We start from the raw sequence: 288,358 nt of genomic DNA on the forward strand, positions 1-288,358 counted from the left end.
GACAAGATTGTATAAGGCTATTGTTATATTAGGAATACGACTTCTAAAAATAAGCTTCGATTTTCTTCCATTACCCCACCTTCCAATTATAATACCCCCTCCCCCTCCAGGAAAATGTTTACTAATCGACCTGACAATATTGACCACTTGTCTTACACTTTTAAAATTGTGAGAAAAAATAATTAATCCTCAGCTAATGAGGATTAACTCGGCTAATGAGGATTAACCCGCTCATTTACTGCTTGGTCTTTAGCTCAAGCCATTGAGCCACGTGAGAGTACAAACATCCCGGGGGGTGGGGGATGTGTGGGTGGTGGGGGGGGGGGTAACTCAGGCAAGGATTGATCGACACGCTTGACTGGACCCCCTCCCCCCTCCCCACCCCCCAGCCGATGTTGGCAAGTTACGAGACCACAAAAAGGAAATATTGATTTATAACACGAACATAGTGTTGGTTTAGAGTGCGGCCGTTCAAATCTTTAATCCGCCAGTTTAACGGGGTACTTGGCCGTTATTGGGCTATCGGTGGCCGTATCGTAAAAACTTATCGATACCCTTGAGGGTGCTCTGACAACTTATCTTTAGCTAAACACTTCCTAATGTTGACACCTTATCCCAAGTTAAACACTAACTGACCATATCCCAAAATATTATCTTAACACTGACACCTTATCCTTAGCTTAACATATCCTAACTCTTTGGCACTTTATCGCTAAAAATATCCTTATCCTAAACATATCCTAACTCTTTGGCACTTTATCCCTAAAAATATCCTAATACTGATCATAAACACATCCTAACCCTGACACTTTAACCCAAATATAATCCTAACCCTTATCCCTAAACGTATCATCTCTGTGTGTATTCTAGGTGTAGTCAATTCGGCCCTGTAGTCAATGCGGCAATTTGAATGAATACTTACACACATCGTGAAAAATATATTGCTCCATACGCTAAACTTATGGTTGCCGGAAATAGACCCACACCCTTTAAAAAATAATAATAAAGGCCTGTAAGAAAAAAAAATATAACCATGAGAACCCCGTATTTGTATATATGTTACGGTCAAAGCCCGAAGTGCGGCCAATGCTAGGATTGGCCGGCCAATCCGCGCATTGGCCGGCTCTCTTGGCCAAAGCCCGAAGAACTTAGCACTAAGATCGTATTTCGTACATTGGCCGGCCAATGCGCGCACTGGCCGGGACGTACTGGCCAAAGTCCGAAGCGCTTAAACTTGACAGCGTATTTTGTACATTGGCCGGCCAATGCGCGCACTGGCCGGTATGTCCTGGCCAATGTTCTATCTAGACTAAGTTGTGATCGCATTTTCATTATTCTGGGTGCGTTTTCATTGAGAGTAACGTATTGTTTAGCTCTTGTTTATATAGCATTCTATATGCAAGGCGACATGGATCAAAAGGGCCGTCAGACCATGAGACAGACATAGCAGATGGCTGTCAAAAGAAAAAAATGTAAATCCATGTTAGTTTCCATATATGGGCTCTCGATAAAATAGTTACTGAGAAAGATCTTGAGAACATTGAACAAGAAATGGAGGTTGCCATAAATGCAACGACATCCTCAGCTAACACATCTACTGCCGTGGCGGAACGTCCAGACCAGTTGCGTGACAATTATGTGGCCAACAGATTCTGTATAGTTTGTGAAAAACATTGTAGTGCAGCTCATTCTTTTGGATCCTGAGGAAACGATGTCCATGCTATTTGTGGAATACCCAATGAAGCAGACGAAGGGTACGGAGGGAACATTACCTGCAGATTGTGTCACAACAAACTAGACATCATGGAACACAAGTCAGCAGCTCATACTGGCTTGCAAACTCAAGGTGCTAAGATGCTTAAAACATCAAATACAAAATTTAAAGATGGTGAAGTGGGTGACAATGTACGCATCCGTTTTCCAGATGTTGACAGAGGTCACGGTGATCCCCGAAGCGTGATTGCAGTTGTCATGAGCGTCGAGGGCGGTTTCTACAAATTAGGAACGGCACATGGTGTTCTAAAACAACTGTATGCTAAAAGTGAGTTTTCAATTCTTCACGAAAAACTGCTCTTAATGTCGTCAGTTGGCACTGAGGAAAAATCACTTCGAACCATCGCATCTTCACAATCATTGACTGGGGGGCCAAGGCTACACTCGCTGCAATTGCACAACTACGTGCACAACAAATCGCTGCAAGTGTAAAAATAACAAGCTGCTATGTAATTCTAAATGTCATAAAAGTTCAACTTGTTGTAACAAATGATGATATTGATAGATTGAGACTATAGTACAATAAAAAATGTGAATGTTTCTGTCATTTACTTTAATTAATAATCAATAAAGACTTAATTTCATGATCCTTACGGCATAAAAAAAACCAAAATCTGCTCATGATCTTCTAATTCGAACTTTGGCCGGTCGTCCCTAGCCAGAAGATCTTCTAATTAAGACTTTGGCCGGTCCACCATGGCCAGTCTGTGGATTGGCCGGCCAAAGGCCGAAATCAAGCAAAGTTTCGGACTTTGACCGACCTATGGGAGGCGATATTGGCCAATGCGCGGATTGGCCGGCCAATCCTAGCATTGGCCGACTTCGGGCTTTGACCGTAACATATACACTACGCCAGCTAGCTTAAAACCACCCACCTCGTATATACACTACCCCAGATAGCTTAAAACCACCCACCCTTAATACTGCAATTAAAATATAACACAGTCCACTGATTTGTTAAGAAACACAATTCCAAATTTAAGGAGTCGATTCATTGTACCAACCGAATCATAACATTTGAATACAATGGCGACATAAAAATACAGACGTGTGCATTGATTTAATTTGGAATTTTTTTAAAAATTGCGGGTTCGATAAAACATGCACAATTAAACGACGAGATAATAATTTTAAGGTTAATGATTATTTGAACAGCTCGCTTCTAATTAGCATAATTTTAATTGGCAATTTTTAACGAATTTTAATGGGGCTGTTTTTGCCCTGTCTGTTTCCTGGTCACTCCCCGGTGGCCAGTTAGACGGCCAGCCTTCTGGTTTGTGTGGTCGGACGGTCAACATCCAACAAGGGACGCGCCAGGCGACACCTGGTGTCACTAAGTTTGGGACCCGCTGACCCCCCCCCCCCCCTCCCCCCACCTCGTGTAAAGGCAGGTGTCGAGTTACTACGCTAGAGTTGATGGTGTCTTGTCTCGATGTAGTGGGGGTCAGGGGTTAGTAACAGTGGCAGCCTGGCAGGGGGGGGGGGTGAGGTAAAGGTAGAGGAGTATAGTACCACACCTTGATGCTTCGCGAAACTGGAATTTTTGGCGAAGAGCGGGGGGGGGGGGGGGGCTTGAGTGTTCGAGGAGGTCTAGGGGTGTATTGGAAATCTAGGGGTGTTTTGGCTAAGGGGTGTTTTGGAAGCCCAAAAAGTGTATAAAATGTATTAGAAGCCCGGTCGAATGAGCAATAGCTTGTCTGTAGAAATATATTTTGTAAGCCCGCAGCTCAAAGTTATTTGTATTTTACACCATTGCCGGCCGTCAAGTTTTGAACTACTGCGCGGACGCGCAGCTTCTATAGAGTATTGCGCCCAATGGTGTGTTGGGAGCCCGGGGGGTGGGGTGGCGTGTTGGCAGTCCCTGGGAATGCATGGTAGAGTGGTAGAGCACCCTACCACATATCTAAAAGTCTGTAGTTCGTGTCCGCATGTAAGTTTCGCGACTTAAGTTTGCTGAAGGTATGGATGAAAAGAATTAGTGAATTATTTTACAGGTGACCGACCGCTGTGCCTGAGTAGTTATACAGCTGGTGGTGGGGGGTATGGGGGAAGGGGGTAGCGGAGCAATGTATAAATGTCCTAATTATACAAAGATGGTTTGCGATAAAATATTGAGTAGATGGCCGTGAAAGCTTGAAACAACCACCTGTCGCCTGTATATATTCAAACACAGCTCTCAAATGTGTGGGCCTGTAGATGTGAGGATGTGTGTGTGTGGGGGGGGGGGGGGAGAAAAAAACTGCCACGTTCTAACTACCGTTGGATAACACCGCTGGTCATTGAGTGGTCAAGCGCTGTAATAACTGTGACCTGTTATTACGCTGTGTCCATCCGGCACGTAGCCTTAGGTCGCGGCTACGTGTTACAACAGGAGGAGCTAACTCTAGGCGGAATACGAGTTGCCTCGCTTTGGTCGTGCCTATGAAATGTTATACATTCTTATAAGTGGTCTGCATTTCATACCGGGGTCGTGCGTTCAAATACCATCCAGAACTTTTGTCTTTTTCAAAATTTATAGACCTTAAAAAGGTACTCATTTAACAATATAAGTCTTTTGAAATTATTTTCAGTTCACAGAGTGATGGCTAAAATAATTTATGGTTGTTAAAAAGAGCGACGGATACACATTCAATAAATAGCAACCAATGTTAAGTTTTGAAAAAATAATATAATATAATGAGTTAATTAACTATTTTAGCACTTAGGATCTCTAAATATCGGTACTTCGTTAAGACAAAGACAGGACCAAGACTAAAACGATAGAATACGTTAAGATAGGTTTGTCGTTAACACCGACTAACCCCAAGCCTAACCCTAACAGTCTGTTTCGTACAAAGGCAACGCCCATATGCTACAAGCATCAGAAAGCCCTGCTGGGGGTCCATATCCAACCGAGTTTATCCCTATCCTATACTTGATCGTGCATTGTAGTGTCAGCTTAATTCGGGTTATGCTGGATTAGGGTTAGGTTAGTTTTAAAAGTGATAATTTAAATTCAGGATATTCACAAGTTGGTATTCTGATACCGTAAAACTAAAGAGACGTCCAGCTTATTTCATCACTGAATATTCTATTTAAGGGAGATATGGTTAAAGTAATAATGTTAGCGCTACATATAGATTAGTGTTTAGTAGCGTGGCGGTATACACAGTTTAGCGTTCTGCGTAGCGAGGTGTGCGCAGAATAGCGTGTAATCCAGTAGACTAGCGCTATGCATAGCTTAGCGTCTAAGCAGCTTGGAGCTATGAATAGTCCAGCTGAAATTATCCTCGCTTGTCTGTGAGTTGCCTCTTTGTCCCGCGGCTGCCTATAATGTCTTTGCCAGGTAAGCCCTAGCCCAGCAGACGATAAAACACTTGCCAGTTTGGGTGGGACAGTTTAATGGTCAGTCCTTATCTCGAGTGGCCATCATCTTAGCCAGATTTTTTTCTCTCTTCAAAACCTCGGTCATCGTCGTGTAGTACTGCAGCATCTCGCGACTTGCCTCTAGGTTCTCTCCCCCTTTTTTTCCCCTCAGATCAGTTGTGCCAGATTTTTTTGAAAAAAAAAAAGCTCACCAGCCACACTGGCAAGATTATGCCGCAACACGCTATGTTGAAACCCTACCCGGCTTGTGAGGACTCGTAAATTGATTTTAGCCAGATTTCTGCTCAAAAGTTCCCTCCCTTCCCATGCCACCTCAGCCCCCCCCCCTCGCCGTCCCCTCGTTTGGGATCTTTAGCTAATCGGGTTGTGACACGTCACTCTCTCTGTACACTCGTGCGCGATTATGACCAGCCGCGCGCACACACTGAACACAGCCAACGGTAATGTAAACACTCAAAATACCAGATGTAATTGTAATCATCACCAAATTACACATGTAATTGTAAGCTACGGCTGTTAACAAGTTATCTACCGCTATTAAACTGTTACCGTTTTCCCTTTGTACTTTCCCGTTTAAATTTTTTTCCCCATAAAATTTCCCCTAACAAAAGCCGTATTGATTTTGAAAAAAAAAGGATTGGAATTTTTTAATTTAAAAAAAAATGGGCCAATTAGAACGGATGAAAACAATTTTAAAATTCTGACCTCGCTTAGCGTATAAAACATTGTAGCAAGCGGCTACAATTGTGGTAGCCATACTGGATGTAGCACGCAGATTAGTGTGGTAGCCTCGAGTGTAGCATAGGGACGTGATGGACGTAACGACGTTATGGACGGGGTGGTGTAAGGTGTTAATTACATGGTGTCGTAGATGTAGTGTTATGTGAGTGGTGTTATGGACGTGGTGATATGGGAGTGGTGTTATGAACGTGGTGTTGTGGACGTGGTGTTGTGTTGTGGACGTGGTGTTTTGGGAGTGGTGTAATGGGCTTGGTGTTACTGACGTAGTGTTGTAAACATGGTGTTATGGACTTGATGCTGTTATGTATAAAGCATTATAGATGTGGTGGTGTTATGGAAGGATAGCAATGAAGCTTATAGTTAAGGGTAAGTTTAAATTTGTATAAACGAATGGAGATGGGTTTCGGTTTCGGTTTAAGGCTGAAGTATCGTTATCTGCGATACTAGATGTCCGACTATGTCGGTCTGGCTAATCAACGAGTAATGCCAATCAAAAAATCGCCGGACGCTCAAAGAACTGACCAGAGGTCATCATGACCAGCTAACGAAGTTGTCTGAGGTAAAAAAAAAAAAAAAGCTATCTCTCCCCCTCCCTCCCAACTTGGATTCTTCTATTCAGGCGAGATAATCCGATTGACAATTAACGGATGTTAAACAAATTAGCCGGACGGGCAGCAATTAACCGCATGGATCTGTTGGCGAGACAAGTATACAGAACTTTTTCTCTGGATTTGTGCCCGTCTTCGCCGCTATCGTTTACACAATTTTTCTCTGGATTTGTGCCTGTGTAAATGGAATCCATTTAACAAAAAGCATTTATCTTTTTAAAAAAAAACCCCACTCATTTATTTACCAACGTAGTGTAGCTAGCGCGGGTTCCAGAAATTCCTCGCATCGCTTACTTCCCTTTGGTTGCTTACTTCCCTTTCGTTTCTTACTTCCCTTGACTGAAGTTGAAGCGCTAGCAGACGGTACCGACCGACACATCGTCTGTTTATTTGTTGTCGTCTGCTCGTGTTTATCTAACAATTTAGCTCATTAGCCTCCGAGGGTTGGCGTCTAATAGCCGATGGCATGGCAACTAAGATCCCAAGGATTTTAATTAATGATTATACATTAATTTTTTTTCCTCGCTGGGAGAGAGTGATTGGTTAATTAGCGACACGTGACCGACGGAACGCTAGAAAAAATTTCCATGTGTTTGTTACGACATTTATAAAAATGTCGAATACCCGTTCCCGAATATTCCTACAAGCAGTATCGAAGGTAACGATACTTAAACACTAACCCTAGTCTAAAATTATCTGACTATCAGACTCGTAACAATAGTTAACATCACCTTCGAATTCTTCAAATAGGTGTTTCTTTTAGACTTTTTTTCCTCGCGGATGGGGAGAGGGGGGACGGGGACGAACGACGACACGACGCACTTTAAATTTCAAGGGTGGGGATGGACACTGGTAATAGTTTATAGTGCCTAAATAAATTCTAACTTGTTCGGGGGGGGGGGGGGGTATGCCTAAGAAACAGCGCTTCAAACTAACAGAGCGAAAAAAAAAGATATATTTTATTCGTAAACTTAAACCAGAAAACAAGCATTCTTGATCCAGTCATAATCCTTTACAAAGTTCATGAACTATATCTATCTGAAGTATTTGCTATCTCTCTCTCACACACACAAGCCAACATGTACTTCACATAAAACTAATAAAAGTTTGCTTGTTTGTAGATCTATAAACAAACAGGAAGTTGTTTCAAGTTCCACCAGAACAGTGCGGCACGATAACACCACCCCCGGAAGGAAAGTGTGGAAGAGGGGGGGGAGGGGGGCGACGACTAGACAATTGATCCACAACCATGAAGGATGATACGTTACAACTCCTCTTCGCCCTCAGGACTAAAACCAAGGGCGGGTAATTCATCTCGATTGCTATAAATCACAGGGGCCGGTTGATTCCCCGAGAATGACATCACAATCGTCTAAAAATTAAGGGTAGACCCGTTTCACGTCTGCGTCGGAAAAACCTCAGGGCTCAAGCTAGACGAAGCCGTACAAAACTACCAGTAGTAGCCTCCCCTTGATTTTTTTTTTGTTGTTGTGAGCTCGCCTTTGCCTCGGCCCAGACAAGAAAGTAGTTCCGGCTCGGGATAAGCATCTGCTAAAATTGTGAGGAAAGGAAACCCCGCAAGCTTGTAAGAGGAAGGGGAGAGGGGGGGGGGTGAAATGAGCGGGGACGTGAAAGAGAGAAAGGGGAATGGGGGGACTTGCTAGACTTGTATCTCACATGAAGAGGCCGAACAATCATGTCAAAAATTAACTCGGAAGGGGATTTCTCAGCGCGTGAATCGCGGGCCGGTTGTGTTATTTGGCTTATAGGTCAGGGGAGAGGACCGCTGTCTTCAGAGCTGCGGGGTGAGACGGAGTCATTGTTCGTGGCAGGGGTCAAAAGTCAGGGCGGGTTAGTTGGTAAATAACTCACTGTTTTGTTTTTACATTTTTTACATATGGGCTATTTATATAGCCTATATAAGCATTTTATAAATATTAGTAGATCTATATAGCTTTTTATTTGTCTATTATACTGATTTATAACGGCTTTAAGCTGTAGCTCAGAACATTACAATATTTAAAACATTTGAGTAGCCGACAGTTCTTTCATTTTCCAGGTTAGAGATTTTCAATATAAATTATCCATTATAAAAAAATTCGCATATGGACCTACCCAAAAAGGAGGAGGGGGAGGGAGGGTATACACTCCTTTATTCCAGGGAGAGCTTAAAAGAAACGCTTTACGAATTTACGAGCAGTGTTTTTTCCAGACTTTTGTCTTGGGAGGGGGGGGGGGCACTTGAAACAAAATTTCCGGTGGTGGGGGGGGGGGGGAGAGGAGGACAGTAGTAAAAGTACATATTTTCTATATAAATTATATTTATTTCGGGGGGGGGGGGTACCTATGCCATTATCACAATGTTATAGCCATAGAACTATTCGTATAGAACCCCCCCCCCCAGCCAAAACATCCAGCCCTGTAACTAGTTTTCTTTGCTGTTTTCATCATTGTTATCTTCGGGCTGTCATTGCTGTGAGTAGAAGGTTCTTGGCTGGAGTTGTCTAGCAGGTTGTAAAGGGTGGATCTATAGGTAGGCCTACACGTGTAGTCAGGCGTCACGAGAGGACCCTCAGTAGGATCGACCGTCACACCATCACCACATCCACACCATTACCTCATCACAATCGCACAATCACCACATCCACACCATCACCACATACCACACCCCACCACATCCGCACCATCACCTCATCACAATCACACCATCACCACACAAACCACACTACACCCACAACACACTCCACCCTACCACATCCACACCACACAGCATTGCTGTCCACAGGACAGAAACCCATCTAGGAGAGAAAACTCCAAAATAAAATGTTTGCTGCCTTTTAGTTTGTTTTTTAATTGGGCTAAGGCTACGGAAGCTAATCCAGAAAGAAAAGCAGGCTGAAATCGGAAACAACGGGCCATATGAAACATACATGATGACACGTAATACTAATTGTGTTGGAGAGTAGCCCTTCCAACCACACAAGTAAGAACGGAGAAGAAAACATACATATCTTGTCTGTCATACATATCTTGTCTGTCATACATATCTTGTCTGTCATACATATCCTGTCTGTCATACATATCTTGTGTGTCCAACATATCTTGTCATACATATGATATCCGTCATAAATATCTTATCTGTCATACATATCTTGTCATACATATCTTGTCTGTCATAATATCTTATCTGTCATACATATCTTGTCATACATATCTTGTCTGTCATAATATCTTATCTGTCATACATATCTTGTATGTCATACATATCTTGTATGTCATAATATCCTATCTGTCATACATATCCAGTCTGTCATACATATCTTGTCTGTCATACATATCTTGTCTGCACCTCGATATATCACATTGACCCCTAGAGATTGATTTATAAGTGGCCCTGTTATTACTCAAATGTTTTGTTTATTAATTATTAATTACCCAACAGCTTAATTTAATTATCTGTTTTAAGCTTTAATCTAATTATTGTTGATGGTAATGAAACTAGAGTTTGATTAATTTTTTATGTTTATATTTTATCAATGAAATTTTAAACCGTTTTTGTAACATGAGGAATTAGGCATTCTATGTGTGAAAGTTCTGTGTGGGTATCTGTGTGTGAGTAGGTTTGGGTATATGTGTGCGAGTAGGTTTGGGTATCTGTGTGAGTAGTAGGTTTGGGAATATCTGTGTGAGTAGTAGGTTTGGGTATCTGTGTGAGTAGTAGGTTTGGGAATATCTGTGTGAGTAGTAGGTTTGGGTATATGTGTGCGAGTAGGTTTGGGTATGTGTGTGTGAGTAGGTTTGGGTATATGTGTGTGAGTAGGTTTGGGTATATGTGTGCGAGTAGGTTTGGGTATGTGTGTGTGTGTAGGTTTGGGTATATGTGTGCGAGTAGGTTTGGGTATATGTGTGCGAGTAGGTTTGGGTATGTGTGTGTGTGTAGGTTTGGGTATATGTGTGCGAGTAGGTTTGGGTATATGTGTGCGAGTAGGTTTGGGTATGTGTGTGTGTGTAGGTTTGGGTATATGTGTGAGTAGGTTTGGGTATGTGTGTGTGTGTAGGTTTGGGTATATGTGTGCGAGTAGGTTTGGGTATATGTGTGCGAGTAGGTTTGGGTATGTGTGTGTGTGTAGGTTTGGGTATATGTGTGCGAGTAGGTTTGGGTATCTGTGTGAGTAGTAGGTTTGGGAATATCTGTGTGAGTAGTAGGTTTGGGTATGTGTGTGTGAGTAGGTTTGGGTATCTGTGTGAGTAGGTTTGGGTATCTGTGTGAGTAGTAGGTTTGGGAATATCTGTGTGAGTAGTAGGTTTGGGTATGTGTGTGTGAGTAGGTTTGGGTATATGTGTGCGAGTAGGTTTGGGTATATGTGTGCGAGTAGGTTTGGGTATATGTGTGCGAGTAGGTTTGGGTATGTGTGTGTGTGAGTAGGTTTGGGTATATGTGTGCGAGTAGGTTTGGGTATCTGTGTGAGTAGTAGGTTTGGGAATATCTGTGTGAGTAGTAGGTTTGGGTATATGTGTGAGTAGTAGGTTTGGGAATATCTGTGTGAGTAGTAGGTTTGGGTATGTGTGTGTGAGTAGGTTTGGGTATATGTGTGCGAGTAGGTTTGGGTATATGTGTGCGAGTAGGTTTGGGTATATGTGTGCGAGTAGGTTTGGGTATGTGTGTGTGAGTAGGTTTGGGTATATGTGTGTGAGTAGGTTTGGGTATATGTGTGTGAGTAGGTTTGGGTATATGTGTGTGAGTAGGTTTGGGTATGTGTGTGTGAGTAGGTTTGGGTATATGTGTGCGAGTAGGTTTGGGTATGTGTGTGTGTGAGTAGGTTTGGGTATCTGTGTGTGAGTAGGTTTGGGTATCTGTGTGAGTAGGTTTGGGTATGTGTGTGTGAGTAGGTTTGGGTATTCGTGTGTGTCATCGATTTACTTCAATATTAAACTGTGTACATGTATTCCACAAACTTGACACTGATCTACAATTGTTCAATGCACAACAAAAAGAAATAGAATGTTTATCATTCATATTTATTTCATGAGAAAAATGGCAAATGTTTACAGCAGAAGTCTCAACATTTTAAACAAGTCTAAATGTCAACATTTTAAACAAGTCTAAATGTCAACATTTTAAACAAGTCTAAATGTCAACATTTTAAACAAGTCTAAATGTCAACATTTTAAACAGGTCTAAATGTCAACATTTTAAACAAGTCTAAATGTCAACATTTTAAACAAGTCTAAATGTCAACATTTTAAACAGGTCTAAATGTCAACATTTTAAACAAGTCTAAATTTCAACACTTTAAACAGGTCTAAATGTCAACATTTCAACTAAGTCTAAATGTCAACAAACAGGTCTAAATGTCAACACTTTAAACAGGTCTAAATGTCAACAAACAGGTCTAAATGTCAGCAGTCTAAAAAGGTCTAAATGACCAGGTACTAAGATGACCTGTACACTACACTAACAAGCTGGTTTAAGCCATCAGGCATTTGCTGGCTACATGTCATATATGGCTACAGGTACCCAGAGATGGTTACAGGTAGCCACAGGTAGCCAGAGATGGTTACAGGTAGCCAGAGAATCAACACCCTGGTCTTTATTAAGTTTTGTACATGTTTCTAACTAAGTAATTTTTATCTGAGTTAAGAGACTACCTCACCAGTGAATAACTTGTAGCCAGTAGCCACAGAATGCCCTGTAGCCACTACAGCCACAGGATGCCATGTAGCCACAGGTAGCCTTAAGTAGAATCAAAGATCAAATAGATGTATGTATGTAAGTCAGGTCTGGATTAGATGACTGATATGTCTAGTTGTCAGGTGTAGATATGGTTACATGGGGAATACAGGTGAAAACTTGCCTAATTTACCTCATTAACATCTAATTAACACTGTCTCATTAATGCTGATAGCTACATCACAATTTCGTCTTCTTGGCTTGCCAAAATTTTAATTAAAAAAAAAAATCATAAATATTGCACATCCTGGAAGAAGAAAAAACTTAACCCTCTAGGGGGTTCTCCTCTCTTGTTGTCATGGTTACCCCATAGATTCCAACATACAAAACGTATATTGGTTATCTCAACAGAAAAAAAATAATCTACCCAGCAATATTTACCTCCAAGAAAAATTAGGCTTAAAGTTTACACCATACATAATGAGTATAAATAATATTTCAGTTATAGAAAAAAACAATTACAAGTATAAAAAAAAAATCAACAACTTCTTCATTATCTTAAAACAATTTCATATTATAAAAGCACTAACCAACGGGTCATACAGTACCGTACGGTGCTGACAATCAATGACCGCAAAATCACTGACAAATGGCCAGAATAACTGACCAGTGGCATTCACCCAACTGACCACAGGCTAAAGCATACATGAAGAAACAAAAAAAAAAACGACCAATAGTTTTTAAAAAATGGGACATGTCCAATAGTAGGTGTACAGTGAACATCTACAACAATAAGAGATGAATAAGTCAAGCAGGCTTACAAGAGATAGAAAATATATTGTGATATGAAACATTCAAGAACTCCATGAGTTCCTTAGGCTGGTTAGTTCTGGCTCATAATGACATTAAATCGTCAATTAAAAAAAACAAAACAACATGAACATTAGGAATGAGAATTATACCAGTGACGTTTTTGTTAACCCCTTCACATCGTCTCATTTGTTAGTGCATCCTGAGTGGAATTCGAACCTGCGACTTGATGTAGCATATTTAATCAAGCGCAGGAGTTACAGGAAAAAAAAAATGTTAGCACCAGATATGATTAAACTTCCTGAGAAAAAAAAAATAGTCCCACATGGGTTACTTCCCATTGAGGAATTCTCTCCCCTTTTGTTTAACCAGTGCTCTCCCCTTACAAGAAATGACCATCTGCTTATAGAGCTGAATATCCACCAAGTGGGACTCAAGGGCCGTCACTGCAGTTCAAACACGTCAGTTGTTTGGTAGGAAATGAAAAAAAATACTAGAGTTGTCTTCTCTTGGACATCTAGGGCTAGGCCTCACCTGCTGAATGAAAGAAACAAGTTTTGGTTTGTGCAAGATTTAATTGAAAGGTGTTTTGTTTTGTGCAAGATTTAATTGAAAGGTGTTTTGGTTTGTGCAAGATTTAATTGAAAGCTGTTTTGGTTTGTGCAAGATAGATAAGTTTAAAAAAAATATTTACAAGATTTGAAAAGTGTTTATGTGAAGGATTTACCCCCCCCCCTCCCCTTATAAAAATATAAAAGTATAGTGTGTTGTTTTAGAATGGTCGGAAGTGGGAGTAAGGGGGGAGGGGTTGAGCTTGTGTTTTGTTTTAATCCTCTCAATGAACCTCCAGCAATCTATTTTGTGTTCATCCTATGTCAAAGACACCATCAGTACCACGCGATACAGCAGTTTTTAAAATATTATTATTAAACCTTTAAAGCCGTTAAATAAAGATGGGGGGGGGGCGAAAGTAAAGCGAACCACTTCACACACACACAACCACTGACAGATTGAAGGTATAGGCCACACGGCGATACTTAAAACCCACAGACAATAGTCCTTAACGATTCCATCCAGTTCAACGATACCACGGACAAACGATACTTGATGTAAGCGAAACTCTTGACAAACGATACTCCAGCAAGACTTGACACCATCTATACAGTACACTCGTTAGATTTTAAAAACTAACAATACTAGAGACATACGATACTGGAAATCGATTATATTACGCAGCATACTAGACACTAGAGATACTAAACTTCGATACCAGAGACGAACTAGAGATGCGCGATACTGAAAAAAAATCGATAATATATTCCAACGATACTAGACACCGTTTACGGTGAACTTTTCAGACAGATGGAAATGTCAGTTGTCTTCGTTTACCTTAGGGGGTGGGTGTGTGCGGGGCGGGGTGTGTGTGTGGGGGGGGGGGGTAAATACTCAGTGTAGCAATCTCTCTTGTCAAAACAAACACACAGGTTTTTTTCTAAAACTTAAAACGCCGTCGTCCCCACTACAAAAATGTTTTTCTTTCTTAAAAATAAACTTTACATAAAGACACGCTTAATATCCTATTTAATTCCTTCACCCACTTAGAAAGATTTTAAGATTACACCTTCCACTTATGCTAAAAAAATCCTCCCCCCCCCCAAAAAAAAAAAACACGTCACAAGCTTTTTACACCAATATATAAACAGCATGTAATAGAAATTCGTGATATAGCATGAATCCAAGGAGTTTTAAAACGACTTGATTAAAAAAAAACCGATTTATTCCCCCCCCCCTCCCCCTCGCGCCTGTTCCACTTAGATTAGCATGCAACGCCCTGTGGTTATAAATGGATCAGGGGAGATCACTCTCGCCACGATTGTTTACAACTAAAGAATACAACACGATCACATGGTTCAAAGGGTTTACAGTGGGGTTGCGCGGGGGAGTGGGGGGGGGGGGGGGGCGTCAGGGTGCAAGAAAGAGATGTGTAGAGGGCGAATAATATAAAACAGGGAGAGAAAGCAATAGAGTAACAATAAAAAAACAAAGGGAATGAATTTAAATAAAACAATAAAACAGGTCTAACGCGATGAGAGAAAAAAGGGGGCGGGGAGGGGGGGTGTAAATTGATTGTGGACTACAATATGCAAATTAGCCAGAGTGCTTCAAACTTGTGAACTCGATGAGAAAACTAGAATAAATAATTAGCTAGCTAATCAGTTTTTCAACAAATGTCACTTTTTGTCCACTCGGTTTCTGTCACTTTTTTTTGTGTCAATCCTGTTAATGTCAATTTCTTTTTCTCACGCTCGATACCATCTATCCAAGCATCGATACCACCCACGTCACACTAATAAAAAGGTGATTTGCATAATGAATATTTAAATATAAATGCGTGAGTGTGCGAGAGAGGGGGAGGGGTTGGGGGGTTCATGGGAGTACACTCATTAACTTAAAATGTAATCAACGGGTTTTTCTGACTGCTTCCCGTTTTACAGCTTTTACCGTGGCAAGGGGAGAGAATTACTTGGAGAATATTGTATAAAGGGAGACAACTTTGTGGGGGAGGGAGAGGGTGGGGGGAGGAAATCGATACAAGAGCATCAGGTCATCAGCGTGACGTCAGGAATGGTGGGCTGCTTTGTTTGAAATACCGGTAATAAGATGTTTTATTCGACCGACCTCACCACAATGGGCCATCGACCGTAGCACAATGGACCATCGACCGTAGTATAATGGAACATCGACCGTAGCACCATAGACTGACCATCGACCGTAGCACATGGACCATCGACCGTAGCACATGGACCATCGACCGTAGCACCATGGACTGGTCATCGAGTCTAGTACAATGAACCATCGACCGTAGCACCATAGATTGGTTATTAACCATAGCACCCTGGACTGGTCATCGACTGTAGCACAATGGACCATCGAGCATAGCACCATAGACCGGCCATCAACCATAGCACCATGGACTGGTCATTGACTGTAGCACAATGGACCATCGACCATAGCACCATAGACCGGCCATCAACCATAGCACCATGGACTGGTCATCGACTGTAGCACAATGGACCATCGACCATAGCACCATAGACTGGCCATCAACCATAGCACCATGGACTGGTCATCGACTGTAGCACAATGGACCATCGACCGTAGCACCATAGACTGGCCATCAACCATAGCAGCATGGACTGGTCATCGACTGTAGCACAATGGACCATCGACTGTAGCACAATGGACCATCGACCATAGCACAATGGACCATCGACCATAGACCATCGACCGTAGCACCATGGACTGGTCATCGACTGTAGCACAATGGACCATCGACCATAGCACCATAGACCGGCCATCAACCATAGCACCATGGACTGGTCATCGACTGTAGCACAATGGACCATCGACCGTAGCACAATGGACCATCGACCGTAGCAGCATGGACTGGTCATCGACTGTAGCACAATGGACCATCGACCGTAGCACAATGGACCATCGACCGTAGCAGCATGGACTTTTCATCGACCGCTGAGAGAAGTGACCACGAGTGGACGAGATAAAGACGTGGACTAATTGGACGAGGACAAATCTGGAGGGGTCGCCGGCACTGTGGGGTGTGTAAACAAAGGGGAGGGGCTATTGATTGCGGCACGTGTGGACACTCAGGGTGGGGTGGGGAGGAAGGGGGGGGGGGGAGCTGAGATTGATAGGGGGGGGGGGGGAGATTGATAAGTCGGGGTGTGCTCCGTGGGACACTAGCAGGCCGCGAGGCTCATCTAACGCTTTGAGCCAATAAAACTCTTCACACGTCTCTCCCCCCCCCCCCTCACTCCAACACGAGATGAATTACATCTAACCCAGGTCCAACCCGCCATGATAACCCATGTCCAGCCCACTCAAGGTTTCTTTTAAAACATGTTTCTCCGGGGGGAGGGGGGGGTTTGGCATGGCACTTGAAACTTCCGGTGGGGGGGGGGGCATTGTCTAACTCTAAAGCATATATATATATATATATATTTTCTATAAACTTATTTTTATTTCTATTTCGTCCGGTGAGGAGGGGGGTGCTCCACCCGAACGAAATAGAAAAATATATAATTTAACGCTTTGAACACTTATGTGTCAGTGCCCCCCCTCCCCCCTGAAGTGACGCTTAAAAGAAATTCTGAACCCGCCATCAGAACATACCCTCGCCCGTCCCCCACGACCGAAGGCTGTGATGTTACTAACGGGACCGCACACCGAAAGCTGACAAAGTGGTCACCCGATGATCACGTGGGGGGGGGGTGCAGATGGAGTACGTGACCAAACGTTTCCGTCATGGCGGTCAGTCATTGTCCTCGGGCGATTGACGGTCAGTGTCTCCGCTGGCAATCGGTCAGTGCCACACACCAAGCCAGTACGCTACCATCCGTGTTGGCTGGGCCACCACCATCTGATCCACTATAATTTCATCACCAAAAGGTTAGCCGTACCACTCCACATTTGACCACATTAAATATAAAAAATTATTTTCTTCCTATTCCTATGGGGTACGTCAAAGCAAATTGTACCTCTTTTAATTCACAAATTCTCAGCTCGTGTGTTTAATTGTTAGCATCACAAAATTGGGAATATACATCTCAAAATGTTAAACTCAAAGGAAACTTAACCCCCCCCCCCCAACCACCCCCAAGACAGATAACTCATTTAGCAGCAGTAGTGGATTACATCCCCTTCTTCACCGTGTCTGCCCCGAGAGCCCGGAGATAACAGGTGCTGGGGCGTGCAGTTGACAACGCGAACCCGAGCCGCCGTAGGTTATGAATAGCGTATTGGGCTGTTGATGTAGTCTCGTTATGAACTAACGCTAAAACCCTCGCCAGCCCAAACTCAGAACGAGGCTTCCTCGAGGATTTCGTCGGCCAACACACGCCGCGGTCACGAGAGATAAAAAAAAAAATTGGTAGCCCAGCGGTTTTGGTGCCCCGACCCAGTTTCAGAAGCCGACAACGACGGTGAAAACGGCGGCAGGCACGCGATGCAAGCGGTGCGCAACCAGTACACAGCGGTGCGCAAAACACACCGTTAGGAGAGGGGGGCGACTACACGGAAGCCGCAGGAGTGCCTGCCCTTCATCATAATAAATACCCGACCCTCTAAGAGTCACAGGTGGTACCCATCAAGATGCCACATCCCAGGTTCGCACTACTCCCCCCCCCCCATCCCCTCCACCCTGAACACGCCACTTAAAACCGATTTTTTAAGCTGTATAAATAGCGAGTACTCGATGAACCGCTCCTAGGAAAGGTTTTTGTGTTCAATTGTTGGCTAAACCTGTCATTACATGCTACATGGGCTAGCTACACATGTTTAGCTGCGGGGACACTTAGCTATGGCTGGATTCACGTCAGTTTGGCTGCAGCTAGGGACAACGAGAAGAAATTTGTGAACGTCATCGTATGTTATTGATATCATTTATTTTCATTTATTTCTCCTTTATTGAAGAACATTTTAACACTCTTTTTACCTCCCCCCCCCTACCTTTAAGATAATCCTTTTATCACGCTAATCAGGAACTTGATTGACCGTATTATAATCCCAACCAACCTTTAATTACCCCCATATCACCCAAACAAGGACTTTATACAGATAGATAAGTGACTAAATTTCCAATGTCAACAAAGGACCCCGTGGTACTCAATCACTTAACCCAGTAAATTTTTGACAGCCGATATTTTATTCTCTGGTTGATTGGTGGGTAATCCATATACGTACTAGAGGAGAAAAAAAACTTTCAGTGGTCTGTTCTTCCCACAACAACCCGACACAACAAAGACTCTAATTCTTCCCACAACAACCCGACACAACAAAGACTCTAATTCTTCCCACAACAACCCGATACAACGTAGACCCGGAATTGACACTAATTCTTCCCCAACCCGACCCGGAATTGACCCTAATTCTTCCCCCAACCCGACCCAGAATTGACCCTAATTCTTCCCCAACCCGACCCCGAATGGACCCTAATTCTTCCCCCAACCCGACATTGACCCTAATTCTTCCCCTGACCCGGCATTGACCCTAATTCTCCCCCAACCCGACCCGGAATTGACCCTAATTCTTCCCCAACCCGACCCCGAATGGACCCTAATTCTTCCCCCAACCCGACATTGACCCTAATTCTTCCCCTGACCCGGCATTGACCCTAATTCTCCCCCAACCCGACCCGGAATAGACCCTAATTCTTCCCCCAACCCGACCCGGAATTGACCCTAATTCTTCCCCCAACCCGACCCAGAATTGACCCTAATTCTTCCCCAACCCGACCCCGAATGGACCCTAATTCTTCCCCCAACCCGACATTGACCCTAATTCTTCCCCTGACCCGGCATTGACCCTAATTCTCCCCCAACCCGACCCGGAATAGACCCTAATTCTTCCCCCAACCCGACCCGGAATTGACCCTAATTCTTCCCCCAACCCGCTTTTAAGACGCCCCTAAATCCCGCGAGACGCACGAGTTGTTTCCCTTTAATGTATTCATTATCCCGATGCTCGTATCGATTTATCTCCCTTCGTGCCTCGTCCCTCCCCCTCTCAACACACACAAACACACACCAGAATTTGGGCAGACAAAAAATATGAACAGACCACAGGAATAACAGAACACCCCGCAGTGTGTTATGGCCACGTATAGCGGCCATGGCCCTTAATTCCACTGATCCTGGCCAACTTGGGCTGACCTGTCCATTGTTTTCTATTCTGGCCATCATCTATCACCCCAGCCACGACCACAAAAAAAAAAAAAAAAAAAAAAAAAAAAAAACGCCACGAAAAAACCAGGTAACAAAGACATCCAAAGTGCAGGCACGGTTCAAGCAGGCAGGGGGAAACCTCGGCATAGGCTCGGGAGGTGGGGGGGGGGGGGGGGGGGGATCCCTGAACAAACAAACAAACGGCCGCGGCTCCGGTAAACGAAACCCACAATTTGTCCGGGATACCCTCACTCCAGATCCCCCCCCCCCCCCCACTCATCACAGACTCTACAGTCCAACGATCGAACTGTACTTTGTGGGCATACACACGACCCCACAACACAAACTCTACCCTGAACAAGGGGAGCTAATACCAAGAACAGCTCAGTTAACCACCATCTAAAGGGGAACTAACACGAACCACAACACACGACCTAACAACACAAACTCTACCCCGAACAAGGGGAGCTAATAACAGCTCAGTTAACCACCATCTAAAGGGGAGCTAACACGAACCACAACTCACACAAAGGGGAGCTAAAACCAAGAACCTCAACTCGCCGTTTCCCAACGTCTCTTCACAAGGGAGTGAACACGAACCGCGTCTCAAAACGTTATCCGATCAAGGGGGCGCTAACATGGAATACAATTTAAACACCACTCATAATTCACACACCACCTAATTAATGGGAAATAACCATCATTCACACGCCACCCAATTGATGTGAAATAACCATAATTCATCTGTAACCATCCTCACATCAAGGGGAGCTAACACCACGACACTCGCATACTCTGTCTACCTAAAATCTCCCAGTACCAAGACCCCCCCCCCCTTACCTGTAACCACTTACCACTCCACGCAAGCGACCCCCCCCCCCCCCCCCCCAACATCTAGTATTGTTTTTCCCCAGCCCAAAAGTCAAGCGGCGAATCCTTCAGTTTCTCTATCTCCACGCCAACTCGACGACAAATGACTAAACACGGCACATATTTTTTTTTTTTTACTGGCTCCACCGCTTCAAGGGGATGCCGGGCCGCTATCAAAGGCTCGTGACAACGAGGTGTGAATAGCATTGGGCGCCCGCGCGCTACGGGCCCAGGTACAATAGGTAGAGCGGGAGGGCCAGCCCGGCGACAATGGCCAGAGCCCGGGTGGTCCCCGGGACCGGGTCTGGTGACGTGGCAATTTAACGGCTTCCACCCCCGCACTCCATCGCTGACTGGGACACTTTTTTTTTCTATTCCAAGTTTCCATTTTTAGTCTATTAAATTTCTGGGATTACAAGGTTTAAAATAGATCTAGGAGGAGAAGTTGGACGTCACATAAAGCGATGTAGACAGTATCAGTCGTAAAGGTTTGCAAGTGACGTCATTTTTAAAGAACATTAATTATTTTAGGCGTGACTTCAATGTAAGAAAGAATGACGTCACTTAAACGCGAAACTTGACGTCATCTCAATGATCAGATGAGCACTTCACAGAAGAGCGTGTAGCAACCTTTACTATGTATGCCCTACAGTTATTTTATTTTAAAAAAAAGCCCAAGATCACGACTTTGAATCATGTTAAAGTGTTCTTTTAGATCCGAGCCTGATGGCAAGAAATAATTAGGCCATGACCTTTTGAGTACCAGCTGCCTGTATGTGTGTACCAGCTGCCTGTATGTGTGTACCAGCTGCCTGTATGTGTGTACCAGCTGCCTGTATGTGTGTACCAGCTGCCTGTATGTGTGTACCAGCTGCCTGTGTGTGTGTACCAGCTGCCTGTGTGTGTGTACCAGCTGCCTGTATGTGTGTACCAGCTGCCTGTATGTGTGTACCAGCTGCCTGTGTGTGTGTACCAGCTGCCTGTATGTGTGTACCAGCTGCCTGCATGTGTGTGTGTGTATGTGTACCAGCTGCCTGTATGTGTGTACGTTGCCTGTACGTGTGTGTGTATGTACCAGTTGCCTGTATGTGTGTATAAACTGCCTGTATGTGTGTGTGTACCAGTTGCCTGTATGTGTGTGTGTATGTGTGTACAAACTGCCTGTATGTGTGTGTGTGTATGTGTGTACCAGCTGCCTGTATGTGTGTACCAGTTGCCTGTATGTGTGTGTACCAGTTGCCTGTATGTGTGTGTGTACCAGTTGCCTGTATGTGTGTATAAACTGCATGTATGTGTGTGTGTGTATGTGTGCACCAACTGTCTGTATGTGTGTACCAACTGCCTGTATGTGTGTACCAACTGCCTGTATATGTGTACCAACTGCCTGTATGTGTGTACCAACTGCCTGTATGTGTGTACCAACTGCCTGTATGTGTGTACCAACTGCCTGTATGTGTGTACCAACTGCCTGTATGTGTACCAACTGCCTGTATGTGTACCAACTGCCTGTATGTGTGTACCAACTGCCTGTATGTATGTACCATCTTCACACCACACCATAGCACATGTCTGTGTCGATGCCATACTTAACATAAGTGCTAGCCATTCAACAGGAGCCATTCAAAGGCTTACAGCAATGAGATGACAGATACATCAGACACGGATTACACCCAGATTACATTTACATTACACCCAGATTACATTTAGATTACACCCAGATTACACGTACAATGTCAGAGTGTTAAAGCAAGATGTGACATGGATCAGCCGAATATTATTTGTGGCCAGCTAGAAACATTCTTTACACAGGTGTGTGGGGGAAGTGGGTCAGGTGTGTGGGAGGTGGGTCAGGTGTGTGGTAGGTGGGTCAGGTGTATTACCAGGTGGGTCAGGTGTGTATGGGAGGTGGGTCAGGTGTATGTAAACAGGTGAATCAACAATTTAAGACAACTGACAACTCACTGTTGGCTACATGAGAATTCCTTGTGTGATGATCATTTTCTTTTCTATGGTTGGCCACATACGCTTCTTCATCAGAGGACCCATCATCGTCATCATCACTGGTCAAGATATACAACATACCTCAATTTTCAACAACATTAAAACATCTTACACAAAGTCTTGGAATATTCCAATACATTCCATGCACTAGGTTAAATGTGACGAGTGGCCGTGACAGTAAAATCAACTGACCTGTCAGAGAGCAAGACGTCACTGTCACTGTCCAGGTCCTCCTCCAGAGCTGCCTGCAGGTCAGTGATCCTCTTGAGGGCCAGCTTGAGGTCAGACTGGTGCTGGACTTGTTCAGACTCCAGGTCCTCTACACGCGTTTCCTGGGAGAGAGCAACGCTTGAGGTGACATTATGCTACAGCAGTGGCTACATAACTACATCCTACATCAGAGTCTACATGATATGGCTATATTACATTGCAGCAGTATAGGCTAAATGACAAATCTGCATCAGCTGCTACAGTACACAACCCCAGTATAGCCCACATTACAAACTACATAACAGGGTAGTCTACATCACAGTATTACAACTGGGCAATGTCCTAGCAATAGCTACATCCTATATGCTATGTTAAAATTGTCTAAGTAAAATATAAATACAGACACCCTCCTGCCCACACTATCCTTTTCCTTAAGTAACATGTGCCGATATCTTTGCGCCCCACCCTAAACTCACCAACTCCTTCTTCAGTGCAGCCTCCAGCTACATGAGATGGCTACATGAGATAGCTACATCAAGGCTACAATATCTTTGTGCCCCACCCTAAACTCACCAACTCCTTCTTCTTCTGTGCAGCCTCCAGCTACATGAGATGGCTACATGAGATAGCTACATCAAGGCTACAATATCTTTGCGCCCCACCCTAAACTCACCAACTCCTTCTTCTTCTGTGCAGCCTCCAGCTCCCGTTTCTGGACCTCCCCGAACTCCTCCCTCAGCTCTCGCAGCTGTTTCTGTGTCCTCTTGTTGGCCTCGTCAGCTGACAGCTTGGCCAAGTTCAGGTCCTCCTTCTCTGTGGTCAGACGTTCTATCTGTTCTTTCAGTCGGCTCACCTGGCCCTGGGGGAGATGGGAGCAAATTAATGTGTGGGCTGGAGAAATTAATGTGTGGGCTAGACAAATTAATGTGTGGGCTGGACAAATTATTGTGTGGGCTGGACAAATTATTGTGTGGGCTGGACAAATTATTGTGTGGGCTGGACAAATTATTGTGTGGGCTGGACAAATTATTGTGTGGGCTGGACAAATTATTGTGTGGGCTGGACAAATTAATGTGTTGGCTAGACAAATTAATGTGTGGGCTAGACAAATAAATGTGTGGGCTAGACAAATTAATGTGTGGCTTAGACAAAATGTGTGGGCTGGAGAAATTAATGTATGGGCTGGACACATTTCTTTCCTTACTAGAACACTTTAAGAAATGAATAAATGCTGGACCAGTACCACCATGTTTGACCACTTACCTCCAGCCTCTGTTTGGTGGTAGTCTCCAGTTCCAGCCTACTCTCCAGGTCCCTGATCTTGGTCTCCAGCCTCTCCACCTTGTGCTTGTCCACCATGGTCTCATCATAGGTCTGGACACGGGACTGGAGGTCTGACACCTGCAGCAGGTGACAACAACAATCAACCATTAGGTGACCACGACAATCATTGGGTGACCACAACAATCATTAGGTGACCACAACAACAATAGGTGACCACAACTTTCATTAGGTGACCACAACAACAATAGGTGACTACAACTTTCATTAGGTGACCACAACAATCATAAGGTGACAACAACAATCATTGGGTGACCACAACAATCATTAGGTGACCACGACAATCAGTAGATGACCATAACAATCATTCATTAGGTGACCATAACAATCATTGGATGACCATGACAATCATTAAGTGACCACAACAATCATTATATGATCACAACAATCATTGGTGACAACAACAATCATTGGTGACCACAACAATCATTCATTAGGTGACCACAACAATCATTGGGTGACCACGACAATCAGTAGATAACCACAACAATCATTCATTAGGTGGCCTCAACAATCATTCATTAGGTGACCACAACAATCATTGGGTGACAAAAACAATCATAAGGTGACAACAACAATCATTCATTAGGTGACCACAACAATCATTGGGTGACCACAACAATCAATAGGTGACCACAACAATCATAAGTGACCACAATAAACAATCATTAATGACCACAACAATCAATCATTAGGTGACACAACAATAACCAACACACAAGGTAACAAAAGATCAACAAGCAAGAACTAAAAGTAAGAAGACATCTCCTCTACAAGTATCCATACAAGAAACTCAGCCAACACAAGATGTTTATAGACTGTTGTTTTGTATTTGTTTACAAGGCCTTCTATCAACAGGTTTATTAAAGCTAATCAAGACACCACTAATGAATGTGCAATTAAGGCATCAAGACAAATGTCAACATGTACATTGAGTCTTCCAGACATGTGGATGGTAAATGTAAAATGTCAAAAAGACAAATGTCAAGTGTGAATGTCACATATCCAAATGTCAAATGTGAATGTCATGGATCCAAATGTCAAGTGTGGATGTCATGTATCCAAAAGTATGAACTGACCTCCTGCTTGAACCTGTCTCTCTCTGTGGTCAGTTCTTCTATCTGGACCATCTGGTCAGTCAGTGTGATCTGATCAACTGATTGCTGGGGACAACACCACACACATTGATTAGTCAGTAGAAAGTGGGCTTTATTACCACCATCTCACTACTAAGTGGGCTTCATTACCCCAGACCCACTACTAAGTGGGCTTCATTACCCCAGACCCACTACTAAGTGGGCTTCATTACCCCAGACCCACTACTAAGTGGGCTTCATTACCCCAGACCCACAAATAAGTGGGCTTCATTACCCCAGACCCACAAATAAGTGGGCTTCATTACCCTACCACACTACCAAGAGGGCTTTATTACCACCATCTCACTACTAAGTGGGCCTCATTACCCCAACCACACTACTCTATGGGCTTCATTATCCCAGCTACATAACCAAGTGGGCTTCTTTACCCCAGCCACACTGTGGGCTTCTTTACCCCAGCCACACTGTGGGCTTCATTACCCCAGCCACACTGTGGGCTTCATTACCCCAGCCACACTGTGGGCTTCATTACCCCAGCCACACTGTGGGCTTCATTACCCCAGCCACACTGTGGGCTTCATTACCCCAGCCACACTACCAAGTGGGCTTCATTATCCCAGCTACATAACCAAGTGGGCTTCTTTACCCCAGCCACACTGTGGGCTTCATTACCCCAGCCACACTGTGGGCTTCATTATCCTAGCTACATAACCAAGTAGGCTTTGTTACTTCAGCCCCAACTCCAAGCTAACAACCTGCCTGCATTTATTCCCACCTGCTGTACCTCACCTGGCAGCCTGCACACCTCTACCTGCTAGGTGACAGCCCAGGTAATTTCTGCCTTTTGTTCCAGTCTAGCTCAATCTCTACCTGCTAGGTGACAGCCCAGGTAATTCCTGCCTTTTGTTCCAGTCTAGCTCAATCTCTACCTGCTAGGTGACAGCCCAGGTAATTCTTGCCTTTTGTTCCAGTCTAGCTCAATCTCTACCTGACAGGTGCTTTTTTTCTTTCCTTAATGACTTGTCAGGGATAAGACCTTACCTGTTGTAAGCAGATCTCTGAGGTAAAAGATTTTACCTGTTTTACAAAGACCTGTTAGGTAACCAACCTTCCTAGTTGTATGCATATCTGTGAGGTAAAAGACCTTACCTGTTGTACACAGTCCTGCATGGTAAAAGACCTTACCTGTTGTACACAGTCCTGCGTGGTAAAAGACCTAAACTGTGCACAGACCTGTAAGTGTACCTGTCAGGTAAAAGACCTTACCTGTTGTACCCATACTTGCAAGGTAAAAGACCTTACCTGTTGTACCCATACTTGCAAGGTAAAAGACCTAACCTGTTGTACCCATACTTGCGAGGTAAAAGACCTTACCTGTTGTACCCATACTTGCGAGGTAAAAGACCTTACCTGTTGTACCCATACTTGCGAGGTAAAAGACCTTACCTGTTGTACCCATACTTGCGAGGTAAAAGACCTAACCTGTTGTACCCATACTTGCGAGGTAAAAGACCTTACCTGTTGTACACAGTCCTGCATGGTAAAAGACCTAAACTGTGCACAGACCTGTAAGTGTACCTGCGAGGTAAAAGACCTTACCTGTTGTACCCATACTTGCAAGGTAAAAGACCTAACCTGTTGTACCCATACTTGCAAGGTAAAAGACCTTACCTGTTGTACCCATACTTGCAAGGTAAAAGACCTTACCTGTTGTACCCATACTTGCGAGGTAAAAGACCTAACCTGTTGTACCCATACTTGCAAGGTAAAAGACCTAACCTGTTGTACCCATACTTGCAAGGTAAAAGACCTAACCTGTTGTACCCATACTTGCAAGGTAAAAGACCTAACCTGTTGTACCCATACTTGCAAGGTAAAAGACCTAACCTGTTGTACCCATACTTGCAAGGTAAAAGACCTAACCTGTTGTACCCATACTTGCAAGGTAAAAGACCTAACCTGTTGTACTGATGCCTTGTATTTCTTCATGACCTCGTTCATGTCCTCCTCTAGCTCCTCCAGCCTGCTCTGTACGTCTGTCTTCTCCCTCAGTAGCAGCATGCACTTAGACTCAGCCTGGGTGGGGTACAAGGACAACATTTTAGAGGCACAAGGGCAACATTTTTAGAACATCTGGTGCACAAGGGCAACATTTTTAGAACATCTGGGGCACAAGGACAACATTTTTAGAACATCTGGGGCACAGGGACAACATTTTTAGATCACTTAGGGCACAAAGGCAACATTTTTAGAACATCTGGGGCACAAGGACAACAATTTTAGAACATCTGGGGCACAGGGACAACATTTTTAGATCACTTAGGGCACAAAGGCAACATTTTTAGAACATCTGGGGCACAAGGACAACAATTTTAGATCACTTAGGGCACAAAGGCAACATTTTTAGAACACCTGGGGCACATGGGCAACAATTTAAAAACATCTGGAGCACAAGGGCAACATTTTTACTATAGCATACAGAAAACACTCTAACCACAGGTATGTTGACCACTAGAGTCAAATCAAGCATGACCTCTGACCTCTTGTTTGGCACGTGTCAGGTCATCAATCTGCTGCTGTAGCTCCTGCATCTCTAGCTCCATCCTCTTCTTGGCCTTGACCGCTGCAGCAGATGCAAACTCAGAGTCATCCAGCTGGTTGCGCAGGGCAACCAGTTGTGCCTTGGCTCCCTCGATGTCCTTCTGCTTCATCAGGGCAGCGCCAGCGTCATTGAGCAGGGCTCGCGTCTTCCGCAGGTTGCGTCGCAGACGTTTTTCTGATTCTATAAGATAAATAGTAGGTTACAGTAAGATGAGATAGACACAGAGAATGTGGACCACATTTCACCACTTCTAACAACAATTGTCGACACCAAACACCTTCTACACCAAACACCAATCTATCCGCCACCAACTGACCTCTGTCCCTCTGTGGCTCCCGGCTGCCACAAGCCTGGAGCTGTCTCTCCAGCTGGGCCTTCTCCTCCTGTATCCTCCTCTTCTGCTCGTACTCCTCCTCCAGCTGTCCCTCCAGTTGACGCAGCTGAAATTTTAAGTTTTGTACATTAGCTGCACGGGATAGAAATTAGGATGTATAGAAGCTGCAATGAAACATGTATTAACCTGCGTGCAGGTGAAACATTTACCTGCATGCAGGTAAGTTAGAATCAATGCACGTGAAACATATATTTCCCCTGCACCCAGGTGAAACCTCTCCAGCACTCACCTTCTTCTGTGTCTTGTACTTCATCTCCTCCATCTCCTCATCCTTCTCCTCCAACTCCTTTGAGTGCTGCTGTTTGCTCTTCTCTAGGTTCATCTCAAGACGGAGTTTGGTCTGGTGGTTCAGAAATACACATACACTCATCAAAGGTTGTTGAGAGTAACATTTTGGAAACTTATTTGAAAATTTCAGTTTTTTGTTTGTGTATGTGAAAACACTAGATAAAAAAGTTTGTAATAGCAATTTAGTTACACCTGGTTGTTGTCTACACCTGGTTGTACCAGGGTTGCCAACACCTGGCTGTACCAAGGTTGCCTACACCTGGTTGTACCAGAGTTGCCTACACCTGGTTGTACCAGAGTTGCCTACACCTGGTTGTACCTAGGGTTGCCAACACTTGGATGTACCGTGGCTGTACCAAGGTTGCCACACCTGGTTGTACCAGAGTTGCCTACACCTGGTTGTACCTAGGGTTGCCAACACTTGGATGTACCGTGGCTGTACCAAGGTTGCCTACACCTGGTTGCCCACACCTGGTTGTACCAAGGTTCTCTACACCTGGTTGCCTACAACTGGTTGTAACAAGGTTGCCTACACCTGGTTGTACCAAGGTTGTCTACACCTGGCTGTAACCAGGGTTGTCTACACCGGGTTGTACCAGGGTTGCCTACACCTGGTTGTACCAAGGTTGCCTACACCTGGTTGTACCAAGGTTGCCTACACCTGGTTGTACCAAGGTTGTCTACACCTGGTTGTACCAGGGTTGCCTACACCTGATTGCCTACAACTGGTTGTGACAAGGTTGCCTACACCTGGTTGTTAACACCTGGTTGTACCAGGGTTGCCAACACCTGGTTGCCTACACATGGTTGTACCAAGGTTGCCTACACCTGGTTGTACCAAGGTTGTCTACACCTGGTTGCCACACCTGGTTGTACCAGAGTTGCCCACACCTGGTTGTACCTAGGGTTGCCAACACCTGGCTGTACTGTGGCTGTACCAAGGTTGCCTACACCTGGTTGTACCAAGGTTGCCAACACCTGGTTGTACCAGGGTTGCTAACACCTGGCTTTACCATGGCTGTACCTAGGATTGCCTACACCTGGTTGTAACAAGGTTGCCAACACCTGGTTGTACCAGGGTTGCCTACACCTGGTTGCCAACACCTGGTTGCACCGTGGCTGTACCTGCTCTAGCTGCTGGATCTGACCAGCCTGGTCATCTAGTTCCTCCTCCTGTTCCTGGAGCTTGACCTCCAGCTCGTGCTTCTGTCTCTTCAGGATAACAGCCTGGGGGTCAAAGGTTAAACTTAATTGTTAGTCACCTTTATCAACTTATACAAAACCAATAATCCCTAAACTAGGGGACATCAAGATAACTTTACTAAGTTACTTCTAAGTCATTTTAACCAATCACTATAAACAATCAGTCATATATAGTAAGTTAACTCATCTAAGTAATCTGATCAAAGTTAGTTTAGTTAATATAATGTCACTTCATTTAAGGCATCATATTGACTCAGTCTATAAATTGTACCATATAAATAAACTAAATTAGTTCATCTTGAAAAAAAAAAAAAAAAAAAAAAAAAAAACATTTTGTGTCAACAACAATATTGTTTCTGATAAAATAAAACTATTAACAAATGTATTTTAATAATTTCCTGTAAATTGGGTAATTTTCTGTTATTAGTCATTCAACAGCACCAGGCAAAAGTTCAAAGCAATTTTCCTGTCAAACCCCCAACCCAAACATGACCCCAGTCTTCTGACAAATATCGCAAGAACTTTCTCGTCATAACAATCCCAATTCAATTATTAGATTAAAAAATTCCCTGCACCAAAAAACAATAAAATATATATTTTAAAATACATGGATATATATATATTCTGCCACCTTAATTGATGGGGAATAAATTATGTTAAATAAGCGTGAAGTAGGTACCCACAATTTTTTAATTGTTAATTTTTAACAAAAAGCCATCCTTTCAATGTCAACAAAAAAGCCCATGGTAAAATATAAAAATAAAATAACTTATAAAATTTCAAAAACAGTATAAAATAACTTAGAATAAATTTAACAAATCATTAAAGTAAACCCAGTTTACTGATAATTTTAAAAAAATTAAAAAAAAAAAAAAAAAAAAAAAAAAAAAAAAAAAAAAAAAAACCAACAAAACAAAACAAAAACAAACAACAATCCATTTTAATGGTAAAATGAAACCCAGGGTTTAAAATAGAATCCAATGATCTGAAACATATCAGTTACCTGCTCAGTAGAGATAGACTGGAGAGGTAAACAATATAGGTAAACATTTCTGCTGGTACAGTACACACTACAGGTACACATTTCAGGTACACACATTTCAGCTACACACTACAACAGGTACACACTACAACAGGTACACACTACAACAGGTACACACTACAACAGGTACACACTTCAACAGGTACACACTTCAACAGGTATACACTACAACAGGTACACATTACAAATACACATTACAAGTACATATTAAAGTACATATTAAAGTACATATTACAAGTACACAGACTGGAGAGGTAAAAAAAAAATAGATTAACATTTCTGCTGGTACACTACACATTACACGTACACATAATAGGTAAGTACACATTACATGTACACATTACAAGTACACAATACAAAAATACATTTTCTTGAATAAAAGCCTAGATTGAAAATTAGATCCTCTTGCATCATTATCCAAATTTCAGCTCAATCAGACAATGGGAAGTGGGTTAAATTAATATTCCACAGTTTACAGAGGCACATGCACTCGTACTTAGCGACATGATCACATTTTTTAAAAGACTGGAGAGGAAACAAATAGGTAAACATTTCTGTACAGTACACAATACAGAGATAGACTGGACAGGTACACATTTCTGCTGAGCACATAACACATGGTAGTTAACAACAGTACCTAAATTGTACAATGTTGGCAATTACGACACTTCTATCTTCTAAACAACATTAGCAGTAAAGCTGTTTTTTCTTTTGGATAAACTTGGCATGCACTGGTCAATGTGTGTATTAATCAAAGTGTCAGGTCAATATGAATATAATATTAGCCATTCAACATTAGAACAACATGCACTGGGTAGGTCAATACTGAATTAGCATTAGATCTTCAACATTAGAAGAACATGCTTTAGTAAAAAACAACATGGTTAAAAGGTCATCATGTCTCAGTCAAGTGTCCAAAAGGTCATCATGTCTCAGTCAAGTGTCCAAAAGGTCATCATGTCTCAGTCAAGTGTCCAAAAGGTCATCATGTCTCAGTCAAGTGTCCAAAGCTCATCATGTCTCAGTCAAGTGTCCAAAGGTCATCATGCCCTAATCAACAGGTCAGTTAAAACAACATCCCTAGTTTACAGGTCAAGCTGACCCAGCCAGTGTATGAGAAGAGTGAGCAACTGACCTCGTTGTTGTCCTTGCCAGTGACCAGCAGGTCGTTCATCTCCTTCTCCAGGCGCTCACACTTGTCCTGTAGGCTGTGGAGCTCCTGCTTGCTATGCTGGGGAATGTCATGAGGAATCAGATGTCATGTCTAACTTACTGCATGTCATCAGATGTCATGTCAGTTATTGCATGTCATTAGATGTCTTGTCAGTTATTGCATGTCATCAGTTGTCATGTCAAAGTTACTGCATGTCATCAGATGTCATGTCAAAGTTACTGCATGTCATCAGATGTCATTCAGTTATTACATGTCATCAGATATCATGTCAAAGCTACTGCATGTAATCATGGTCATTTCATGTAATGTCATCAAAGACAATTTTATCATGTCATTTCATATCATGTCATCAAAGTCATTTCATGTCATGTCATCAAAATCATTACATGCCATCAATGTCATGTCAACAAAACCAATATATGTCCCCTAAGTCATAACATGTCATCAGATGTCAAAGAAAACAACTTAGCTTAACATTTTTCAAAAATTATCCTTAAAAATATTTTCAATTGCCCCCTCCCCCCATTTCCAATATCTTCCCTTGTATCCCCCCATATCCCAATTTATCATGTATCCCTACCTCCAGGTTCTGCTCCAGTGAGTACTTCTCTGAGAGCAAATGATCTTTTTCTCTCTGTAGTTTATCTCTGGCGGCCTTCTCTTCTCTGGCGTCTTCATGGGCCATACTTAGCTCGTTGTCAAACCTACAACACACAAACAGAAGGTCAAACCTGCAACATACAGACATATGGGTCAAATCTGCAACATACAGACATAAGGGTCAAACCTACAACATACAGACATAAGGGTCAAACCTACAACATACAGACATAAGGGTCAAACCTACAACATACAAACATAAGGGTCAAACCTACAACATACAGACATAAGGGTCAAACCTACAACATACAGACATAAGGGTCAAACCTACAACATACAAACATAAGGGTCAAACCTACAACATACAAACATAAGGGTCAAACCTACAACATACAAACATAAGGATCAAATCTACAACATACAAACATAAGGGTCAAACCTACAACATACAAACGTAAGGGTCAAATCTACAACATACAAACATAAGGGTCAAACCTACAACATACAAACATCATGGTCAAACCTACAACATACAAACATAAGGGTCAAACCTGCAACATACAAACATAAGGGTCAAACCTACAACATACAAACATAAGGGTCAAACCTACAACATACAAACATAAGGGTCAAACCTGCAACATACAAACATAAAGATTGAACCTACAACATAAGGGTCAAACCTACAAGATACAAACATAAGGGACAAACCTACAACATACAAACATAAGGGTCAAACCTGCAACATACAAACATAAGGGTCAAACCTACAACATACAAACATAAGGGTCAAACCTGCAACATACAAACATAAGGGTCAAGCCTACAACATACAAACATAAGGGTCAAACCTGCAACATACAAACATAAGGGTCAAATCTACAACATAAAGGTTAAACTTACAACATACAAACATAAGGTTCAAGCCTACAACATACAAACATAAGGGTCAAACCTGCAACATACAAACATAAGGGTCAAACCTGCAACATACAAACATAAAGGTCAAATCTACAACATAAAGGTTAAACTTACAACATACAAACATAAGGGTCAAGCCTACAACATACAAACATAAGGGTCAAACCTGCAACATACAAACATAAGGGTCAAACCTGCAACATACAAACATAAGGGTCAAATCTACAACATAAAGGTTAAACTTACAACATACAAACATAAGGGTCAAACCTACAACATACAAACATAAGGGTCAAACCTGCAAAATACAAACATAAGGGTCAAACCTACAACATACAAACATAAGGGTCAAACCTGCAACATACAAACATAAAGGTCAAAATAACAATGTACAAACATCATCATACAACTTGCAACAAAACAAACATTAGCAAAATAAACACATGTGGTGTGTCTATCAGAAAAATCAAATATGCTATTTAAAACATTTTCAGCCAAAGTTTCCATTCATTTATAACAAACGCAAGAAGAAGTAATTCTGTGGTGACTTGCTTGCTGAAATCTTCTCCATGAACTATACATACAGGACACTTTGGTTTTAATGGTTTTACCCCCTTTTCCTTTCTTAAACTTATAAACATCATTTACTAACACTATATGAAGTTAAATTTTAAACTTTTCATCCATACATTGCTGAACGAGGTATCTAATACTTAAATAAAGAAATTAGGACTATGACTGTTGCAGTTTCTGACTAACAATTTAACAAAAATGTATTCTATGGTTATTATATAACAAAGTATAGACTTTTATGACTTATATTTTTACTTTGAGTGCAATATTTGAATGTTTTTGATTAAAAAATTGTGCAACAAGTCACTAAACCTCGGAGTAAAAATGAAGTAGTATCTAAGCTGTTTTAATTACCCACAACTTCCCTTTAACCCCACCCACATTTTTTACCATAGGTGATTAAAGATTATAAAATTATATTTCCAATAATAATTTCACTAGATATAGAAAAATAAAAGCCAAGGGAGACAACCTTCTCTGTTTTCTCTCCAGCTCGTTGTTCCTGGCCATTTGTTCCTCCAGGTGGAGCTTCATGTCCTGCATCTCTGCTGTCAGGCGTTGGGACTTTTTCTTGGCAACCTGCACCTGACGACGCTGTTCTTCTGCTTCAGCCACGGCCTCGTGAAGCTGAAATAGGTTCAACATTATCTTTAGACATGTTCAACATCTTCTTTACACATGTTTAACATCATCTTTAGACATGTTCAACATCATCTTTACATATGTTCAACATACATATGTTCAACATCATCTCTAGACATGTTCAACATCATCTTTACACATGTTTAACATCATCTTTAGACATGTTCAACATCATCTTTACATATGTTCTGTTCAACATCATCTTTACACATGTTCAACATCATCTTTAGAAATGTTCAACATCATCTTTAGACATAACTGGAGGCATGACTAGTGTGTCTGTATCACAACATAACCCATTTTATCATTATCAGTTGAAAAAAACAACTAAAATTATTGAGCAATTAAAAAAAAGAATAAAATTTTTAATTTGCAGAAATTCAATATTTAATTAAATTAAATAATAAAATGTGCTAATACAGAGAACATAATTTATTTTTTAAAACTATTTTTTGTAACAAATTAATCCATGGCAATCGTAAAAATATGTATCTAAAAATTTTGATGGGCTCTAGACAGGAAATTAAAATTTATGGGCTTACAGTTTTTTTGCCAAAGTTTTTAAAAACGTGTTTTTTAAAAAAAAACTATTACTTTAATGTGCATAATCAAAATTTTTTTAAAAGGAAAATCAAATTGGTGACTTTTTAATTGGTTTCATTATGTAATAAGATAAAAACAAACTGTTATAGATTTTTTTTTCTTTTTCAGGTACTGGTTAATTAACTAAATAATTAATTAAGCCAAATGTATAAAATGAGATGAAATTTTCATACATTAGTTATGTATGGTAGCAAAAAATTACTGAAAGTTTTAAATGCAGACTACGAACATATTTAGAGAACTATATTAATGACAAGAACCATTCAGGCAGCAGAGCCCTGGGCTAGTTTCACCACTGTAGCTAGTCAAAACTAATCTTTCTTGTGTGCAATGGTTTAAATAGAAATAAATCTTGGCCAAGTGGTAAACTTGGTAAGGTCTTTACCAACCCTTTTCTCTATCAACTTGCAAGACTGAAGTAAGGTCTATACCAACCCTTTTCTCTATCAACTTGCGAGACTAAAGTAAGGTCTATACCAACCCTTTTCTCTATCAACTTGCGAGACTGAAGTAAGGTCTATACCAACCCTTTTCTCTATCAACTTGCGAGACTGAAGTAAGGTCTATACCAACCCTTTTCTCTATCAACTTGCGAGACTGAAGCCAGTAAAATAACCAACCCTTTTCTCTATCAACTTGCGAGACTGAAGCTCCTGCTCCATCTCCTCCTCATGGTGTTGCTGCATCTGTTTCTTGGTGATCTGGAGCTCCTTCATTGCCCTCTCGTATCTTGGTTTGTACACTGAATCTTCTGTTGGGGAAAACATTTTTGGTACTAATGCATTAACTGTATTAAAAAAAAAATTGTACATAGAAGGGTTTGAAAATAAAATAAGAAATAATGTTTCAACTTGACCATCATTGACTAACCGCAACCAACCAGCTGACCAACTACTACCCACCAGCTCATCAACAAAAACAGACCAGCACCAACCAGCCCACCACCACTGACCATTCCACCAGAAGCCAACCCACCCACCACTGACCAGCCTACCAACCTGTCCACCACCAACTAGTGTTTCTTCCAGACTTTTTTCTCGGGGAGGGGGGGGGGGGGGGCGGATACTGTTAAAAGTATATAAAATTTTTTATGGGGGGCGGAAATTTTTTTTCTATATGGAAGAAACTCTGTCACCAACCAACCAACCAACCCCCAACCAACCAACCCACAACCAGCCACCCACCACCGACAAACCCACTACCACCACCAACCAACCAACTAGCCCACCACCACCAATCAACCACCCAGTGACTAACCAAACTGTCCCCCACCTTCTCTCTCCCCCTCCTGCTCATCCTCAACAGCCTCTGCCTGCCACAACCTTGTCTGCATCAGCTCCATCTGAAGTTTCTCTATCTGTCTCTTGCTGGCTGTGAACTTGCTCTGGCATCAGACAAACAAGATATCAGTCAATTGTTGGATCATCATACTTTGGTTGAGTGTTATCAAACATTTGTTGCATGAAATCAGTCAATTGATGGATCATTATACATTGGTTGGGTGACATTATCAGACCATTAAATTACAATTATATTTTTAAAATTTGACCAGTGAATTACAATATAAAACTTTATTGAATAGTAAATGACCTTACATTATAAAGTTTGAATAGTAAATGACCATACATAAAAAAAGTTGACCTGTAAATGACCATAATAAAAATGTAACAAAAAATGACCCTATATAAACATTTGACCAGTAAATGACCACATGTAAACTGAAAGTGAGTGATTAACTACTGACCTGCAGGTCAAAAATGACCATATAAACATTTGACCAGTAAATGACCACATGTAAACTGAACGTGAGTGATTAAGCACTGACCTGCAGGTCTTTGAACTCTTTCTCCAGTCGCATCCTCTCAGCAGACTCCGCCTCCAGCAGCTCGGCTGCCTCAGTGGATGTGGTGTTCTCTTCTGCTAGATCTGCACTCACTTCTGCCAACTGGGGGGATAGGAAGGGTTCTGTAGTTTTGTGGGTTGAGGGGGGGGGGGTGTTCAGTACATTGGGGGAGTGTGGACTGGGGGGTGGGTGTATGTTGTGGAGTTTGTGGGTTGGGGATTAGTGTGTTGGAGGATTGTGGGTTAAGGGGGGGGGGGTATAGCTTTGGGAGCTTGTGGGTTGGAGGGTTAGTGTGTTGGGGGATGGTGGGCTGGGGGGGGGGTTGTAGGTTGGGGAGTTTGTGGGTTAGAGGTTGTTGGGGTGGGGGGGTTGTAGGTTGGGGAGTTTGTGGGTTTGAGGTTGTTGGGGTGGGGGGGTTGTAGGTTGGGGAGTTTGTGGGTTTGAGGTTGTTGGGGTGGGGGGTTGTAGGTTGGGGAGTTTGTGGGTTGGAGGTCAGTATGCTGGGAGATTGTGGTTTGGTGCATTGGTGGATTGTGGGTTGGGGCAGGGTGTTGTAGGTTGGGGAGTTTGTGGGTAGGGGGTTTGTTGTTTGGGGGTGAATAGGTTAATGGGTTGTACGATGGGATTTGTAGATTGTGAGTTTGTGGCTTGGGGTTTGTAAGTTGGGGGGGGGGGTCTGTAGGTTGGGAACTTGTAAGTTGAGGGTCTGTAGGTTGTGAACTTGTAGGTTGTGTTTGTAGGTTGTGAACTTGTAGGTTGTGTTTGTAGGTTGTGAACTTGTAGGTTGTGTTTGTAGGTTGTGAACTTGTAGGTTGTGAGTTTGTAGACTGGATTTTTTAAAATTCTAGTACCAGTGACTCACCCTGTTCTCCAGTTTATCACACTGTGTCTTGTACTCAGCCCTCTCTTTCTCCAGCTTCTCATTGCGGGCTTTCAGCAGTTCTATCTCAGCCTGGAAATAGGGGCTTATTTTATAGACTGGCTCCACACAACCACACCACACAACTACACCACACAACACCTCACACCTCAACCATACATCACCACAATGGTTCATACTATACCTTAGCATACATCAACTACCACACCTCATCATACAACATCTGACCCTATAACCACACCTCTCCCCACAACCACACACCTCACCATACAACCACACGCCTCACCATACAACCACACACCTCACCATACAACCACAACACACCCCTACCCACAACCACCCCTCTCCTGTTGACCACACCCCTCACCTCCTTTTCCTTGAGTTCCTCCTCTGTCCTGTGTACATTTAAAATAGGTTTCACTTTTGTGTACAGCCTCCACCACTCCCACTCCCTGATCTGTATGTACTTGCGTACATTCCTCTGTATACAACGTATTGCTGTGTGCTGGACCTAGCATATCAAAACAACATCACTTTTATCTACCTATTGCTGCTTTCTTAGTTATCCAACCCTAGGAAAAAAGCTAGTTTTTCTTTTAAGGGGCCAAGTATCGAAGTGACATGAGTCCCAACTTATTTACTATTAGTTTTTCTTTAAGTTTTTTATACTGCTGGAATATCTAATGTCCTGTTATGTTTTACTTATAAATTACATTTTCATACTTAATTAAGCATTAATTCAAATAGGCATGTGTTAAAATAATTAATTTTTGACAAAATATGCCCATGAAAATCATGTAAAGCAGATTACACCAAAGTTTGTCCCAGGTTTTCTGTTATAAAATTAAGGCTTCAAGTAAGCATCGTTACTAAATTTAAATGTGTCATTATCTTTCCCCCCATCCATTTCCTCCTGGATTATAGCTACTTCAAAACTACTAATTATGCAAAGGAATCTGAGACTTAATAAAATTTAATCAACTGTAATATCTTAAAACCATCAGGGTTTAAAGGTCAATGACCTAGAGACTTAATAAAAATTTAAACATCTGATGTATCTTAAAACCAGCAGGAGTTAAAAGTCACCAATGGATGCATGAAGAAGTTGTCACTAGCATGAAGAAGTTGTTACCTTGATTTTCTCCATCTTCTTCCTGCCCAGATAGCCCCGACACAGTGCCTGGAACTGCTCTATGATGCCAGTAAACTTCTCATCTCTGTTGAGGTCCAGCTGGGTCAGACAGCCAGGGCGGAAAAATACCTGGCAGGGGACAACAGGAAATAATACATTAGGTGACAGGGGAGATAATACATTAGGTGGCAGGGGACAAGGGGAGATAATACATTAGGTGGCAGGGGACAAGGGGAGATAATACATTAGGTGGCAGGGGACAAGGGGAGATAATACATTAGGTGACAGGGGACAAGGGGAGATAATATATTAGGAGACAAAAACTGTTGGCTATGGGGAAATCAGTTTTGTTTAAGGAAGGCCACTACTAATTGTTTGGGGAAAATGTGTCTCAAGGGACAAAACTCATATTTTAAGGGGAAATGATCAATTACATTTTTTGGGTAATGAAACTGCTAATTATCAGATATCAAAGGAAAACTAATAAGGATATAGTATTTGATTTTAAAGGAAACAAGTTTGACTCTTCTTTGTTAAAGGGAGACACATAAGCAAAACTCTTCGATGATTAGGGATAACCACATACGCTTAGCTCTTCTATGTTAAGAGGAGACCTAAACTGACCCTAGTGTGTCCCACACGGTAGCTGAGCTTGTCTATGTCCAGATGGTCAAGGATGGCATTCACATTCTGAAACAATTTCATGACAGACTAGCGTGGGTTTAAATAAGACAATTTTAAAAAGTTGTTTCTACAACTAGTGCGTGGAGTCCTAAAATTTTCTGTTTTTGTTTTTAGAGGTTTTTATAATAAAAGCTGTAGCCATTTTAACTATATTTTCACATTATGTGTTTTCAATTTTTTTTTGCATTACAGAGTCCTAAAATTTTCTGTTTTTGTTTCTTGAGGCTTTTATAATAAGAGTTATATTGTCTTAAACTATGTTAAACATTTTTTCTTTTCAATTTTTTTTGTTCACTTTTTTAATAAACAGTAACACAACAAAAAGTGTGACTCACCAGCTTCTCCTCCCCCTCCCCGTTGCCCCCCTTCAGCCCCGGCACCAAGGGCCGGAACTTGTTGATGAAGTCTGTGAAGAGCATGGAGTCAGGGAACCCCTGGCGGTACAGTCTGGTGGCCTCCAGGATCTCAAAGCCCCGCAGCTGGCTCCTGACCAGGGGGACGTTCATCAGGTTGTCCGTCTCCCCCAGGGACACGTTCTGGTTGGGCAGGATGCAATGGATGAAGTGGACGTTGGTCTTCTTCAGGATGTCCAGTATTGAGTCCTGGGGAGGCACAACATGAATGAGAACAGCTGAAAAGATTTAATTTTTTTTCAGGACTGGTAGATTACCCATTCTTGAAGATTTGTAAACCAGTATGGATATATTAACACCAATCCTGGCATACCTTTTAAATCTTACCCAAGGGATTAAAGAATGATCATCAGGTTATAGAAATGTATGCGTATGGCTGGTACTTATTCTGATAAACATTCTCTAAATAACACCATTTGCAAAATTCAACCAAAAGTCAATGTGGTGAAATTAATTAGAAACCCATTACCAATGACATAAACTTGAGATTAACCACTGGTCACCTATACACATTAAGATAACCAGTGATCACTCACTTCATTCAACTGACCACTGGTTAGCCAATCACCACATTCAACACATGAATGTTTACCCACTCACCACATTCAACACATGAATGTTTACCCACTCACCACATTCAACACATGAATGTTTACCCACTCACCCCATTCAACACATGAATGTTTCCCCACTCACCACATTCAACAGATGAATGTTTACCCACTCACCACATTCAACAGATGAATGTTTCCCCACTCACCACATTCAACACATGAATGTTTCCCCACTCACCACATTCAACACATGAATGTTTCCCCACTCACCACATTCAACAGATGAATGTTTACCCACTCACCACATTCAACACATGAATGTTTCCCCACTCACCACATTCAACAGATGAATGTTTACCCACTCACCACATTCAACACATGAATGTTTCCCCACTCACCACATTCAACAGATGAATGTTTACCCACTCACCACATTCAACACATGAATGTTTACCCACTCACCACATTCAACAGATGAATGTTTCCCCACTCACCACATTCAACACATGAATGTTTACCCACTCACCACATTTCAACAGACAAATGTTTCCCCACTCACCACATTTCAACAGACAAATGTTTCCCCACTCACCACATTCAACACATGAATGTTTACCCACCCACCACAATCAACTGACTGCGCACTGGTCACTCACCACATTAAACTTGACCTGCAGACAAACAGATTTCTTCTTCAGACCTGCTTGGCCTGAGATGAAAGTCCTCCTCATGCTGCCTACCCTCCTGAGTGAAGTGGAACCTTCCATACCTACAACTGACCCACTGACAATGCCTGCACTTTGACCTTTCAAACTTGTAAACAACTGGGCCAAATTGGGTCTGGAAAAAACAAATTAAATGTTTAGTTAGGTCACTTTTAATTAATGAGGTTAAGAGTTTGTTCCAGGTAAACTGATTAGGGTTAATACAGAATTGTTGTAATTAACAAACTAGGAAAATGTTTGAACTTAAAGGTTAATGGCATCTACATGAAGTGAAGATAAGTTGCGCATTGTAGATGAACATTGCTAACATAAAGATAAAGATATACAAAAAGTAAAGATAAACAATAAATAAAGATACACAAAAAGTAAAGATACACAAAAATTAAAGATACACAAAAAGTAAAGATGCTCTAAATAAAGACGCTCAAAAAATAAAGATACACAAAAAATAAAAATACACAAAAAGTAAAGATAAACAAAAAAGTAAAAATACACAAAAAGTAAAGACAAAAAATAAAAATACACATAAAACGCTGAGCCATTTGTCTAATTTAAATCAACAAATTTCAACGGTGATTTTAAATTTGGCTCAAAGTTTTTAGGGGAGCTGCCTCACATCTACCATAAAACTCCTGAATAAGTCTCACTTTGCTGTAGCTTAGAGGAGTTAGCTTAACTCAACCATAGAACGGAATGTCTTACTTTGCTCATGTCTACCATAAAACTAAATAAGTCTCACTTTGCTCATGTCTACAAAAAAAAAACTAAATAAGTCTCACTTTGCTCATGTTTACCATAAAACTAAATATGTCTACCATAAACAAGTCTCACTTTTTGGAGTCCTGAAGGACCAGACTGGCGTTCCTGGTCATGGGGTTCTCCCTGCAGGCCTTGAGCCAGCCCTGGGCGTTGTACTGTACAGGGGTGGTGCCCATGTTGTGGTTCAGGATAAAGGTGTGGCCCAGTGAACCTTTACGCAGGAGGCTGTCCTCTGTGGGGGTGGGAGGGGGGGGGGAGAGAGCCAACACATTAGTTAGGACACAAACTACATCACTCAGCTAAAAAAAACATACAACATTTTGTGTAAACAATGAAACTGTAAGTGGGATAAAATGCTAATTCATGTGGCTGATCTTGAATCGCAGATAATTGAAGTAGAATACATTCAGAAGATCACATATTGTAATATTTATATATGCTATTGAGGGAGTCACATATGAAAATGTAGTGAAAATGTAACATCATGCTAGTTAGACAAAGCAATTTTGGGTTCTGTTATGACGAACTTTTGGATTCAGCCATCATTACATGAAAGAACCAATCAATATTTCTAATAGACTGGGATCTCTACAAAAGGAGTACTAGAATGGAGGGTGTGGCTAGACTTACTTCTGACAGGCTGCTCACTGTGGAGTTATGGCAGCTAAAATTGTGGGTGTGGTTAGACTTACTTCTGACAGGCTACTCACCGTGGAGGTGTGGCAGCTAGAATTGTGGGTGTGGCTAGACTTACTTCTGACAGGCTGCTCACTGTGGAGGTGTGGCAGCTAAAATTGTGGGCGTGGCAGCTAAAATTGTGGGTGTGGCAGCTAAAATTGTGGGTGTGGCTAGACTTACTTCTGACAGGCTGCTCACTGTGGAGGTGTGGCAGCTAAAATTGTGGGTGTGGCAGCTAAAATTGTGGGTGTGGCTAGACTTACTTCTGACAGGCTGCTCACTGTGGTGCTGAAGCAGGCGCTCCATGAAGCTGTCCTCACTGGCCCCAGGGTACACGGCCTCCTCGTCCAGGATCCACAGCAGACCTTTCTTGTCTGGATTCTTGCTGTCTCCAGACGTGGCTCTCATCTGCAACAATTTTTCAACTTTAAATGGTAGTTTCAAACTATTGACAGTTCTCATTAACAATTTCAATCAGTTTTACACACTCACAAATTTATAAGTATCTTGTTAATGATTTTAAAAAAATTTTAAATGGTAGTTTCACAATAATATTTCAAACTATTGACAGTTCTCATCTGCAACAATTTCAACCAGTTTTACACACTCACTAATTTATAAGTATATTTTTTTTTTTACTTTAAATGGTAGTTTCAAACTATTGACAGTTCTCATCTGCAACAATTTCAACCAGTTTTACACACTCACTAATTTATAAGTATATTTTTTTTTTACTTTAAATGGTGTTTCAAACTATTGACAGTTCTCATCTGCAACAATTTCAACCAGTTTTACACACTCACTAATTTATAAGTATATTTTTTTTTAACTTTAAATGGTAGTTTCAAACTATTGACAGTTCTCATCTGCAACAATTTCAACTAGTTTTACACACTCACTAATTTATAAGTATATTTTTTTTTTACTTTAAATGGTAGTTTCAAACTATTGACAGTTCTCATCTGCAACAATTTCAACCAGTTTTACACACTCACTAATTTATAAGTATATTTTTTTTAAACTTTAAATGGTAGTTTCAAACTATTGACAGTTCTCATCTGCAACAATTTCAACCAGTTTTACACACTCACTAATTTATAAGTATATTTTTTTTTAACTTTAAATGGTAGTTTCAAACTATTGACAGTTCTCATCTGCAACAATTTCAACCAGTTTTACACACTCACTAATTTATAAGTATATTTTTTTTTTACTTTAAATGGTAGTTTTAAACTGTTGACAGTTCTCATCTGCAACAATTTCAACCAGTTTTACACACTAACTAATTTATAAGTATATTTTTTTAACTTTAAATGGTAGTTTCAAACTATTGACAGTTCTCATCTGCAACAATTTCAACCAGTTTTACACACTAACTAATTTATAAGTATATTTTTTTAACTTTAAATGGTAGTTTCAAACTATTGACAGTTCTCATCTGCAACAATTTCAACCAGTTTTACACACTCACTAATTTATAAGTATATTTTTTTTTAACTTTAAATGGTAGTTTCAAACTATTGACAGTTCTCATCTGCAACAATTTCAACCAGTTTTACACACTCACTAATTTATAAGTATATTTTTTTTTTACTTGAAATGGTAGTTTTAAACTGTTGACAGTTCTCATCTGCAACAATTTCAACCAGTTTTACACACTAACTAATTTATAGGTATATTTTTTTAACTTTAAATGGTAGTTTCAAACTATTGACAGTTCTCATCTGCAACAATTTCAACCAGTTTTACACACTAACTAATTTATAAGTATATTTTTTTAACTTTAAATGGTAGTTTCAAACTATTGACAGTTCTCATCTGCAACAATTTCAACCAGTTTTACACACTAACTAATTTATAAGTATATATTTTTTTTACTTTAAATGGTAGTTTCAAACTATTGACAGTTCTCATCTGCAACAATTTCAACCAGTTTTACACACTCACTAATTTATAAGTATATTTTTTTTAACTTTAAATGGTAGTTTCAAACTATTGACAGTTCTCATCTGCAACAATTTCAACCAGTTTTACACACTCACTAATTTATAAGTATATTTTTAAAAATTTTAAATGGTAGTATCAGAATAATATTTCAAACTATTGACAGTTCTCATCAACAATTTCAAACAGTTTTACACACACAAAAATATAATTAACTTGTTCATGATTTTTTAAAAACTTTAAATGGTAGTTTCAGAATAACCATTGACAGTTCTAAAAATCATTTTAATAATTTATTGTGATAGTAATAAAAGGATTTTGTAGTTTTATATATACCTTAAAAATAATTTTAAGTTTAAAGAAGAAAAAAGCAAATTATTTTTATATACTTTTAATTTCAATCAACGAAAAATTGAAAATAAATCTACATATATTAAACGGTAATCTAATCTATTATTAATAAAATCTTTTATTGATTTAGAACTTTGTCTTATTTGACAAAAAAAAATTAATGAATTATATAAATGAATATATATAATTTTTGTTATAATAATAAAATGATTTTGTATTTTGAAACATGTTAAAAAATATTCCAATTTAAGTTGAAAAAAAAAAGCTTTAACTCAGTGAACTAAAAGAAAATTCCAAGGTAATAAAAAAAAACTGACAACTTACAAGTCCCTGCTGTGGTGGCTTGTCTAACAGACTGACTATACCAGACACATTGGTGGGTAACATCTCAACATCCAGCTCTATGTCCTCCTGCAAGTACATGACCACAGTCAGAAGGACAATGGTGTAGGGTGGGCTAATGACCACAGTCAGATGGACAATGGTGTAGGTTGGGCTATTGGACCAGGTCAGAAGGCTAATGACCACAGTCAGAAGGACAATGGTGTAGGTTGGGCTAATGGACTAGATTTGAAGGCTAATGGCATAGGTCAATGAGGTTATGACCTAGACCAAAAGGCTAATGACCAAGGTCAAAAGGGTTATGACCAAGAGCAAAAAAGCTAATGACCTAGATCTGAAGGCTAATGTTCTAGGTCAATAGGGTTATGACCTAGGTCAGGCTAATGGCCTAGGTTAGGCTAATGGCCTAGGTTAGGCTAATGGCCTAGGTTAGGCTAATGGCCTAGGTTAGGCTAATGGCCTAGGTTAGGCTAACAATGATGTTTAATGTGTAGTTGATCCCCAACAAAGTTTCAAGTCAGAACAAAGAACAAGACCAGGGAGAACGGCCTGAACTGGAAGAGCAGAGCTTATGAAACAGTATACTAAAGGGACAGCTGAGCTTCTGATAGGCCAGGACAGCTTCCTACAACACTCTCACAGTAACCAATGAAAACAACACACAGACTGACCTCCCTATACCTGTCCTGGGGGGTGGACAGGGTAACCTCATGGAAAAAAGCCTGCAGCCTCTCGTTGGTGTAGTTGTGGCACAGGTCTTCAAAGGTGGCCCCAGAGTTACGCCCTCCTCCTACAGGCAGGCTCTGGAATCCTGGACAGTCCACTATGGTCACTGAGTTTAGTGCTCGAACATTGGAGGATAGGGACCTGTAGGAGGCAGAAATTGATTGGTTCAGGTTGTGGTTTAAATTGTGCTGGTGCTTTTGATTGGTCCAGGTTCAGGTTTAAATTGTGCTGGTGTTGTTGATTGGTCCAGGTTTTAATTTAAATTGTGCTGGTGCTTTTGATTGGTTCAGGTTCTGGTTTAAATTGTGCTGGTGTTGTTGATTGGTCCAGGTTCTAGTTTAAATTGTGCTGGTGTTGTTGATTGGTCCAGGTTCTGGTTTAAATTGTGCTGGTGTTGTTGATTGGTCCAGGTTCTGGTTTAAATTGTGCTGGCATTGTGTGTCTGTGTGTGTGTGGAGGAGAGGGGGGGAGTGGTGGCAGTTTTAGTGAGTGTGACAATAGCACTGAAAACATGTGATACCTGTTAATGAGTGTGACAATAGCATTAAAACATGACATGGGGTACCTGTTAATGAGTGTGACAATAGCACTGAACACATCGGAGTAGAGGCCGACAACAAAACCTTCAAGACATTCCTGGGGTGTGGCGTTGGCATCAGATGGTAGGTAGCTGGGCCGCTCCATACCAGCACTAACTCTGTTGACAACAGGATGGGGGGTTGTTAGAGATGATGGTGTGATGGTATGGTAAAAATAATGGTACAAAGGTAGAGAAGATGGTAAGAAATGGCTGAAATTATGATAAAGATGAAGCTTTTATTGTATGATAGCAAATGATGATTTTATGATGGTAAAGATGATGGTATGGTACAGCCAATGATATAATGGTACAGATGATGGTATAATGGTACAGATGATGGTATAATGGTACAGATGATGGTATAATGGTACAGATGATGGTATAATGGTACAGATGATGGTATAATGGTACAGATGATGGTATAATGGTACAGATAAAAGTATGATAGTACAGTTGGTTGTATGCTGGTACAGACAATAGTATGAGACAAAGATGATGTACAAATGAGGATGGTGTGGTCAGGATAAATTGATGGTACAAGATGGTGCACATGCCCATGAAACTGATGGTATGAGATGGCTAGATGACCTAACAAGGACACACCCACCTGAGTGAGGTGCTTCGTGTGAGTGTGGACGAGCCCCCGCTAGAGAAAATAGACTTGCTCAGCTCCTCCACTGTGGTACCCAGCAGGGCGGCTGCTCTCTGCGAGGCTGCAGGCTTGGCAAACTGGGCTTTGTTGTTTGGGCCTGGACAAGACAGGGAAACACAGGTCTAGCATGGCGACTAAACTAATGTAACCTCAATGTAACTAAGAACACAGCTGGGTCTTACCTTACCCCCACCTCCATTCATTACTACACCTGTCAATTCCATTTGGGTAATTACCCCTCTATGTTTACAAAACATATTATACATTTTCCTATCCCTATTTGGCTCCCTATCCCTCTTTTCCTAGTCCTTATCCTAGCCCAATCTTAATCTCTCTAAATGGCTGGGGGGGGGGGTGGTGGTAATTGTCAAAAGGGTAATGTCCTACTGCAGTTTTTCTGGCAGGGGAATATATACAGTTGGATAATAAACAGGAAGGTAATAATGCAGGGTAATGTGTTTGGGGAGGGGGGGGGGAGAGGTAATGTTCTGCTCCCAGTTGAATCAGCGCTCACCTTTAGTAGCACCTGCACTGCCCAGGTGATAGATGGCCGCCAGCACGGACAAGATGGCCTTGACCTCCTCTGCAGTGAAGCTTAGGGTGTCAAAAGATTGCAAAACTTTAGCCCAAGCCTCAGAAAACCTTTGCTTGTCCTCAGTCTGTCAAATTGTGAACAGAGAGAGGTTTTAGAAGACTTAGACAAGTCCTCACAACCCTTAATTAAATAAAACGCTAATTAATTATCATCAATTTAATGATATTTCATCATACCAAATTTTGAAAATTAAAAACAATAATTTCTAAAGTGTTTTCTGTAATTCTGTTACAAAAACTAGCCATGTGACTGTAAGAAAGTTAGTAAAAGAAGGATCAATGATTATGGGATCAATATATATTGAAACAAAATCCAGAAAGAAAAAAAATCAAACAAGACAACAATGTACAATGCACTAAAAGTAGTGTCAGACTATCAGATGACCGACCCCCCCCCCCCCTGCTTGCCCCACCCCATACTTCAACACCCCTGGCCTACCTTTTGTGGTGCTGTCATAAACAGGTTGGATTCTGTCAGATTCTGGAGTTGGAGCTCAGTCCTAGAAATAGAGTCTAGGTTACCATAGAAACACAATAAACAGAATAAATACTTCATTTATATATATATATATATATATATATATATATATATATATATATATATATATATATATATATATATATATATATATATATATATATATATATATATATATATATACACATAATAAATATATAAATAGACAGATAATGAAGGGTTCTATGAGCTTTGGAACCAGGAACTATAGCAGTGGGCACACCATCATCACCCCCAGCAACACAAAATGTGGACAGGTACCACACCAACAAGAGGAAGGCAGGCAACAGGGTGTCTCTTTTTTCTTGCCTGCTTCCTCTTGTAGGTGTGGAACCTATTCACAAGTGCCACACTACTTCAGCAGTTCACAACTGTGTGAGTTAATGATCCAATAGAGATGGGAGCATGATGTTTGAGTCAGGTTGGTGTCTGCCCCTGTGTGACAACAGCTGTACACCCAGGAGATGGGAAAATGATGTTTGAGTCACCTGATGTTTGAGTCACCTACCTCAGGTTGGTGTCTGCCCCAGTGTGACAACAGGTGAGATAGGAACCTGATGTTTGAGTCACCTACCTCAGGTTAGTGTCTGCCCCAGCCAACAGCTGGTAGAAGATGCTGAAGGTGGGTTCTCCCTCTGGTCTCTTTACCATTCTCGTCTTCTCAAACATCAGCATCTGCTCACACAGTTAGACATCATGTTATGGCAAGTTATGGCAAGTTAAATAGAGGTCAATGGCAACAAGTTAATAAAGGTTAAGCTATGGCATAAAGTGATGGTTATGTTATGTGACAGAAAACATAAGCTGTTACACTGCGTAATTCACAAAACATAGGACGCACCTCTAACAAATGACATGATTACTTGGAAAATGTAACCTAGACACACCTCTAACAAATGACATGGTTACTTGGATAATTTAACCTAGACACACCTCTAACAAATGACATGGTTACTTGGATAATTTAACCTAGACACACCTCTAACAAATGACATGGTTACTTGGATAATTTAACCTAGACACACCTATGACAGGTGACCTGGAAATACCAGAAGCAGGTGACTGCTGGACACACCTGTGATAGGTTACCTGGACCAAAATGTGACAGGTGACTTGGACACGTGTGACAGATTACCTGTTACAGGTGACACATGCTATCCGGAGACACATGAGACCTGCAAACACCTGAGACAGGTGACCTGAGGGAGGTGATCTCAACACACCTGTGACAGGTGACCTGGACACACCTGAAGGGAGGTGACATGGACACACCTAAGGGAGGTGACATGGACACACCTAAGGGAGGTGACATGGACACACCTAAGGGAGGTGACATGGACACACCTATGACAGGTGACCTGAGGGAGGTGATCTCAACACACCTGTGACAGGTGACCTGGACACACCTGAAGAGAGGTGACATGGACACACCTAAGGGAGGTGACATGGACACACCTATGACAGGTGACCTGAGGGAGGTGATCTCAACACACCTGTGACAGGTGACCTGAGTGCACCTGTGACCTGGAAAGACCTTAAAGAAAACATACCTGCACTGATGCTGACCCAATCTGTCCTGAGTTATCAAAGTCTAGAGTGAAGATCTGTGTGAACCTGCTGGCATTGACATTGAGAGCAGTCCGACTGTTGCCAAAAGCATGGAGGAGTGTGTACACACAGCCAAGTTTCTCCACTGTAAATGTTTAAAAGTGTTACTTCATTATGTACACAAAGTCTACTTCATTAAGTGTACACATATTCAACTTTATTAAGTGTACACAAAGTCAACTTTAATAGGTTTACCATGTTCTACTTTATTAAACGTAAATGATAATTAATGTTAGAAAACAATTAATATTACCATACAGACAATGTTAACATTACCTATAAAGATACTGTTAACATTACCTGTACATACAAAGTTAACAAAGCCTAAGAAAACACTGTTAACATTACCTGAACACTGTTAACATTACCTGTGAAAATGCTGGTAACATTACCTGAGAACACACTGTTGACATTACCTGAGAACACACTGTTAACCTTACCTGAGAACACACTGTTAACATTACCTGAGAACACACTGTTAACATTACCTCTGCAGAGACAGTTAACATTACCCCTATAGACACAGTTAACATTACCTGAGAACACACTGTTAACATTACCTGAGAACACACTGTTAACATTACCTGAGAACACACAGTTAACATTACCTGAGAACACACTGTTAACATTACCTATAAAACCATTGTTAACATTACCTGAGAAGACACTGTTAACATTGCCAGCAGCAGTGATGAGGTAGTGCATGATGTGCTGGGCGTTGGTTGTCTTGCCGCTCCCACTCCTGCCCAGCAGCACCAGAGACTGGTCCTTCCTGTTGTTGACCAGGTCCCTGTACAGCATCTGGCCCATGGAGAACACATGGGGGGGCATGTCCTCCTGCTTGCAGCCCTTCAGCATCTGAATGATCTGAGACAACACATTCAAATCAGCTTGTACTGTAGGATTAGTCGACTCGGATTATCATAATTGTATACTTTAGGTGGAATTTTGATGCAAGATAGATTAAATTTCCTTTCTCTTTAAGTGGCTTTTAATGAGATTATTATGCAAGATAAATTAATTAGGAGATTTGTATGCAAGATACATTAGAGTTATTTCCCCTCTCTTAATTTAAGACAGAATTCTATGAAGAATAATTTTAACTTTAAACCACTAAAAGGATTATTCACAATTTTTATGACCAAAGTTAATGCTGACACTAGCATTCTTGATAATTTTGAAATGGTTGACGTCAAAAAAGTCATTATAAAGTGTGATTACTTTATTTCTAAATATTTATGGACACAGAACTCAGTGGCTCTTAACTTAGATTGTGTCCCTTACCTTGTCAGCTACAGTAGGTTGTGTCCCTTACCTTTCATTTAAAAAAGGTTGTGTCCCTTACCGTGTAGCTACATTAGGTTGTGTCCCTTACCTTGTCAGCTAAAATAGGTTGCATCCCTTACCTTGTCAGCTACATTAGGTTGTGTCCCTTACATTGCCAGCTACATTAGGTTGTGTCCCTTACCTTGTCAGCTAAAATAGGTTGCATCCCTTACCTTGTCAGCTAAATTAGGTTGTGTCCCTTACCTTGTCAGCAACATTAGGTTATGTCCCTTACCTTGTGTGCTACATTAGGTTGTGTCCCTTACCTTGTGTGCTACATTAGGTTGCATCCCTTACCTTGTCAGCATATATGGGCAGCTGCTGTACGGGATTTATAATGACAAGATGTGGCCCAGCGTACGTGTGGATGAGGTTTGCTGCGTACCGCTGGCGTAGAGTGTGCAAGGCGCTGGACTCGTTGAGGTAGCGCAGGGAGGACAAGTCCTCAGCTCTGTCAAACTGGGGTGGGTTGGCCTGGTAGAGGAGATAAGAACACAGTACAGACCAGGCTGATCATTACACCACAGCTAGCTACAGAGGGGATGGGTGGCATTCTACAATGTCACACTGCCAACACCACTAGTACATTTAACAGGTAAGACATACACCTGACATACATACTAACATACACCTGAATAGCATTTACATTGATCACATCATTGACATTTGTATCTGTCCCATAGTTGACATTTGTGTCTGTCATATGAATGACACAACTATCACAATAATGTCAATTGCATATGTGACTGGCAGTTACATCAATTACATAAATAACATTAACATCTCTCAAATAAATGGATATGTAATTAAGTGTAATTAAGTGTCATAAGAATGAAATTTCCAAAGGGTTGACTTTTCAACTTTTCCCATAACAAATCCAAGTCAAGAGATACAACATTAACATCTGCCATGTTTTACCTTCTCAATGTCATCCTCGTCCACCTCGATGATGTCCCCTGTCTCAAGCCTGACCCGCACTTTGCCCTCCCCTAGTGTGCCATCAGATTTAAGCAGATACACCTCTGAGAACCCTCCGCGGTGCATGAGCCAAACCTTCTCGGTGTCCAGCCATTCTTTCTCAGACTTGACATCGTCTTCTGACCTGGCCTGGGAATTAATTAACATTTATTCATTAAGGTTAATTAAAACAGCACAAAAATATTAAATCTGCTTAAAAAAAATTCATTTTAAAAATGTAAGGAAAAAAAATATCCCTAAACATTTCTCAATGTTACTTTAAAAATAAATTAAACTTTAAAAATAATCCTGAAAAAATAAAAATGATAGAAGCAAGCCTGATTTTTTTAGATTGAAAACTACAACAAAGCCCTATTGTAGCTACCCAGATATCAAGACCTTCAAATAAATCAGTCAATGAGTAGTAACGACGTAGATATCAAGACCTTGAAATAAATAAATTAATGAGTGGTAGCGATGTAGATATCAAGACCTTCACCCCCCCACCCCCCCCAACCAACTTGTAAAACTAACACACTCCTGCCAATCCCCACAACACTGCAACCCTACACCAGCTTATTATCTAACATACACCCGGGAATCTCAAAAAAATTCAAGGCGGATCTTAACATTATCCACAGAATGCTGTACCTGATAGACACGGATGGATAAAAGTCTGGACATTTAGACAAGAGAGCAATAAAGCTTTCTTCTGTACACACAGGTAAGGCAGATACAGCTGACTCTACAGGGTCTTTTTATCTGACTGGTGGGGAGGGGGCGGGGGATGAGGGGGATGCTATGCCAGATATCCAAGGAATCCTGGAGCTTTGGGGTTAAGGACTATTAAAGACATGATGCTGGGTCTAGATACTAGCATGGTGTAATTCCAACAAATGTCAGAGCAATAAAGCAGGAACAAAGTGGTACTAATAGAAATATTTCTCTAGTCATTTTCATGACAACAGACTTTTTCAATACATTTGCCCTAGTGTTAATAGTGGGTAAAATAATATTAGGATTGTGGATTAGGGTTAGAGGAAAGTTTAGTATTTACCCTAATGACATAACAGGCACATTAATTAGAAAAAATGGACTAATGAGTGTTTTAGCAAAAGCAAAATCTTTAGCCAAGTAGCGAAAAGATTTGGCTAAATAGTTAAAAGATTTGGCCAAAAGAAAAGGACAGATGGCCAAATGAACAAGAAACTGGTTTGGATTACAGCAATGTTGGAAAGTGGAAATAACATCACATGTAGCTAGATCTCAATGTGTGGCACCATTTGGCACCAAGCAACGAATCAAGCTCTAGTACAGGCAGAGCTCCTGTTTAAGGAATAGTAACTCCTGCAACCCTGACAGTTATGGTTCTTGGCTTATAGTTATGTAAAACAGGGTACAATGCAACCTTCGGTGTGTAATTGACAACGGCAATAAACTTTATTGATCTAACGTAGACAGACACCATTTGCTATGTATAGATCCCCCACAGATAAAACCTAGACCCAGACAACATTTGGAATATTATGCAATCTTTTAAAACCCTAAACACATTTGCCATTAACCCCTCTCCCCTCCCCCTAGCTCCACACACCTGAGTGACAGACACCTGGAAATGAGAGATAGTGCCAATTAAATTATACTCAGGTCTGACAACTCTAGCCCCTGAGATGAATGCTGGAGAGGAACAAGGAAAGGGATATGCTGACTGTGACAAACGATGAGAATCTTACGCTTGATTAGCTGGCTCAGGCAGGGGACTGAAATAAACGTCACTAGAGGAATAGATATGGTGGACTTAGCATGGGAGAAAACTGGTACAGAATATAGGAAGAGGGAGGAAACTGGTACAGAATATAAGGACAGGAAGGAAACTGATACAGAATATAAGGAAAGGGAGAAAACTGATACAGAATATAAGGAAAGGGAGAAAACTGGTACAGAATATAGGGAGAGGGAGGAAACTGGTACAGAATATAAGGACAGGAAGGAAACTGATACAGAATATAAGGAAAGGGAGAAAACTGATACAGAATATAAGGAAAGGGAGGAAACTGGTAGAGAATATAAGGAAAGGGAGAAAACTGGTACCGAATATAAGGAAAGGGAGGAAACTGGTACAGAATGTAAGGAAAGGGAGGAAACTGGTAGAGAATATAAGGAAAGGGAGGAAACTGGTACAGAATGTAAGGAAAGGGAGGAAACTGGTAGAGAATATAAGGAAAGGGAGGAAACTGGTACAGAATGTAAGGAAAGGGAGGAAACTGGTAGAGAATGTAAGGAAAGGGAGAAAACTGGTAGAGAATGTAAGGAAAGGGAGAAAACTGGTAGAGAATATAAGGGAAGGGAGAAAACTGGTAGAGAATATAAGGAAAGGGAGAAAACTGGTACAGCATATAAGGAAAGGGAGAAAACTGGTAGAGAATATAAGGAAAGGGAGAAAACTGGTAGAGAATATAAGGTAAGGGAGGAAACTGGTACAGAATATAAGGTAAGGGAGGAAACTGATACAGAATATAAAGAAAGCGAGGAAACTGGTACAGAATATAAGGTAACGGAGCAAACTGACACTGAACAGAAAAAACGAGAAATAGCTGAAACAGGGAAGATCACCTGTACAGCACTAAACACAAGGGAGAAAACTGCTGCAGTAACCCAGGACTCACCTCAGTGTTCAAGTCTTGCAGAATCTTGTCAATGTCTAGTAACTCCCTCATTTCCCTCAATCTCAAAACTTGACAGTCACGTGGTATTAAAGACAGGACTTTAGACACAATGACTCCCCGAATAAATTATTCTCAGCACAATCAATATGCCTCCATATCAAGTGATAATAAACAATCATTCACTGTGACTCCATACGAATAATTTCAAATACAGTCATAATCCCATGTAAATAAGCGTCATACAATGAATGTATCCATTGGAAGAATGCTGATGAACACGAAACCTGTACAAATTAACTAGGTGTCTAGGTAAGAACGATGTCCTCCACACTAAAACGCTCCCTGCTCGTGTGTACAACAGCGTACCCTGGTCAACTGGTCAACGTGTGTAGCCGAGCATTCTTCACCACCACACCACTACACAGATCATTGTTCAGATACAACATCAGCTGTAGACTACGACGGTATGTATAGATACACTATTCGGACACTACAATCACCGGAACACTAGTATCCGCCACCCCACCTCCTCGGATAGAATACCCAGGTGTCAACCTATTCCCACCTATTCATGTGGTGACCACTGCCTTGACCACCAGCTGACCACACACCACATATCTACAGCAACATCTGATCAATATTGACAACCCACAGGACAGAGGGTGGGGGATGGGGGGGAGTCATGGAAAAACATCATTACTCATATTCTATTTTCGTTTTCTTGTTTTTAACACATGGTTTGACTTCACTTGGTATACACATCGGTAGAGGAAAAGTCAAAATAACTTCACTGTAGTCCACCCATCTTCTATACTCTCTACACCTTTTATAATGTATGCATCAATATGTTTCGATAATACTATAAATTGTGCTATTATAGTCTCCCCCCCCCGACCCCCCCCCCCTAATTCATATGTCCGCTCCTGGTTTTATTAAAGGTGTGACAAAGGCCACGACCGACACATTTTCTGTGTACTGGTATCTGCGTAGTGAAACTAATTCGTTATTGAAAATTTACATTTTCTGTCGCAGAGAAGGGGGTGGGGGGGGGGAGAGAGGGAAAAACGAGGGGCAATTGTTTGGTTCTTTACGTGTTGGAACACACACAGACACACACACGCACGCACGCACACACACACAGTCAAACCGGCCATGACGCTACACTTCTACACAGCTCTACATCAGCTTTTTAAAAAAAAATACATGACATGTTTAAAAAATTATTTTAAGAAAGCTAATACAAATCTAGACGGATTCTTTACGTCATATTTCAAGCTAATCATCTTCGCCAGGTAGAAATGTTTATATTGCCACAGAAAAAAAATGTAACACAAAATGGACACACCATCACTTATTTGTACGCGTGAAGAGGAATTTGGTTTTTCTAATCCTTTACAATTTTTTACTTGGCAATGTAAGTTTTGTGATATAGAACCCACGACAAAATGTACAACCATAAAAACATCACAAAACGGTACGCCATAGAAAAATTGCACCTAAGGACTCTCTGTCTCCTGATTTGATAAACATGACAAAAAAGCCTACCATAGTTAAGTTAGCACTACTGCACCCGAGGACGGTGGAAGTTTTTGTTTGATTACACGCGATCACAATTGTACGCTACCTGCCATAGCGAGCAACAAAAAGTGTACAAGTTATGGAGTTTTCTTATAGCAACACGCGATCTGCAAGATATGCGCAAGATGAGCAGGGGTAGAACAAACAAAACAAATGATGTATCACGTAGACCTAGTTGGCCCACCACAGGAAGATTTTATCTATTTGCCTCAGTTTTGTAATCAGTAAAAAATTATATTTTCGCGCTGACGTTTTTGGGGCAAGTGAAGTTCACTTGTTGCTGTGACCTTGGAATATGAAGTAATAGTGCGGTCAGCACAATGCCCAGCCGTTTTTACTTTCCCTAACGTGAGTTAGGTACCCATCATAGCTGGGTGGACTAGGGGACGTTTTGCTGACTTGAACACCGGATTCGATCTCGAGACTTTCGAGTTAGAAGTCTAGCGCTCTAGACCATGCCGTCCCATTCAGTTGTATAGGATAAAAAAAACTACTAACGTAAAATATAGACCTAGTGACCTACCTAAAGAATATTTAATCAAGTGACCTCAGTTGTATAGGATAAAAAAAACTACTAACGTAAAATATAGACCTAGTGACCTACCTAAAGAATATTTAATCAAGTGACCTCAGTTGTATTGGATAAAAAAAAAAACTACTAACGTAAAATATAGACCTAGTGACCTACCTAAAGAATATTTAATCAAGTGACCTCAGTTGTATAGGATAAAAAAAACTACTAACGTAAAATATAGACCTAGTGACCTACCTAAAGAATATTTAATCAAGTGACCTCAGTTGTATAGGATAAAAAAAACTACTAACGTAAAATATAGACCTAGTGACCTACCTAAAGAATATTTAATCAAGTGACCTCAGTTGTATAGGATAAAAAAAACTACTAACGTAAAATATAGACCTAGTGACCTACCTAAAGAATATTTAATCAAGTGACCTCAGTTGTATAGGATAAAAAAAACTACTAACGTAAAATATAGACCTAGTGACCTACCTAAAGAATATTTAATCAAGTGACCTCAGTTGTATAGGATAAAAAAAACTACTAACGTAAAATATAGACCTAGTGACCTACCTAAAGAATATTTAATCAAGTGACCTCAGTTGTATAGGATAAAAAAAACTACTAACGTAAAATATAGACCTAGTGACCTACCTAAAGAATATTTAATCAAGTGACCTCAGTTGTATAGGATAAAAAAAACTACTAACGTAAAATATAGACCTAGTGACCTACCTAAAGAATATTTAATCAAGTGACCTCAGTTGTATTGGATAAAAAAAAAACTACTAACGTAAAATATAGACCTAGTGGCCCACCAAAAGATATTTAATCAAGTGACCTCAGTTGTATTGGATAAAAAAAAAAACTACTAACGTAAAATATAGACCTAGTGGCCCACCAAAAGATATTTAATCAAGTGACCTCAGTTGTATTGGATAAAAAAAAAAAACTACTAACGTAAAATATAGACCTAGTGGCCCACCAAAAGATATTTAATCAAGTGACCTCAGTTGTATTGGATAAAAAAAAAATACTAACGTAAAATATAGACCTAGTGGCCCACCAAAAGATATTTAATCAAGTGACCTCAGTTGTATTGGATAAAAAAAAAAACTACTAACGTAAAATATAGACCTAGTGGCCCACCAAAAGATATTTAATCAAGTGACCTCAGTTGTATTGGATAAAAAAAAACTACTAACGTAAAATATAGACCTAGTGTCTCACCTAAGGAAGATCTGATCTACTATCATTTTCCTACTGGCCTTAGAGGGTAGTTGGAAGAAATTAGACATTGGCATGCTTGGACTAAACCAGGGGCGTATACACAGGTATGAGTGCATGTGTGTGTAATGGGGGTGAGTACTGCATTAGCACAATTTATAGCATTATCAAAACATATTATTTACCTATACAATAAAAACAGGTAAAGAGAAGACGGGTGGTGGAGTCAAAGGCCTCAATGGCGTATAACCAGTTGAAACGTATACTTAATTGTGTTGGAGGGGATCCCTTCCGACACTAGAATTAAGAACGAAGAAGAAAAAGAAAGACGGGTGGGATACAGTGAAGATATTTAGACTTTTCCTCTACTGATGTTTATATCAAATGAAGTCACCTCATGCTAGCTTAAGCTTGAGAATACCACGCCCCCCAAACAGGATCAAGAAGAACATCCCGAGTTAATAGAATTTAAAGCTTTAGATGAAAACAAAAGATATCCCGCCTAACACAACACAATGTTAAAAGTACTTGAGATTAAAATCTAAAGAAGCAGCACACAAAAACGCTGTAAATAAAGCTACCCCCCCCCCGAGATGTGATTGTGCTGAAGATTGTGTTTACAAATCTACATGTCAACTCGTGAAATTAGCTTCCTGCATTAATCTCACTGCCTGGATAGTCCCAGTTAAATCGTGTAACGTATGCGGGAATTAATTACCAGTATGTTATTTAATTAACACAGAAAAATAGTTCCTATTGTTATGTACAAGAACGATTTCAAAGATGTGGAAATCTTTTAGCCAGAATGATCGCCGAAACAAAAATTAACCCGATCTACAAAAAAAAAAAAAAAAAAAAAAAAAAAAAAAAAATGGTGTTTGCTGCAAACAGCAATACATTTTTTTGTGTCGGCCCGAGCATTGCCAAAAAGACAAGGTTGCAACGAAAGCTCAGCCGTAGTTACAAAGTTACAATTAGACTTGTAACGTATGTTATACGTACAAGACTGTAATGACCATGGGCTCATTAAACCCCGCTGTTGTTTGATATACACATAACATGCTACGCAATCATAACCCATTCCTAAATTATAGACGTGAATCACATTCCTACTCTAGAATATGGCGTCAAATTTTACACTGAAACCCAAGAAAGTAGTCTCAACACTAGTACACGCCTAGAAAATTCTCACAAAAAAATTACACTTAAACTCATAAACTTTACTCAAATTAACTAATTACACGCTTTCCCAAATACTTGAATTATTACGCAGATATCCAAATACTTAACGGATTTCATAAATACCGCAGAAGTTTACTAATGCCCAGAAATACACAATGACTTTATTAATTGCAATGATCCATCATAACATCACTGTTAACATTAAGCACAATAACTACATCCAGTGTACAGGAATGCAACCAACACAAGCCAGTATACAGCACGACGCCAACAATCCGATGGTGTAATACAACTAATGAGACAAGTATCTTCCCCCAGCTAGAGCGCTACCTTCAACTGCTCACCTTTTCTCATTCATGCCTGCACGCTAGGTAACGGGAAGGTGTCGGTGTACTCTACCACATTTTTAAACCCCCAGCTTCGTTTTTTTAATAGACCGTCTAAAGAAAAAAAATATTTCCCTACTTCACAAGCATAAAACCATGCGCGTGTATCTAGAGCGAGCAACGTTCTGTTTCAACCAACCTTGAGTAACACAAATAAAACTCGACGTCTCGAGAGTTGTGAAGCAGGTGACGTCATACTACGAGAGGCTCGAGCCAGGCCTAGTTAACCACCCCCCCCCTCCCCACACACACGTGAGGTCATTAATTCTCCAGACGGACACGAGATCGTTGGCTACACGTGCTGAGCACGAGGATTCCAGGCAGGCGGCAGATCCTTGTGTCACGTGATGAAGCTAATGATGAGCCCTTGCTGCATGAGTGAGTTCGGATCCCGGCCAGAAGACAAACGCACGATTGAAAATAACGGGGCCTCGCACTACACACTCAACAGCACTCTTAATGGAAACTGTTGTATTGTTTTATATACAACTAGGTGACCACTAAAGACTTGAAACATTACAAAACAAATATAAATAACCTTTAAAAAAAAGCAAGCTTTTAAATGCACTGAAAATAAGAAAATAAAGCTCATTTGCTTTCTTTCATACAAGATTGGGTTGCTAAAAAATGTGATAGTTCTCATCCAGCACCCGAGTTTCCTCTACGTAGTGCATGCCTGGGTGACAGACGAAGAGGTCTGTGACAGATGCATTACGATCCTTCTCTCGACAATACAGGTACTACATCACCAACACAAGCAACATTTACACACCGTCATCATGCTGGGACTAGCTTTATCCACCCGACCCTGTAACCTTTGTAGTAAAGTTTAGATTTGAAATGGCTCAAACACAACTAAATAACTCCAGAAGAAGACGCTCAAAAAATGAATGTGTTATTGTGTATTTTATTATATGCCTAGACTTGCCTCAAGTCATAACCCTTTAAGTATTGTATATTATTATTAATACAGACGCCGGTGAGTCAGGTACCCATTAGCGCTGGGTGAACTCAGAGACATTCTACGGACTTGTAATCGGATTCGAACTCGAGATTTTCGGGTTATCAGTCGTATGCTCTACCATTCGACCACGCCGCTTCATACGACCTCAAGTTGGGTACGGTTAATCTACACAAAACAATAGATTCTACATCTACACATTCAGCACGGAATGTGTTATAATAGATCTATCTAAAAAAGTGTATGTATCTACTTTCCTTTCGTGCTGAAAAAAAAGGTCTCTTTAGCAGCAGTTGATCGACAGCAAGCCGTTACCTCGTTGAGGAGAAAGTACTGTTTGAGGAAAAAGCGGAGACCCCTGGCCACAGTTTTCTGAAGAATCTTGCTTTGTCTGCGCTCTTTTATCCGTTTCATTATCAGTTTGAAGGCGCCGCGAACATTTCTAATACAACAATTACACAAAAAATATACATTTAAAAACAACGGGAATACCCTTTGGACAGATGCGCTTCCGGTACACTTTTGGACACTCGTGCTAAAAATACGGTAATTCCCGAATGCACACAACGGCTATCTTTAGAATAAAGGCTGTTACATGCCCCCCCCCCCTCACACAGTTATACATTTTCAATACACAACGGTAGAGACAAACTCCCCCACCACACAGAACCATACTAAAACAGAAGCCATGCCACGTGGATACATGTTCATTACAAAGGTACAGGTTCGATATTGGATTGTTATGTATTCTGCATGAATCAGTGCCACTTTTTGTTATCCTATGCTAATCTGGAGTGTTTTCTTTGAATCTAAACGAAAGAAAATTAGTATGCTACACTTCTAAACAAGATTGCAAAATTATGTTTTTCCGTATCAGTGAGGTGTAAAACGTCGAGATTTGTAAAAATCTCGACTTTTTTTTTGCACGATTACAATACTTTCTCTATACTACGTATATACGAGAAAGTAAAAACGATAAACGCACAATAAAAATGTATACAAAGGAGAAATAAACTTATAGAAAAGACAGAGACTAGTGCAATACTAGAGGCAAGTCCTTTAAGTGATGGAGAAATATGACTTGCAGTCTATCGCTGTAATGATGCATCAGTTAGTGTACTCGCTCCTTTCTCACGCTCTCTCTGTATAGTTATACTCCTGTTTGAGACTTACATATCTGTGACCATCAGTAGTATATTAGGTCCCTTTTGGGTATTATTTTTGGCGGAGGTGGGGATGGGGAGGAACAATGACATATAGGAAAATACTCGGGAGCAGGATGCGCGGGTGGCGCAAAGAGATATAGTAAAATACTCCCAGCCTGGCGCATCGGGATGGGGAGGGTGGGTGAGCAGGATGTGGGGGTGGCGCAAAGACATATAGTAAAATACTACGCCAACTGGTGTTGGCGGAGGTGGTGGGGAAGTAGGTCACCTTTTGGTGACCTTGTGACGTAATCATTGCCCTTGTGACGTAATTAGTGACTTTGTGACGTAATTAGTGACTTTGTGACGTCATCACTGACCTTGTTACGTAATTTTAATGCGTTTTTAATTAGTTTTAATTTATTTTTTAAATTTTAATTAGTTTTTTAATTAGTTACGTAATTTAATTACTTTGTTTGTGTTTTGTTTGTTTAATTTGTTTGTTTACTTGTTGTTTAATTTAATTACTTTGTTTATATTGTGTAATTTTTATTAACGAGTTACGTAATTTGATTATTTGTTTACTTTTTAATTATTTTTATTTTGTTTATTTTTAATTTAATTTAATTTTATAATTAGTTAAATTATTATTAACTAGTTACGTAATTTGATTTTAATTACTTTTGTTTATTTATTTATTTGATATATTTCTTTTTCTTTGTTGTTTAATTTGTTGGTTTGTTTATTTGGTTGTATGTATGTTTTAAATAAAAGACTAACACTAGCATGTACTAGAACAGTCTTTGTATACCACCCTTTAACCAGACATGTAACACCTGTTACTTATCGATCCGGGATCCTTTGTTCTTGTCAAACACTGGACAACGGGCGCGTTAATATTGATTCCACCCACGGGCCATCAAAGGATGGCCACGCTGCGCGGTTTTTAATGGGTTTTATATCGATCGCAGCCGCTGGCCCATTACAGCTAATTAAATTGGTTATGCTTCACCGCTTTTATGCGTTGTTCGCCGACCCGATCCCACCGGGAGGTATGGTAATTAACGCAAAGCCAGCGTTAAGTGCGGGAACATCTGTTACCACGATAATTGATTTTTTCCCCCCGGTTGGATCCCGTGCTTTTCACTAACAGTTATACGGACAGTATCATAGGTTTTTGGTTTTCACCGAGGCAATGTTTTGTTGTTGGTTGGTGTAGAGTTTATACGAGGGTCGGTGAAGTTTTCACCGAGGTTGGTTTTGAACTCGAACCATACATGTTTAAGAATTACTAGGTGTAGAGTTTATACGAGGGTCGGTGAAGTTTTCACCGAGGTTGGGTTTGAACTCGAACCATACATGTTTAAGAATTACTAGGTGTAGAGTTTATACGAGGGTCGGTGAAGTTTTCACCGAGGTTGGTTTTGAACTCGAACCATACATGTTTAAGAATTGCTAGGTGTAGAGTTTATACTAGAGTGGTATGGTTTTGGTTTCACCATGGCTTGGTTCAAAGTTGTTACATGCATGCTTTGGAGTTGGTAGGTTTCAAACTAGGGTCGGTGAAGTTTTCACCGAGGCAGGTTACAAAGTTGATACAGGCATGTTTTAGGAATTGGGGGTGGGCCGTGTTCATACTAGAGTGGGAAGGATTTTGTTTTCACCGAGTGATGTTGGTACACGGATGTTTTGGAAGGGGTTGGTGTAGAGTCTATACTAGGGTCGGTGAAGTTTTCACCGAGGCAGGGTTCGAAGCTAGACCATGTATGTTTAGGAATTGTTAGGGGTAGAGTTTACACTAGAGTCGAGGGAGTTTTGTTAACACCGAGGCATGTTGGTATATACATGTTCTTGGAATTGTTGTGGGTAGAATGTATACTAGGGTCGGTGAAGTTTTCACCTAGGTAGGTTTCAAAGTTGTTACATGTATGTTTTGGAAGGGGTTGGTGGATGGTTTTTATACTAGAGTCGGTGAAATTTTCAACGATGCAATATTATTTGTCTTTACAAGTTCGCTTTGTGCTTGTGTGTGTGTGTGTGTGTGTGTTTGAGTGTGAGTGTGTGTGTGAGTTCATACTCAGGTCGATGAAGTTTTCAACAAGACAGGTTTCAAATTCGGTCCATCCATGTCTTGGAGTTGTTGCGGATAGAATTTATACTAGGGTCGGTGAAGTTTTCCCGATGTAATATTGTTTTTGTCTTTACCAGTTCGTTTTGTGATGGTGTGTGTGTGTGTGTGTGTGTATGTGAGAGCTTTTTGGTTTGAGTGAAAAAGTTTGGTTTGCGGTGTATAACTTACACCGATGTTTTGACTGCGTAGGATTTCAAAGTTGGATGGGAAAGTTGTCACACCTTTTAATCAGCTATTACAATTAATCACAAAAGAGCATTTAAATGTATATAAAAATTTTATTTACTTAAAACAACTCCTGATTGTGTGTGTGTGTGTGTGTGTGTGTGTGTGTGTGTATGTGCAGCCCGTACAAAAGGACAGTCTGGATAATAGCGTCGATGTTCTTCTTCTACCACATCACCCGTTTCCCAACCCCTCAACGTATTCAAACAGAAAATACACTTGACAAGGTCACCAGGTCCAATGAAGATAAAACCATTTTTAGCCAAACTGATAGGGTCGACCGGGTAGACGTCGGACCAACACCCCGAAAATGTTTGCAACCTTTCCTCCTCATCATGGACCCTGATGTCACTGTCCCTGTCAGAAGCTGGGTTGGGTGGTGGTGGTGTCTCATCAAGGGGCTCAATAAAGGTTCCACCTATAGGTCGCTGTACAAACACTCTCTCATAACCTAGATTCATCTCCCCTTGATTAGTCTCATGAAAGGTACTGATCATCTGTACAGGATACAATCTCACTTCCTCGGGTCCAATATCAAGACCCGTTTCCGTTTGATCCGACATTCCCGTGCTCTCACGGGAATCCCATCCACAGCACTGAAGACAAAAACATTCACCGGACATGGTATAGGGTTCTTATACGGCGGTGTTTATAGTATTCCCTGAATACCACACCTGGGTGGGCTATCGATCAATACCGTAAAGAGCGGTTTCCAACTCGGATCCAGTATTTTAAATGGTTGATTTTGATTTCAGTCATGCCTCTTATACAGGATACCGAGTTACATAACTTTCAGGGACAAGTAACAAAACAATAACTCACATCAATCATTTAAAAAAGATCGTTTATATCATAAGTTTTTATTGAATAAAAACAACCCCATCAGCATACCGTCATGGTTCTGTCTTATTTACATATTTACATTAAAGTCTCGTTAAAGTCACGGTTGGTAAACTAAAGGGTCTTATATGTCTAGGGGAGATGTTGTGACATTGTCTGCGTCTACTTGTCTTTTAATGTAAAAGTAAGAAAGTGAGTTTCTGTGTTGGGTGTAAGTGTATATCCCCGTGTTGTATGCTCTGAACCCTGTGTTTGTCCCACCACTTGGTTCCTTTGTTGTGAGGACCTGCATGAAAGATTCTTTGCCTAGTGTGTTGTGATTTTTAGATAATCCTTTGGTTGATGTTTTATTATACTCGCCAAAACAGTGGTACGTCTTACTACATAAAGATACCATCCCATCCCCTTCATATTCTAGCTTAAACAACCCCGGTGTTCTCTTTTCATAAATTTTCCTAGCCCTACACCCCAGACAATGACTATCTACCGTGCCTTTGCCGCTTATAAATTGTGGTCTATGTGAGTCGCATACTTCTGAGGGGAACCATTTGTCGTAAATGTCAAAAAACTCGTGTTCTAGTCCCGGTCTAACGGCTTTTAACAAGTCATCGGTACTTAAGGCTAAGTATAAACTGTCCGTGTCCATCTCACATAGCTGAAAGTCGGTTCTATCTATATATTTGTCTATAAAGTCATAATAAAATTCTAACATTCTAAGTTTCGCGTACTGATAAACGAAAAAGCCTATCTGAAGAGGGAGATCCCAAACTATCTTCTTTTTTAACGTTTCTACTTCGTAAACAGCGTCGGTAAGTTTTGTCATTTTTTTAAATCGTGGATTATTAATACAATCCCCTATATCCCTATCACTACAGTAGGTCATGTCCGCATGTCGTGTTTTATCCGTCAATGTTTTACCGTATGCCGCGTTTCCTAACAATTTCATTGTTTCACTAGTTATTGCGTATTTGTCGTCTATGTCCCCCTTTCTTCGCGCGTCTGAAACTGTATCCCCAAATGTCTTAAAACATGCAACCGGATTATATTCAACGACTTGATAAATTTTAGTTACCACCAACCCATGATTTAAATACCACTTTAAAAGGGGGGTCGCTAATAAAATTTTCTCCCCTGTAAAGCTACCGATTAAAGTCCGTCTACCGCTAGTTAATAAGTTGTTATCGATCGCGTATTGTCTCATAAACGGTCCGATGTCGTCGCGCGTAACGTCCGTATTTTTAAAAATAGGTGTCATCTCACTAAAATGTTCTCTTAAACTATCCGGTACTTTAATGTCGCATTCTATCAGTCCAAAACACGAGTCGTCTAAAACAGAATCGATGATCTGTTTTTCAGTCAGGGGCCATTTCTTACCATAGGTCGGTGTCGATGTTTTTTGTGATTTGTCAATAGATTTTAAATAGTCTTTAATAGTTGGGTTCATTTTTTTCTGGTTCCCCCACTCACATTCCCACATTTCTACGACTTTAACGTCAACAGTCTCGGTAAGGTACTTCGTAATTTCGTTTGTCTTTTTAAATAACTCTGTCAAGGGTCTGTTACTAATGGGATTTACTGTTCGGTCTTTGGTTAAGGGGCAGTCGGGGTGTCCATGAAAGAGGCAGCCATGGAACTGATAAACGGTTCGACTGTTCGCGTCCCACCCGTCTACTCTTATATGGCGTGATCCTAAGCTAACTTCACCCCCGTTAAATGCCGTTTTTAAAGTTACCCCCTTTGTTTTTGAAACCCACGATAACCACTGAAAGGCCTGTTCCCCATAATGATTCGTTTTACGCGGTCTAAACCCCTCCTCACTATTTCTAATAATCGGAAATCCCGTCGGCATTTTTTGCATTAAAGACCATAAATAAAGCGCGTTTGCGTCGTACCCCTTAATTGCCTGTACCACCTTATTACTATTCCCCCTAATGAACGTTTCACCCTTTTCGTGATGTCTATGAAAAATAATGGAGGGGCCCCCTACGATATTATTTCGGATTGTTTTATGTAACTCTGATTCGCGCTCGGAACACAAAGAAAAAGAAACGTTTTCGGGTAGTGTTTTGAATAAGTATTTTAAGGTTACCCCCGGGACAGAAATCGCGTCTTTAAAAATATCAACCCCTAAATTTTTGTAAAAATTAGTTTGCTGCTCGAGCGCTTCGATAAACGGTTTTACATCGATATTGTTATACCAAATAAGATAATCTTTAAACGTTTGCATCCCCTTCTCTACCCAAATTTGGCTACACGTCGCGTACTCCTCGTCTGAAATGTTACAATTTTTTAATGATGAAAAAAAGGCCGAATGCGGAGGTAAAGACGTTTCTTCTAAGACGGCTAAATTTTTGACATATTCGTACGGAAAAAACCCCTTGGTCTCTTTAACATTATATGCGGCGAGATATTTACTATAGCTAAACCCCGGTGCTAGATAATTAACTATATCTAAGAACTTTAATTTATTTGTTGATATACACATAAAATTATTATTTCTTTTAACTACATATTTAAACGGTGTTTGTTTATCTTCTACGTCGTCTTCATCATCGTTACAACTAGATCTAGGTCCCTCCTCTAACCCCTCTTCTGTGTTTGAATAAGCTAAAAAGTACTAAATAAAATACGGCTTAACGAGATTTATATCATATTTTCCTGAATTAAACCCTATAACCGGCATTTGTCGCAAATACTCGTCTAATCTACCGCTAAGAAACCTATCAAACCCTTTGTCGTTCGAGTTATTATCACTACCCCTAGCTTTAGGTGGAAATAACTTCCTGATTTGCTTAAAAACAGGCTCGAACTGTTTTTTCAAAATTCCATAAGCTGCCTCAGCAATTATGTGGAGTCTGTCAATAACTCTAGTCACTAATTCTTGAGGGTCACCAGTCGAAATAAAACAGATGGGTTCGACGAACCCATCTACGTTTGAGGCGACAGAGCAAGACAAAGGCACGTGTTTGGCAACGCTTTTTGTAACTCTACCTAACGTGGGTAACTCGGTATGGTCGAAATAGCATTCGAAATCGTAAGTTGCTCTGAAGGGATAAACAAAGTTACTATCTACAACTAACCCATAGGACGCTAAAAACTCCCAGATTGTTTGCTGTGTCTGATAAAGCCCTCCCTTATACCTATCTACGGGTTTCCCCCCATTACACCCTTTCACGTGTCTGTTTAATTGTTTAACGGTGGGCCATAATTTGTTACACACAGAACACGCGAAAGCGTGACCCGCCCCACCTATATTATTAATGTACATAAACTGATTTTGAAAAAATAAAAGATACACAGTCTCCCTAAACCTATCACTACTTCTAATTTTCGGAGAAAGGATCTGGTTTTCGTTAAATTCAAAAAGCTCAATGTTTACACTAAAACAGGACTCTAAGAGGGGAATTTCGACCAACCTAACCCCACTAAAATTATCCAAGGTCCCGAGACCTTGGTACGCCTGCCACTGTTTCGCGAGTTTTAATGTTGGCTTTCTAAGATTTTTTAAGGGTGTTCCTAAATGTGTGGCTAAACATCTAAAAAAGGAAAAATTGTCTGTGTAGGGTTTTGAATTCGAATCATTTTGTAACATGTTAATGGCGTGATTATGTTTAATAAAGTCAGGAATGTCTGTGAGAAGGGATGTGGGTAAATGATTGTCTGTGGTCGTGTGTAAGTCTACTGCATCTCCCCTAAGGTCGTCTACAGGAAACATAGTGGTGTCTGAATAAATGGTACTGTCGTTGTTAGTCTTTACGCGTTTGTTGTTTGCTATATCGTCATACGTCGTATGTCGTTTTAAGGGGCTAGTGTTGGTCGCGGTACGAGCTGTTTGGCTCGCTGTTGGGAGTTGGATAGTATGTGTGTCGGTCACTAATGTGGGTTGGTGTGTTTGTCTATCGGTCACGTATAGTGGTTGTGGAGTTTGTCTAGCGGTTGCTGATGGGGTGTCGGTCGGTGATGTTTGGTTGTTGTGTGCTTTCTTAAAGTGTCTTGTTAAATTACTTAGTAGTGTAAATACTTTCCCGCATGTTGTGCAGGGATGTCTTTGTCGTCCGTGTGCAGAGTCGTGATGTCTTGTCAAATGGTCTTTGCGGCTGAACACACGCTCGCATATGTCACATGTGAAACGGGTCATGGCTGGGTGGGTGGTAGGTTGGGCGGCTTCCATTATTGACGATGTGTCTAGTAGTCGGATGCTTGGGTAGGTCGCTGGCTGTAGAATAAAAAGAATTACATAAAATAAAATACATAACTTAAAAAACATACTTAAAACTAAATTGAAAATGAAACGTACCTATGGGTTTGCACGTCTAAGCTGAACGTGAAGTTAACTGTATGTGGAGATCCAAAGTGGTGTAGTTGGATGTCGTTGGATCTTTGGTTCAGTGGATGCCTCAGGGCTGGGTAGGTAGCTCAATAGGTCAGTGGATGGTTAGTCTGTCTCGTAGGGTCGGTTGTACACTAAAAAGAAAATTCAATTGACTACTTATTTAGATACATATTTATTTAAAGGTTATTTAAAGGATAATTCATACTATTCACCTTACCTCGGTGTGCGATACAAAAAGTAAATACCTGTGACTACTTATTTAATAAGTTTTGATTTTAATGGGGTTAGCTCCCTTAAAACAAAAGTAATATTATCCTTACCTTTAATAGAATAAACACGCACAAAAGAGGTGGTCCGTGGAGGGTTAGGTGGGTGTGATGCTTGGTAAAGCTGACGTGGGTTAGTTTCAGGAGTCAACAGAGGTCTCAGGCTGGATAAGTCGCTGTGAAGTTTGGTGTGAAGTCCGAAGTTGAAGTGATTAAAACACAATTTTCGCGGTCATTTATACGGTCGCTCGGCCTAATTACACCACCAGCTGTTACACAGCAGCTGTTGCATAATGACCTAAGTGCTTCGCGGAAAGCTACTTAATGTACGTTGTTAATTACCATAACCCGTCAACCGAGCAGGGAAAAAAGCCATTAATCATCATGACCTATCAAACCGAGCGGGGAAAAATCACTGATGCATAATAATAAATGTAATTAGGCGGGACATCATGCTGTGATGTCCCGTAGGTTGGATCAATATAATATCCATTAATCACTACGATGCGCGTGTCATGGTAACAGATGTTCCCGCACTTAACGCTGGCTTTGCGTTAATTACCATACCTCCCGGTGGGATCGGGTCGGCGAACAACGCATAAAAGCGGTGAAGCATAACCAATTTAATTAGCTGTAATGGGCCAGCGGCTGCGATCGATATAAAACCCATTAAAAACCGCGCAGCGTGGCCATCCTTTGATGGCCCGTGGGTGGAATCAATATTAACGCGCCCGTTGTCCAGTGTTTGACAAGAACAAAGGATCCCGGATCGATAAGTAACAGGTGTTACATGTCTGGTTAAAGGGTGGTATACAAAGACTGTTCTAGTACATGCTAGTGTTAGTCTTTTATTTAAAACATACATACAACCAAATAAACAAACCAACAAATTAAACAACAAAGAAAAAGAAATATATCAAATAAATAAATAAACAAAAGTAATTAAAATCAAATTACGTAACTAGTTAATAATAATTTAACTAATTATAAAATTAAATTAAATTAAAAATAAACAAAATAAAAATAATTAAAAAGTAAACAAATAATCAAATTACGTAACTCGTTAATAAAAATTACACAATATAAACAAAGTAATTAAATTAAACAACAAGTAAACAAACAAATTAAACAAACAAAACACAAACAAAGTAATTAAATTACGTAACTAATTAAAAAACTAATTAAAATTTAAAAAATAAATTAAAACTAATTAAAAACGCATTAAAATTACGTAACAAGGTCAGTGATGACGTCACAAAGTCACTAATTACGTCACAAAGTCACTAATTACGTCACAAGGGCAATGATTACGTCACAAGGTCACCAAAAGGTGACCTACTTCCCCACCACCTCCGCCAACACCAGTTGGCGTAGTATTTTACTATATGTCTTTGCGCCACCCCCACATCCTGCTCACCCACCCTCCCCATCCCGATGCGCCAGGCTGGGAGTATTTTACTATATCTCTTTGCGCCACCCGCGCATCCTGCTCCCGAGTATTTTCCTATATGTCATTGTTCCTCCCCATCCCCACCTCCGCCAAAAATAATACCCAAAAGGGACCTAATATACTACTACCATCTCTAATGATGCACTAAGAAAATAAGTTGTTGGCTGACACGGCATACCCCAGTTTGAAAGCCACTGATCTGTAAACCTCTCTGATGATATACTATTAAAATAAGTTGTAGTCTAACACCCCAGTTTGAGAGCCACTGACCTGTAAACCTCTATGATTAAGAAAATCTGTGGCCGACTCGGTGTAAAGGTTGACGTGACCCGCCATACATTTCCCACAAGGTCGGTAACTCGCGAGGGTAAAATTAAAGCCGGCGATACGCTGTGTTTACATAAAGAGCAAATTAAATTAAAATCATGGTTAGATTGATTCAATTACACGATATGTAACCAATTTTTATTTATCTAGGACGGTTAAATTAAAAAGATAAAAAAAAAACAACAACTGCAAAATGCAGTTAAAATAGCTTTTTAATGAAGATAATAGAGTAGCTGAATATTTAAAAAAAAATATTGGTGGGCTGAGTTAAGCCTTTGATTTACTCATTAATTTGACGTAGACGTGGAGGTTCTAGGTGCTTACTACTATAAGGTCGTGTTTTTATACAGACTTTAGGCTTCTATTTTCTATGGGCTTGCCATTGTGAAGGCATGTCTTTACTATGGGCTAAAGATGATGTGGGCTTACCTTGATGAGAGCATGTCTTTGAAATGGGCTTACCTTGATGAGCACGTATCTGTGATGTGGGCTGAGACTACCACAGCTGCTGATGCTGCTGTTGCTACTGTACGGGGACTGCTGTGGTCCGTGGAGTCGCTGGCTTGACCGGCGTCTAGAACCTGCCATTGGAGGTCACCCACCTCAGCAGGTGGAGCTGATTCACTTGGAAGGGGGTTGTTTAATCCACTTCAACGGGTTTGGGTTAGTCCACCTCGAATAGGGTTTGTTAATCCACATCAACAGGGTTGCGTTAATCCACCTCAATAGGTTTGGGTTTAATCAACCGAAAGAGTTTGGGTTAATCCATCCTAAAAGAATTTAGCAATCCACCTCAACATTGGTTAATCCACCACAATAGTGTTGGGTTAATCCACAGCAACAGGATCAGGCTTGATAAACCTAACCGGGTTTGGGTTAGTCCACCCCAAAGCCATAGGTTAATCCAATTCAAAGCGGTTTTGGTAATCCACCTTAACAGAGTTATGCTAATCCATCTATACCTACAGATATGTTAATCTACATCACTAGTACGGATCGTTAATCCATTTCAACATAACTCGCTAATCCGACCCAACAGCGGTTGTCTAATCCACAAGAATAATCCTCTAATTGAATAAGAAACAGCTTTCAGAGACTCGAGTTTTTAAAATCCCGACAACGCTTTACAATAACAAACAAAGTGAAAAGATAATCAATCAATCAATTTTGCTTATGAAAGGTCTCGTCTTATATAAAAACAAAGAGAAGATAATCCAGAATTCTAATTTTTATCGTCACTGTTTTGAACATGGAAAGCCAGCACGAGTTACATCAAGGGAAGTGTTAACTGGACCGACAACAACACAGAGAAATTAAAACCTCAACAACACGCTCAGTAGGAAGACCACGTGACCAGCGACCTTGGCCGCGGTCGTCCACATGACCAAAGCTGACCGAGACCAAAGCTTACATCACCGTGACCGCCCCCACCCCACCTTTAACTAGAGACGTTTTCACCAGTCTGGAGGGGAGGGGGGGGGGGGTGGTAAAGAAAGGGCTTCGTTAGTGATCAGTCACAACAATGTATTCAGAATGTGATTTCGCTACACAACAAAACATTGAACAAAGTACTACGACGGTGACTACAGTTAGTTATGCCTATATGTACTTTTAAAAAAAAAAAAGTATCCTCCCCCCTCCCCACCACCAGACGCCGACACTCCCCCTCCTCTGGTGCAGTCATGATGAGGGTAAATTTGTCAATGTTTGATGACGAGTGTTTGGACAGTCCCCCACGGAAAGGTCATCAGACGGGGACCCAGGGGATGAGGCACGGCCAGACCAGGTCTCCACCTCACGCTAATCATTACACAAACAGTCGTGACCCCTGTGTATTACATGACGCTTACACATGTAAGGAGGGGCCGGGCTACAGGCACTGGGCATGGTACAAACCTAGGTAAGATAGGTCATCGCATCCAGTAGACTGGATTTAAAACAGGTCATCACTTCATTAGGGTGGACCTATGTAGGTCATAGAGAAGGACCTGGTACAAGCGTAGGAAAGGCAGGTCATATCATTTCAGAGGAATGGATCTAAAACAGGTCATCACCTGATTTGGATGGATCTGATAGGTCATTCCCAGGACCTGGTATGTGTCACATCATTAGACAGACATCGGTCGAGGTCACCTCATTAGGTGGACCTGGTATGGGTCATCTAAAAAGACATGACCTGACACGGGTCACCAGATTAACATGTCACCTAATTACAGACAATAAACGCCTGAGTCCTGCAACTCTGATAACTAAAGGCGAGCCCTGCGGTTCTAGCACCAAATAGCCTGTGACTGTCTAGCCTGACAATGACAGGCAAACTGACAGTGACAAGCGACCTGACAATGACAGGTAATCTGACAGTACAATGGCATGCCACTGATCTAAACCTGACGCGGTTGACCCCTGGGGTAATAAATCATCGCTAATGAATGGAGAAAATCCTCAAACTCAGCATGAGACATGACTTCAGGTGGTGACACCAAACTTACTACAGTCAACAACTGGCAGGTAACAGGGGGTGACATTAAACTTACTACACAGTCAACAACTGGCAGGTAACAGGGGGTGACATTAAACTTACTACACAGTCAACAACTGGCAGGTAACAGGGGGTGACATTAAACTTACTACACAGTCAACAACTGACAGGTAGCAGGGGGTGACATTAAACTTACTGCACAGTCAACAACTGGCAGATAACAGGTGGTGACACCAAACCTACTACAGTCAACAACTGGCAGATAACAGGTGATGACACCAAACTTACTACAGTCAACAACTGGCAGGTAACAGGTGGTGATACCAGACTTACTACACAATCAACAGGTGGTGACATTAAACCTGCTACCCAGTCACCAACTGGCAAGTAACAGGTGGTGACACCAAACCTACCACAGTCAACAACTGGCAGATACCATGTGGTGACACAAACCTTTCCATAACAACAGGATTACTGACAGACTCCCATTGGTGACACTTATCCACCATTTAAAACAACAATCAGCAGACGTCAGGAGGTGACACCAACCCCGCTACATTGTAAACAACCAATCTATTTTCAGACAATCAGGTGACACCAACCAATTAAACCCCAGGCCTATCCACAGAGCCCAGCAAAAGTCACCACCCGTGTTAAGACAAACACATCAAGATAATGCGTACAGCTCATCAGGATGAATTACCATCCCCCGTGTAAAACACATCAAGATGAGTTAACCGCCCTCGTGTAGAACACATCAGTATAAATCCTATCTGTTTCATCTCACAGAAGACCGGGCTTAACCCAGGAGAAAAAATTCTAGGTTATTCTATTCACCTCAGCCGTGACTAGAATAGATGAGATCTACTACTGAAGAGGAAGGGGGAGGGGCTCAGATTTGTCAACGTCTTTTAGAAAAACGGTACATTGTCAGCAATTGTGAAAGATCGAGATAGAATATTTTAAGGACGTTGTTGTTTAGTTTTGTCTTTAACACACGTGAATATGAAAATCTTCCCGGAACGTAAACATAGTATTAGCTAGAGTATTATTAATTCTCACACAATTATCTTCCCATTACTTGGACCTTATAATCCTCACATAATAATCATCACATGTTCTGAGCATGATATTCCTCCCAGAAAATAAATATAGTAATCCTCCCACAACCTAAGCATGGTATCCCTCACATACCTTATAACATAATAATCCTCTTATAGATATAGATCTAGTAATCTACACAGAACCTGAGCATTCTAATCCTCCCATGAATTAGACTAGACATAACAATCCTCCAACAACCTAACCATGATATTCCTCACACATCTTAATAATCCACTTATGATTAAGGCAATAAAAATCCTCCTATTAATTAGTCATAATAATCCTCACAGAACCTAAGCACGATATTCATAATAGAACTTAGACATGATAATGAGATAATAATCCACACAGAACTAAGACATAATAATTATAATAATCCACACAGAACCTAAGCCCTAAGCGCGATATTTCTTATACAACTCAGACATAACAATGCAATAATAATCCACACATAACTAAGACATAATAATTATGATAATCCACACCGACATAACAATCCTCACAGAACCTGAGCACCTTAAAGAGCTTAAAACACATTAACCCTCACTTAACCCAACACACACGATAATCCTAACCAGCACCGAACCCCCACAACAAGTGAACACCCCCACACAGCACATGTCAACAAGCACCTAGACCACAGCCCCACGCCGGTAACACAGGCCACCTTGGTGTAACTACCTGACAACCTATGGCGCCGGGGGGGTGGGGCCACGTCACCTACACGGGTGAGAGCCAGGTGGACCTACGCAGGTAGACAAATGACAGACAACAGAGGTCTTTAGCACCGTGCGGGGTCACATGCTTGTTGAGAGAAGGAGGGGAGCAGATACTATCTATTCTAGGGTCTGGCGTAGTTGTATCAACAAAAAGACCACGACGCTACAATACATTGAGAGAATGTTGCTGTCTCGTGTTTCGCTCAGCCATCAGGAGACATACAGATGTTTTGTTTAGACTACTTAGGTGAAGAAGTATTTTATTGTTGAGATAGTCATACATAGTAAATTGGGAGGTGATTGAGGATGGGGGGGGGGGGGGGTATAGGGCAAAGGAGGAACTACATCAACATGTGACGCTAACGGGACCACTAGAATGCTAGTGGGGAAAAAATGGTTGGGGGGAGGGGTTATGTAATAGTAAGATTTTCGAATGATATAGACACGGGCATGTGTATGAGTGTTTGTACATGGGTATCAAGAACAAAAACTGTAACAAGCGAAGTAAATAAAACAGCGAATACAAAGAAGACAGATGCAGTATGTCCACTTTTCCATGAAATCAACGTACATTTGAACTTGTGCTAGCAATAATACAAGTACCACAACACACATAAAATGGCAGAAAACTAGAATGCAATTTTTTTCTAAAAGCTCTAACTTAATATTAAAAAAAACAACCCATTTTTCTCACGATTAATTTTTTTGTTGACATGCCGCGTTTGCCTTCTTTACCGAGGAGATATATTTCTTAGAAACACCGCAATCAAAAAAAAAAAAAAAATAGCACTTTGCAAGGGAGGTAACAAGCATTAATACGAACAAGATTATATCTTAATTGTCTCCCTTTAAAAAACTATCCAGCAAAAGAAGAACAAATCCTTTTAATGTTTAAATATCGGATTAAGGGGAGGGGGCGGGGGCAAAGAGATTTCAAAGACGAGCTCATTCAAACATCTATATATATAATTCTCTTCTTCGAGCCGTTAGAAAATAAAATACGGACTAAAAAGGAGAAAATAAAATACTTAAAAAAAACTTTTTAAAAAACCACGTTTTTCTTGTGGACTAAAAAGTAGAAAATAACTATTTACATACATTTGATGACAAAAAACGTGGGTACGTTCACCATCAAATTTCCCGACCCATCTGCCCGAATTATTTTCTACTTTTTAGTCCACAAGAAAAACGTGGTTTTTTAAAAAGTTTTTTTTAAGTATTTTATTTTCTCCTTTTTAGTCCGTTGCTACACATGAAAAACGTGGTTTTTAAAAAGTTTTTTATATAGTTTATTTTCTACTTTATCTAATCACTTGATTAAGTATGACTTGACTAAGTGTTTTTAAATACACGGACTAAAAAAATCTTGAGCGACCGATACGCTTTAAACAGAGAAAGGGTGTAATTTACGTTGCTGGCGTGGAGATCTACTCACGAATCACGTGATCAAATCTCCCATAAACAAACAAATAAACGCGAAGCTGAGTTAAGGAAAAACGTGTTTATGTGTATTTTAGCATGCCCAGCGTACCAACCGTGTCACCGTTAACAATGTGTTACCGTGTCCGTTCTCCTTTTTAGTCCGTTGCTACACATAAAAAACGTGGTTTTTTAAAAAGTTTTTTTTAAGTATTTTATTTTCTCCTTTTTAGTCCGTTGCTACACATGAAAAACGTGGTTTTTAAAAAAGTGTTTATAAATACACGGACTAAAAATCTTGAGCGACCAGGATTCGAACCTGGGTTGTCGCGGCCACAACGCGAAGTACTAACCACTATACGATCACGGCCAGCGCGCTCACATCGATTGGGGCCGAAGTAACTGTGTCAATAGGCCTCAAGTCTTGTCGGTATCTTTAGAAATCATGTCCTCAATTTTATGGTCCTTGGGGCGTAATTAAATTAAGCTAATTACGGTCACTAATTGCTAGTTTTTATGATTGCATCTGAAATTGTTAGGCGAAAGTAGCATGCATGCCAAATTTCAGGTCTCTAGAGCATTCAGAAGTGGGCTAATTTTCGATGTCAATTTTAACAACAAACAAACAAACGCGAAGCTGAGTTAAGAAAAACGTGTTAACAAGCTGCAAACGCGCCTTACAATCCCCTCTCTTCTTCATTCTTCACTAGGCATAAATCAACCTCCCCCACCCCCACATGGTGTTGTGAGCTGTGGTTCACGCTTAATGTTTATATTACTAGAGACGGTACCAATAATTGACGGCTATTAGGGGCAGATAATTTAGTTTTTAAATTATTTGAAACTAAGTGGAGATAACAAGTTCTGCTTGATATTTTCATTGTCGTCTGTAAACTGTCGTCATGGGAGGCTGCTTTCACGGGGGGGGGGGGGGGGGGGGGTCGGGGTTAGGGGAAAGGAGGTGGTTAGTGTTTTAAAGCAAATATTTTCAGTGGCAGCATTGGTACTGTCGAATTCACAAATTATGAATTACTGAAAAGTAGAAAATAAATCAACTAAATAGCGGCGTATGATACGCCGCGGGTCGGCTCGTTGTAATTAATGTTGACATTAAAGATGGTTTGCTTTAAACATGCAACAAATTTTGTTGAATTAAGCCATGCTAGTTTATGTTTAGGTAATGAATTCAATCCTCTAGACAGCTTTTATAACTGAGTGGCCATGGCCAAGACAGGAGCATCCCACCAATGCACCGGTACAACAGAATGGCCAACAGCCAAAACGACACCCCCCCTCCCAACACACAGATAGAGTGGCCAGCAGTGTTTCTTCCAGACTTTTTTCTCCGGGGGGTGCACTTGATATTTTCGGAGAGGGGGGGTCAACATTTTCCAGGGGGGGGGGCGGTAGAAGAGATGCCTGGAAGAAACTCTGGTGGCCAGGACTGAACCATGGCAGTATTAGTCAACAGTTTCTGTGAGATACCTCTATCTTTAAGTGGGAGTTCTAAGACTAGTCTGAGCTAAGGACACTCATTAAGAGTTAAGTTACAGTTTAGGGTTACTGTCTATTGTATTTGAAGTCACATACAAAAGTGTTAAACATTTGCCAAGAAGACACCAGCAACATTATTAATTACTAAGCCAATTTTTTTAGATGTGATCAAATAAACAGATAACTAAAATATAGCAATTAAATTTCAATTCACAACTATACTATTAATCAAGTAAAAATATAAATAAAACATTTTCTGGGCAATGATCCATTTAGGCAAACATGAGGGCAACCAGCATAAACCACATATATGTCAAAATATCATTTACAGAATGCTTTATTTTAGGTGACTGATTTTTCTCTAGCAACAAACATAAGGTTTATCACAGATTGACACGTAAGTGATGTCACTTAAGAATGTCATTAGCATAATGAATTAATGTCACTTGAAGAAGATTGCTGACAGAATGTTACATGTAGATAATAATAGATAGTTAAAAACAAAAAAATATCAGGCACAAAATGTCACACAAGAAAAAGTTGTAAAAATTACAAACATAATGCCACTTCTGAATGTGACATATAAGTTCTTATTCATAAATGGTCACTTAAGAAAGTGACAAATAAGCTGTTCACAAAATGTCTCTAAAGAATGTGACATCTGTTATTACTTACAGAATGCAACTAAGAAAATGCCACTTAAGAATGTGACATTTAAAAAGTGACATTACAGCTGTTACTTACAGAATGCGACTAAGAAAATGTCACCTAAGAATGTGACATTTTAAAAGTGACATTACAGTTGCTACAGAATGTGACCATGAAAATGTCACTTAAGAATGTGACTTAAGAATGTGACATTACAGTTGTTACAGAATGCGACCAAGAAAACTTGACTCACCCCCTTCTTGTAGCGCAGGCTGCCTGTACGTTTCAGTGTCCCACTTTTGGCCGCATCTTCCTGGATGTCCGTGGTGGTCCCGTCACGATTGGGCCGCACACTCAACTCTATCAGCTCCGCAATGGGCTGCACTTTCAAGGTCAGCGTGTCAGGTGACTTTTTGATGACCTCAACAATGTCCTCCCTGGACAGGTTTTCAATGTTCTGGCCGTTGACCTTAAACATGGAATTATGTCATGAGTTCCACAAGTCTATAATTAAATGTAGTACATGCCTTTGGCTAGAGACCTAACAACATGGAATTATGTCATGAGTTCAGGTCCCTGGCTAGAGACCTATCATGTCCCTGAGTTTACCCAGCTCAGATGGATTCCTGACTCACATTAGTGAAAGTAAACAACACTATCCCTTCATACGCTATTGCCAATGTCCCAGAAACAGATGAAATCTATTTCACCAGGTGAAATCTACTTCACCTGCTCTGTGGGCCGAATGAGAATTTTTAAAAAGTGCCTTCATCAGAAAGCAAAATTTAAAAAAAAATGTTTATATCTTTTTTAATCAGTCTGTAATGAAAAGATCAGAACAACATGTCGTTTCCACTAAGTAGTGCCACAAGAAAAAGACTAAGAAATGCTAAACTTTGATTCTGGTCACGTAGATGATGTGGCATGAAGGTGGAACAAATTTTACTGTTGATGGCAAGAATTCTTGTTCTAAGTGGTAAAAGCCCAGGTGACATTCATTCCAGACTCCCTTCTATGAGATGTCCCTGAGCTCTGATAATTAAACTCTCTGGGTTTAGCGCTCAACACACAATCTTTTTATATGCTGAGATCAAAGAAATGGGTGAACTCTACCTTAGCTGCACTATCAGGCCTGGAAGGACATTTTTTAGAGATCATTTTGCAACCTGGTTATGAAATTTAATAGGATAATTTTCTACAAATACTGGATATGTTTGAAGGTGAACTTTGTCACGACGAGATATATTTCACACGGTCTATGGGGCAAGTAAAGTAGAGTTCACTTGTTTCTGTGACCTCGGCATATGAAGAGATAGTGTGGTCAGCTCTATGCCCAGCCGCCTTTACTTTCCCTAACGTCTGTTAGGTACCCATCAGAGTTGGGTGGACTCAGGGACGGTCTACTGACTTGAACCCGGATTCGAACTCGAGACTTACGGGTTAGCAGTCCAACTCTCTACTGCTAGACCACTCTGTCCCATGATTTGGTACAAGACATTGAGTAAATGTACAGAGATCAGGAGAGAGTAGATTTGGTACAAGACATTGAGCTGGTGTACAGAGATCAGGAGAGAGTAGATTTGGTATAGGGCATTGAGCTGGTGTACAGAGATCAGGAGAGAGTAGATTTGGTATAGGGCATTGAGCTGGTGTACAGAGATCAGGAGAGAGTAGATTTGGTATAAGGCATTGAGTAAATATACAGAGATCAGGAGAGAGTAGATTTGGTATAGGGCATTGAGTAAATGTACAGAGATCAGGAGAGAGTAGATTTGGTATAGGGCATTGAGTAAATATACAGTGATCAGGAGAGAGTAGATTTGGTACAAGACATTGAGCTGGTGTACAGAGATCAGGAGAGAGTAGATATGGTATAGGGCATTGAGCTGGTGTACAGAGATCAGGAGAGAGTAGATTTGGTATATGGCATTGAACTGGTGTACAGAGATCAGGAGAGAGTAGATTTGGTATAGGGCATTGAGCTGGTGTACAGAGATCAGGAGAGAGTAGATTTGGTATAGGGCATTGAGCTGGTGTACAGAGATCAGGAGAGAGTAGATTTGGTACAAGACATTGAGTAAATATACAGAGATCAGGAGAGTAGATCAGTAGTAGATACAAAAAATCAGTGCTCACCTCCACCAGACGGTCACCTGGCAGGAGCCCCGTTATGTTATTGCCTTGACCACTTCCTGGTTCAGCGAAGGTCACGACCTTTGGTTCCCCTCCCCCTTGCCCTGGAATCACACCTTTACGCAGGCTAAACCCGAACCCTCCCGCCTGGTTCCTCTTGACAGTGATCTCCCGAATACGGGGCGCCTTGACCGGAATGATGGCAGGTAGTTTCAGCTTTGAGGCGTACGGCTCCGGTTTCACCACCTCTACCTCCTCCTCGGGCGGGGTTATCGGAATGTCTGGTTTAATTTGTGCTGCCGTCGGCGCTGCGGAAACTTTGGTAATGCTGGTTTCAACAAACAGGTCTTCGTTTCTTTTGGTGTTCTCCTGCAGAAGTTTGGTGTCATCTAGGTCTGATGGTGTCAAGCCGACAGACCCCTCCCCTTTCCCTTTCAGGATGCTCTTCACCTTCGGCTTGGGTAAAACAGCGGGTGGCGGATTCTTGGACACGCTGGGGAGTTGCTGCCTAGGCAGCGGTTGGGGTTTGGTCAACGGTCTGGCCTCTTTGACTGGACTGGTTCTGGTGGATGACCCGCTGCTGCCCTCGCTCTCAGAGGGACTGGGCAGTTCCGGATGCTCAGCAGATTTGGATTTCTTCTTCTCCCGGTCACTGAATCGCCTGAACACGCCTTTCTTCAAGTCTTCTAGCCGAGTCATTTCCTCCACTGTGATGTTCTGCCTTTCTTTCTTTTCTTTTTCTTTCTTATCCCCCTTATCATCTTTCTTTTTCTTGTCTACTTTCTCCTCTTTTTTCTTGTCCTTCTCCTTGTCTTTTTTCATAAAGCTAAACATTTTCGAATCCTCCTTGACCTTGGACTAATTAGTTTCTGTACCAGCTGGCTTCAGTATGCATTGACCTTTAAAATAAAATTTAAAAATAATTAAGACGGTGAATGAGAAACACAAAGCATGTCCATTTTTATTTGAAATAGAGTAATAAAAAAATAAATATAGCAGGGAATGCATTAGCAGTTGGGATATTTAAAACTGTAGTGTTTTTTAAGGGACTCTACTTAAGTTTTTCAGTAAAAATCTAATCCTAGGAGCCCAAATCTCATAAAACCTAAACCTTGAAACTTACTTCCTGTTACCTTTTGTTTAAGTTTAAATAATATCTTAAAATATCTGGTGCACAATCTGTTCCTAAATCCAGAATGTAAAAAAAAAATTGAGAATGCTCAGATCACATAAGTTTAAAGAGTATCCAATATTTTGCTGTTCTCATTACCACAATAGGAATAGTTCACAATGTTCAACACAATTCAGTGTCTTCATTATATAGTTCCACCTATCACAAGTTAAAATAATTCCACCAATCTCCACTTAAAATAAGTTCCTTCCACAACCCATTAGAACAGTTTCCTACAATGGAGTTGTGCAATGTTTGTTTGAATCAGCTGTTATTCTCAGCATTCCTAGTCTGCCCCTAACCAAGTGTTAAACCTTAACCAACATGCACACAGCTGATTGGGCTAGGATTGATCACCACACTCACTGTGTCATGAACACACAATCACGCAGATGATTGGGTTAGGATTGATCAACACATTCACTGTGTCATTAACACACAATCACACAGATGATTGGGCTAGGATTGATCAACACACTCACTGTGTCATTAACACACAATCACACAGATGATTGGGCTAGGATTGATTGATGCATGCACAAAGTCATTAACACACAGACCCACATCTAACAGAGACCTAGTTAATTAACCTAAATTAATCAACTCCAGTAAATGTAAATTAACATAAACATTTATTTCATAGTCAGATCCTGGATAGCTTACACAGAATACACCCCCACACGACAACCATACACAGAAAGCCCCACCACGCCACAACACACCACCATACACAGAAAACATCAAACCAAACCATACACAGAAAACAGCACACCAAACCACAAACCATACACAGAAAACATCACACCAAACCACAAACTATACATAGAAAACACCACAGCAAACCACACACAGAAAACACCACAACACATTAGATACACAGAAAACATCACCACATCACAACACAAACCATACACAGAAAACACCACTACAACACATACCAAACGCAGGTCAAGACAAAAGCTTCACAAGATGCTACCAGTTTTATGTGCTGAGTTTTATAGGCTGGTGACCCAAATAATTACACAAGAAGTGTAACAGTAACAGATGATTCAGCTTCCCCCCCCCCTTCCCTACTAGTGTAAAAACACTGACATTTAGCACAAACAAATTACACGATGATTAATGATCATTAGCTGTAAGCTCATTTCCATTGTGCAGAACCTCTCATTAGTTAATATATATATATATATATATATATATATATATATATATATATATATATATATATTGTTCTAGTATATATATTGTTTAAGTACCATTTCTTTTAAAGGTACTACATATTTAGGTTTTTTCTTCTGTATTTGTTGCTAAACCCTAGCCCAATTTAATTTGTATGTCCAATGATACTTAAATCCCTAAAGTAGCCTCAAAACTAATTTTAACCCTAAGTGTTAACCCACACCGGCTGATAAAAACTGGCTGATGCAAAACCCGTTAGAAAGTTTACTTCCAATCCAATATTTTCCCAGAAATGATCTTTTATTTTTCAATTATTAATCTTCTGGTTCATGCTGTCTGTTGTTAAAAATATGCAATACTGTACTGAGGTGTATGAAAATGACAAAAATTATTTGAAAAATTTGAACAGATATTGGAAAAAAAATACTAACTGACAGAAATACATGGAAGGATGTTATAATTGGCGTACATGCCATTTGGAATTGAAAATGGCTAAGAAGAAGAATCCAGCTGTATCATCTATATGAATATATGTATGGCTTGCTCATTCAACATGTATGTATCAACATAAGCTGATGTACACAAAATGTACATGCCATTGGGAATTGAAAATGGCTAAGAAGAAGAATCCAACTGTATCATCTATATGAATATATGTATGGCTTGCTCATTCAACATGTATGTATCAACATAAGCTGATGTACACAAAACTCTTTCATTGACCCAGTGTTATCAATGAACAAGGGGAAGTAACTCTCACATCCCTGGAGAAATGCAAGCTCTGAGATGAAAATCTGAAGCCAAATTTAGCCAACAGAGACATCCAGCAAATATAAACAATCTCTAACTAGCTCATCCTCTGGGTTGCTAACAAATTCTTTTTTTCTTTACAAAGTTTGCAATGAAAGGTGAGGAAAACCAACAGCCCCTGGGGGAAAGAGGGGGTGGAGAAGAAATACTTTGACCCCCATTGTGGCTGGGCAGTTTTAGCATCATGAGAGGCATTGTTTTGAAGGTGAATCTGTGATGACGTGCCCCAGCTTTGGTGTGGGTGCATGAGGAATCATGCTCATACCCTTCTGATTGAGATATAACAGAATATTTGGTTATCTCCCATGTTATTATTTGAACACAAAAAAACAACTAAAATCCATTGGAATGACTGCAATAGCAGTTAAAAAAAAAAATTTATAAGAATAAAAATTACAAATATTCCTGTTTTAATATAAAAATATATCCCTAATTTATTATTAAATGAATAAATAAACATTTTAGTTGATTGTAAAAAATATCTTTTTCTTACAGCCTTTATAGACTTCCGTTTCTCCTCAGCTGAGCTAATGAGCCATTTCATGTGCAAGTTGAGTTATCTCTCCTGTCAGCAGACAGGTTTTTAATACTGATACAGATTTTTTTTTTTACAAATAGGAAAAAAAAGTTGTATTCAGTGGTTTATAGAAGTAGCCATAAAATTTTAATAAGATGATTCACAACATTATCCAACTGCACCAAAATTTTAAACTTTTTAAAAAAATTCACCCTCACCTCTGTATTACACAGATGAAAATTGATTTATTGGGTTGTAAGTTTTAACAAAATAAAATAGGTGTTTTTTTATCCTAATTTCACAAAATATTTTTTTAAACTGCACCAGTTGCCTTTTCCCCTAATTAATTATATTAATCAAATCCATAAATTTGTTTTCCCACATGTTTAAAAAAAACCCTGACCCTGGTGTATTTAAGTTAATTTAATTTAAAAATAAAACAAGTAAATGAATCCTAGCGGACAAGCGAAGTTAAGTAAAGTAATGGGCCAACTAAACACACACTTGAGAGCTGAGCCATCTTCCACTTCAGTTCATCTCAGTTAGTTAAAACTCTTCACAAGATCACAGCTACACAATTAGCACAGCCCCACTTTGAGAAACCCAATACCCTATTTAAGTGACAGGACATTTTTTTAAAAACATTATCTGTGATGTATTAACAATAGTTACTTGTTGAGTTATGCAGTGTATGTTGATTTTACTTACTTAGGGCCTTTAATTTATTAAAAATTATAATAAAAATAGGTCATGCAAACATAGCACCACTAAGCCGACTAATTATTAATTAAACTAATTAAAGGGGTTAATGAAATGATATTTTATTTTTGGTGTTCCATACTAGGACAATTTTACTGTACCCAATTAGACAACACATAGCTCAATACTGCAGTGTTTCCCACATCTAATTGTGTATTAAAACACACCGTGCTAACTAACATAACAGACATAGTTAACACACTTGTATTTTTCTGTTCCAAGTGACAGCTTGGAAAACAGGTTTTTGAAAAAAATTTTAATAGTACTTTTTATAGAACACAGCAGACATGCATGATGTTTGATAATTAGACAGATTACATTAACACATGCCTAGTGAAACATAACATACATTGCATTTAAATTAACTTTTTTACTACTCAAGTACTAAGTAAAGTTTAAAGTAATAGGATGCATTTCGCATTATAAATTTATATAATTTTAATGATTAGCCTACATAAGAATAAATCAGCTATATTTAACTTTTAGAAAACTGACTTTTAAAAATACCAAAATAACATTTTTTCTTAAATTTATGAAGTTATATAGAGTGTATTTATATCCAATGCCATTTAAACAAGCTTATCTACTTTAGACAACAAGATCAATAGCTATAAAATTTTGCCACTATCACATGATTGTATCAAGATGTACAGCTATTGAGAGCCAATTCAACACATGGAGTTTTTTTAACACACTGAATGGGATCACTGTTTAACAGCACAGTAACTTCAGATACTACATATTTTGTCTGACATAAAATATACACATAACAAATTTGCTTGGGAGTTGAAGTAGAGTTGAAATGGTATACAATAAAAAGGTATTCAATGAGTGAAACAAAGCCAGATGTGCATTCAATAATGTCCTAAAGATCTACGTCTAAATCCTGCAGTATCTGTAATAAAAGCCAAAAATTCAGGAGTTGTTATCAAGCGCTCTATAAGTGACCACATTTTCAAGTGGAGAATAACCCTAAAATTTAAGTAGCCTACACTATAATTGCAAGTTCAGCGTTAGCTGGACAATTAAGCATTTAAGTTTGCTAAGCTTATGACTATGAGCTATCAAAAGTTTAAAAATGAGCAAGCAAGTCCTTATATCAGACTTAGTCAGCTAATGAGGGTTTTAACAAATTTAATGATTAGTTATTATGGCTATATTAAATACAGCTAGAATTTGGATACTGTTAACCTACTTTGATTAGATACTAGATACAATTAATCAGGACCACCATTATTTTAAGGCTACAGTCCTCTCTGGCAATATGTGCTCATTGGTATTTGATACTTTGAAAGCTGTGTTTTAATTTTTATGCATTAATGGCATTATACTTAATATACTTCTCCATGCTTTTGGGTGGTGTATGATTTGCAATATAAAAACACAATAAACAAAAATTAAAATCCAATATTTTGCACCTATCTTTGGTAATTTATAGATAATGATATGGATAATTTTAATCACTATAGAAAACTAGCTATAGGACAGTTTGAGTTAACTAGACAAGATGATGAGTAAGAATTTTTTTTTACCTTTTTCCCTTTAAAAATGTGTAAAGTTAGGCAATCAAAAATATTATTAAATATTAAATAGTAAATAGGCCTAAATATTAAATATAGTAGGCCTAGGCCCTAAATTAATAATAAATATTAGCTTGCAATGTTAGCTTACTACAAAATATTAAAAAAATAACATAACAAGTAGATCTAGAAGTACTAGAGTAATCTAGTAGAATCTAGACTCTATATTTAATTTACTTGAAACAAATGAATTTGTAGATTATTGTAGTTAATAATTAGGGGAGGGTATTTGTAAAAATAGCAAATCAGGCAAATCTATTAGATCTAGATTCTAAATAGATTCTAGATTCTAGTAAAAAATAGGACAGGGCAGATCTAGGACAAAACAACGCAAACAGTACGAGTACACAGTACACAAGCGATAGGCCGAATGATATGAATGATAAAGTTTCCGGAACTGAATTAGTTAGATCTAGGACTAGAACTATGTCACTGTCTATATTAAGTATATTTTACTCATGAGTTAGATAATGACATGTAAATCCGTTTTATAAAAATAAAATGAACGATACATCTAAAAATAACGAATGTCATGGAAACAAACAATGGGATTTACCTTCCTTCTCAAAAAACAGCCATTTCCGTATTGCTTACAACTGGTACGCGAACTTTCACTTTCTCACAGAAATAATGGCGGAAGTAAAGAAAGGATAACTCTGTGGGGAACATCCACCGGCTAGATATTTTATTTTTGAGTGTGTAAAAAAGCCATGAGCGTGGACCAGATGATGAGCAGACGTGCAGGGCGGGGTTGGGCTGGGCTAGCCGTCCTGTCTTTAGGCCTACTATGACTAACGAATCGCCCGCTTAAAATAGGCTGGCTATTTTTAGAAACGAATAGTAAATAATAGTAATTTGCGCTTGTGAAAACTGTTTAATCGGTTAGACTTATTAGTAATTACTGTGACGAATTAAATTAATAAACAAAGATTTTTCGATCACCCTAAAAATAGCTATGAGGCTTAGTCTTCCGATATTTAGAAAGGTTCTTCCAAGCGAGCTCAAATCCACAGAGCTTTATCTAATCTTTAAAAAAAAAGGGGGCGCGATACTCACAAACCCAATAAATTTCGAAGTTTTCATTCCCATTTCTGAGGTAGATTTAGGCTTAGGCCTGGACCTTCTATAGAAGGCTATAATAAAAACATAATCAATGTGGAATGTAGTCTTGTAGTTTTAGATCTAGTTATTCTTAACCGTTTTTTTTCTCCCTCTCTCAATATACATAGGCCCAAATGAAAGATTACTATAACTATAATTCAGAGGCGTAGCGACCCTTCCCGGCGCCCGGGGACAAACTTTCAATTTGGCGCCCCGCCCCCTCGATTTGCCATTTGCACCCCCCCCTTAAACTTTCGATTTGCACCCTCCCCCCTCAAACTATTTATATTGCAAAAATGCAGCTAAAATGACATTTTAATTTGTTTTTACAACCCATTTTGGCGCCCCCTAAGGTCGGCGCCCGGGGGCACATGTACCCCCCTGCCCCCCCCCCATCGCTAGGCATCTGCTATAATTTGGTGTGTGTGTGTGTGGGAGGGGGTTGTCAAAGAAGGATTTGCTGAGGGTGGCAAGTCATTTGAATATTTTAATGCACGCCTAAAAAAACAAACCTCTAGGGTTAGGGTAAGGGTTAAGGGTACCAAAATACAGACCTTTTTATGCAAATTATCAAAACAATGTTGCAATGTCACCCTCTTCAATAAAATCTAAAAGTACAAGTTTCATAGCCTCTTGTTTATCTTTTTTTTTTTTGGGTGGCGGGGTTTAACTTTTTGACCGGGCTTATCTGGACAATATCCGGCAAATCTGACTATCAGAGGTGTAGTGATCTATTCCAGTGCCTGAGGCTAACTATCGATTTTGCGCCCCCCCCCCCCACCCACATACACACTTAAAGACGCACGTATGTATTTAGGTTGGCGATGTTAGGAAGGTTGGGAACGTTTTTTTTTTTTTACCAATCACCGCTCAGACCAATTTTTTTTTAAATTTTTGGCGTCACACTATTGTCTTAAGTTTGAACTGTATATAAATTTATCACACATCGTCACAAAATTACCGCCCCCCCAACCCCCCCCCCCCCTACGAGTGTGACGTCATTTATAGACGACCCCTTGACCACCACGTATTTTGTGTTTGCTTGCCATTAACAGGCTTACCTTGACCATCCCGTGTTTTGTCCGAGATCCCTCCCTGGGACGTAGCCAATGACCAGCTCCTCTCGCACACCTTAGTCTAGCTTATTCTCCCCAGACAGTTCATGCAAATTAGAGGCGTAGTCATCGGGGAGGGGGGGGGGGGTAAACATTTCTACATGCCACTTAAGAAAATAAAAGTGTGGTTTGATGACATTTAAAAAGTTGAACCAGCAAACAGTATGCAACAGAAAAGCCCCTGTTTTTGACAGCCGCTGTAACTTTACGTCAGACAATTGTCATTTTGTGAAACTCAATCGGAGAAGGGGGGGGGGGGGGTGGGCTCAGTTAAGTGACGTCACCTTCTATGTCACAACTCCAGGTTTTTCTAAATATATTTTCTTATCACTCCAACTAATCCAAAGAACCAGAACGAACATACCTCTGTAGGTATGACGTCATTAATGGATGACCCCCCCCAGTGGCGTAGCGAGGTCGGGTGTCACCCGGTGCGGCACTTAATGGTGTCACCCCCCAGAGGCATAGAGACCCTTCCCAGGGACAAACTTTCAAATTTTCGATTTGCACCCCCCCCCCCCTCGAGTTTTTCTCTATATTTTTTGCTATTTTTTGCCTTGGTGTCACCCCCCTAAATGGTGTCACCCGGTGCGGTCCGCACCCCCCGCCCCCCCCCTCGCTACGCCCCTGCCCCCCCCCCCCCCCTCGCGTTACATAAGGGGTTGCCCATTAATGACGTCACACTCGTAGCGGGGAGGGGGCGAAATTTTGTGACGGTGTGTGTGTGGGGGGGGTGTTCAGATCGTGTGACGTCACACTTTTGTATTATAAAAAAGAAATGTTTGAAAACGAATTTAGACCTTTAGAAAACTGTTTTAATAGGAATTGATTAAAATACTCTATTTTGACAGAGTTCAGACAAGATTTAGGAAAAATATCGATGTTAAAAAAAAAATTCAACTGCAATTTTGAGGGGGGGGGGGGGGTTTGTAGACTGAGGTGTGACGTCATTTTAGGGGTGGGGGTGTCTGGCTATTTGTGACGACGTGTGACGGAGGGGAGGTAAACATCGTAAAAAATAGCGTGACATCATTTACGGATGACCCCCCCCCCCCCCAAGGTACTAAGGAGAGGATAACACAAAACGGAATGGTTAAGGTACTAATGAGGGGATAACACAAAACACGGAATGGTCAAGGTACTAATGACGGGTTAAAATCTCCGTTACCCCGGCCTGTGGAGGCTAGTCTATCATCCCGTATTAAAAATCGGAAATTTCTCTGGAGTATTTTTAAAGTCCCATAAATAACACCAGTATTATCTCTAGATTGGAAGCAGTTGCATGTAGCACCTGTAATGCCCATTGTTATAAAGCAGTTTCTAGCACCAGTACAATCTAAGAATCTCCATTACGTTAAGCCATTTGTCTTTGATATCCCCCCTCCCCCACTTCCCATACTATCTTTAGATCAAGGAGCGGTAGCAATATTTAAGAAAATTGTTTTTTAAGAATCTTGAAGTAGTTCAACTGTGTGTGTGTGTGGGAGGTGTGTGTGTGTAGGGATTGATTTACAGTGTATCTCTGGGTGACAACAAACCAGATCTGCATATAGATATGTATGTAATAATCTTGAAGCCTATTTTGTGAATGATAAAAAAAAAACAAATTTAATATGTTATCTGGACAATCTGAATTAAATTTGGTTTATTTTTTGTTTGTTTTCCAATTGTGTAAAAATAAAAATAGAACTTTCTTTATTCTTCAGATAACAAATTACATACATTGCACATAATCAAACACACCAGTCATGTAAAGATAAGTCAAAAAACTTTACACAATGATAACATGATGTTTACAACAGAGCTGGGTGGACTCTGTGACATCCTGCAGATTCCAGCAAAGGATCCGAACTCATGACTTTTGGGTTAGCAGTCATGTTTCTTTATTTGACCACACCGTTCTATGACTCTTGTATTTGCTTGACTCAACACTAAAAGAATTTACCAGACTTTGATCCATTTACATTTTTCGTTTTAAATAATTCTTTAGGAACATCGCCCCAGTTAAACAACAGTTAATCATCATAACATCATTAGGGCAGTTCATTATTGATTATTTATACCTGAGTCATTATGTACATGATTCATTATTGCAATCAATTTTACTGAACAAGTTGACAACATAGCAGGTAGAATAGTAATGTATATTTAACAATACTGTTTGAACAAAGAAATCTACAACTTTTAGTGTGCAACAGAACAGGCATAAGATGCTGAATATGTAATGTCATTAATAAATAAACAACAGGTGTTAAGACAATAAGACACTTCACCTATAAGTTTAAAATTATCAGTCAGAAACATCATATTGAAATACAAAGAAAATCTTGAATAATATCACAATTATTAATCACAGTAATATTTAAAATTTTATTTTTGAAAGCTCTGGTGTTTTAACTTTGAATAATACAATAAGAAAATTAAATTAAATGTATTTTTATAATTTTGGCCGAGTAATTTTGGCATACTGAAATCTGGCCACTGTTCTCATGTGAACTTCATCTGGACCATCTGCAAGTCTAAGAGTTCTGGCCTTGGCAAAAAGATGAGCCAAGGGGAGATCATCATTTACACCAGCACCTCCATGAGCCTAGAAAGCATAAACACATTTTTTTGCTGAGAAAATATTTTAGTAGAGCCATGGCAAAATAACCCTATTCAGTTTTTGTATTACTGGTAGTCAGAATAAGAATGAAACCTAAAAACAAATTCTACTATATTGTTTTCTAGTTGTAAGAAATCACACGAGCTTGAAGTGGCTATGTATTACAATATCCAGAATACATATATAGAGGGTAGCAGTACTAAACACTCAGGTTCACCTGTATTAAATATTCAGAATAAATTACCTGTAGACAGGATAGTTCACTTGTAATGATGTAGGTCACCTGTATACAATACAGCTCACCTATATACAGGATAGCTCACCCATATTGAGGTAGTTCACCTGTATACAATACAGCTCCCATGTATACATTACAGCTAACCCGTATAGAAGATATCACACATGTATAAAATAAAGCTCACCTGTATGGCCCTATCGATCACACGTAATGCCATGTTTGGTGCAACTATTTTGATCATTGCTATCTCAGGTGCAGCAACCTAGAGTGAAAAAAAAAGTTAAATTTTTTTTTTCTGTTCTTATGACCCTTTCATAAATAGATGTCAAATGATAGTAACAAAACTTTCAGGAACAATGCAGCACAACTAAAATATTTTGTGTTTGTTTCAATATATATCAATTAAATGTTATTAAGGGTTGAAAATGCCTGTGATGAAAGCTTCTAAATTGGCAAAGAAAAAAAAATCATCACTGACATTTTAGTGCAGAGACCAAAAGCTATAATAATTATTATAATATGAAAATACGCTTTCTATTTTACTGTTGTGCACTTCAGTTAAACTTTTTGAGCATTCTCAAAGACTAGACTCTGCCTCAGAGTTTAAAAAACACTACCATACACCATGACTAAAACAAACATTGTTGCCATAGAGGTAAGCATATAAGATTTAGTAATACCAGTACTAACTATGTACATAATATATGATGTAGTGACACTACGACTAACTATGTACATTGTATATAATGTAGTGACTCTATGACTAACTATGTACACTATATGGCTAAACCAAACCTTGTTGCCGTACAAATCCAACATATGTTGTAGTGACACCATGACTATGTACACTATATATGATGGAGTGACACAAAGATTAGCTACGTACATAATATGACTACATGACTAAACCTAACGTTATTGCCGTAATGGTCCAATATATGATTTAGTGACACCAAGACTAACTACGTACACCATACAACTAAACCCAACCTTGTTGCCATACAGGTCCAAAATATGATGTAGTGACACCATGACTACGTACACCATATGACTACATGACTAAACCTAACGTTATTGCCGTAATGGTCCAATATATGATGTAGTGACACCAAGACTAGCTACGTACACCATACGACTAAACCCAACCTTGTTGCCGTACAGGTCCATCATGTAAGCAGCTTTCAACACCAGAAGACGACATTGCTCAATCTCAAGTCTAGACTTGGCCACATCCTGTTGTATTGACCCCTGGGCAGCTAAAGGTTTTCCAAAGGCAACTCTTTTGGTCGTCTGAGAAAGGATGCACACATTTGATCTCAATTTTGGTTAAAAAACCCAACAACAAGAAATGCTCTATAAATACCTTATTTGTACTCTTTTTATTGTATCTAGATACATTTACTATAGTTTTTGTCTGAATTATTTTGCAAATAGTTAAGTTCTTCTCTAGACCTAGCAATCATTTGGGCACATTAAGTAGAGTTCATTTATTTCTTGACCTCAGCATTATAAAGGGATGGTCCGGTCAGCCCTATACCGGCCGCTTTTACTTTCCCCAAATTAAGTCAGGTAACCATCAGAGCTGGTTGGATTCAGGGACGTCCTACAGTCAGAAGTCAAAACCAAGATCCAAACTCAAGACCTTTGGGCTAGCAGCCAAATATTCTACCATTCGACCACTACTGTCCCATTTTGCTAATAAGGAAGTGCTAAACAGCATTCAATACAACAAAATAATAACAATATTTTAAATGGACTAAAATATTTCTAGGATGATTAATATTTTTACAATTTTAGCTAAAAACAATGTAAGTTTATTTTGTTATTTTTACTGCATTTAAAGCTTGTTGTTATCAATGTTTAAATACTAGTTTTATTTTTACTTTTAGGTATTTAGATATTGTAATGATATTAATTAAAAAACAAATTCGAAATAAATTGTAAAGATCAATATGAGGATATAAATGTCTAATTTGTCTTTCGACACCAAGCATGACTAAAAAACTGTGCTTTATTAGCAACCTAATGTTGATAATACATAAAATTACATGAGAAACATCTGTGGGTTATCAATGTCTGCCTTTGTAAACATCCCAACACTGATTGAGAGATTGCAACCAACTAGTAACAATCACATTTGTTATGTCATATAAAATTGAATACTCTTGCATTGTCATCAGAGATGGACTTGTATGCAATAAATGGCTCTTTTATAAACTGTACAAAATTAAGTTACAAGATGTGTTGTCATCCCCCCTCCCCCCATTTTTGGAATGTACATAACAAACAAGTGGCAGATAAAATTTTGGAGAAAAAGATGTAGATTACTCTAGCCTGACCAATAATTCGACTTAATAGATTTTACTACAAGAAAAAAATTCAACATTTCTATATAGCTGTGTTATAAAACTGTCCAGTGGCCATAATTTCATGGCCAGTGGCCATAATTTCATGGCCAGTGGCCATAATGACTTACACGTTCCAGCATCAGCTCTAGAGCTCTCTCAGCACAGCCAATCAGACGCATGCAGTGGTGTATACGACCTGGACCCAGGCGACCTTGAGCTATTTCAAACCCACGACCCTCGCCTAGCAGAATGTTAGACACAGGGACCTTGACATTTTCAAAGATGACCTCACCATGACCTTCTGTTAAGAAAGAAAAAAGGATGTGACAAAGTAAGGTTGGGGCTGAAGCTACCATAGGTCAAAGGGGAAAATCTATATAAAAGAAAAAAATGTAAACATTCACAAGGAATGTCCAGGCATATTATTACTATTAAATGTACAAAAGTTAGTAGAGAAAAATTGATAGTATACAGAATTTTCATCATCATCTTCTTTTCCAGTTCATGCCCAAGGCACACGGGGCAGATAAAGTAGAGTTCATCTGTTTCTGTGACATTGGTATATGTGACACTGCCTTTGTGACACCAACATAAAGGGGGTGACAGCTACATGATTGGGGTGACACCAACATGAAGTGGTGACACCAATGCAAATAAGTTGGCTAATTCCACTAATTATAACAATTAAAATCATCTACATCTAAGTGAAGTGGTGACAGCAATGCAAATAAGTTGGCTTATTCCCCTAATTAAAACAAATTAAAAACATCTACACCAACGTGAAGTGGTGGCACCAATGCAATTAAGTTGGTTAATTCCACTAATTATAACAATTAAAAACATCGACATCTAAGTGCAGTGGTGACACCAATGCAAATAAGTTGGCTAATTCCACTAATTATAACTATTAAAAACATCTACATCTAAGTGAAGTGGTGACACCAATGCAAATAAGTTGGTTGATTCCACTAATTATAACAATTAAAATCATCTACATCTAAGTGAAGTGGTGACAGCAATGCAAATAAGTTGGCTTATTCCCCTAATTAAAACAAATTAAAAACATCTACACCAACGTGAAGTGGTGGCACCAATGCAAATAAGTTGGCTAATTCCACTAATTATAACAATTAAAAACATCTACATCTAAGTGAAGTAGTGACACCAATGCAAATAAGTTGGCTAATTCCACTAATTATAACAATTAAAAACATCTACATCTAAGTGCAGGATGACAACACACTGGGGGATGTGACGCCCTGAGTTAGCAGACTATCACCCAACCTAGTAACAGTCAAGCAAGTCCTGATCATCTTAGCTAATTAATTATTTCCCTTTCAGACCTGATAGTCCATAAGGCAGATGGAGTAGAGTTCCACTCTTTCTTTGGCTGTAACACTATTCCTACCTGAGTCTGGTACCCATCAGAGCTGGGTGGACTCAGGGACGTGCTGCAGACTTAAGCCAGGGATCCGAACCCAAGACTTTCGGATTAGTGGTCTTAAGCTCTACCATCGGACCATACCAGCACGAGAGTAAACAATTTAAAATAACATCTGTACCTGGGGAATCATCATAGCCAAAAACGGTCAGTGGTCGGACAACCTTGACCCCAGGTGTGTCCATTGGGATGAGAATCATTGACTGCTGCCTGTGTTTTTGAGCTGAGGTGTCTGTCTTACCCATGAAGATACAAATCTTGCACCTGGGGTCCAGAGCACCTGTACAAAGACAAAAAACTCAAGCCTTAGATGATACATAAGATTTGATTTAGTCGTAAAGACATTTTTTTTTACTTAAAAAAATTTCTATACTTGATTATTCCATTGTATTATAATTTCTTTGTTTTACTAGTAATTAATTATAGACATTACTTTGGATTATTCAGTGTAGCGACTTGAAGTGCTTTTCATTAAAAAGGATCATGAATACATTTACGTTATAGCTGTTTGGGTTAATTTCATTAAAAAAATATTGATACAAGGTACATTTAAAGAAAAAAATAGTTTTGCACTAAATATTTAAAATAAAAATTAGAAGAGGTTGACCTGGGTTGTCAGGTGGCATGTGTAATTGTTTAAGAGTGTTTAATTTATATTTTAATCTCTATTCTGACACATGGTTAATAAGTTTAAAAGTATTTAGTCAATGTTTACACCTCTATTTCAACACAGTCATTAGGTTTAAAACAATTTAGTAAATGTTTACACCTCTATTTCAATACTTAGTCAATAGGTTTAAAAGTATTTAGTCAACTGTCACACCTATTTCAACACTGACCCTAACAAAGTTCACAAGCCAATCCCCATGGGTCAATGACTCATCAGAAGTCACTCTAGTTGGTTTGAGAATAATGACAGGAGCCATGAAAACAACACCCATAAATGCTATGGAGGAAATAGCCGCTCTTAGCTCAATAGAAGAAAGAAGAGAATCAAAAATCCTCTCTCATTACACAAAGCTAGAGGCACTGGAAAACCATAACCTAAAACAAAAACTCCAGAAACCCAGTCCATCAACCAGACTACAAAGAACAAGTTTCATCAAAGAAGCAAAGAATCTGAAAAAGAAATATGAAATCAAAAACATCATTCCTGAAGCAATAAAAACTCAAAACCTCTCCCCGCCTTGGATCTCCCACTGTCACTTAACCATTATTGACTCAATAGACACCATAGGAAAAAAATCTGACTATGATCTAGAAGAACTTAAGAAAATAACAAATAAACACATTAAGGATCAGTACCCCAGCAATACCTGGATTAAAGTTTTCACAGATGGCTCAGCTGAAGATGCCACAAAAAACGGTGGGGCTGGCATCCTTATTGAATGGCCAAGCGGAAAAAGCCTGGAAAAGGCAATAGCCACAGGCAGCCTATCCGACAATTTTAGGGCAGAAAAAGAAGCTTTAGAACACGCAGCAAACCTCCTGTCAGAACACCCTGAATCACCGAATAGTCAGATTGTATTTCTTACAGATGCCAAATCAGTCCTGCAATCCCTACAAAATCCGGAGTCCTATATTCAAACACTCATGACAGCACTAGAGAGGCTAAAAAATACCTGCAGCAGAATTGTGCTGCAGTGGATCCCGGGCCACTGCCAGATCCAGGGTAACGAGATCGCAGACCAGCTGGCAAAAATTGGGGGAAAGAAACCACAACCGGAAATTTCGCTACACCCAAAAGAAATAAAAAGAATAATTAAACACAAACAAACGCAAATGTGGTCTGTCACACACCCTCACTACATTAAAGACGACGGCTATTACAATTTAACACGAAAACAACAATACATAATCTTTCGACTTAGAACAGGCCACAACAGACTAAATCAACACATGCACAAAAAACTGAAGGTTGGGTGTAGCGAAATGTGCCCTTGTGGCAAGGCCCCGGAAAACACGGAGCACGTACTCCAGGATTGTACTCTGTATGGCCAGGCAAGAGGCAGACACTGGCCCCAGCCCACCCCACTCAGGGAAAAATTATATGGGACACCTGACAAACTGGAAACCACAGTCCGGTTTGTCCATGAAGTTGGACTTGTTGTCTAATTCCTCCACCATATTCAAAAATTAAGAACGAAGAAGAAGAAGAAGACTCTAGTTGTTAGTGTCTTGTGACCAAATGATACAGTGGCCGAATGATACAGTGGCCAAATGATACAGTGGCCGAATGATACAGTGGCCAAATGATACAGTGGCCGAATGATATAGTGGCCAAATGATAAAGTGGCCAAAGGATACAGTGGCCGAATGATACAGTGGCCAAATGATACAGTGGCCAAATGATACAGTGACCAAATGATACAGTGGCCAAATGATAGTGGCCAAATGATACAGTGGCCAAATGATACAGTGGCTAAATGATACAGTGGCCAAATGATAGTGGCCAAATGTCTTGTGGCCAAATGATACAGTGGCCGAATGATACAGTGGCCAAATGATACAGTGGCCGAATGATATAGTGGCCAAATGATAAAGTGGCCAAAGGATACAGTGGCCGAATGATACAGTGGCCAAATGATACAGTGGCCAAATGATACAGTGACCAAATGATACAGTGGCCAAATAATAGTGGCCAAATGATACAGTGGCCAAATGATACAGTGGCTAAATGATAGTGGCCAAATGATAGTGGCCAAATGATACAGTGGCCAAATGATACAGTGGCCAAGTGATACAGTGGCCAAATGATACAGTGGCCAAATGATACAGTGACCAAATGATACAGTGGCCAAATGATACAGTAGCCAAATGATACAGTGGCCAAATGATACAGTGGCCAAATGATACGGTGGCCAAATGATACAGTGGCCAACTGATACGGTGGCCAAATGATACAGTGGCCAACTGATACAGTGGCCAAATGATACAGTGACCAAATGATAGAGTGGCCAAATGATACAGTGGTTCTCCACCTCTGCTCCATAAACCAAAATAATTTATATATACACAACTGTAATTCCCTGTACCTGATGTCCACCATTTATGACCATTGACTATGTAGTGATCCCCTTCACGACGAATGGATGATTCAATATTTGTTGCATCTGATGAAGCCACCTGGATATGTAAACAAAATATTTATCAATCTCATTCTATTAAAGGAAAATTGCATTCTTTAATGGTATATCACCTCACATAATTTTTCTCAGAGTCCTTTAGTTGTGTGTACTTGATCTGATCATAAATGGCAACTGGGGTCAAGATATTTTGAACAATATATTTATATCAGCTGTGTTATATAATCACTTCCAATATCTGCTTGTTCTTCCTACAAGGATTTGACCACAGTAAACACATACTAAAATCTACAACCACAAACACGTTAATACCATTCCAACATGGATTTGACCACAGTAAACACATACTAAAATCTACAACCACAAACACGTTAATACCATTCCAACATGGATTTGACCACAGTAAACACATACTAAAATCTACAACCACAAACACGTTAATACCATTCCAACATGGATTTGACCACAGTAAACAAATATTAAAATCTAAATACACAAACATGGTGATGTCGGTTCCTCTAAAGATTTGAACACAGTAAACAAATATTGAAATCTATAATCACAAACATGGTGATGTCGTTCCTCCAAGGATTTGAACACAAGACTACATCACTTACGGCTGGTTCTGTCATAGCAAAACAAGAGCGAATCTTTCCATCCAGCAGTGGCTTCAGCCATTTCTCCTTCTGTTCTTCTGTTGCGTACCTGACCAGTGTCTCCATGTTACCTGTGTCTGGTGCACTGCAGTTAAACACCTGGAAGAGCAGGTAAGTTAGGTAATTAGAATATGGTAAATCTATATGTTGTGATGAAATAGATACATTTTACAAAACGATAGCTACATTTGAACTTTAAAGAGAATCTGATGACAGTTCCTTAGCTTTTATAATTCTAATTTTAATAAAAAATTAAAAAAATTAAAGGAGGGATGGGGACAATTAATTTACAACAAAAAAAATAAAAGTTTGGGTGGAAATAAAAAATTAATGAAAAATTATAAAATAAAGGGAGATAATTTAATAAGAACACCTCAGGAGCCAGCATGGAATTGCCCATCTCTTCACACAGGAAGGCATACTCCAAGTTGGTCAAGCCTGCCCCATACTTTCCTGCTGGGTCAGACTCTTTGGGCAGGAACAGGTTCCACAGGCCTTGTTCCTTCGCTTTAGCCTAGAACAAGATAGATAGCTTAAAATATACTATTATAAGGTATCTTACACAAAAAAAAAAGACTGCAGTTAGAAAATCAGTAAATATTATTCAAAGGCTAAAGACTCAGTACTGGTAAATGAATGTTTATTAAATTTATTAATAACTTAATGCGGCATGGACACGATGGAGAGTGTGAATAAATTATGGTTAAAAATAAATATTGGCACATACATACGTAAATGGCTTAATAAAAAATAATAATTTAATAATACGTTTTGTTTGCAAATAATATTTCTGTATGTTGGTGTTCTTACAATTCAAAAGAAACAAATACATTGATTATTATGTGGGTCTATTTGTGTATTTTGTATATGCAGTCATGATAACAAAACTATTGGGAATGTGGAGAGAGATGAGAGAAGAGGTACTGGCCACAGGCATAAGGTGGTATGAACTATGAAGGCTTGACCAGCGCAGGGAGGTATGGCAGAGTTTTGTTGCTACTTTATGTTCCATAAGAAGCCGAGATTACAGAGTAACTCCACTTCTTTAACATTTAGCTCAGTAGGGCATCGTGAACATCAGGCCCAAAGGAAACTTGACTTACCTATCCATCACATTAGCTTGAAACAAATAAAAAATTAAAAAAAAAAATGAGTGAAACTACATAAGGATGGAAATACCTTCAGAGCTTCTGTCTCAGGTAGAATTTTCCACCTGTCTGAACTCTGCATGTGGTGCCTGTGTACCTGCTCCAGCGGCATCACAAGGTCACGGACAAACTGTTTCACACGTCGGTGCAGATCCTGCACCCTTGGGGACAAACCCTCGACTGTCACTGCCATCTGACCTGGGGGTAGGGGGTGAGGGGTTCAGGGGGTTTCAATTTTTGACACCTTTGTCCAATGTTTGGAGGTTTAAGTAAGTGTTACATTGCTATGTTTCCAATTCAGACCATTCTCACTCAAGATAATCTACGTATTCCACCAATATATTCCTTAAATATCCAAATCATGTATATCCTAAACCCTTACTTATCTAAGAATCCCACCTATGCATATCCTAAGAATCTCATCCTAAATACATATCCATACATATATCCTAAATACACAACCCTCACTATCTAAGAATCCCTCCTATGAATATTCTAAGAATCTCATACTAAATACATATCCATACATATATCCTAAATCTCCCTGTTTATATATCTTAAGTATCTCAAGCAAATATAAATATATCACAAGTAAACCTTCCACTGCTATGTATAATACATACATCTCACATGCATTCCACACATAATTATCCTACTTATCCCACACTTAACTATCCTAACTATCCCACACACTCACCCACTTGTCCTGGAGCTCCAGAGGACAGAGGTCGAGCTAAAGTGGACATGATGGTCTGTCGTCCTACTGACCTCAGGGTTGAGAAGTTGCGAGTTTGTTGGATTTGGCTGGAGGCGCTGGTGTTATTTGTTGTAGGCGTCAGCTTGCTCTTAGAGGCAATCTCCCATCCAATGTTGGCTTTGGTTTCTGCTAAAAGCCCAACAACTTTTCCTTGGGATGAACTTGATTGACCTAATGAAGAGAAAAACATAATTCAATAAAAACTTATCTTCAACTAGTCTATGCTGTTATCTTTTCGGAGGAGGACAAAACTAAGATAAAAATAAACTTAATCAAACAAAATGAAAACAAAAAAAAAGGTTGGCATGGTCGGGTTGGTAAAACTGATGGTTGCTAAACCAAAATGTCCTGAGTTCAAACCCTGGGCAGAGGTGCTTGATAGATGGGGACAGCAACCTATCAATGAGGGAAAACTCTAACTACGGCTGAAATCAAAGTCAGCTGGTCATATAGTGCATACAATGTTGATGTCATCATCTTTTGTTTCAGTAAAATGTAGCTAGCACTTCAAATCCAGATTCAAATCAGTACAGAGTCCCCAAGTCCACCCAGCTCTGATGGGCACCTAACTCATGTTAGAGAAACTAAGGGCAGCTGGGCATAGTGCTGACCACATTGTCACCCTATATAGCGAGATCATTGAAACAGATGAACTCGACTTTTCCCTTGCCCCTTTTCCTTGACTTTTCCCTTGCCCCTTTTCCTTGACTTTTCCCTTGCCCTGGTTTTAAAATAATGTGTTCATAGATATTGTGTTACTACTTACTATCCATTTAATTTTTTTACTTATTTATTTAAAAAATATTTTCAGTACAAAACACAACTAATATTAAATAAACACATTATAAGGTGCTAAAAATTATAACATTCATAGAAATTCTGTATTTAACACATCTAACCTTTTTAAATTCAGACTACATTAAAATAATTATAATTCTCACATTGACGAAGCATAAAGAGTGGACAAACAGCCATTTTAGAATTTTAATAGTTATATTTGTAGAAAAATTAACAATGAGTTATGTTTTCTGTTTTGTTACTTTTCAATTTGTGTATGTTGGAACCAAGCTACATATTTATTTCCCTTGATTAATTAGATATATAATATGGGAAGTAACCAACATATTAATATTTAGTGTTTAACAAGGCTATTTTTCAACAGTACAATATGTTGATTATTGAATATTAGACAATTTATATATATATATATATATATATATATATATATATATATATATATATATATATATATATATATATCCATCCTAATATATAAAAGCCCATGTGCGCACTTCTCTCTCTCTCTGTCCGCAAAATATTTTCACATGATATGGGATAAGTATCTTCAGCGATATTTGGAGAACTTGATACAGACATTTGTTGAAAATAATATGGTAGATGTTTTAAATGTATAAACTAAATTTTATTTAAAGAAGGAAAATGAAAATAAAGGTGTATTCGAATATAGAAACACACTTTTTATTATACAACCGGAAAAGTGTTTATATTTGTGACAACAACGCCGAAATCGATGATGTCACATGTCATATGTTTGAACTATGGAAAGTACACAAAACCAATGGCGTCATCTGCCAATTTTAGAATATGAAGAAATTAACTATTTCATTAAAATATGATTTAGATCTATATATCTACTTATCGAGACGTAATTTTTAAAATTTATACAATTTCCTCGGCCAAAACTAATACAAATTTCTTTAAAAAACAACATAAATACCATTGAAAAGCCGGGCTTTTAACGGAATCATTTAAGTCTTTTAATCAGTGTGTACATTTAATATGGTTATGTGTTGACTAATAATGTATATAATTTGTAACATAAAAAATATATAGGCCTATAATTCAAGTGTAACGGGTACTGACGGCTAATATATATATATATATATATATATATATATATATATATATATATATATATATATATATATATATATACAAACATATACATTTAGTGTTTTATGTTTCCTACCAGTAAACTGCTACACCTTATTAAACTTTGATTATTAAGGTATTTTGTGACACTATAGAACCCCCCCCCCCCCCCCCGCCCATTTTTTAAAAAGAGGTGGTTTTACCTGAAAGGGATCTCTTATAAACTCCTTGTAAAATAGCAGCTTGTCTGAATAAAACAAAGGCCATATAAAAATCCCAGTTTTCAATGTAAGGTAGATTATTCAGTTTACAATACTCTGCAAGGATTTCATCTAGTGTGGGAATTCCCAAACTTTGTAAGTCAGCACCTTTGAGACCTAAATTATAAGAATAAATTGTATCACTTCATTAATATTATTGTAATAAAAGGTGGGTAAATGGCACAAACTCAACACCCTGTTTTATCATTGTTTGCTGAGTGAAAAAATTATATTTAAAAAATGTATAAAAAGAATTAAATTACTGGGAACTATCTAGGAGTCATTTATAAATGCCTCGACACTCTGAATTCAGAATTTTGTGAGGATGTATGACAAGGGGGGTGGACAACTCAGAGATTGTGATATTACAGCTTTTTATTTTAAATAGTAATTTTTTAAAGGTCTTTTTTATAAAACCTGTAAAAATTCATATGAACAAAATTTGACCTGGAGGGTGTGTGAACTCGACTGGGAGGTAGTAGGCAGCTACACATGTTGCTAGGTCTGTGATTGGATCTCCAATGGTGGAGAGCTCCCAATCAATGGCCGCCAACACATCATTGTGCTCAGGGTGATATATCATGTTGTCAAGTCTAGGGAAAAAAATATTGGATAAAATGTACAGTACTAATAAAATATTCCACCTTAACTGTATGTACCTGTCTCAGTTACGTAACTGTTTATTGCTTAAAAGTTATTTCAATGTAGTTCAAAAGTGAAAAGTAGTTAATGAAACAAAGGTTTTAAAGCTAGAAAAAGCTTAATTACTAAAAAAAAAATTTTTATCATCAAGCAAAAACAGTTTTAAAAAAATGAAGATTGTGGGAAAGATTAACTGATTTTTTACATTTTAAAACTAATCATATTTATCTGCTTAGTATGAGATTAACAGTTTTACAGTTATCTATAAAACTACACAAATTTAGATCAAATAAATAGAACTAGACTAACCTAAAATCACAGTTATTAAGTGTACTGAACTTAACTGAAATCCAAACAGCTAATAAAAATTGAACTAACCTGAAACCCCACAGCCAATTGAAATCACACTAAAATAATGAAAGAAAAGGACTAAACTGAAATCCCCTAGCTAATGTGAATTGGACTAAGCTAAAACCCCCATAGCAAATGAAAAAAATGGACCAACCTGAAATCCCCATGAACTACTGTAACTCTCTCATTTTGTGGCATGTGTTTGGGCAGCCACTCCATCAGTTTGGTCATGGCAGGGATCTCATGGGTTTTACTCATGTTGTACTGGCTGGCCCAGCGCTTGAAGTTACGCTCACAGAACTGGCCTGCAACGAAGGAAAAGTTCTTTACTTCACTAAGTCAGTTAGGGCGAATATGATCGTTTTGGCTGGTCTTAATGATATAATCACTTTGTTACTTGTACAATGTCCAACTACATTTTCTCTCAGAAAAGAAAATAGTCATTTGGGTTCAGGTGCCATGAATATACATATAGATACACAAACACACAAATATATATATATATATCACTTCTCTAGAACCAGACTGTTCTAAAGCTGCTTTTCAAAAACGTTCACAACGAGACTTAAAAGTTGTTTTCTTAACATTTCTATATTAAGGACTAGGTGAAATAAAATTGTTTTGTAATAATAGCGAGAGATATGGCTATGACATTTTTTTGACATGATACTTTGGTGGATTTAGAACACAATGGTGTATAATTCTAAAAAAAACCAACAAAAAATGGAGTTAAAACAGTCTGGTTCTAGGTAAGCAATATATGTGTGTGTGTGGGTATATATATATATATATATATATATATATATATATATATATATATATATATATATATAACTAAAATATATAGTGCACTTAACTATATGGCCCTAAACCAAATTTACCATAAGAATTACACTATTCTGATCTTATTTATGAATCTAAAATTAAAATATGCTATTAAGTTGAGGTGTTTTATATGGCAAAAAAATTGGCAAGATTTGTATACCTTTTTTGCCAAAGTTAGACAAGCCGACTTTGTCAATGTCCACAGCATGGATCTGGCTGAGGACTTTGACCATGGCCATGACAATCTCCCGCCTTGAGCTGCGTGGCACTTCCCCAAGCTTCAGGTCTTTAAACAACCTCCCTCTCATGTAGTCCATTAAATAGAAGGGTGTGCCAATCACACTGGACCAAGGGAGACAACCACAAAGGTTTTTATCAGTGTCACACATTAAAAAAATTAGAATTATAGTGGTTGAATATGTGTGTTTTACTGCTACCTACCTATCATCATCACAGTACGCCACCATGTTTGGGACAGGAACTCCAGCCTTGCCCACAGCAGACATGACCTTGAACTCTCTGTCTACAGCATGAGCAGAAGGTAGAAGCTTGCCAGGCTAAGACATTGTACAATTAAATTACTGACTAATTACAACTAATTACATATGGGGTTAGACCGTCCCTGAGTCCTCCAAACTCTGATGGGTACCTAACTCACGTTAGGGAGAGTAAAGGCGGCTGGGCATAGTGCTGACCACACTATCTCTTCATACGTCGAGGTCACTTGCCCCATAGACCGTCAGGTTTGAAAGGGAAACTTTACTTTTACTTTACTTTACATATGGGGTGGATCATTTGAAACATTGAACAATTTAATTGCTGACTAATTACTGATTACAGTTAATTACTTTTGGGGTGGATGGTGAAAAAATGAAACTGTGGATACATTCTACAAGTAATTACATTTGGAATGGGTGGTAAAAAAATGAAACATCTAATAGATTCTATAGTTAATTAAATTTGGGATGGAAGATTCAAGAAATGAAACCCATGGATATATCATACCACTAGTTACATTAGGGATCGCTGGTCAAAAAATGAAATTATGAATGCATTATATAAAAAATAAATTTTGATACATGATTCAAAAAGTTAAACTATGGATTAAAACATGGGATACTTCTATTTTCACTACAGTGCAATGTAGAACAGCACACCATAAACCAATAAACCATAAATTTTACACTCAAAGTAAATCAGAAACCGCTTTATAGGTGAAAAATCCTAAATTCAAATTTAGTTTTTTAAAAATAATAAAAACATATAACAAATAGTTTTGCATGTACCGGTTTCTTTCGTAAGACCATTCTCTTCCCTCCATACGAGACGTAGTATGTAGGGTTAGACTCACCATGTTCAAATACCTTCACTATAGGTTGAGCTGTCAAACAATTTTTAAAACATTTTAGTGTCAATGTTATTGAAATATTAATAGGTAGATTAAGTGAGAAATACAAATATAAGTATACAAAGAATTAAGAGACAAAAGTAAACAACTTTCTTGTTAAAGGTGATCCAAACATCACTGATTTTGTCATGTATGGATAACCCCTTACATCCAGGCATCTCTTCGGGAGGGAAATTCTAACACCCCTAACAAACAAAATAGAATTTATAATAATATGATAAAAGTTTGGGGGAAATTTTGATTAGGTATCATGATGATTATTGATTAAAATGTGATAGTAGTTTCTCTTTTTCAAGTTTAACATAAATTTACCAGACTTACAGTCATCTTGTAACCCCAAAGTTTTCAAATAATTTTCCAAATTGTTTATGTTTAGTTCAAGATGTTTTGGAACACTTTTAGTGCCAGGTATGAGCTCTGTAAGATCAGCGCTGATCATTTTTTATGGTTTCACTGCTTCAGACACTGCTAATACTAATTAAAAGTAATAGATCTAGAAAATCTAGTTTCTATATCCAGTAAGTCTACTGATTATTGGCCTAAACTTCCTAAAAAGTTTATAAGCAGCAGAACCGCGAGCACAGACTTCTAATAGAGTTATTTCCCGTGTGACCTCGAATCGAAATAGATCCAGATTTTGACCTAAATCTAGATCTAGACTAACACCAGAAAAGACGAAGGCCAACTATTAACCCTTTCAAAAACAATCTATATATATAATTCTCTTCTTCGAGCCGTTAGAAAACAAGCTGCAAACGCTCTCCCTACCTCCCCACCCCTACATGGTTTTAGTGAGCTGTGTTCACTCTAAATGTTTACAAGCAGAGCCAACGATTTTAAACGTAGGGGGGGGGGGGGGGGGGGGGAGGAGGGGGGGGAGGGAAGGAAGGGGGGGGGGTATGGTCCTTAACGAGCTACTTATAGTGTTTTAAAGAAATATTTTCAGTGTCAGCGTTGGTACTGTCGAATTCACAAATTATGAATTATTGAAAATTAGAAACAACTAAATAGCGACGTATGTTATGCCGCGGGCCGGCTCGTTGACTATAATACTTGGCCTAATATGGATTAACTATTATTAATTTAGATTCTTTTTTTCCTTTTCTTTTTACCCAATTTCATTCATTATTCAGATTAGTTAAACGAGTAAATAATTAAATGTCAATTGAATAACATCTTCCTTTTTTTTCTGACCTGTTTTATTTTGAAGTTTTGTTAGGCGAAATATTGATCTAAAATCAACGGACAGCTTCTCGTTGGAGGCTTAAAAGCTTTTCATTTAATATTTGTTAGGGCTGCTCCTACTAAATAAACCTGCTCATACTTCTGAATGTTTTGTTTAACGAATATGTGCTCCCCAAGAACTTAATTACATTAAAATAATATAACCCAGGGATGATTATCTACAGTGTTTCTTCCAGACTTTTTTCTCCGGGGGTGCACTTGAAATTTTCGGGGGGGGGGGGGGGGGGGGGGAGGGGGGGGGGGCGGACACTGTCAAAAAATATATTTCCTATATAAATTCAATTTCGTTCGGGGGGGGGGGGGGGGCGGTAGACTCCCTTCGGGGTGGGGGGGGGGGGGCAAAAAGATGTCTGGAAGAAACTCTGATTATCTAAACGACTTACTAATCTTGAGAGCATTTTGTATTTTGTATACGAATTTACGAATCTTCAATGAAGATGCCTACACCAAATAGGACTTAAATCCACATGATTGAGAAATGTGGCTCTGTAGAATACCAGTATCCAGATGTCAGACTCAGACCTCTCAATTATTTAATATTATAGTAGTAAAAGAAGGCTTTAACTATGGGTGTAATCCATGAAATTGCCAAGTATAGTCGTAAATAATTTTCCCTTTTATAAACAGTGTCAGAAGAGTTTCTTTCAGGCATCACTTCCGGGGGGGGGGGGGGGGGGCGGAGAAAAAGTCTACCCCCACCCCGAACGAAATGGATTTTATATACTTTTCTTCTTCTTCGTTCTTAATTATTAGTGTTGAAGGGGATCGAGATTTATCTGCCAGTGGGTTTGAACTCGAGACTTTGTTCGAATTTATCAACCATGAGTTTTTTTGCCGACTCGACCACGCCTCCAACACAATTAAGCGGTACGTGTCAACTGGTTATGCGCCATTGAGGCCATTGACTCCGATTTCAGCCTGCTTTTCTTTTTGGATTTGCTTCCATAGCCTTTGTCCAACCAAGAACAAACTACAAGGCAGCAGTTGTTTAATTTTGGAGTTGTCTCTCCTAGAAGAGTGGCTGTTTCCAGCTAACGAGCCTCATCTGCCCGAGGGTTCGAACTCGAGATTTTTCGGTTTAGCAACCATGAGCTTTACCGACTCGACCACGCCGACCCCCGATTTTATATAGAAAATATATACATTTAACAGTGTCCGCCCCCCCCCCCCCCCCCGAAGAAAGTCTACCGCTCCCCCGAAAATTTCAAGTCGTCCCCCCCCCCCCCGAAGAAAAAAGTCTGGAAGAAACACTGTTCAGACTGCGATGCACACAGTCGCTGCGGATAAAGTATCAAGTATGTTGCCGAGGAAAGGGTTAAGAAAACTTTAGAAAAAGTGCACTCACATAAAAAAATGGGAGATAAAAAATACAAATATATGCTTGTGCATTGTTACCACCTTTGCACCGCTGATACAGCTGCTATCAGCCGTGATAAGAGAGTTGCAGATCGGTGGCGTTGCCATTGGTTCGCGAGTCCTTTGCGGGATCTTAGGGTGTCACCTCCTCCTTTAACGAGAAGTTTAATAAAATACTTAACCTGTCATAAATTTGAAAGGAGGGGGGGGGGGGGCTGTAAGCAGTTGATGTAATTTTAGAGGGAAAGGAGTGGGGTATGCGATTGTAATTGTGTATTATTACATCACAGAGCACTATACTTTGACCTACTCCCCACTCCCATAAAAAAAAAAACCCGCCTGCGCCCATGCCTTATACGTATAGCCTCGGGCTGTCAAAAGAACAATACTGAAGGACGTTAAAACTAAATTAGACTTAGAGATTCTTCTAAACTTCAAGTCAAGGTCCGCCTACAGGCAGAGGCGTAGCGAGGGGGGGGGGGCGGGGGGCATATGTCCCCGGGCGCCGACCTTAGGGGGGGGGCGCCAAATTGAAAGTTTGAGGGGGGGGGGGGGGTGCAAATCGAAAGTTTGTCCCCGGGCGCCGGGAAGGGTCGCTACGCCTCTGTCTACAGCCGTTTCTAGAAACAGAGATCTACCCTGTGGGCTAATGTATGACATTCACCTTTACTTTAATCTAACTCTAAAAATAGCCTACCATTTCAAATGTTACGAGCAGTGTCTCTTCCAGACTTTTTTCTTGCACTTGAAATTTTCGTGGAGCGGACAACAATTTCGGGGGGGGGGGGGGGGGGGGGGCAGACAGAGGCGTAGCGACCCTTCCCGGCGCCCGGGGACATACTTTCAATTTGGCGCCCCCCTCGGGAGCAAATTTTCGATTTGCACCCCCCCTCAAACTTTAGATTTGCACCCCCCCCTCGAACTTTTCATTTGCACCCCCCCCCAAACTTTCAATTTGGCGCCCCCCCCCTAAGGTCGGCGCCCGGGGACATATGTCCCCCCCCCCCGCTCCCCCCCCTCGCTACGCCTCTGGGGGCAGACACTGTCAAAAGTATATATTTTCTATATAAATTCCATTTCGTTCGGGGGGGGGGGGGGTAGTCCGAAAAGATGCCTGGAAGAAACTCTGGTTACGAGTCATGCTTACCAAAATGTACTTGGCCGAAATGCGCATACGCCACGCCAACTAGAGCAAGTACTTTTACATTTTTATCTGGAGTTACCCCCCTCCACAATAACATACACGCTAAAACATGTAGCATTATTCTAGAGCAGAGTTTCTTTCAGGCATCTCTTCGGGGGGGGGGGGGGGCTTTGCCCCCCCCGAAAATTTTTTACCGCCCCCCCCCCCGAACGAAATGAAATGTATATAATTTATATAGAAAATATATACTTTTAACAGTGTCCGGCCCCCCCCCCCCCCCCGAAAATTTCAAGTGCCCCCCATCCCCCCCGGAGAAAAAAGTCTGGAAGAAACACTGTTCTAGAGAAGGGTTCGTTATAGGCATGGAGTGATTTAGCTTCTTAGTATATTATAATTTAGAGGGAGGGGTGGTATAGAGCATAATCTTTGCAATATAAATATAAACGGCTGAATCTGTAAGTTTATACACTTTTTTTTACAAACACTCTTTATTTTTTGGTCTTATTTCATTATCTAGGGGAGATGACTCTAAAAGATTTGAAGGAGTTTTGATACAGATACAGTACCCGTAGAACTGGTTGTAGCTGAAATTTTAGACATTGCTTTCTTTTACTGCTACAACTTTTTTATTGCATATTTATATATAAATATATATAAATATATATATAAAGTTCCCTTTCAGACCTGGTGGACCACGGGCTGGTGAAGTAGAGTTCACCTGTTTCTTTGACTTCAGCCCAGCCACCTTTACTTTCCCAACGTAATTCAGGTACCCATAAGAGCTAGGTAGACTCAGGGACATGCTACAAATCCAACCAGGAACCCCAACTGGAGACTTTCAGGTTAGCAGTTGAACACTCTACCATTCGACCATGCCATCTACATATATAGGCCCATTTTATGGAAGACTGTCTACATCTTGCATGGGTTGGTTCTGAATAAATAACAATCCAGCAATCAATCACAAGAATTATTTGATTGGAAAATGCTTTATTCTTGGGATAACAAAAATCATCTAGCATTGGTCAATCATCTAACACAGCAGTATATCATTATATATCATATGAACAAGAATTATGTACAATAGTTGTTCTACAAAAATACTTGTAGATATTTTGTTACATAAATCATTATTAACAATTATATTTGTAAACAGGAAACATTAAATTAAATGATCTATGAGAAATAACAGTCTTATCTAAGTGAATTAAATATTCCAATGAGCATCATATACATAGCAAATCATTGCATAAAAAACTTCAGTTTTAGTTTTAACATTTAGTTCTAAACTTGAAGTACTATGAAATAAATATTCTAGGGTAAGCAAGTAGACTTAGTGAAATAATTTACTAGTCTGTTGGCTAAGTATGGGAAGGCGTGTGAGCATAGGGTGCAGACAGCACAAGGTGCACCTAGGGTGCAGATTGCACAAGGTGCAACAAGGGGTGCAGACCACACCAGGAGACACCATCCAAGGGGGTGACACAAATTAAAAATAGTGGCAGTTTTAATTGTACAGTTGGATTAATCATTGATTATTGTAAATTTATGTAAATATATATAAAAAATAAAGTAACCTTTCAAACCTGACAGTCTACTGGGCGAGTGAAGTAGAGTTCACCTATTCTGTGATCTCGGCACATGAAGGGATACTGTGGTCAGCACTATGCCCAGCCGCTTTTACTTAACCTAATGTGAGTTAGGTGGACTCAGGGACATTTGTAGATTTAAACCCGGATTGGAACTCGAGACTTTCAGGAAAGCAGTCATATGCTCCATCATTCTACCACAATGTTCCATATAAACATATATAGTGTGATACAAGGGAAAGTATGAGGGGTGTGTGAGGTTGTACCTTTGTACTCTAAAAGAGCTATCAGCCAGGGTCACATCACAAAGTATAGTAAATGTGAACAAAATAAATGACATTTTAAATACACTGTTAAAGAGTAAGTGCACTTAAATGTTAAAAAAACATTTCATCTCATTTAGAAAAATAAAGAATTAATTTTTTATATTTAAATACTGACTACAGCAAAATACAAGTTAAAATACCAGAATAAAAACATATATTCAACCACTGATTAACAAATAGGAAAGTATATTTTTAGTTGTTAATATTTACAACTTTGGCCCTATAATTTTGGCATACTGAAATCTGGCCACTGTTCTCATGTGAACCTCATCTGGACCATCTGCAAGTCTGAGAGTTCTGGAGGCAGCAAACATGTGAGCTAAGGGGAGGTTACTGTCTAGACCTGCACCACCGTGAGCCTAGAAAAGGTGAACAGAATTACTTTGTTAGGATAATGTATCAATATGTCAGTTGTACAAGCTGAAAATAAACCAAATAGTTTTAAACATTTCAATCAGTATGAAACACAAGATGTTTGTGATCTATGACAACTGCTAACAGTAGTATAACAAAGTGCGGTTGCTGGTTACAAAGGCTGACACAAAGCAATGGGGTGACATAAAAATAAATAAATTACTAATTTTAAAGAGAGAGCCTGCTTTTACCAGTTTATTTGATACCTTTTTTTACCTTAGGTTCAGAGAGATACCATCCGGAATGTAGGTGACCTAAAAATAGGTTAAAGTACATCGGATACACTCTCTCTCTCTCTTTGGCGGTGGGAGAGCGACAATCTTTGATTATGCCACATAGTGTCACCCTATCTAGTGGCGCAACAGACTATTACATTACAGCTGTTTGGAACAGAGGCATAGCAACCCTTCCCGATTTGCACCCCCCCTCAAGATTTCAATTTGCACCCCCCTCAAGATTTCAATTTGCACCTCCCCTCAAACTTTTGATTTCCACCCCCCTCAACCTTTCAATTTATTTTTCCAACCCATTTTGGCGCCCCCTAAGGTCGGCGCCCGGGGACATATGCCCCCCCCCCCCCCACCCCGCTATGCTATTGGTTTGGAAAGACCGCAACAATTGCATGGCTGTCACATTAAATATTAGCCCAGACCTGGAGTTAAATCTTCGCTTTGACACTTTTGGCATACATGGACCTGGCCAAGCTCTGAAGGTGCACCTCATCTGGGCCGTCTGCTAACCTCAACACACGAGCCCACGCGTACATCTGAGCTAACGGGAAGTCCTGGTTCAGACCCCCACCACCATGTGCCTGTAAAAGTAGGTCAACATGTCTGATGACTTCATCAGAACTGAAGCTCTACATAGACCAAACTTTTTTTCATAGAAAGGAGATATTTATATTCGCATACCATTTTAATTAGGCCTAAAAATATTGTTTCCTTGACATGAGATATTAATGTACCATTTTAATTTGGCCTAAAAATATTATTTCCTTGACATGAGAGCTTTATGATATTTGTGTACCATTTTAATATGGCCTAAAAAGATTGTTTTGTTGAAAAGAGATCTTTATATTTGTGTACCATTTTATTTGGCTTAAAAATATTGTTTCCTGGACAGAAGATCTTTATGTTATTTGTGTACCATTTTAATTTGGTCTAAAAATATTGTTTTGTTGAAAAGAGATCTTTATATTTGTGTACCATTTTCTTTGGCTTAAAAATGTTTCCTGGACAGGAGATCTTTGTTATTTGTGTACCATTTTAATTTGGTCTAAAAATATTGTTTCATTGAAAGGAGATCTTTATATTTGTGTACCATTTTAATATGGTCTAAAAATATTGATTCCTTGACAGGAGAACTTTATGATATTTGTGTACCAAGAGATCTTTATGTACTATTTTAATTTGGCCTAAAAACAAAAGGTAAGATGTTGACATAATAAAGACCAATGTTTGACCAGCTTATCATTAACCCAGCCTGCATCTAAAAAAAATTAATTATTTATCTTCATAATTGGATAATGCCTAACATTTATACATAAATATAGTGGAGTAGGCAGGATTTTCTTAGGGTAGGAGAGGGAGGTAAATTTAAAAAAAAAATATTTTTAACAGCATCAGAGCACAAGAAAGTAAGACAGAATATTTCTGTAGAGTACCTGTGTAGGTATAAAGCTCACATACACATTTGTCTCACCTGTATTGCCCTGTCAATCACCCGTAATGCCATGTTTGGTGCAGCTATTTTGATCATTGCTATCTCAGGTGCAGCAACCTAATAAAACATTAAAAAATATAATGCTTAAGTTTCTCACTGAGTTTAATTTATCCATCATACAAGAAACAGCACCAATCAAAATGCTAGAGGGTTAAGACCTGGTCACAATAATAATGTGATTTAATCATCTTTTCTCATTTGTGACCACACGGGGCAGATGAAGTGGGGTTCAACCATTTCAATGACCTTGGCATATGAGGGGATATAGTGTGGTCAGCACTATTCCCAGCCGCCTTTATTTCTTTGAAGTGAGTCAGGTACCCATTAGAGCTGGGTGGACTCAGGGGTGTCCTACAATCTCGAACATGGGATCCACACTCAAGATTTTTGTGGTAGCAGTCTAGCATTCTACCGCTAGGCCACACTTTCCCATAATAATGTAATTTGGTCTCTGCTCTTCTTTGACACAGTATTTTTAAAAAATTTATTTCTATAAACAATTCTGTTATGACCTATTCAAAGACTGAGACAGAATAATGTTGTGACACCATGAGACAGAATAATGTTGTGACACCATGAGACAGAATAATGTTGTAACACCATGAGTAAAACGCATCTAGTTAGCATACAGGTCCATCATATAGGATGTCCTGACACCATCACCTACTACATACATACATGAATTAGTGACTACATACACCATATGACTACTAAGCCAAACCTTGTTGCCGTACAGGTCTAACATATGATGTAGTAACACCATGACTAGCTACGTACATCATAACTAAAGCAAACCTTGTTGCTGTACAGGTCTAACATATGATGTAGTGACACCAAGACTAGCTACGTACACCATACGACTAAACCCAACCTTGTTGCCGTACAGGTCCAACATATGATGTAGTGACACCAAGACTAGCTACGTACACCATACGACTAAACCCAACCTTGTTGCTGTACAGATTCAACATATGATGTAGTGACACCAAGACTAGCTACGTACACCATACGACTAAACCCAACCTTGTTGCTGTACAGGTCTAACATATGATGTAGTGACACCAAGACTAGCTACGTACACCATACGACTAAACCAAACCTTGTTGCTGTACAGATTCAACATATGATGTAGTGGCACCATGACTAACTACGTACACCATACGACTGAAACAAACCTTGTTGCCGTACAGGTCCATCATGTAAGCAGCTTTCAACACCAGAAGACGACATTGCTCAATCTCAAGTCTAGACCTGGCCACATCCTGTTGTATTGACCCCTGGGCAGCTAAAGGTTTTCCAAAGGCAACTCTTTTGGTCGTCTGATAAAGGATGTGAACAAAAATCATTTGATATTTAAACTGCTGTAAACTTAAAATTTTAATAATAAAATTTTTAAATTTTATACAGTTAGTTTACCTAGAAAAACAATGTTCTAAATAATACATTTTAAATAATTTAGTAGAACCTTGATTTGCTAGGGGGAGGAGTAATTATAAATATACATTTCATGGACAACAGAGTTAGATAAGAAAAGTGTTGTGTTTAAAATCTTATAATGATATTGTAAAAATTAACTAAAAAAATATGATAATAATAAAAAGTTTATTAGTCATGAGATTTTGATTGTTTTATAGTACAGGTGAAAGATTCTAGCTGAATGGTGATAGACTTTACAAGGATAATATAATAACAAACTAGCCAGTTGGTCTCTAAATCCTTACACGATCCAGCATCAGTTCCAGGGCTCTCTCAGCGTGGCCAATCAGGCGCATGCAGTGATGAATGCGACCTGGACCCAGGCGACCTTGAGCTATTTCAAATCCACGACCTTCACCTAGCAGGATGTTAGACACGGGGACCTTGACGTTTTCAAAGATGACCTCACCGTGACCTTCTGTAATTAAGATAAACTTGAGAGTGAGATAAAGCATGATATAAAAACCAGTTTTTTGAAATATTTGGAGGTGGGGCCCTGACAGTGGAGAGCTATAACAGAAGTTATAATAGATAAATATACAGATTAAGTACATTTTCATATATAATATATAAATTCTGCCTCCGGATATATAATTACAATTTTATGCATGTATCTTTAATCCCATTATCAAATGTTTTCACTTCTTTAATGAATTGGAAGGTCAGATCTCAAGATCTTCATGACAACATGCTTCAACAATTGCTTTACCACACAACATGCTTCAACAATTGCTATACCACACAACATGCTTCAACAATTGCTATACCACACAACATACTTCAACAATTGCTATACCACACAACATGTTTCAACAATTGCTATACCACACAACATGCTTCAACAATTGCTATACCACACAACATGCTTCAACAATTGCTATACCACACAACATGCTTCAACAATTGCTATACCACACAACATGCTTCAACAATTGCTATACCACACAACATGCTTCAACAATTGCTTTACCACACAACATGCTTCAACAATTGCTTTACCACACAACATGCTTCAACAATTGCTATACCACACAACATGCTTCAACAATTGCTATACCACACAACATGCTTCAACAATTGCTTTACCACACAACATGCTTCAACAATTGCTATACCACACAACATGCTTCAACAATTGCTATACAACACAACATGCTTCAACAATTGCTATACCAAAGGGGTTTGTGTGCTGAGGTCAGTAAAGCTCATGCGTGCTAAACTGAAAACATAAACAAGCCACGGCAAAATTTAAGGGGGGCTGCGCAGTTAAAAAAAACTTTTTTAATACTCATAGGAAACAATATTTTCTCTCTAGGTTTTAAAGGTACATCCACATGTTTCCGATAAAAAAAATTGGTGGGAAAATCTTGGTAACTATGACAAACCCGACCAATCAACCTATTCAAAGGATTTTCAACATTCATAAAGTATTATATTTTAAGCCCAATAGAGAATGAATTCATAATTTTGGGGTACTCAGCTAAAAATTTTAAGTGCAGATCTTCATACTAATTTATTACAAATTTTCAAATTTTGGGTCCATAAAAAAAAAACAACTAAATTTTGGGGAATTTTGGGGTCTTAAATTTAGTGTTTTAAACTAATTTGATTATTTGTGTTTTAATTAATTTTTGACAGCTATATGAAAACTTAAGATTAATTTTAGAGGGATTTTTCTTTTATCCATGTGTTTTCTTTATTTATTTTTGTATGTCAAAGAGCAGTTTAAATTATAGAAGGTCAAATTACTTTAACGTGTAAAATTAGGCAGTTTAAAAGGTAAATTTTAAATCGTCGGTATCTGGGTTCAAGTCAGTAGAGTGTTTATTTTCCTCTGAATGTCAACAGTTGTATCACTATCCCTCCATACAATTTGCTTTTTATTAACGTTTCTAGTTAATTTTTTTTTTTTGCCTGAGACATGTAATTTACAAGGTTTATCTTGTCATGTTCGCTTTAGTATTACAGTTTTCATCTTCGGCTCATGAGGACTGATACAGACAGATTTACAATACTAATACTTTCTGATATGTAGGCCTACTTTCATTCATTTATGATGATTTAATTATAAATAGATCTAAAACAATGTATAAATAAATTTTATTTTTTAAACCTGAAAATGCAAATGTGCAATTAAGGTGATTCAATGCTCTGTTTAAAAAAAAGACAAAAGGAGGGGTATTTAATATTCCCATGAGGTGGGAATAATATTATTAACATAATTTCTTCTTTAATTAAATTCTTTTCTTGCACTAAATTGTCCATTTTGCTTGCATTGTTAATTTATTTAAAATTTCACATTTCCACAAATTGTGTTCTTAACACAACTAATGTTTGTATATTTAGACTACATTAAAATGAATATTCTGGTATCGAAGAAGTATAAAGAGTGTCCAAACAGTAATTTTAGAATTATAATAGTTATATTAAGAAAATAATAAACAATGAATTATTTTTCTGTTTTGTTACTTTTGAATTTATGTGTTTGCTGATGACCTTTAGGAACATAGCTACATATTGATTTCCCCTTGATTAATATATGTATAATGGGAAGTAACTTGGAGCACATAAACATTTAATGTTTCAATATTGCAGTGCTGAAAAAATAGCCTTGTTAGACATTAAATATTTATGTGCTCCAAGTTACTAGAATACCCCTCTTTTTGTCTTTTTTTAAAACAGAGCATTGAATCACCTTAATTACACATTTGCATTTTCAGGTTTAAAAAATAAAATTTAATAAATGAAAATTTATATATATATTGAAAATTTATATATCCTAACAAATATAAAGCTGATTTAAAAACAAATTACCAGGAGCGTCATCATAACCAAAAACTGTCAGTGGTCGGACAACCTTCACCCCAGGAGTGTCCATTGGGATGAGAATCATTGACTGCTGCCTGTGTTTTTGAGCTGAGGTGTCTGTCTTACCCATGAAGATACAAATCTTGCACCTGGGGTCCAGAGCACCTAAAAATGTGAAACAGAGTGACCGTTGTTGTCGTTGTTGCAATAGTTTTTGCTCGTAATATGAATGGGCATAAAAACAGACATAAAATACATATACCAATATAGTTTGAGGTATCACTGCTGAATAGTCTTCAATTTTCTGATGCAATTATTAAGAAGCAGTTTTCTTAAATTTATAGACAGTGACAATGTTATTATCTCCCTTTACGACTAAGCCTATGGAAGCAAATCCAGAAAGAAAAGCAGGCTAAAGTTAGAGTCAACATGCAATATGGTGCATAACATGTTGACACATGATACTTAATTGGGTTGGAGGAATGCCACTCCAATATTAAAATTAAGAGCGAGGAAAAAGAAAGCTGTGCCACATTTCTTGAACTTAAGCAACCCCCCCTACCTGATGTCCACCATTTGTGACCATTGATTATGTAATGTTCTCCCTCCAGTCTGATAGATGATTCTATATTTGTAGCATCGGATGAGGCCACCTATCAGGATGAGATAAAAAAAAAACTTTAGTCAATCATAACTTTTCTTACAACTACTCTCAAGAACATAGATCAGTTAAACAAATTGCTTGTCATTCCAACAAGGATTTGAACACAAGACTACAGCACTTACGGCTGGTTCTGTCATAGCAAAACAAGAGCGAATCTTTCCATCCAGCAGTGGCTTCAGCCATTTCTCCTTCTGTTCTTCTGTTGCGTACCTGACCAGTGTCTCCATGTTACCTGTGTCTGGTGCACTGCAGTTAAACACCTGGAGTGCAGGTAAGTTAGGTAATCAGAATAAGGTAAAACTCTCACAATTGAATAGTTGTAGTTATTTTAAAAAACTCAAAAGATGCATTTGAAATGTCGGTAATTACTAAATTTGAACAATGAGATAAATCTATAAATAGATAGTTCATACTAGGATTGTTGTAAAAAAAAAAGCAATTTTTACAAAATGACATCGTATTACAACACAATAGATTTTACAAAAAAAAAGATGTTTAATGTATATAAAAAAATGAAGTGTACATAACAAATAGAAATATAAAGGTAATTGCTATAGTGAATAATAAAAAAATCTGGAACATAAGGACATAACTCTATATCTAAGGGCAATAATTCGTGTGAATAGTCTACATTAAAACAATTATAATCTAAGGATAATCTACCTCAGGGGCCAGCATGGACTTGCCCATCTCTTCACACAGGAAGGCATACTCCAAGTTGGTCAAGCCTGCCCCATACTTTCCTGCTGGGTCAGACTCTTTGGGCAGGAACAGGTTCCACAAGCCTAGTTCCTTAGCTTTAGCCTAGAGCAGCAGCAGAAAGTTAAAAGGCGTTATTAAAGTGTTAATAAAACCTATTGTAAGCTTGCAAAAACTGAAAAAAAAATTGAAAAAAAAAACAACAACACATAATGGATTACCTTTAGGGCCTCTGTCTCAGGTAGTATCGTCCACTTGTGGTCACTCTGCATGTGCTGCACACGTAGAGGCTCCAGTGGTACTACGTGATCCTGGACAAACTGTCTCACACGTTTGTGGAGGTCTTGGACCCGCGGGGACAAACCTTCAACTGTCACAGCCATCTGCCCTGAGAGAGGGAAGGGAGAGGAGGAAAGAATCATTTTATAATAATAATGATTTGGCAGATATTAATTGAGAAATAATAATTTATAGCACTGCAAGTTCAATACTTCTATCTATCTAGAATAACTTAGACCATAAAATGATAATGTGGTTTTTGAATAAATTGCAAAATAGTATCGATAACAAATATAAAATTAACATAATTGATACTGATGATTAAAATTTAATCAGTGTTATAAAAATTAGATAATTGGAACGTTTACATTTTTGTTTATAATGATATCATTGGCTTTTTTTACCTAATAAAAATCATAAAAGTAACATACTTGGTCAGCAAGTACAAAGTGACCTCCTAAGCATAAATATGCCAGTGGGGTGACCCACTTTGTACCCCACCCCTGTGCACACTCACCCACTTGTCCTGGAGCCCCAGAGGACAGAGGTCGAGCTAAAGTGGACATGATGGTCTGTCGTCCTACTGACCTCAGGGTTGAGAAGTTGCGAGTTTGTTGGATTTGGCTAGAGGCACTGGCGTTGTTTGTTGTAGGCGTCAGCTTGCTCTTAGAGGCAATCTCCCATCCAACATTAGCCATTGTTTCAGCAAACAGACCAACAGTTTTTCCACTGGAGGAACTAGACTGACCTGTGTACACAAATTGTAAAACTAGACTGACCTGTGTACACAAATTGTAAAACTAGACTGACCTGTGCACACAAATTGTAAAACTAAACAGGCATATTTACACACATTTTGAAACTAAACTGAAATGTTTACAGAAATTTTAAAACTAGAAAGAAATGTTTGTACAAATTTCGAATAAGAGAACAAAATCACAAAATTAGAAAAAATTATTATTTTATTACCTGAAATGGCTCTTTTGTAAACCCCCTGTAAAATGGCAGCAATTCTGAAGAAAACATAAGCCATATAAAAGTCCCAGTTGTCTATAGAGGGGAGGTTATTCAGTTTACAATACTCTGCAAGGATTTCATCAACTGTTGGGATTCCCAAACTTTGTACATCAGCACCTTTTAGTCCTAAATTAAAATTTTTTTTCAAATAAATGGATTTTCTAATTTTTTCCAATTAGTACACTTGTCATTTTTAAGTTTACTAATTTAATTAGATAATGGAATAACAATGAACAAAATACCTGGGGGAAGGGGTACCTCAGCTGGGAGGTAGTAAGCCAGTACACATGTTGCTAGGTCTGTGATTGGATCTCCCAAAGTGGAGAGCTCCCAATCAATGGCCGCCATGACCTCATTTTGTTCAGGATGGTACATCAGGTTGTCAAGCCTGTTGCAAGATCAAAGTGACAGTTAGACATGGTAATTTTAGAATGAAGACTGAATGACCTGTTCTGGATACATGGATAATATGTTATAACACCTAGCATGAAAAGTGGCCAGAAAAATTACTTAAACTGAAGTAAAAATATTATTTTTGTAGCAATATTTTAAAAATTTAATTAATTTCTTCATACAAACTCAAATAACCAGAAATGCCAACCGCTAATAGATATTGGACTAGCCAAAAATTCCAAATCTAATTCTATTAGAGTTAGACTGTTTTGGAATGTGCAAAAGAAAAAGAAAGCTAAAAAAATTAAATTAACCCTGAAACCCCCACAGTTAAAATAAACCGGACTAAACTGAAACCCCAACAGCAAACACCATGTTTACACAATGTTTTTAATTAACATATTAACTATTTGCGAGTTTTTTTTCCCTAGACATGTTACAACTGTAATAGTTGTATAGTGAAAATCATACAAACTTGAAACCTCCATTCAAATGTAAATTAGACAACCCTGAAACCCCAACAGCAAATGAAATAAACTGGTAGTGATCTCCCCTTTCTCGAATATTTTTATATAACACAGCAGGGGATGGGAACTCGGGATATAGTTATGATTTTTAATCCATTTTAAATACTTAAACTTTTTAAAACAGAATAGAATCTCATAGAAAAAAGGATTGCGCACCAAGCGAACGCCGAATAAAGATGTGTAAAATAGTGCGGAATATTATTAGTACTTTATAAATTCACATGTGTTTTTTGAGAAATCGGAAATAGTGAAAATTACTACTTCCGTCAAAGAAATTACTCAAAATTTGAAAGAAGGCAGAAAATTAGAGCTTTTACTTACATGTGAAATTTCATTTATCTATCTGAAATAGTACTCAAGTTATAGGCTTTTGAAAAATTCAAAGTAGAAAAAGTTCCACTTCCGGTTATCGGAAATCGCTCAAAAGTAGATACGGATCTATGATTTTGATATAATACTTATATATGAAATTTCATCAACCTAGCTGTAACGGTACTCAAGTTATCGTGTTTACACACACACACATACACAGACATACGGACAAGATTGCAAAACTATGTTGTTTTTTTTGCACGATTTCAATGCTTTCTCTATACTTCGTATATACGAGAAAGTAAAAATGGTCAAACCTAAAACCCCACTACCAAAATAAATTGGACTAACCTGAAACCCCCACAACAAATGAAAAAAATGGACCAACCTGAAATCCCCATGAACTACTGTAACTCTCTCATTTTGTGGCATGTGTTTGGGCAGCCACTCCATCAGTTTGGTCATGGCAGGGATCTCATGGGTTTTACTCATGTTGTACTGGCTGGCCCAGCGCTTGAAGTTACGCTCACAGAACTGGCCTGCAATGGATTGGGGAGGGGGGGGGTACCCTTTTATATCACAGTGTAACAAATTAAAATTGACAGGGATACTTAAAACTGCTGACCTTTCTCTGTATTATAAAGATAAACTGTATGTGAGATATAAACCAATGTTTCAGACAGTCTATTTTGTATAACTTTTAGTATAACTTTCTAGTCATAATTAGCCTGTCAAATTTTGTATACCTTTCTAGTCATAATCAATCAGATTGTGTATACCTTTCTTTTATAACCAGATAACCTTTAGTATAATGTTTTTAGCCATCAAAAGACATACATTTTATTTTGTATATGATTTTTGATATAATAAAAAAAAAAAACACCCTTGTTTTTGTTATAATTATACAAATTTTGTAAATTTGGTTAAGCTTATTCATAAAAATATTGTAGGACTGGGATGTTACACCCCCCCCCTCCCCGGCATAATTTTAACCCCCATTTTCCGACATCCCATGCTGAAGAACCCTAACCCCAAACCTAAACCCATCAAGACTAACCCCAACTAAATCTACACCTAACCCTAATCGGGCTGAGAGTAATTGTCAGGATGGAAATGTTGGGGGTGTAATGTCCTGCTACCAAATATTGTATGCCTTTCTTTCCACAATGTGCTAAATTTTGTGTTTACTTCTTTAAAACTATAATCAGACAAGAGTTTGGTAAATCTTTTATTTATCATAATTAAACAAACTGTGTATACCTTTTTTTTCTATAGTCATTTTTTACGTCTATTTTGCTATTATTGGAATTACAAATGTTGAATACCTTTCTTGCCATAATCAGACAAGCCGACTTTGTCAATGTCCACAGCATGGATTTGGCTGAGGACTTTGACCATGGCCATGACAATCTCCCGCCTTGAGCTGCGTGGCACTTCCCCAAGCTTGAGGTCTTTAAACAACCTCCCTCTCATGTAGTCCATTAAATAGAAGGGTGTGCCAATCACACTGGACCAAGGGAGACAACCACAAAGGTGGAGATTAAACAATAAAAAAAAAGACAAAATACAATCAAGTAACTTCAGCTATTGATAGAGTAACAACTAAGAAAAACTATTAACAACAAAAACATCAGTAAAAATTTGGAGGTCATTGTGTAATTACTATTAAGGTATTTAAGTATATACAGTAAAATATGTATAAGATGAAACCTCAGTGTTAACAACATGATAATTTTAAAAATTCTAGGTAGAACAATTAAAGAATTTATTCACCTGATGGAAAGAGTTCCAAGGAACTGACATGTTTTTCTTATTTGGCAATTATCAGTTCATGTAAAATGATTTATATTGTATACTCTTTTAAACACAGTCTAACATATTTTAAAAAGGATGGCTTAGCCTAGCGGTAGATCGATAGACTGCTAACCCAAAAAGTCTTGAGTTTGAATCCGGGTTCAAGTGTGTAGAATGTCCCTGATCCACAAATCTATGAGGGGTACCCAAGTCACATTAAGAAAATAAAAGCTGCTGGGCATAGCGCTGACCTTGTATGGCCGAGGTTAAGAAACTGCCAAATGGATCGCTAGGTCTAAATAGGAATCTTTATTTTTATTTAACGTATGTTAAGATTTGTACACTGTAAAAAGGATTTGATTAAATTTGAAAAATTTCCTATAAATTCTATTTTAAAGAAATGAAGATGACACATAAAAGGTAATCAAAAATGTACATGTCAACTGTCATCTACTGACATCTACCTGTCGTCATTACAGTACGCCACCATGTTTGGGACAGGAACTCCAGCCTTGACCACAGCAGACATGACCTTGAACTCTCTGTCTACAGCATGAGCAGAAGGTAGAAGCTTGCCAGGCTAAGACAAACATTGTACAATTAAATTACTGACTAATTACTAATTACAACTAATTATATTTGGGGTGGATAATTTGAAACATTGAACAATTTAATTAATAACTAATTACTAATTACATTTGGGAAACATTGAATAATTTAAAACTTTTAAACAGGGATCATTAGAGAAATTAAGCTGTGTGCAATATACGACAATTTACTAGATGGGATACATAAAACAAAATTAAAAAATCAAAATAATGTTATCTTAATTAGAACAAATGAATCAATTAGGTTAAGACCATAGTAAACAGAGGAAACATTAAAATACATTCTTTCAGTTGTTACAAGTTGAAAACATAAAAACATCTAATACAAATGGTAACTAAAATATGTTTTGTATGTACCGGTTTCTTTCGTAAGACCATTCTCCTCCCTCCATACGAGACGTAGTATGTGGGGTTAGATTCACCATGTTCAAATACCTTTACCACTGGTTGGGCTGTCGGATAAAGTTTAATATGTTCATGACTCTACTTCATATTGTTAGATATTTATAGACTCCCCAGAACCAGACTAATCTAACTCCTCTCTAAAAAAAATGGGAGTTAGAACAGTCTGGTTCTGGGGAAGCTAAGGTAAAGTAAACATAGTTAGATATTGTAGGCTGCACATTTTTTTTACAATTGTTGTAAGGACATAAATTACATGTAAATAATATGTAGATAAAAAACTTATTTTGTTGAGGATATAGACTTACAGTTGTCTTGGAGTCCCAAAGTTTTCAAATAATTTTCCAAATTGTTTATGTTTAGTTCCAGACGTTTTGGAACAGTTTTAGTGCCAGGTATAAACTCCTTAAGATCAGCGCCAATCACTTTTTCTAGCTCTGCCACTCCTTGTTCTGGGCTGGTCACCTTAGCAGATATAAATATAATTAAATTAATGCAATAATTTATCATCATCTTTTCCGGTTCGTGCCCAAGACATACGGGGCAGTTGAAGAACAGCTGATCTGTTTGAGAGACCTCTGTGTATAAAATGTAGCATAGCGTAGTCAGAACTATGCCCAGCCACTTTCCCCTAATGTGAGTTAGGTATCCATCAGAGCTGGGTGGACATTTTACTGACTTGAACCTGGGTTAGAACTTGTGACTTTCGGGTTAGCAGTCTAGCGCTCTATCGCTAGGAGTGCTATAATTACTACATATAAATTAAAAAAAAAACAACCCAATACTCTGATTTACCCTAATGGCACTAATTCCCAATTACTAATTCACCTTGATGGTCCTGATGCCCAAGTTCAAGGCCGCCTTAAGGTTATGTCCCAGGTCGTCAAGGAAAACTGTCTCATCAGGTTGGAGATTCAACTCTTGCAGACACAGCTGGTAGATCTTAGGGTCAGGTTTGTGGCAGCCCACCACACATGACTCCACAACCTGAAGGTGTGGTTGGCACAGTTTGTCAGGGGCTGAACTAATGACTGGGTATGATGACATACAGGCTGTCACAGTGACATACAGGCTAATGACTGGACAGTGACATACAGGCTAATGAATGGACATAGCAACATACAGGATAATGACTGGACATAGTGACATACAGGTTAATGACTGGACAGTGACATACAGGCTAATGACTGGACACAGTGACAAACAGGCTAATGACTGGGCACATTAACATAGAGGCTAATGACTGGACATTGCAACCTATACAAATAGCTAGAAAAACTTAGAGATGTATGACTGCCTTAAAGAAGACAAATGTGACACTCAGACTAAAGACAAACTAAAATAATCTGTAGGATAATCATGACCAACATATGGACAGAGTGACCAACAGACCAAAGCAAAACAGACCTACCACATTAAACATCTGGAGAGAATGACCTACAGACCAATTCAAGACAGACCTACCACATCAAATATCTGGAGCGAGAGAGTGACCTACAGACCTACCACATTGTATATCTGGAGAGAGAGAGAGTGACCTACAGACCTACCACATTGTATATCTGGAGAGAGAGAGAGTGACCTACAGACCTACCACATTGTATATCTGGAGAGAGAGAGAGTGACCTACAGACCTACCACATTGTATATCTGGAGAGAGAGAGAGTGACCTACAGACCTACCACATTGTATATCTGGAGAGAGAGAGAGTGACCTACAGACCTACCACATTGTATATCTGGAGAGAGAGAGAGTTACCTACAGACCTACCACATTGTATATCTGGAGAGAGAGAGAGTGCCCCACAGACCTACCACATTGTATATCTGGAGAGAGAGAGAGTGACCTACAGACCTACCACATTGTATATCTGGAGAGAGAGAGAGTGACCTACAGACCTACCACATTGTATATCTGGAGAGAGAGAGAGTGACCTACAGACCTACCACATTGTATATCTGGAGAGAGAGAGAGTGACCTACAGACCTACCACATTGTATATCTGGAGAGAGAGAGAGTGACCTACAGACCTACCACATTGTATATCTGGAGAGAGAGAGAGTGACCTACAGACCTACCACATTGTATATCTGGAGAGAGAGAGAGTGACCTACAGACCTACCACATTGTATATCTGGAGAGAGAGAGAGTGACCTACAGACCTACCACATTGTATATCTGGAGAGAGAGAGAGTGACCTACAGACCTACCACATTGTATATCTGGAGAGAGAGAGAGAGTGACCTACAGACCTACCACATTGTATATCTGGAGAGAGAGAGAGAGTGACCTACAGACCTACCACATTGTATATCTGGAGAGAGAGAGAGTGACCTACAGACCTACCACATTGTATATCTGGAGAGAGAGAGAGTGACCTACAGACCTACCACATTGTATATCTGGAGAGAGAGAGAGTGACCTACAGACCTACCACATTGTATATCTGGAGAGAGAGAGAGTGACCTACAGACCTACCACATTGTATATCTGGAGAGAGAGAGAGTGCCCCACAGACCTACCACATCAAACAAAGACTTGTCCACTGGACAACATGTCTGTGTCTTCTGTTCATCTGTGAACCAGTTGTTGGTCAGCAGCGCTGTCTTGATCCCCTCCCCCCGGACACACTTGATAGCCTCGACCATACAGGGGTAAGCTTGGGAATTACCCAACGTCATGCCTTTCATAATGTACGACACATCAATGTCCCGACCTGCCTAAAATATAAACATTGGATGAAGGATTTTTAAGATAAATTATTTATACATTTACATATTTATAATTATATTATACTGAGATAGTGCAGTCGAGATATATCGAGAACAATTACTGACGAAAAAGTCTCGATAAATCTACTGGCTCAGGTTCATAGGATGGCCCTGAGTCTACCCAGCTCTAATGGGTTCCTGACTTGAGTAATGGAAAGTAAAGGTGGTTGAGTCCGGTGGTGAATACAATATATTTTCATGTCATGGTCAAAGAAACAGATGAACTCTACTTCATCAACTTCAATTAACTGTAAAGGGTAAGACTATTTATAAAAATAAAACATATAGATAAATAGACTTTCAGTTTACATCTTTTTAATTTAAAATATAAGCTTGAATTTTTTAATGTTTTATATTGAAATAAAATATTAACCTGTTTTGAAAGATCACTGGCAAAAATGCGCGCAAATTCTGACAGGGTTAACTTCCCTTGTTCTAGCTGAGCCCAGGGTCCAGTAGAGCCTCCGGCCACAACATAGCGAGAGACTGTCCCACTCTGGAGGCCAGAGTGTCTCTCAAAATCTGAAAATGTGTCACAGTAATTAAGTTAACACCTTTTCTATAGAAAATGACATAATAATGACAGATAACAATGTTCTGATTTTACTATCTAACTACTTTCTTATGTTCCAATCTTACTACCTAGCTAAAAGTAAAACCTTCTAGTCATAGAGGTAGGCAATATTTTGTATTATGTATATTTAATACAGTATAATCTAAAAAACTGACAGCAACATAAGTGTGGCATCACCAAAGCTGTAACATAATGTGAAAAAGCTTTCCTTTAGGGGATTATATTTGTAACCACCGTCACACACACTGCTTCCAATTCCAATTAGATTTAAAATTTCTACTCTTGATGAAGAAAACTAGTTTTTAGACTTTTGTCACTTAACAAATTTTAGGAAACTAAAATGTACTTTGTACAGTCTCGCTGATGGATATTTTATAAGAAACTTGCATTGTATAGAAATAAAATGAAAAACAGTGCATTCCACACACAAGAAACAAACCTTTGAATAAATGTAGAGGTGTGGGAATGAGCACACCCCCCATATCAAATATGACAGCTTTAGGTGGAAGTGTGCTGACAGATGACTGGCGAGCTGCTACAGTTGCTGGAAAGAGTGACCTCCACTGAGCCGGCATCTTCCCAATGGATGGAAAAGCTTTTAACATAATTTACAACCAGTAGATTCGGGAATCAGACCAAGAAAGACCTGGAGATGTGACCTGGAAGAAGACACCAAGAAGATTGGATACACCTGGGGACAGTTGGAGAGACCAGCCCTGGACAGAGACGTCTGGAAAGCTCTTGTCAGCGGCCTATGTCCCAGTAGGGACGACAGGCAAACATGACATGATGAGATTCGGGAATCCACCTTAAAAATTTGGACAATAAACATAATTGTAATATATTTTTTTTACAAACACGTTCTTTTTCAAGGACCTTAAATAGGAGAGTGTTTGAATGCTGGTATAAGTAAACTATTAATATAACTGCCTAGATCTAGATTCAATAATAATCTAATATAGGCTTAAATACTCTAACGTTTAACTAGAAACTTCATATATAAAATGTCACCTATAGGTCGATAGCAATTCAATACCCATGTTTAATGAATTTTTAAAAAAGTAGACCTAGATCTAATCATTGAATAGGAAAACCAATTATAATCTATTATTTTTATAGCCTATAACACATCTATCAATAACATCACACTGCTTAGGAATTTTTTTTCTCATATTCATGACATATAAATATAATGTCATATAGGCCTAGGCTTAAGCTTATAGACTATTATAGAGTATAGATCTAGATGTTTAGGCACTTTAGGTAGGCTCCTAATTATACCTAATAAAAAATTGGGGTCTAGGCCTAATTCTAGTAATTCAGCAGAGTAATTTATTTTAATATTTTTATAGGCCTATTTCTCCTGCTATATCAATTTTATCATTTATTAGTGACATTTAAGCCTATAGACTATAGGGTACTTTTATTAATTTTGCCTATTAGGCCTAAATACAAAACAGATTAAATATTAGTCTATAGACTATAGATGTACTCTAGTAGGACTCTAGATCTAGATCCTATTACCTTTAGTTTAGTTACCTTTAGTATTACTTATTACTAGATATAGGCCTATTGTGGACTTTGATCGAACCTTGAATTTTTGTTTTCCGCGTCGGGTCCTCGCCTCGACAGATTGTTTTCACCTCTTTCTAATTTACAATAGTTTAATATAGAATCTACATCGGGCAACAATAGAAATTAAATTGCAAAATCAATTTGAGTCGAAAACAATACACATTCAGTTATATCTAGATCTAGATAGATCGAATATGTTTATTATTTATGACACTGTGACTTTATTTCTACCCCTCACCAAACAATACAAAAACAAGGCCTACTTGTTTACATGGGTGTAATTTGTTTTATTGGAGTAGCTTCCCCTGCTTCCTCATAATCGAAAAAAAAATATCGCACCTTTCTTTCCCATATAATGTTATACAACATAATAGAATTTGCTTCATTGTCCAAGAACAGACTATATATATTTGATTGTGGAGATTGTAGTTGCTGTCCCCCGCTACGAGTATATCGTTCGGGGTTCGAACTTGAGACTTTTCGGTTCAGCAACCATGAGCTGAAAACCGATCTGACCACGCATATCTCCTCGCCTTTATTTTATTGATTTGAGTGGATTTCAGTTTCAGCCGTATCTAGTTGGGTGCGCTGCTACAGTTATTCATTGGTGATGGCGTTGGGCCCAGAGGCGTAGCGACCCTTCCCGGCGCCCCGGAACAAACTTTCGATTTGCACCCCCCTCGAACTTTTCATTTGCACCACCCCCTCAGAACTTTCGATTTGCCCCCCCCCCTCGAACTTTTCATTTGCACCCCCTCAAACTTTCAATTTGGCGCCCCCCTAAGGTCGGCGCCCGGGGACATATGTCCCCCCCCGCCCCCCCCCCTCGCTACGCTTCTGGTTGGGCCAGCAGATACGATATGTAATCTTTTGGGGCATGTTTTCACAAAACCTTGTAATTTCTTTCAGCTGATATTGTAGTTCCTACATCCCTGTCCCATACTATAAAAACTGGTTTGACGGTAGAATTAATAAGCTAGAGCTCCATTCGGCGTGGTCAGATGGTAACAGTGGCGTAGGCAGGGGGGGGGGGGGTTAGGGGGGTCATAACCCCCCATAGACCCCTCGCTATATATATAAAAAGTATGAGGGGAGGGGTGCAAATCGAAAGTTTGACGGGGAGGGGTGCAAATAGAATGTTTGAGTGGGGTGTGCAAATCGAAAGTTTGAGGGGGGGGGTGCAAATCGAAAGTTTGTCCCCGTGTAAAAATTGGAACCTCCCCTTGAGACGATCCTGGCTACGCCACTGGATGGTAAAGATATTGACTTGTAAAGTCTCGAGCCTGCATATTGGGCTCGAGACCCTACAACGTCCCTGAGTCCACTCAGCTCGGAAGAGTACTTGGCTCATGCTTGGGAAAATAGAAGCGGTTGAGCATAGTGTTGATCACACTATCCCTTCATATGTCGAGGTCACTGACAGAGTTTCTGTGTGGAAGAAACACTGGTCACTGAAGCATACGAACTCTACTTCACCTTCACCATGGACCGTAAGGCTCGAAAGTGTAGGCTACTTTACTACTCACTTTCAAGAATAATTTCCAATATAAAGAGATCGAACAGAAAAAAAGAAGTAAAAATAAAAACCTTCTTACATTGATACAGATCAGCTTGCTCTTATCCAGACCTACCACTTAAAGTAAAGAATCCTCTTTATACCTAGCGATCCATTGGGCAGATGACGTAGAGTTCCTATGTTTTTTTGAAGGGGAGGTGAGGTCAGCACCGTAGGCTCTGGATAAATTACAGCCAAATTACAGTATCGTGATTCGGAGCTTTTATTTTTGAACAACATAAATGCAATTAAAAACTTTTATGAGTTGAGCTATTTATTTTTAACAAAAAATTTCACATTCTTAATTTCATCTTCTTACATATATTCTAAGCATGACGGTCATTCGGCAAGTGTTAGGTTTAGTAGCGTCACAAGGCGGGGGGGGGGGGGGGCGTAGGATGCACACTGCTCCAAGTGACATCATTCAAAGTGGTGTTAACAAAACGGGAAATAACAAATTTTAATGAGAAAGTCTTTTTCCCCTGCAGTTAGTTTAATAACGTATAATGGTTTTTAGATAATTAGGCACAGGGTGATACCTTTTGGGAACAGGGATGGGGGTGCATTATATATATATATATATATATATATATATATATATATATATATATATATATATATATAAATATATATATATATATATATATATATATATATATATATATATATATATATATATATATATATATATATATATATATATATAAAATCGTTGACTGAGGGGGTGACACCTGACCTATAGACACTACTGACTAGATTGACTCTACTATCAAACAACTTATAGCAGTGACTGCCAATTGAGGCTAACCACACATCTTACATGACTGATATCTGCTGATACAAACATAACAACTAAGGCTTCAAGATCCAAACTGGCTGTTATTTCTTAGACTGAAATATGCAATTCTTCGCGTCAAAATATCAACATTGTTTCCTGCAGTGAAAAGCTGTCCGTTAGTCCCCTAAAAGTAAAAATAATCAGTTAAAAAAAAAGAAATTCATCGATGCTTTAACACGAAAGTTATTTTGAAAAACGCCAGTGAAAAATGTGTCTTGCACCTTTTCACTTGGTGGAACTAGTCTTAGCAGTGACTCGCGCCTTCCGCCTGCCCTTGAATAGTTGCCTCTACTGCTTCTACTCTGTAGATCACGTGGTCTCGGCCCAGGTGCATGACTTCGGATCCCTTCGACACTTCACTATCAGCACCTTGTCTTCATGTGTGCTCAGCACTTTTTCTTGATGTGTGCTCAGCACCTTGCCATGCTCTGTGATCAGCAACCTGCCCTGTCGCAGAGACCAGCACTGTTCGCACATGTCTTTATAAAACTCACCATAACCCCACCTTCCTGAGCCCGGGTTCGAACCCATGGCTCCAAACAGCAGCAATCACTGAAAGCTGAAAAAAAACAAAAAACATTTGAGTGTCTACACACGCCTATGCATGTGAAATATACACAGAGTAAAGGAAAATACAAATGTTCAAACTACATAAAAAAGTGACGCCCTTTATATGAAACGAATATAAGATATTTTAACTCACACACTTCCTTTTAACAATTACATAACATTATCACAAGTCCACAGTTCAAATTAAGTATTTCCAAGAAACCCATTCCCCAACCACACTTAACCTAATCAAGATAGAAAAAAAAACGACTTAGAATTTGATAATAGGACAATAGAGATAAAAGCGTGTGGTATTATCACAACAAACAGATACCAGGATTTATACTGAATTGGGAAGAAAAAAAAACAAACGTATGTAAACCAGTTGGGGTCACCTATTCACATAGGCGTAGCGAGGGAGTAGGTGGGGGTGCCAAATTTAAAGTTTGTCCCCGGTAGGATCACTACGCCTCTGCCTATTCATCCAAACATTTTACATATTGACTTGTAAAGTCTCGAGCCTGCATATTGGGCTCGAGACCCTACGACGTCCCTGAGTCCACTCAGCTCGGAAGAGTACTTGGCTCATGCTTGGGAAAATAGAAGCGGTTGAGCATAGTGCTGAGCGAAATAAAAATTAAGAAAAAAAAAAAACAAGTAATATATAAGACTGCTTTCTACCGCTGCTTACCCCATATAACATAATATTACAAACTGATAAGTCACCCCCCTCTGTCTAAGCGTGATATATGCTCATGGTCAGAAATATAACAATGATTAGTTTAAACAAATAATGATACGCTAGACAAATTGTATTTTAACAGACATGTACACCCAGCTTCGTGCTTTGTAATGAAGATTTAAAATACTAACCATTCCAAAATATATCATTAACTAAGCCGAGTGGCTGAACTATTATTAAAATATCCTTAGTAAATTTGCTTAAAATCAATTGTATTAATTACGCCTTTCGTTTCCTGATCAAAATATTCATTTAACATCTAATTGCTCAAAACAACGTAAAATTCTCAAAGTAATTAGTGTGTTTAACCCATTTAATTGGATGCCATTAAAATAAAATGAAACAATTTAAAGGATCGATTGCCAACAAGCTATGATTAGATAGTCGATTCCTTCACTCGTGTCTTCAAAGCTGATTTTAGGCTGTAAAAAGGAATCGATTTCTAATTTGTTGTTAATTTTGAGATAGTTATTTATCATCATAATTGTAGTTTTCCACTAAAATCACTATCGTTTCAAATATTATAGTCTTTAACTATATGTACATTAAAACGACTGTTAAGTTATCGTCAAATTAGTGTTTATCACTAATGACTTCTTCATAAAGTAGTTATAGGTCAGATGGGTTAATTAAAGTTAATATGTAGGCTTGTATAGGACTTGGCAAAAAAAATGACGTACGTATTTATAACTGTTTAGGATTAATGTGATGGTAAAAAAGTACAGCTATGTAATTTTGTTGTGAATGTTGATTGGTTTTAGACATAGAGGCATAAAGGTAATGCCTGAATTGCCCAGTTGACCAGATACAATGGTAATCAGAGAGTTAAAATGGGAACAAAATAAATCCAATTGTACTTTCACTATAACTTTGAGATGAACTAGGATTAACCCAGGCAAGTAAACATTAAACTTAAACTAGACAAATTAGACAATTACATTGCTGTAAAAAAGCTAAAGCTTCGATTACAACAGAAATGTTGCATCTAATAGGTGTAGGACGTACCAACACGAACCACTGGCGCACTCTGTATTAGCATATTAAAACATGGCGTATCTTCTTCTTCGTTCTTAATTTTAGTGTTGGAAGAGATACCCTTCAGCATAATTAAGTATACGTGAGAACTGTTTATGCGCCATTTAGACCGTTGACTCCAAATTTCAGCCTGCTTTTCTTTTTGGATTTGCTTCAATAGCCCTTGTCCAACAAGAACAAACTTGTGGTTTGATTTTTGAGTTGTCTCTCCTAGAGGAGTGGCTGTCCCCAGCTATCGAGCCTCATCTGCCCGGGGGTTCGAGACTTTTTTCCGACTCGACTATGCCGACCCCCACACGACGTATAATACACCAAACTATCACAAGCAACGTTTTGGAAAAAGGGTCATCATTAAATCAAGCAAAACAAAAACAAGTAATCCGTCAAAATATTTTTAAAAAATTGTAATTAATCTTTTTACTAAAACAAAAGGAACAATAAAATCAAATAACAAAGTAAAAAAAATGTAAAAAAAGAGAAAAAAACAAACAAACAATAATTACATGAAATGAAATAGAAGCCAAAAAATATTAATCCATTGTTGTCATGTGAAAAATCAAACTATCAGTTGATTTTATTGTAAAATAGCAGAATCGCGATCAGGGTTTATTTCAAACATTTTACCCCAGGGGGTGGGGGTCACAAAACTTTCGGGATTGGGTTTGGGGGGGGGGGGGGTAGGCGCGCTTAAAATATCCGGGGTCAGACTGACGCTGGTTGAAAGAAATATTTTCTATATAATATATGCATTTTTTCCCATTACATACGGGGAGGACTGTAGACGTGTTCAAGAGAGGGGGTACTTATGTCTGACCCCCCCCCTCGGGAGAGATGTCTGAAAGAAACTCTGATCGCGATCCCTGCGCGAAACACTAAACTCCAATAAATCTAGACACAGACTAGGCTATCCACTTAGGCCTGCAATGATTTGGTCCGGTGAAATACACAACATTTAAAACTTTCAACTTTTTTTTTGGGAAGATAAATAATAAAGTTAAATTTCAAAAACCACTTCAATATTATCTGTAAATAAATTCAATGTTGTAATAAATCTGTTCTCACAAAAAATTAGTTTATTTAAACCAGATAAAAATCATTTTTGCCACAAAGTTCAAATTACCTTCTTGTAAAGCTTCACTGTTAACTTAAATATTTTTTGATCAAAATTGACTTTTGCATTAGACTGGTTTGGAAATGACGGCTTGAAAACGTAGGTAATTTATTTAGAAATGTAATTTATTGTACTACGAATCTATGGAAACTCATACCGTAGAAAGAAAGAGAAAGTAAAGTAAGTCGTATCGAATAGAATTGTTTCCCTTGGGGCTATTGGAAAAGATTGCTATGAGTCGCTTTTGTTCTTTGCTTGCGAAACCGATGTGGGCTGGGGTGGGGGTGGAGGGGTGGGGTGGGGGGAGGGGTCGGGCATAGGACATAATTGTAAAAAAAAATTACAATTAAAGAAAACTACCTAGGCAATTTAACGATGGAAATAGATGATTTAATTTTAGATAACATAAAATGCGAACAATGCAAGAAGAAATAAAAAAAAAGTCTTGCGGTTCAATGTAAATTAAATTAATTTAGCTTCTTCTTTCTAACTGGCTACTTTATATAATTGAAATCCCATCTCGAAAACGTTGGTAATTTATTTAAAAAATGTAATAGGAATGGTTTGAAACAAAGAGAGAAGAGAGAAGTAAAAAGTCAGTCTAGGTCTGTAGTCTGACAACGGAGCAGGGGGAGGAGAGTTGATCTGATTCTATGACACCTACGGATGATAGGGTGATGTGGGCAGTACGGTGACCAGCTGCCCTTACCCCTCCCTACTTTGACTCTCCCAGGTCATGGAGGTCCTGCAGACTAGAACCGGAAACGAATCTTTGATCAGCTGTCCGCTCTACCGCAGAACCACCGGTACTTTAATGTTGTATGTTGATACTGGTTCGTTAAACAACACCAAATGTGAAGGTGTGGTCGAATGGTAGGGCTTACGATTGCTAACCCGAAAGTCTTGGGTCCGGATCGCGGGCTAGAGTCAGCTAGACGTCTCTGGGTCCACTCAGCTCTGATAGGTACCTGACACGTTAAAGAAACGAAGGCGGCTTAGCACATTACCCTTCCTGAATGCCGAGATGAACTCTACTTCATCTACCCCATGTATCTTGGACACGAACTGGAAAAGATGTCGATGATGAAAAGAGCAGAACGTATGTTAAAATCCACATTTTGCACTTCCTGACATATTTTTTCTTTATCCAACTTTAAAAAAGAACCGGTTCATAGGTTACACGGTGTCTACTCCTGTCTTTCAGAGTGGCTACCCCTGACCTGCAGAGTCCCGACCCCAGAGTTGCGTGGTATGACCCCTAAGCGGCATTTGTCCGATCCCTGAGCCACAGGTATCTGATCCCCGACCCTTATATTATCGATCCCAAAACTGCAAGGTGTGACCCCCAAGCCTAAGGTGCTTGCTCCTAAACTGCAGGGTTTGACCCCTTAGCAACAGGTAAATGACCACTAAAGCACAGATAACCCTACCATGCCTATCGATTTTCCACCGATGAGCTAATGTTGCTATTTAGAACTCCGCTGTTGAAAACATTTTATAGAACACCAAGGGCGGCTATCACAGAAGTAGAGTAAATCAAACGCTTCAAATATCTGATAAGTATCTTCGTTCATTTCCGTTAGGGTGGCCTTGTTTGAAGAATAAGAGTTCACGATTTTAATTAAGATAGTCTAAATAGATTGGATCTTGAAATTATCCATTAAATCCTTCAACTTAAACTTAAAAAAAAAAACCAACAAAAGCGCTTCAGTTTTTGTTATGTTTGATATGCGTAGTGCAGTTGTGATGAAGGCTGATTAGCTGCTTGTGGGTTAGCAGTGGCTTTCATTAAGTGCAGGAGTACTCAGGTTTGAAAGAGTTAATGTAATGTTGAGTTTGGGTGTATCAGTAGAAGTAGAATTTTGATACCTCTGGTAGGTCTACCTTTAGTGTATTTAGTGCTAGCAAGTAAGAAGCAATATATTATATATTAAGTGCTTTATGTGATGTTTAGAGCAACTTCAAATGATTTGAGTGCTACATGAGTGAAGTGTTAAGTATTGCTCGTTGCATTGTCTGCAGTAAATTTCGACATGGTTGTATTTGTGGTGATATTTATGATAAATATAATGTGTATAAATAAATTTAAAAGTATATGTGTGTATGTATATATAAATTAACAACATAAATAAATAAATAGATAGCCTAAATAAAATAAATAAATAAATAATAAAAAAAAATAAAAAACATAAAATTAAAATAAATAAATAATAAATAAACATATACATAATAAATAAATAAATAAATATATAAATAAAAAATAAAATAAAATAAACAAATTAAAAAATACATAAATACATAATTTATATAAATAAATACATGTTTATGTTAAATGTTAATGTCACGCAACTTTATTCTCATCTTAAGATAAATAAATTTCTATAATCCACAAAGCCTACGATTATGTTGCACTCGGCGCTATACACCAGAGACTAGAAACCAGAGCGCTAGTATTGTCCTTGGGCTACCAACATCTCAAACATTGAATATGACGGAACATCCCTTCGGATAGAAAAAAATCGATTTTATTTGAAAGAAAATTAATAACTTGTATCGATTTTTTATGGGACATGCAGCTAATTAAACATGTCTTTCAAACAGGTAATGTCTAAAAATGTGATTTGCCTGACAGGATTTGTGAGTCTAATATGCCGGTCTAAATAATATTCCAGTCAACATTGGTGGCTGCGGCTAGGAAGACATGGCGTCCATGAATGTGTGGAGTGTTTCAGCAGACTTAATGGATAATTTTGCCGGAAACACGTCACAGCACATGTTGGTAAACAGCACGGAGCCTTCCGGCGTCACCGCCCGAGATGACGTCACCACCCAGCATGACGTCACCAGCCGGGACCGGTTGATCCCCGACGGGCTGATGCTCTACGTCACCCTGTACCTCAGCATCGTCATACCCATCGTCATTTCCGCTTTCGGGACCGTCACCAACGTCATCAACCTCGTCATCTTCTCCAAGATGGGCGTCAAGGACAGCATGACGGTGGGGCTGTGGGCGTTGTCCCTCTCCGACCTGCTGGTCACGGTTCAAACCCTGGGGTCGTCCGTCTGTTACCTGGCCAACATCACGACCCCCAGCAAGTTCATGAACCCCATCCTCATCCAATACGTCTCCTTATGCTGGTCGCAAGACCTTATGTACCTCGTCTCCAACTGGATCACGACCTTCATCTCCCTCGAGAGATGCTACTGCGTCATCAACCCTTTCAAGGTCAGGGCCACCTTCACCCGCAACCGCAGCATCGCGGCGGTGGTTTTTATTTACGCGTACCACATCGGGAGTTACCTCCCTATATTCGCGACGCACAAGTTAGACTGGGCTTCGGAGGACGCGTCCAATTTTTCAAACTCCTCCACCGTCATGGTAGTGAGTTACGGCGCCAACAGAGCCACCATCCACCACGCTGTGGACATACTGAACGGTGCTGTGTTGCCCGTCATTCAGCAGGCGCTGGTTATCGGAAGCGCGGTTTGCCTGAGCTACGGGCTCAAGTCTAGCTCCAAGGTGAGGAAACACAAGCAAGGCGATGACGTCAAGAGGCGGTCAATGCTGTCGCAGAAGGAGAGTCGTCTGGTGACCGTGGTCGTGTTTCTGGCCATTATCTTGACCGTCTGCAACACACCGAGGTGGGTGATGGTAGTGTGTGTTTGTTTATCTGTAGTTTGTTTTAGTTTGTTCTTCTGTAGTTTGTTCTATTTTAGATTGTTCTACTGTAGTTTGTTCTACTATTGTTTGTTTTACTGTAGTTTATTCTATTGTAATTTGTTCTAAAATAGTTTTTTTTTCTACTGTAGTTTGTTCTAAAATACTGTGTTTTGCTGTAGTTTGTTCTACTGTATTTTGTTTTATTGAAGTTAATTCTATTGTTATTTGTTCTAATGTAGTTTGTTCTACTGCAGTTTCTTCTGCTGCAGTTTGTTCTGAAATATTTTGTTCTACTGTAGTTTGTTCTACTGTATTTTGTTATATTGAAGTTAATTCTATTGTTATTTGTTCTAATGTAGTTTGTTCTATTGTAGTTTATTCTGCTGCAGTTTGTTCTGAAATATTTTGTTCTACTGTAGTTTGTTCTACTGTATTTTGTTATATTGAAGTTAATTCTCTTGTTATTTGTTCTATTGTAGTTTATTCTGCTGCAGTTTCTTCTGTAATATTTTGCTCTACTGTAGTTTGTTATATTGTAGTTTATTCTGCCGCAGTTTGTTCTACTGTAGTTTGTTCTATTGTAGTTTGTTTTAAAATATTTCGTTGTTTATTCTTCATTCTATCTATGTCTCATGTCCACCTTAACCCATGCCAACTTACACCCCACGCCCACATAGACCCCAAACCGAACTACACCCCACGCCCCTTATTCTAGATTTGGCACTGTGTATGATCACCTACTCCTACACCCACACCCACTCACACCCCCACATCCACATCCACATCCACACCGACACCGACACCGACACCCGCACCGACACCGACACCGACACCTACACCTACACCTACACCTACACCTACACCTACACCTACACCTACACCTACACCTACACCTACCCCTACACCTACACCTACACCTACACCTACACCTACACCTACACCTACACCTACACCTACACCTACACCTACACCTACACCTACACCTACACCTACACCTACACCTACACCTACACCTACACCTACACCTACACCTACACCTACACCTACACCTACACCTACACCTACACCTACACCTACACCTACACCTACACCTACACCTACACCTACACCTACACCTACACCTACACCTACACCTACACCTACACCTACACCTACACCTACACCTACACCTACACCTACACCTACACCTACACCTACACCTACGCCTACGCCTACGCCTACGCCTACGCCTACGCCTACGCCTACGCCTACGCCTACGCCTACGCCTACGCCTACACCCACGCCTACGCCTACGCCTACGCCAACGCCTACGCCGACACCTACTCCTACGCCTACGCCTACGCCTACGCCTGCACCTGCACCTACACCTACACCCACACCCACACCCACACCCACACCCACACCTACACCTACATCTACCCCACACGCCCATCCACATCCCCTTATCTACACTTCTTATTCCAGATTTGTCGCCGTGTACGCCACACTTCTCATCCCAGAAATGTACATCGGACGCCTGTACGAGAATGTGTACGTATTCCTCTGGGCACTAACCGCCCTCTTCGCCAGCCTCAACGCCTCCGTTAACATCTGCGTGTATCTCCTTGTCAACCTCAGCTTCCGGTCCAGGTTTAAACAACTCATGTGCCCAACTTCGTCCACCAAAACGATGTCTAGAGACTCAGACTCGCCTGGGATATCAGCCATCTATAAATAAAACAACAATAATAGACTCGCATGAGATATCAGCCATCTACAAATAAAACAACATTCGCCTGGGATATTAGCCATCTACAAATAAAGCAACAATTGCTTGGGATATTAGCGCCACCTACAAATAAATCAACATTTGCATGGGATATTAGCGCCATCTACAAATAAAGCAACATTCGCCTTGGATATTAGCGCCATCTACAAATAAAGCAACATTCGCCTTGGATATTAGCGCCATCTACAAATAAAACAACACTCTCCTAGGATATTAGCCATCTACAAATAAAGCAACATTCGCCTTGGATATTAGCGCCATCTACAAATAAAGCAACATTGGCTTGGGATTTCAGCCATCTACAAATAAAGCAACAACAATCTCACGAAGTAATTTCTTAAAACAAATACCTGTGATAGTTCTATTTATAGTATTTCTATTTGTTCTTTTGTTTATCGAAGGTTGTGAACATTGGCCTAAAAGATTTGTGTCAAAGAAAAATAAAAAGACATCGGTTTGGTTCTAGCAGACCGGTTAAACCAAACCAAAGTAAAGTAGTTTCACTGTGTGTGTGTGTGTGTGTGTGTGTGTGTGTGCGTGTGTGTGTGCGTGTGTGTGCGTGTGTGCGTGTGTGTGTGTGTGTGTGTGTGTGTGTGCGTGTGTGTGTGCGCGTGTGTGTGTGTGCGTGTGTGTGTGTGTAAACGTTGAGTGGGCTAATTGACAGAACAAACGAGTTTGTGGCCGACCCCTACCCCGTAGGATGGTAGAAATATACGATCCAGATATGTATTAGTGTATGTGATATGTAGGGGGGTCATGTAATTGGCTGCGGATGTAGTGTAGGTCGTCGTAACTGATTATGTATGTAGTAGTGTATGTGGTCATGTATATCTGTATGTGGGCGTGTATGTGTTTCTGTATGTGGGCATGTGTGTATGTGGTCGTGTATGTGGGCATGTATGTGGGCATGTATGTGCTCGAGTGTGCAATTGGGTATGTGGTCATGTATGTCTGTATGTGGTCATGTATGTGGTCGTGTGTGTGGATTATGTGTTCGTTGTTTTTTGTATGCGATCGAATACATGTTGTATGAGGTCGAGTATGTGACGTATGTGGATGTGTATGTGTTTGTGTAAGTCGTGCATGTGGTCACGTACGTTGTGTATGTGTTCGTGTATATGATAAAAACATGGCCGTGTATGTGTTCGTGTATGGGGTGTATGTGATCGTGGATGTGGTTACATACGAGGTCATGTATACGTTCCTATATGTCTTCGTGTATATAGTGTATGCGGTCTAATAAGATATCTTGTTGGTTGCGTATATGTTTGTGTATGCTGCGTATGTGGTTTTATAGAGGTGTAATATATATGGTCGTTTTTGTGTGGTATAGGTTTGCGCATATTGTTTATGAGATCGTGAAAAAAAAACAACTTCGAAATATTGCTGACTCGTCATAACCAGCATAATTTTTAAACAAACACAGCACTATTTCCTTGTTTAATCTCGACAAATGATGAGATGAACCATTTGGGTCACTAAGAACTAAGGTCTAGTTTATAAGAGCATGCTGTCTGTATGGACACATAGGCGTAGCGAGGGAGGGGCGAGGGGGGGGGGGGGTGCTGACCGCACCGGGTGAAACCATTTAAGGGGGTGACACCCTGTCAAATTTTTTTGCAAAAGGTACAGAAGAAAAATGCTTTTTTCCTAGTTCCCTTTATGATTAGTTAAAGTTAAATAGTCTTTTAAGTTCAAAGTGACAATTTTTACAAGAGGGTGGAGGTGACACCATGACGTAAACGTGCTAACTATAGAGAAAACAATGCTACATACAACTGTATTATTAATACACTATAGATAAACATCGTTACTATTACGTCAGCACTGATTAAAGCGTATAAACATACATGTACGCGTATGCGGCATATACTTAAATTATAGGCCTATAATGGCCGACACACACATACATGTATATATATATATATATATATATATATATATATATATATATATATATATATATATATATATATATATATATATATATATATACATATGTTACGGTCAAAGCCCGAAGTCGGCCAATGCGCGCATTGTCCATTGACCGGTCAAAGTCCGAAACTTTGCTTGGTTTCGTCTTTGGCAAAAATCTGAAATAGCGCTTGATTTCGGCCATGGTGGAACGGCCAAAGCCTGAATTAGAAGATCATGAGCAGATTTTGGGTTTTTTATACCGAAATGATCATGAAATTAAGTCTTTATTGATTATTCATTAAAGTAAATGACAGAAACATTCAAATTTTTTTATTGTACTATAGTCCCAATCAATCAATATTATCACTTGTTACAACAAGTTGAACTTTTATGGCATTTAGAATTACATAGTAACTTGTTATGCTTACACTTGCAGCGATTTGTTGTGCACCTGGTTGTGCAATTGCAGCGAGTGTAGCCTTGGTCGCCGGTCAATGATTGTGAAGATTCGATGGTTCGTAGTGATTTTTCCTCAGTGCCAACTGACGACAATAAGAGCAGTTTTTCGTGAAGAATTGAAAACTCACTTCTAGCATACAGTTGTTTTAGAATACCACGTTCCGTTCCTAATTTGTAGAAACCGCCCTTGAGGCTCATGACAAGTGAAATGACGCTACGGGGATCACCGCGACCTCTGTCAACATCTGGTATACGGATGCGTACATTGTCACCCACTTCAGCTTGTTTAAATTTTGTATTTGATGTTTTAAGCATCTTAGCGTCTTGAGTTTTCAAGCTAGCATGAGCTGTTGCCCTGTTGTGATACAATCTGCAGGTAATGTTCCCTCCGTACCCTTCGTCTGCTTCATTGGGTATTCCGCAAATAGCACGGGCATCGTTGCCACAGGATCCACAAGAATGTGCTGCACTACAAAATTTTTTTTTAATGCTGTCACATACAGTTGTAGCCAATATATGGAAACTAACATGGATTCAATTTGTTTCTTTTGACATGTCTGTCTCGTGGTCTGAAGGCCCTTTTGGTCCATGTCGCCTTGCGTATAGAATGATATACAAACAAGAGCTAAACAACATGTTACTCACAATGAAACAGCACCCAGAATAATGAAAACGCGATCACAGCTTAGTCTAGATAGAACATTGGCCAGGTCATCCCGGCCAGTGCGCGCATTGGCCGACAAATGTACAAAATACGCTGTAAAGTTTATGTGCTTCGGACTTTGGCCAGTACGTCAGGGCCAGTGCGTGCATTGGCCGGCCAGTGTACAAAATACCCTCTTAGTGCTATGTTCTTCGGGCTTTGGCCAAGAGAGCCGGCCAATGCGCACATTGGCCGGCCAATGCGGGCTTTGGCGGCACTTCGGGCTTTGACCGTAACATATATATATATATATATATATATATATATATATATATATATATATATATATATATATATATATATATATATATATAATTTCTTGGGGGGGGGGCGACGACACCACGGAGGGCCGCACCGGGCGACACCCGACCTAGCGACGCCACTGTCTGGTTCAGGACACCATTAGCATGTGTCAGATCAAGGTGACATCCTTCTGACATGCAGACGTCAAAGGCGTATCGATGGAAGACATATTGTGGCGGCGACAGTTGTCGAATCGACTATTAAAAAAATACTGGAAAAATAGTTAATTAAAAAAATCGTTAAATAATTACAGAGTAGCTTTTATTTTTAAACACGCATTTGTTTAAATTATAGAGGTCAGCGTGGTCAAGGATCAAGGTCACTACGCCACTGTTAGTACAGTATCCACTACGCTCCCGTAACTAGAGTATCCACCACACCCTTATTACTATAGTATCCACTACGCACGTGTTACTACAGTATCCATTACGCTCACGTTACTACAGTATCCATTACACCCCTGAGTATCCACTTCGCCCCTGTTACTACAGTATCCACTACGCCCCCGTTACTACAGTATCCACTACGCCCCTGTTACTTAAGTATTTGATAAGCTCCTGCTATCTCAAGGTCGCTAGTCAACAAAAAAACAAGTCTCTTATCCAGGCTAATTCTGCCAAGTTCAGAACACCAAGTGACCAAGAACGTTCTTTCACTTTTGCCTGCTAAGTCTAACCAGTGTCGAAGAAAACTCTACAACATTATACCTAACATCTCCCAAGGAACATAATGGTAAATTTTCTTTTTTATTTATTACTATAGTTACAAAAGTTTTAGGCTTCCAACGCCCATTCGGAGTCAGCGTACATACAGTGATTCAGTCAACGAACGGAATTGTCTTTCGTTTTTCTAGAAAATTAAGTGTATTCATGTCTAAATGTAACGAGTTTCCACTGAAATAATAGTGTACGAATAATTGTTCTTGCAGATTCTAGTTTCTGAAAAATGCATACACAACTTTAAGAATTCTTAATAAGAGTGTAGCTATTAGGGGCAATATAGTGAGTTTGTTAGACTTAATTGAGGGAAGCTAAACTTCAAAGAATTAGTGTAGTAATCTTAAAGTAAGTGGCGCCATCTAGTCAGGTAATTTGACCAGCTGAGGTATTTTACTTCATACAGTGTAGCCATTTAGAAGCTAGTGCGTGTTTTAAACCTTTCCCGGTATCACTACAACCAACTTGAATTTTGTATAACCTTCCGCCATTAGTCCGGGTATAGGGCTGGTAAATAGGTCACCAACCAGTTATATGGCTCATGCAGGTTTTATTGAGCCGTAGAACTGTTTGGTGACCTACTTACCAGCCCTATATCTAGCGCTTGTTTGCCTCTACATTAAACTTGTTTCCCTCTTGCTGTCACTAAAGTCTGGGCTGCTGAAAGTAGATAAACACAGCATTCCCCAACTTTTGCCACTCGTTTCCCTTTGTAAACCGGTTCTATAGGCAGCCAATACCATTACATCATGAAGGTTTCTTTCAGGCATATCTACTTAACAAGTCCAACCCCCCTTACGAAATTGAAAAATAAACATTTATGTAAAATATATACATTTTAACCAGTTTTCTACGGGAAAAATGTATGAAAGAAACTACTTGGAAATACAACTTTTATTACCACCACGCTGGAATTAAGATATTGTAACTGGTACACACACTAAAGTGATAGTCTAGTATAAAAATTTGATACAAACTGTTAACAATAAGCCACAGATTTAATCTTAGCCTAAACATTCAAAACGTTAGAAGAAAGTTAACAGTTTACTCTAGTCTGGTGAGGTGTTTCTAAAGAAGGTAAAACTTGACCACAAAAAAATTATTGAGGTATTTTCGCTTTATTTGCTTTTAATAATAAACTTTTCCGGTGTTGTATTTTTTCCAGTTTGATGTTTTGATACCAAACTACCTAATCTACAATAGACAAAAATGTTACTCTATCTGCAGGACAAGACGACTAAAGCTGCTGAAGACGCCTGGCGCCGGTGGTCCGGGAAATACACGCTCCACCCTGAGACTCTGGCCAGCACCCAGCGCATCATGGACCTGGGTCTACAGCCCTTCCACATGACCACCTTACAGAAAGCGAGGGACAACATCCCGATTTTGTGCCGTGATGGCGAAGACGTGGTCCCGTTTGACGGAACCGTGAGAAAATTAACGGTACCAAGTTCAGAGGTCAAGGCCGGGATTCCGATAATAGTCTACAAGCCAAGCGACTGTCCGGAAGATCCGGTTATTTTTATCTATAACCACGGTGGCGGGTTGGTCACGGTAAGCCCGCCTAGCTATGATTGCTGTATGAAGTCTCTTGCAAATAAAACAAAGGCTGTCATGGTAATGGCGGACTATCGGCTGTTGCCTTGTCCAGAAAATCCCTTGGCGCCGTTTGACGACTGCTTGACTGTAACGAAATGGGTCTTGGAAAACAAGGAAGTCGTAGGCGGGTCTAAAAATAGCAAGGTCGGTGTGGGCGGGGACAGTGCAGGCGGGCAGATCACGTGCAGTGTGTTAAATGACGTGCAGGGCGTGGCCTTCCAGGTGCTGGTGTACCCGGTCACTGACCTCACCTGCAACCTGCCCTCGTTTGACGAGTTCCGCGACATCCCGGCATTCAACACTCTCTCGATGGACGCCATGTTTGAAGTTTTCGTGCCTCACATCCCTGGGGCAGCCACCAACCCGAGGGTCAACCCGTCAGCCAGGAAAAACCTCCAGTCGTCTCCCCCTACGTTGGTCCTCACCGCCGACCTTGACCCCTTGAAAGACTGGGCCGCGGCCTTTGCCAAGAAACTGCGAGATGCCGGGGTCAAGGTCAAAGAGGTTAATATAGAGGGCGTCCCTCACGCGTTTTTCAGCATTGTAGCAGACTACCCGACGACTTCTGCCAAAGCACACGATGAAGTGGCTGAATTCATTCACTCTTTAGAATAATTCGATAACAAGACATTTTCTTAACAAATTGAAATATTGTTAAAATACTTCAGAAATACATTCCTTGTAGATATATAAATATTATAAATCTTGGTGTTTTTTAAAAGTGTATAGGGCCTGAAATTAGCCCAACTTTACTATTTTTTCTCACTCCTTTTAAAAAAAAAAATTTCCCCAAATATTTAATCAGTTATGGCGATACTAGCTAAACACATGTACACAATTACATCTTTAAAATAAACTTTAAAAAAAATAACACTGTATTGACGTATTATTGTATTTGTAAGTCCTGTCTACAAGTTTTGGTTGTTTTTAAGTAGGAGAAGTTTTATGCAGAGTTTTTTTTTCAGGCGCCTGCTCAAAGCACGTCCGCCTTTGAAAAAATTATTTGTAGTAAGGTACTGAAGAGAACATATTTGCATGTATTAGGGACTCTTTTGAACATATGGTTGCCACGTCTTAAAAAAACCCCATCATAATTTATTTTAATTGATCCTTCTTTTCCTAACTCTAGTCGGCTGCCTAGATTTTGTAAAAGAAAACATTCTAAAAATATTTTTTTTTAAATTTTCAAAATTTATTATCATGAAACACAGTTATATTTAATTGGTAAATGTATTGGTATTTCACCATTCCATGTTTTAATAAGTGAAATATTCGCCACCGCAATCGTTCAATTAGCCTTGTTTAGGTATAACCATTTCATCTGAGACACAAAAGGCTTGCCTATGCTTATATCGCTTAAAATACTTTTATAATGTCTATAACCTACACCAGGTCAATGTATATCACAACTAAACGAAAGACCTATAGTATTGCCCAAGTTCGCCATCTAGTAAATTTTGACTGAAAATGGTAAAAAAAATAACGAAACAAACTTGAGAAAGAATAATTTTGTAGCATCAAAGCAATTTTTATTTAACCAATTTTTTTACATCGTGTCATAAACTTTATTTTTAAAGCATAAATCTTAATAATTGTATAAAGAAAAACATTGACTTGTTCTAATAGGATTAAAAAAAAAATTCTGAGTTCAATTAAAAGTTTAAGACAAGAACTAATAGCATCAAAATTTGTTTCGAAGTTCAATTTTAAATTTAAGCGGTGTAAAGTGTCATCCTCGTCACACTCAGGATATGGGGCTGGGGGTAGGGGTGGAGGGGTTGTGAAAGACGTTCGTATTATAAGACAATTTGTGACGAAGGATGTGAAGCGGGATCAAAATATTTTGTAATTATTTATTTTAGAGACGATCTTTAAAAACTGTTATTTTGCACTTACAATTTTGTTTTTAAATGTTAATAACTTTTAATCAGTTTTATATCTTGTTACGACTTTGTTGAAATTCTCTAGAATTTTTTATATATTATTTTTTTTACAAAATCAACATATTTAATAGATAGAAATTGTATTTTTTTAAAGCAATGTTGTATGATCAACAAGCTCAATAAATTCTAAGAAACTTGCCATACTTTGGAGATTGTGGATGTTGAGAAGAAAGAAGGGGGGTGTGTGATGAGAGCTCAAGCGAAACACTCAGCACAATTTTCGCATTTTCATTTCCACCGAATCGAGATTTTCGGTGGGGGACAATGGGTACCAATGGATCCCCGAATAGAGGACTCTCGACCCCCATACACCTGTCAGGTAGGCCCGATGACACTCCTGAAACCACCACCCCCCACTGTATTTTCTAGAACAGTCGTTACTGGTCGGTTTGTCTGATGTGTAGAATCTCATGCCGTCGTGATAAGAAAGCCCATCGCTGACGTTTCCTGAGAAGTCGCCAACATGGAGCTTGTAGAACTGTGCCTCGTTCTCGACTTCAAAGAGATCGTATTTTGCGTAGTAGTCTTTGCCTTTGAACTTAATGTCAACCCTAAGTTCCCAACGTCCAACCTACCGATTTAAATTGGTGATAATATTTTTTAAAAATATGCATTTGTATTCGTTCACGTAAGCGTATAAGTTTATGTATAGTTATAGTTAAATCCAGGTATGAGTATAGGTCAATGTATCAGTGCACGTATGTGTATTTGTATGTATGTGTGTGTATATCTGTGCTCCAGGATGCCATTAGACCCCGTCAATAACCCGGACTTCTCCCCCCGTCAAAACTCCCCCAGGTTTAGAACCCCCGCTCAAAAATGTTTAATAAACAACATCTAAGTTCTGCGAAGGTGAATGAAAATGAACAATATAAAATACGAGCCGACCCGCGGCGTATTATACGCCACTATTTAGTTGTTTTATTTTCTACTTTTCAGTAATTCATAATTTGTGAATTCGACGGTACCAACGCTGCCACTGAAAATATTTGCTTTAAAACACTATCAGAAGCGCGTTAAGCACAATACCCCCCCTCCTTTCCCCTCCCCCCTCCCCCCCCCCGTGAAAGTAAACTCCTCTTAGTTACCTCCCCTAAGTTTAAAATTGTTTCAAACTATATTATCTGCCCATAATAGCCGTCACTAAACCCGGCTCTACGATTGCAAACATTTAGCGTGAACCACAGCTCACCAGACCATGTAGGGTTGGGGGTGGTAGGGAGCGCGCTTACAGCTTGGTGTTTTCTATCGTCTCCAAGAAGAGAATTATGTATATAGATAGTATACATTTCTGTATCAAGTGGGAATGGCATCGCGAGGAAAGCATTAGACTGGAATCTTCAGGGGAAGTGGAGAGTGGGCCGCCAAGAAAATTTTCGCGGAGGACAGTAGAAGATGAAACAAGGGATGCCGGGCTTACGAGGGCGCATTAAAAAAAAACAGTTTTCGGAAAGTTGTGGTTGCACCTCTAAGCTCTTGAAGGACCACATAGGAATAAGCAGAAGCTATCATCATTACTAGCATGGTCAAATAAGCGCCATCCGTGTACATCAGACATCATCCTGTACTTTTTGGCGTAAGTGTATGCTAAATGATTAAAACAGGCTTGGATGTGTATGCCTTCATAATATTCTGAAACAACATTTATCGCGGATTTTTTTTCATAATCCAGCATTGCCGAAATAGGCCGGAAATTCAGCACTGGTTCTTTTAATTTTATAAAAAAGATGGTGATAGGTAAACAGCAACATTTGAGGTGTATTCAGTTTCTAATCTTTAGAATACATGATATTATCTGTTAATATTACTATATCCATCCACATCTGATAAACATTCTTTATCTCTAGTTGATAGGTTGTTATATAGATAATATCGCAAAGAAAACTGTGGACTGGAATCCCCAGGGAAGAAGGGAAGTGGGCCGCCTATGGAATCATAGAGAATAATGGTATAAGAAGAGGAAAAAGGCTGCTGTGCTCATATGGTCACAGATAAGGAGAGCTGCCCAAAACCAAGTCCGGTGGAGAGATGTGATTGCAGCCCATTGCTCCCTAGCGGCCACAAAGGATTGAATGATTGAATGAAATCCATTCACATCTCCTAAGTCCTAAACCTTCTATATGTCTAGTTGACCGGGGGGTAATGTCCGACTGTAGTTTTATGAGCAGTTTACAGGGGGAAGGGAGGCAATTGCTCTACGGGGGTAATGACATAGAAGATGTCCCAGGGGAGGGGGGTGATGGTAATGTTCTTCCTCCGTGCATGTGTATGAGTATATGTTTGTGTATGCGTTTTCCTATGTATTTGTATGTATTTGTATATCTATATGTGTTTATATATATATATATATATATATATATATATATATATATATATATATATATATATATATATATATATATATATATATATATATATAATGAATAAGAAAAAACGTAGATAGTGTAGATACAAACATGTTACAAACTATCGTACCATGGTCAATTGATGAACTTGTTCCAGCCCCATCCAGTAGTCGCCATAGTACGTACCAAATCCGTACTTATACTCGGCCCAACCTCTGGAAAACACTACGTCCCCTATAGACCGACGCTGAAAGAAACCTTATAGGGTTACATCTATAAAATGGCATAGAGCTTGTACCTAAATTTAGCTACAAATTGTTCCAAAAACACTTCAATTTTTACAAAAAAATTTAATACATTAATAATTGTATTTACACATTGAAATTACTGATAACTTTGGAAAAATGTTTTGAAATAGTGAAACAATTATATGAATTGATTCTAGCCTTTAAAGTTTTAAGTAACTGCGAATAAAGTAAATCACGTTTAAGAGGAAAAAAAAGGTTTGTGTCGCTAATACACCACAAATACACGACTGTTTTGAAAACATTAAAGCAACCCCGCTTGAAGTCTGATTTGATATTAATTAAGTTGAAAAAAAAAGATTAATTAGAGCTTTAAGAAGATTGCAAGTAATTGAGACTATACATGAAACATATTACGCTGGTTAGGCGACGAAAATTACCTAAAATTTTAAAATTACATTTTAATTAAAAAAATATTATCACTACTATTTGATTATTATTGCTTTATTTCCTATTTAGCTTTTAATTTAAAAATGTTATTCATTTATAGGTGCTGAGAATTTAAAAATTGGACAGTTAAATAAACAAATATATTACACAAATATTCACGCCTATATTTATCGCTATACTACATAACCTCGTTATCCGATGGAAAAAGGTCTCCTTGCTGCTTTAGACTGCCCTCATTCGCCCAACACTAAACATTCTTCTATGACAATTTATTGATTGCTTTAATTTTACCACAATCATAATCCACCCGCCACCATCTGTTTTAGTGTCACACAGAACATCTCTACCAATAGGAGAGCTCAAAACGATCCTTGCAAACAAATCGCTGTACATAGAGCTCTTGTCACAATTGATCTGGTGAAGACGATTTAAGAGAATTATTTTGAAAAAACAAAATCCGATTTGTAAAAGGTTTTTTCAAGCAGATTAAGACAATTATCTATAATATATAAGAGGGCTGGTAGTGTGTCAGGCCGTCATCGCTGTAGATTTTGGAACCATAAATGTGAACATCAGCACATACTGTTTTTTTACTATCATCGAGTAGTCTTATTATAATTAGTTGTGTAGGGTTTATTCATATAAAGACTTAACTTTTTGTATAGTTGGCAGATTTTTACTTTTTCGCTTATAATTAAGAAAATATTAAATACAAGCACATTGCTTAAACATATTAAACGGGTCTATGTCAATAATATTGTCTCTTAGATTCATAGAAAATTTTGATACATTTTAGTAACATTTTGGTAAAAAAAAAACAACTAATTAATCAAAATGTTTAATAATTATGCCAGGGGAGGTAATTTAAAAAGAAATTCCACTAACGCTTATAAAAGAAAATGTGAATGCAAATTCCGCAGACGTCAAAGAGAACATTATTGTTGGAATAATATACTTAGCTTGGATTTATAAAGTGCACTGTGGTAGGTGAAATAAGGATATTTTAAATACTGCCTTTTGTTTATTTAATGGATAATTTGGGGTATTAAAGTCGTTTACTAAGTTGAATCAGGTGGTTCCGCCGGCACCACAGCCGGGTGCGATTTGGCGATCCGGGCTAGACTGCGAGCACTAGGCGTTTATGTTTGCATTTAAGTTGTGTTTATGTTATGCGTGTTGCGTTTATGTATATTTGCGTTTGCACTTGTGTTTGCATTGTGTTTGTGTTTTCTTTTGTGTTTGTGTTTACCTTTTTTCTTCTTTTGCGTTTGTGTTTTCGTTTGTGTTTTTTTTGCGTTTGCGTTTGCGTTGGCATTAGTTGTGTTTGCATTTTTTTTATATTTGTGTTTTCTTTTGAATTATATATATATATATATATATACACACACATATAGTTTTTAAAAAAAAAACCGTTCCTTTCGAATCGGCAAATGTTGAAGAGTTCAACTTTTTCTGTGAGCATTGCTTTCCCTCGACGTGAGTCAAGTACCGTATTCAAATTTATGACTCTCGGGTTAGCAGATGTATGCTCTACCATTGAACCACTCTGGCGCAAGTGAGTCGTAATTTGTAGTAAGCGATTGGTACTGATAGCGGAGCGAATGAAGATTAATTATCAATTAAGTATTTATATTACCGTGTTAAAACAAGTAATATTCCCAATAGGTCCATATCCTGCGAATAAAAAAAATGGATGTTACCCTCTAGTTACCTCTAGTTATAAAAATCAGTAGGTTATTAGTACATAGTCAGTGTTTCTTCCAGACTTTTTTCTCCTGGGGGGGGGGGGGGGGGGGGGGGAGGGAGGGGCACTTGAAATTTTCGGGGGGGGGGGGGGGGGTAGACTTTCTTTGGGGGGAGGGGGGGGCGGTAGACTTTCTTTGGGGGGAGGGGGGGGGGGCGGACACTTAAAAAATATAAATTTAATTTCGTTCGGGGGGGGGGGGCGGTAAAATTTTTTCGGGCCTGGAAGAAACTCTGTACATAGTTTATTAAATATATTACATCAATACTTTTAACTTTTGGATATAGATTTCATAGTATTATTTTGATAAAAAGAATGACTATTTTCTATCAGATGGTTAAGTAGAACACTGCAAATTAAAATTATCATAAATTCATAAAAAATACGAAGCTCTGCACAGCATAGAAAAAAAAATGATATAGTAATTAAAATATTGAACTGACCGGAACAGAGAAAGAAGTTGACAGCCAACACTGTAGCCAATAGCCCAGCAGACATTTTCAGTGCTTGTGTTGATATCGTGTCAGTCGATCACAACACAAGTGAGCTGTATGTTTCAGTTGTTATATACTCTCGTTCTAAGCGTTGGAGTTAACTTCTCCCTGTGCGGTCTAATGCGTCACTGGCCCCTATTTTATGTTTTCATGTACATTTATATAAGACGAAAATCCAGGTAGCTGTGTCCTTTTATTATATTTTTAGCGCAATTTCCATACTAGACTATTGCGATTATTAACTCGTCATTTCTGGATGGATGGATGGATGTGCGCAGCTTTAAGTCGTATCTCCTCCTCAACGAAGCAATATCGAGGACTAGTTCCAAAAGAAAATATGTTAAGCAAGTTTCGAGGATGATTGTGGGCCAAAAAAATTCCCGGAATTCCTTTCTGGATTTCCCGGAAAAGCCAAAAAAACCTCGAAAAAATGCAGTTTTTGGCCCATATCTCGGCAACCAGACCACTTAGCGACTTGAAACATTTACCAATCTATTTCTTCCATAATTTAGAACAATATTGCCGATGAAAGTTTTCAAAAATATTTCGTTCGGTCACAAAAAATTAATTAAGGAAATTGCGCTTAAATTGTCACTAGACTTTTTATTAACTTGTTTTTATTAAAAGCTTTCTTTTTTACTTTCTCGTATACATAGTATAGAGGAAATATTGTAATCCTGCACACAAATTAATTACATTTTTGACATTTTTCGAAGTTTTACAATTTCCAACTTCATCGCATATAAAGGATGTAATGTAATTATGCAAACAATTGAAACTGAGATTTTGACAAATCTCTGCGTTTTACAACTCTCTGAGTCTGTGTCTGTTAATTATGTTGATGAAGTTTAATATATAAGTATTAAATCACATTTATTGTTCTGTATACAATTTTGACGGTTTTCCGGTAACCGGAAGGGGAATTACTCTACTTCTAGTTTCTCAAAAGCCAATGACTACAGTTCTGTTTAAGTTAAATTGAATTTTTTTTACATATACTTATTACATTGTATTAACAAGTTACTAACAACTTTTGAACCATTTACGGTAATCGGAAGTGGTATGTTAATGTATTTTCGTCGGAACATGCTAACTTGAGACCTGTTATGAAGACGAAATTTCATATATAAGATCTTACACATGGATAACTTCCAATTGTTAAGTGACCCCCGATAACCGTAAGTGGTACGTTACTCTATTTCTAGTATAAAAATATATCGATAATTTTAGTACCGTTTTCGTTAGGTAGACTAAATTTTATACATATGTAAAAGATCTTATTTTCTTGATACTTAGACAGTTCAAGTGGTCTACTGGTGATCGGAAGTAGCCAGTTTCGATTATTTAACAAATAAATAGATGTTTCATTATAAAGTAGGTCTACTAGTTTTTTAATAAATTTTTACATTTTTAAAAATAGAATAAAATCTCTTAGAAAAATAATTGCTCACCTAGTGAAAAGCAAACAATGTGTGTTTAATAGTGCGGAGCATTAGTACTTTATAAATTTATTTGCGTTTTTTTTTTGAGAAATCGGTTATTGCGTAAAGTGCTAATTCCGGTTACCGGAAGTTACTCAAAATTTAATAGAAAGCAGAATTAGATCATTTACTTATATGTGAAATTTCATATATCAGAAACAGTACTCAAGTTATAGGCTTTTGAAAAACCAAAAGTAGAATAAATTCCTCTTCTAGTAACCGGAAATCGATGAAAAGTTGATACAGAACTACAAATTAGATATAATACTTATATGTGGAATTTCATCAATCTAGCTATAACGCAAAATTTAGTTTTTCCGACTCGTTGACGCGTACTGAGGTGTAAAACGGTTAAAACTGTCAAAATTTCTTGTGATTTTTTATGCACGATAACAAGACTTCCACTATCCTATGTAGGCCTATGCGAGAAAGTAAAAATTAAATATTAAAAAACAATTAAAAAAAAGTTTATAATGCACGATTGCACTGGAACTCTCAATACATAATAAAGTGTTTATACAATTTTAATACTACCACTTTTTCGGAAGATTGTGAAATAGACCTGTCGTTTTTTTTATCGTTGTTGAAAACTTGGTCAATTCTGGTCTAGTTCAGTTTTGCCTCAAGTTTCGAAAACAACTTTTTTTGTTCTTATACAAATACCCAACAATCCACCATTCCGCCTGATACCACTTCCCATGAAGCATGTAAACCCTCTAAACCTTTGAATGACCACGTGATTCCCGCCAGCGTCTGTATGCGGGCGTCCATCTAAGCCTTACTCTACCATATCTGCTGTGCTGGTACATTCCATCAACGTCACCCTAATCCCAAAATCCGCATACACATATGTGTGAGCAACAAACAATCAAATCTAACTCCACATAATATTATGTTGTTTAATCCTCTCATGCACTGGATTAATAGAAAAATTATACGGGTTAAAATTGCTCTAGCAGATGGAATTCTTCTTCTTCTTCTTATGCGGAAACCGGCTCAGAAGGGGGACTTCCATTAGCCAGGCAGGCCTCAATGTAGTAAGCCCCGGCCCCCGTTAAAGGGCCAGGGCTCCCCACACATTGGTCGCTAAAACCGCGGTTTTCTCACCAGGCTTTTCTTCCCCTCCCACCAGACGCAGGACGTCGTCCCACCGCCTGGTACCCGGCTTGATCGTGGGGGGCATCTCGTCAGATCGAAAAACCTCTAGCGGCTGTTATCTGCCCCCGGCCGTCCCGCATCCACTTAACGTGGGTTTGGTCGGACCAGCGACATTATTCCGAAACCTCGTCAGGCCGCCGCTTCAAGTCAAAAGCGATATCTGACTCTTTTTGTTTCCGACTGTCTTGCACCTCTCCTCCCCCACGCTGTTCTGTGGGGGACTTGGGAGACCGACGTGTCAGGCTCTTCGGAAAAAGCTGGAACCTGGACGCACACAACAGTTCCACCGACCAGAGCGAAAATCCTCTAGCTGCTGTTCACTCCACCAGCCATCCCGCTTCCTCTGTGGGACGGCCCCCCAGCCACCCCCCGAGGATTTGGTCCGACTGGCAGAGTTCGTCCGAAGCCGTGTGAGGGCCGCAGCTTTAAGTTAAACCGTCTGGTTAGGATCGCGAACAGACCCTTTTTAATTCCTAGCAGTCATGCATCTCTCCACCACCTCGCTATTTTGGACGATAACGGAGATTCACCTGTCCAATGCGGGCAGATCTCCTGGTCCCAATATGGGGGTTTTGGGAGTCCGACATACCAGGCTCTTCGGACCGGCATCCAAGCATCAACCAGGGGACGCTGGCTGACACGGATGCACAGACTAAAACCCCTAGCTGCCGTTCGCTACCCGGGTAGGGCACCCGTCCGTGGCCACGAGGAGGCCGCAGCATTAGGTCAACATGTCTGCCATGGGGACGTCGGCCCCTTTCGTTCCCAGTTCCTGTTCACCCACACACTCCCAAAGCCCAAAAGCCTGGCTGCAGGGATCCGAGGACACCGGGCGGCACGGACCGCAGATGGAATTAAAAGATTTCCCTCAGGATAATCGTGCACGAAATACAATGTATACCATGGTGTAATCTGGTACAAAGTTTTATTTTATGTATACTTTATGTAAGTCATAAAAAATGTTAAATCTTTCTGTGGCGTATTGGACAGACTGTCATAGAGATAGAGATACAGGCCTACACACGTGTTAGTGCTATACCACGTACAACTATTGCTATACCACGTACACCTATTGATATACCTTGTACAACCATTGCTATAGCTTGTACAACTATTGATATACCATGTACAACCATTGCACTATGCCCGGGTGCCTTATTTTCCCCTACGTGAGTTGAGTATCCATCATAGTTGGGTGGACTCAATAAAATTGTTGTTACATTACCAATCTAATTAAAGTAGTCTCTTATTTTCTGTTATTGACTTTCTAATCCTCCTTATTTATGTGTACGTTTACATACACGTGCATGATTTCGTATTAGCGTATGTGTATAAATAAATATAGATCTATAGACATAAATGAATGTTTGAAGGATATATATATATATATATATATATATATATATATATATATATATATATATATATATATATATATAATGAAAGATACTATTGTTTAAGCCAATGTATCAGTCAACTATCAAAATTTAAGTCTAACAACCAAGCATGCGAACTTTTGAAACATTTTGCATTGTTTTTGGTGTACACGGACTCACTAATGAATGTTTCATAGATGTCCAATAGAAATGAACTGATCAAAACATACGCTTTGTGTATAAAAAGTACGAAGCCTACTTATTAAGCTACCCGTATTGTAGTAGCTTGTGAAATCAATCGGAAAATTAAGGCTAACGCTGAAGTATTTTGATTTTTTAATTTAAAACAATACAAAAAGTAAACAGAACACATGAATTTATGTTTTGCCAAAATAGTTTTTACAAGTACAAGCGCTTTTATTTAACTTGGTTTCTCTGTCTTCATTTTGTCTATCGTCCTGCATTGAAACTGTCGAACAAATTTTCGATCACCTCTTACAGACCGATTTCTCTGAAATTTGGCACGTAGGTCAAGCAGAGGCATAGCGATGGGGGGGGGGGGGGGGGGCAGGGGGGGACATATGTCCCCGGGCGCCGACCTTAGGGGGCGCCAAAATGGGTTAAAAACAAATTAAAATGTCATTTTAGCTGCATTTTAGAAGTTTGAGGGGGGGGGTGCAAATCGAAAGTATGAGGGGGGGGGGGGGGGACAAATCAAAAGTTTGAGGGGGGGGGGGGGGAGGGGGGGGGGTGCAAATTTAAATTTGCTCCCGAGGGGGGCGCCAAATTGAAAGTTTGTCCCCGGGCTCCGGGAAGGGTCGCTGCACCTCTGAGGTCAAGACCCAATCACATAAAAGCTTGTTATTAAAACTTTTTTTTTAATGAGATGATTCAGGCAATAGATTAATATCAAACCTTACTTGCTAGCCCGATGCTGTCCTTTGATCTGACACTGTTAGTTAGAGCTGTGATTACGTACTTATATCGGAGTATTATTTCTACAGATTCGAGATTCCTACGGACTCCTCACGACGCCACGGTCGTCCTCCACACCCGGGTTAGATAGAAATGGTGACAGTCACCAAACAACGAGCATCTACTGTAGCTTTTTGTGCAGCTGTTGCTGATAGGTCTATCAGAGGTGTAGAATTTCATGTTGGTGTTATATGACAAGTCAACCTCTACGTTTCCGATTTCGTATTGAATGAAATGAAGACCGCATTGCTTTCCCTCCCCATCCACATTAAAACCTCTATAGGTGATGAGGTCAAATTTTGTTGTCGAACCTCATATCTAATCGAAGAAACCATTTTCCACACTGTAAAGTGTGTTAAGATAAAGTTACTATTAAATAATTTTAGGAGCGAAAATAGAGATCAGGTGAGTGATGTGATACATACATATATATGCTAGTGATATGATACATACATATATATGCTACAGATATTACGTACGGAGGTTAAACGAGACACTTCCTCCAGCACTAGCAAAAAAAAAAAAAAAAAAAGAAAAATCAAATGAACCAAAGCCGTTCTTGTAATCTGCCTAAGGTCTTGTGAAATTTTCGCCTTTATAACGGCGCTACAAGAAAAACACATGGGTTAGTGTGTGAGAAATGGCTTTTTGGTTAGTAATTTTAGAAACTGAAACTTCGCATTTTTAAAAAAAATTCTTTTTTATTTATAAATTGTCAAAGAAATTGACAATGTTGCTCGAGCTCAGTAAATATTTTAGAATGAAATCGTTTTGAAAAACAACAACTGTCATGGTCATGTCGAGGGGGGGGGGGGGGGGGGGGGGGGGGGGGCAAGCATTGTCAAAACAAAGACGTGAAAAGCTTATGGATGAGACATGATAAAAAAATGCTCACATTTGTACCGAAAAGAGAACCAGGATTTTACTACTCACGCAGTGTAAAGAAAAGTATGGAACACTCATCATTCGGGGAGAGATGAGGTTAAAAGTTACAAATATGTCTATATGTTAAACTTGACCCTTTCAATACTAATAAAACTGAGCAAGATGCAACGCATCTTTTCATTTTTTAAGGTACTCTGTTCAACGTTGCTACTTCTTGCCCCATGCTGGGTTAGGTTGATACAAGGCATGGGGCAAAATGTTACTAATCTACTACAATGCAATTTAGTGGTGACCCGTCAAAAGAGCGCACGACAAAAGAGCGCCGACATAAGAGCGCAGACAAAAGAGCGCCGACATAAGAGCGCCGATATAAGAGCGCAGACATAAGAGCGCAGACATAAGAGCGCAGCCAATTAAAAAAAAACGCTAAACGAATATGACATGGTTAACACTTGTTTTAATTAAACAATCGGCGGTACGATAAAACGACGTGTTTATTTATATATTATGTTTAATATGTTATGAATGCAGTTTGAAAATATTTCTAACCCAAGTAACACGGAGAAGATCGAATCACAGAAATGGAAGGTTATAATATTGGTCGAAGGCTATAGATGTCGAATGACAGTGAAGATGCTGCTTGCCTTAAGTTTTGTTCCTGTAAATGATGTCTGTACTGCATTCGAGCATTTGGTAGAAGCTAGTCCTGCAGAAATTATGCCAATGTTAGATTATTGGGAGGCAAAGGAGAAACCGTCGAGGAACTGGAACGTAATCTAACAGGAGATAATCAACCAGAAGCTTCAAAGAACAAATATGTTCAGCTGAACCGAAGATTGCAGACGATTGATTCAACCTATGCTAATGATTCAATGGTGGACTACCTACGAGGTATAGCCCACAACTTAGCAATATAAATGCAACTATAAAGAAACGTTTTATTAATTTGAACTTATTTTCATTTTGTTACATTTCATTTCAGTTTATATTCTCACTTTAGGCCTAACATTTAAAATCTTTGTATGTGTTATTAGATTGCTTTTTGAATAATTGGACTTCACGGTGATTATATCAGTATTTTAGTTAAAGAAACTGAACAATTAGTTTTTTAATGAAACAATAAAGAGTTAACATCAAACGATGCCTTCTGATCTGAGTTAATTACCTTGTTCCTATTTATTATGGTTTTTCGATCTTTAGTTTGCGCTCTAATGTCGGCGCTCTTTTGTCGGGAAATTAGTGCGCTCTTATGTCGGCGCTCTTATGTCGGCGCTCTTTTGTCTGCGCTCTTATGTCGGCGCTCTTTTGTCGTGCGCTCTTTTGACGGGGTGCCCAATTTAGTCACCAAACTGTAATAAAACTGAAATTAATTAGTAGTGACGCCTTGGTTTATAACACCAACATCTAATGGCATCTTTAGCTTGTTAGAATTACCTGGAGTTGTGGTACAAACAGTAGCGTCACAAGTAGGGGTACAAACTGTTCCTTGATACACAAAATTGAAACAGTATATCCAATTTTATGGAGAGGATAAAACGATATGCATTTTGATTAGTAATTAGTTAGATATAGAAATACATTTCTAAGCAACACACCATAAGTTATCACACCGGGTGAGACCCGGTTGGTGAAGAACAAAATGTGCGAATCTAATTATAGCTGCTCGGGTAGATGAGGCTTGTTAGCTGGGAACAGCCACTGTTCTAGGAGAGACAACTCCAAAAACAAACAACTGCTGCCATGTTGTATTTTGTTCTTGGTTGGACAAAGGCTATGGAAGCAAATCCAAAAAGAAAAGCAGGCTGAAATCGGAGTCAATGACCTCAATGGCGCATAACAAGTTGACACGTATACTTAATTGTGCTGGAGGGGATCCCTTCCAACACTAAAATTAAGAACGAAGAAGAATTATGGCTGTAGAACACTTCTGTCAACTTGCCCCTGTGACTTTTAATACTTTGAGTTCCACCGTCCCATATTCTCTTAGGTGCAAAAATTAGCATTTTCAAAATTCTAGGCTATATTTAAAATTATTTGATCAAACAACATTTTAAGAATAATTTACTGTAGGTTATACAGGGCCCCATTCCCATCAAATTAGAGTTTAAATTTCAAAAGTAACAAAAAAAAAAAAAAAAAAACCATCATCCTTTTTAACTCCAGTTAATTTAGTTAAAAAATAATAACAGTGCAAAGGGGAACCACAAAGGAATAACAAAAACCAGAATAAGTTAAGAAGAGTGCCAAGGGGAAATACTGAGATGTGGTTGCTAGGCCTACTTACATACCAGAGCCTGTTTTAGTCATGGACAGTTGTATGTTGCTTTTTTTGGACTATCTATGACAAGATGTGTTTTGACAAATAAATATAGTTTTTAACCATAAGAAGAAATTTACTTTGTAGTTATTGATTGATAAAATGATTATTTAGGATTAAACATTTATGTGTTTCTATTTCATGTTAGTCTTTAGATATTTATTGATACTAAAACACAAAATGTGAAAAATTAATTTAAAAAGTGTAGAATGTTGGTATTTTTAACATGTACTGTAGCAGGAAAAAACAAAATTAAGGAAAGTTAATTATTATTTTACAATGATCTGTGATTTAGTAAATGTGTAGACAAAGTATAATGGGTATTTATTAATGTAATATTATTAAATGAAATAAAAATGATTGTTAAGTTAATAGTGTAAAATGCTTATATAAATCTTGATAATATTAATACAATGCCTCCCAAAAATGTTTTTATTTTTAATTTAAGCATACATTTATTCATTTAATTAAATTTTTAAATTGGGTTATTAAAATATTTAATTGTAAAGATGATAACCCATCTGTCAATGTTTAAATGAATTATTATTAATTATAATTAATTAATATTAATAATTAATAATAATAATTATTATTATTAATGATTTTTTTTAATTTCAAAAGTATTATTTTAATTTTACAATACATTTTGTTTTTTGAAATATAAAATTTGAGCACTCAACCACTTGATAAAATGATATTTATTATATTTTGTGACAAACATTTTTAAAATTATTTTAATTTATATTTATCAAAGTTAATGAACAATTACAAGATTGGCATGATGGACATTGCTAATTATATAAGCTAAATTAATTAACATATACAATATTTTAAAAGTTTTCCCAACTTCACTCATTACAATGTGATATATAAAACTTTAGATGATTCACATTTTGCTTCAAATGTTGTCTCTTTGAATAACTTGATGGGAATATCCTTAAATGTTTATAATCTAAAATACTGTTTATGACTGCTGGTAGAACGTTATCCCTCTTGATCTTAACTTGATATTTTTGAATAAGAATACTAATTTTATTTCAATGCTTCTTTCCCCAGGTAAACCAGCAGAATGTTCAGCTTCATTAAATTCTTTAAAATCTTTTAAGAGAAATATTGTCTTTTACTGGTAATGTTTCTGTTTTATTTGAATCTTTCTTCTTCTTCTTCGTTCTTAATTATTTTATTTGAATGATAGTAGCTACAACATAGTTGTTTTTATGCCACACAATTCTAGCCTGGCTTTAAACAATTCCAGATCTCCATTAGAAGTCTTAGTTGTCACATCATGGGTATTTTCTGTTTTGGGAACATGTCCCCTTCTGCTTTATATGTCTCTGGGGAGTTCTTAACCCTCCTGACACACGGCACATCTGTTTTGCTGATGTTTTACTTACGGTGCAAGTGATTGCAGCTTGTGTGAACACTTTTAAGTGCCTTGTGAATGTTTCGTAATTTAACTGTAGGCTACATATCGAAAAATATCCGTTGAGAACGAGAAAAACTGGTTAGAGTATATTATTGTATTTTCCAAAATTAGAAAATACGTTGTATACGAAGAAAGTCTAACCCCCCCGCCCCAAAATTGTCTTTCTGAGAAAAAAAAGTCTGGAAGAAACACTGGTTGTATGTCAGTAACTTGCTATTCAGGTATTCAGTGTAGGGGGAGTCGTCTTAGTGTCAGTGAAAATGTTTCTATGCTGTTGCGTTGCTCCTCTTTCAAGAGTTTCTTCCAGGCATCTCTTCGCCCCCCCCCCCGGAAGAAAGACTACCATCCCCCCCGTCCACGAACAAAATGGAATTTATTTAGAAAATATATACTTTTAACAGTTTTTTAACAGTATCCTCCCAGCCCAAAAAAATTAAGTCCGTCCCCGAAAGTTTCAAGTGACATCCCGGAGAAAAAAGTCTGGAAGAAACACTGCCTCTTTTAATATAGAAAGACGTTGTAGACTTCCGATAAAAATGTATAAATGCTTTTCAGAGTTCACCCCCCACCCCAAAAAAACAAAAACAAAACAACAACAGCTGTGCTTGAATATATAAAAAAACCAACATCTACGAGAAATAAATTTAAATTATGAGCACAGCCGTGTGTAAAGAGTGCAGGTGGAGCTATTTCCCTAACTCGTTTTTGTAGGCCTGATATTTTAGCAGACATGGTGTTTGTTCCACCATATGAACGGCCATTAGAATCACAAACAAATACATCTGTTACTACGTGTTGTAAACGTAGACGCTTCATAAATGGTATCACGACTTAACACTAGTCTAGTACTATAATAATGCCTAATTGCTACATGAAAAGAAATCTTGTGAATCATTTACATCGATGTACCGACCAAAAAAAAAAACAACAACTTCTGATAAATATCATTGTTTAAAATTTTGAGTTTAAAAAGTTTTCAAAAAGTCGCCACTTAACTGAAAATGGGCACCCCCCCCTGCGTAGGCTATTGTCGCTACAGTTTAAACATTTTAAAAAGTAGTCTTTTAAGATAACAAACAATTCACAACAAAAACAATTCACAACACAAAGCAAAATACAACTCAAACACAACACAAAATAAACAAAAAAAAAAAAAAAAAAAAAAAAAAAAAAAAACTGACACAATAGAAAAACAACAACAAATAGCAGAATTATTTAAAAGATTTAAAGATAAGTGAACAACACAATGGGGAAATATTACTCTGTTTAATAAAGTTCAGTATTCAGATTTTAATTATAATTTTCAAATTCATCTAGATCAAGTATATCTTTAATATTTAATAATAATTACACATTACAATTAGTTTTAACTAAATAATTTTGTCTTGAGCAGAATAACCTATATTAACATTTGTGTAAAAAAATATGAGCATCAAATATAGATAACGTGTTTTGTGTGTGAGGAATTCAGGAATTAAATATTTCCAAAATAAATTTAAAAAATTCAGTGGACGTTGGATGTCCATGACGTAAACACGGAGCAAAGTATTTTATAGTAGAAGCAAACCTTAGTAGAGACACGTGATTTGAATACGCCTTATTGGTTAACAAACCGAGCCTAAACTGAAATTTTTCACCCTCCCACGAGTGCAATTTAGTAATAAGTGATGAAACTGTATAAAAATGAATAACAAAAAAGCAACGCAACAGCATCAAAGCAACTTTTTATGCAACAACACAAAAACAAAACGTGTCAGAATAATTCAGAACTTTAAAAAAAAATATTTAAAAAAAAACAACACAAATATAAAATTAAAATAAAAAAAATTGTTTCAGTTTGGAAGTTAGACTTTAATTTGAAGTAAATCTTGCTGGAAAGTAAGGCTCAGTTTACTTTTCGGATTTTCATTTCCGCCGCATCAAGATTCTTACCGCTTGTAGACAACGAGTCCCAATGGACCCCTTTAGCCCAGTCTTTGGACCTCCACACGCCGGTCAAATAGCAGTGATGACAATCCCTATACCACCATCCTCCCGTGTACGTTCGCGCACAGTGATTGACCGTAGGTCTGTCGTACGTGTAGAACCTAATGCCGTCGTGATATTCTAGGTCGTCCCCGACGTTTCCTGAGAACTGACCAACATGAAGCGTGTAGAAGAGGGTCTCGCTGTCGATTTTAAACGTGTTGTAGTTGGCGTAGTAATCTTTACCTTCAAACTTCATGTCCACTCTCAGCTCCCATTGTCCAGCCTGTCAGTTACAGCAAGAGAAAATTACTATAAATTAATAACGAAAACGAAATATGACGTCACATTTAGCATATAGTAGAAAATAATATCAAGCCGGAGAGTGCACACAGTAATATGACGTCATTGATTCTCGAGTAAACATTGAATAAAAAGGCAATTTTGTCTTATCTTAAAAGTGGCCCAACGTGAAATTTTTTTTCCTGAAGGGTCACCGCGATTTTTTCATCGGGACCCAACGATTATTTTACATGGAGGTCCACTAAATTAATCTCTGGGGGGTCCACCGAGATTTTTCCTGCCGGTACACCGGCGGGCCAGTCCAAGCATATCCACCCGGAGAAAGCGCATAAATAGTGCACTTATTTTGCGAAGAGAACACACAGAAAAAAAAACACGGCTACGCGTCTACGATTTCGACGATATACCATCTTTTTAAAGATTTTATAAATTGATTTAAAAGTCATCGACATTGTTGCGAAACCCTATTAAAACTATCAGAAGGGTTACAAATAGCAAAGGTCATGTTTATCCACTTAAATATATATAGCAGATGTGCCTGAAAAAATGAGGTAAACAATCTTAAAAATGTTGTGTGTGTGGGGGATATGTCCCTTAATGTACATGTTTTAAGTTATTTACTTACATTGCTTAAAGTGTGTACTTCTTCTAGTCCCAGCCAAAAATCGCCATCAAATAAACCAAACCCGTTTCTGTAATCTGTCCAAGGTCTTGAGAAGTTCACACCTCCTTGAATGCGGCGCTGAAGGATAACCATTTAAAATTAGATAAACGTATAATGTTTTTATTGTTGATATGTAAGGGTTTTAAATGTTGTATTTGTTCTACGACATCTGTTAACAATGACAGATTCAAAGTTTCTTTAAAAAGGACATTAATAAATAAAAATTTGAATAATTTTTAGCTTTGATTCTTAATTGGAGGAAAATAAAACAAAAATTAATCCTCAAAATCTTAGCTGTTTTGCCGATTAAACTTTTTGATGTCTTTAAATTGTGTTCATTTTTTTTGTTTACGCGATGTCAATATAGAGGCGTAGCCACCCATTCCGGCGCCCGGGGCGAACTATCAATTTTGCATCCCACTCGTTTTTATAGTCCTATAGATATTCACATTTGTGAAATACATCCCCCACTATGTTGGGAAAGTTTGAGGCGCTGTTTACCATTCTGTTTTTATTATGGTGATGTAGAAAACAGTTTTAAAAGTCTGTAAGCCCAAGTAGCCGTGTATTGTATTAACTAGACTGTAGATAATTCAGTAATACAGCTTCGAACGAACTTTTTGTATATTTTTTCTACCCCGTTAGGCGCCCCTTTAGGGTCGGCGCCCGGGCGGCCACGCCACATCCGCCCTGACCCTCGCTACCCTTATTTTTCAATTAAGTAATTATAAAGTTACTTTAATGATGGTATAATGTATCAGATGTAATTGTATTATCTTATGTGTGCCCAGTGAAGACTATGAGGTGTGAAGTATATTACTTGTGTTGTAGTAACTACTTATATAAAAAAACATTTCCATTGTGTTGACACAGGACTGGAATGCTTAAAGCAATATGTATTGAGTTTTGGGTTTTCATTTTACCTCAACAGAATCCACTCACACCCATGAGTTTTACAGTCAACAGAATCCACTCTCCCAATCAGTTTTACAATCATCAGAATCAATCCAACCCCATCAATTTTACCATGATCAGAATCCATCCACCCCCATCAGTTCTGGTATCACATAAGACATCTTTTCCAGTAGGGGACTTCAGAACAACCCGTTCAGGCAAGTTGATGGCGTTTCTGTCACAGGTTTCCTAAGGGCATTATTTTTTTTAAATTTATCAAACTAGTTTTTACAGTTTTGTTAAAATAAAAATGTGTAATATATACAAGTTAATAATCCTAATAATAAGTGTTGAATAAGGCGTCACCTATTAAGCAGTGCAATCCGCGAGATCTTAACCGTCACCAACTAATTTTATCTTAATTTTTAGCGCAATTTCCATACTGACAATTGCGATTATTAATTCTGGATGGATGGATGGATGGATGGATGGATGTGTGTCCGCAGCTTTAAGTCGTATCTCCTTCTCAACGAAGCAATATCGAGGACTAGTTCCAAAAGCAAATATGTTAAGCAAGTTCCGAGGATGATTGTGGGCCAAAAAATTCTCGGAATTCCTTCCTAGATTTCCCGGAAAAGCCAAATATACCTCGAAAAAATGCAGTTTTTGGCCCATATCTCGGCAACCAGACCACTTAGCGACTTGAAACATTTACCAATCGATTCCTGCCATAATTTAGAACAAGATTGCCGAAGAAATTTTTCAAAAAATATCCTTTCGTTCGGTCACAAAAAATTAATTAAGGAAATTGCGCTTAAATTGTCACTAGACTTTTTATTAACTTGTTTTTCTTGTTTACAAGGTCTGCATTTAAATAAATACAGCGGGGGTAATCTTACCTAAACTCTCACATATATTCTTACATAACAGTCAGGGGGATGGCTTTTTCATGCAAACCGGAACTCGTTCAAAATTTGCCAGAAGCATGCGCTTACAATGTATTACCTATCTGCAAAATTTCGTCAACCGAACGTAAATGGAACTCAAGTTATTGGCTTTCAGAACCGGAAGTTGAGTAAGTACCACTTTCGGTTACCGGAAATCGTCCAAAAGTTGATACGCCGAGATTTCGATAAATCTGGATTTAGATATTTGCCCAATTAAAATAAGCCTCATCTAATGGAGTACTGAGGTGTAAAACGGTGAAAACTGTCCCAATTTCATGTGATGTTTGTGCACAATTACAATGCTTTCCCTATACTCCGTATAAGAGAAAGTAAAAACGTTCTAATTAAATTGATTGACACTTAACAGAAGAACAGACAAACAAATAAAAAGCCCACATCACACGCATTATATAACGCTGGTTTCTATATCAATAATATACTCACATGTTGTGGATTAAATCCTATTTTCAAAATAACATTGAGACTGATTAGACTTGTGTTTAGGTCATTCTCTATGTCTTGAATCTTGTCAAATATAGCTTGAACTCTTCTCTTATCTGCCGTGCTCAGCTGATTTTCAATTTCGTGCAAGGATTCCCGCTGTTCCTCAAAGTTGTTTCCGAATTCTATTATCTTCAGGTGGAACCTCACTAGCATCGTTTCCAGAGTCGAGTTTCCATTACTTGCAAGTTGTCCTGCATTGAAAAATTGAAAATATATAACGGCGTCAAATTTCTAGCTACTTGTTACTGTGGATATAATTATTTTCAAAAAGTAGGCCAACCCAGGCTTGAAAAACCTCCGTATTAACTTAAACTTGAAATAGGTGAAAAGGTAGTTATTTTAAAATAAGTATAAGGCACATCAAATGTTAGTTTAAATTCAAGTTTCTATAAAAACTGCACTTTGTTAAAGATGACATAATTTTCTACGCTAAAAAGAAATAATTAAATAGGAATCAGAATGTCAACTCACCAGAACAGAGACAAATGTTGACAGCCAACTCTGCAGCCAATCGCACAGCATACATGATACTGGTTTGTGTTGATGTTGTCTTCGTGGATTTCTCAAGGAGTGCGTGGTTCACGATGAGTGTCGACTTGGTTATATACAAAACTTATTAGCATATCAGAGGCCTAGATAAACAGGGTGGGGGGGGGGGGCTGCCGCACTGAACTATAGACAGTCGAGTTTAAGCAAACAGACTGAGGCATGACTTTACTTAAAGAGTTTGGAAGGCGAAGCTAGGCTTGCGTGGGCTCTGCTAAAGGGAGCTGCCCTAATCAGATGTGTAGCTGCAGCTCGTTGCTCCTCAGTGGCCTCGCACGATTAATTCAAGCCAGTCAGGCTCTACAGATCGAAGAAGTTTTTTTCTACATCAATTGTTTCAAATAAAATAAATACAGTCAATGGCCATTGAGTGGTAAAGAGGACCCCCTCTTCAACTTTTCTCTCTCTCACTCTTTATATATATATATATATATATATATATATATATATATATATATATATATATATATATATATATATATATATATATATATATATTTTTATATATATATATTTATATATATATTTATATATATATAAATGTATGTATAGGTTGGGGACATAATTTATAGTTCTTCCCGCAAGTTGAAATGGTTCGCAACGCCCCTGAATCAGACGTGGACTTGTTTGTTTCAACCTGCGCTTCATATCCTGTTTATACCTCTAGAGAACCTTCCATCACAAATTATCACCTCGACCCATCATTAATTTTATGGTGATTTATACCGCGCTCGGATGACTGCAAGATGGCGTGTGGGTGGTAGGCGGGGGGATGGGGGGTGGACTCAATAAGAAAACAACACATTAATAAAAGAAAGTGAACAAAGTGAAGCACAGATAATACAGAACTTTGGAAAAATTATCAATTGGCGATTGGAGATTTGACATGCAGTCTAGAGGTTAAAGTCAAGAGATTCTGGAAAAAAGTCGAATATTGATTTTTTTTCCATTGCAGTATTTTACAATGTAAGAAATTTGTAAAAAAATAGAATCTTTGAAGGTCAATGAGATATATAAGTAGGAGTACAGTATCTTAAATGGTAGAGAAATGTAAATTAATTGATGGCTAAAGTTTAATGAAGCATGCTTATTAAGCTCTGAACCTACAACGTTTTGCTGGTCACATAAGCAATGAACTAAAAAACAACAACCACTAAGCAAAATGCAGCATGAATATAATTACCAAAACTTATCAAGAAGTATTAGTCCCTAGAATACACCAAGACAAAGAATGTTGCTCTCTAGATACGCTGCTCAGAATTTTGAAATAAAAAACATTTAAAAAATGCAACATTGAGCAGCACAGGATCAGCATATCGTAACAAGCAAGAGAAAAATGAGTAAAGAAGGTAAAAAAAAAAATAAGTTAATAAAAAGTCTAGTGACAATTTAAGCGCAATTTCCTTATGTTATCCATAACAATTTTAAATCGAGATAAATCATAGCTCCTCCTCCTTCACCTGCGTCTCGAGCAGTTCGCTGCTAAGCCAGCCAGGTCACATGATTTACCCTCCTTTCCTTCGCCTTCCACTGCCTTTTTTGCTATATAGTAATGTAATGTATTATGTATAATGTAATTTTAAATAATGCGGACGTGTAGGGGGTGTTTAGTTGTAGCGCTTTTAAAAATTTTTTTGTGACCGAACGAAAGGATATTTTTGAAAACTTTCTTCGGCAATATTGTTCTAAATTATAGCAGGAATCGATTGGTAAATGTTTTAAGTCGCTAAGTGGTCTGGTTGCCGAGATATGGGCCAAAAACTGCATTTTTTCGAGGTTTTTTGGGCCTCAGTTTAATTTAGTTACCCTACAGTCTAGCACCACGTCTTTTACAAACGATACTCACGCGAAATTAAAAAAAAACATTTGAGGGAACTCTAATGGGAATTAATATTTTAAAATAGTCATTGTGTCATAAAGCGAATTACCCGTTTGCCTGTCGTTTTTCGGACACGGTCAGATAAATTACCTTTCACCTGGGACTGCTTGGTTGGTCGGTAGAGCGCAGGTTTGCTAACCCAAAAGTCTCAAGTTCGGATCCCTGGCTCGAGTCAGTAGAACTTTACTGAGTCCACGCAACTCTGATGGGTACCTAATTCTCGTTGGGGAAAGCAAAGGCATCTATGTCTGTCCCTAATAAGTATTTAAATAAGAATTGAATCATCCAAAGTCATAGCAAGTATTGACAAACATGTTTTTCGTAGTCGTTTTATTTTTTTTTTTACAAACAAAAGCATGTTTTGGCCTGCTTCAATAGAACAAACTGTGTCACAATGTACTGCAACCAGATATATCTTCACCCTATAATAAACATGTTTTCCACTTGGAGCTGACACAAATATAATTTCCTCCAATCTGCCCAGGACCTGCATGGTATATTACCGTGACGGTGAGACGGGCTGTCAGAGATTGTTTGCAAAAACTGTTTGATGTTGGTAGCGGTTCTTCATACACGAAGCTACGGCGATAGCACTTTTAAATTTTCTTTGTGTATGTAAGAGAGAGAGAGAGAGAGAGAGAGAGAGAGAGAGAGAGAGAGAGAGAGAGAGGGAGAAAGGGGGGAATAGTTTAAGCATACAACACAAAATCCTATGCGCTTAAATAGTAAGTAGGTTAGATTAGGTTTGCCTGTTCCCCCACCTGGGGGACAAAGGCCGCTGACAAGAGCTTTCCAGGCGTCTCTGTCCTGGGCTAGTCTCTACAACAGCCCCCCAGGTGTATCCAATCTTTTTGGTGTCTTCTTCAGGTTTTTCTTGGTCTGCCTCTCCCTCCCCCCCCCGTCCTGTGAAATTCCAGGTGAGGGCCTCTCTTGTTATGCTAGATACAGGCTTCTTGAGTGCGTAACTTATCCATCTCCATTTTTTCTAGAGGATCTCCATTCATCAGGTAATAATGATTATTTATATAGTAATTGCCACAGAAAAAAAATCAGCCAAATTAACAGTCTAATTGGAAAGGGTTGTTGAAATTTCTTTTTCTATCCAAGATCTCCAGATGGTATATCGAAACTGTTTGGGATTAAAAATTGACAATTGATTTAAAGTAAAATCAGCACTCAAACTTATAGTCATAAAATAAACAATGCGCGCCGTGTGATCAGACAAATCAAGCGGTTCCTGTTTTAGCTAGGTTTAATATCACACATGAATTTGTTTTATAACGAATTAAACGCTTGTTTTTTGTTGGGGGGGGGGGGGGTGTGATGGGAAATGGGGGGAGGAGGGGAAAGGGGGGTCTATTTAATTAGAAAAGTATTATTACAATTTATTGACAGGAAATTAACTCTGTTTTGTAGTTGGCAATATGTGTTTACTAAAATAAATGTAATTTTTTAAAAATAGCAACAAGCTTTTAAATGCACGAAAAAAAAAAAAAAACTAATGTGTTTTCTTTCAGCTTAGCTTTTTATTTTCCACTTGCTAGTGATTCTTATTTATAAAGTCAACACGACTAAAAGTATTTGGCTTAAAACACTATCAGTAGCTCGCGATATCCGATAGACGTTTATCTGCCCCGCGAATGCAACCTTCCGTGACTAGAATTTACAGACAACAGCAAGCTGATCAAGCGATAGATAGTTCTTAATCTTAGTACCTTCCCTTTGTTTTAAATAGTTAAAAAAACTATATTATCTGCCCCTAATAGCCTTCACTAGATCGATCAGCACACAGATAGTGAACGTTCTCGTGAACTGCACCTCACCAGATAGTTTTTAAGTGATGATCAGTTGTGTAATCAGTTTAGAGACAGGTTGCATTTGATTTTTATTACGTTATTTCATTAGGGGACGAGTTGATTAGTATTGATTGTCTAACCATTCGTAATTCGCTTAGTTTACGTAGTATGTTTTCTAAAATTTAGAGCAATATTTGTACATTTTATTAATTAAAACTTTTTTTATTCAATAAAGATAAAAACAGGGAACCTAAGAAATATAGATCCAATGGTAGGATCTAGTTAATAATAATGCTGTGTATATAATAAGTTAATCCTCAACATTGGAAGCAGGTGTAAATTTAATGAATTTAAAAAACTTTAATCTTTCTAGGGACGTTATAGTCTATAGCCTTTAGAGTAGTTCACAACATCCCTATTGAACAATAGACAGTGTAGTTCATATAATTTATTTTGACTAGAATTGCAAACATTTTCACCGTTGGTGGGAAAAGAGGGGAGGGGCATTGAAACTTCAAGCGGGGGGGGGGGGATGCTTGTTAGAGTAAATATAGAAGATCGTAGTGTTAGAAAAGAAGCGGGGGGGGGGGGGTGAATTTTTTGTGTGATAAGTTTAGGGACAGGGTACATTTGATTTTTATTACGTTGTTTCATGAGGGGACGATTTCATTGGTACAGATTATCTAAAATTTCGTAATTGGACTAGTTCACGAAGTAGGCCTAAACTTTCTAAAATTCACAGCAATATTTTTACATTTTATTGATAAAATTATTTTTTTGTTCAATATAAATCCAACAGGGATAAAAATATATATCCAATGGTAGGACCTAGTTTTTAAAATTTTATCATCTGCTTTTTATACTGAATAAAAAGAAAATAATCGATTTATTCTTAGATATATTAAGTTCATCCTTAACATTGGACACAGGTGTGAATTTAATGAATTTAAAAACTTTAATCTTTCCAGGGACGTTATAGTCTATAGCCTTTAGAGTAGTTCACAACATCCCTGTTGAACAATAAACAGTGTAGTTCATATAATTTTTTTGACCAGAATAGAGGGGAGGGGCATTGAAACTTTGAGCGGGGGATGCTTGTTAGAGTAAATATATTATATATAAATTTATTCGTTCAGTTCTAGGGAGGGGCAGCAGACTTGAAAAATGTCTAAACTGACTCTCAAACTATGCAACAGTCAATTATACGATGTTTGTGTGTGTAGACTTGACCTCCCTAACAAAACAACTTTTCAAATATTTTCACCGTGCACAAAGTGATTTAAATCACAACAAACAAAAAAAAAATGTCGTTTTTTCTATGATCTCCAACTTGAAATTTCTGAAAGGAAATATTTAGAACGTTTAAGGAATCAGTTTGAAGCCTCAAAGCAACGTTTATTAGAACAGCTTTTAAACAAAAAACGACAGCAGATATTTAAAAAATATAATCTTTTTAGGAACAAGCTCAACGGACACAATCATGCAGTCTTAAGATAAAAATTTAGTAGTCAGATTCGCGTGTAAAGTGGAAGTCCTTACCCCACTCGTGAAGTCTGATGGTGTTTATAAAATGGACTAATTGTTTTTTTGTATTTATAAACCTTTTTGTAAATTGTAATAACTTGTCAAAGCATTAAAATAAGTGTGCCAAAAGCCTGAAGACATACTGAGGACATGGACAACTTATATTTTTCGGAATTTCATCTCCGCCGAATCTAGATTTTTGTTGCCTGTGGACAATTGGTCCCAATGGATACCTTTCGCCCATTCTTTAGACCCCCATTCACCGGTCAGATAGGTACGATAACAAAGGTTGTACCACCACCCCCCAGAGTAATCTTTAGTACAATATGTGGTTGTAGGCCTGTCTGTTGTGTAGAACTTCATGCCGTTGTGATAATGAAGGTCATCACCAACATTTCCTGAGAACTGTCCAACGTGAAGCGTGTAGAACTGGGCCTCGCTGTCGAGCTTAAAAGATTTGTAGTTGGCGTAGTAATTTTTACCTCCAAACTTCATGTCCACTCTTAACTCCCATTTTCCGTTCTGCCGAAAACAGTAGGTGAACAGTTTTGTAAATGATAAATATATGCACCTAATCGTTCTTGAGTATGAGTATGTGTATGTATGTATATGTGTATGTATAGGGGAAAATATATGTACATGTTTATGTATCAGTGTATTAATGTTTCTCTGTAAATGCATACGCAAATGTATAAGAATTTTTTTTTCGGTATGTGTATTCATGCTTGTATGTATACGAATTTGTGTATGTAAAAAACAATATGAGTATATGAATAACATTGATAAAATAAGAAATGCATACTTTACTCATACAAGTTGAACTAACTTACTCGGGTTAACTGGTGTACTTGTTCCAATCCTTGCCAAAAGTCACCATCTAAGGTTCCAAATCCGTCCCTGTAATCGGACCAAGGTCTTGCAAAGTTGACATCTCCAACACAACGGCGCTGAAAGAAAATAAATTCTAAAAATCGGTTTAAAGCTAAAACGTTACTTGAGTTACAGTTAATTCTAAACAGATCTTCTATTTTAGTGTTTATGTAAATATTTACTTTTGTAATTCTGTGAAATATATGGTTTATAACGGATAAAATAAACAAATTAATAATTGAAAATATTATTAAAAATATTGACATTTTAAGAATTGCAGATTCCCAATAACTTATTCCACAGACACTTGATTGTGATAATTTATCTCTTACCCTAGAGAGGGTTAGGTGTGTGCGTATTAATTGACCGTAATTATAGAATCACTAATTTTTAGATTAGTACTAGCAATAAGAATTAACATATTCTGATTATTTTTGTTTGTGTGGCAGTTACGATAGAGAGGGTTAGGTGTGAGTATTAATTGACGGTAATTATAGAATCACTTTGTGTGGCGATTACGATAATAAATAATCACAATTTATGTAAACAGTTCCATTGCGTTTATAGTATTTAAAGAATAAATAAAACTTATTATCTGTTTTTTTTATAAATTAGAATCTTTTATTTATTTTCAAATAAATAAAAAATACTTAACATTTATAAGTTTTGATCTTTAAAAAAATTGGACGATTGACAAAAATATAATTAAAACATTCACATTAAGTGTATTTTAGCACCCTAATAGACAACCGAGTTTCCCTTTGGAATTCCTTCTATTTATTTCTATACCCTACCTCAAGTTCTGACACTAAGAACACTCTTCTAACGTTACATACATGCTACTAACACCGTGACACACACACCATGCTCAATTTACCACAATGAAGGTTACAACCATATATATATATATATATATATATATATATATATATATATATATATATATATATATATATATATATATATATATATATATATATATATATATATATATATATATATATATATATATATATATATATATATATATATATATATATATATATATATATATATATAAAGTAAGGATAGTAACATTTGATGAACGAGTGTAATTCGCATCAGCTAGTTTTGATGTTTTACAAATTTTACCAGCATCAGTATCCATCCACCGCCATCTGTTTTTGTGTCGCATAAAATATCTTTTCCAGTTGCAGTTGTCATTATTTCTCGTTCACTGAATTCCTCGAACATAGCACCCTTTTCGCACGTTTTCTAATGATAATATGTTAACGTATTTTATTTAACCGAACCTACCCTGAAGGTAGTTAATTTACATTGAAGAAACAAAAAGCTATAAGACCGACAATGTCAAAATAGGTGAGAGTATAGCGTACACGTTCTATTATAAATCTGTTGAATCTAGGTCTTCTAGGCTAGTTTTTAGTGTTTATTTAATGCCTCAAGATTTTTGTGTAGTTTGCGTAATCAGCCAATCAATTGCTCAGTGCAAAACATTGGGGGACAGAACACAGCCTTGTATGAACCATAAATGGGTCAGTGATATTGCTACCACATAGTTTTGAAGATTTCAGATAATACTTGATGGCATTTTTGGATTTCTCAGGAAAAAAACAATGCTACGATAAGTCTTTTTAGAGATTGCTTCTGTCTAGACTATCAAAAGTATTTTCAGAATTAATTATAGAGTGCTGCTCCATTCCTAATGTCAGCATTAATATGAACACGTATTGTATTTTGAGGTGGCATGCCTTCTTGGCAAACTTAAAAACCTAAATTAACATAAAATTGCTACTGATAATGTATTAATTGGACGTTAAGTTCTGACCTCTTACTGTGTTATAAAGAAGACAGTTTTCTTGGCATTAGTAATTTTTTTGCCAGAGGAGTTTAGTTTAGAGGGACAGAGTATCTAAACTTTCTATAGGACTTTTATTAGGATAGACACATAGACAGACAAAAAAGAAAGACTGATATACAAATAAAAAGACAGAAAACGAAATGACGACCAAAAGGACAGAAAGACTTACCAGATCTAGAATAGGCCTACTTACATCGTACTCATATTCATAGAGCGCAAAGTCACCTGCAATAACACGTAAAAACATAATCTGTGAAAGCGAAACAAATTTTAATATGCAACCCTAATAAAGTCGGAAATCTATCTTTATGGTACTAACAGCTAAAAGTATATATTTATTTCTTTTGTTTGATTTTTCTATATTTTAAATATTTTTAATATGTCTAAATTCTAAATCTAGAATGTAGACCAATAACACAATGAATAATTAAGTTTCTTTGTTAAACTAATTCATTCAGGCCTTAATTATTTTTTAAATATATTTTTTCAATGGAATTGGCCAAATTAGGTTATAATTTAATTTAAATAATATTCGCGTAATTTTACTTTCTTGCGCGGGCTAAAATATAGTATCTCAATATATTTTCTCCAATTGGTAGGTAGGCTTACCTAGCTGGCCGAGATGATAGTGTAATAGACACCATGTTGGTGGTAAGGATTCGAAACTTATCATGTTAATGTTAACATTTTGTGTTTTACTTTTCCCACGTTGGAATATCGCAGCACTTTCTATTTGTTTTAAATAGTTATTTTTTAGTTTGACATTAGCTACGAGGAAGTTTGAGCTCAGATAAAATTATAGGAAAAAAAATCGATGTTTTTAAAAGACAAAAGCAGGTAAGCTGTGATGTGGCTTGTTTTTAGATGTGAATAATAAAATTGCTTTTCGGGACTTGGCGGGACACGGGGCAGGTGAAGTAGAGTTCTCCTATTTATGTGACCTCAGCGACAAAAACATGCTGCCTGTAATGTAAAGTTTTTTACATGTGGGGTCTGGATTTTTGAGACGGCGTGCGACAGTACGGCGGAGGAGGAGAAACATACAAATAATGAAATTTCAGAGAAATTGGTTTGGTAGAAGTGGTCCGAATCCGCTCGCCAGTTTCGATCCATGACCGACGACAAAAGCACGACAAGAGCACGAGAGACATTTAGATAGTGCAAGTTAAATAACAGCTTGTATAAAGAAGGTACGATTCTAATAGACATGAAGGACAGGTAATGAGATGGATAAAATTTTTTAAGAATAATCTAAGTTATCGGATTTGGCTTCTTCGATTGTGACTTTTGTCAAGGATTGAAACAAGTACACCAGTTAACTAAAGTGAGTTCGTGTGCAACGTGTATGAGTAGAAATCTGTAAGTATTTCCTAGATTATCTATATTATGCATATACATATATTTATTTGTTTACATATGCATACACATGCTTAAACACATACAAAAATCATTTGTCTTATGCATTTTGCGTATACATTTACAAAGAAATATAAATATTGCATTTTGCGTATACATTTACAAAGAAATATAAATACTATTATACATAAACATGTACATATATTTACATTTATACATACACATATCGCCTACATACATACACATAGTCATACACAAGTACGTTTAGTTGTGCGTCTAAATCATTTACAAAATTGTCCACCTACTGTATTCGGCAGAACGGAGAATGGGAGATAAGGGTGGACATTAGGTTCTGAGGCAAACATTACAACGCCAGTCTACCCAAACTAAGAAGAATGTTGATATTATCTATGTCAGGATATTTTTTAACTGCTATGTTGGAAGAGTAAAAAATGAAATAGGAATTAGAAAATCAACCTACCAGGATAGATACAAAGGTTGGCAACCAACACTGCAGCAAATATTACAGCAACCATGATAAAATATTGTGTTGTTGTCTCAGCTCATCGACCGTATTTGTAGCCTACTTCATCTGATTAGTTTTCTAGGCCTTATGGTTGTGTTTTATAAATTAATTCTTTTTAGTTTTGTGTTTATTTTATTAACTGTTTAAACAATTAAATACGCTTTTTTAACTGGTTTTAATTTAATTTAATACTACTGAAGACATGATAAGATTTTTTTGATGTCGCGGTGGATTGACCTTGTTTATAGCCTACTTCATATGTTGACGTCATTAAATCCAAAATTTAATAATTTTTAATTTGTTTACCAGACCATGTGGTTGTGTAATTAATTTTTATTTTAGTATTGTGGTTATTTAAAAAAAAATCTGTTTAAACATTTAATTATTTTTTATTTAAAAAAATGGCTTTAATTTAAGTTTAAAATTGATTTAATTAATTTTAAAGCTGCGTTATTGAATGATCTAGACCAGTGGTTCCCAAACTTTTTCGAGTGGCGACCACCTTTATAAAAAAGTAAGCGACCCGAGACCCCCATGGATTTAAAAAGTCGGAAATAATAAGGAATTTCATAAGGACTAAAGTAAGATTTTCTTGTAGACTTTCAAATTGAATTATTCTAAATAAAAGTTCATGCCATTAAATAGCCTCAACATTCGCAGTTTAGTTTTTGTTAACGCCTTTCTCATGTAATTCTCAACATTTAATTAATTTCTAGGTTTATATTTTAATTGGAAAAGTGTTGAAAATCTATTCTCGCAAAGATATATAGACACAAAAGGAACTAAAAATCGAAAGGGAATCAATCACGTTTGGGTATAAATGGTGCGTACTACACCAAACATGTGAGCGGTTTTTCATATGACGCGGAGTCATTCCGCATATAAATGCGACGAGATAATATTCGTTCATTTTGTATGTTGATGTTCGAATATATTATCTGCTAGGTATGATACTCTCTCCATCCACACCATGTCGTTAAAGTATATCAAAAGGTGTTGTTTAACTATGACTTCCAAGAGCAACTTGATATCTTCTTTCAATTAAAAACACGATTCACAATATTTCTTTTTGATAGCCAGCGTACTGCAGTGTTGAAAATCAAAACCTCTTGATCTTTAGGGCTCCAGATTTGATGTAATTTCCGACTTTTATTAGCAATAGAGCCGGAAGAGTTGCTGGCAAGGGCATACCGGTGAATCATGCAGTGGATTCCCCTTGGTTAGGGAGCTTAATCTTTTACTGTTATTTAGAAAGCCCGATTTCGCCCAAACATAGATGGCGCACCATCCGTACAAACCCCAGAGCCTTTTTCCCATTTTAATAATCCAGTTTAAAAAAACGCATTTATTTTCTCCATAATATGTTCACAAAATAGCAACTCTTCTTTGCTATCATCTGAAGAAATATGTTTCACAAAGACAAGTTGGAAGCTTCATTTAATTCAAAAATTTTTCTTTAACATCTAAGGGCATTTCCGCTATACGCCTTTGGATAGTATTATTAGACAGAGCTATTTGTTGCATCTTTACTGCATTGGAATCCCAAAGAATTACTTTCGTCATCTTCAACATGCAGGGTTTGATGATATTTCCTCCTATGTTGTTGTTTTTGCTTGGCAATTTCTAATGCGACTTCATTTGATGTTTGCACTAATGCTGTGTTTCCTTGAAGAAAACTTAAGTCTGACGTTTGCATCTAGCTTCATGCAAACGAAAGAACTCCATATCTTTTGATGTTCCGAATGACTCGTCTCAAAATGGCGTTTAAGTTTTGAAGATATAATAGCTGAGAACAACTTTGCACAGTACGCATTGTTTTTCTCTATTTCATTTTTTATGATGTAAGTAAAGCCGAATTTTAGATATTCTTGTAAATATTTGTTTTTTTTTTTCATTGCTAGGGTTTAGTCTACCAGTTCGAGACCTTCAGAGGGGTTGCGACCCCAAGTTTGGGAACCCATGATCTAGACCAGGGGTCTCCAAACTTTTTAGTCCGAGGGCCGCATTGACTATCAAATTTCAGTTCGGGGGCCAGTTTCTTCCGGGCATGTCTTTGATTTTTCTGGGCAAAGTTCCTCAGCCATCACCTATCAACGTTTTTTCCGTGGACAAAAATATCTCCGCGGGCCGGATGAGAGGACCTCGCGGGCCGCATCCGGCCCGCGGGCCGTAGTTTGGAGACCCCTGATCTAGACCATTTTCATTCACGTTAATATGATTAAGTTTCGGTAGTGTCAGTCGTTTTATTTACTATGGAGAAGGATACAATGAGTGACGGCGTGGTTGGGTGAGAAAACATTTTATTGCTTACTCCAAAGTCCGGAGTTCCGAACCCCATGCACATAAAACTGGTTAAGTGGAAACAGAAACCAATCTTGGAAAGAAAACTAAAAAAAATCAAACATTCGCTACATTGTAATTTATCTTTGATGGACCATGGCTATGGAAACAAATCCAAAAAGAAAATGGCTGAAAACAGAATCAACGGGTCATATGGCCCAATATGCATAGAAGTAATGCATAACTAGATTGAAGTAAATTCCTTTCAAACTATAGTATTAATAACAAAAATGAAGATGGAAAAAAATAGAGTAATATTATTATTGAAATATAAAAGTTTAGTTCATTTTCTACTTATCATTTTCTTCTTATCATTTCAAACACAGCTATAGATAATAGTTTTTTTTGACATCCCTAATCGTTTTTCTACGACCTCACAAAATATCAAGGGGGGTCGTTAGGTAAAAGTTTTTTCCAATGTAGGCCTGTAGCTCAAATAAGGAAAATTTCTCTCGTGGTCAAGTTTTAGCCGTTGCCGTGCGAGCAGAAGCTGACCGATAGTTTATTTATATGGGCCGTTCATTTACCTTGTAATTCTGTCTGCATTTGTATATACAACTTTGAATTTGCATGTTATATATATATATATATATATATATATATATATATATATATATATATATATATATATATATATATGTATACATAAGAATTAGTTTCAGGATATGTACACACACATGACAAATGATCTCAGGGCAAATTATCTCAGACAAAATATCTCAGACAAAATATCTCACGGACAAATGATCTCAAGACAAATGATCTCAAGGACAAATGATCTCACGGACAAAAGATACCAGGACAAAATATATCAGGACATATGATACCATGGACAATTGATCTCAGACAAAATATCTCAGACAAAATATCTCACGGAAAAATGATCTCAGGACAAATGATCTCAAGACAAATGATCTCAAGGACAAATGATCTCACGGACAAAAGATACCAGGACAAAATATATCAGGACATATGATACCATGTACAATTGATCTCAGACAAAATATCTCAGACAAAATATCTCACAGCAAAATTTTTTAGTTGATTTGAACTTTTTTTTTATTGAATTGTAAATATGGTTTTGTTTTTAATTTTTTACGCATAATAATTGTGAATAAAATGAATTTGTTAAACTTAACAAAGCATCAAAAGATTTATTAAAGTTAATGTAATAGTATTTTATTTGAAAAAGTATAAATTAAAACAAACTTACTTCTTTAGCCTGAAAGTTATAATAAATGATAATGAATAAAACAAATAAAGTAAAGGTAGCTTAACACCATTAATGTTAGAAACACGCTCAATATTTTTTATAATGTGAATGGATCTTCAGGTTCGTAACGTACAACTATTCATTTTATTGCCTTACCAACACAAACATAATGAGCACGTTTCTTTGTTGGCAGGTACATCGTTATGATAACACCTCTCCAAAACTTTGTGATCATGTATTGTGTGAACTCTTGCTCAATATGTTCTAACTTCACATTTCCAAATTTCTCTGCCTGCTGCTCTACTTATGGCTTTTATAAACAGAAATCCACCAGAAACGAATGTCCTAAAACCTTTCTGCGAGGTAACAAAGAGGCCATAGCTGAGTAATCACCACAAATACTCTTTATTTGCATGCACATTAAGACAAACTTAGCTCCGCGACAACCGCTGTCGTTACAATAAGCACTTGTCACCTGATCACTAAGGTGTGACCGACGCATAACAATGGACTTCAGATGCTAGTTGTAATGTCCATGTAGGGGGGGGGGGGGTCTTTCCCTTAAGGCATGTCTCTGCAATTAAAGCGAGCGGCCACCTTGATACGAAGGTGTGTCTTTTTGTTATTTCATTCCATTTGATCTAGTTTCGTCCACCTGACGTGGTAGGATTGTCTCATGTTTGTCAAGCCCACCGACGCTGTCTATCGAAACAAATTCTTTAATCTTCGCATAATGTATTAGTAATTTTAATTTATGTGTTTAGTTCAATGTGACAAATTTAAACGGCAAACATTTCTTGCAATTATTAAATATGCCAATAAACAATATTAAACATAGTAAACAAAACCATATGCCAGTCAATCAAAAACTGTTCAGATCAACTAAAATCATGCAATCCACTATTAAAATTTGCTGTGAGATATTTTGTCTGAGATATTTTGTCTGAGATCATTTGTCCATGATATCATTTGTCCTGATATATTTTGTCCTGATATATTTTGTCCGTGAGATCATTTGTCCGTGAGATCATTTGTCCTGAGAACATTTGTCCGTGAGAAATTTTGTCTGAGATATTTTGTCTGAGATCATTTATCCTGTCACCATATATATATATATATATATATATATATATATATATATATATATATATATATATATATATATATATATATATATATATATATATATATATATATATATATATATATATATATATATATGTATATATATATGTTAATATATATATATGATAAAACTAATTAAGATGTTCATACATAGGCATATGGTGTTACAGTAGGTATCGGGCTGCTACATAAACAAACATATTGATACATTTTGCTAAAGAACTTACGTATGTTAACTGGTGTACTTGCTCCAACCCTAGCCAAAAGTCACCACCAAAGGTGCCAAATCCGTTGATGTAATCGGACCAAGATTGTGCAAATTTAAGACCTCCACAGAAGGCGCTGAAAGATTATAATTTCTAAAAATGAAAATATTCAGAATAGGATATTATTAAAGAACTGATACAGCTTTAAACGAAATTTTATATCTCATATTTTCTTGCTTTATGCGAAAAACTTATGGAGTGACGTTGCTAAAACTTAAAAAAAATATCTATCTATCTATATACTGGTAAAACTCAAGTTTGTTCACATGTTTGTATATTTTTGTTTGTTTTTGTTTGTTGGTCTGTTTGGTTACAGGAGAGATCTGCACTATGTGTAGAGCTGTGAGATACTTATTAAGGTAGAGCATAATGTTCTTTTTTGACCAAACTGTTAATCACAATTTATTTAAAGACGTTAATTAATTTATTGATATATTCATTGGTAGATACAGCACTTTAAACATAAATAGTTAAGAACAATGACTTTATTTATACATGATTTATTTACTTTTTATAACAATAATGACGGCTTCCATCGAAGATTTTATTGCCCATTCAAAAGTTTAACGCATTTTAAAGCTAATTTTCGTTCGGCTATAGTTTTAACGATACGCCCGTTTGCTATTATTATTAGGTTCCAACGCTACTATCAATTTTCAACAGCTCTTCTAATTTGAGTATACAATACATTTCTCTGGATCTACAGATCAGCTGTCGGAAGAAGGGAAAGTTAATCCTAGATTCCTATATCTAAAATTTAGAATCTAGGTCAAACCAAAATTAATTAGTTAAAAATAAAATCAATTATAAAAACACAATAAATTATTGAGTATCTTTACTAAACTATGTCAGTCCTTAAATATCTATATATATATATAATTCTCTTCTGGGAGCCGTTAGAAAACAAGCTGCAAGCGCCTCCTTGCAGTCCCCTCTCTTTCTCTCTATCACTATCACTACTACCCCCACCCCACCCCTACATTGTCTGGTGAGCTGTGGTCACGCTAAATGTTTACAAAGCTAAATGTTTACAAATCGTAGAGCCGTAGAGCCGGGTTTCTATTAGGGGCAGATAATTTAGTTCGATTTTAAACTTACAGGAGGTAACTAAGAAATAACTAAGAGGAGGCTGCTTTCACGGGGGGGGGGGGGGGGGGGGGGGGATGGGGGAGGTGGGGTGTAGGGTCGGGGTTAGGGGGAAGGGGGGGGGGGGGGTAAGTGTTTTAAAGCAAATATTTTCAGTGGCAGCATTGGTACTGTCGAATTCACAAATTATGAATTACTGAAAAGTAGAAAATAAAACAACTTAATAGCGGCGTATAATACGCTGCGGGTCGACTCGTTTGATATAAAACGTTACTTTTTAGCTTCAATGATCATCTAATTCGAGAATACATGGTATTTATCTAGATCTAGAACTACGGAAAAACTAGAGTTAAGACTTAAGCCAGATCTAGCTCTATCTGGATCTAGAATCTATGAGTTTCTATACTAATTTATTTTAGGCCTTAATTATTTTATATAAATCTTTGTTTGTTAAGCATTGGAATTGGCTAATTTTGGTATAATTGAATTTGAAATAATAGTGCCGATTAGCGTAACTTGTTTCTTAATTTGCAGTAAATTACAGTTATAATTCTGCATTAATTCTTAAGGGCTCACATAGCTAAGATGATAGTGTAATAGTTACCATGCGGGTGGTACGGGTTCGAGGCACGTCACGACAATGTTACATTGTTTTTTTCAATTTTTTTTTTACACGTGAATGATACAGTTTTGACTATTGAAATCTCGCGTGACACAGGGCAGGTGAAATAGAGTTCACCTGTTTTTGTATCCTCAGTATATGAATGGATAATGTGGTCAGACCAATGCTCGGCAGAAATCGGTGTTTCTAAAAGACAAAAACGTCTGACGAGTTTTAAAACGATTAAACATGTTGCCTGACACCTTGCGGAAAACTGGGCAGGTAAAGTAGAGTTGGGTATGCGTAGAATCCACCTGTGTCATCAGCATATGAAGAGATAGTGTTTTTAAAAGACAAAAAAGTCTGAATTTTGACGTCTTTTTGAATGTGGGGTCTGGTTTTTTGTGACGATAAGTGACAGACGTGATGTCATTTATGGATGACCCCGGAAACATGCAGTTATCCAATGATAATGGGTAGTCTAGTATATTTCTTGAATTATGTAAAATAATTATTGAAAAAGTTGAATTTTTTCAACAAAATCGAATTTTAGATTCACAATTCTAGTTATTACCGATTAGCATGAACACATTCTTATTAAATATTTCTGTTGGAGCATTTAATATAGTACTAATTATTAATTAAATTTATTGCAAAGAGACACATCCGTTATATTTGTCTTTCAAAATGTAATTAATAAAGAGCCTTATTTTTTTTCTAAAACAATAGCTTTCAACAAAAAAAAATCATGATTATATTGAAAAAAAAATTAAAATATTTTAACAATATATTTTAAACACGATCTTCCGTCCATTCTCACTAGTAAGACTAAAGATTTTGATGCTTAAGTATTAAAATATTTTAAAGTTGACAGTTTTCCAATTAGTACAGTGTTAAAACTAAAATCAAGTGACTAACTAGAAAAAATTGTCTTCTGAACTACCCTTGGCCATCCACTCAACCTTTCCCATCCCCCCCCCCCCGCCCTTCGCCCTTACGGCCTGCACCAAAAACATATTAAGCTAATCTGAACATACTTTTTATCTATTTTAAAATTGTAATTTTTTTTAAAAGTAAAATTGTAAATCTGGCAATCTAGAAATTTTAAATGGATACTTTAATTTACTTCTACTGAAGGCGATAAGTGCGCTTTTTTCTGTTTACGCTTTTTTCCGATGCGCTTTTTGTGTTGCGCTTTTTTCCGAAGCGCTTATTTCCGTTGCGCATCTCTCTGGTCACCAGGCTATAAATACTCTAATCAATACTGTTGTTTTTGAATAACAAAAACAAAAATAAGGGCATGAAACAATCTGAATAAAACGAAAAAATTTGAGGCTAATTATATTTTGTCAATAACCTAATTTCAAAATTTATTACTGTCTTTATTTCTATTTTATAAATACATTTTATTATATAAAGTTTTAATACAATTATCGCACGATGTGTAGTCGTTCGAATTGCAAAAAATCATGTGTGAACAAGTATAAATATATATATTATATATATATATATATATATATATATATATATATATATATATATGTGTGTGTGTGTGTGTGCGTGTGTGTTGTATTTGAAGTACAGGTTTCGAACAATTTTCTCTAGAGATGAGTTCTAATTAATTGGTTTCAACCCTCAAGATTTGATAAATTATATTTTTTTACCATGATCAGAATCCATCCACCGCAATCAGTTTTGGTGTCTATTAAAACGATATATCCTAAAATTGAAGTCATAACAACTCTTTTTGCCAAATATTCGGACATAGAACTCTTTTCGCACGTTTTCTAATGAACCAGTATTAACGTATGATTTCTTATACAGAAAGTAAGTACATTACTTCCAAGTAAAGATGCTAAACAACGCATTTATGTGAAAGTTGGTGACAGTATAGTTTACATATTCTACATATTCTAGTATAAACAAAAGCATGTAATGTGAGTCAAAACTTTATAATGAGTTGAGCTGCAGAGCCGTCTTCTTTATACTGAGATACCAATACAAACTGTGGTACCTCGAGATACGAGTGCCCCGACATACGTGATGTCTGATATGTAAGCGTTTGATCGATTTAAAATGGTATTTAACATTGGAGCTGTAGCATTGAGCAAGTGAACGCAATGAAGCCCCTCTGCCTACATCATCTATCCAACCTAAATCTAAACTTCCCCGTCATCTTCCGTAAGCTCAATTCGGCCGATTTTCAAGGTAAATGCATTTTTTAAAACCAATTTGTTTTCTTGCATTTTCCTTTAGATTTATATAAAAAAAAAACACATAAAAAAAATTATAAAAAGTTTTAATAGCAAGCTGTTATGTATTAATTCACTGAAAGGGGAAAATAAACGGTTTTCTTTAAATATATAATAACACTACTAAAATATGTTGGATCAATATACTTCATCTTGAATACCTTTACTGAAAATATAAGAAGCTTGTTATTAAACTTTTAATTTTTTTTCCTGTACTTTAAATGTTCTAAAGTTAATTGAGTTGCATGACTAAAAACAAATTGCGCAATAAATGAATACGAAAAATGCGAGTATAATAGCACGGTAAATACTACTTTTAATAGAAATATTAATTAATTCATTAAAAATTATTCATCCAATAAATTCTGATTTGATGTCAGCTGCATTGTCAACGTGTTTTTTTACCCTCGTCCCATACAAAAATAAAGATAAACAGACATACAAACATACACACATAAAAATAAACTGACATACATACAGAAAGACATACATATATACACAAAAAAGAATGACAGACCGACAGAAAGAAGGGCGGACAGGCAGATAACCAGACAAAGAGACTTATCAGCTCTAAAATGAAGACCTATTTACGATGCTCGTACTGGTTTTCGACTGTAAAAACACAATGTGTTACCACGAAACAAATATGCGGCTCTAATTAAGTCATTATAACGTGCCTGCAAACAGGGCTGTCAATATTTCATATAAAATTGTTTTCTTAAATATATAATTGGGTATCACTAATTTAAAAAAATCTATAAAGAAAAGAAATAAAGTTTATTAAGAGTTTTTAAACACATTATGATTTTTTCTTATAATGGTTCATTATTGTATATTTAATGTACACTATTTCATTTTCTTCTTTTTTTAATGTATTAAAAAGGGTGGTAATTATAAAAGTTTGCTAGTTTATTTTACAATAAGACTTTTTATATTTCAATGAAATCGAATCATATAACTAAAACACAACCCCCACCAAAAAAAAAAAAAACAACCCACACAATAACTATATTGACTATACGATTTTAGATGCAAAAATAAAGCCCACAAGACATGTGCTGCATAACAAAGAAATGTTTATCGGAAAAATTTCAGCAACAAAGTAATCCTACAAAAGATACTTGTTGAAGAACAAGAAATAAGTTGAATATAAAACTTCAAAAATATTCTAAATAATCGATGCACCAGATATTCGACCACCCTTGCGGGACCTTGAGATTAACTGCACAGGGCTTGCAAAAGGTGGAAAAAACGAATAATAAATTGACCTGAATATATCAGCAAACATATTCTACCACATATTAGGTATAAGAAACGAAAGACAAAATACTTCAGGGCTGGATGGAAGGATATCTAGAAAAACTTCCCATAAATAGATTTTACCGGCTACCCAAAATAAAGAGAAATATTGATATTGTAAAAAATATTTTTTTTGGGAAGAGTAAAAAATAATTATTTTGGTAAGAGTAAAAAATGAAATGGTATCAACTGCAGCCAATAGCCCAGCAGACATGACGAGAGCCAGTGTTGATGGCTTAGTCGCTTGTATAAGAAGTGTGTGGTTCACGATGATGATTTACTCGATTACAGCCAAATCGTAATTAAGTTTGATTATTTTACCTAAGACTTCACGGCTATTTTATAAACTGCTTTTTTAGTTATGGTTTTATTTTATTATTGTTTGAAGATTCAATTACTCTGTTTTCAATTAATTTTTAATTAGAGGAACTAAATGGAATTGATTAATTTGAAGTGCTGTGTTTATTGAATTTACATTTTACAGAAATAATTATGACTAATTAAATTCACATCTGTTGAATGGGGTAGGAGTAGGTTCAGCTGTCTTATTTACCTTAGAGAGGTGGATATGGGGGGGGGGGGGGGCGTGGTTGGGCCGGTGTGCGAAAGTCCCGAGTTAGGTACCCATCTTAGATGGGTGGACTTTTTTTTTTTTTATCTAAAATTTTTTAGTTTCATATTAGACACATAATGGTGCAATGTTTATTGCAGTAATAAAATATTACAACAAACATTCATGTGTTCTGTCAATTTTCTGTCCTATTAGTTTAGAACATTCTTTGTTTGTACTTGATAAACTACTAGACTAGATACCATCGGTCAATACAATCAAACGTAAACTTTGTAAACAAACAACTCATTCCTTTAGAAGCTTAAAACATTACAGTTTACAAGTTTAAAGCCTGCTGCATCATTTTGTTAAGTACCAGAAGTATTGTCCAGTCTGTCCACCAAACACTAATGCACACTAAAATTCAGTCAACTGAAGAGTTCTGTGAAACTCAACACAAATTCAGGATGGCTAACAAATATGAAACCAATAGGCAAACCACATTTACTGAGAACCAGTAAAAACAGCTAGAGTAAAGGAAACCAAACTTATTTTGTACTGTAGCTGTCCCCGTTTAGCATTTACACTTGGGTGTGAAGTAAAACACAACTGAACTGTAAAACAAGTCATTCAGTCATGTTATAATGTCAGCCATTTTACGAGCCTTACATCACATAAAGCTCCACAGCTGGGTTAGACACACAGATGTTGTTCACACATGAGTTACACTTTTTAAAGTTTTCACAAAACTTTGAAAATAGTTCTTTTAAATAATTAAATAATTAAATAATTCACTTCCGAATCTTCCTCCAAGAAAAATATATTTTTAATTCCAAGAAAAAACAGAAACTACAACAGATGAGAAAACAATTTGACATTTCTTGAAAATAAAAACAAACTGACTCAAAAAAAAAAAAAATTTGTATCATGCTTGCACATGAAACCGGTGCAATTTATCAATTTGAGGGTTTCATCTAGCTGTGTTTTACCAGCTTTTATTAACAAAATTCTAAAAGCTTTAGAAATAAAAACTCTACATTGCATCATAAAGTAAAGACAAGCTAATGTTCGATTAATGTAGCAGCCATTTACCTAAACATTTCTAACAAAAATAACCCTTAGACTTCCACTCTACATTTTTTCTATAAGCCCAGAAAATTTATAAATAGTATTTTATAATAGCTTTTGATATCTTCACGCTAGATGATGGGTTGAAAACTATGTCACTAACAGTCAAGAAAGTTGGCAGCCATTAGTAATTCCAGCGCGATTTCAGGGGCAATTGGAAACTCTGGAATTTCAGTTGAAGAATTTGTGTACCTGACTTTATAGGTAAAATACATGCACACTTTCTGGAGGACATGAGACGGAATTTCTCTAAAGTTTATTTCATTGTTCTCATGCTCTGAAAATTGACCATGACCACTTAACATTGCTTTGATGGTTCCAGATGTTAAAGCATGATCTCTCTTTACAATAAACTCATGTCCGTCTGAAGATATCAGTTTGACATATGTAAGGGGCTGGGGAGTTATTTAATTATTATTTTATTACAAAAAGGTGAATGTAACTTTTTGTGTTCCTTTGAGGATTGTTGTGGTTTTTAGTTAAGTAGTCCGCTATTATGGCGCTGATATGATTTTTATTTTAAAATGATTCATAGCCTGGTTATTGTGTCTTGCTTATATTGTGATGTTATTATTTATGCAAACTTTGTTTTGGAGTGTGGCTCAACTTTGCTTTATATCCTGAATGTAAGTTATTGTTGTATTAGGGACTATTTCCTTGTGCGTAATATTGTTTTTTTTGTTCGTGAATGTGGTGTGTGGACAGGGAGGGACATTCAGCGGGAATGTCGAGGCCTGTGTGTTGAAGTGTTTCTGTAACACATTTATATGGTGTATGGTAACGTAGAGCTATTTTTATACTGTTTTATTATGGTTTCCTTTTAATGGTTTTCTTATTTTATATACGAAGTGACTACGTACTATTTAGTCACTTCGACTTTGAGAAATCTCAATGGTTGATGTATCTAGACCACATGGTAGTATGGTGGTCTGGGTTTAGATTTTAATCATGGATCTAGAGAATCTATCTCTAGATTTTTACTTACATATTTTATGAGAACCTCTTGTCGAGGCTGTTTACTGTGTGTGTTGAGCTAGTAGTTTAGAGCTCAGTGTCCTGGTAGTGTTCCAGTTAATTGTTAAAGTATGTTCGGTGTGAACTACCTGCAGGCGGTGGAGATGTAATCCAGCCAGCCTTTGGTTAATGCTTTGTATATAACTTTTCTTTGTAAAACAATTAATTTATTTGTTTTCCATTTTCTAGGACGTAGTCCGAAATTGGGTGTTTTGTTTGGTTTTGTTTAGTTCTGTTTTGTTGCACATTGGTTTGTCCTGTTGTGTTGGATATAAATTGTTTTGTCTGTTTTGTGTCAGCAGTTTTTATCTATTCTTTTTTTTGTGATTTTTCATTGGTTCCATATTTTTGGTAAATAAATTTTATTATATTGTTACATTTTTTGTTTTATTTTTAGTAGTTTATTATTTAGACTAAGGTTAGGTTATTAACCAGTCTGGGTTTAGCCGGGCTTGCACTGACCGGACAGTAGTTAGTTAGTTAAGCTTAGAAGGGTAGATTTTAGGTATCCCCCCTAGCAGGGCTTAAACATATTGGCAATTTGGACCTTCAATGCCAGCATATACTTTCTCTTCAGCATCTTTCTTTTCATCTTTGATGTCAGACATTTTACTGAGGGTTATAGACCTATGTCTAGATCTTTGTTGTTATTGAAAACGAAGGGTCATTAAATAAAATTTTTTTTAAAGGACGAACAAGTTTCTAGCGATGATAGTTTTATCAACAACGCAAGACTTGCGACTGGACTAAAGGACGTTCTACGGACACTGAACCCGGGATTCTAGTTCAAGATTTTCCTGTTATCAGTTCACGCCATCCCATGCATATCAATAACATAAAAATAAAAATAACCAAAATTGCTAGGGTGTGGACAAAAAAATAGGAGACTGTAGGAAATCTTTCGAACGACCCAACAGGAAAACGCAGTATATTTTACTGATTTTCATTTCAGCCGAATCTAGTTTTTTGTACCCCGGGAACAAGGGGTACTCTCTCGATCCCCATACACCGGTTGTAATTTTTTAATTTCTGTTTTTTAACTGGTAACCAAATTATGAGAGAAAACTCAAAAAAAAAAAAAGAAAAACACTTGCTGCATTGTAATTTATATTTGATGGACCATGGCTAAGGAGGCAAATCTAAAAAGAAAATGACTGAAAACAGAATCAATGCGCCATATGGCGCATAACATGCATAGACGTGGTGCATAACTAGATTGAAGTAAATTCCTCTCAAATTATAGTATTAATAACAACGAAGAAGGAGAAAAAATAGAGTAATATTATAGTAATATAATCTGTTTTCTTTCTGTTTACCTTATTATTTTCCTCCTGCTAGTGATTCACCAGATCGTTTTCAAGTGATCTAGCTAGTTATCTCCGTATTGTTAGAAAAGAAGGGATGGGGGCGAATTTTTGTGTAATCAGTTTAGGGACAGGGTACATTTGATTTTTATTACGTTGTTTTATTAGGGGACGAATTGATTAGTACAGACTGTCTAAACATTCGTAATTTGATTAGTTTACGTAGTATACATTCTTAAATTGAGAGCAATATTTGTTCATTTTATTTAATTAAAACTTTTTTTATTCAATAAAGATAAAAACAGGGAACTTAAGAAATATAGATCCAATGGTGGAATCAAGTTAATAATAATGCTGTGTATATAATACAGTCTCAAACTGTCTCTCAAACTATGCAACAGTCAATTATGCGATGTTTGTGTATGTAGACTTGACCTCCCTAACAACACAACTTTTCAAATATTTTCACCGTACACGAAGTGATTTAAATCACAACAAACAAAAACAAATTTCGTTCTTTCTGTGATCTCCAACTTGTAATTTCTAAAAGAAAATATTTAGAATGTTTAAAGAATCAGTTTGAAGCATGAAAGCCAAGTTTATTAGAACATATTTTTATCAAAAAAAAAAACAAACGACAGCAGATATTTTAAAAAATATAATGTTTTAGGAAAAAGTTCCACGGACACATGTTGTCCTAAAATAAAAATGTATTGGTCAGGAGTGGCATGTAAAGTGGAAGTCCTTACCCCACTCGTGAAGTCTGATGGTGTTTATAAAATGGACTAATTGTTTTTTTGTATTTATAAACCTTTTTGTAAATTGTAATAACTTGTCAAAGCATTAAAATAAGTGTGCCAAAAGCCTGAAGACATATTGAGGACATGGACAACTTATTCTATTTTTCGGAATTTCATCTCCACCGAATCTAGATTTTTGTAGCTTGAGGACAATTGGTCCCAATGGATACCTTTCGCCCATTCTTTAGACCCCCATTCACCGTTCAGATAGGCACGATGACACTCGTTGTACCACCACCCCCCAGAGTAATCTTTAGTACAATATGTGGTTGTAGGCCTGTCTGTTGTGTAGAACTTCATGCCGTTGTGATAACTGAGGTCATCCCCAACGTTTCCTGAGAACTGTCCAACGTGAAGCGTGTAGAACTGGGCCTCGCTGTCGATCTTAAAAGATTTGTAGTGGGCGTAGTAATTTTTACCTCCAAACTTCATGTCCACTCTTAACTCCCATTTTCCGTTCTGCCAGAAACAGTAGGTGAACAATTTTGTAAATTGTAAATGATAAATATATGCACCTAATCGTTCTTGTGTATGAGTATGTGTATGTATGTATATGTGTATGTATAAGGGAAAATATATGTACACGTTTATGTATCAGTGTATTAATGTTTCTCTGTAAATGTATACACAAATGTATAAGAATTTTTGTATAAAAATTTCTGTATGTGTATTTATGCTTGTATATATACGAATGTGTTTATGTTAAGAACAAAATATAAGTATATGAATAACATAGATAAAATAAGAAATGCATACTGTACTCATACAAGTTCAACTAACGTACTTGGGTTAACTGGTGTACTTGTTCCAATCCTTGCCAAAAGTCACCATCTAAGGTGCCGAATCCGTCCCTGTAATCGGACCAAGGTCTTGCAAAGTTGACACCTCCAACGCAACGGCGCTGAAAGAAAATAAATTCTAAAAAAACATCATAAAAAACGTTTTAATAACAAGCTTTTATGTAATGATGCACTAAAAAGTAGAAAATCAATTATACACTACTTTTTAAATTACTATAAAGAAAATCGTGGGTCACTTTAGTACTTTAGTACCTATTGGATACCTTTACTAATATTTGAGAAGAGACCCACGCTTTTCTTTATAGTAATTTAAATAGTAGTGTATAATTTATTTTCTACTTTTTAGTGCATCATTACATAAAAGCTTGTTATTGTAACGTTTTTTATGATTTTTTTTTCAGTACTTTACATATTTTATTTACAATAGTGTTACATGACTAAAAACCATTGCGCGTCTATTGAACGTGATAGCGCAGCTATTAAACCTGATGGCGCAGCTATTGAACGTGATGACGCGCGTGGTGTGGTTGGATAGACATGCCTACTAATTCGGTCCAAATTTTAATTAATTCATAAAAAATTAATTGGGCATCCAATTAAGTCAAATTTAGTTTCGGATTGCATTGTCTTCATGTCTTGACCCACGTGCCAACTGTAAATCGTATCGGTCAAGTAGAACTGTCCGAATTTTCACTCCAGCGTTTCGATCTAGACTGACGACAGACTGTCGACAGACAGAGGAAGTGAGTTAAATAAAAGCTTGTAAAAAAATTCATAAAAAACGTTTTAATAACAAGCTTTTATGTAATGATGCACTAAAAAGTAGAAAATAAATTATAAACTACTATTTAAATTACTATAAAGAAAAGCGTGGGTCACTTTAGTATCTATTGGATACCTTTAATAATGTTTAGGAAGAGACACACGCTTTTCTTTATAGTAATTTAAATAGTAGTTTATAATTAATTTTCTACTTTTTAGTGCATCATTACATAAAAGTTTGTTATTAAAACGTTTTTTATGAATTTTTTTTCAGTACTTTACATGTTTTATTTACAATAGTGTTACATGACTAAAAACCATTGCGCGTCTATTGAACGTGATGGCGCAGCTATTAAACCTGATGGCGCAGCTATTGAACGTGATGACGCGTGTGGTGTGGTTGGATAGACATGTCTACTAATTCGGTCCAAGTTTTAATTAATTCATATAAAATTAATTAGGCATCCAATTAAGTCAAATTTAGTTTCAGATTGCATTGTCTTTATGTCTTGACCCACGTGCCAACTGTGAATCGTATCGGTCAAGTAGAACTGTCCGAATTTTCACTCCTGCGTTTCTATCTAGACTGACGACAGACGATCGACTGACGACTGACAACAGAGGAAGTGAGTTAAATAAAAGCTTGTAAAAAAAATTCATTAAAAAACGTTTTAATAACAAGCTTTTATGTAATGATGCACTAAAAAGTAGAAAATAAATTATACACTACTATTTAAATTACTATAAAGAAAATCGTGGGTCACTTTAGTACTTTAGTACCTATTGGATACCTTTACTAATATTTGAGAAGAGACCCACGCTTTTCTTTATAGTAATTTAAATAGTAGTGTATAATTTATTTTCTACTTTTTAGTGCATCATTACATAAAAACTTGTTATTAAAACGTTTTTTATGAATTTTTTTTTCAGTACTTTACATGTTTTATTTGCAATATCGTTACAAGACTAAAAACCATTGCGCGTCTATTGAACGTGATAGCGCAGCTATTAAACCTGATTGAACGTGATGACGTATGTGGTGTGGTTGGATAGACATGCCTACTAATTCGGTCCAAATTTTAATTAATTCATAAAAAATTAATTAGGCATCCAATTAAGTCAAATTTAGATTCAGATTGCATTGTCTTCATGTCTTGACCCACGTGCCAACTGTGAATCGTATCGGTCAAGTAGAACTGTCCGAATTTTCACTCCTGCGTTTCGATCTAGACTGACGACAGACAGACTGACGAGGAAGTGAGTTAAATAAAAGCTTGTAAAAATAGGTTTAAAGCTGCAACGTTACTTGAGTTACAGTTAATTCTAAACAGATCTTCTATTTTAATGTTTGTGTAAATATTTACTTTTGTAATTCTGTGAAATATATGGTTTATAATGGATACAATAAACACATTAATAATTGAAAATATTATTAAAAATATTTTAAGAATTGCAGATTCCCAATAACTTATTCCACAGACACTTAATTGTGATAATTTATCTCTTACCCTACAGAGGGTTGGGTGTGTGCGTATTAGTTGACCGTAATTATAGAATCACTAATTTTTAGATTAGTACAAGCAATAAGAATTAACATATTCTGATTATTTTTGTTTGTGTGGCAATTACGATAGAGAGGGTTAGGTGTCTGAGTATTAATCTACTTCAACACCCTACCTCAAGTTCACTAAGAACACTCTTCTAACAATAATACATGCTACAAACACCGTGACACACACACCATGCTATCTTTACCACAATGAAGGTTACAACCATATATATATATATATATATATATATATATATATATATATATATATATATATATATATATATATATATATATATATAGTAAGGATAGTAACATTTGATGAACGAGTGTAATCAGTGTTTCTTCCAGACTTTTTTCTCCGGGGGGGCACTTGAAATCTTCGGAGGGGGGGGGGGGGGCGGTAAACTTTCTTCGGGGGGGCGGACACTGTTAAAAGTATATATTTTCTATATAAATTATATAAATTTCAATTCGTTCGGGGGGGGGGCGGTAAAATTTTTTCGGGGGGGGGGGGGGGCTTAGCCCCCCCCCCCCCCCCCCCCCGAAGAGATGCCTGGAAGAAACTCTGAGTGTAATTCGCACAAGCTAGTTTTGATGTTTTACAAATTTTACCAGCATCAGTATCCATCCACCGCCATCTGTTTTTGTGTCGCATAAAATATCTTTTCCACTTTCAGTTGTCATTATTTCTCGTTCACTGAATTCCTCTAGCATAGCACCCTTTTCGCACGTTTTCTAATGATAATATGTTAACATATTTTATTTAACCGAACCTACCGTGAAGGTAGTTAATTTACATTGAAGAAACAAAAAGCTATAAGACCTACAATGTCAAATTAGGTGAGAGTATAGCGTACACGTTCTATTATCTTCTTTCTTCTTCTTCGTTCTTAATTATTAGTGTTGAAGGGGTTCGAGATTTATCTGCCAGTGGGTTTGAACTCGAGACTTTGTTCGAATTTATCAACCATGAACTTTTTGCCGACTCGATCACGCCTTCATTACAATTAAGCGTTACGTGTCAACTGGTTATGCGCCATTGAGGCCATTGACTCCGATTTCAGCCTGCTTTTCTTTTTGGATTTGCTTCCATAGCCTTTGTCCAACCAAGAACAAAATACAACATTGCAGCAGTTGTTTGATTTTGGAGTTGTCTCTCCTAGAGGAGTGGCTGTCCCCAGCTAACGAGCCTCATCTGCCCGAGGGTTCGAACTCGAGACTTTTCGGTTTAGCAACCATGAGCTTTACCGACTCGACCACGCCGAACCCGTTCTATTATAAATATGTAGAATCTAGGTCTTCTAGGCTAGTTGTTAGTGTTTATTTAATGCATCAATGTTTTTGTGTAGTTTGCGTAATCAGCCAATCAACTGCTCAGTGCGAAAAATGACGAACAAAAGGACAGAAAGACTTATGAGGAGATCTAGAACAGGCTTACTTACATCTAACTCATATAGATAGAGCGCAAAGTCACCTGCAATAACACGTAAAAACATAATCTGTGAAAGCGAAACAAATTTTAATATGCAACTCTAATTAAGTTGGAAATCTATCTGTAAAGTACTAACAGCTAGAAGTGTACATTTATTTATTTTGTTTGATTTTTCTTTATTTTAATTTTTTTCAATATGTCTAAATTCTAGATCTAAAATCAAGGCCAATAACACAATGAATAATTTTTTTTTACTAAACTAATTCATGCAGGCCTTAATTATTTTTTATTTATTTATTTTCACTGGAATTGGCCAAATTAGGTATGATTTAATTTAAATAATATTCGCGTAATTTTACTTTCTTGCGCAGGCTAAAATATAGTATCTCAATATATTTTCCCCAATTGGTAGGTAGGCTTACTTAGCTGGCCGAGATGCTAGTGTAATAGACACCATGTTGGTGGTAAGGATACGAAACTTATCATGTCAATTTTAACATTTTGTGTTTTATTTTTCCCACGTTGGAATATCGCAGCACACTCTATTTGTTTTAAATAGTTATTTTTTAATTTGACATTAGCTACGAGGAAGTTTGAGCTCAGATAAAATTATAGGAAAAAAACCATTGTTTTTAATAGACAAAAACAGATAAGCTGTGATGTGGCTTGTTTTTAGATGTGAATAATAAAATTGCTTTTCGGGACTTGGCGGGACACGGGGCAGGTGAAGTAGTGTTCATCTATTTATGTGACCTTAGCGATAATAACATGCTGCCTGGGATGTAAAGTCTTTTAAAATGTGGGGTCTGGATTTTTTAGACGGCGTGCGACAGTACGGCGGAGGAGGAGAAACATACAAATAATGAAATTTCAGAGAAATTGGTTTGGTAGAAGTGGTCCGAATCCGCTCGCCAGTTTCGATCCATGACGGACGACATAAGCCCGACAAGAGCACGAGAGACATTCAGATAGAGCAAGTTAAATAAAAGATTGTAAAAAGAAGGTACGATTCTGATAGACATGAAGGACAGGTAATGAGATGTATAAAAAACTTAAAGAATAATCTAAATTGTCGGATTTGGCTTCTTCGATTGTGACTTTTGTCAGGGATTGAAACAAGTACACCAGTTAGCCAAAGTGAGTTCGTGTGCAACGTGTATGAGTAGAAATCTGTAAGTATTTCTTAGATTATCTATATTATGCATATACATATATTTATTTGTTAACATATGCACACACATGCTTATACACATACAAAAATCAATTTTCTTATGCATTTTGCGAATACATTTACAAAGAAATATAAATACAATTATACATAAACATGTACATATATTTACATTTATACATACACATATCGCCTACATACATACATATAGTCATACACAAGTACGTTAGTTGTGCGTATGAATCATTTACAAAATTGTCCACCTACTGTATTCGGCAGAATGGAGAATGGGAGATAAGGGTGGACATTAGGTTCGGAGGTAAACATTACAACGCCAGTCTACCCAAACTAAGAGGAATCTCGATATTATCTATGCCAGGATTTTTTAAACAGCTATGTTGGAAGAGTAAAAAATGAAATAGGAATTAGAAAATCAACCTACCAGGATAGATACAAATGTTGGCAACCAACACTGCAGCAAATATTACAGCAACCATGATAAAATTTTATGTTGTTATCTCAGCTCATCGACCGTATTTGTAGCCTACTTCATATGATGACGTGACTAAATCCAAAATTTAATTATTTTTTATTTGTTTACTAGGCCTTATAGTTGTGTTATAGATTAATTATTTTTAGTTTTGTGTTTATTTTATTAACTGTTTAAATGTTTAAATACGCTTTTTAAATTGGTTTTAATTTAATTTAATACTACTGAAGACATGATCAGATTGTTTTGATGTCGCGGTGGATTGACCGTGTTTATAGCCTACTTCATATGTTGACGTCATTAAATCCAAAATTTAATTATTTTTAATTTGTTTACCAGGCCATGTGATTGTATTATTAATTTTTATTTTTATTGTGTGGTTATTTAAAAAATGTTTAAACATTTAATGATTCTTTTTTTTTTTAAAGTTATTTTTATTTAAGTTTAAAATTGAGTTAATTAATTCAAAAGCTGATCTAGACCATTTTCATTCACGTTAATATAGCTCACATAAGGAGAATTTCACTCGTGGTCACGTATCAGCCCTCGCCGTGCGAGAAGTGGCTGACCGTAAGTTTATCAATATGGCCCGTTCATTTACTCAGTTCCATGGAAAATGTGAGCCATATGTACAGAGCCAAATTTCCTATACATTGTTTTGAAAATAGTCTACGTTTTCCACCAAATTAACAATGTTTATATAGCAAATTTGGACCGGTCACTTCTAAAGGCCATTCGAAGTTTCCCCGAAGATATCACCTATTTTTAGTAACCCCCGAGGGTATTTAATTTTCTACGCCCTCAGAAATTATGATTGAGTTTGTATGTTCAGATATTTGTATTGATTTAAATAAAAAAACAACAGAACTATGTTTATATAAGGAAATATGGCCTCTGGTCAGTCAAGACAGTATTCTGGGGTTTTCCCGAGGGTAGCGACATTTTTGCTGACCCCCAGCGGCCGATGTAATACATCAAGAGTTTTCAAAGGGTCCCACCGTGGGCATTTGTTTTCGTCAAATAGTTCATATATGGAGAATTTCACTCGCTTTTTTTCCAGCCTTCGCCGTGCGAGCACAGGCTGATCGATAGTTTATCCACAAGGCCGATTAATTTACCCAGGTTTGTGAAAAAAAAGCCAGATGAACAGAGCCAAAGTACCCTAAAAAGGGTTTGTAAATAATCATCGTTTTTCACCAAATTAACAGGGAAAATTCGGACCGGTCTCTTCTAAAGCCATTCCTGAGTTTTCCTGAATATATCAGAGTTTTTTTTTATACCCCCGAGGGTCTGGCTACGACCTCATGAATTATAAAGAGGTTTCAACGTGGGACTTTTGTTTCGACATACAGCTCATTTAAGGCTCCGGTCAGTGAAGTGAGTTTTGACCACCTCATGGTGGACTTTGGGGCCGACCGTGTTCTGATCTCCAACTTTCAAATTCTAATAACAAATTATTATCATCTTTAAAAATTAGTTAAATCAGTTAGTTGCATCAAAGAAGCGTTTATTATATTGTTTTTTAACAGGCAAAGCGACAGCAAAAATTAAAATATTTTTAGGAGTCAGTTCAATGAACGGACTCCTGTAGTCCTAAGAAAATGGTTAATTGGGCACGAGTGGCGCATATTATTAGATCATGGAGGGGTGGGGGATGGGTAGGGGGCAGTAGCGTAGCGAGGGGGAGGCGGGCGGGGGGGACATATGTCCCCGGGCGCCGACCTTAGGGGGCGTCAAAATGGGTTGGAAAAATAAATTGAAAGGTTGAGGGGGGGGGGGGTGCAAATCGAAAGTTTGAGGGGGGGGGGGGGGGTTTGCAAATGGAAATCTCGGAGGGGGGGGGGGGTGGAAATCAAAAGTTTGAGAGGGGGGGTGCAAATGGAAATCTCGAGGGGGGGGGGGTTGCAAATCGAAAGTTTTAGGGGGGGGGTGCAAATCGAAAAGTTTGTCCCCGGGCGCCGGGAAGGGTCGCTACGCCTCTGGTGGGGGGAGGCGGGGGAGGGGAGGAAATCGGGTATTGGTGGGAAGGGGTTCAAGAGTTAAAATACTTTAACGAAGTTTGATGGACTGTAGCTTTAAAAATGTGACATTGAGGACACTGACAATTTAGAACAGTCTTCGGATTTTCATTTCGGCCCAATCGAGATTTTTGTTGCCTGTGGACACGGCATCCCAATGGATTCCTTTTCCCCATTCTCTCGAGCGCCATACACCGGTCAGATAGGCATTGTGACAAAAGTTGAACCACCAACCCCCACTGTAGGCTTTGTTACATGATGTGGCGCTTTTGCTGTCTGATGTGGAGAACCTCATGCCATTGTGATAACTGAGATTATCCCCAACGTCTCCCGAGAACTGTCCAACACGAAGCGTGTAGAAATTGAGTTGGTTATCGATCTTAAACGTTTTGTACCTGGCGTAGTAATTTTTGCCTTCAAACTTCATGTCGACTCTTAACTCCCAGTCTCCGCTCTGCCGGATACAATAGAGAGTGAAATTTGAACATAATTCATAAGTACACATAAACGTATTTAGGTTTTAATATGTGTATTTATGTTATGCATATATTTATGTAGGCTATATACCAGTGGCGTAGCGAGGTCGGGTGTCACCCGGTGCGGCACTTAATGGTTTCACCCCCAGAGGCGTAGCGACCCTTCCCGGGGACAAACTTTCACATTTTTATTTGCACACCCCCCTCCCTCAAACTTTCGATTTGCACCCCCCTCTGGTTTTTATCTATATATTTTGCTATTTTTTGCCTTGGTGTCACCCCCCTAAATGGTGTCACCCGGTGCGGTCCGCACCCCCCTTCCCGCTACGCCTGTGTTATATACGTGTATATTTTATGTACGTTTTTTTGTATCGATGTATTCATATTAGTAAATATTACGTTTGTTAACAAGTGTAGTTGTTCCAATCCTTGCCAAAAGTCACCTTCATAGGTGCCAAATCCGTTACTGTAATCGGACCAAGGTCTTGCAAAGTTGACATCTCCGTCAGAACGGCGCTGAAAGATTACAATTTCTAAAAATTCGTTTAAAGCTTAAAATTTATTAAGTAATACTTTTTTTTGAATATATCTAACATTTTCTTGTTTTATGCGAAACACGTATAGCATGATGCTGTTAAAACTTTAAAAAATATATAGTTTAAAATTTTTACCATGATCAGAATCCATCCACCACCATCAGTTTTGGTGTCGCATAAATTGACATATCCTGAGGTTGAAGCCATAACAGCTCTTTCTGGCAAATCTTTAGACATATAACTCTTTTCGCACAATTTCTAAAGAAACAGTAATAACGTATGATTTCCTACACAGTAACTAAGTACATTACGTTATATTGAGATACCAATACAAACTGTGGTACCTCGAGATACGAATGAATGCCCCGACATACGTGATATCTGATATGAAAGCGTTTGATCGAGTTAAAATTGTATTTGAAATAGGAGCAATAGCATTGCGTATGTTAATGCAATGAAACTCCACCACTTATTTCATCTATCCCAACTAAATCTACACCTCCCCCAGCATCTTCTGTTAGCTCAAGTCGGCTGATTTTCAAGGTAAATACACTTCATAAAACAAATTTGTTTTTTTTTGCGTTTTCATTTTCTTTTATAAAAAAAATCCGGGAGTGATCTCCCCTAAATTTTCTATAATATTCTAATATAACACTGCAGGGGATGGCAACTCGGGACATAGACAATATTTTAAATCCATTTTTAATAACATTTTATTATAAAATAGAATCTCGTAAAACAAGAATTGCAAACCAAGTGAACGCTAAATAAAATGTGCATAATAGTGCTGGATATTATTAGTACTTTATAAATTTACAATCGTTTTTTTTTTGAAAAATCGGAAATAGCGTAAATTACTACTTCCGGTCGACGGAATTTGTAAGAAGCCAGAGAATTAGAATTTTTACTTACATTTGAAATTTCATTTATCTATCTGAAATAGTACTCAAGTTATAGGCTTTTGAATAATTATAAAAAAAAGTAGAAACAGTTCCACTTCCGGTTATCGGAAATCGCCCAAAAGTAGATAAGGATCTATGATTTTGATATAATACTTGTATATGAAATTCCATCAACCTAGCTATAGCGGTACTCAAGTTATCGTGTTTACACACACACACACAGACTCAGGGAACCCTAAAACGTCGAGATTTGTAAAAATCTAGATTTTTTTTTCACGATTACAAGACTTGCTTTATACTTCGTATATACGAGAAAATAATAAACCGGGAGTGATCTCCCCTAAACTTTCTCGAATATTCTTATATAAAATAATAGGGGATGGGAACTCGGGCCATAGACATATTTTAAATCCATTTTAAATACTTAAATTTTTAAAAATAGAATAAAATCTCGTAGACAAATTAAGTGCACACCAAGTGAACGCCAAATAAAAAAGTGCATAATAGTGCGCAATATTATTAGTACTTTTAAAATTTACATTAGTTTTTTGAGAAATCGGAAGTAGCGTAAATTACTACTTCCGGTCAACGGAAATTACTCAAAAGTTAACAGAAGGTAGAGAATTAGATCTTTTACTTACATGTGAAATTTCATTTATCTATCTGAAATAGTACTCTAGTTATAGGCTTTTGAAAAATTCAAAGTAGGAAAAGTACCACTTCCGGTTATCAGAAATAGCTCAAAAGTTGATACGGATCTACGATTTTGATAAAATACGTTTACACACGGACACGCACAACCACAGACAGACAGACAGACAGACAGACACACAGACATACGGACAAGATTGCAAAATTTTGTTTTCCCGTATCAGTGAGGTGTAAAACGTCGAGATTTGTAAAAATCTCGATTTTTTTTGCACGATTACAATACTTTCTCTATACTTCGTATATACGAGAAAGTAAAAGTACACATAACAACAAACCGGGAGTGATCTCCCCTAAACTTTCTCGAATAGTCTTATATAAAACAACAGGGATATAGTTATGATTTTTAATCCATTTTAAATACTTAAACTTTTTAAAATAGAATAGAATCTCATAGAAAAAATAATTGCGCACCAAGCGAACGCCAAAAACAAAATGTGCATAATAGTGCGGAATATTATTAGTACTTTATAAATTTACAAGCGTTTTTTTTTTGAGAAATCAGAAATAGCGTAAATTACATACTTTCGGTCAGGGGACGGAGTGGTCTAGCGGTAGAGAGCTGGACTACTAACCCGTAAGTCTCGAGTTCGAATCCGGGTTCAAGTTAATAAACCGTCGCTGAGTTCACCCAACTCTGATGGGTACCTAACTCACGTTAGTGCTGACCACACTATTTCTTCATATGCCGAGGTCACAGTAACAAGTGAACACTACTTAACTTGCCCCATAGACTGTCAGGTTTGAAAGAGAAACTTTTACTACTTCCGGTCAACGGAAATTATTCAAAATTTGATAGATGGTAGAGAATTAGATATTTTACTTACGTGTGAGAATTTCATTTATCTATCTGAAATAGTACTCAAGTTATAGGCTTTTGAAAAATTCAAAGTAGGAAAAGTACCACTTCCGGTTATCAGAAATAGCTCAAAAGTTGATACGGATCTACGATTTTGATAAAATACGTTTACACACGGACACGCACACACACAGACAGACAGACAGACACACAGACATACGGACAAGATTGCAAAATTATGTTTTCCCGTATCAGTGAGGTGTAAAACGTCGAGATTTGTAAAAATCTCGATTTTTTTTTGCACGATTACAATACTTTCTCTATACTTCGTATATACGAGAAAGTAAAAGTACACATAACAACAAACCGGGAGTGATCTCCCCTAAACTTTCTCGAATAGTCTTATATAAAACAACAGGGATATAGTTATGATTTTTAATCCATTTTAAATACTTAAACTTTTTAAAATAGAATAGAATCGCATAGAAAAAATAATTGCGCACCAAGCGAACGCCAAAAACAAAATGTGCATAATAGTGCGGAATATTATTAGTACTTTATAAATTTACAAGCGTTTTTTTTGAGAAATCAGCAATAGCGTAAATTACATACAGGGGACGGAGTGGTCTAGCGGTAGAGAGCTGGACTACTAACCCGTAAGTCTCGAGTTCGAATCCGGGTTCAAGTTAATAAACCGTCGCTGAGTTCACCCAACTCTGATGGGTACCTAACTCACGTTAGTGCTGACCACACTATTTCTTCATATGCTGAGGTCACAGTAGCAAGTGAACACTACTTAACTTGCCCCATAGACTGTCAGGTTTGAAAGAGAAACTTTTACTACTTCCGGTCAACGGAAATTATTCAAAATTTGATAGATGGTAGAGAATTAGATATTTTACTTACGTGTTAGAATTTCATTTATCTATCTGAAATACTACTCAAGTTATAGGCTTTTGATAAAATTCAAAGTGAAAAAAGTACCACTTCCGATTATCGGAAATCGCTCACAAGTTGAGACGGATCTACGATTGTGATTAAGTACTTATATATGAAATTTCATCGACCTAGCTGTAACGGTACTCAAGTTATCGTGTTTACACACACAGACACACAGACACACAGACAGACACACAGACATACGGACACGATTGCAAAATTATGTTTTTCCGTATCAGTGAGGTTAAAACGTCGAGATTTGTAAAAATCTCGATTTTTTTTTTCACTATTAAAAGACTTTCTCTATATGTATAAAATTTTTTTCAATAACAAGCTGTTAACATGCACTAAAAAAATATAAAAAATGGTTTTCTATAAATATATAATAACACTACTATTGAAATAACAAGTAAACGAAAGTTGGGGCACTGTATTTTATCTTGGTTATCTTTACTAAACTATAAAAGCTTGTTGTTAAACTTTTAAATATAATCTTTCAGTACTTTATATGTTCTAAATTTGATAGAGTTGCATGACTATACACCAATAGTGCACTAAATAAATACGAAAAATGCAGATATAATAGCACGGTAAATAATCCTTTCAATATAAAAATTAATTGACTCATAAAAAATTAGTCATCCAATTCATTCAAATTTGATCTCAGATTGCAGTTTGAACGGGTTTTGACACGTAGAACAACTAGGGAGGCATTTATTTTGATTCGAAAAGAATAATGGCATTTTAATTCATTTTTAATGGAGAAAAAATCTTTTTGAGGTAAGACGCATTTGACATACGATCAGTGTTGAGGAACGTTCGTATCTCGAGGTATAATTTTACTTTATATGTATCTCTCTATGTGCGTCATTAATGTAAACACCTCCTGTTAACTTAATTAATGTTATTCTTAATTATTTTAAAATTATTTCTAATAATGTATTAGTTGCATGTCAGGTAGAGTCTGAAAATGAATTTTATAAGCATTATATTCTGTGATTTCTTTCAAGTTTTTTTATCTACTCTATATATAAAAAGCAATGTATGTGTGGGTGGGTGTGCGTCTGTTTGTCTCTGTCTTTCATGGAGTACTACACCTTTCATTCAATAGCCATGAAATTTTGGTAAGGTGATGAAAATACAAAATACACCTGGGGAGGTTTCTGAGGGAAAAAAATTCAAATTCGCAGGGGTGGCGCTCGGGTGGGTGCGATTTGTTTTTCACTATATATGGTATATAAAAATAGAAGTCGTTTGCTGGTAGACACCGTTCATCCGCTCGCCATAAAAAGTTAGGGAGTTGATTAGTAAAAACACAAAATATACACAAAAAGAAAGACGAAAGAAAGGCGGACAGGCAGACAGACAGACAAAGAGACTTATCGTTTCTAGAATCGATACCGGTTTACGTTGCTTGGACGGGAATTGGCCTGCAATAAAATGTGTAAAAACACAATATGTTACCACAAAACAAATAGGCGGCTCTAATTTAGTCATAATGCAATTAGGTATATATATATATATATATATATATATATATATATATATATATATATATATATATATATATATATATATATATATATATATATATATATATATATATATATATAAATAAATAAAGCAAATGTATGTCTGTGTGTGTGTGTGTCTTTTATGCATTAATACACCTTTCATCACATCGCCGCGAAACTTTGGGAAGTTGTTAAAAAAATACTCCAAGGGAGATTTCTGCGTAAAAAAAGTCATATTCGGAGGGTTGGCCTTGCTTATTTCTCTAAATACAGTAAATAAAAATAAAAGTCTATTGCGGTTTGACACCATTCGTCCGATCGCCATCAAACTTTGGGAGTTGATTAGAACACTCCAAAGAAAGGTTCTGCAAAAAAAAATTAATTTCGCAAGGGCGGCGCCCCGGGTGTGTGCGATTTTTCTAAATAAACGGATTATTAAAAAAAATCTGATGCGGTTCAACATATTTCATCCGAGTGCCCTGAAACTTTGGTGAGTTGATTAGAACACTGCTTGGAAGGGTTCTACAAAACAAAAACTTCTTTAATTTCGTGGCGCCCCGGGAGGATGCGATTCTTCTCTTTATAAGGTATTTTATAAAATAATAAAGCCGGATGCCGTTCGATACCTTTCATTCAACTGCTATACAACTTTAAGAGTTGATGAGAATACTTCCGAGGTTTCTGTGAAAAATAATAATTAAAATCTGATATGTTCGGCGCCCGGGAGGTTTCTGTGAAAAAAATAATTAAAATCTGATATGTTCGGCGCCCGGGAGGGTGCGATTTTCTTCAACACACATTTAGAGCAGCTATTTTATCACTTGACATCCGTTAAACGTGCGTCCTGTTAGCGATTAAGGGGTACTACTAAATTAAGCGCTAAAAATTCAAAAGACGCAACCGCCGACGCCCCGTACATTGCATGACTCGAAGCTCCCCGGGCTCCTCTGCGAGAGATATGGCGCCTAAGTTTGTTTTTTAAAAAAAAGTGTATACAATAAAGACACGATGGGCAACAACAATCGTTGACTATATCGAACCGGCGCGTCCAACGGGGCTCCTGTAGGGTTAGATTTGGCGCCCTGGGATTCCCCTGTGCACAATGGCGCCTGCTTTTGTTCTAAACAGTCCGGTAGAAAATGGATAAGATGGGGCGTTACAGTCGCTCACTAAATTGGATCAGGCGTGTCCGTCGATGCCTTGGGTGCAGTTTTGCTGCGAACAAACATTTCAGTTTCCGCCCCCAAATGCTCACATGGGCCACTAAGGGGAAATGTAATAATTAACCAGTTAAAGAAAAATGTCCGGTAAATTTGTGTAGCTTTGGTCAATGACGCAATCTGCATAATTGTTTCAGGATGGTATGTGGCACTCTGGGTTATCCTGTGAGCATTATGGCGCCTATGTTAGTTTTAAGGTGCCTCTGTGGGGTGTAATCGGGGGCTCCCTAGAGCGCCCCTCTACATTCCAGACACATATGCGGTCACCAAAGTGTGTTCTACCTCATTATTTTGGTGAGTGATTAACGTACACTTAAGGTTTTCAAGCGGTAGTGTAGGTAAACCTTGTCCCGATTTTTATGATCCAAGCTTAGGCATTGTTTACATTTAAATAACTCAGTTTTAGAAAACGAAGTCACGCGTATAAGAATATAGGATTAGTAACGCATTGATGCCATTTTTCTTATACATTTCGTCAAACTTTCTTCTATCACCGCGGCAACGCGCGGGGACGGGTACGCTAGTTTCAAATAAAACTATTTTCTTAAATATATAATTGGATATAACTAATTTAAAAATCTACAAACAAAAGAAAGTTAAGTTAAATTTCAACACATAATATATCGACAAACGATTTTCTTTATGATGGTACATTAATGTAAATTTAATGTATATCATTTGATTTTCTTACTTTTTAAGTATAATTAATAAAAGCTTGCAATTATAAACGTTTGTTAATTTATTTTACAATAAGACTTTTTATATTTCAATAGAATCGAATCACATACCTGAAACAAACCCCCACCCAAAAAAGACACACCCACACAATAACTATATCGAATATACAACTATAGATGCATAAATAAAGCACATAAGACCTGTGCTGCATAACAAAGAAATTAGCAGGTAATATCAGCGACAAAGTAAGCCTATAAAAGACAAAAAGCATACAATTCTAATACCTGTTGAGGAACAGGAAATAATTTGGATAGAAAACTTCAAAAATATTCTAAATTATTGATGCAACAGATATTCGACCACACTTGCGGGATCTTGAGAATAACTGCACAGGGTTAACAAATGTGAAAATAAAAATGTTATAAAATAAAAACGAATAAAACCTGACCTTAATATATCAGCAAACATAAACTACCACATGCTAGGTATTTTGAGAAACAAAATACAAAATACTTCAGGACTAGAGGGAATGATATCTAGAAAAACTTCCCACAAATATATTTTACGTGCTACCCAAACTATTAAGATATGTTTATATTGTTAGCACCAGGTAAAAACATTTTTTTTGGGAAGAGTAAAAATGAAAGTATTTTGGGAAGAATAAAAAAAAACGTATTTTGGAAAGAGCAAAAAAAAAAATTGAAATGGTTTGAACTTACTAAAGCAGAGGAGAATGTTGACAGACAAAACAGCAGCCAATAGAACAGCAAACATGATGAGAGCCTGTGTTGATGTCTTAGTCGCTTACAAAAGAAGTAAGTGGTTCATGTAGATGATGACCTAGACTACAGAAAAATCGTTATTGATTTTGATTATTTTACCCCAGACCTGACCTCGTGGCTTTTTTTTTATAGTTTTGGTTTTATTTTCTGATTGTTTGAAGATTCAATTACTCCATGGCTATGGAAGCCAATCCAAAACTAAAATGGCTGAAACGCAATCAAGGAGTCATATGGCGCATGACATGTTTACAAGTTATGCTTAATGAGATTTATTTTCTACTTATCATTTCAAATGCAACAGAAGTTTGAACCACTAGAAAGAAATCAATCAAGGCAGTAGAGGCTAACGTTTACTTAAAGCATAGCTATGTTTTTAAAACTAAATAATAATAAAAATTACAATCAGTAGGTACGAGTTAATTAAAAGAGACCGCAACTCAGCATTGTGTGAAGTAGCTTTACTATCCAGTGTTTCTGTCAGACTTTTTTCTCCTGGGGGGGGGGGGGGGGGGCGTGGAAAGGGGGCTGGGTGGGGGGAACACACCCCTTCCCGAAGAGATGCCTGGGCGAAACTCTGTTCTATCCCAATACACTCACGCCCCTTACTGAATATTGTGCTAGTATTTTAATACGGTTTATTTACTTATATGATCTGTAAATGTACCATTGAGATACAGGACCATGATGAACAAACCACAAAAAATTCCTAAAATGTTTTATACGCTACAAAACGTCCACGTCTATACATTGATATAAAATCATTTAGGCCTAAAACACGTTTTCAAATGCACCCAAAAAATGAAAATAAAACTAATCTGCTTTTTTACTTTCTCGTATACAAAGTATTTAGGAAGTATGATCATTGTGTAAAAAATGATGTGAAATTTTACCAGTTTTCATCGTTTTACACCTTAGTACTTCATCATATAGCGAGTATCGTGGAAAAATAATAAAAGCAGATGTATGAAAATTTCGGTGTTCTATGCGTAACTGAGTTGGAAAAACTGGGCTTTGCAATTCTGACCGTATATCTGTGATTGTGTGTGTATGTGTGTGTGTATGTATGTGAACACGATAACTTAAATACCGTTACAGCTAGGTTTATGATATTTTACACAAAAGTATTATATTAAATTTTTAGTTCTGTGTCCAATTTTCAGCGATTTCCAGTAACCGGAGGTGGGACTTTTTGTACTTTTAATTTTTCAAAAGTTTACAGCTTCAGTACTGTTTCAGATAGCTAAATAAAATTTCAAATGTAAGTACAAAATCGAATTCACTGCATTCTATCGCATTTTGAGTAATATCCGATGACCGGAAATAGTAATTTACGCGATTACCTATTTCTAAAAAAACGAATGTGAATTCATAAAGTACTAATATTATTCCGCACTATGTGTTTGGCGTTCACTTGATGCGCAATTCTTTTTCCTACGAGATTCTATTCTATTTTAAAAAGTTTAAGTAATTAAAAATTGATTAAAAATATTGTCTATATCCCGAGTTGCCATACCCGTAGTGTTATATAAGAATATTCGGGAAACTTTAGGGGAGATACTCCCGGTTTACTCATAAAAGGTTTGTCGCTGAAATATGAAAAAGATCTCTTGAGAGACCTTAGCTTTAATTAAAGCGATCTTAGCTTTTATTAAAGAAAGCAGATTTGGTATATTTTCTTATTTTCAGTGCATTTAAAATCTTATTTCAGTAAAGATATTTTATATTTATGTTATTTTCCACTTTAAAGTGATTCACTATTTATAAAGTCAACACTACTAAAAATATTTAAAAAAACAAAACAACAACGCCATCAGTAGCTCGTGATATCTGCAGATGTTTATCTGCCCGTTAATGCAGCCATCAATGACTACAATTTACAGATAACGGTAAGCTGATCCAACGAGATAGTTCAATAATCTTGCTACCGTCTCTTTGTTTGACAAACTATATTATCTGACCCTAATAGCCCTCACTTGTAAACATTCTCGTGAACCACAACTCACGATACTGTTAGGGTTATTAAGTTTATTCTTCTGCTATTGATTTAATAGTTTATAGTGCGATTTATACTTTCCACACGAAGCCTAAAATCCTAAGATTTTAAGATTTTTTTCGTGGTTTATTCATGATTATGAATTTGAAATCACTTTAAGTTCTTATGTGCAGTGTGTCTGACATTACATACCTTGTATGTCAAAGGAGGAGTGAGGAGGAAGTGGTGGGGGGGGGGGGGTGGAGGCGGGGATGACAACTAGATCGGATTTTGTTAACTATATATATATATATATATATATATATATATATATATATATATATATATATATATATATATATATATATATATATATATATATATATATATATATATCATAATGAAATAGTTTAAGACTATTCGTGTTTACAAAATGTTTTTGTCTATACTCAGAATTTAATATATCGTCATCATAAATGCTAAAGTATTACAGCATAATGAAAGTTTTCAAAATCAGAGATGGTATAAAAGCACGCTTTTCGATATATTAGAAAAACATTTGGAATAACAGCCTACATATAACTAAATATCGATCTTTCAGTTCAGTTCATACATTTTAATTAACTACTGCTTCTTTGTGTTCTTTAAAGATTATTTCTTTTAACATAGTGATAGGTATGGGTTAGATCACTGTATTGATCACACACCTTTTTACTGGTAATTTCAAAAACAATATTCACAGAGTTTTACGTTTAAAATGCTAATTTTCTGGCGGCATGGTACTTTGGTACATTATTACGCGTTTTTCTACATGTACTTAACAGATCAGTTTACTATCGCACACACTGTTTCTGTATTGTAATTTTTTTTAAATTAATCACACGATTCAAACTGTATATATAAAGTAATTATGTGTAAAGTTTTATGTATAACATTTTCTAATTCAATTATTCGTAAGCAAATACATTATACAGTTGCCTTAAACTTAACACCCCTCTTGCCAAGTGGTACTACCGTAGAGGCATTTTAAGCATTGCAATACATCGTAATGGTTATTTTAAAATGGCAAACTGATGCAGCTGTTAATACGTGTTGTGAACGTAGACACTACTAGACTAGAACAATAATGCTTAATTGCTGCATGAAAAGAAATCTTGTGATTTACATAGATGTGCCGACCAAAATATTTTTTAAACAAATATCATTGTTTAAAAACTTTGAATTTAAAAAGTTTCCAAAAAGGCGCCACTTTGCTGAAAATGGCCAGAGGGGGAGTGGCTGCTCCCCCTGCTCCCCCCCCCCCCCCTGCGTACGCTACTGATATATATATATATATATATATATATATATATGATGGAAAATATTTGAAACCACACCATGAGACGGTCCTGGGCACGCCACTGCTTAGAATAGCTCACAACATCGATGTTGAACAATCAGCACATTGTAGTGTGTAGCATTAATTTTTAGCAGAATTACAAACATTTTCCCCGGTGGTGGGAAATGAGATTGGGGGGGGGGGGGGGCTTGGAATTTTGAGCGGAGGGATGCTTGTTAGAGTAAGACGTGTACTACATAAAGCTTATATATTTATTCATTTCGTCGTGGGGAGAGGCGGCAGACTTGAAAGTTGTGTAATCTTACCATCAAGCTATACACCAGAGTCAACTATACATAGTTTGTGTAACCTACCCAACAGCACACCTTTTCAAAATATTTTCACCGTACACAAAGTGATTTAAAATCAGAACCAAAAAAAAAAAAATCACGTTCTTTATTTGATCTCTAACTTTCAAATTCTAATAAAAAATTATTATCATGTTTAAAAATTAGTTAAATCAGTTAGTTGCATCAAAGAAACGTTTATTAGATTGTTTTTTAACAGGCAAAGCGACAGCAACAATTCAAATATTTTTAGGAGTCAGTTCAATGAAAATGGTTAATTGGGCACGAGTGGCGCATATTATTAGATCATGGAGGGGTGGGGGATGGGTGGGGAGCAGTAGCGTAGGGAGGGGGGGGGCGGGGGGGGGGCATATGTCCCCGGGCGCCGATCTTAGTGGGCGCCAAAATGGGTTGGAAAAATAAATTGAAAGGTTGAGGGGGGTGCAAATCGAAAGTTTGAGGGGGGGGGGTGCAAATTGAAATTTCGATGGGGGGGGGGGGGGTTGCAAATCGAAAGTTTGATGGAGGGTGCAAATCGAAAAGTTTGTCCCCGGGAAGGGTCGCTACGCCTCTGGTGGGGGGAGGCGGGGCAGGGGAGGAAATTGGGTATTGGTGGGAAGGGGTTCAAGAGTTAAGATACTTTAACGAAGTTTGATGTACTGTAGCTTAAAAAAATGTGACATTGAGGACACTGACAATTTAGAACAGTCTTCGGATTTTCATTTCCGCCCAATCGAGATTTTTGCTTCCTGTGGACACGGCATCCCAATGGATTCCTTTTCCCCATTCTCTCGAGCGCCATACACCGGTCAGATAGGCATTGTGACAAAAGTTGAACCACCAACCCCCACTGTAGGCTTTGTTACATGATGTGGCGCTTTTGCTGTCTGATGTGGAGAACCTCATGCCATTGTGATAACTGAGATTATCCTTGGCGTCTCCATAGTACTGTCCAACACGAAGCGTGTAGAAATTGAGTTGGTTATCGACCTTAAACCTTTTGTAGCTGGCGTAGTAATTTTCGCCTTCAAACTTCATGTCCACTCTTAACTCCCACTCTCCGCTCTGCCGGATACAATAGAGAGTGAAATTTGAACATAATTCATAAGTACACATAAACGTATTTAGGTTTTAATATGTGTATTTATGTTATGCATATATTTATGTAGGCTATATACAAGTGGCGTAGCGAGGTCGGGTGTCACCCGGTGCGGCACTTAATGGTTTCATCCCCCCAGAGGCGTAGCGTCCCTTCCCGGGGACAAACTTTCACATTTTTATTTGCAACCCCCCTCCCTCAAACTTTCGATTTGCACCCCCCCCTCTGGTTTTTATCTATATATTTTGCTATTTTTTGCCTTGGTGTCACCCCCCTAAATGGTGTCACCCGGTGCGGTCCGCACACCCTCCCCCCCCCCCTTCCCGCTACGCCTGTGTTATATACGTGTATATTTTATGTACGTTTTTTTGTATCGAAGTATTCATATTAGTAAATATTACGTTTGTTAACAAGTGTAGTTGTTCCAATCCTTGCCAAAAGTCACCTTCATAGGTGCCAAATCCGTTACTGTAATCGGACCAAGGTCTTGCAAAGCTTACATCCCCGACACAACGGCGCTGAAAGATTACAATTTCTAAAAATTCGTTTAAAGCTTAAAATTTATTAAGTAATACTTTATTTTGAATATATCTAACATTTTCTTGTTTTATGCGAAACACGTATAGCATGATGCTGTTAAAACTTTAGAAAATATATAGTTTAAAATGGTTGAATTAATACATATTAACAATTCAAGAAAGATTATTTATAATTATTATTGAATAGGTTGAAATTTTAACATAATCGAATTCTTGACTCACAAATTTTAGTTATTGCCGATTATAATGCACGCATTCTTATTACATATTTTAGTTGGAGCAGTTAATACATTATTAATTAAATTTATTAACAAGAGACACATGCGTTTTATTTGTCTTTAAAAATGTAATTAAAAATAAGCCTTATTATTTTGTTTATAAAACAATAGCTTTTTAACAAAAAACCAACAATATAAATCATGGATATATTTTTAAATTAAACTTAAGGGAGGTAACTAAGAGGAGGCTGCTTTTACGGGGGGTGGGGGGGATTGTAGGGTAGACGTTGGGGGAAAGGGGGGGGGAAGGGTATCGTCCTAAAGGACCTACTAATAGTATTTTAAAGCAAATATTTTCAATGGCAGCGTTGGTACTGTCGAATTCACAAATTATGAATTACTGGAAAGTAGAAAATAAAACAACTAAATAGCGGCGTATGATACGCCGTTGGTCGGCTCGTGTACTATATTTAAAGTACAGTTTTTAAACAATTTTCTCTAGAGATGAGTGCTAATTAATTATGTCTTAGCCTTGTTTCAAGCCTCTTGTTGTGATATATTAATATTTTCTTGTTTTATGCGAAAAACATATAGCATGATGCTGTTAAAACTTTAAAAAATATATAGTTTAAAATTTTTACCATGATCAGAATCCATCCACCACCATCAGTTTTGGTGTCGCATAAATTGACATATCCTGAGGTTGAAGCCATAACAGCTCTTTCTGGCAAATCTTTAGACATATAACTCTTTTCGCACAATTTCTAAAGAAACAGTAATAACGTATGATTTCCTACACAGTAACTAAGTGCATTACGTTATATTGAGATACCAATACAAACTATGGTACCTCGAGATACGAGTGCCCCGACATACGTGATATCTGATATGAAAGCGTTTGATCGAGTTAAAATTGTATTTGACATAGGAGCAATAGCTTTGCGTATGTTAATGCAATGAAACTCCACCACTTATTTCATCTATCCAAACTAAATCTACACCTCCCCCAGCATCTTCTGTTAGCTCAAGTCGGCTGATTTTCAAGGTAAATACACTTCATAAAACAAATTTGTTTTTTTGCGTTTTCATTTTCTTTTATAAAAAAAAATCCGGGAGTGATCTCGTAAAAAAAGAATTGCTAACCAAGTGAACGCCAAATAAAATGTGCATAATAGTGCTGGATATTATTAGTACTTTATAAATTTACAATCGTTTTTTTTTTAGAAATCGGAAATAGCGTAAATTACTACTTCCGGTCGACGGAATTTGTAAGAAGCCAGAGAATTAGAATTTTTACTTACATTTGAAATTTCATTTATCTATCTGAAATAGTACTCAAGTTATAGGCTTTTGAATAATTATAAAAAAAAGTAGAAACAGTTCCACTTCCGGTTATCGGAAATCGCCCAAAAGTAGATAAGGATCTACGATTTTGATATAATACTTGTATATGAAATTTCATCAACCTAGCTGTAGCGGTACTCAAGTTATCGTGTTTACACACACACACACAGACACACACAAAGACATACGGACACGATTGCAAAACTATGTTTTTCCGACTCAGGGAACCCTAAAACGTCGAGATTTGTAAAAATCTAGATTTTTTTTTCAAGATTACAAGACTTGCTTTATACTTCGTATATACGAGAAAATAATAAACCGGGAGTGATCTCACCCAAACTTTCTCGAATATTCTTATATAAAATAACAGGGGATGGGAACTCGGGCTATAGACATATTTTAAATCCATTTTAAATACTTAAATTTTTAAAAGTAGAATAAAATCTCGTAGACAAATTAATTGCACACCACGTGAACGCCAAATAAAAAAGTGCATAATAGTGCGCAATATTATTAGTACTTTAAAAATTTACATTAGTTTTTTGAGAAATCGGAAGTAGAGTAAATTACTACTTCCGGTCAACGGAAATTACTCAAAAGTTAACAGAAGGTAGAGAATTAGATCTTTTACTTACATGTGAAATTTCATTTATCTATCTGAAATAGTACTCAAGTTATAGGCTTTTGATAAAATTCAAAGTGAAAAAAGTACCACTTCCGGTTATCGGAAATCGCTCACAAGTTGAGACGGATCTACGATTTTGATAAAATACTTATATATGAAATTTCATCGACCTAGCTGTAACAGTGCTCAAGTTATCTTTTTACACACACACAGACACACAGACACAGACAGACACACAGACATACGGACAAGATTGCAAAATTATGTTTTTCCGTATCAGTGAGGTTAAAACGTCGAGATTTGTAAAAATCTCATTTTTTTTTCACTATTAAAAGACTTTCTCTATATGTATAAAAAGTTTTCAATAACAAGCTGTTAACATGACCTAAAAAAATTATAAAAAAATGGTTTTCTATAAATATATAATAACACTACTATTGAAATAACAAGTAAACGAAAGTTGGGGCACTGTATTTTATCTTGGTTATCTTTACTAAACTATAAAAGCTTGTTGTTAAACTTTTAAATATAATCTTTCAGTACTTTATATGTTCTAAATTTGATAGAGTTGCATGACTATACACCAATAGTGCACTAAAAAATACGAAAAATGCAGATATAATAGCACGGTAAATAATCCTTTCATTATAAAAACTAATTGACTCATAAAAAATTAGTCATCCAATTCATTCAAATTTGATCTCAGATTGCAGTTTGAACGGGTTTTGACACGTAAAACAACTGGGGAGGCATTTATTTGATTCGAAAAGAATAATGGCATTTTAATTCATTTTTAATGGAGAAAAAATCTGTTTGACGTAAGACGCATTTGACATACGATCAGTGTTGAGGAACGTTCGTATCTCGAGGTATAATTTTACTTTATATGTATCTCTCTATCTGCGTCATTAATGTAAACACCTCCTGTTAACTTAATTAATGTTATTCTTAATTATTTTAAAATTATTTCTAATAATGTATTAGTTGCATGTCAGGTAGAGTCTTAAAATGAATTTTCTAAGCATTATATTCTGTGATTTCTTTCAAGTTTTTTTTCTCTACTCTGTATATAAAAAGCAATGTATGTGTGGGTGGGTGTGCGTCTGTTTGTCTCTCTGCCTTTCATGAAGTACTACACCTTTCATTCAATAGCCATGAAATTTTGGTAAGGTGATGAAAATACACCTGGGGAGGTTTCTGAGGGAAAAAAATTCAAATTCGCAGGGGTGGCGCTCGGGTGGGTGCGATTTGTTTTTCACTATATATGGTATATAAAAATAGAAGTCGTTTGCTGGTAGACACCGTTCATCGGCTCGCCATAAAAAATTAGGGAGTTGATTAGTAAAAACACAAAATATACACAAAAAGAAAGACGAAAGAAAGGCGGACAGGCAGACAGACAGACAAAGAGACTTATCGTTTCTAGAATCGATACCGGTTTACGTTGCTTGGACGGGACTTGGCCTGCAATAAAATGTGTAAAAACACAATATGTTACCACAAAACAAATAGGCGGCTCTAATTTAGTCATAATGCAATTAGGTATATATATATATATATATATATATATATATATATATATATATATATATATATATATATATATATATATATATATATATAAAGCAATGTATTTCTGTGTGTTTGTGTCTTTTATGCATTAATACACCTTTCATCACATCGCCGTGAAACTGGGAAGTTGTTAAAAAAATACTCCAAGGGAGGCTTCTGCGAAAAAAAAGTCATATTCGGAGGGTTGGCGCCCCGGTAGGGTGGGATTTGCTTATTTCTCTAAATACAGTAAATAAAAATAAAAGTCTATTGCGGTTTGACACCATTCATGCGATCGCCATCAAACTTTGTGAGTTGATTAGAACACTCCAAAGAAAGGTTCTGCAAAAAAAAAAAAAATTTCGCAAGGGCGGCGCCCCGGGTGGGTGCGATTTTTCTAAATATACGGATTATTAAAAAAAATTTGACGCGGTTCAACATATTTCATCCGAGTGCCCTGAAACTTTGGTGAGTTGATTAGAACACTGCTTGGAAGGGTTCTACAAAACAAAAACTTCTTTAATTTCGTGGCGCCCCGGGAGGATGCGATTCTTCTCTTTATAAGGTATTTTATAAAATAATAAAGCCGGATGCCGTTCGATACCTTTCATTCAACTGCTATACAACTTTAAGAGTTGATGAGAATACTTCCGAGGTTTCTGTGAAAAAAATAATTAAAATCTGATATGTTCGGCGCCCGGGAGGGCGCGATTTTCTTCAACACACATTTAGAGCGGCTATTTTATCACTTGACATACGTTAAACGTGCGTCCTGTTAGCGATTAAGGGGTAATACTAAATTAAGCGCTAAAAATTCAAAAGACGCAACCGCCGACGCCCCATACATTGCAGGACTCGAAGCTCCCCCGGCTCCTCTGCGAGAGATATGGCGCCTAAGTTTAATTTTCAAAAAAAGTCTATACAATAAAGACACGATGGGCAACAACAATCGTTGACTATATCGAACCGGCGCGTCCAACGGGGCTCCTGTAGGGTTAGATTTGGCGCCCTGGGATTCCCCTGTGCACAATGGCGCCTGCTTTTGTTCTAAACAGTCCGGTAGACAATGGATAAGATGGGGCGTTACAGTCGCTCACTAAATTGGATCAGGCGTGTCCGTCGATGCCTTGGGTGCAGTTTTGCTGCGAACAAACATTTCAGTTTCCGCCCCCAAATGCTCACATGGGCCACTAAGGGGAAATGTAATAATTAACCAGTTAAAGAAAAATGTCCGGTAAATTTGTGTAACTTTGGTCAATGACGCAATCTGCATAATTGTTTCAGGATGGTATGTGGCACTCTGGGTTATCCTGTGAGCATTATGGCGCCTATGTTAGTTTTAAGGTGCCTCTGTGGTAGTGTAATCGGGGGCTCCCTAGAGCGCCCCTCTACATTCCAGACACATATGCGGTCACCAAAGTGTGTTCTACCTCATTATTTTGGTGAGTGATTAACGTACACTTAAGGTTTTCAAGCGGTAGTGTAGGTAAACCCGTGTCCCGATTTTTATGATCCAAGCTTAGGCATTGTTTACATTTAAATAACTCAGTTTTAGAAAACGAAGTCACGCGTATAAGAATATAGGATTAGTAACGCATTGATGCCATTTTTCTTATACATTTCGTCAAACTTTCTTCTATCACCGCGGCAACGCGCGGGGACGGGTACGCTAGTTTCAAATAAAACTATTTTCTTAAATATATAATTGGATATAACTAATTTAAAAATCTACAAACAAAAGAAAGTAAAGTTAATTTTCAACACATAATATGTCGACAAACGATTTTCTTTATAATGGTACATTAATGTAAATTTAATGTATATCATTTGATTTTCTTACTTTTTAAGTATAATTAATAAAAGCTTGCAATTATAAACGTTTGTTAATTTATTTTACCAATAAGACTTTTTACATTTCAATAGAATCGAATCACATACCTGACACAAACCCCCACCCGAAAAAGACACACCCACACAATAACTATATCGAATATACAAATATAGATGCATAAATAAAGCACATAAGACCTGTGCTGCATAACAAAGAAATTAGCAGGTAATATCAGCGACAAAGTAAGCCTATAAAAGACAAAAAGCATACAATTCTAATACATGTAGAGGAACAGGAAATAATTTGGATAGAAAACTTCAAAAATATTCTAAATTATTGATGCAACAGATATTCGACCACACTTGCGGGATCTTGAGAATAACTGCACAGGGTTAACAAATGTGAAAATAAAAATGTTATAAAATAAAAACGAATAAAACCTGACCTTAATATATCAGCAAACATAAACTACCACATACTAGGTATTTTGAGAAACAAAATACAAAATACTTCAGGACTAAAGGGAATGATATCTAGAAAAACTTCCCACAAATATATTTTACCTGCTACCCAAACTATTAAGATATGTTTATATTGTTAGCACCAGGTAAAAACATTTTTTTTGGGAAGAGTAAAAATGAAAGTATTTTGGGAAGAATAAAAAAACGTATTTTGGAAAGAGCAAAAAAAAAAAATTGAAATGGTTTGAACTTACTAGAGCAGAGGAGAATGTTGACAGACAAAACAGCAGCCAATAGACCAGCAAACATGATGAGAGCCTGTGTTGATGTCTTAGTCGCTTACAAAAGAAGTAAGTGGTTCATGTAGATGATGACCTAGACTACAGAAAAATCGTTATTGATTTTGATTATTTTACCCCAGACCTGACCTCGTGGCTTTTTTTTAATAGTTTTGGTTTTATTTTCTGATTGTTTTAAGATTCAATTACTCCATGGCTATGGAAGCCAATCCAAAACTAAAATGGCTGAAACGCAATCAAGGAGTCATATGGCGCATGACATGTTTACAAGTTATGCTTAATGAGATTTATTTTCTACTTATCATTTCAAATGCAACAGAAGTTTGAACCACTAGAAAGAAATCAATCAAGGCAGTAGAGGCTAACGTTTACTTAAAGCATAGCTATGTTTTTAAAACTAAATAATAATAAAAATTACAATCAGTAGGTACGAGTTAATTAAAAGAGACCGCAACTCAGCATTGTGTGAAATAGCTTTACTATCCAGTATTTCTGTCAGACGTTTTTCTCTTTGGTGGGGGGGGGGGGGGGCGTGGAAAGGGGGCTGGGTGGGGGGAACACACCCCTTCCCGAAGAGATGCCTGGGCGAAACTCTGTTCTATCCCAATACACTCACGCCCCTTACTGAATACTGTGCTAGTACTTTAATACGGTTTATTTACTTATATGATCTGTGAATGTACCATTGAGATACAGGACCATGATGAACAAACCACAAAAAATTCCTAAAATGTTTTATACGCTACAAAACGTCCACGTCTATACATTGATATAAAATCATTTAGGCCTATAACACGTTTTCAAATGCACCCAAAAAATGAAAATAAAACTAATCTGCTTTATTACTTTCTCGTATACAAAGTATTTAGGAAGTATGGTCATTGTGTAAAAAATGATGTGAAATTTTACCAGTTTTCATCGTTTTACACCTTAGTACTTCATCATATAGCGAGTATCAGGGAAAAGTAATAAAAGCAGATTTATCAAAATTTCGGTGTTCTATGCGTAACTGAGTTGGAAAAACTGGGCTTTGCAATTCTGACCGTATATCTGTGATTGTGTGTGTATGTGTGTATGTGTATGTATGTGAACACGATAACTTAAATACCGTTACAGCTAGGTTTATGAAATTTTACACAAAAGTATTATATTAAATTTTTAGTTCTGTGTCCAATTTTCAGCAATTTCCAGTAACCGGAGGTGGGACTTTTTGTACTTTTAATTTTTCAAAAGTTTACAGCTTCAGTACTGTTTCAGATAGCTAAATAAAATTTCAAATGTAAGTACAAAATCGAATTCACTGAATTCTATCGCATTTTGAGTAATATCCGATGACCAGAAATAGTAATTTACGCGATTACCTATTTCTAAAAAAAAACGAATGTGAATTCATAAAGTACTAATATTATTCCGCACTATGTGTTTGGCCTTCACTTGATGCGCAATTCTTTTTCCTACGAGATTCTATTCTATTTTAAAAAGTTTAAGTAATTAAAAATTGATCAAAAATATTGTCTATATCCCGAGTTGCCATACCCGTAGTGTTATATAAGAATATTCGGGAAACTTTAGGGGAGATACTCCCGGTTTATTCATAAAAGGTTTGTCGCTGAAATTTGAAAAAAGCTTTAATTAAAGCGATCTTAGCTTTTATTAAAGAAAGCAGATTTGGTTTATTTTCTTATTTTCAGTGCATTTAAAATCTTATTTCAGAAAAGATATTTTATATTTATGTTATTTTCCACTTTAAAGTGATTCACTATTTATAAAGTCAACACTACTAAAAATATTTAAAAAAAACAAAACAACAACGCCATCAGTAGCTCGTTATATCTGCAGATGTTTATCTGCCCGTTAATGCAGCCATCAATGACTACAATTTACAGATAACGGTAAGCTGATCCAACGAGATAGTTCATTAATCTTGCTACCGTCTCTTTGTTTGACAAACTATATTATCTGACACTAATAGCCCTCACTTGTTAACACTCTCGTGAACCACAACTCACGATACTGTTAGGGATATTAAGTTTATTCTTCTGCTATTGATTTAATAGTTTATAGTGCGATTTATACTTTTCACACGAAGCCTAAACTCCTAAGATTTTAAGATTTTTTTCGTGGTTTATTCATGATTATGAATTTGAAATCACTTTAAGTTCTTATGTGCAGTGTGTCTGACATTACATACCTTGTATGTCAAAGGAGGGGTGAGGAGGAAGTGGTGGGGGGGGGGGGGGGGGGGTGGAGGCGGGGATTACAACTAGATCGGATTTTGTTAACTTTCTGCCACGTTAAATTTCCCAGTCAACCTAGAGGTCAAAGCGGGACAGGGGAAGTGGAGTCTACATAAGAAGGGATCGTTTGGTCAGCACTATGCTCAACAGCTTTTATTTTCCCTAACGTGAGAAAGATGCCCATAAAGACGGCCATTTATGGACTTATTTTAAAATCTAATTTTTCGAAAAGAAGTAAAGGGGGGGGGGGGTTGGAGGTGAGGATGGATTATGTTTCGTGACATCAGTTTAGCGAGATAATAGATTTGTATTTTATTAGGTTTTTGCACGTTGGGAATAATGGTCTAAACATTCGTAATTTGTTTAGTTTACCTACTATACTATCTACAATTGACAGCAATGTCTGTATATTGGATTATTAAAAAAAAAATTATTCAATCAAAATACAACAGGGATGGTAGGTGTCAGATAAAAAAATAAAACATCCAATCGTAGGATCTAGATAATTTAATTTTATCATCTGCTCTTTAGACTGCATACAAAGAAAATAATCGATTTATTTTGGGAAATAAGAAGTTAATACTCAACGTTGGACGCAGGTGTGAATTCAATTAATTAAAATTTTAAAAATCTTTCAACGGGAGCTTTAGTCTATAATATATAGAGCAGAGGCTTAGGCAGGGGGGGGGGAGGCTTGGGGTGTTATAACCCCCCCCCCCCATGAACCCTTCTTTAAAAATTATTGTCATAACACCACTGTAATTTATTTAAAATTATTCCTGAATCAGTATATATGTATACTTATATATGTATGTTCGAACAGTCATCTAAAAACTCACGATATGTTCACCCTTAGTTGATTATCCCACCCCCCCCCCTCCTCACCACCAGAACGAGGCAGTCGTAGAACAACCCTGGGGGATAACAAACCAAACGTTCTGCCCGTCGTAAATCTCACTCGGGCGGTTAGATTTGACCATATGTCTGGAGTTATAGCGCCCCATGCTCGCCGTTGGAGCTATTTCCTTGGATTTTTGAAATGTTTTAGATTGAATATCCTAACCAATGGATATCCCACCTCATCCTCCATGACCGCAAACCAGTTTGTCTACGGCTGTTTATTTGGTATTCACAGCAAACCCTTATATCTAAGGGCTTCTCAATCCGTCACCTGGTGATGCGCTTGGTAGGAGATGGTAACTCCCCCTAGAATCACTAATTAATTTATCATTATAATTTTAAAATATTTCTTGCGTGATGCTAGGCCCGTAGACATATGCCTAATTGAAATGAAGGTTTTTATTTTTATTTTTTTTAAATTGATAAAAATCGTTTTAATAACAAGCTTTTATGTAATAATGCTCTAAAAAGTAGAAAATAAATTATACACTACTATTAACTAACTATAAAGAAAAGCGTCGTTGAAATATTTCTTGATGTAAGATTTTTTACTATAGAGTCTATAGTTGTTACAATAGAGTTCTTTTCGCCGTGGTTGCTGTGTTTTTGGGGTGTGAGGCAAAACAGCGGCAAGTGAGGGCTGTTATGTGGAGTGCTTTAAAAATTTACCTCCCTTGTACATAGACCGAATGACGTAGGTTTGTATTTTACTTTTTCACAAACAATTGCTAGGTTTATATGAGAAAATACGGCCCTAAGGATTTTTTAAAAGTATTTTGTTATCCTCCATGGTCGGTCTACGACCTCATAAAATATTAATGGGATCGTTTAGCAATTAATATATAGCTCATATAAAAAGAGACTCACTCGCAGACATATTTTTATCCCTCATCAAAGGCTTAGAGTCTGACCAACATTGTTTCCATATGGTCTGGTTATCTTTAGAGGTGCATGCAAAAAATTAGCCAGATGCAAAGACAGAAAGTACCTTAAAATCTGTGTGTTGACATTACTCTGTTTTCACATACATTTATACAAATTTATATAGAGAAATACGACTGGTCAGTCTTGACCTCTGTCCCGATTTTTCCAGATATGGCGAGTTTTAGCCCTCGCAGGTGATCAGAGTCGGACCGATAGTTTATCTATAAGGCCGATTAATTTACCAAGGTCTATGAAAAAAAGCAAGATGTACAGAGCCTGTGTTCCCTAAAAGTGGTTTGTAAATAATCATCGTCTTTTACCAAATTAACAGAGAAAATTCGGACCGGTCTTTTCTAAAGCCCTTCCTGTGTTCTCCCGAATATATCATAGTTACCCCCGATGGTCGGCCTACGATTTATGAAGAGGTTACTACGTGGGACTTTTTTTTCGATATGTAGCTCATATAAGGCGCCGGTCAGTCGAGGTCAGTTTTGACCCCCTCATCTTGGACTTTGGGGCCGACCGGCACTGGCCACTGTGTTCAATCGGCCCGAGATAGGAGCATGCCATATTTGAAGCGTCTGCGACGACGGGACGTGCCCGATGGAAAAAATTTGATGCTTGTTCGAGTAAGTATATTCCATAAAACTTATATATTTATTCATTTCTACCCAGGAGAGACGGCAGACTTGAAGGTTGTCTAATCTTACCATCAAGCTATGCATTAGAGTCAACTATACATAGTTTGTGTAGTCTTCACCTCCCAACCAGCACACCTTCTCTAACATTTTCACCGTACACGAACTTTCAAATTCTAATAAAAAGTTTTTACAATGATTAAAGAATTAGTTTGTTGTATGAAAGGAACTTTTATTTAAAAAAAAAAAAACTTAACAGGAAAAGCGACAGCAAAAATTAATTAAAAATATTATTTTAGGAAGGAGTTCAATGAACGGATACATGCAGTCCTTAGATAAAGATTTATTGGTCATGAGTGGCGCGGGGGGGGGGGGGGGGGGGGGGGTTGAGGGGGAGAGGTGGTGGACATTGGTGGAAAGTGGTTTAAAGGTTGAGGTATTTTGACGAAGTGTGATGAACTGCAGCTTAAAAAATGTGATTTCTAAAGGTGTTTAAAAAATTAAATTGACTAAATGTTATTTTTTTGTATTTATAAAACATTACGGAAATTGTAGTAACTTTTTAAAGCTCTGAAATGATTGGGTCAAAAGCCTGGAGGCTTACAACGAGGAAACTGACAACTTATTATAGTCTTCGGATTTTCATTTCCGCCGAATCGAGATTTTCGTCGCTTGTGGACAAGGAGTCCCAATGGACACCTTTTGCCCAAATTTTCGATCCCCATTCACCGGTCAAATAGGTACTATGACAATTGTGGAACCACCATCCACCATGGTACTTTTGTGAACAGATCTTGTTTGTTAGTGTGTCTGTTGTGGAGAACTTCATGCCGTTGTGAAAAGTGAGGTCACCCCCAACGTTTCCAAAGAACTGTCCAACACGAAGTGTGTAGTAATTGCGTTGGTTATCGACCTTAAACGTTTTGTAGTTGGCGTAGTAATCTCTGCCTTTAAACTTCATGTCCACTCTTAACTCCCATTCTCCGTTCTGTCGGATACCACAGAGAGTAAAATTTGAACATAATTCATAAGTACATATAAACGTATTTAGGTTTGAATATGTGTAATTATGTTTATGTATATATGTATGTAGGCTATATACGTGTATTTTTATGTACGTTTTTTGTATCAGTGTATTTATATTTGTAAATATGTATGCAAATGTATAAAAAACGTTGTTTATACATAGGTGTATAGAGGTATCCGTCTACCATTTAAACAAATGTATAGATACGTTATGATAACAAATTTACGTTTGTTAACTGGTGTACTTGTTCCAATCCTTGCCAAAAGTCACCTTCAAATGTGCCAAATCCGTCCCTATAATCGGACCAAGGTCTTGTAAAGTTGACATCTCCAACACAACGGCGCTGAAAGATTTTAATTTCTAAAAATTCGTTTAAAGCTTTAAAAGTTCATAAGTAATACTTTATTCTGAATATATGAAATAATTTTTTTAAATTTTATGCGAAAACTTATAGAACAGTGGTTCCCAAACTTTTTCGAGTTGCGACCCCCTTTTTCAAAAAGTAAGTGACCCGCGACCGTCATGGATTTAAAAAGTCGATATTAATACGGAAATTTATGAGGACTAAATTAAGATTTTTTGTAGACTTTTAAAATGAATTATTCTTGATAACTGTCTTAATACGATGAGTAAAATTTCATGCTATTACCTAGCCTCAACATTCGCAGTTGAGTTTTTTTAAACGCCAATCTCATGTCATTTATTTCTATGTTTTATTTTTAATTGGAAAAGTGTTAAAAATCTATTATTGCAAATATATGTAGACATATCAATTTCAATCAATTTCACGTTTGGGTATTAATGGTGCGTACTACACCAAAAAATGTGAGCAGTTTTACATATGACGCAAATTTAAGAATTCATCTTGTTATTCATCGGGAATGTTGGCAACATCAAGGGACGCAGAGAATGGGTAACGGGTCAGTACAGTTTCTTTTTCTTTCAGCTCAGGGAAAAAAACGCCGCGGTTCGTTTTCTAGAGATTTAAGATTATCAGAAATCTCCTGTTTCAATTTCTTTATTTATCTGCTATATATATATATATATATATATCTGCTAGGTAGGATACTCCTGACACACCACGTCGTTAAAGTATATCAAAAGGTCTTGTTTCCTTTGCACTTCCAAGAACAACTTGATTTCATCTTTTAATTAAAAAAACACGATTCACAACATTTCCGTTTAACAGCCAGCGTACTGCAGCGTAGAAAAGCAAAGACTCGTGATCTTTATTCATGTCTTGGCACAGTTCTTTAAACAGACAAGTGTTTAGGGCTCCAGATTTAATATAATTTATGACTTTTATTATCAACGAGCCGGCCCGCGGCATAACATACGCCGCTATTTAGTTGTTTCTAATTTTCAATAATTCATAATTTGTGAAAATTTGACACTGAAAATATTTCTTTAAAACACTATAAGTAGCTCGTTAAGGACCATAACCCCCCCCCCTTTCCTTCCCTCCCCCCCCCCTCCTCTGCTTGTAAACATTTAGAGTGAACACAGCTCACTAAAACCATGTAGGGGTGGGGAGGTAGGGAGAGCGTTTGCAGCTTGTTTTCTAACGGCTCGAAGAAGAGAATTATATATATAGATAGATGGAGCCGGAAGTGGCTTGCTGGCGAGGACATACCGGTGAATCATGCAGTGGATTCCCCTTGTTAGGGACATAAATCTTTTACTGTTTTCTGAAAGCCCATTTTGACACAAACAGATTGCGCACCACCCGTTTTACCATTTTAAACATCCAGTTTCAATCAATTTTCAATCACAATTTAATCTTTAACATCTATGGACATGTCTTCTATAAGCCGCTGAATAATATTATTAGACAGAGCTATTTAATGCATCTTTACTGCACTGGAATCCAAAAGAATTAATTTCACCGTCTTCAACATGCAGGGGTTGATGAGATTTGCTCCTATATTGTGTTGATTTTGCTTGGCAATTTGTAATGCAAATTCATTGGATGGTCGCACTAATGCTGTGTAACTTTGTGTTCGATTAAGTCTCTGACATCTTCATGCCGACGAAAGAACTCCAAATTTTTTTAGTGTGTTCCAAATGACTCGTCTCAAAATGACGTTTAAGTTTTAAAGATTTCATAGACTCATGGCAGAGAACAACTTTGCACAGTACGCATTGTTTGTCTCTTTTTTATTTCCTGAGATGTTAGTAAAGCCGAATTTCAGATATGTGTTAGTTTTTTTCATTGCTATTATTTAGTCTTCAAGTTCACGACCCCCCAGGAGGCCCTTTGCGACCCCCAGTTTGGGAAACAATGAATAACGTTGCTAAAACTAAAAAAAAAATATTTTAAAATTGTTGAATTAAAACATTAATAATTTAAGAAATATTATTAACAATTATTGCTATAATGTTTGAAATTTTAACTAAATTAAATTTAAGACTCACAAATTTTAGTTATTATCGATTAAATACATTCTTATCGAATAAACACATTCTTATTAAATATTTTAGTTGGAGCAGTTTATACATTAATAATTCATAAGTTAATTTATTAACAATCAACACATTCGTTTTATTTGTCTTTGAAAATGTAATTAAAAATGAGCTAATTTTTAAAAATAAAACAAAAGCTTTCAATTTAAAACCAATAATATAAACCTTGAATACATTTTTTAATTCAAACTTGTTTTTAATATAATTTTTAAACGCGATTTTCCGCCTATTCCCACTATTAAGACTAAAGACTTTGATGCTTAATTATTACAATATTTTAAATTGGTTAAAAAAATTCCAATTAGTACAGTGTTAAAAGTATATTCAAGTGACTAACTTAATAATAAATATAATAATAAAATAATTTTCTTCTGAACTACCATTGGCCATTCAATCAACCTTTTCTGATCCCCCCCCCCCCCCCCGCCATACCGACCGACCTAAAAAAAAATTAAGCTTAACTGAATATACTTTTTTCTATTTTGAAATTTTAATGTTTCTTCTAAAGTAAAATTGAAAATCTTGCAATCGAGAAATTCTCCATGGATATTTTAATTTATTTCTATTGGAGGCTATAAATACACTAATCAATACTGTTATTTTTTAATAATAAAAATAAAATACAAATAAATGAGGCATTTAGAGCAACAATTTGAAACAAAAGGAAAAATTGGAGGCTAATCTTATTTTTTCAATACCCTAAATTACAAATTTATCACTTTCTTTATTTCACTTGTTTAAATACTTTTTATTATTTATTTTTCTGTATACAATACTGCACGATGTGTAGTCGTTCAAATTGCAAAAAATCTTATGTATGCGAGTACACACACACACACACACACACACACACACACACACACACACACACACACACACACACACACACACACACACACACACACACACACACATATATATATATATATATATATATATATATATATATATATATATATAGTTACACATATTTCTGTGTGTGTATGTACTATATTTAAAGTAAAGTTTTTAAACGATTTTCTCTAGAAATGAGGGCTAATTTATTGAGTCTTAGCCGTGTTTCAACCCTCAAGTTTAGATAGATTAAAATTTTTACCATGATCAGACTCCATCCACCACCATCAGTTTTGGTGTCGCACAAAACGAGATATCCTAAGGTTGACGGCATAACAAGTCTTCTTGGCAAATTTTCGGACATAGAACTCTTTTCGCACTTTTGCTAATGAAACAGTAATAAAGTATGATTTCCTATACAGATAGTAAGTACATTACTTCCAAGTAAAGTGGCTAAACAACGCATTTATGTGAAAAACAAAAAGCATATAATGTGAGTCAAGTCTTAAAATGAAATGAGCTGTAGAACTAGTTTAAACCATCTTCTTTATATTGAGATACCAATACAAACTGTGATACCTCGAGATACGAGTGCCCCGACATACGTGATATCTGATTTGACAGCGTTTGATCGAGTTAAAATTGTATTTGACATAGGAGCAATAGCATTGCGTATGTTAATGCAATGAAACTCCACCACTTATTTCATCTATCCAAACTAAATCTACACCTCCCCCAGCATCTTCCGTAAGCTCTAGTCGGCTGATTTTCAAGGTAAATACACTTTATAAAACGAATTTGTTTTTTTGCATTTTCATTTTCTTTTATAAAAAATACACATAACAAAAATATTTAAAACGTTTTCAATAACAAGCTGCTAACATGCACTAAAAGAAGAAAATAAATGGTTTTCTTTAAATATATAATAAGACTACTATTGAAATAACAAGTAAAGAGATCCTTGGATCATTATATTGTATCTTGGTTGCTTTTACTAAACTATAAGCCTTCATTTCATGTTGTATCAATTTTGATACAAAGTGAAATAACCCCCATTGAATCTACACAAATGTTAAAATCTGAGTTTTTAATATGCCATACTCTAGCTTGATCACTTTTGACCCAAATTCATACCCGAAACAGACTATAGGTGTGTTTTGTCTCACACAATTCGAGTTTGATTCCGTTTTTTTACACTGGTCGGACAGCTGTGATCGAGGTGTTTTTGAGAAAATAATAAAAATTCACAGGCCGTGTTTTTCTTCTTGAAAAAAATATTCACCAATCTCAGGTGAGTAATTTTACCTAAAAATAAGTTGTTTGTATACTATTTCTTTATATTTGTGCTGATAATGTCCAATTACGGTATGTAACAGTTTTGATACACCATGCAACGGTATGACCATGACATTAGCTGGGACTACTGTATAGTGACTTTTCTGTAGTATAATAATTAGTTGATAGAACAATTCCTAACATCTAGTAGGTAGACTCTAGTCAACTGTTGGTTCTTACACTAGCTTAGGTTTGTTTTTCTTTCATATTTTTAAAATAATAATATGTAAACTATAGAAGAAAAATAGTGTCAAAATCTGTAACAATAGTAACATAGTCAAGCTGTAGACTATTGTATACTAATTGTACTTAGATTTAGCACTTACTCAGTACAATATACATACAGATGATCAGTGTGCTACTATAATAAGCCTATAATAAAGGGTGTACAGTGTAGTGCTGCTATTGAAGACCAAAAAAAGTGTCATAATGTATAACAATAATAATATAGTATTAGACTGATATTTACTAGCTGCTGCTTAGAATAACTTGCATATAATTCTCTAATCATACTAATTCATACACAGAGACAGTGTTTGGGTCTAATAAGCTTAGAAAGTAGTATAGTAATTATTATGGAAGAAAATAAGTAATAATATTATGCATAGGCCTACATACTTAGTCTACTTATTATTTACTTCATACCGGTACGCAAACAGTAATAATTACTATAGGCAGTGGTGGTTTACTTATGTTTATAATAGTAATTAAAATTTAATTTATAAATCCATGAAGTTCATGAATGATTAGAGATTGTTTTAATGCTGACATTGTTTTATTTATTTTTACAGGATCTCTTTTTGTCTAGAGCGAGCGATAAATTTTGTCGCAAAACTGTTCTGAATGAAATAGATGGTAGACTTCAAGGAGAATGTAAATGAAAGTGAAGTTGGTGTAGTATTTGATTATTCATCTTATGAAGTTACAATCTAATAACTAGGCCTATAGTACATATTGTACTTATTACTTGCAATTATTGTTTTTAAAAAAATGGCATAATAATATTTGATTGAAATTCTTGCATATAGTATTTATACTTGCAAATAAAATCCTAATCCTCTAGTATATAAAAAGTAGAAGTGGTACATTATTTTTATATAGATTATAATTTAATTTGTGCATGCATGAAGATAAAGTAAATAAATCTAGAAATAATATATAGTTTCTTTTAGTAGTGAAATTTTTTTTTTTACAGGATAGGTAAAGATTCTCACAAAATAATTCTGTCTGAAATAGAGACTGCATATTTCTTTGGTCACTAATGTCTAATTATTCATCTATTTATTTACCTGATGTTGAAGGTGTTACTGTAACTGAAATTGAACACTTAGAAAGTGATGTAGAGAGAATAAAGGGATTGGTTCGGAGCAAGTAAAGTGGCAGATTTTATTCTGATATACATTCATAAGCTGTAGGCCTACATTTATAAGATGTACATTCATAAGATGTAAGCAGATGCTAGTCCAGCAAAGTGGTTAACTAAAACACATGAATGTTTTCTATTATTTGTGAGGAATAGGAACTGACCAACATAGTTTTTAGTGCAAGGCCTTCCGGCTGTTCAAGATTATTTTATTTCACACCATGGATAAAGACTATCTTAGTATACTGGGTGAAATGATTTTCTAGATCTACATTGCACAGATGAATCCAGATAAAGCTTGAAGTCTTTGATATAGCAGAAATAAATCAATTCATTGGCTTCTACCAGTCATGTCTCTGCATAGGAAAAAGTTCTAAAAATGGCCAAATATCAGTATTGTAGATATATTCTAATTTCTTTCATATCAACAAGTTTGAGTCATTAAAAACTACTTTGCATTTAAAACAAAAACAATTTCAAATTATACTAGATAGAGGTCCTGCTGAGCAAAGTGATGCTGCTTATTGACTTACACAATAAAAAGATGCATGATTACTAAGAAATATGACATAACTGGTAACAGCAATATTGTGAAAAAAATGTAAATTACTATCTTGTAAATGAATTTCTGATGCTCCAGATTTGGGATGAATAAGTGTTTTACTCAAATTAATAATTACTCAATAAATTTTCAATGATAAGTAAAAAAATTTTTTTGTCAATTTCTAACAAATTTTTACCCACCGTTGCATACTGTATCAAATCTGATACATACTGTTATTTTGCTAAATAAACATTATTTGATAAAATAATTCAATTTCCTCATTATTTATGCTCTCTACACACCACAGCCCACCTTGTAAGATTTTTTTTTCTCAAAAAGCTTTCACAAAATTAATTCATGAAATCCGAAGCTTGTTGTTAAACTTTTAAATATTTTCTTTCAGTACTTTATAATATGTTCTATATTTAATAGAGTTGCATGACTAAAAACAAATTGCGCACTAAATAAAAGCGAAAAATGCGAGTATAGTAGCACGGTAAATAATACTTTCTATAGAAGTATTAATTAATTCATAAAAAATAGTCATCCAATTCATTCAAATTTGATTTCAGATTGCAGTGTCAACGTGTTTTGACGCATGTGCCCAGTTGCAGTGAAATAGGTTGGCTATAAATAGTAGAAAGTTTGCTAGGCAGTCTTTATCCCTGAAGAAGCCCGACACACATACAAAAGAAGCCAGTTAAATAAAAGCTTGTAAAACAACTGGGGACGCTTTTCTGGGATTAGAAAAGGTTAATTGCATTTCATTTCATTTTAAATGGAGAAAAATCGTTTTTAGGTAAGAGTAATTTGACATACGATCAGTGTTGAGAAACGTTCGTATCTCGAGGTATTATTTTACTTTATATGTATCTCTCTGTTTGTATAACAGGGGGGGGGGGCTTTAATTTTTTTTTAATAATCAGATAAAGTAACCAAGTTTAGATTTTAACTGGGTTGTTTCCTTTTCCGTAAAAAGTCCAAATAGTTTCGTCACTATGCAAATTATGATATTAGCATCTATTGTTAGGCCCATCCAATCAGAAATTAAGATAGCGCTTCTAATAATTCACCATTAGCAATGCTAATAAATAGCATAAGTCACACTGATGTTTATAACACGTCAAATATTTTTTCTCTACGTGTTTAAGAAAAAATCCTGTTTATTTGTGTAACTTTATTGAATGACGCAATCTGCATCATTGTTTCAGGATGGGTTATCCTCTGAGCACTATGACGCCTATGTTAGTTTTAAGGAGCCAGGGGCCGCTCCTCTGCGGTAGTGTAATCAGGGGCTCCACAGGCGCGGTCAGCGAAGTGTGTTCTACCTCTTTATTTCTGTGAGTGATTAATTTCACTATAGGTTTTCATGCGGTAGTGTAGGTAAATCCGTGTCCCGATATTTATGACCCCAGCGCATGCATTGTTAACATTTAAAGAACTCAGTTTTAGAAAACAAGGTCAGACGTCTAAGAATATACGGTTGGTAATGCATTGATGAAACCCTTGTTATATATCTCGACACAATTTTTTCAATACCTCCGCAACGCGCGCGACGGGTAAGCTATTTTTTAATAAATTGATTTTCACGAGACCTTTCACTAAGGAACAGAATATGCAAACTTTATTTTGGACTATTTTTTACAGTCATGCATACAAAAAGATGTACAGACATTAAAAAAATAAAAATAAAACAAACATATAAACAGTAAGACGTACTTACATACAAACATAAAGATAAACAGACATACAAACAGAAAGATATAAAGATATACACAAAAAGTAAGACAGACAGAAAGAAGTGCGGACAGGCAGACAGACAAAGAGACTTATCGTTTCTAGAATCAAGACCTTGTGACGTTGCTTGGTCGGGATGTCGCCTGCAATAAAATTTGTAAAAACTCAATATGTTACCACGAAACAAATATGCGGCTCTAATTTAGCCATAATATCATGACTGCAATTAGGGCTGTCTACATCTATCTATCTATCTAGATATGTATACTAGGCATGCTGCCTAGCTTGGCTTGGGTCTTCAAAAATATTGAGAATTTAAATGCTTAATTTATTAGTGAGTGGCTGTTATGTGTAGTGATTACGTTTAAACAGTAACGCTAATTTTAGAGAAATTGTTGTTGTTGTTGTTTTTACCCCCTTTTTCAGAGAGATTGATGTGATGTTCGCAATATATGACTCAAAAGGTAATAAGAACTACAGAGGTTCCCTGAACAGTATAACTCATAATTGATATTACATTGAAATTTAAAATTAATTTCTACAATAAATTAGAATACACTTCTTAATTTAATTTTTTTTACCGAAATTAATGCTATATTTCGTCATTTTCTGTTTTTGTTTAAATTAGTATAAAATTGTTTAAAATATAATTCTTTTAAAACGTTATCTCCCTTGTAAATTGAACGAATGACGTAGTCTTTGTTTTTTCACAGATAGTTACTCTGCTTATATAAGAAAATACGGAATTTAGACAATTTTAACAACGATCATGGTTTTTTACGACGGGAAAAAAAAGTTTTTTTCGTTAACATCCAGGGTCGGTCTACGACCTCACAAAATATCAGGGGGATCGTTTGGCATGTTTTTATTTATAGCTCATGTAATAAGAATTTCACTCTTGGTCACTTTTAAGCCCTCGCCGTGCGAGCAGAGGCTGACCGATAGTTTATCCATAAGGTCGATTCATTTACTCAGCTCTACGCAAAAAAATGAGCCAGATGTACAGAGCCAAAGTTCAAAAACATTGTATTGAAAAGAGTCATCATTTTTCAGAAAATTAACAATGTTTATATATTGAAAATTCGGACCGGTCAGTTTTAAAGGTCTTCCGGAGTTTTCCGGAACATATAATATTTTTTTACCACCCCCAAAGGTCGGTCTACGACCTCAAAAGTTATGAAGAGGTTCCTTTCGATATATAGCTCATACAAGGCGCCGGTCAGTCGAGGTCCGTTTTGACCACCTCATCGTGGAGTTTTCGGCCAACCGGCACCGGCCCCGGTTCTGTCGCCCAAAGGCAGAATCTTGCCAAATTTGAAGCGCCTGCGGCGCCGGGAAGGGCACCCGACAACTTAGCTTTATATATATATATATATATATACAGATAAAAACAATGCATGTGTGTGTGTGTCTTTTATGCATTAATACAGCTTTCATCATCACCGTAAAACTTTGGGAAGTTGTTGAAAATACTACTGGGGAGGTTTCTGTAAAAAAATCATATTCGCAGGGGTAGCGACTGGTAGGCGCGATTTGTTTTTTCTCTATATGCGGTAAATAAAAATAAAAGACGATTGCGGTTTGACACCGTTCGTCCGATCGCCATCAAACTTTGGGGAGTTGATTAGAACAATGCAGGGAAGGGTTCTGCAAAACAATATTTTTAAATTTCGCAATGGTAGCGTCCCGGGAGGGTGCGTTCTTCTATATATACGGTATATTAAAATAAAAAAAAATTCAAGTTGGATGCCGTTCGACACCTTTCAATCGAGTGCTATAAAACTTTAAGGAGTTGATCTGAATATTTCCGAGAAGGTTTCTGTGAACAAAATAATTAAAATTTGATATGTTCGACGCCCGGGATTGTGCGATTTTTGTCAAGACACATTTTGGCGCTAAGACTTCTAGAGCAGCTATATTATCTCTTGACATCCGTTAATCGTGCGTCCTGTTAGTGGGTAAAGGGTACTACTATATTCAGCGCTAAAAATTCAAAAGGCGCAACCGCTGGCGCCCCGTAGATTGCACGACTCGGAGCGCCCCGGGCCCCCTGCGAGCAATATGGCGTCTAATTTAAAAAAAAAACGGCTATACACTAAAGACACGATGGGGAACAATAATCGTTGACTGTATCGGACCGAACCGTGCACAGGCGCCCATTTAGGGTTCGATTTGGCGCCCGGGGCCTTCCTCTGTGCGCAATGTCGCTTGCGTTCGTTCTAAACAGTGCGATAGACAATGGATAAGATGGGGCGTTACAGTTGCTCACTAAATTAAATCAGGAGTGTCAGTCGGTGCCCTGGTAGGGTGCGGTTTTGCTGCGAACAATCATTTCAGTTTCCGCCCCCAATTGCACACATGGGCAACTGAGGGCCATGTAATACTTTACGTGTTAAAGAAAAAAATCCTGTTAGTTTGTGTCAGTTTAGCAAATGACGTAATCAGCCTCATCGTTTCGGGATGCTATGTTGCGCTCTGGGTTATCATGTGAACACTAAGGCGCCTGTGTTAGTTTTAAGTAGCCAGGGTCAATACGTGGCACCTATGCGGTAGTGTAATCGGGGGCTCCCTAGATGGCCCCTCTACGTTCCAGACACATGGGCTTTCACCGAAGTGTGTTCTACCTCATTATTTCGGTGAGTGATTAACGTACACTCAAGGTTTTCATGCGGTAGTGTAGGTAAACCCGTGTCCCGATTTTTATGATCCAAGCTTAGGCATTGTTTATATATAAATAGCTTAGTTTTCGTCAAACTTTCTTCTATCCCCGAGGCAACGCGCTGGACGGGCACGCTAATTTCAAATAAAAATATTTTCTTAAAAAAATAATTGGTTATAACTAATTTAAAAATCTAAAAACAAAAGAAATTAAAGTAAATTTTCAACATATAATATAGCGACAAATGCTTTTCTTTAGAATGGTACATCATTGTATATTTAATGTATTCCATTTGATTTTCTTATTGTATAAATATTAATAAAAGTTTGTAATTATAAAAGTTGTTAATTTATTTTAAAAGAAGACTTTTTATCTTTCAATAGAATCGAATCACATAACTGAAACAAACTCCAACCAAAAAAAAAGACACACACACAATAACTATTTCGACTATACGACCATAGATGCATAAATATAGCACATAAGACCTGTGCTGCAGAACAAAGAAATTATCAGGTAAATTTCAGCAATAAAGTAAGCGTATAAAAGACAAAACACGTAAAATTCTAATACAGTCATGTCGAGGAACAGGAAATAATTTGGATAGAAAATTTTTAAAAAATTCTAAATTCTAAATCGATGCACCAGATATTCGACCACATTTGCGGGATCTTGAAATTAACTGCACCGGTTTAACAAATGTGAAAAAAAAAATGTAATAAAAATAAAAAGAAATAATAGCTGAACTTAATATATTAGAAAACATAATCTATCACATATGTTGTATTATAAGAAACGAAAGACAAAATACTTCAGGACTAGAGGGAATGATATCTAGAAAAATTTCCCACAAATATATTTTACCCAAACTATTAAGATATTTATTATGTTTATATTGTTAGAACCAGTAAAAAAAAACTTTTTTTTTTGGGAAGAGTAAAAATGAAAATATTTTGGGAAGAATAAAAAAACGTATTTTGGAAAGAGCAAAAAAAATAAATTGAAATGATTTCAACTTACTAGAGCAGAGGAGAATGTTGACAGCCAAAACAGCAGCCAATAGACCAGCAAACATGATGAGAGCCTGTGTTGATGTCTTAGTCGCTTACAAAAGAAATAAGTGGTTTACAAAGATGATATCCCCGATTAAAGCAAAATCGTAATTAATTTTGATTATTTTACCTCAGAGCGCGTGGCTATTATTTTTAGTTTTTGTTTTATTTTCTAATTGTTTGAATTTTCAACTACTCCATTGCTATCAAAGCAAATCCAAAACTAAAATGGCTGAAAACGCAATAAAGGAGTCATATGGCGCATAACATGTTTACAAGTAATGCTTAATGAGATTTATTTTCTACTTATCATTTCAAACACAACAGAAGTTCAAATCACTAGAAAGAAATCAATAAACGCTGTAGAGGCTAACATTTACTTAATGCATAGCTATGTTTTTAAAACTAAATAATAATCAAAAGTACAATCAGTAGGTACGAGTTCGTTAAAAGACACCGCAACTCATCATGTAGTGAAATAGCTTTACTATCCAGTGCTTCTGTCAGACTTTTTCTCCGGGGGTGGGGGGGGGGATTGAACCCCCCCCCCCTCATCCCGAAGAAATGCCTGGATAATACTCTGTTACTATCCCAATATACTCACGCCCCTTACTTGATATTGTGCTAGTATTTTAATACGGTTTATTTACTTATATGATCTGTGAATGTACCATTGAGATACAGGACCATGATGAACAAACCACAACATTTGCTAAAATGTTTTTTTCGCTACAAAACATCAACGTCCAAAAATCGATATGAAATCATTTAGGCCTATTCTGTCCGTTTGTCTGTGTTTGCGTGTGGTTATGTGTGTGTGTATGTCTGTGAACACGATAACTTAAGTACCGTTACAGCTAAGTTGCTGAAATTTCGTACAAAAGTATTGTATTAAATTTGTAGTTCTGTATCAACTTTCAAGCGATTTCAGGTAATCGGAAAATGGACTAATTGTACTTTTAATTATTTAAATGCCTATAGCTTGAGTACTTTTTCAGATAGATACACGAAATTTCAAATGTAAGTAAAAAATCTAATTCACTGCATTATGTCAATTTTTGAAAAATATCCAACGACCGGAAATAGTAATTTACGCGATTACCTATTTATTTATAACGTACTAATAATATTCTGCACTATGGTTTTGCGTCCACTTGGTGCGCAATTCTTTTTTCTGCGAGATTCTATTCTATTTTAAAAAGTTTAAGTAATTAACTCTTCTATAAGAATATTCGACAAAGTTTAGGGGAGATTCATAAATGGTTTGTCACTGAAATATGCAAAAGATCTCTTGAGAGACCTTAGCTTTAATTAAAGCGATCATAGCTTTTATTAAAGAAAGCAGATTTGGTTTATTTTCTTATTTTCAGTGCATTTAAAGTCTTATTTCAGTAAAGATGTTTTATATATATTTTATTTTCCAATTTATAGTGATTCTTTATATATGAAATCAACACTACTAAAAATATTAAAAGAAAAAACAACACTATCAGTAGCTATACTTTCCACACGAAGCCTAAACTCCTAAGATTTTAAGATTTTTTTCGTGGTTTATTCATGATTATGAATTTGAAATCACTTTAAGTTATTATGTGCAGTGTATCTGACATCACATACCTTGTATGTCAAAAGAAGGGTTGGGGAAGTGATGGGGGGGGGGGGGGGTCGAGGCGGGGATGACAACTTGATCAGATTTTGTTAACTTTCTGCCAAGTTAAATTTCCCAGTCAACTTAGAGGTCAAAGCGGGATAGAGGATGTGGAGTTTACATTTTTTTGTGAACTCTACATATGAGGGTATCGTTTGGTTTATATCTTGGAAAATTGCTAAGCCGTATGGGAAAACTAACGGTCAGACTGTTACTTAAATGACCGCCGGCGAAATACTCCTTTTATGAGCTATTTATTAAAATTAATTTTCCTCGACGAACCCCTATGCCGCTCCGCGAATTCGCAGAACTTGCCTAGTGGGTAACAAACAAAACGTTCTGCTCGTCGTAAATCTCTCTCGGGCTGTTAGATTTGACCGTATGTCATTTTTTCTTATATACACATAGCAATTTTTTTGTGAAAAAAATAACAAAGACTACGCTATTCCGTCTATGTACAAGGGAGGTATCTTTTCAAAGTTATTAATTTTCAGTCATTTTTGTGACTATCTCTATCCACATTGAGGTGTTTCGTTTTTTTCATGCCAGCTTTTTCTTAATTGCAGTTTGATAATCTATATACTACTAAAAGTCAAGTTTGTTTACATGTTTGAATATTTATTTGTTTGTTTGCCTGATTGAAAATTGTGATATGTTCGACTCTATCTGGAGAGCTGTAAAATAGTATGTAGGTAGAGAATAATTTTTTAATGCAGACAGACTGTTAATCACAAATTTATTTAAAGACGTTAATTAATTTATTGATTTATTCATACGTACAGTAACCCATTTTTTTAAAAAGATTTGAAAAGCCACTAGACTCGGCGGGACCGTGACATCACAGGTTTTTGTTTACTCTTTAGTACAATAAAATGGCGTCGTCTATCGAAGAAAATTGTGTTCCCATTCACAAGTTTAACGCGTTCTAAATCTAATTTTCTGTCGGTCATAACTTTAACAATACGTCCGTTTGCTGTATTTATTACGTTCCAACACTTATATCAATTTTCAACTGTCTTTTTCATTTAGTTTTACAATAAATTTCTCTAGAATCTAGATCTAAAGATCAACTGTCGAAGGAAAGTTATGAATCTAGAATCTAGCCTAGGGCCTAGATCTAGATTCTAGATCTAGGTCACTAGACTCAATGTAAATTCTAGATCTAGACTTAATGTAAATTCTACATCTAGAATCTATTTCGGGCCTTAATTATTTTATATAAATCTTTGTTTAGCTTCAATGATCATCTAATTCGAGAATACATGGGATTTTTTTGTTATCTAGGTTCTATATCTAGATATAGTAGGATTACTCACTAACTTGGAGGCGTGGTCGGCTGCTAACAACAATATGGCGTACGGACCGGACGCAGGACTTCCGACCATTTTTAGGCCATGTTTACCACGAGCAAAATGGCGGGTGTTCACATTATTTAAACATGGTTAAGGTGGCCAGGGCTAGATATGCCAGAAAAGCATTTTAAAATTTGCTTTGGAGAATGAAGGCTAAATTTTAAAGTCAGTGTCATAAACATTAATAGAACTTTTTTTTTTTTACGTTTTCAATTATTTTTTCTTAAGCCCTATATGTCAATGATAAGGTTGACTATCAGGACCTCTCGGGGCACAGGGCAGGTGAAGTAGGGTTATTCTGTTTCTTTGTCCTAAGCAAATGAAGGGATAGTGTGGTCAGAGACATGCTCGGCTGGAATCGTTTTTTTTGTCTGAGACTTGGCGGGACACTGGGCAGGTGAAGTAGAGTTGAGTAGGTCACCTGTGACGTCAGTATATGAAAGGATAGTCCGAAATCGTTGTTTTCGGTGTTTTTAAAAGATAAAAAACATATTTTTGAATGTGGGGTCTGTTTTTTTGTGACGATAAGTGACACTGCAGTAGCGTAGCGAGGAGGGGGAGGGGCGGGAGGGGAGGGGGGGAAGGGGAGGGGGGGCGGGGGGGGACATATGTTGGGGCGCCAAAATGGTTTGGAAAAATAAATTAAAAGGTTGAGGGGGGTTCAAATGGAAAGTTTGAGTGGGGGGGTGGGGTGGGGGGGGGGGTGCACATCAAAAGTTTGAGGGGGGGGGGGGGTTGAAAATAGAAATCTTTGGGGGGGGGGTTCAAATCGAAAAGTTTGTCCCCGGGCGCCGGGAAGGGTCGCTATGCCTCTGAGTGACAGACGTGATGTTTTTTGATGGATGACCCCCGAAACCCACAGTTATCCAACGGATGACGGGTATTCTAGTTCTTTCTAAATTCAGCGTTTGCTGCTTTTAATTTTGTTTTTTTTTACATTGGGATTTTCTTCTACTGCGTTTCTAGAATCAATTGTCTCGTCATGGAGGTTCTGAAGGTCTGGGAACCAGTTTGGTGTGTACTTTTGTCTTGCTCCTCTTTGGAATAGATTTTTTTGGCTGCTAACAAAACGGCTTTGCAAAAGACGGTATACAACCTATTCACCTGTTTTATTTTGCAATGATTGGTCGTATGTAGGAGTCTGTGGGGATAGAGAAAAGCTCCCAATTTGCTTTATGTAGTTTCATATGGGGAGTGAGGAAGTTTCAATAGGCCTATTTGATGTTTCGATGTGGATCAGGATTGTTTGGTGGTCACTAGTGGCTAGTTGATCTGCAACATCTCTTTTGCATTTCTTGGAAATGTCATTTGTAGCAAAAGCTAGATAAACGAGGTTAACCATGATCGTGAGTAAAAAGTGTGTTTGTCATCACGTTTGCCTATTTTCTGCTTGCCATTCTTCAATTTATTCTCTTTTAGCAATGAGGTCAGAGTAACCCCTGCTCTGAGAGTGGCTGTTCATTTCTCCCACAACCAGGCGATGTTCGTTGTTTGATGTTCGGTGGGCAGTAGCAATTAAATATATTTAGGTTACCTTCTGCAAGTATGAGTTTAGTGCCCATTATTTTAGATGCTGTTGAGTTTGGTATAATAATATCTGTTGTTGGTATGTCATTTTTTATGAGGGTGAGGATACCTCCTTTAGGTCTGTTTTCCCTGGCTTGCCTTATGCAGGTGTATCCTCTAATAGAGAAGCGAAGATTGTTGTGGATGTGCTTTTCTTGAATACATGCAACATCTACTTTTTTTTCATGTAGGAATACTTTTTAAGCTTTCTTTTTTCTTGTGAACTCCCTCTGCATTCCACTGCAGGATAAAAAAATGGTTTCTTGGCCAGTAGATTTAACCTTCTGTTCCTTTATATATATACATTTTCACCCACCCCATATAGAGTAGCTCACAACATCAGATTGTAGCGCGTAGCATTACTTTTGTGGAGAATTAAAAACATTTTCCCGGTGGTGGTAAATGAAGTGGGGGGGGGGGCCTTGAAATTTTGAGCTGAGGGATGCTTGTTAGAGTAAGTATACTCCATAAAGCTTATATATTTATTAATTTCGTCGTTGGAGGGGAGTGTGAACTACTTAGGTCTGGTAATGTTTATTTTTACATTTGTTATAAAACCATATATGGTCTGTGGTGTAATGACCGGTTTTTTCCGCTGTCTTACTAAGAGAGTCTTAGACTCAGAAATTTTCCATCAAAAGATGATTGATTGATTCAGACCAGATGGCCACCCCAACCAATGGCCTTATGATTTGAAGGTGACCTTCCATGTTGCCTAAGTCTATAAATAGACTGCGCACAGGCGTCTCGAGGCAGTTCATTGACCAGACGTCGTTGAGAGACATAAGCCCTGTGTGTTGCCGTGTAGTACTAAGTTGTTTAAGTAGCATATTCTTATATTACTTGTGGTTAAGTAATTCTTTATGCTTACAGCAGCGTTGTGTAAACTGTGGTGATTTTTCTGAAGTGTTAAAAGCTGTGATAGTGTATCATATTATTATTTCCCACAAATTGTAAGTTGGGTTTTGTTCATTCTGTAAATCTATTTTATTCCTGTATAAATCTAGTGTTCTTCCACGACTTTGTACACTCATTACACGTTATATGCAGATTAAATGTATTGTTGGCATCAGTAGTTTCTCTAGTGTTTCCCCTAGACATCAATTACGAGTCCTAGCGAACTAGTGTGTTAACTTTCTTTTATTTAGGCTTGTCGCCATCTGTGTATAATCAGTTAAACGAATCCGGGAGCGTTCGCCAACTATCTGGCTGATAGATTGGTGTCCGTTACAGGAGGCAGACTTGAAAGTTGAGTAATTTTACCATCAAGCTATGCACCAGAGTCATCTATACGTCATTTGTGCCGACTTAACCTCCCTAACAACACAACTTTTGAAAAATGTTCACCGGACACAAAGTGATTTAAAATCACAACCAAACAAAAAAATCACGTTCTTCCTTTGATTTCCAACTTTCTAATAAAACATATATTTAGAAATGTTCAAAGAGTCAGTTTGTGGCATCAAAGAGACGTTTATTCGAAAAGATTTTTTAAGAGGCAAAGCGACAGCAAAAATTAAAATATTTTTTAGGAAGGAGTTCAATGAAAGGACACATGTAGTCCTTAGATAAAAATTTATTGGTCAGGAGTGGCGTGTAAAGTGGAAGTCCTTACCCCACTCGTGAAGTCTGATGGTTTTTATTGAATTGACTAATTGCTTTTTGTATTTATAAACCTTTTTGTAAACTGTAATAACTTGTGAAAGCCCTAAAATGATTGCGTCAAAAGCCCGGAGGCTTACAACGAGGAAACTGACAACTTGTTATAGACTTCGGATTTTCATTTCCGCCGAATCGAGATTTTTGTCGCTTGTGGACAAGGAGTCCCAATGGATACCTTCTGCCCAACTTTTCGATCCCCATTCGCCGGTCAGATAGGTATGATGACAATAGTTGTACCACCACCCCCCACGGTAAAACATAGTACATGATGTGGCGCTGGAGCTGTCTGTTGTGGAGAAATTCATGCCGTTCTGATAGCTGAGGTCATCCCCAACGTTTCCTGAGAAGTCTCCAACATGAAGCTTGTAGAAATTGTCCTCGCTGTCGATCTTAAATGATTTGTAGTTGGCGTAGTAATCTCTGCCTTCAAACTTCATGTCCACTCTTAACTCCCATCCTCCGTTCTGCCAGAAAAAATAGGGAGTAATATTTGAACATAATTCATAAGTGCAGATAAACGTATTTAGGTTTAAATATGTGTATTTATGTTTATGTTTATATGTATGTAGGCTCTATACGTGTATTTTTACTTTCTCGTATATACGAAATATAGAGAAAGTCTTGTAATCGTGCAAAAAAAAAAATCGAGATTTTTGCAAATCTCGCAGTTTTAGGGCTCCTTGAGTCGGAAAAACATAGTTTTTCAATCTTGTCCGTATGTCTGTGTGTCTGTGTGTCTGTGTGTCTGTGTGTCTGTGTGTCTGTGTGTCTGTGTGTCTGTGTGTCTGTGTGTCTGTGTGTCTGTGTGTCTGTGTCTGTGTGTCTGTGTGTCTGTGTGTCTGTGTGTCTGTGTGTCTGTGTGTCTGTGTGTCTGTGTGTCTGTGTGTCTGTGTGTCTGTGTGTCTGTGTGTCTGTGTGTCTGTGTGTCTGTGTGTCTGTGTGTCTGTGTGTCTGTGTGTCTGTGTGTCTGTGTGTCTGTGTGTCTGTGTGTGTGTAAACACGGAAACTTGACAACCGTTACAGCAAGATTGATGAAACTTTATACATAAGTATTTTATCAAAATCGTAGATCCGTATCAGCTTTTGAGCGATTTCCAATAACCGGAAGTGGAACTTTTTCTAGTTTGAATTTTTCAAAAGCCTATAACTTGAGTACTATTTCAGATAGATAAACGAAATTTCACATGTAAGTAAAAGATCTAATTCCCTGCCTTCTATCCAATTTTGAGTAATTTCTGTCGACCGGAAAGAGTAATTCACGTTATTTCCGATTTCTCAAAAAAAAAAAAACCGCACGTGAATTTATAAAGTACTAATAATATCCCACACTATTATGCACATTTTATTTGGCGTTCACTTGGCGTGCAATTCGTTTTTTTACGAGATTCTGTTCTATTATGTAAAGTTTAAGTAATTAAAAATGGATTACAAAAATTGTCTATGTCCTGAGTTGCCATCCCCCGTGGTGTTATATTAGAATATTCGAGAAAGTTTAGGGGTGATCAATCCCGGTTTATTTAAGTACGTTTTTTGTATCAGTGTATTTATATTTGTAATTATATATGCAAATGTATAAAAAACGTTGAATTTGCATGTTTATACATATCTGTATACATTAGGGGTAGTTTAAGAATAAACGTACACACACAGACACACACACTCATATATATATATATATATATATATATATATATATATATATATATATATATATATATATATATATATATATATATATATATATATATATATATAAATGCGTAATATAACTAATTAAGATATTCATACATAGGTATATGGGGCTACAATAGGTATCGGGCTGCTACATAAACAAATGTATAGATACATTTTGATAAAAAACGTACGTATGTTAACTGGTGTATTTGTTCCAATCCTTGCCAAAAGTCACCTTCATAGGTGCCAAATCCGTCCCTGTAATCGGACCAAGGTCTTGCAAAGTTTACCTCTCCAACACAACGGCGCTGAAAGATTATACTTTCTAAAAAAACGTTTAAAGCTTTAAAGTTTCTTGAGTAATACTTTATTCTGAATATATTATGTAATATATTCTTGTTTTATGCCAAAAAAGTATAGAATAACGTTGCTGAAACATTTTTTTAAATTGTTGGATTATAATTTACACATTCTTATTAAATATTTTTGTTGTAGCAGTTAATACAGTATTAGTTATACTTTTTTTTATTACGAAGAGAAAAATCCGTTATATTTGTCTTTGAAAATCTAATTAAAAAGAGCCTTATTAAAAAACAATAGCTTTTTACAAAAAACCAACAAAATAAATCATGGATACATTTTTAAAATTAAAAATGTTTTAATTAATTTTTTTTAAATACGATCTTCCGCCCATACACACTATAAAGATTAAAGAATTTGATGCTTACTTATTAAAATATTTGAAATTTATCAAAGTTTGTCATTTAGTACAGTGTTAAAAGTAAAATCAAGAGTCTAAATTAGTAAAAAAAAAATGATTGTCTCCTGAACTACCATTTTACATCCACTCAACCTTTTCTTACCCCCCCCCACCCCCAAACCTTCTGTCCCGCGCCCTCCCGGCCAAACCCCAAAAAAGATACTGGGCTAATCTGAACCAACAACTTTCTATTTTAAAATTATATTTTTTCTTCTACATGAACATTGTCAATCGAAAAATTCTACATGGCTACTTTAATTTATTCCTATTAGAGGATATATATACACTAATCAATACTGTCAATTTTGAAAAATAAAAAAAAATAAAAAACGCATAAAACAATACGAATAAAAAAAAATTGGAGGCTAATATTTTTTTTCAACACCCTTTCGTAGTTTATCCTGTCATTATTTAAATTTTAAAAATACACTAGCCGTCCCAGCCAGGCCCTGCTCTGGCTTCTGTGAAAAACCTTCCTGTTAAAGACCATTACCTGTGTGTTTAGTAATCATCTTAAACCCGGCATTGCCCACCCAAACCACAACCAATCAAAACCAAAACAACAAAACGCAAACATAACGCTAACACAATTACAAATACAAACGAAAACAAAAACCTAACAACAAACCCAACCACAACCATAAACACCAATACAAACACAAAGAAAAAACAAACAAAAAAGCAAACGAAAACAAAAACCTAACAACAAACCCAACTACAACCACAAACACCAATACCAACACAAAAAAACAACGAAAAAGCAAACGAAAACAAACCAAATCCAAACGCAAAACCAACCAAAAACACAAATACAAACCCAAAGAAAAAAACACAAACAAAAACGAAAAAAGAAAGAACAAAAACGAACCAAATCAAAACGCAACCACTAACGCAAACCAACCTAAACACAAAGAAAACACTAACGCGAACATAAACGCCCGGAGCGGAATCACCTGTTTTAGCTTAATGAACGACTATAGTACCCCAACTTATTCATAGTCTTTTGCACTCACTTAAACGAACGCGCCTGTTTCAATTTAATGAACAATTATAATACTCCAAGCTTATCCGTAAAATACCTACAACATTTGCACTTGATCAATCACCGCTAATTATGTAATTATTTTTTTTCCCAACACCAAAACAAAGTAATTCTTCTTCTTCTTCTTCGTTCTTAATTATTAGTGTTGAAGGGGATCGAGATTTATCTGCCAGTGGGTTTGAACTCGAGACTTTGTTCGAATTTATCAATCATGAGCTTTTTGCCGACTCGACCACGCCTCCAACACAATTAAGCGTTACGTGTCAACTGGTTATGCGCCATTGAGGCCATTGACTCCGATTTCAGCCTGCTTTTCTTTTTGGATTTGCTTCCATAGCCTTTGTCCAACCAAGAACAATCTACAAGGCAGCAGTTGTTTAATTTTGGAGTTGTCTCTCCTAGAAGAGTGGCTGTCCCCAGCTAACGAGCCTCATCTGCCCGAGGGTTCGAACTCGAGACTTTTTCGGTTTAGCAACCATGAGCTTTACCGACTCGACCACGCCAAAGTAAAAAAAAGTAAATTCTTTTCCACTAATGCAATGGTTTTATAAAGGGAAGTAATTGTGTTTTCCTAATTTATCAAAGGGAAGTAAGTGCTATAGGACTAAATAAAGACATAATTAGAATTTTTGTAAAAGATGATATTTTTTTTTAAAACTTGTGTTTAATGAACATGCCGAAAATTATTACTTTCACTACTTTCAGTTTGATAAATGAAAATTATTTTCCAAAACTTTCAATATTAATTTTCTAACTCATACATTTAGACCATAAGGACTTTAATTATCTAACACTTAAATCCATCGAAGTATGTTAACGAGAAACTTATTACATACAGAATTGAGCTTTATATATTAGATTTTATTATATAATTATTTAAACAAATATTGCATGATTTGTAGTCGTTCGAATTGCAAAAAAGCATATTTATACGAGCGTATATATATATATATATATATATATATATATATATATATATATATATATATATATATATATATATATATATATATATATATATTTGTGTGTGTTTTGTATTTGAAGTACAGTTTTTAAACAATTTTCCCTAGAGATGAGTGCTAATTAATTGAGTCTTAGCCTTGTTTCAACCCTCTTGTTGTGATATATTAAAATTTTTACCATGATCAGAATCCATCCACCACCATCAGTTTTGGTGTCGCACAAAATGGCATATCCTAAAATTGAAGTCATAACAGCTCTTTCTGGCAAATCTTCGGACATAGAACTCTTTTCGCACTTTTTCTAATGAAACAGTAATAACGTATGATTTCCTATACAGATAGTAAGTATATTACTTACAAGTAAAGTGGCTAAACAACGCATAGGTGTGAAATTTGGTGACAGTATAGCATACATATTCTATTATAAACAAACGCATGTATTTTGAGTCAAGGCTTATAAAGAAATGAATTGCATAACTAGTCTAAACCGTCTTCTTTATATTGAGATACTAATGTAAACTGTGGTACCTCGAGAAACGAGTGTCCGGAGATAATTGACACCTAAGATATGAGCTTTAGATCGAGTTAAAAATGTAGTTTGATAAAACCAATTTGTTTCTTTGCATTTCTCTTTTCTTTCATAAATAAACCGGGAGTGATCTCCCCTAAACTTTCTCGAAAATTCTAATATAACACTACGTGGGATGGCAACTCGGAATATAGACATGATTTTTGTTTACTTAAACTTTTAAAAATAGAATAAAATCTAGTAGAAAAATGAATTGCGCACCAAGCGAATGCGTTTTTTGAGAAATCGGAAATAGCGTAAATTAGTACTTCGGGTAATCGGAAATTACTCAAAATTTGACAGAAAGTAGAAAATTAGATCTTTTACTTACATGTGGAAGTTCATTTATCTATCTAAAATAGTACTCAAGATATAGGCTTTTGAAAAATTCAAAGTAGAAAAAGTAACACTTCCGGTTATCGGAAATCGCTTAAAAGTTGATACGGATCTACGATTTTGATAAAATACTTATATATGAAATTTCATCAACTTAGCTGTAACGGTACTCAAGTTATCGTGTTTACACACACACAGGCACACACACAGACACACACACAGACACACACACAGACACACACACAGACATACGGACAAGATTGCAAAAAGTATGTTTTTGCGTTTTAGTGAGGTGTAAAACGTCGAGATTTGTAAAAATCTCGATTTTTTTGCACGATTACAAGACTTTCTCTATACTTCGTATATACGAGAAAGTAAAAATTTACAACGTAAATGTATAAAAAGTTTTAATAACAAGCAGTTATGTATTAATGCATTGAACTGAAAAATAGAAAATTAATGGTTTTCTTTAAATGTATAAGAACACTACTAAACTATTAAATAACTGTAAAGAAAAGCTTGGGTCACTTAAATGTATCTTGAGTACTTTTACTTAAAATATAAGAAGCTTGTTATTAAACTTTAAAAAAAATTTATCAGTACTTTATGTGTTCTAAATTTAATAGAGTTGTATGACTTAAAACAAATTGCGCACTAAATTATTACGAAAAATGCGAAATATAATAGCACGGTAAATAATACTCTTAATAGAAAAATTAATTGATTCATAAAAAAACTTATTATTTATCCAATTAATGCTAATTTGATGTCAGTTTGCATTGTCAATTTGTTTTGACCTTCGTGCCGAGTTGCAGTGAAATTGGTTGGTTAGAAATGGTCGAAAGTTTGATAGGCTGTTTCGATAACTGAAGAAGCACGACAGACATACAGAAGAAGCAAGTTAAATAAAAGGTTGTAAAACAACGTGTAACGCATTTTTAGGATTAGAAAAGGTTAATGGCATTTCAATTGATTTGAAATGGAGAAAAATGTTTTTGAGGTAAGACGCATTTGACATACGATCATTGTTGAGGAACGTTCGTATCTCGAGGTATAATTTTACTTTATATGCATCTCTCTGTGTGCGTCATAAGTTTAAACACCTCCTGTTAACTTAATTAATGTTAACCGCAGTTATTTTAAAATAATTTCTAATTATATTTTAGTTACACGTCGGGTACAGTCTGAAAATGTATTTTCTAAGCATTGTATTCTGTGATTTCTTTCAAATTTTTTATTTTTAATAAATATTTGATTTCCACTTGACTTATTACTAAGGAAAAGATTATGCGAAATTTATTTTGAACTTTCTATCTGAAAGACGTACAGACATACAAAAAGAAAGATATACAAACATACAAACAGAAAGAAATACCGACATACAAAGAGAAAAAAGTACAGACATACAAAAATAAATATAAACAGACATACGAACATAAAGATAAACAGACATACAAACAGAAAGATATATAAATATACCAGAAAAAAATAGACAGACAGACAAAGAGACTTATCAGTTCTAGAATGAAGACCTGTTTATGGTGTTCGTACAGGTTGTCGCCTGCAAAAAATGTGTAAAAACACAATATGTTACCACGAAACAAATATGCGGCTCGAATAAGTCAATATTTGAAATAAAACTATTTTATTAAATAAATAATTGGGTAATTTTTATAAAAAACTACAAACAAAATAAATAAAGTTAGTTAAGAGCTTTTACACATAATATAGCGACAAACGCTTTTCCTTAAAATGGTTCATTATAGTATATTTAATGTACACTATTTTATTGTCTTCTTTTTTAAGTATTAAAAAAAAGCTTGTAATTATAAACATTTGTTAATTTATTTTACAATTAGACTTTTTATATTTCAATAGAATCGAGTCATATAACTAAAACACAACCCCTAAAAAAACACACGCACACACAATAACTATATCGACTATACGACTATACATACAGAAATAAAGCCCACAAGATCTTTGTTACATAACAAAGAAATTATCAGGTAAATTTTAGCAACAAAGTAAGCCTATAAAAGACAAAAGACGTAAATTCTAATACATGTTGGGGAATCGGAAAATTTTTGGATAGAAAACTTCAAAAATATTCTAAATTATGCACTAGATTTTAGACCACACTTGCACAGGGCTTACCAAATGTGAAAATAAAAATGTGATAAAATAAAAACGAATAAAAAGCTGACCTTAATATATCAGCAAACATTATCTACCACATACTCGGTATTATAAAAAACAAAATACAAAATACTTCAGGAATAGAGGGAAGGATATCTAGAAAAATTTCTCACAAATGGAATGTACAGGCTACCCAAAATATAGAGAAATGTTAATTTAGTTAGTAGCAGTAAAAAAATATTTTTGTTTTGGGAGGTGTTTAAAAAATTGTATTTTTTGGGAAGAGTATAAAAATGTATTCTAGGAAGAATATAAAAGATATTTTGAAAATATCAACTCACCAGAGCAGAGGAGAATGTTGACAGCCAACACCGCAGCCAATAGACTGGCAGACATGATGCGAGCAGTGTTGATGTCTGAGTCGCTTGCACAAGAAATGTGTGGTTCAGGAAGATTATTTACTCGATTACAGCCAAATCAGACCACGTGGCTATTTTATAAACGATTTTTTAATATAGTTTTGGTTGTATTTCCTAATTGTTTGAAGATTTAATTACTCTGTTTTCAATTAGTTTTAATTAGAGGAACTAAATGGAATCAATTAATTTTTTGAAAAGCTGTGTTTATTGAAATTTATATTTTACAGAAATAATTAAGACTAATTAAAATCACATCAGGTGAATGGAGTGGTAGTAGTCTCAGCATTTTTATTTACCTTAGAGAGGAGGAGAAGGGGAGAAGGAGTATTTGGGTAGGGGTGCAAAAGTGCGAAACAACATGGAACACCTTTGGAGGGACAAAACTCCAGACGGGAGAAAAACTGGTATACGCGGGAAAAGAAAATGAGGAAAACCCACGAGAGGCGGGCGTAGCCTTGCTATTGACAAAGGAGGCAACAAAAAGCCTATTGGAATGGGAACCTGTATGATCGAGTAGTTAAATCTAGATTTGAGTCCAGGTTTCTATGAAGAGTTTCAGTCGGTGGTTGATAAGGTATCCAAGCACGACATACTGATCCTCATGGGGGATTTAAATGACAAAGTAGTGAGAGACAGGGAAATGGAGATGGGAACCAATGGCCTAGGGGAAATAAAGAAAATGGTCAACTCTTCACAGACTCTTGTGCCTCAAATGAGCTTACTATCTTCGGTACACTTTTCCCACACCGAAATTTTCATGAAGCCACCTGGATATCACCAGATAATCATACTGAAAATCAGATTGATCATGCCGAAGAAAGTTTTGATGTAAGTCATAAGATAGCAGGAAAAATTTTCAGATCATGCTAGAAAATGGGTTTGAAGCAAAAGTTGTCAAAGTCTCAATTTTTACAATATATCCATTTTATTCCGTAAACGTTACAGTGGGAAGGTGTAAAACCGCGAAAACTATTAAAATTGTATTTAATTTTTCTGCACGATTACAATCGTGATCTATACTCTGCATGCAAGAAAGTAAGATTCCACTAAAACAGAAAAATTAAAAGCAGCAAATTGAAAATATTGCGTAGGGTATGCGACCAAAGTTAATCTAAATATTTTGTTGTATACATTTTGGTTTAACATTTTAATGTACAAAATTCTTCAACTAAAAATGTTGTACGAATTTTCATTTATTTTTAAAATATTTTCCCCTTTAGCGTATGATTTTAAAAATGCTATATATTTGCAAATACTGAGATTTTGTTTTGAAAATTGAAAAATTAAAAGCAATAAAAAATAAAACAGCATCCATATATTTATTCATCCAGAACGATAATAGAAAACCTGTTTTCCCGTTGCAGAGCGATCTATATGTTTGTACTACCATCGAACTATGCCATTCCCAATACTCGCCTCATAAAAAACAAAACAATTAAATCTTACAATTTATTTAGAAGTTTATTGTTTTACCATAATCAGAATCTATCCCCCACAACCAGTTTTAGTGTCACAAAGTATTGTTTAGTATGTAGAAGACGTCATAACGACTCCGTCACATTGTCATGTATTCTGTCACAATTTTAATACGATTATTCAAATTTTTGCGACTGTGTTGTTTTTGTTTCAAACTAATGCATTTTTAAAGATGTTTATCGGTTATGAAACGTAAAAATCTTCGCAAAAAGGCAGCCAGCTAACATGAGAGAGAGAGAGAGAGACAGACAGACAGACAGACAGAGAGAGAGAGAGACAGACAGAAAGACAGAAAGACAGACAGACAGACAGACAGACAAGCAGACAGACGGACAGACGAACAGTCAGATCTCTTGATCATCTTTATTGACGTTATTGTTACCTGCGGTGAAAATGTAACAAATTCAATGTGTGCCATCGGTAGAATTATTCTAATCTGCGCATCCGAACCACCTTAATGGCCCTCCAAAGGAAATTTAATAAAAATTAATGGCAGAAAACTTTTCTTGAGTCAGAATATTTCTTTCTGGCTTCTCTTAAAATCTGGAGGCACAGCTTCTCGTGAGTGGGGGTGGGGTAGGTAATTTCACTGTTACTTGAGGTTTTTCTGGAGTATTCTAAACACCCTCCCAATGTTTCATTAAAAAGTTTGGAAAAAAACACTACTCTCCAGTCCCACCAAGCCTTTAATAACGTAGGCCCTAATGCTTCGTATTTTGTTGGTCTGTATCGGTGAGGATTGGGAGAGGGATCTCTATACACTGACAATACATCAATTGCTCTGGTACGCGTCGAGGGGATTTCACCTCTGAGTGAACATCCATTGTCTTGCATAGACTCCGGAGATAAAAGGACCAACAAGTAGCCGTATACAAGATGACCGGAAAATTGCGCAGCGGAAAACTATAACGGAAAACTGCATGTAAAAGTGCGCAAGAGCATTGTATGAGCACTTAAAGACATTAACAAAGAATGACAGTGTAGCATTAATAAAACACTTCTCTACGAAATACGATAAACTTAAAGTGTATTAGTATAATTAGTTTATGTTGGCGCATTTTTCCGTTTGCGGAGTTTTCTATTTGCACATTTTTTCTGGGAAACGCAATACAAAACACACGCAAGAAACTTTCTACACGATACATATTTATTTTTTTTATTTTCAAAATGTTTCCCAAATTGAAGTTTGTTATCAAATACAACATTGGCCAGGCTTTCTCTCAGCTTCATACGTGTGTGTTAGGTCTTGTTTTTCAAATTAAGATCTGTTGGAATACTTGACAATATTTGAGATCAAAACCCGCTACTGCCGATGTCGTGTAATTCATGTTCTAGCATTGAGTTTTGTGAGTTGTGTGTTTGGTCATTGCGGTGTTTTTCTTCATGCTGATGACGTGAAATATTATCGTTTATTTGTCGTTCGTGTCAAACTGGTGATGTCGTAGCGATCACGTGTTTTGATTAGGGCAGATGTACTCACATCGAAGCAGGAGGTTGAACTTTTGAACTCGCCTCGTATTGGTCAAAACAGCCAGGGAACAGGTTCAAAACCAGACGAAGCAAGATTGTTTTTTTGTTATGTACGTTTTGTCAGTTACACCGCAGGAATTCCTACGGTGTCAAGACTAAGTTGGACGGAAGATTTGTGGGTCAGAATACACCAACATAATCAGGAAGTTGTAGGGGTTGATGCTTAGCGATGAGTTGAGACCCAATGAAACCATAGATGGTTTAGAAGTCACCAACATAAGATTTACGTTGTAGAGTTAGGATGCTAATGAAGAAATTGAGACTCCTTGAAACCACAAGACCATAGGTTGTCTAGAACTTCTAAAGTAACAGTATATGTAATGCAGCAAATGTAATCACCGAAGATGTAACATGCAAGTTTAGCAGTGTTGAAATTTGTGCTAAATTATATAAACATGTAATTGTAAGCAGTAGACATATTACAGCTCATAATGTAGTTATATCGAAAGAAAAGTGATGTCAACAAAATGAGTAACATTAATATCTAAGATAAACTTTGATACAGATATACCAAGAGGTAGATAAAGCTGATGTAAGCAAAATATCATGTTAACATTACTGATGTAATTAGTGTAAGTAATTTTAAAAAAAACTTAGGTACAGTTATGTGTTATTTTGAGATGTAACAATTTGTTGTCTAGAGATATATGTATGCGATGTAAGAGTTAGATGTAATCAGTAACGATGTAGCTTGTATAGAACATGAGCCTTAATGTGGTGCTATAATGAACATATCCATGTAAACCTAGGGCTTGTGATACATGGGATGGTCGCTGTGTAGGTTCTAGAATATCTTTTGAAACCTTCATTGTAATCGATAAATGTTGGAATCGATTCTATCCAGCAATTTGTTGAGGCCTCTAGTTGCCTGACACATCAAACTGTTTGTTATCCATCATTTTCATCCAAAAACCGTATCTCTGTCCATTTTCATCCAATCTCTGCATTTTCATCCAGTCTCAATCCATTTTCATCCAATAATCGCATCTGTATCCATTTTCATCCAATCATGTCTGTTTTCATCCACACGTGACCGCGGCATCAATCTTCTGCTCGGTTTTGCAGAAGTTCGATATTCTTCAAAACTGTTAGATGGAAACAAATGTCAAGATGCTAGATGTTAATAGAATCGCATAGGGTCAGTGTGAGCAAAAGATAAATCAACTTAACAAAACTTGACACAATTTGACGCAACTTGACACAATTAAACGACACAACCGGACACAACTGGACACAACTTAACATAACTTGACACAAATTGAGACAACTTAACACAACTGGACACAACTTGACACAACTTGAGACAATTAAATGACACAACTGGACACAACTGGACACAACTTGAGACAACTTGAGAAAACGTGACACAACTAGACACAACTTGACACAACTGGACACACCTTGACACACCTTGACACAACTTGACACAACTTGACACAACTTGACACAACTTGACACAACTGGACACAACTTGACACAACTTGACACTACTTGACACAACTGGACTCAACTTGACACAACTTGACACAACTTGACACAACTTGACACAACTGGACACAACTTGACACAACTTGACACTACTTGACACAACTGGACTCAACTTGACACAACTGGACACAACTTGACACAACTTGACACAACTTGACACAACTTGGCACAACTTAACACAACTTGACATTCAAACACAACCACCACACGAATGTAACACAACAACACGGCTGTTACCTGGATCCGACACGACCGTTGTAACCGTTTCACCGCTGAGCTTGACGGTGGGTTGGACGTTCTTGGGAGCCTTCTTCCTGGGCACGCGAGGACGTGTCTCTATCTCCAGCTTGAGCTCGGCCAGCAGACAGTCGTAGAAGAGGATTATCTCCCCTATCTCCTTCAGCTTGGCCGCGGCCGTCTTGTGCTTCTGTAATCTAAACCCGGCATAATCCCGGAACTCCTGCAGGACATATATATATATATATATATATATATATATATATATATATATATATATATATTCTGTGGTAGTTTTTTCCCTAACCTCTCTCATATGTCTAAATTGCACGTATTACTAGACAGTTTTCCCCATCTCTCTCTCTATCCTAATATATAAAAGCCCATGTGCGCATTTCTCTTTCTCTGTCCACAAAATATTTTCGCAGGGTATCCCATCAGAATTTTCAGCGATATATGGAGAACTTGATACGGGTTTATGTTGAAAATAATATGGTAGATGTTTTAAATGTATAACCTAAATTTGATTTAGAGAACAAACATAAATAAATAAAGGCATATTCGAATGTTGAAACACAATTTTAATTATACAACCAGAAAAGTGTTTATAGTTGTGACAAGTACGCATTAAACAATGAAGTCAAATACCACATATTTACACTATGGAAACAACACAACACTAATGGCGTCATCTTCCGATTTTAGAATATAAAAAATCGGAGTCGGCTATTTCATTCAAATTTGATTTAGATCTAGATTCTATAAATCTAAGTATTAAGACCTACGCTATGAAATATATACAATTTTCTCGGTCAAGCTAATACAAATTACTTAAAAAAACAACAAAATAACCATTGAATAGCCGGGTTTTTAGCGGAATCATTTAAGTCTCTAAATCAGTGTGTGGATTTAATATGATGTTCCGTTGACTAATAATATATAGCCTATAATTTGGTTTTAATATTTCTAATAGGTATTGGTAGACTATGTTATTTTAAATGTGTCGGACTTTTAGCTATTTAGTTATTTCTCTGCATGGTCACTAGCATTGTTCAACGTGTAGTAAAGCACATTGCGTTTTGACCAATAACTATTTTATAAAATATTTTTCTCAAACACGTTTCAAATTAAAAATAAATAAGCCTGTAATTCACGTGCAACGGGTATCGACGGCTATTATATATATATATATATATATATATATATATATATATATATATATATATATATATATATATATATATATATATATATATATATATATATATATATATATATATATATATATATATATATATATATATATATATATATATATATATATATATATACATGCATATATATATATATATATATATATATATATATATATATATATATACATGCATATATATATATATATATATATATATATATATATATATATACATTTATATATACATATATATATATATATATATATATATATATATATATATATATATATATATATATATATATATATATATATATATATATATATGTATGTATATATATATATATATATATATATATATATATATATATATATATATATATATATATGCATGTATATATATATATATATATATATATATATATATATATATATATATATATATATATATATATATATATGCAGGACACCACGCACGCACGCCGACACTCTAACCCTCCTCCCTCGCGCTCCAGACATGCGCAACAGTGTGTACCCACCCACCCCATTTGGACAACTGTGTTTTTTCACCCGCAATAAATAGAGTGTCACAGACTTCAAAAAAGGGCGGTTTGACCATAAGGGGTTTGACGATGGGGGTTCGACCATAGAGGTTTGACCATAGGGGTTGGAAGATAGGGGGTTTGATCATAGACGATTAGATCATAGACGATTTGATCATAGGCGATTTAACCATACGAGTAACCATAAGGGGTTTGACCTTAGGGGATTCGACCTTAAGGGTTAGACCATAGGGGGTTTGACCATAGGGTGTTTGAGCACATGAGTTTGACCATACGGGTTTGACCATGGAGGGTTTGTCCATTTGGGGGTTAGACCACATAGAAAGATGAAGTTTAAACCGACCAATGGTTGTGCGCTTATACCCACCACGTGAGTTTGAACCAACCAATCAGCACCGACTTACAGACAAGGTATGTGCCATGTTGTGTATGGCGGAGTACACTCCCAGCCTTTCCTTCTCCTCCTCTGCCTCTCGCACGATCAGAGACTCGTACGTGATGGCGAGCTGGGTGTTCTCTACCTGCACGTTACGTAGGTCCTGTGGGGAGACGGTAAGACAGGTTAGTCTAGTGTGGGGAGACGGTAAGACAGGTTAGTCTAGTGTGGGGAGACGGTAAGACAGGTTAGTCTAGTGTGGGGAGACGGTAAGACAGGTTAGTCTAGTGTGGGGAGACGGTAAGACAGGTTAGTCTAGTGTGGGGAGACGGTAAGACAGGTTAGTCTAGTGTGGGGAGACGGTAAGACAGGTTAGTCTAGTGTGGGGAGACGGTAAGACAGGTTAGTCTAGTGTGGGGAGACGGTAAGACAGGTTAGTCTAGTGTGGGGAGACAACGCAAGACGTTAGTCTAGTCGGGGGATACATGGATCGTCTGGTCAGAATGGGTTCATGTCAATACTTATGACAGGAAAAATACTGGTGATATATTTTATATATATATATATATATATATATATATATATATATATATATATATATATATGTGTGTGTGTGTGTGTGTGTGTGTGTAAATATATATCGACTGCAGATACATTAATGGAACTTGTAAATTGTATAACATAGGTGTGGATGCTGTTAGACAAGGGGCGCCTGACGTTGGTTAGCTATAGGGCGCCTGACGTTGGTTAGGTATAGGGGCGCCTGATGTTGGTTAGGTATAGGGCGCCTGACGTTGGTTAGGTATAGTGGCGCCTGACGTTGGTTAGGTATAGGGGCGCCTGACGTTGGTTAGGTATAGGGCGCCTGACGTTGGTTAGGTATAGGGCGCCTGACGTTGGTTAGGTATAGTGGCGCCTGACGTTGGTTAGGTATAGGGGCGCCTGACGTTGGTTAGGTATAGGGCGCCTGACGTTGGTTAGGTATAGGGGCGCCTAAAGTTTGAGTTCCTTACCCTCTTGAGCTCCGCCAACTTGTTGGTCATCTGCCTGAAAGTTTCTATCGAGTCCAGAAACAGTTGGTCAAGATGGGCGTGGGCCTGTTCTAGGTCACCCAGTACACTATCATAGCGCATGATCTGTGATCTTTGTGGGGGAGTTTAGTGTGGGGGAGAGGTAGGGTGATGGGGTTTAGTGTGGGGGATAGGTTGGGTGAGGGAGTTTAGTGTGGGGGAGAGGTAGGGTGAGGGAGTTTAGTGTGGGGGGAGAGGTAGGGTGAGGGAGTTTAGTGTGGGGGAGAGGTAGGGTGAGGGAGTTTAGTGTGGGGGAGATATGAAAAGAGGGAGGGAGGGAAGTCAGGAAAAATAAAAAATATAATTATGATAATAATAGATCAGTCTAATTATACTATAAATTAAATTTAAAAATAAAATGAAATACAAAAGTTTGCTTCGAGTTACGAACGCTATAGACCGAGTTACGGACGGCCTTGTGATGTGTTGTGAGATGAATAAGGAAGAAGTAAACTATAAGTCAGTAAATGTTGCAATATATATTAAAAGAAAACTGAAATAGTATCCTGCCTCGAGTTACGAACTGACACTAACGAGTTATAAAATATTAGGGCTATAACGTCACAAGAATCATTGTAAATATTTGGGCAACGAGTCTTTATTTGGAAACAAAAAGGTAATTTTTATAGTACAACTACCCCTGAGGTTAAAAGATGTTGGAGGTGGAAGCTATATAACAACAGATGTTGTTCTTGTTAGTTTTAATTTGAAAGCGGGTTCCGTCACTTGGTTTAAACAGCTGCACATTTATATTATTGCTAAAATGCTCCACGCTTCGCGATAGAGTTAAAAAGGCTAATCATGTCTATGGACTTTTGGGGTGAGAAACATAGTATATTGTAAATCTACACGAAGTTATGTTTTACGAATACCTCGTTAATCCCCCCCCCCCCCCACCACCACTTTTTTATCATTAGATCGAGAAGTCTAGTTTTACAGTCACTGAATTATTTTGCTGTTTCGAGTTACGAACTCCCAATACCAAATTACAAATGTGTTATTACGGGGTCCCGTTTTACGAACACATCTGTAACTTCACCCTTGACGACCACTTTAAGAAGTCTCCACTTGACGAAGTCTCCTTTTAACGAACACCCCGAGATACCTCGTTATACGAAAACCCGTCGCTAGGAACGATTGTGGGCCCGCCCCTTCCCCCCAAAGAAAGTCTACCGCTCCCGCCCCCGAACGAGATGGAATTTATATAGTAAACATATACTTTTACTAGTGTCCGCCCCCCCCCCCCCCCCCGGAAAATGTTGACCCCCCCCCCCCCGAAAATATCAAATGCCCCCCAGAGAAAAAAGTCTGGAAGAAACACTGAACAGAGGAGGGGACGTACTCACTCAACGTTGGACTTGAGAGCGGCGTGTCGGGTGAGTACATGCACGGACGATCTGAAGCACGAGCCGAAGGACGCGATGACCGCATCAAAAAACTTGCCGATAGGAATACACTGGGTAACCTGCCGACTCTTGCTGGCCTCTCGCTGGGGGGAAAACAGGCAACAGAGAGATGGTTAAATTAAAAGAGAGATGGTTAAATTAAAAGAGAGATGGTTAAATTAAAAGAGAGATGGTTAGATTAAAAGAGAGAGGGTTAAATTAAAAGAGAGATGGTTAAATTAAAAGAGAGATGGTTAAATTAAAACCTGGCAACATGCTGGCTTCTAGCTGGGGGAAAACAGGCAACAGAGAGATGGTTAAATTAAAAGAAAGATGGTTAAATTAAAAGAGAGATGGTTAAATTAAAAGAGAGATGGTTAGATTAAAAGAGAGAGGGTTAAATTAAAAGAGAGATGGTTAAATTAAAAGAGAGATGGTTAAATTAAAACCTGGCAACATGCTGGCTTCTAGCTGGGGGAAAACAGGCAACAGAGAGATGGTTAAATTAAAAGAAAGATGGTTAAATTAAAAGAGAGATGGTTAAATTAAAAGAAAGATGGTTAAATTAAAAGAGAGATGGTTAAATTAAAAGAGAGATGGTTAAATTAAAAGAGAGATGGTTAAATTAAAAGAGAGATGGTTAAATTAAAAGAGAGATGGTTAAATTAAAAGAAAGATGGTTAAATTAAAAGAGAGATGGTTAAATTAAAACCTGACAACCTGCTGACTCTTACTGACGCAGGCAGGGAACACCAACAGAAAGATGTTGAAACATGGTTGGTATTACGCACATATACTACAAACATTTTCGACCCACCTTTTGCTGTATGTGACTCTATATAACATTTTTTTGTAGAGAACTACCTCTTGTAATGTTAGACATGTCTAAATAAAACGCTATTTTTCCCTCCCACCCAACCCCCAAAATCACAACGCCATTTAATGCTACGAAAAATTAGATTAAAAAACATTTTGAGAATCACACTACTTAAGAGAAAAAAGTTTTTTTTCAAACTGTTTTTATTAAGATTTCGGTTGTAACTAAAATTAAAGCCCCCAACGACAGTATCAAATGAGAAAAAAACTATAGGCTAATTCTATAACGACACCATCGATGTTCAGCTCAACGACAGCGTCGCCGAGAACAGTGTAGGATCGGCTGAAAACCACTCTAATAGAGCGAGAGTGATCTCCCCTAAAATGCCTCGTATATTCATATACAACACAGCGGGGGCAGCGATAACGCTGCCAGTGAAAATGGGCCTAGGACGCACGTAGGTAAACAAATTGTAATTAATTCATAAAAAATTAATTAGGCGACAAATTGAGTCAAATTGAATGTCACGATGCATTGTCTTAATGTGTTGACCCATGTACCAACTACGAACCGTATCTGTCAGTTAGAAGTGCCTGGAATTTCACGGGCGTTTCGATCTAGACAGACGGACGAGGAAGTGAGTGTAATAAAAGCTTGTAACAAACAACTAGTTTTTCCAGAAACAAACTGTAGCGAAAAAGTCAAAAGAGGATACGATATAAACCTAATGATTTCAAGAGATTTACGTGATAAAAAAACACTTCCGGTTACCGAAAACCGTTTAAAAGTGGAACATAACGTACGTATAGGATTTGATACATGAAATTTCGTCCACCTAATTGAAACGGTGGCGTGGCCTAGCGGTAGAGAGCTAGACTACTAACCCGAGAATCTCCCGTTCAAATCTGGGTTCAAATCAGTTCAACGTCCCTGAGTCCACCCAGCTCTGACGGGTACCTAACTTACATTAGGAAAACAAAGCTGGCTGGACATAGTGATGACGACACTATCCCTTCATATGTCGAGGTCTATGAATCAGATGAATTCTACTTCATCTGCCCCATGCGTCTTGGGCATTAACGGTATTAAGAAGAGGAAGAATTGAACCGGCACCCTAACTCTAACACGAAGTTATAAATATTTACTGACCCCCAAATTAGGCGAACGTATAAAATATTTACTGCCCCCCAAATTAGGGGAACGTATAAAATATTTTCTGACCCCCAAATTAGGGGACGGTATAAAATATTTTCTGACACACTACAATTCAGGGGTCTCCAAACTTTTCAGTCCGAGGGCCGCATTAACTATCAAATTTTAGTTCGGGGGCCAGTTTCTTCCACGCATGTCTTTGATTTTTCTGGGCAAAGTTCCTCAGCAATCACCGACAAACGATTTTTCCTTGGAGAAAAAGATCTCCGCGGGCCGGACGAGAGGACTTCACGGGCCGCATCCGGCCCGTGGGCCGTAGTTTGGAGACCCCTGCACTACATGAATAAAAATGTAAAAACGGTGAGTCAGGGCCTTACTTCTTTCAACACACAAATCTCATATAACAGCTTCGGTTTTAAGTGCGTCATTTCCTTCCGCTCTGCTTGCAGTTTCTGGATTTGATCCTGGGCCTTCGAGTGCCTCTTCTCCATGTCCGTGATGAAATTATTGAACCTGAAATAGAATGACGTAATTAGGAGAAGGCAGTGGCGTAGAGAGTTTTTTGTCAGAGGCGTAGGCAGTGGCGTCAATAGGACTCGCGTCACCATGTGCTGTAAATGACGCTATCACCCCCACTCCAACAGTAATAGGTTTACATTTTGGATTAGGTGTCTCCCCTCCCATCCTACAATTTTGTTGTCTTATCAGGGTAAATCATTGTTTTGACGGTAAAATAAGATTTCTCGTCTTTGTTTTACCCCCCCCCCCCCCCATCCTGAATGGTGTGACAATGTACGGACCGCATACACGTTCTTTCATCTTGTGACGTCATTGGGAGTAGGCGAGTGTTAGTCGAGGAGGTGATAAGCTGAAAGTCACAAGTTCGAGTCCTGCATACCCACACAGCCACAAAACCACACATCCACAAATCACAAATCCATACAGCCCATACATCCACAAACCACAAGTCCACCCAGCAACATGTCAATACACCACAAATCCAAACAAACCACAAATCCGCATAGCCTAAAAGACCAGAAAACACAAGTAGTAAAACAACAACTTGTAAAACCACACCTCGTATAACCACACCTTGTAAAACCACACCTTTTAAAAACCACACCTTGTAAAACCACACCTTGTAAACCACACCTTATAAAACAACACCTTATAAAACCACACCTTGTAAAACCACACCTTATAAAACCACACCATGTAAAACCACAGCTTGTAAAACCACACCCTGTAAAACCACACCTTGTAAAACCACACCTTATAAAACCACACCTTATAAAACCACACCTTATAAAACCAATGCTTGTAAACCACACCTTGTAAAACCACAGCTGAACTCACAATTTGATCGAGTTGAGATACGCGACCCTCTTCTCCAACAAAGCTTCGAACCGGATCTCGTTGTACTTCCTCATCTGCTCTACCTCCCTTATCAACAGACGATGTTCCAGGTCCAGCTACAGACAGTTAGACAAGACATCAGCACTAAGACATCAGTATCAGTTGAGACAGTTAGACAAGACATCAGCACTAAGACATCAGTATCAGTTGAGACAGTTAGACAAGACATCAGCACTAAGACATCAGTATCAGTTGAGACAGTTAGACAAGACATCAGCACTAAGACATCAGTATCAGTTGAGACAGTTAGACAAGACATCAGCACTAAGACATCAATATAAGTTAAGACAGGTAGATAAAGACATCAGCACTAAGACATCAGTATCAGTTGAGACAGTTAGACAAGACAACATCACTAAGACATCAATAGCAGTTCAGACAGGTAGATAAAGACATCTGAACTAAGACATCGATATAAATTAAGACAGATAGATAAACACATCTGAACTAAGACATCAATATTAGTTAAGACAGGTAGATAAAGACATCTGAACTAAGACATCAATTTTAGTTCATACAGGTAGATAAAGACATCTGAACTAAGACATCAGTATAAGTTAAGATATAGATAAAAACATCTGAACTAAGACATCAATTTTAGTTCATACAGGTAGATAAAGACATCTGAACTAAGACATCAGTATAAGTTAAGACATAGATAAAAACATCTGAAATAAGACATCAATATCAGTTAAGACAGGTAGATAAAGACATCTGAACTAAGACATCAATATTAGTTAAGACAGGTAGATAAAGACATCTGAAATAAGACATCAATATCAGTTAAGACAGGTAGATAAAGACATCTGAACTAAGACATCAATATCAGTTAAGACAGGTAGATAAAGACATTCTGAAATAAGACATCAATATCAGTTAAGACAGGTAGATAAAGACAGAACTAAGACATCAATATCAGTTCAGACAGGTAGATAAAGACATCTGAACGAAGACAACAATACTGAGACAGGAGAATAGCAAGGTTTTCTCACAAAGGACCATTGAAACAACAGTCTGCTTAATGAAAGAACTGGTCTGATATACATACCTGGTCAATCTCTATCTTGCTACACAGCACCGTTTCACCTACAGAGAGCAGTCAAGCATGATATGACATTATAATGTAGGTAGGGTTTTACGTGAGTTATTAAAGTAAATTTTACGGAATTTTTTTTTAAAGGTCACTTAAAGATTATCGCATAGGTTATCAGATAATCTGGATGTGACACGAAGGTCAGCAACAAGTCTGGCCTTGACATACGTAGGTCACTAACAGATCTGGCCTTGACCAATACGTAGGTCAACAACACATATGGCCTTGACATACGTAGGTCACCAACAAATATGGCCTTGACATACGTAGGTCACCAACAAATCTGACCTTGACATACGTAGGTCATCAACAAATATGGCCATGACATACGTAGGTCACCAACAAATATGGCCTTGACATACGTAGGTCACCAACAAATCTGACCTTGACATACGTAGGTCATCAACAAATATGGCCTTGACATACGTAGGTCACCAACAAATATGGCCTTGACATACGTAGGTCACCAACAAATATGGCCTTGACCGATACGTAGGTCACCAACAAGGCAACACATGTTAGACGCGCCGTGAGTTTGAGCGTATATAGCCGAGCCAGCTGAGACAGAATTATCTAAGCGCTGATTGGTTGGGCGATGACTAATGTCAAATAATGATCATTGTAAATTAAAGTTAAACTAGACCTATTATTGATATGATGATTTGGTATTGATTAAATATAGATTGAGTTATGTTTAAATAATGAATAATTATCTGTTTGTGTGGTGATTAAATATTGATTGGGCCATGCGATGTCTGTACACAAACATGGTATCGACACAACTCACCTCTAGGAATCGATTCTAATATTTTACTTGTTTCACCCAACGTATCGAACTGTGTTTTTACCTTCTTTTTCAGAACCATTTTTTGATCGACTACCATGGTTATCCTCCTGTCAAATTCAGATTCCTCATCTATAGAAAAAAAAATATAGCCCTCTGAGACACATATTTTCTTCTTCTTCTTCTTCGTTCTTAATTTTAAGTGTTGGAAGGGATCGAGCTTTTGCCGACTCGACCACGCCGGCCCCACACATAGTTTGATATTTGCAATCACCCCGCCATCATGCGAAAAGAAACTCAACAAGCGACATCAACCTTCTTCTTCTTCTTCTTCTTGGCTCTTAACTAACATAACTACGTATTTAGTGATAACATATTATGCACCGTTCAGTGTTTCTTCCAGACTTTTTTCTCCGGGGGGGGGGGGGGGGCACTTGATATTTGGGGGGGGGGGGGGGCGGTCAACATTTTCCGGATGGGGGGGGGGGCGGACACTGGAAAAAGTATATGTTTTCTATATAAATTCCAGGTCGTTCCGGGGAGGGAGGGGGCGGAAGAGATGCCTGAAAGAAACTCTGGCGCCGTTTGGCCTAAAACTTCAGCCTGCTTTTCTTCCTGGATTTACTTTCATAGCTTTTTTCCATCCCAAAAACACAATACAAAGCAGGAATTGTTTTGATTTTGGAGTTGCCTCTCCTAGATGGGTTGCAGTCCCCAATTTCCTAACCTCATCAGCTCGTGAGTCCGAACTTAAGAATTTTGGAACACCAGTCATACACTCTTCTCCCTGACCACGCCCTTCCCTAGAGTAACGTACCAATGTCTTTCACAAAACTTCTATAACTTGATGGAACTGTTACTGTCTCAGCTACATGTTTCACAAACATTTCGCTACCCCCACGCTGTTTTTCTATCCCTAACTTAATCTCCAACCTTATCTCAGACATTAACCCTAATCCTAATCCCATAAATGGGCTATAGCCCGAAATATTGTGAATTTTTTTTTTAGGATTTAAACTCTACTATAAGCTTTTTTTTTTTTAATTAAATATTGTTTTTTTTACGCTTAAATAAAAAAAATATGGAATATATACAGTGAAACGAAAAAAGTTTATTTTAATTTAGGTTTTATATAATTTATTTCAGGGATGGTATTTTATCGTAGGTCATGTTGTTGACGGTTTCTGCCCGGGGGTCCGTCAACTGAACTCGGGACTGTCATGTTAGGCTAACAACTTACATATAAAGTTAGTAAACACGAACTATCCACGACACGTAAGTAAAAAAAAAATTATAAGAATTATAAATTAAAACAATTTCCCTGGTATATTCACTTGTTTCTGTTACCTCGGCATGTAAAGAGATAATGTGGTCAGCACTATGCCCAGCCGCCTTTACTTTCCCTAACGTGGGTTATGTACCCCATCAGAGTTTGGTGGAATCAGGGACGGTCTACTGACTTGAACCCGGATTCGAACTCGAGACTTACGGAGTCCAGCTCTCTACCGCTAGACCACTCCGTCCCAGAAACAGTGGTTTATTCATTATTAATATCCCACATCTATTAAAATAACAACACAACTTTTTTAAGTAACTAGAAAAAATGACTATACTTCACTACTTTTTATTTTTTTAACCAAGAAAACAGTTGTAAAAATAGACACTAAACGTATTCTTACTAAGCTTATATAACTCAACGTAGAGTTGATTTTTACTAAATATTAACTAGTTGAATATCTTGACTGCATACACTAGTAAATACAAAGCAAAAAAAAATAGGGGACATAACTCACAAAAAACAACAACAAGCAAGAGAACACAACTCACTTGGAACTTTCCTCCCTCCTCTTCCATTCCCCACGACCCTGGCCCCTGGCTTATAAACCGGCCCATGGTATTCTGTATGCTTCAAGATGCTCTTGTTCTTGGTGACATCGACGACATCATCGTCCCCATCCTCGCTGGTCTTACTCCTCGTGTCGTCTGCCTGCCCCGCCCAGCCGCTCGATGACGTCTGATGGCTGGTGATTTGCCCGGGCAGTTTGGAAATTTTCGGCAACTTCATGTGGTGTTTTGCTGGCACCGCAGGCTGGTGGTTCCGGAAATGTTTGCTGTTCATGGTTGATCTGAGGAAACGGGGAGAGAAATTTTCTTTTGTTGGGTAGTGGAATTATAGATAGATAACGCTCAGTAATTTCAAGGCGTTTTTTTCTACATATATATATATATATATATATATATATATATATATATATATTATATATATATATATATATATATATATATATATATATATATATATATATATATATATATATATATACATATGAGTGTTGACACACAAAGAGTACAAGAATGAGTTTGCATTTAACAGCAAGTTAAATACGGCAGTAACTACGAAATCTGATAAAATAATTGGCTAAGTTCGTCCATAACGTGATATAAGTCAAGCTATTTGGATAAATATAGTGTTTTCGATGATACATTTAAGCCTTAAATCTGAAGTCTCGAGTTCGGATCCAAGTTTGGAGTGGAGGACAACCCCGAGCCAACCCAGCTCTAAACCGTACTTGGCTCTTGTCTGATAAAGTCAAGATGATGTACACGACTCATCACACAGGCATAGCTCAGAGAAACAGATGTACTCTACTTCGTCTGCCCTAAGGATATTCTGGCCTGAAGAGGTAGGCCTACTTTACAGTGAGGCATATTAGTTTTAATACTATTTTCACACATTTGTATATAAAATAAAAAATAAACTTCGCTAAATATCTAAAAAGTCTAAATATTATAAATGTAATGTAATGAATACAGAATAATGTATAAAGAAGAACTTGGTTAGTTATATCGAAAGCGAAAGTAGACCATATAAAATAAAAGACCTTCGCATTCGGTTCGTATAACTTAAGCTATTAAAATTTAATAGCTTAATAAATCGTTAGACTTTACATTAAACTTAAAGCCATCAAAAGATGAGGACGGAGAAGATGCGCGTCATTTGACGCAGGTAGAAAATTTTACCTTATAAACAGCGCCTGGGGCTGTCTGGATGGTCTCCATTTGTTGCGACCCACTTCCGGTTGAAAGCAGGTTCAAATGTGCGCAGTTGTTTTAGTGCGCAGCTTTTGGCACTGATCTGCACGACACGACGCAACACTTGTACAGTTTTGTCTTTTTTAAAATAAATAATGTTTTGAAAAACTTTTTTAAAATTATATAATCGTTTCGGAATTTTAGATGTAATTTTTTAGATGTTAGTGAAAAAGAAAAAAAAGCTACACCCAGTACCAACTGAAGAATGACTATTCATTGCGCCGCGCACCGCGTAGCACCATGGTGCGCCAATAGACATATTTCACTTTATGGGGACGAGGAAATGTTAAATCGCACCGAAAGAAACTTGGGTGATTATGACGTTACCAGAATTAGATGATCCTTTGCGGACATAAAATCATTGCGAGAACTGTTTCTGGTAACTTTTGTTCTAAGTTCTTAACATTGTGAAGTCAGTACGAGAATTTATCGTGCTTTTGTTAAAACAGTGTTTTTAAATTAACCTAGATCTAGTACTTAGACGAACTAAACCTTAGATCTAAGATTTTGTTAAGCCGACTTGAAATACTAATCTAAGCTGCTAAAACTCCGCATTGATTCCATGATGTAAGCCCCTAACCTAAGCCCCGTGATCTAAACCCCAAAACTAAGCCCATCCTCTAAGGTTCTGACATAAACTCATGAAACAAGACCTACTAAACTGAGCCCATGAACTAAGCCCATGAACGAAGCCCGTGAACTATGCTGATGATTTAAGTCAGTGAAATAAACTCACGATATAAGACCTTAAACTAAGCCCATGAATTAAGCCTATGATAAAAGACCTAAACATAGCCTCTGATCTAACCCTAACATGTAAGCCCTGATCTAAGCCCCATATTTGTCACGTGTTTGACGTGCCCAACTTAAGCCACAGAAAAAAAGCCCATAGACTAAGCCCATTCCCGAAATATATCTTAGGTAAATTATATTTTAAAATCAAACCATCTGATTTACGCCCTTAAACTCCCCCCACCCCACCCCCACTTAATACATCCCAGGTGTATCGGATGTTGTAAAATCCACCTGAAGATGGAGCCCATAGTTGTGACGTCAGACACAGACAACGCGGCAGCCGAGAGGGCGAGTCTGGTGCCTAAAACAAGTGACTTGCCGCCACACATACAAGGTTTGCCTCTCATTGCCCATCTTGACACACCATATCACTGACACAGCATGAAACTGACAAAATAAATCACAGACACATCATGTCACTGACAAAACAAATCACTGACACACCATGTCATTGACACACCATGACACTGACACACCATGTCACTGAGACACCATGTCACTGACACACCATGTCAGTAACACACCATGTCAATGACACATGTCACTGACAAAACAAATCACGGACACACCATGTCATTGATATGTACTGACACACCATGTCCCTGACACACCATGTCACTAACACTGAAAAAACAAATCACTGACACATCATGTCATTGACACAACATGTAATTGTCACACCATGTCACTGACATATGTCACTGACACACCATGTCACTGACACGCCATGGTGTGTTCCAGCCCTCCTGTACGGGTCCAAGAGAGACCGGCAATTACCCGACAAGTGCCTGGTTGCCTACAGCCTGCTACAGAGCGACTACATCCTCAACAACCTCAACAGGCCCCTCCGCATCCTGCCCTGGGAGAAGGACGGCAAGCAACAGCACAGGGGCTCGGTGGTGCAGTCGTAAGTTGGTGGTGGTAGTTGGTGGTGGTTGGTGGTAGCTGGTGGTGGTTGGTGGTAGCTGGTGGTAGCTGGTGGTAATTGGTTGTAGTTGGTGGTAGTTGGTTGTGCAGTTGTAAGTTGGTGGTGGTAGTTGGTTGTAGTTGGTGGTAGCTGGTGGTGGTTGATGGTAGTTGGTGGTAGCTGGTGGTGGTTGGTGGTGGCTGGTGGTAGCTGGTGTAGCTGGTGGTAGCTGGTGGTAGCTGGTGGTAGCTGGTGGTGGTTGTTGTTAGCTGTTGGTAGCTGGTGGTAGTTGGTGGTAGCTGGTGGTGTAGTCGTAAGTTGGTGGTGGTACTTGGTTGTAGCTGGTGGTAGCTGGTGGTAGTTGGTGGTGGTTGGTGGTAGCTGGTGGTAGTTGGTGGTAGTTGGTGGTAGCTGGTGGTAGCTGGTGGTAGCTAGTGGTGCAGTCGTAAGTTGGTGGTGGTAGCTGGTAGTAGCTGTTGGTAGCTGGTGGTAGCTGGTGGTAGCTGTTGGTAGTTGGTGGTAGTTGGTGGTAGCTGGAGGTAGTTGGTGGTAGTTGGTGGTAGTTGGTGGTATTTGGTGGTGCAGTTGTAAGTTGGTGGTGCTAGCTGGTGGTAGTTGATGGTAGCTGGTAGTAGCTGGTTGTTGCTGTTGTGCAGTCGTAAGGAGCTGTTAGAAGCTGGTGGTAGCTGGTGGTAGCTGGTGGTGCAGCTGTAAGTTGCTGGTAGTAGCCGGTGATAGCCGGTGGTAGCTGGTGAAAGCTGTTGGTGCAGTTGTACGTAGCTGGTCGTATATGGTGGTAGCTGGTGGTAGCTGGTTGTAATTGGTTATAGCTGTTGGTAGCTGTTGGTAGTTGGTGGTAGCTGGAGGAAGCTAGTGGTGCAGTCGTAAGTAGCTGGAGCTAAAAGCCTAAAGGGGGTAAATAAAACAAGAAAACCTCAGTAAGATTCTGTCAAGTCATCACCTTTAAGAGCAGCCTTAACCCTCCCTGACAGGACCACCAAGAACGTGTTCCTCCCCCGCATCAAGAAACAGACGGATGAGGCACCGGTAGGGACAAAGGAGACCTCCTACCACAAGTTCAACGAGGTCATCAACAAAAGCAGCTACGGCAAGATACAGTTTTATGAGGTACGGTATTGTACGCCACAAGTGTACATCACAGTTGTACACCATGCCTTTACACCACACCTGTACACCACACCCACACATCACTTGTACACCACACCTGTACACCTGTACACCACGTCTGTACAACACACCTGCACAACACACCTGTACACCACACCTGTACACCACACCTGTACACCACACCTGTACACCAGACCTGTAAACCACACCTGTACAACACACCTATACACCACACCTATACACCATGCCTGTACACCACACCTGTACACCCACCTGTACATCATACCTGTTCACCACACATGTACATCACACCTGTACACCACACCTGTACACCCCACCTGTACATCACTCCTGTATACCACACATGTAACCCACACCTGTATACCACATCTGTACACCACACCTGTACACCACACCTGTACAACACACCTATACACCACACCTATACACCATGCCTGTACACCACACCTGTACACCCACCTGTACATCATACCTGTTCACCACACATGTACATCACACCTGCACACCACACCTGTACACCCCACCTGTACATCACTCCTGTATACCACACATGTCACCCACACCTGTATACCACATCTGTACACCACACCTGTACACCACACCTGTACACCATGCCTGTACACCACACCTGTACACCACGCCCACACAACACCTGTACACCTGTACATCACTCCTGTACAACACACCTGTACACCACACCTGTATTCCACGACTGTACAACACACCTGTACACCACACCTGTACACCTGTACAACACACCTGTACACCACGCCCACACCACACCTGTACACCACACCTGTACACCTGTACACACCACCTGTACACCCCACCTGTACACTACACCTACACATCCACAGCTGGGACTTAAAGGCGACGCCCTGCCCCCCTGGGTCATCTCTAGACTAGAGACGGCCTGTCGCTCCTTCCGGTATGAGCTACCGTTCAACAAAAAACTTTTGGAAGGTAGGGATACCTTTTGGTTTTGGGGTGGCAGTGGCGTAGGCAGGGTGGGGGGGGGGGTGAGGGGGGGTCATAACCGAAAGTTTGAGGAGGGACGGGTGCAAATCGAAAGTTTGAGAGGGGGGGGTGCAAATCGGAAGTTTGTCCCCGGGTAAAAATTGGAACCCCCCCTTGAGACGATCCTGGCTACACCACTGTGGGGTGGTCAGGGTAAGGGGGGGGGCGTGGTGTTAGTTACTGCACGTGAGCAAAGAGAAAGACATCTGCGTGTAAATTTATTTGTATTTGTATTAAACAATCGCTGACCTAGTTATTTAATATGACCATTTGAGTTTTTCGAATCAGGTTTCTAGTGGAAGCGAGATGGGTGTACATTGTGTTGACAAAGATGTATGTTCAACGATTGTTGATAGAACCATTGTAGTTTTTCAAGTTAGATTTATCATGGAGTCGTGCGGTAACTTGTCGTGACTCTGACCCTAATTTCAGAAATGACTCCTCTGCAATTCCTGTCTACTCAGACGCGACTATCCAGGGACCAGCGGAGAAGATACTCTGAGCTGTTCAAAAAGTATAAGAACAAACTGACTGATCTCGTAGAGTTCAAGGTAACCACAGACCGGGGTCAAGGTCTTCTGCCTGCCGTTGGCACCTTAAGCTAACCTATATTGAGACGGCGTGGTGGGGTAGTAGAGCTCATGACTCCTTAACTGAAGATCCCAAGTTCGGATCCCGAGTGTGTAGGATGTTTTACCCAGGTCTGATGGGCACCTGATTCACGCATGGTAAAGTAGATGAGGCTGGGCATCGTGCTGAGCAGTTTCTGTTCACAGGTGACAAATACAGATGAGCTCTACTGCATCTACCCTAAGTTTGGAAATGAAAACTTGAACTTAATAAGGGCCTTAAAAAGTTATATATATATATATGTATTTATATATGTATTTATATATATATATATATATATATATATATATATATATATATATATATATATATATTTATGTATATATATCCAACCTTTACTAACTTCCTCTTCGAGTCCTAAATAATGTCCCCTGTTCACCAGATATGTAGGTACTAAATGTCCTATTTGGACCCTGCAGATAAAATGTCCTATCTCCATAGAACCTCTATCCGGCACTAAATGTCCTGTTCGGGCCCTACAATGAAAATAATTTGTCCTGTTCGGGTCGTACGGTTAAAATGTCCTATCTCTCCAGCACTAAATGTCCTGTTTGGGTCATAGACACCACATAATGTCCTATCTCCACAGAACCTCTTTCCTGCGCTAAATGTCCTGTTCGGGTCCTACCTAAGTGTCCAGAATTTCGACACTCTCGTCATCTGTCTCTTCATTAACGAGGAAACCAAGGTGGACGAAAATGTGTTTATTGGGTTGTGTGCTTTTGCCGACCGTCTTTTTTGGACGGCCTATCTGGACTGGTGAGTGACTCTTTTGGACGGCCTAGTTAGTGAGTGACTATTTTGGACGGCATATGTGGACTGGTGAGTGACTCTTTTGGACGGCCTAGTTAGTGAGTGACTATTTTGGACGGCATATCTGGACTGGTGAGTGACTCTTTTGGACGGCCTATCTGGACTGGTGTGTGACTATTTTGGACGGCCTATTTGGTGAGTGACTATTTTGGACGGCCTATTTGGTGAGTGACTCTTTTGGACGGCCTATCTGGACTGGTGAGTGACCCTTTTGGACGGCCTATTTGGACTGTTGAGTGACTATTTTGGACGGCCTATTTGGTGAGTGACTCTTTTGGACGGCCTATTTGGACTGGTGAGTGACTATTTTGGACGGCCTATTTGGACTGTTGAGTGACTATTTTGGACGGCCTATCTGGACTGGTAAGTGACCCTTTTGGACGGCCTATTTGGACTGTTGAGTGACTATTTTGGACGGCCTGTTTGGACTGTTGAGTGACTATTTTGGACGGCCTATTTGGACTGTTGAGTGACCCTTTTGGACGGCCTATCTGGACTGGTGAGTGGCTATTTTGGACGGCCTATCTGGACTGGTGAGTGACCCTTTTGGACGGCCTATTTGGACTGTTGAGTGACTATTTTGGACGGCCTATCTGGCGACTCTTTTGAGCTCTGATCTGACACAAAAGATCACTAGGCACAGCATCAGCTCCAACATAGTGTGATGCTAACTACAGTTTATTGAATCGTGAGATAGCAGTGTGTAAATTGTTTGTGGGAGGGAAGAGTATGTGTGTGTATGTGGGGGAGTAGTTGTGGGGTATTTGTGGGAGGTGTGGGAATATGTGAGGGAGTAGGTATATTGATACGTGTGTTTGTTTGTGTAGTGCTAGATGTGTGAGATGGTGTGGTGATAGGTCTGGGGTATGTGTGGGGATATGTGTGGGGATATGTGTGGGGATGTGTGTGGGGATATGTGTTGGGATGTGTGTGGGGTATGTGTGGGGATATGTGTGGGGATATGTGTGGGGATGTTTGTGGGGATATGTGTGTGGTTATGTGTGGGGATATGTTTAGGGATGTGTGTGGGGTATGTGTGGGGATATGTGTGGGGATAGGTGTGGGGATATGTGTGGGGATGTTTGTGGGGAGATGTGTGGGGATATGTGTGGGGAGATGTGTGGGGATATGTGTGGGGGTAGGTGTGGGGTATGTGTGGGGATATGTGTAGGGATATGTGTGGGGATATGTGTGGGGAGATGTGTGGGGATATGTGTGGGGGTAGGTGTGGGGATGTGTGGGGATATGTGTGGGGATATGTGTGGGGATAGGTGTGGGGATATGTGTGGACATATGTGTGGGGATATGTGTGGAGATATGTGTGGGGATATGTGTGGGGATATGTGTGGGGATATGTGTGGGGATATGTGTGGGTAGATGTCGCATGCCAGCTGTACATCATACATCCCAGGTTCACACACTTGCCTCAAATTAGCTGCCAATCAAACTGACATCACGGAAGTCGGAAAAAAGTTCATTTGAGTAAACATTAATTGACTGGATTAACGTCGACCCCAGGATTAGCACTGGATATAAGTAGATGTTTTCTGTATTAACATTGACCACTGTATTAAGTCTGGATACTGGACAGACTGCCACTACACCACATCACACCACGCGAAGCTAAACTGCACCACACCACAACACAACACGCCACACCAAACCACACCGCACCAAACCACACCGTACCACGCCACACCGCACCACACCACACCACACTACACCGTACCACACCACAACAAACCGCGCCACACCACGCCACATCACACCACACGGTACCACACCACACCAAACCAAACCACACCACACCGCACTACACCGCACCTCAACTCACCACACCTCCCCACACCGCACCACACCACACAGCACCACACCACAACACGCCATACCAAACCACACCACACCAAACTACACCACACCGCACCACACTACACCACACCACACCGTACCACACTACACCACACCGCACCACACCACACCGTACCACACCGTACCACACCGTACCACACCACGCCACACCGCACCACACCACGCCACACCACACCGCACCACACCGTACCACACCACACCACAACAAACCGCACCGCACCACACCACACCGTACCAAACTACACCATACCACACCACACCACACCGTACCAAACTACACCATACCACACCACACCACACCACGCTACAACACACCACACCACACCACACCGTACCACACCGTACCACACCACACCACACCGCACCACACCACGCCACAACACACCACACCACACCACACCACACCACACCGTACCACACCGTACCACACCACACCACACCGCACCACACCACGCCACAACACACCACACCACACCACACCGTACCACACCGTACCACACCACACCACACCGTACCACACCATACCACACCACACCACACCACGCCACAACACACCACACCACACCACACCACACCACACCGTACCACACCGTACCACACCACACCACACCGCACCACACCACGCCACAACACACCACACCACACCACACCGTACCACACCGTACCACACCGTACCACACCACACCACACCGCACCACACCACGCCACAACACACCACACCACACCGTACCAAACTACACCATACCACACCACACCACACCGCACCACACAACACCACACCACCCTGACAATCACCTAACCAACACATTGGTTCCAGCGAAGAAGACACCTTCACCGTTTGGGAGAAGAACCGAACGGCTCTTGAGTTCGCAGACTTCGAGAACCTTCGCCGCAAACTTGTGGGCCTACACCTCACAAAAGAGATGAAGGCACTGCTCTACTCTCTGGCGTAGCGGCCCCTCCCCGGCTCCTCCACTCGACGGGTACACTACGGCGTTGTCGACACACAGAGAGCCACACACGGAGGATAACTGGCCAGATCATTTTGTCATGAGGAGAACACGGCAGACTTGCCATACTGGATTTTTAATTATTTTTTTTTTGGCGTGTTTAGTATTGGGTTATGTATGCGGTAGTAAATTAGGAAAAAAATAGTTTTTAAAGCTGATTAGAGTGAGTTACGTTCATATGTATACTACCTCGTGAGCGTGTGTCTATCTCTGAGTGTGTAAAGTGATCAGTGTGTCATTATTTAGTAGTGTGTCATCAATACACAGTGTGTTCTTATTTGATAGTGTGTCTATATTTTCTATACAGTGTATACAGGTTTCAATAGTGGGACTGAAATTCTTTAAATGAATAAGAGAAAAGCAGCCATACTTTAAAGGAAAGGGATGATATAAATGTAGATAATTGATTGGTTGCTAGGGTAAACATTAATTAGAAAACTTAGACCTAGTTTACAATTGTTTGACATCAGTATGTTAGCTGTAGACCAATTTCATTATGAAGTGTACAAAGTGGCGGAAGTAGCTTGCATGGGAATCAAATCTCAAAACCAGGAAGGAATTTTCCCCACACATTTGTGCTCAACTGATCCAATGTCACACGTGTTCCCACGAGAGTTTGGACATTGTTGACATACATAACGCGTGTGAAATTGGGTCAGAAAATCGTGTAAGAATACATCTAGATCAATCTAAAATTGGTTAGTTTACGTTTGGGTTGGGTTTTTTTAAATTTCTCCAATCGTAGTGAAAGCCTGGGGTACTGTGATGTTACTTTTAAAAAATAAAATTAAAGGCTTTTAATAAATGGCGTGTTTTTCTTACTTTTGTAAAATATGGTGAGTTATTTTAAAGCATCACGCAGGCAGTACAAATAATCTTTTTATAGACACAATTCTTTTAGCTTTACGCAGAGCTATTTTGATTTTCATATACTTTTACATTTTTGCTTTATACAGTTGATTTGCTTTACGAATTCATTTTTAATAAATTTAAAGTTGTTTTTGCTATACACAAAGCATTATATTTTTTTACTTTACACCTTTATTTTTGCTTTACACAAAATTATTTTTGTTTTTACCTGCAAATGACCACTCACTTGAAGTTTAACCATAAGTCACGCAACGATAGCTAATTTCATCCTATCCCCCCTATCCACGCCCCCACTATCCCTCTATCATCACACACATCGTCACAAAAAAAACCTGACCTTTAAAATAACCTGTGTTCATACCCGCACTCTTAATAAAATAACATATTTCTTAGACTACAAAATATTACGATATATTACAATTCATCCCCCCCCCTCCCCTCATTACCATAAATTTCCTTCCTGCTGCACCTCCCCATCCCATAGGGAGTGTGGGGACGTCATTTACAACCAAAAATTGCACTTAAATAAGAGTAAAATACATTTTTACAACACACTACACAACACGCCTTTCCATTTTTGTTTCTACCGCTAATGATTCAGCCAAACACGCCCCAGTAATTCAAGGGAAACAACACTCCACCAACCTAACGACTTGAACGCTTCAGATTTATTTTAACCCAAACATTGTTGTTCTAATTTGAAATCACCCCCAACCCGCCCCCCCCCCCCCCCTCCGGCTAAAGCAATAAACGTTATCTACCCGATGTTATGGTCGTAAAACAAAAATATTTTAGCATACTATATTGTCTAGATCGTTCTCATTTAACGCGTATTGGTAGTAGGATGGGGGTGGGGGGGGGGGGGGGATGGCATGTAGGAAGGTAGGGCGTAATGACAGAGACAATAAAAGTTTATGTTAGGATTATTATACCGTTTAATTTTTAATCGGAAAGCTACAGGTCAGGGTTTAAATTTAAACATGAAATGTTTCAACCGTTTTTCGATTTGAATTACACTTGGGGGGGGGGGGGGTGACTGATATAAGTTGACTGGGAGAGTGATACACGTTGATTGATGAAATAAGAATGATAAAATGCGACTGGTACAAATTGAAAGATATCATTTGAATGATACTAGTTGAATCATACAAGTTCATTGATACAAGTTGAACGTTACAAGTTGAATTATGTAAATTGATATATAAATATATATATATATATATATATATATATATATATATATATATATATATATATATATATATATATATATATATATATATGTGTGTGTGTGTGTATAGTTTTAGGAACCTTGATTAAGCATTGGGCAACATGATTAAGTGTGCATAATTTAAGTCGGATAATAAGGATATATGATTACGTCTGTATAATCTAAGTCATATATTGAGTCTGTATAATCTAAGTCATATATTAAGTCTATATAAGATAAGTCGGATTGAACGAATTCAGACAATATCAGGTATGCTATGACACTTTACAGCACACTCCCCCCCCCCCTCCCCGATTCGGAATGCTTTAAACTAGTAGTGTTGCCACTGCTCATAGTATGAGAACCTCCCAACAAATATCAGGCTACAGTATATATGTAATTAGTCCATCTGTCGTGGGTACAACCACATTGCATAAACATACACGTTCGCTAATGGAGTAACAGTCACCTAACCAAACATATGTGTTACGGTATCTGGGCCGCTTTTAACACGTTTTGTAAATGTATTTGGATTGTTATAAATACATGGACGTCACGCACTGATTCGCCAATGAATCCTCTTCCGTCTGTCCTTATGAATGTACCGTAGACGTGTGCACGCTATTAAATGTGTACCGAGCTGTAAATACGTACGATCAAGTGGATATTTACACACATGTGTACGGGGATACGACACACGACACGCTAGTAATGTGTACATGTTTGTACTTGTGTAAATTCAGAGATCGAGATTTTGTACAGGATGTTTTTTAATTGATAATTTGATGTACGCCCGTCACGTGAAACATTGAAACGTGAAGCGTGAAGTGTGACCGGAAAAGGCGTGTCTCTTCACGTGAGTTGATGTGTTATATGTTAGTTTATTTTACTTAATGTAAGAAGGTACGTATTGTGGAGTTAGGGTTAAGTATGAAGAATTGAGGGTTATATATGTAGAATTTAGGGTTATGTATGTAGAATTTAGGTTTATGTATGTAGAATTTAGGTTTATGTATGTAGAATTTAAGGTTATGTATGTAGACTTTAGGGTTATATATTTAGAATTTAGGGTTATGTATTTACAGTTTAGGGTTATGTATGTAGAATTTAGGGTTATATATTTAGAATTTAGGGTTATGTATGTAGAGTTTAGGGTTTTGTATGTAGAATTTATGGTTATGTATGTAGTAAGTGGTTGGAGAGGTGTTAGTCTGGTGATAAGGTTCGAGGATATGTGTCGATATATGTGTGTTTGTACAAAATGTGTATAATAGTGTGTGCAGCTACATGTGTAAGTGAATGTTATGTGACTGTGTAAATTGTGTGTGGTAGAGTTTGTGTGAATGTGTGGGAGTATGTAAAACATTGTTGTTGAGCATGTGTGTGGATAGATGTGCGAGTAGGTGTAAGGGTAGGTGTGAGGGTATGTGTGGGGATATGTGTGGGAGTTTGTGAGGAAGTAGGAATAGAGGAAGGTGTGAGGGTATGTGTGGGATTATGTGTGGCAGTCGATGTAGGGTGTGTGTGTGAGCATATGTGTGTGAATTTGTGGGGAAGTAGTGTTAGAGGAAGGTGTGAGGGTATGTGTAGACAGTGGCGTCCATAGGTCGGGTGTCACCCAATGCGGAACCTCAAGGTGTCACCCCCCCCCCCCCCCACCAAATAAAAATATGTATGTATGCCTATTAATTAAGCAACGTTTTGATAGCAAATTATTAAATATGATGACACCCCACACTGACCGTTGATTGACTTTGATTACCAGTAACTAAAATATTCAACTTAACATCTTTTCCTCTGTAAATTTTGCAGTTGGCTTCACCAACTTTATATTTTATACTTTATAGTGTTTACAGTTAACAGGAACCATGTTTATCTATAGTAGGTTATTAATACAGTTGGATGTACCCTTGTTTTCTCTATAGTTAGCAGGTTTACGTCATGGTGTCACCTCCCCACCGTTGCCAGGATTTGTCAGTTTGTATTTAAAAGACTTTTTCCCTCTAATTAAGCATTCATTTACTGGCAAAAACAATTTTTTATCTATATATTTTGGACTTTTTGTCTTGGTGTCACCCCCTAAAGGCTGTCACCCGATGCGGTCCGCATCCCTCCCCCCTCCCACGTCCCCACCTCGCAACGCCTCTGTGTTTAGAGCTAGATTTGCAAGTAGGTGTGGGGGGGGGGGGATAGCTGTGGGATATGTGTGCGACGTGTCGCTTGCAACCTGCACATCAATTTGCCCAACCACCAGGAATCGAACCCAGGTCTATACACTACCCTCTCATCCTGTGCCAATCACATCGACCACACGGAAATCAAAACAAACCTTCGTTTAACCGTTTAACATATTGAAAATTCTGCATTAAAAACTTAAGTGAGCGAATAAGTGCTGTGCATGATGTATTTACCTTAGCGTGTTGATCTAGGCATTTGTTTTGTTTGGGTTCGTCAGAGCGTGACGTATCTAAGGTCTTCTGTGTGGGGTGCACGCATATGTTACATGACTTGAGTTGACTGAACTTTAGAACAACAGTGTGCTATTGACTGGGCAGCAGGGGTGCATCAGTCAATTAATATCAGTCAACTTCTATCAGTCAACTTCTATCATTAATCTTGTATCGTGCACCATATGTCAAATCACCATTTACCAGTCAACTTATATCAGTCACTTTGTACCATTTATCTTGTATCAGTCAACTTGTATAATCACCTCTACCTATCAATTTACACCATTGAACGTGTATCATTCAACTTGTATCATTCAACTTTTAACATTCAAATTATATCATTCAACTTGTATCATTCAACTTCTATCATTCAACTTGTATCATTCAAATTATACCATTCACATTTTATCAGTCTCATTTTATCAATCAACGTATATCACTTCCCCAGTCAACTTATATCATTCACCCAGTCATATCCAGACCCAATTAATCCCCCACGAATTGGCACACTTCCACCCCCCCCACCCCCACCCCCCCCCCTACTGTAACACAAGACGACCCTCGTGTCGGTAACACTTCCAGGCCTGCCACAAGAGAATTCCAGCCCCAATTTTTTTCAACAACTCCTTTACAACTCCTCTTACAAACCGCGTACCTTCAAGAGGAACTACTTCCATTGGGTGCACATTACACACCTGGGCTAAGATTTTATAATCGCGTTTCTTGAATCTCATTTCCTAAAGACTGGGAATCTTTTCAACCGTTTAGTTTGGATAAAGGACAGTTGTTCTTCGTCAAACTAGGATTAGTTAATGTAATCCTTTATGGTCTACACATTGAGGTATTGTGCGACTATCACATATTGTAGCTATCGTACAATCGTGGGTATTGTCTACATACATATAAACACACACACACACACACATACACACACACGTCTATATGTGTAGGTATATAAGTACACTTATAAGTTTATATATATATAAATATATATATATTATATATATATATATATATATATATATATATATATATATATATATATATAAATATATATATATATATATATATATATATATATATATATATATATTGTCTACATACATATAAACACACACACACACACATACACACACACGTCTATATGTGTATGTATATATGTACACTTATAAGTTTATATATATATATAAATATAGATATATATATATATATTATATATATATATATATATATATATATATATATATATATATATATATATATATATATATATATATATAAATATATATATATATATATATATATATATATATATATATAGATAATATATATATATATATATATATATATATATATATATATATATATATATATATATATATATATATATATGTACACATATATGTTTATTTTTACATATATATATATATATATATATATATATATATGGGTCTACGACAAATTCCCGAAAGACACTTGCCCGAAGGCCGATTTCCCGAATGGACACTTGCCCGAATGCGACAAATGCCCGAATGCGACAAACGCCCGAAACCATTGTCTGGTTTCGTATGTTTGTATGTGTATGTGTGTGTGTGTGTTTGTGTGTGCGTGTGTGTGCGTGCGAGAGTGTGTGTTTGTGTGTATGAAGCTACCTCTACAGGCTTATGAGTACATGTGTATGTTTATATCAGCAGCAACTCATAAAAAATTCGCCACTGTCGAGATTGAGAGGGACATAAGTAGACTTGGCATAAGGCTCGGTATAAAGAAATATAAGAAACTTTAACATTGCTTTGAATGTAAAAAATGTAATGTAGAGGCATAATTAGGAAAACAAACCACAACTATAGAAGGACGTTTTATTCATTTTTTTCAAAATATTTCCCACAATATGTTTTTATTTGTAAATGGAATGGTGTTATTTAATAGTCAAATACTTGTCGTCAACACCCACCGTAATGTCGAAATGGGTTCATTAAAA

General features: G+C 37.7%; 11 protein-coding genes across 24 annotated transcripts; 3 read left to right on the top strand and 8 right to left on the bottom strand.

Annotated features, from left to right (window-relative positions):
* Nucleotides 1–12,056: 12,056 nt before the first annotated feature.
* Nucleotides 12,057–88,516, bottom strand: LOC131927526 (unconventional myosin-XVIIIa). Its single transcript, XM_059283219.1, has 40 exons — nucleotides 88,341–88,516; nucleotides 81,772–82,667; nucleotides 79,889–80,104; nucleotides 52,497–52,685; nucleotides 51,876–52,052; nucleotides 50,909–51,119; nucleotides 50,195–50,337; nucleotides 49,219–49,319; nucleotides 48,567–48,627; nucleotides 48,048–48,192; nucleotides 47,485–47,630; nucleotides 46,867–46,979; nucleotides 46,247–46,442; nucleotides 45,558–45,644; nucleotides 43,202–43,346; nucleotides 42,333–42,492; nucleotides 41,433–41,616; nucleotides 40,145–40,411; nucleotides 39,750–39,815; nucleotides 39,126–39,254; nucleotides 38,361–38,504; nucleotides 37,976–38,065; nucleotides 37,096–37,215; nucleotides 36,543–36,654; nucleotides 35,891–36,021; nucleotides 34,498–34,652; nucleotides 32,512–32,635; nucleotides 31,893–31,988; nucleotides 30,719–30,736; nucleotides 29,638–29,739; nucleotides 28,454–28,564; nucleotides 28,147–28,270; nucleotides 27,769–28,010; nucleotides 27,188–27,304; nucleotides 25,211–25,294; nucleotides 24,054–24,191; nucleotides 23,464–23,649; nucleotides 22,773–22,912; nucleotides 22,542–22,639; nucleotides 12,057–13,506 (listed from the first exon to the last, which is right to left on the bottom strand). The coding sequence occupies exons 2-40, from the start codon at nucleotides 82,600–82,602 to the stop codon at nucleotides 13,493–13,495; spliced, it is 5,913 nt and encodes a 1,970-aa protein (XP_059139202.1). The 5' UTR covers nucleotides 82,603–82,667; nucleotides 88,341–88,516; the 3' UTR covers nucleotides 12,057–13,492.
* Nucleotides 88,517–92,350: 3,834 nt separating this feature from the next.
* Nucleotides 92,351–131,593, bottom strand: LOC131927533 (acyl-CoA dehydrogenase family member 10). 6 transcript variants are annotated; one of them, XM_059283226.1, is made up of 23 exons: nucleotides 131,370–131,593; nucleotides 130,218–130,437; nucleotides 129,578–129,726; nucleotides 128,956–129,153; nucleotides 127,262–127,420; nucleotides 126,742–126,898; nucleotides 126,389–126,483; nucleotides 125,888–126,003; nucleotides 124,955–125,136; nucleotides 124,018–124,168; nucleotides 122,640–122,785; nucleotides 122,350–122,523; nucleotides 121,898–122,128; nucleotides 121,323–121,489; nucleotides 121,066–121,206; nucleotides 120,525–120,662; nucleotides 120,301–120,391; nucleotides 119,745–119,903; nucleotides 117,176–117,348; nucleotides 116,630–116,773; nucleotides 115,434–115,511; nucleotides 114,385–114,543; nucleotides 113,540–113,677 (listed from the first exon to the last, which is right to left on the bottom strand). In XM_059283226.1, the coding sequence occupies exons 2-22, from the start codon at nucleotides 130,381–130,383 to the stop codon at nucleotides 114,391–114,393; spliced, it is 3,168 nt and encodes a 1,055-aa protein (XP_059139209.1). In that variant the 5' UTR covers nucleotides 130,384–130,437; nucleotides 131,370–131,593; the 3' UTR covers nucleotides 113,540–113,677; nucleotides 114,385–114,390. The 6 variants fall into 6 exon arrangements, with proteins under 6 accessions (XP_059139207.1, XP_059139212.1, XP_059139213.1 ...); XM_059283225.1 differs by having other exon boundaries at nucleotides 130,218–130,586; XM_059283224.1 differs by lacking the exons at nucleotides 113,540–113,677; nucleotides 114,385–114,543; nucleotides 115,434–115,511; ... (4 more) ...; nucleotides 120,525–120,662; nucleotides 121,066–121,206 and adding exons at nucleotides 92,351–92,590; nucleotides 93,028–93,105; nucleotides 93,990–94,133; ... (3 more) ...; nucleotides 100,336–100,473; nucleotides 100,748–100,888 and having other exon boundaries at nucleotides 130,218–130,586; nucleotides 131,318–131,593.
* Nucleotides 131,594–139,884: 8,291 nt separating this feature from the next.
* On the top strand, nucleotides 139,885–142,561 carry LOC131927539 (N-formyl peptide receptor 2-like). Its single transcript, XM_059283245.1, has 2 exons — nucleotides 139,885–140,825; nucleotides 142,309–142,561. The coding sequence occupies exons 1-2, from the start codon at nucleotides 139,885–139,887 to the stop codon at nucleotides 142,559–142,561; spliced, it is 1,194 nt and encodes a 397-aa protein (XP_059139228.1).
* A 4,022-nt stretch (nucleotides 142,562–146,583) lies between these two features.
* On the top strand, nucleotides 146,584–148,974 carry LOC131927520 (carboxylesterase NlhH). The gene is made up of 2 exons (XM_059283212.1): nucleotides 146,584–146,726; nucleotides 147,938–148,974. The coding sequence occupies exons 1-2, from the start codon at nucleotides 146,724–146,726 to the stop codon at nucleotides 148,922–148,924; spliced, it is 990 nt and encodes a 329-aa protein (XP_059139195.1). The 5' UTR covers nucleotides 146,584–146,723; the 3' UTR covers nucleotides 148,925–148,974.
* Nucleotides 148,975–149,844: 870 nt separating this feature from the next.
* Nucleotides 149,845–155,854, bottom strand: LOC131927538 (ficolin-1-like). The gene is made up of 5 exons (XM_059283244.1): nucleotides 155,480–155,854; nucleotides 154,929–154,966; nucleotides 153,584–153,706; nucleotides 152,728–152,844; nucleotides 149,845–150,823 (listed from the first exon to the last, which is right to left on the bottom strand). Exons 1-5 carry the CDS (start codon nucleotides 155,532–155,534, stop codon nucleotides 150,461–150,463), a joined length of 696 nt encoding a protein of 231 aa, XP_059139227.1. The 5' UTR covers nucleotides 155,535–155,854; the 3' UTR covers nucleotides 149,845–150,460.
* Nucleotides 155,855–167,014: 11,160 nt separating this feature from the next.
* Nucleotides 167,015–170,580, bottom strand: LOC131927525 (ficolin-1-A-like). The gene is made up of 4 exons (XM_059283218.1): nucleotides 170,366–170,580; nucleotides 169,107–169,223; nucleotides 168,042–168,158; nucleotides 167,015–167,399 (listed from the first exon to the last, which is right to left on the bottom strand). The coding sequence occupies exons 1-4, from the start codon at nucleotides 170,576–170,578 to the stop codon at nucleotides 167,034–167,036; spliced, it is 813 nt and encodes a 270-aa protein (XP_059139201.1). The 5' UTR covers nucleotides 170,579–170,580; the 3' UTR covers nucleotides 167,015–167,033.
* A 5,439-nt stretch (nucleotides 170,581–176,019) lies between these two features.
* Nucleotides 176,020–242,066, bottom strand: LOC131927534 (ficolin-1-A). 9 transcript variants are annotated; one of them, XM_059283237.1, is made up of 6 exons: nucleotides 241,985–242,066; nucleotides 241,823–241,906; nucleotides 209,745–209,773; nucleotides 205,131–205,253; nucleotides 204,859–204,975; nucleotides 203,976–204,437 (listed from the first exon to the last, which is right to left on the bottom strand). In XM_059283237.1, the coding sequence occupies exons 2-6, from the start codon at nucleotides 241,875–241,877 to the stop codon at nucleotides 204,072–204,074; spliced, it is 690 nt and encodes a 229-aa protein (XP_059139220.1). In that variant the 5' UTR covers nucleotides 241,878–241,906; nucleotides 241,985–242,066; the 3' UTR covers nucleotides 203,976–204,071. The 9 variants fall into 9 exon arrangements, with proteins under 9 accessions (XP_059139218.1, XP_059139215.1, XP_059139217.1 ...); XM_059283235.1 differs by lacking the exons at nucleotides 203,976–204,437; nucleotides 204,859–204,975; nucleotides 205,131–205,253; ... (1 more) ...; nucleotides 241,823–241,906; nucleotides 241,985–242,066 and adding exons at nucleotides 176,020–176,692; nucleotides 177,001–177,117; nucleotides 178,172–178,294; nucleotides 179,095–179,126; nucleotides 201,918–202,080; XM_059283232.1 differs by lacking the exons at nucleotides 203,976–204,437; nucleotides 204,859–204,975; nucleotides 205,131–205,253; ... (1 more) ...; nucleotides 241,823–241,906; nucleotides 241,985–242,066 and adding exons at nucleotides 176,020–176,692; nucleotides 177,001–177,117; nucleotides 178,172–178,294; nucleotides 179,071–179,126; nucleotides 201,918–202,076.
* Nucleotides 216,686–224,191, bottom strand: LOC131927535 (tenascin-R-like). Its single transcript, XM_059283241.1, has 5 exons — nucleotides 224,097–224,191; nucleotides 221,435–221,463; nucleotides 218,672–218,794; nucleotides 217,675–217,791; nucleotides 216,686–217,239 (listed from the first exon to the last, which is right to left on the bottom strand). Exons 1-5 carry the CDS (start codon nucleotides 224,149–224,151, stop codon nucleotides 216,874–216,876), a joined length of 690 nt encoding a protein of 229 aa, XP_059139224.1. The 5' UTR covers nucleotides 224,152–224,191; the 3' UTR covers nucleotides 216,686–216,873.
* A 5,813-nt stretch (nucleotides 242,067–247,879) lies between the features above and the next one.
* LOC131927522 (fibrinogen C domain-containing protein 1) lies at nucleotides 247,880–256,036 on the bottom strand. The gene is made up of 5 exons (XM_059283214.1): nucleotides 255,905–256,036; nucleotides 254,957–254,985; nucleotides 252,699–252,821; nucleotides 249,948–250,064; nucleotides 247,880–248,546 (listed from the first exon to the last, which is right to left on the bottom strand). The coding sequence occupies exons 1-5, from the start codon at nucleotides 255,957–255,959 to the stop codon at nucleotides 248,184–248,186; spliced, it is 687 nt and encodes a 228-aa protein (XP_059139197.1). The 5' UTR covers nucleotides 255,960–256,036; the 3' UTR covers nucleotides 247,880–248,183.
* A 2,602-nt stretch (nucleotides 256,037–258,638) lies between these two features.
* LOC131927523 (uncharacterized) lies at nucleotides 258,639–273,663 on the bottom strand. The gene is made up of 11 exons (XM_059283215.1): nucleotides 273,586–273,663; nucleotides 272,392–272,690; nucleotides 270,568–270,696; nucleotides 269,736–269,773; nucleotides 268,628–268,743; nucleotides 267,649–267,784; nucleotides 265,264–265,406; nucleotides 263,861–263,990; nucleotides 262,876–263,010; nucleotides 260,714–260,936; nucleotides 258,639–260,073 (listed from the first exon to the last, which is right to left on the bottom strand). Exons 2-11 carry the CDS (start codon nucleotides 272,681–272,683, stop codon nucleotides 260,030–260,032), a joined length of 1,386 nt encoding a protein of 461 aa, XP_059139198.1. The 5' UTR covers nucleotides 272,684–272,690; nucleotides 273,586–273,663; the 3' UTR covers nucleotides 258,639–260,029.
* A 262-nt stretch (nucleotides 273,664–273,925) lies between these two features.
* LOC131927537 (uncharacterized) lies at nucleotides 273,926–282,521 on the top strand. The gene is made up of 8 exons (XM_059283243.1): nucleotides 273,926–274,036; nucleotides 274,659–274,786; nucleotides 275,194–275,359; nucleotides 276,352–276,487; nucleotides 277,366–277,471; nucleotides 277,958–278,076; nucleotides 278,745–278,914; nucleotides 281,655–282,521. Exons 2-8 carry the CDS (start codon nucleotides 274,690–274,692, stop codon nucleotides 281,788–281,790), a joined length of 930 nt encoding a protein of 309 aa, XP_059139226.1. The 5' UTR covers nucleotides 273,926–274,036; nucleotides 274,659–274,689; the 3' UTR covers nucleotides 281,791–282,521.
* The last annotated feature ends 5,837 nt before the right edge of the window (nucleotides 282,522–288,358 follow it).

This window comes from Physella acuta, unplaced genomic scaffold, assembly GCF_028476545.2.
Source record: "Physella acuta isolate Inbredline_101_S28 unplaced genomic scaffold, ASM2847654v3 ptg001414l, whole genome shotgun sequence".
In the NCBI taxonomy this organism is placed as follows: domain Eukaryota; kingdom Metazoa; phylum Mollusca; class Gastropoda; family Physidae; genus Physella; species Physella acuta.

Bases quoted from the DNA above. Each gene is read 5' to 3' on its own strand.
- LOC131927526 (XM_059283219.1), bottom strand. From the start codon at position 82,602: ATGTTTAGCTTTATGAAAAAAGACAAGGAGAAGGACAAGAAAAAAGAG. The intron at 80,105-81,771 runs GTGAGCACTGAT...TCCATGTTTAAG, and splicing joins CAGGTGACCGTCTGGTGGAG to GTCAACGGCCAGAACATTGA. The intron at 24,192-25,210 runs GTCAGTTCATAC...CACCTGCTGCAG, and splicing joins GAGACAGGTTCAAGCAGGAG to GTGTCAGACCTCCAGTCCCG.
- LOC131927533 (XM_059283224.1), bottom strand. From the start codon at position 130,383: ATGTTAAAAGCTTTTCCATCCATTGGGAAGATGCCGGCTCAGTGGAGG. The intron at 126,004-126,388 runs GTACATACAAAA...TGTTTGTCTTAG, and splicing joins TGGTCTTACGAAAGAAACCG to CCTGGCAAGCTTCTACCTTC. The intron at 92,591-93,027 runs GTGAGCTTTATT...TATGCTTTCTAG, and splicing joins TGATCGATAGGGCCATACAG to GCTCATGGAGGTGCTGGTGT.
- LOC131927539 (XM_059283245.1), top strand. From the start codon at position 139,885: ATGGCGTCCATGAATGTGTGGAGTGTTTCAGCAGACTTAATGGATAAT. The intron at 140,826-142,308 runs GTGGGTGATGGT...TTCTTATTCCAG, and splicing joins ACCGTCTGCAACACACCGAG to ATTTGTCGCCGTGTACGCCA.
- LOC131927538 (XM_059283244.1), bottom strand. From the start codon at position 155,534: ATGTCTGCTGGGCTATTGGCTACAGTGTTGGCTGTCAACTTCTTTCTC. The intron at 154,967-155,479 runs GTCAGTTCAATA...TTTTATTCGCAG, and splicing joins CAACTTCTTTCTCTGTTCCG to GATATGGACCTATTGGGAAT. The intron at 152,845-153,583 runs GTAAAATTAAAG...GGTTTCTTTCAG, and splicing joins GCGGGTGGATTATGATTGTG to CGTCGGTCTATAGGGGACGT.
- LOC131927525 (XM_059283218.1), bottom strand. From the start codon at position 170,578: ATGCTAGTGAGGTTCCACCTGAAGATAATAGAATTCGGAAACAACTTT. The intron at 168,159-169,106 runs GTAAAATTGATG...GTTATCCTTCAG, and splicing joins GTGGATGGATTCTGATCATG to CGCCGCATTCAAGGAGGTGT. The intron at 167,400-168,041 runs GTAAGTAAATAA...TGTAACTGACAG, and splicing joins AAGTACACACTTTAAGCAAT to GCTGGACAATGGGAGCTGAG.
- LOC131927534 (XM_059283232.1), bottom strand. From the start codon at position 201,972: ATGGTTGCTGTAATATTTGCTGCAGTGTTGGTTGCCAACATTTGTATC. The intron at 178,295-179,070 runs GTAAGTCTTTCT...TATTATCATTAG, and splicing joins GTAGGCCTATTCTAGATCTG to AAAACGTGCGAAAAGGGTGC. The intron at 177,118-178,171 runs GTAAAATTTGTA...ATTTTCTTTCAG, and splicing joins GTGGATGGATACTGATGCTG to CGCCGTTGTGTTGGAGATGT.
- LOC131927535 (XM_059283241.1), bottom strand. From the start codon at position 224,151: ATGTTTGCTGGTCTATTGGCTGCTGTTTTGTCTGTCAACATTCTCCTC. The intron at 218,795-221,434 runs GTATCGATTCTA...CTGTTTCTTTAG, and splicing joins CGTCCAAGCAACGTAAACCG to AAATTGTGCGAAAAGAGTTA. The intron at 217,240-217,674 runs GTAATATTTACT...TGTATCCGGCAG, and splicing joins AACTACACTTGTTAACAAAC to AGCGGAGAGTGGGAGTTAAG.
- LOC131927522 (XM_059283214.1), bottom strand. From the start codon at position 255,959: ATGTCTGCCAGTCTATTGGCTGCGGTGTTGGCTGTCAACATTCTCCTC. The intron at 254,986-255,904 runs GTGAGTTGATAT...CATTTTTTGCAG, and splicing joins CAACATTCTCCTCTGCTCTG to GCGACAACCTGTACGAACAC. The intron at 248,547-249,947 runs GTACGTTTTTTA...TTTTTCTGGCAG, and splicing joins AAATACACCAGTTAACATAC to AACGGAGGATGGGAGTTAAG.
- LOC131927523 (XM_059283215.1), bottom strand. From the start codon at position 272,683: ATGAACAGCAAACATTTCCGGAACCACCAGCCTGCGGTGCCAGCAAAA. The intron at 269,774-270,567 runs GTGAGTTGTGTC...TGCTCTCTGTAG, and splicing joins ATTAGAATCGATTCCTAGAG to GTGAAACGGTGCTGTGTAGC. The intron at 268,744-269,735 runs GTATGTATATCA...AACTGTCTGTAG, and splicing joins GCAAGATAGAGATTGACCAG to CTGGACCTGGAACATCGTCT.
- LOC131927537 (XM_059283243.1), top strand. From the start codon at position 274,690: ATGGAGCCCATAGTTGTGACGTCAGACACAGACAACGCGGCAGCCGAG. The intron at 277,472-277,957 runs GTAGGGATACCT...CCCTAATTTCAG, and splicing joins CAACAAAAAACTTTTGGAAG to AAATGACTCCTCTGCAATTC. The intron at 278,915-281,654 runs GTGAGTGACTCT...CATTGGTTCCAG, and splicing joins TGGACGGCCTATCTGGACTG to CGAAGAAGACACCTTCACCG.